This window comes from Vidua macroura, chromosome 2 (genome assembly GCF_024509145.1).
Source record: "Vidua macroura isolate BioBank_ID:100142 chromosome 2, ASM2450914v1, whole genome shotgun sequence".
In the NCBI taxonomy this organism is placed as follows: Eukaryota; Metazoa; Chordata; class Aves; order Passeriformes; family Viduidae; genus Vidua; species Vidua macroura.
Window position 1 is genome coordinate 96,592,405 of NC_071572.1, and position 263,980 is coordinate 96,856,384.

General features: G+C 37.4%; 2 protein-coding genes across 20 annotated transcripts; both read right to left on the reverse strand.

Annotated features, from left to right (window-relative positions):
- Nucleotides 1-55,377: 55,377 nt before the first annotated feature.
- Nucleotides 55,378-86,529, reverse strand: POSTN (periostin). Of its 18 annotated transcripts, none has more exons than XM_053969952.1 (24): nucleotides 86,376-86,527; nucleotides 84,795-84,893; nucleotides 80,755-80,819; nucleotides 79,364-79,521; nucleotides 78,675-78,839; nucleotides 77,720-77,866; nucleotides 76,687-76,828; nucleotides 75,845-76,057; nucleotides 75,548-75,682; nucleotides 73,978-74,126; nucleotides 73,370-73,506; nucleotides 72,469-72,599; nucleotides 70,752-70,882; nucleotides 70,479-70,581; nucleotides 70,034-70,101; nucleotides 69,464-69,509; nucleotides 67,377-67,424; nucleotides 64,121-64,216; nucleotides 63,463-63,552; nucleotides 61,852-61,929; nucleotides 61,379-61,429; nucleotides 58,859-58,881; nucleotides 57,128-57,169; nucleotides 55,378-56,607 (listed from the first exon to the last, which is right to left on the reverse strand). In XM_053969952.1, the coding sequence occupies exons 1-24, from the start codon at nucleotides 86,495-86,497 to the stop codon at nucleotides 56,578-56,580; spliced, it is 2,469 nt and encodes an 822-aa protein (XP_053825927.1). In that variant the 5' UTR covers nucleotides 86,498-86,527; the 3' UTR covers nucleotides 55,378-56,577. The 18 variants fall into 18 exon arrangements, with proteins under 18 accessions (XP_053825927.1, XP_053825926.1, XP_053825916.1 ...); XM_053969951.1 differs by having other exon boundaries at nucleotides 58,859-58,884; XM_053969941.1 differs by lacking the exon at nucleotides 58,859-58,881 and adding an exon at nucleotides 59,195-59,281.
- A 24,186-nt stretch (nucleotides 86,530-110,715) lies between these two features.
- On the reverse strand, nucleotides 110,716-241,979 carry TRPC4 (transient receptor potential cation channel subfamily C member 4). Of its 2 annotated transcripts, XM_053970226.1 has the most exons (11): nucleotides 241,533-241,979; nucleotides 192,314-192,718; nucleotides 171,639-172,157; nucleotides 147,919-148,255; nucleotides 135,536-135,675; nucleotides 127,378-127,691; nucleotides 125,486-125,681; nucleotides 123,642-123,836; nucleotides 115,500-115,541; nucleotides 113,579-113,668; nucleotides 110,716-113,276 (listed from the first exon to the last, which is right to left on the reverse strand). In XM_053970226.1, the coding sequence occupies exons 2-11, from the start codon at nucleotides 192,689-192,691 to the stop codon at nucleotides 112,560-112,562; spliced, it is 2,928 nt and encodes a 975-aa protein (XP_053826201.1). In that variant the 5' UTR covers nucleotides 192,692-192,718; nucleotides 241,533-241,979; the 3' UTR covers nucleotides 110,716-112,559. The 2 variants fall into 2 exon arrangements, with proteins under 2 accessions (XP_053826201.1, XP_053826202.1); XM_053970227.1 differs by lacking the exons at nucleotides 171,639-172,157; nucleotides 192,314-192,718; nucleotides 241,533-241,979 and having other exon boundaries at nucleotides 147,930-147,979.
- Nucleotides 241,980-263,980: the final 22,001 nt, after the last annotated feature.

Genomic DNA, 263,980 nt, shown 5'->3' on the forward strand with positions numbered 1-263,980 from the left:
CCTTCCTGACCTGACAAAAACCAAGGTATTTTTCTTACTTTGATGCAAGTGTTCCTCACTTGTTCCCATGTAACTAGAACCAGGATCTAGCTCTAGAATGGAAATACTGGATGACTAGAAAATCTGAATATCCCCCTTTCCATGGAGATCACCCCAGTGGTGATCTCACAGACAGGTAAAGATTAAGCTTAGTTCAAGTCCTTGTGCTTTATATTTCACATAAAAAACCCCTTCACTGAAACTATTCAATGTGGAAAATATGCATTATTTAAGTATACCCTGACATATGTGACTGGTTACGGTTCTTAGCATATGCACATATTTGCAAGGAAAACAGAGCCTGGCTTCAATGGTACATGTCTTCTGAATTATTTTGTAGCTGTACTTTGAAGTTTTTTAATCAAATATTAATAAAACCAGTGATGAATGAGTATAACTTCACCAGTTTAAGCATTAATCCAACCAGGACACAGAAAAGCTGATGATTTTGTTTAAGAGAGAATTTTTAATGGGAATCAGATTAGGCTGTAATTTTTCCAGCACTACACCTATTTATTAGCATAGTTAATGTTTTCACAATCAAGAAAGTCTTTCATCAGTAATGAATGGAAGCAAGAGAGTCTTTACCACAAGCTTTTCTACAGGTTTCAAGTTTACTATAAAGTTACATCCAGGCTGCTGCATTTGCAGGTTTGTGGCTTAGTGAGTCTTTTCAGTCTTTTCTCAGGAGTAACCAGCTGGTATAGGCTGTTACCTTTACTATTCATCAATTATGACAGTGCAGACTAGACTGATAAAAATTAAATTAGAAAGGTCTGTTTACATCCTCTATTACTACAGCTATCTGTGTTTAGGGAAACACTCCAGGCAATTTGTCTGATTTCCCTTCTTTTTTCCAACTGTGAAAAAGGCTACTCTAAACTCTATTTGTTTTGTCTATTGGTGAATGCAGAAGCAGACACTTCCTCTGGGGTAAACTATTTCAGACAGATGAGAGGAGGTGAATCATTCCACTGACTACTGAGAAAGCCTGAAAAATGAGGCAAGACATCTTAATTTTGCTAACTAAATCAACTTGAATTCTGCTTTAGAGAGGAAAGGCAATACCTTTTATTAGTCTAGTATTTCTAAAGCCTTGAACACAGGATGGAGGTGTCCATGTACAAAGTGAAAACTGGATATATTCAGTGTTACTCCATAGTAACTTGCTCCAGGAGAAAAAAGATTCCAACCCCATCCTTGGGAGTGTAGCCAGAAGTAACATTTCTATATTTGCACATACTGAATTGGTAGTTTCAGGACGTGATGTTTCTGCCACACATTTTCCCTTTTGGAGCAGAAACCTTCACTAACCTCCTTGTGTGTTCATGGTTAAGGACAGTGCATAGGTGCCTGCCTAGATGTGACACTGAGATTATGTGTGGCAGCAAGTTATTTGTTGGTGTCATGGACTTTTTCTTACATTGTTAACTTTTATTTTTACTTTAGTGTGTCAGTTACTGAAATCATGAGAGAATGTTTTAATCTGTCTTCTGTGCACTTTCTATTTTTTTTTTCAGGGTTTGAGGACCCTAGGTTTAAGCAAATACTACGTCATAGAAAAAAGTCACACCTCTTTGTCTTACAAAGTCAAACACTTGGAAACACTTTTCATCAGACCCTGAAAAAGAGAAGGCAGATCAAGGTGACATGCCAGAAAGGTAAGAAAGAAGACACTGTTCTTTTATCTCAACACAGATCTCTTTGCTTTTTGGTCTCTGTGATTCCCTCAGGATAATTTACTTGCAAAAGACCTACACACATTGAGGGGTAGGTTTATGGGAAGAGCAAAGAGATCTCTGATCTTGTTTTGTGGTAACGTGAGCAGAGGTAACACATGCCTACCTCCCCACGTGACTGAAAGGTTGATGGAAATGGGATAGACCTTCAGCCACAGTGTCCTATCATGCACACATGCCTCTCTTTGGAATTGTTGTCTTGTGCTTATGGGATGTGCTTGTAGCTGGGATGTTGTACTGAAGCCATTTCTAAGATATTTCATTTCTCTCTTTGCTGTTCAGCGTGTACACTCTTGAGCTATTTTGGCACAAGTTTGCTCCCAAAGTGATGTTGATCTTCTATTATATTCTATTTAAAATGTAACTGAAACAACTGCATGTCTGAAAAAACATAGTTCATAAACTTACTTGAAAAACAGGGCCAAACCAGATATTTTCTACAATCCTTGAAAAATTCTATTTTCGATCAGTCAGTTATTACATTGTGATAATACAAGTTAGCAAGTACCAAACCTTGTACTCAGTTTTGTTTTTCTTGTTTCTGAAGGAAGTTAGTAAGGATGATGAAATGATATGCCATTTCCCAAGTCTAGCTAGAACAAACTGTTTGGATTAAGCTTAATGCTGTGATTTAGAATTCCTATACTGGCTGTTCCGTGGGGAAGTTCTAAAGGTACAATTCTGTGAAAAAATAACAGAAAATCCATCGCCTGTGACCCTATGAGTCCAGTGCTTTGAGAGGTCATATGTTTCAGAGCTGTTTCCTCTCAGCGCTTGCCTACACTGTCTGTGTGCTGATGAGACCTGTTGCTCTGCCAGGAGAAAATTCCTTTGTCTGAAGGTAGTGCTGGAATTGGAGGTCCAGCCCTAAGCCATCTGCTCATGAATCAGCTTCTCATATTGCTCCATTGTTCTTTTACCTTGAGTGTTTTGTTAAGCCTAACGCATATTAAATGGTGATTGAGAGGTTTGTTTTAATCCTGAGTTAATTAAGTCCCCTCCAGTGACACTTCTGCTGCAGAAACTTGTTTGTTGTAAGTGTATTATTTGTCTGTTGGCTAAAGGAGCGCTGCTATTCAATCCCCTCACTGCCTCAATGAGGTCTTGAATGTGTTTAAACTCAAGACAAGCCTGAAAATGTTGACAGAAAAGGAAAATAGTTTGAAGCACTCCAGTCCTCAGTAACATTCCTGTCGTATGGAAGAATCTGCCTGCCATTTAGTATGTCAGCCACCTGGTCCCATGCTGTGGCAAAGGGTTGACCTCACGATACTTGACCTGGCTGCTACCTGAGACATTGTGCTAATAAGGTGCTTTGTAAAAAACCATGAAGAAACCACCATCAAAAAACATGGAAAAGAGGTGCTGTTTTGCAACTCTTTTAGAAATTCCATAGGAACATGAGTTAAATAACACAGAGCAAAATTATACTTCTACCAAGTTGTGATAAAATATGCCAATATAGAGAGGAAAGGTACAAGCACATCATTACAAACCAGAATCATGCAGGAAAAATCAATCTTTGGAAGCCTGTTGATGAAATATTTTCTTTTATTATAACTTTTGCTCCTTTTTTCTATTGCAATGACATGTGAACAGTTTTTTAGCAATTTCCCTCATTGTGGATTCCTATTTATATGCAATGTAAAAAAAAACCAAACAAACCATGGCTTATATATATCACTTGGATTTGTGCATACAAGGAGAGATGAAGAAAAACCCTCCTATAATAACAGAAGAATCACTCAAGTCAAATTCAAAGACAATTCAGACAATTCGAATATAATTTAATGCAAGGACGAAAACTCAGTGTATTAAGAAAGAGTAATTTAAAAGTCCTGCATTTCATTACTCCTGAAAACATGGCAGACCGTGACTAAAATTTTGATGATAGCTCCTTATAATTATACTTTTCTTTCCATATTATAACTTTTGCTACAGTAGGTACTAATAAAGTTTATGTCATGCAAGTGCATTTTTAAAAATAAATAATAAATAAATAAACCTTAATTACACTTAATACTATTTTTTGCCATTCTAATCAGTAGCCTGAGATGCCTTTGTTATGTTGTATACCAGCTTGTCCATATCACACAACCCAAAATTATAGTTTTCAGTTACTGTGAAATATGTGGTAAAGTTTTATGTTTTGGAATTTATTTCTCTCCCACTTCCAAAGCACACACATCTAATTATATCTGCCAGTACGCAGTCCGTAATTGTAAGAATATTAAAATTCCTGAATGATTCAAAGGTTTTCATGACAGCATATGAATAGATGTCACAGAACAATGCAATGAGGGAAACAAATGCATTGGTAAAGTCTCTAGCTGTGCAGTTTGACATTTTCTTTAAAATCAGAGACTGGGCTTTGTTTTGAACTTGATAATTTAAGCATAAAAAAATCAAATTCCAGATTCAGAAAAAGATTCATTTCATGCAGGAGTTTTGGCTTTGTTTTTGTCCCTGAGAAAGCAGGAGTCTGCAATTTAATTTACAGACTCGTTCCTTGAGTCAAAAGTAGCCATAGCTAACCAATGGCTTTTTCATCTGGATTCTGAGTATCTCTATGTATGATGACTTCACATCATCTGTGGGCAAGCTACCCCAGTGTTTGACCATCCTCACACTGAAATAAGATTTTTTTTTTTTGTTTAAATGGACTTTATTGACCCATGCTGACTACTACCTTCTTGTGCTTCTTAAATTCAGAAACAGCTTTTGAAGGGAGCTGGTAGATATGCAGGGTGGATGATGATGGAAGCAGGACTAAATCAGTGACCTCTGTTTTGTCATGCATTCCTGATGTTAGTCACATCTTTAGTGTGATTTCAGAAGGACTTTTAAGAAATGTGGTTTTAAAGGTGGCTGTCTTATTTTAGTGCCATAAATGAGGCTGGGAGATAGATTCCTGTGATTACTCCATGTAAAATAACCAAGCTTCTGGATTTAACTTTCAGCACGAAAACTATTGTTTGTTAGAAGTTCTAGGTGTACTTCAGACACCTATGGAATTGGGTGTTTTTTTCTTTCCTTTTTCTTTAATTCATGACAGAAGTTATAGTTTGTTTAATTTGAACCTGTTTCTCATTTGAAGCACAAGCTGAAGGCTTATCTTTGGATCTGTGAAATGGCTTGTCAGAGGGATGGAATTTCTGTTGTAGCATACAGAATCACTGAATGTTAGGGACATTTGTGACAGGTATGAAGTGTCATAAAAATATTTTGTCTGTGAACTGGATGGATCATATATTTTCCTTCTTGGGGATTGGCCTGTTAAAATAGAAATTTTTGCAAAGCACAAAATTTAAATTTACTTTCCTCCCACCAGCAAAATTAAAAACATTTTTTGATAAATCCCTAAGTAATTCAATGACACTTAAAAAGCAGTTTTGCAGGGCAGTAAATAGTTTAAAAAGTAAAGTACAGATAAAATGACTATATAATTTGATAAATCACCAACACAAATATTACCTAATTTTAAACTGGTTATTCTAATTAGATCCAGACTTTTAAATGCATAGAAAGAACAAATAACAATACTAATGTAGAGTAGCACTCTTCTTCAATTACTGAAGAAAAGACATTTCATAGGATAAAAAGTGAGGCATTATTTGTTTCTTTTTCCCAAATAGTTACTCTAATTTGCCTTTGGTGTTACTTTTTCTATTTGTTTTTAGAACCATTAGAATTTACACCTTTTTATTGAAATCTAAATGAAAGAAAAATTGCATCATCACCTAATTTTCAGGCAATCCTTCATCTCTTTTTATGCTGTGAGCCACATTTACAGGTTATGAGCCCCAAGCATCTGCAGACTTAGCAGTCAAAGGCCTTGGATTAAAATGTCAAGTAATATATGTATTTCACCATCTGAAATGGTAGGAATATACATGAATTGATGCAGAAAATGTGGCTGATAATTTGATGAAGAGAGCAAAGCTAGATTCAAATGGGTCATCTTTAATGCTCTTTAGTTTTGGTACAATAAGAAACAAACATTTCATAAAATTATATCAGTTTCAGTGGAGTCCCCATGTGGATGGTTCCCCTGAGATCCAAAGGAAAAAGAAAGAGGTAAGAAATCAATGAATCCTCTTCTAAATTTATTTTTATAAAGTTGTTTAAAGCATCAAAACTGTAAACTTTTACTTTCATACTTAACTTTAATTGCATTTCACCTAGGATATTGAAGCCAAATATCTCACAACACCAAATTTAACCACCTCAATATGGTGTTGGAAGGAAAAATTTAGAAAGGGGATAGAACTCCAAGTAACTGTTCCTGTTAATTTTCAGAAATGTTTGAGAGTAATATTTACATTTTCATTTTTGCAGAACATGTGAAATGATCCTTAAGCATCAAAAGCTTGAAGAAGCACCATAGTTTGTAAAGCAATATAGTAAAAAAAATACTGGAAATGATCCCCCACACCTCATAAAAATGCTTCCTGTAAACCAAAATACCAAGAGAGGGCATTATCCCAAAGCAGGAGAATATTTGTAATTTAATTTACTCTTCTATTTCTGCTTCTGTTATAGCCTGGAGAAATAAGCAAGTCTCCCACAAAAAAGAAAAAAAAAATTCATTCTGCATATTAACTGCTAAAGCTTGTATGAATTCACTAACATTATTAATAAGAAAAGTTGTTATAACCAATTCATTGCTCTTTTGTAGAGATTTGATGCAACATTTTGAGTAAATATGCTTCTGGTGATCTTGCATTGGTTTATAAAAAACACCCCAATTCTTCTTCCAAAAACTCTTTGTAGCACAGTCTTTAAAGAAAAGCATATTTTGAGAAAATGCTTAAAAATATTAGAATTCAATTATAATTTTGAGATATATATATATATGTGTGTGTGTGTGTGTGTGTGTGTGTGTATTTTCCTTAATTTTCTAAGTCTAAATATGATCTATTTTTTTTTCCAAACTTGTTTCTGTTTAGGAGAAAAAGGTCAATATTTTCTTTTCAATATTTTCTTTAAAAAGATTTTGAATTATGAGATATTTTAGTCATCATAGAAGTGTTTCTGTCGGTTTATTAGTAGCTGGTGTTAATGTTCCCTTAACTTCCTCACCAGTCAAGGGATATAAATAAGGACCATCCATTTTACATGAGAGGATGAATGCCTTGTGATTTCCAGCAGAGACAGAGGAAGCCTGCAAAGCTAACTAAAAGTATTTATTAGTTACTAAAAATTTTTAGTCAGATAACCCCCACTGGTAGTGTGGTAGAAGTGTCCCTAAGTATGTGTTAGAAAACAACAGCGATAGCAAATTCTTCATTTTCATCAATGTCAAAACCAAAAAATGGCCTTCTTAGACTAGAAGGACTAGAAGGAAAAGACTAGAAGGAAAATAAACTTATGCTGTAATTTTTAGCAAGTATTTCTTTCCTGATGGTCAAGGAGAAAAATTATGGGGTTTATTTCCTTTGATAAAACACTGAAACATACAGGCCCAAAAGCAATGGACTCGGTACACTGGGGACAAGTGAACTCATGCTGGTCAAAGTTTTCTGAACCTCTAAATCTAATGAGAGTCCATAATGCAATTAGGGTTTCTTAACCTCTTTGAAGCCAAATTATACCAGTTACATGATGGCAAAAAATATGAATACAAGGCTATTAAAAGGCATAATAAGAAATACTAAAAAAATCAGTTGTTCGGAAGGGAATGAAAACCCTCTTGCTTAGTTTTAAGCAAGTTTAAATGGACCAGTTCTTGAAAGTTGAAAAAATGATGGTACTGTCATCTGTATTTTACCATCCGGACAACAGAGTGGAGTAGAAGTCAGTCATTGCTTAGTTAAAATAATGGCAGGAATTTAAAAAAAAATAATGTTTTTAAACCCCCTGCAAACAAAGTCTAAGTCTTTCTGCAACTTGGAGTAATTCACAATCACAAATTGTTAAACACAAACCTTGTATAATCTTGAATTATTGGAAAAATATAACTCTGAGGCTGGTTTTTCATGCTAATTGTTAGCTTTTTATTTTGATCAGTCCTGTGAAAATCTGAGATGCACTGCAATAAAGTGGTGTCCTTTTCACGTGGACTGTGGAATACCAAAAGTCAGAGTATTGCACTGGAATGCTCATGTTATTCTCCAGCTAAGCGCTTTGTGGGGTGTTTATTGCAGATATTTGTATTGGATACTACAGGCAATGTTCTCTTTTCTTCCATCTGTGAATCGCAGATGTTGCCTGTTTTGCTTTTCAGTGTACCATTCTGCTTTTGGGAAATAAGAATACAGAGCACTTCTGGCTTTATGAGAGAGAGCAGTTTTCCAGTAAATGAACAGCACATTGGAAAAAAACAGTATTTCACTTTCTCAATGGATAAGCAGCAAGCTCTTTCCAAAATTATAGCTTAAATTAACAGAATGTCTTTAAGTTTGCAAAGTGGCTGCTTGCCCTAAGCCATGTTGAGGTAATGCCAAATGCCAGAGTACTTATATACTTTGAAATAAAGTCCACATTCAACAGACTGCTGCTCTTTATTTCCATATTTACTTCCAGTTAAACTAACAGAAAGATGGTCTGAAATAAGTTTGGGACCTCAACTATTTGAACCTGTCTGAAAAATTGCATTGATCATATGTAATGGATTTGTTCACTCGTTCTTACAACTGTAGAAATGTATTTTGGATATCACCTTCTGGTTAGGTGGAAAACTTGAGCTGAAACATTTTATTTTGGGAAGAACATATTGTAGTTGAAGATACCATTTAATAGCATTGTTAAAAGTCCTTGATGCATACTGGCTTAGACAGCTGTTAAAGGATTTGCCCAGTGCCTATGGAAATGAGTGGAAATAATCTCATTGATTTCAGTAAGTTTTGCTGGTTGACTTCACCACCATGTTATTCAATACATGCTCACTTCTGCTTCAGCCACTTCCTCACCTTGCCACATGCTTTAACTTTTCTCTATCACTCCTATACAACAGAGAAAAAAGAAAGGAGTGTTAAAACAGGGTGGTGAGCTAGGAACGGAAATGAATCACTCAGTGGCCTAGTATTCTGCTGTGGAAATGCATTGTGATTAAACACAGTGGAATAATTTGAGTAGGTGGCTATGCCCATGGAAAAGCAATACAGTGGGTCTTTTTTAGCACTTAGGAAAGATTTTTAAAACAAGCTACTCTGGATTTTTGGAAGTTCAATATGATTTTGCCATAAACTTTATTTACATTTCCTCTGTAGTGAGTTGAGAGCCTGGAAATAGCCTTTCTTATTGCCAAAAATATGTTAGTATTTGTATATAGATGTAGTAGACTGAACAACACGTACATTAAAGATTAAATTTAATTCCTGATGAAAACCTAGCTGTACTTGCCTGTGATCACTTGGCCTTTACTCAGTGAGGCTTGTTAATGATTTCCATAGTAATCACACTTCCACTGGTCCAGCATCGTAAAAGAGAGGGCTTACACAATACTGTACCACAAACAAGGCTTTATTACAGGTTGAGGAAGAGCAGCTGAGATTTTTCTGTTCTTGGTTAGACAATCTTGAGAATAACCTGACTGGAAAGGGGAAGGAAAATGCTCTGGAGGAGCAGAAAGAGTGATAGAATAGTTTGAGCTAGAAGGGACCTTCAAAATTCATCTCCTCCAAGCTCTCTGCAATGAGCAGAGACATCTTCAACTGCAATAAGCATGGACATCAAAGGTTGCTCAGAACCCCAGTCCAAGCTGACCTTGCCTATTTCCAGGGATGGGCCATCTACTACTGCTCTGGGCAACCTCTCCCAGTGTTTTACCATCCTCATAATAAAAATATATCTAACCTAAATAGAAAAACAAAAACAAAAACAAAAACAAACCCTTACATCTTATATCTAACCTTAATAGATCCTCTTTCAGTTTAAAACCGTTATCCCTTTTCCTATCACTACATGCTCTTGCCAAAAGACCCTCTCCACCTCTTTCTTAGGCCCCCTTAAGGTACTGGAAGTCTGACATATCAGTTTTATATATCAGAAGACAGTAACCCATGCTTTATAAGTGTATATTTGGCCAAGGAAGGGAACAAGATAAATCAAAATGGTAAAAACTATAATTTCACTAGGATCATAAAATAATTTTTTAAAAATGTTTGCGTAAAACTCAGCTGAACAATAAATCCATTTCCATATGGATGCTGGAAAGGGATTTGACAATGGCTAGTTCAAGGGGACAACCACCAAAGGAAGTATTATGTTAATTGAAGGGAATTTGCTTAAAAATCTCTGATTATTAACCTATCTATGGAGTGCAAATTGTGTGGGCCTAATTCCAATATTTTCCAGTTTTAAAGCAGGCTTCAAAGAAATTCTTGTGTGGAGTTAATAAAAAAATCAAGAGATTTCTATATAGACTACAATGGGCAATTTTATTTTACATAATTAATCTACTGGAAAAATAGCTGGTTTTGATTTGGAACTCACTGAAATAAACCCCTCTTTATTAGGGCTAGACCTGCTTCTTTAGTCACTTCTTCTACAGAAATAGGATATCTTTTCAACTGTTATTAATTGGCAGTCTTTGATATTATGATTAATTAAAGAACTCATCCAGACCCTCTTAAAGGTAAAACTCAGCACAGCTTCAGTTAATCTGAGGAAGTTAATGGAGAGTGGCTATGAAACCACTGGGTTTATATATTTTCTTTGTGCATAAACCATCAAGTAGAATTACAATGCTGAGGATATTAGGTAATTTTCTTCTGTACAAACAGACAGATTAATAGTTTGTCTATAGCTACTGGTGATATTGTACAAAAGTTCGACCTTCTCTGAATTCCATTTTTATGCATGCAAAACACATTAAGTAAAAGCTCATTCGAATTAAACAAGAAAGAATCACACTTTTTGTTTCTTAATTCCAGAAATGCCCTATTTTGTTTTGTATACCAGCTGGTTTCAGTCTTAAAGGGAAAGAGCCCATAACTTGGTGCTGGTGTCTGGCTGTGATAACTGCTTTTATTTGTATCTCAAGACATGACATAAAAAATAGTTAAAGATAAAACATTGTAATCTTCTTTTATGGTCAGTTCCATGGGGAAATTACATCTGAAAACAAAAGGCAAAACCTCTACTCTGAAAGATATATCAGTCCTCTTCTATCCCTTCCCCCATTTGACTAACAGGATGTGACAGTATCTATAAATCATCTGTTTCCAACTTTTTCCCACCTGCTTTTCAATCTGAGCAATTCTTCAGAGTAGGAAATATTCTTCAGAGTAGGAAAATCTGTCATTCAAAGAGAGCCCAAATTAATTCTGTAAACCAAGTGACTGTTATAAGTATGGAAGCAAAAGGACTGAGAGAAAATGCTTCACTATCCATGTCAGGATTTAAAGTTCCTTACAAAGGAACTGTCTGTCTTTTGGTGACATGGATAAACTTCAAATGATATCCCACTAAGTGCTATATTTTTGGCCAAGTGTAAAAAATGTGATTATTTCAGTTATCTCAGATTCATGTTTTGAAGGTTTTGCTATTTTTTCCTGGGATAGAGCTAATTTCCTTCATGGTTGCTGGGATGGAGATGTGCTTTGGATTTGTTCTGAAAATAGTGTTGAAAACATGAGGATGTTTTAACTATTACTGAGCAGGGTTTACACCTTGTCAAGGCCCTTTCTGCCTCTCACTCTACCCCATCAGCAAGTGGGCTGGGGTGCACCAGAAGTTGGGATGGGACACAGTTTTCACAGCTGATCCCAACTGACCAAAGACATCCCATATCTTATGGCATCATGTTCAGTGTATAAAGCTGTGGGAAGAAGAAGGGAGTGTTTGGAATGACAGATTTTTTTTCCCACACATACCTATTACATGTGATGGGGCCCTGTTCTCATGGAGATGGTTGAACACCTGCGTGCCCATGGCAAGTGGTGAATTAACTCCTTGTTTTGCTCTGCTTGTGTTCATGGCTTTTGCTTTGCCTATTAAACTGCCTTTGTCTCAACCCATGAGTTATCCAGTTTTTACCCTTCTGTTTCTCTCCTCTATTCTGCTGAGGGCAGGAGTGAATGGCTTAGTTGCTGGCTGGGGTTAAGTCATGACAAAGGTCCAGTCAGGTCATGGGCACTATGGCTGACTGGAGTTACAACTAACCACAGTTTTTCTTTCCTAATCTTTAAAAGACGTCCACATTTTCCCTTCCAACATTCTATAAGCATTATAACTCTAAATATGGTTCTCATGTAACTGTCTTGTTTATGTGTTTCTGCATATCTTCTTATCTGGGCTTGCAGAGACTTCTAATGAATTTTTCCTTTCCTCCACAACACAAAGCCTCGACATATGTTTGAAGGGGATAAATAATATGGACATATTTCTCTAGAAAAAATACAAAGTTAATTTTATTAGCTTTGACAAGACCATTGTTTAAGAGGGATGTTATTTTTAGTTCTTCCCAGTCTCATGGACCCTGATTTCTTTTCTGGAATGCACCTTTGGACATAATAAACTATAGTAGTACATGGAAAACCTGATCTTTTCTGAAAAGGATACATAGCTGATTTGTCTCTGGTTAATGCAATCTTCCATCAAAACCTGAAGTATGTAAAAATATGATGTTTCATTTTGACAGAGGATGGATTTTTCTGACCTCAAATATATAAATACATCTTCCACTGAAAATAAAATAAAACCCCAAGACTGTTAATGAAAATTAAAGCATGATCCATTTTTAACTCATGTTAATATTTATTCCATTCATTTAGCTCATAGTTTTTTCTATTATTTTAAGGTGAAGACTATCCTTCTTTACATCAGCAACTGATAAAAGTGATCATGTCAAAGGAATGTAGAGGTAGGAGCATTTATTTTCTTAAAGACATAAAGCTGATAGCAAGGCAAGGAAGTAATAGGCCTGAAAGCAAAGAGAGAAAATTTCTGAAGAGAAAGCCTTTATGAAGTGGCAATTGTACTCTTCATCTAATATCAATGCCTCTGTGCCTCACTTATGATTTTTAATAATCAATTCTTTATGATATTGACAAAAGAGAAGTCCCTTTACTACATAAATCATTGAGAAATCAGGTAGGGAGTGCTCATTTCTGCATCACACACTCTTGATATACTGGATAAGGGGGAAAGGCACTACCTGTCCAGAAGGCAAATCCTTCTTGGTGTCAGGTGTAGAATTTAAAAAAAAATTAGATTGGAAGGGTCTGCCACAGATAATCCATGATCAGAAGTCTGTGGCTCTGTGGGTTTGGCATGCAGCTGGCAGGAGAAAGAACCACACCTCAGCTCCCATCCCCATCTCTCCAGCCTCTAGAGTTCTGTAGCCACATTTGATATGATTACATTTGCTCTGGCAGTGTCACCACTACCCATGCTGGTGGTCAAAGAAGGATGAATGCCCAAAGGCCTCTGCACTCTTTCTTTACCACCCCACATCAGGGTTCCTAGCAAGAAACACATCTGCAGGACAACAGGTCTAGAACCAGGCTCCATTCCCTGTAGCAGGAGTCCAAAGCCACACCAAACAAAGCATTCTGCTGTAGCTAGCACAGGCTTATTTCTTAAGAAAAGCTTCAAATCATAGGGTGATTCAATATAAAATGAGATTTTCTTCAGTGCTTGTTCTGTCCCATTTCCTGGTGTGCTGCAAAAGAGGTGTGCAAAAAAAGTGGCTGCAAATGTGCCCTTTCCATCAGGGGAACATGTCCTTTCCAAGTCATTTAATACCTTAACAGGATTTGAAGGTGCATTCTGGGTACAACTGCTTACTATGTACACAAAAGTCTTTGTGTGAGTTGCTCTTTTAAGGGTGTTTTGAAAGTTGTTGGATTAAGAGGAGGAAGAACTGAGACATGCCCACATGGCATTTGACACATTTTTAAGTAAGAAAAAGTCTGTACATTCAATTTATTTTCCACATGCCAAGAACTTTGATATCTTCATGTAAAATAACAAGAAAGAAATAAAATATAAATTAGTGCAGAAGAATCAACATCTTTGTTTGCTCTCCTCTGGCCCAGAAGTTGACTTAAGTCATCTTTTCCCATTCTTTTTCCATTATAGAAGTTCTACGTGTACACGTCTCCAAATTTGCTATTGACATTCGTGATACTCACATATGGCAGTCATTAACTGCAGCAAAAATGTACCACAGTTGATTTAATTACTTTTCTAGAATATTATTTGAAGAATTCAGGTACAAACACACGTTCTTAGAGGCACACTTTATACTTTGTACCACCTTCCACTGAGGAAAAATACATACTGAATTTTGGAAATAAAATTATATACCTGTCATGACTGACTAAACCACATCTGATTCATTTCTCAATGGAAACATTAAAGGCAGACACAGTATTTTGCAAGCAGACAGATAAAGCTGTAGTCTTGCAAAGAAAATTAGTTAAATATATCAAGCTCAGAAAACTGGAGGGGGTCTTAATATTTTCTGGCTTCAGAACCAGTTCACTGGTACACTATGCCATCAAGAAATGTTCTTTGTGTCTTTTGACATCAACCATTACTGAATACAGGTTAAAATATGGATTTCCTGACCCATCTGTGTGGATTATCACCCACAAGATTCTTTTCTATCACCAATTTTAAACATCTTCATCCACCTTTATGGTTAAAGGTCAGTTAGTTTTTACTCAGCTTTTGAACCAGACCAGTTTTCATGACTTCTACTTTTCTTCTCTTCCAATGACATCTCCCTTCTTCAGCAAGATCCTCAGGTTTACTCTTGCCTGTCCTAGTCTCCTACTTGTCCTACCTCCTTTGATCCCTGCACCTGATCTGATCCTGGATCTGAGGAATACTCTTCAGTTGATGCCACAGGACCCTTGGCTAGACTCTAACTCCTCTCTAAACAAAAACCATGGAAAATCACAACTATGTAAACAGAAATCAACACTGTAAATAACTCCCCAAGGTCAGTGGGAACTTGGCAGCATGATCAGCCCTTTGGTTGGATAATATTGTGGTCTTCTGGGTAGAAGTTAATTGATACAGAGCAGCGGAATCCAGCCTTATATTTTTTTCAAGTTGGATTTCTACAAATGTTAAGTGAAATAGTGCCTGTACTGATACAGAGTCTCATTATGAATAACTTTCTTTGTCAAAATTTTGCAAAATTTGGAGATATAAGGTCCATATTACTAAAGTGGTAAGGAAACTTTTAAACTTCAATTCACCTGCCTCTATCAATTTGAACATTAACTCTCTAGTGCAGTCTTGCTGTTTGAGCTCTCCATGTATTTGTGAGAGAGTGAGAGGTAACTCCATGATTAATGAGATAGCCTTTCTTTCCTTTTGTAGTTCCCTGCCATAAAGCAAATGTCCATACTGACTTGAACAAAACTGAGGTGTTGTCATAACGAAGTTTAATGAAAAAGCATTCCTGGATTTTGATCTCCTGTCAATGTCATTGTCATTCCATCAAAAGGGAAATTTATGTGTGCCCATTAGACACATTTATTTATTAATGTCACATTTTCAAAATGGCACCTTTCATAACTTTTTCCCCACAATTTTTTTTCTTTCTATTCTAATTAGTTCTAATAATGTATGGAAAAACCACAGACAGTTCTAGAAAACAAATAATTTGACATTTCAGTTACTGTCTTTAGTATGCCTAAAATCCTACATATCTATCTATGTGTACATAAACAGATATTTCTATTTCTATCTCTATCTGTATCTATCCTTGATAGTTTTTCAACAAAACGAATTTTTGTGATTACCTAAGTGGAAACAAATGTTAGTAATGTCCCTGAAAATTCCTGGAAACTGGAAGAATTTTTTTATTCCCTTTAGGGCTGGTAATACAGTTCTATGAGTTTATAAAATACTTTGTTAGGCCAATTTACATTTTGAAACTCCCACTTTGTTGCCAAAGGCTATAAAAATAGTTCCCAGTGTAATGTCAATGATTTCATTCATAGCAGCCATGCAAGAGAACACCCACAGCTCAGGAGGGACACTTCATGCAAAATGAGGTCTTCAAAGAAAGTACACAGACTGACAGAGGAGTTGTGTGCTTGGAGAGGTGTGTTCTGGGTTGAGGAAAAGCTGCTCCACCCTGAATGTCAGCTGTGGTGAACATTTTATCCAAATCTGCTTTTGTCAGAAAAAAAAAAAAAAAAAAAATCAATCAACTAGCCTGTTATGCTAGAAAAGGTTCTGCACTTCATATACAGCCAAGGAGCAGTGTGCATGTGAAAAACTTTTTCACTTATCAATAACTGGTAGGGCATGAGGTACTGTAGAATGTATATGTATGTCTGTGTATATATATATATTGTATATATGTGTATTTCTTTTTACCACACACTGCATTAATTAGTACATTGTGCCACATATTAGAAAACATGTAGTTATATCTGGAAAGCTGAATGATCTACATGGGAATTTCTCCAAGCTTGTAAAAGCCTCTAGAGCTTAAATAATAAAAAGGAAACTCTGAATTCACCCTGAGTTAGATATAGATTATGGTTTCACTAGTATATCACTATCAATCATGTAATGAACTATATTTATGCAGAGAAGGCATGACTTGTTTGTGTCTCTTCAGTTGCTTTGTCTATTTACTCAGAATATCATTAATGTTACCATGTGAAATATGCTTAAAACAACAGAAATCATAAATCAGCAACTTTCTAGCTTCTTTTGACAAGCTGTTGCATGTTACTTCACTTTTTCACTGAAACATGCGTGCTTTGAGTTAGCTTAAAAAAAAAAAAAATTACTGCTTCTCTGGGTCAGCCAAGAAGCAGAAGTCTGTGTCCAGCTTTCCTGAGGGTACTGCTATTTATCTTAGAGTTTTACAAATGTGTCCAAAAAAACCCCTTCTTTACAGCACTCCTCAAAACATGCCTGTTGAAACTTTTATTTAGATTTCAATTTCAAAGTTAGTCTAAAAGCAAACTTGATGCTGGCAGAAAAGTGCAACTGTAATTTTTCCACTGTTCATGACAAACAGATTTTGTTTTCCTTAAGAGGCTGCACTTGTACACGTGGGAAAGAGTTCAGGACTTTCACAGGCAAAAAGAACATAACCAAAGGAGGCAGGACACCTTGAGAGTGTCCTTGAGAGGTGTTTGTGCTCCATCTTTAGTGTCACAGCCCTTTCTGGAGAGGGACTGTGTGTTGCTTTCAAATCCACAGCATCCATCCTTGTAGTGATCATGGCCATAGTCATAGTACCTCATGGAGCAATATGACATGCTGGAATAGGATTTATGGAGCAGCTCAGCTTATCCTTTATCCTTGCTGCTTCCCAAAATATTCAAAATGAATAAATATTCAGAATAAAATATTTCTAGGGCAGTTTTCTATAGTGGATTGAGAAGATGATCCAGCTGAAGACAAAACAATTTTCATTCCCAGCTAAATACATTCTTCATTCCAGTGCAAATTACAGTTCATTAACCAGCTCTGCTTATATAGCCTTGAGAGACATACAAAGAAGAGATGTGCTATACAGGCAAAACCAGCTCAAGGTGTCTAAGGTCATAAATGCATAGCATAGCCCCAAGAGGATTTCACCCCTTTTCCCTTGCCCATAGCCATTTATTCCTTACTCCTCCAGAAGTTAGGCAGATTGGATGACAGGAGGGCTCAGAAAGCTGGAAACCAGCTGAAAAAGGAATGGGAAGTTCCTGATTTGGCTTCGCTGAGTTGTAAAGTATGTGCCAGTGTAGTTTCATTGTAGGACAGACTACATTTACAAGTTAGTGTCAGACTTTGACATCTAAGTGTTCTTACACTCAAAACTTATACATGCACCACCTTCTCTTCTGAATAAAGCTATAAAATGTGAATCCCCAAGCTCCAGGATTTATGCAGTTTTTAACATGTCCTAAGTTATTCATAATATATCCTGAAAGTCCCCACATACTAGAAATTTTTCCTTATTTGAAAAATGAAATAATCTTGGTTTCAGGAAAAAATAAGAGGGTATTAGAGATGACAGAGTTATATTAATATTGTCTGTGGCCTCTCCCACACAGAAATGCAGAAATACTGAAGAAAAACATCTGACTGGACTTGTACATGTTCTTTAGTCAAGACACCAAGTAGTTACTGTGTGTTATGATGTCAGAAACAGGATATTGATGGTGATGAACCAATAATAACCCACCTCATGGACATGTATAATTTTCTTGGTATTAAAAAATTAAAGAAAAAAAAGGGCAGCACATGTGGTTTCTTTTTCTAAGGAAAATCAATACCCTGCATTTACAGTATTTCCTAGTGTTAAGCCTGTCTCATAACTTAAAGCCATTAAATGTTGTACTTGTTACAATAATGTTAAAGTATTTTATTCTTTCTGTCTTCAAATAAACCATGTATATATTTCAGCAGTTATTATTCTTTCTCCTCTCACAACTGTAGTTCTACAACATTTCCATGCAGGCCATTTTTTTCAGATGACTTACTCTACTCTCTTCTAAACATTTGCAATTACCTTCCACAATTAATTTATGTGTTTTATGCAATCTTCCACTCATAATTATGTTTTATCTCAAGTCTAGCATTATTTCTAGTCTAGCAAGTCTAGCATTGTTTCATCTGAACAGAATGATTCCTCAACACTCCCTTTTCAGACTGTACCTCTGTTCATATATACATGGTGTTTCCTTGTAACAACATGGGTGTTCAGTTTTGGTAGTTGAATCCTATCTCTTATTCTATTTTGAATTCATATAAGCATGGGGTTTGTTCCCAATATATCTTTCATGTGTCTGAGTCTTCTTTCCCAAAGTGCATTTATCCCAAAGTGCATTTATTGCATTTCAGTTTAAATTTTCTCAGCATGTTCCAAATTTTTGAACAACATTTCAAATTCTGTCTCTGTTCTCTACAATACTGGTAGTATTGCCTATGTTTAGTTAATGTTCCTGAATTCAGAAAGTGCTTCCCCTGTCTGTGCTTGCAAGGTGATGGATCCTGCAAATAACAAAAAAAAAAAAAAAAAAAAAAAAAGAATAGTGTCACAAAAAGACAGAATGGTGGTCTACATTTAATCATTCACTACTTGGATAGTGTTATTGCACTTCTAAAAAGTTATTAATTAGTCTGGAGACTTGTATTTTCATGAGGACTGACACATAAATGGAAAACATAACCACATACTTTGCATGTAATATCTTAATACTGCCTTAGAAAAATGCTCTCTAAGGCCTGGTGGGACAACACGTTCATCTTCTGATCCATGGCATGTCCAGTGACCTGTCAGCAGTGATCTCCCACATAAAGTAAGAGTGACTTTAAGCCATGCATTTTATTTGTTTGTTTTGGCAATTAAAATACCATCTGCACATCAAAGACACTTTATTATTGTTTGAAATTTCCAAACTTTGATGTGTGGGTAGATACTTAGGGCCAAACCAAAAATGCTTCTGCTTCTAAAGACTTCATAATACAAAGTCTATTCCAGTAAATTATTCTTTGGAATAATGTGGTTTTAGGTTGTGTTTACTTTTGAGAATCTGATCTGCAGGAATGTGGTCTCCTCATATACCTCATGAGAGTTCAGCTCTGTTCAACACATGATAGGATGTTAATCTCCATCAAAATGTATACCCAAAACTCTTTATCAGTCAGGGCAGTGACAGAAATCATGTGTCATGGCTTTGCCAGCACAGCAGCAAGTACAAATAAAAGTATTCTTATGGTCTCAGGAGAAACTTGTCACTGGGGTAAGCATGAATGTAAATTGTAAAGAGCGGCAACTCAAAAAAAGAAGTCATGTTTCTGTCTGAGTTAGAGATGGTTCTAAGATGGTACAGAAATGGGTGCCTGGACATGCCTGGATGCTCCATGGCTTCCCAGAAGATGGTGAATCTGATTCTCAAGTTGAGGCTGTGCTCTCCCTCTTGTCTCCCATTCTTTACTCCACTAATATTTTCAGAAGCAGCTAAGAACCCTGTGTGATTTCCAATGGGATTTCAAACTGTCATCTCTTCCCCATTACAGGGACCAGTTAAAATTACCCAGCTAAAAATTCAAGCTATTGCAGGAAGTGGGGCCCTGTCTCAGCTGTATGTACTACAAGATGTGTGTAACTTGCCATCACCTGCAAGCACAGACAAGCCTCATTCTGCTCAGAGTTCAGAAAGTCTTATCCATATTCCTGCAGATTTTTGGTCACAAGTCTTACTCTCATAAATCCATGAAATTAATTTAAATTATTTTGCAAATATTAATTTTATGTTATTAAATAAATGAAAAAAAGAGTCATCTGTTCCCCAAACTGATTATAGGGAAGAAAGATGAAGTGAAAAACAAACCTTTACTTTTTTCAGACTGTTCTCATACATTTTCCTCTAATACAAATGAAAAAGAATTGCACAAAAAGTCAAATATCATTTTTCTTAGAGAAAGAGACATGATTGGAAATGTTCTTTACTTTTTAGAAACGAGAGGAAAGATTAAAAAGGAGTTAATGAAAAAACACAATTAAAAAGTTGCCTTAGACAAATAACACTAACCATTGTCTGTGGTATTTTTTTTTTTTTAATGGTACCATTAGAAAAGCTTTGCTATCTGTTAAACTCATTACAATGAAACAACTGTGACTCTTAAAACAACATTTTACATATCTTTTACTTGAACATGGATGCATATTACTGCTATTCATTCCAGCAGTAAAACATTTTCTCAGGTGTGTTGGTCAAGCAACAGTGCCAAAAGATGCCAAAATGTCTCCTGACATTTTTTAAACCTCAAAATTCCCCTTAAAGGAAATACAGGCATAGATGGTAGTGGGCATCCTATAAGAATGAAATTATGTTGCTGAAACATAAGTCATTGTCTTAAAATAAAAAGTTACTGGTTATATTTCTCTTTCTTTTTTTTTTCAGTTCTTTCAGTTGAGGCCAATTTTTACCACAACATTATTATTTGTCTAAAGTAGGAAGAAAGAAAGGTCTGTTTCATGTCTGTAATGGCTTTAAATTTGCTTACTTGTCTGAAAAAACTTAGTATCTTAAGCAGCTATGTACCCATATTTCTTAAAGAAAAAGAAATCCATTAATTGAAGACACATTTCACTACTGCATTTAACTCGAAATTTAGCTTATAAGTGAATGAAGGAAATAATTTTTCCTTTACTATTCAAACTTTACCCTGAAACTGCAGCCAGAATATTTGCTCTCAGGAGTATGCATTGTCAGTTCAGCTGCAGCCTGTGTCTTCTTAAACTGTGTGCTGGTGACTTATGACAAATGTAGAGTAGCAAGCAGGTCACAGCTGAAAACAAGTAATCTAACCTCATGAGTGGATAGTCACCCACACCTTCTGACAACAAGGATTCCAGCTAAAACTGAAGACAGGAAATCCCCTGTGATTTAGGATTTATCAAGTGGCAAATGGCTGAATTTGGAAAGCTCTAGTTTTTAATGCTTAAACTTATTGGTCACTAGCTTTAGTTTCCTAATGCCATCATTCCTTGAGAAACCACTCAGGTTAGTACTGAACTAAGGTACCCAACTATATTATAGTTTTGATTTGGTTTTGGTAATTTCACGGGATTGCTTAAAGAAAAATGTAGTTGTGAGTTTATCCAACTTCAGTTGAGCCTAAGGTTTAATTCAGTGGAGAATTAGCTCAATGACATACCATGGCTCTGGATTTTAAAACAGCAGAAGAATGGTGACACCTGAACTGATAAAACTAATGTTCTTAATTTTAGATGAGCACTGAGCAAGGAGGAAATCTGGCAAGAAAATCTAACTGGACAGCTAACCTTGCTAAGTGTATAAGGAAAGGGAGAGGATTTACAAGAAATGTGGGTATGAGTCTTTGAAGTCAGGATATCATAGTATAAATTGAGAAGTACAAAAACATAATCACCAATTAAACTTTAAAAAACTGTTAACATACAGTTCTGGAGGTCACCTTACCATAAAAATAATTGACCACTTCCCCTGACAAAATGGTGATAGGCAGTAAAGTAACTTAGTAGCAACCCCCAGATTAGCTGAATATTTGACTCAGTTTTCAACAGGAAGTATAACATTGGGAGGATAACACTGGGGAGAGAGGAAAAAAAGTGTGACAGGCATGGTAAGCGATGGAAAAAAGGGCTTGTACTGAAGCCCACCCCATTCATCTCCCTGGGGAATGTCAGCTCCAGAATTTGCAGTGAAGGTTCCTATCAAATTTCTGTCTGGCTGCAGGTACATATAGCAGATATAGGGAGAGAGAACACCACATTAGATTTAAAAGCAATGCTTATAAATAGAAAATGTAAGGAAAAGATCCAGGCAGCTGCGTTTGTATTTGCTGTCATGGGTTATTTTTTTCTCAGCAGCATAAAAAGATTTAGGAAACATCTTGAAAGGGAAAGTAATTAAAACATGAATGTTAAAGGGGAGTGTTGTAAAGAGCAATGCACATTTACCAGAGTTGTATGTGCCAGGCTAATCTGAGAACTTTCTCTGATATGACACATTATTTTCTAGGCAAAAAAATGTAATAGATTGTATCTGTCTGGATTTCTTCAACAAATTAGATAGGGTATTTCTTGAAAAATTACTAGTTGGGTGGAAATGATGTGGATAAGCACAGGAATTTTGAGGTAAGTGATGAGCTGGCTGAAGAGAAGATAATCACATAGCATTTTGAGATTTCAAGACCCCTTTCTTATGGTTCACCTTTCACAGTTTCCATTGGCAAACAAGTTTTAGAACATTTATATGCAGAAGACATATTCCTTGTAAAATAATTCATTGGGAGGATGTCAAAACTGCAACATCTGGAAAGAAACCATGGCTAAAATGAAAGTTCACATGCACATAAACCAGTAACAAGAATTTCTAATGTAGAAGTTTGAAAGTTTTCAGAGTACTGTAAGGGGTTCTGACTTAGTCAGCAGTGTTAATGTCATGCACTGTGAAGCACTAAGAAGGTCACATTGCATGTCCTGTGGTCAGGTCTGGCTAATGTCTTTTAAAACAAATGAGCTTAAATTTTAACAGTTTAGCAAAGGGCCATTAGTGCTACAGGAGGCATGGACAGCCTGTGCAGAGAGCAGACAAAATATCTTGGCTTACATGGGAGAATGAAGGCAGGAATGGGCCAGAGTTGTGTTTCATACAAACTGAGGTGGGGTAGAACTACCTGAGTTGAATGAACCATGTCAGTGTAAGGGAGGATGGCCTGGCTATGAATTAAGACAGGCTGGGTAACAGAAGAGTTTTTGCCTCCAGAAGGAGAAGGTTCTGTGACAGCCTTCTAACACAAATAACAGGGGGCAATAACTGTCTGCTTGCAAGGTGACACTTTACAGGTTCCTGAAAGGTCCTGAGCACCATCACTCTGTGATGCTCCACAAGGCTGAGTTCAGCTTCAATTTACAGCATTTCCCTCAATTTACAGCATTTCCCTGTGCCTTCTGACTCCGAAACTTCCTCTGATTTCTGTGCAGATTTGCATTAATCTGCAATACCAAAGTTTAAAAACCATTTCTGTTAACTGGAGTCATCCACTAGTAAGAAAATGGAATTTCTAAAATCCTTTTCAGCATTTTGCTAAATCTTTTCCTGAATAATTGTTTTCATATTTTTTTCCTAAGATTCTTAGAAAAGCCAGTACTGGAACAGGCCCGATAATAATTAGGGAATTAACAGAGTGTTACCTGAGGAGCTGCAGGCTTGCACAAAACTATGGAAATATTTATAAGTTAATGTTGGGTTTGAGAAGATATATTTTTGAATTTTGAATTAAAAAAGAGAAATGTGAGGATGACAGTGTTTTTTTTTTTAATACTTAGAAGACAGCTTCTGAACAGAAAAGGGGGCTAAAAATGATCACAGTTATTAGAGTGAACTGGAGCTGCTTCAATATTTTCTTTATAAAATAGTATTTGAATAATCTTTGGGGTAACACTATAAGGCATTGATTTCTTTTAATTCTTTGTAGGAAAGATAGAAATATAACACTGCTTTTGAAATCTCACATTTAACTTACCCAGACAGTCCTGCAAATACTTAATGACAATTCATGTTCACTTTCTAAATTCAAAACTATGAAATTATAAATTTTTAAACCTTTCCCCCACCATTTGCACATCCAAGACTTTGCAGATCCAGCATGGGCATGTCCTGAACAAAATATGCCTCTGAACTTTCAGTCTATGAGGTGCTACAAATATTGCTTTCCCCAGTGCTAAAAAGAACATTATGAAAGTGAAGGAATTTGGACTTCAGCCTGTGGAAAAATGTTTGGTTTTGACATTTCAAAAGCATTCATTAAAACAGAATGCTCCATTTTTTTTAAAGATCCACCGATTTTATCAAAATTTGTTGAATAAGTGTTGGAAATCTGCATTCTGGCAAATAAACACTACAGAAGCATGTGGGACACATGTGCTTGTCACACAATGCTTCCTGTAGGGCTTTTGGCTTAGGTCAGCCCAAGTCACCCAGGTAATCCAAAATTTGTGATTTGAGAGACAGCATGGGTCTAGTGACTTTTCCAGTTTGGGACAACCTTAACAATCTGTTCAGATGTGATTCCATACCACTGTGGTAGTATCAATGCCAGGGATTGCTGATCAAGCTACATTTACTGCTCTGGAAGTAGCAATTTAAATTTTTTGTTGCTCTGTCAGCTAAAAGGCCTCTACACTTGCAAGGGAATAAAGTTCCAGCTCCTGCTTTTTGAAGCAGGTAGAGTATCTTTTCCTCTAAAATCTGAGATAACAAAGAATAAAATAAATTATTTAAATTAGCACCCAAGTACACAGATAGAACTCCAGATATCTCAACTGCATAAAGTTGTTGCAAATTAGAGGATGGTCACTAAGTCACTCTAAATTGCACTGTCCTGCTGACTGCAATGAAAGCATTCCAACTAATGTTATCTCAGGATCTGGATAACTTAAAGCATGTCATACATATAGCTTTATACACTTAATGCAGATTGTAAATTATTAATTCTAAGTCTGAAGTGTCGCCCTGATTTTTAAGAGTTTTCTAAAGCCTTCTGAGTTTACATTCTTGTAGAGAATTTTCTCACACAACTTTCTGTAAACAACCTATTGTTTTGCATTCTTTCATAGAGGCGGAGAAATTTGATGCACAGGTAGTTTGTCCAGTGTCGTTGGAGAGGTGGCACGTTCACCCTCCAATCCACTGGCACCTTTTGAGAACTATAAATTATTGGAGTCAGAGGAAATAAATTAGTCTCTTCATTGTGACCATAGCTGTGGTGCGTCGTTTTTCCTTGTGTCATCTGGTGACACTGAAGAAGTCTTTTTTTGTTTTATTTTCTTTTGTTTGGCAGTGAATGAGACATAGATACAAGTAGTTGACTGATGGGTGCCTGCAGGATGCATTATGTCACTGCAAAGCTAATGTGATCAACTGCTGGTTTTAAATGATATTCACTGAAGGTTAGTCTTTGCTAGTTTTACTTCGTTTCTTTCTATGTATACTTTCTTGATTCATTGCAGTGTGAGCACACATGCAGGCAGGGACTAAAATGAATTAATTTTCTCTTTTAGGAGGTTTTGAAGTCTAATAAAGACTGAAATACCTGAAGTATTCTGTTTTGCTGGAAACTGTTCTGATGGCTCACATGTGGCATGGAAACCACCCCCTCTTAGGGTCTAAAGGTACAAACTGGTAAACAGTTAACATTTGTTTATCCTGTTTTTGACACATACAGGAAAAATAAGTTATTTAGGTATTTCCTTCTTTTGGATTGGAATTTTACTGCTTCTTTAAGCAACATTTATGAAGTAGATTTTGAGACATTTTCAAGTGCAAAAATGTATTTGGGACCTATGGCAAACAAATCTCAACTGTTTTCCAGGGTCTCTTTGCTAAAATCCCTGTTGTCTGGTGTTTTGCTAGTTGCTTCAGTGGGCCTGGAATCAACTTTTGCCTTACAGTTCACAGAACTGGGAAGATCAGTAGTCCTAGTACAGTGAGCAAGTTGGTAGAAAGCTTAATTAAAAAAAAAAAAATTCAATTCCTTTAACATGTGATAGAAAAAGTAAAAAACCTTTATTTTCATTTTTTGCTCATGTTTAGTACTGAATTGGCTAAAAATTTGCTATGTGGTTTTTAGTCCAATAAGTCCTCAAAATTGGGTACTGTGTTGTGTCCACTTTCTGCTCCTTCTCTCAGGAAATTGTCTCAGATTCTTTGAGGCTTTATGAGGGAGTTACAGCTCAGACTAATGAATGTTTGAAAGAAATCAGCCAAGAGATTCAAGTGATGGAAGAATTGTTGACAGCCATGATGCTGTCTGTGAGAAGAAAGGGAATAACTCCATACAGTTTTGGGATGTCATCTGATGATGGCAGTTTTGTGAGGGAGCAACATTTTCTATAAAATGAAATCTGCCAGGGGTGTCCATTGGGTACTATTGGATTTCAGTTGTCATTGTCCATATAATCCATGGGCTGGATTAAGAATAATCTGACACAAAAAACACCAAGTTTTTTTGTTTGTTTATTTTTTCTTTTAAACCTGGGTCATTTTCCCAGCCTGAGTCACCGAGCAGCTGCATAGGCCATTGCAGCAATACAGAAGCAGCTGCAGGGCAGACATGAGTGAGGGAGAGAGAGAAGGAGGAGGAACCAGGGAGCAATAAGGCAGGTACTGCTGTTGAGTGGAGCTGTTGCTCAGGCTCTGGCTCCTAGGAAGGGAAAGGAATATCTGCCTGGAAGGGCCTGGCAGGATATACCCTCAGCTGACATGGCCTGGAAACCATAGTCTCCATTGACTGCACTGAGAGCTTGTGTACCTCTTCAGTGATGGATACCCTCATCAAAACAACTGCAACGAAGTTAAGAGGAGCCTGAATTTCACACTTCATGTTTAGAAAGCCACACTTCGATCTATAATCTGAATTTAAATGTGAAACGTGCTTTGACTTGTGGCCCTTCATTTTTGCTAGTATTAGTGGGCTGGAGTTGTATCCTTTGAAATATGGTATGACAGGAATTAGTAGAATAGCTAGGAAGGCTTGCTGGATATATACATTTTCTAATCCTGGCCCCAATTTCTTGATGCGTTGTGTGGGTGCTGGAAGTATCCACCATTTGTACTCTGCTGCAAAAAAGCTCAAAAAAGGAAAAGCTCAAAACGTCTAACAAGAAGGAGACACACACTGATGGGCAGAGCCATGTCTATACAGAATATCTCAAATTTGAAGGGACCTGTAAGGATCATTGAGTCCACTATTTCATCTTTCAACTTCAGGTCTCATCTTTAGAAATTTTGATATTCTTCAGTGAGACTTGGAATATCTTCCAGCAGAAATCATGTTTCAAGCACACATGATGCTTTGCCATCTTTCAATCAGCACTCAGTGGGGGAAAGTTTGCTCCATATGCAGAGAAGAGGCTGTGAAGCTCAATTTGCGGTAGTGCCAATTACTTCACTTATTTTCTTGAGGAAGGGAAAACGGTGACTAATTGCAACACACGAAATTCAGATTAAACATAAAGAAAAATGTTTATTTCAGAAGGGGTGTAGAATCTCTATTGTTGGAGATTTTCAAGAATTTATACAAAACCCTGACTGACCTGGCATGGTCTGAGTATAATCTCATTTTAAGCAGGAGATTGGATTGTACCATATCTAGAGATCTCTTCCAGGCAACATTTCTATGGTCCTGCACTATATTACTTCACTTCCAATTGCCTGATTTCTCTGACAATATCTGAACATCTTTTTCAGTACCTGCCATAATAATTGGTATTAATAATTTTGGAGATCTTGATGTTACTGTAGTCCATATGAATAAATATGACATTTGGGAAAACTTACTGTAAATTCTATTCTATTGAAAAGTTATTTAGCAGTTTCTGATATACACATGAGCTTTTGAAATGCAATTTGTACATTAATATTTGTGTCCTGCCTTATGGCTGGCATACTGTGTATCTGAAATCCATGAGGTCTTCATTATGTTGAAGAATTGTAGTCTGTGGAAATAAATATGAGTGTTTTTTTAAAAAAATTCTGTCTGTAAAACCTTGCACCTTGCACACTGCAATGGTATTTTTCTTAACCCATGAGCTTTTGAAACACTATTTGCACATTAAAATATTTGTACTTTGAAAGCTACTATGCAAATAGTTCCTTTCATAAAATCAAGAAAATAGAATGTTAAATATGTACAGGAGTAGTTGCCAGGTGGCCAGAGCAACAGTCTGGAGCTTCTAAATGGAAAACATTCTTCTTTATTAGTTCAAGGCAAAAACATATCTGTTAGGCACAGCCCTAAATCAGGTATTTAGCTATAAAACACCTCAAAGTTCCCCAAGAGGCAGTCAGGAAATTACCTTTAATCCTATTGAGCTGAGACATGTCTGTGGTTAGGTTGAGAGAGCAATGTACCTTTCTCTCTTTCCTATTTCTGAGATCTAAAGCACAGCACAGTTCCAGAGGGTGGGGAGGTAATATCTCTGTATATTTAGTCTCAAATTCTCTGGCTTTCTCTTCTAATTTACGGCACCCTTATATAAGAACAAGTAAAATTTTTCTTTTATCTTTCTTCTTCTTTCTTCATTATTTTGTCCTAAACTGTCAATTGGTTGTCTTGAAGCTGCATCAAGAGAAAGCAATGGCATAGAAATAATAATTTCATTATTGAATTAATGTACATTTCTTTTAGATCAATGTACATTTTATCTATATTAACTTGTTGTCAACCATGCCAAGTTCTTATGAAATGTTCAAAACAGATCATATGCCTTAGTAAAAAATGGAATATTCAGATATCTTTTTTAACCTCTGTAGATGGAGAAGATTTAAAATATTTTTCAAAACCACAGACAATTTTTATGGTGAACCATATATTAACACAGATTTTTTATAACATGAGTCACAAAAGAAAAATAATCAAAACCTGCTCTGCCCCACTTGTGAGCTACTGAGGACTGTTCATGCACTGTGTAATGCTTTATTGGAGAGAATGTCGCCAGTAACAGAAGCAGCACAAGTTTAATGATGTAGCTGATTATTTATATAAAGTATATATATATAAAGTATATATAATAGTTACTCTTCAGTGAGATGGTACAATAAAAATATTACCACACAAATTAATTTTAAGTAGTAATATTCCTTTGAGCAAGTCAGCATTGTAGATGATTCAATTGTCTTCTGAAATCAGCAGTTCATAAACCCCTCCACAGTGTTCATTTTGAAATTAGAGATTAGCCTGCCTTCTCTGAAGGTTCATATAATTTCTTTTTCTTAAGAGCATTATTAGTTTTCCCCTCTCTTTTTTTTCAGAACTGCTTCCCAGTCATCTGTACCTGCAGACAGATTCCGCTTTTGCTATTTTTCTGTAGGTTTTATCATCTGTAAAATTAACTTTAGATGTATAATTATTTTACAGTAGGTATGTATTTATTAGAGGACTCTTGTCCTGTCTCTGAAGGCCATGTCTACGTAGCAAATGAAGATGTGGTTGCAATTTGTGCTAGCTTTAATCAGAGTAAAGGAAAAAATATAACAGGTTTCAGCATAGACTAACATCCCAATGGGCTTGGACTGACCCTGCAAATATCCGTGGCAATAGGCTATATTCATGCATGCTTGTAGAAACCTGGGCAGTATGGAGTTAATGCATTGCTGTGCCTCAAACACCAGTGGCCAATCAAGTGGACAACTTAGAATGGGATGTGGCTGGACAGGGGGGCTGTTCAGAGGTATGGCAGGATCTTTTTGGGGCCAGCTTCTCTCTCCTGGTTCATGGTGACTGCACAACATAAAGGACAGCGCAAGTGCAGAAGTGAGGTCAAGAAGTGGGCATGCAATGAACACCAGAAGTCAGTCCAGTAGAGGGGGAACAACACCACCGAAAGACAGTCAAAGGCCTGTGGCCCATGCACAGAAAGGTCCAGAAGAATGGACTGCTCATGCTCACTCATTTACATGAAGAGCAAGACACCTAAACAATCCCAAGAGGGAAAACTTGCCCTCAGGACCCTGGACACCCTGTTGACTGAATCAATGGACCCAGGACTGGAGATCTTTCCTCTCCTGTCTCACTATCTGATGTCTCTTTTATACTCTGCTTCTTGCCTCTAACTTTTTATTCTTTTATTTCTCCTACTATTAGAAGATAGACACAAAACATGTACCAATTTCCATGCCAAGTGTGTAGTTTGTTAATAAAACTTCATGAACTTGGTTTTTTTGGAACCCCTTTTGGTTTTTGCTATTCTCTTTTGACCATGGGTATCTATGCATCTTGGATATTCCCGCTCCTACCATTCCATGTATGAGTGGGATGCAACATTTTTACTGGTTTCATAGGCAGAATGCCATATTATCATTTTCTTGCAGGAACATCCTCAACCTTAGAGTAGTAATGTTTTCATAAACTTAGAGAAATACTGCTTGTGGGTAGATGATATTTGCATACATGTAAAATTTCTGCCAGGTCATTTCCATAGAATCTTCTCACAGTCACGCAATGCTGGATGAGCCCAGTGATTGAAGCACAAGTTAAAGAAAAAAGGAAAATACTTCTACAAATCTCTTTATTGCTACTTTGCAATAGGCCACTTTTTGGTGTATGAAAATTTGTTTATCAATTAGCATTGATAAGCACTTTTACCTGCTGATTGCCATTTTTAACGGTTACTTTGCTGATTTATCTTCCTCCTTTTGATCTGAACCTTCTTCTCACACCTCAGGTAGAAGTTTCTGCCCCAACACTTAGAGGCATAAACAGTTAATTTACAGGCATGATCTGAGAGAGGGTAGGCAGGAATGGATGCAAATTTATACCTCCTTCAGGCATTACTAAAAAGGGAATTCTCTTCAGCAGAAGTCTCTTTTCCTTTTTTTGCAATTCATTTCCATTCCCTTCTCCAGATGTTTATGTCCCTTGGGCTGAATATTGAATCAACAATTTGTGTGGCTGAATTCAGAGTTATCCACCAACAAAAGTCATTTGAAAGAAAGAAAAATAAATATGATTGGTCTTACAATGAAAAATAAATAGCCTTCCTCTGAAATTTGGGGATTGAGTATTCTTAACAGTGGTTGTTCTCCAGAATTTAGTACTTTTGCACATTACAGTACAAAATCCTGCTAATTTCTAATCCTGATTGAAACTAAGATTTTAATTATCATTTTAGAAATCAGAGATTTACATCTTCTGTAAAAAAATCTATAGGTTGACTATACTATAGCAGTAGTAGTAAAAAATAACTTATGCATTTAATATTCAATTAAAACAGTGGTTTACTATTTTTTTTTTTTTTTTTTTTGTATAAGTCTGCTAAGTAAAAAGTACCAGGGGCATGCCATATTCATTAATTTCACAGTACAAGTTTATTTACTGGGATTACTAATTCACTAATAAAATATAAATAGAGAAATACAAATAAAAATAGACAAATATTATAAATAGAAAATCCTCACAAAGTTTCAACACAGGCAGTTGTCAACACTGACACTAAAAAGGATTTTATGCTGGCTTTTTTAAGATATTCAAATAAGAGGAAAATCTGTTGAGGACAAATAAATGAAATGAGACAAACTAGAGCACTGGCATCACAACAAAGGCGATTAGCAACCACAGATGGCACAGGGAGGTGAAAAAGTCTGGAGTAGGATTTCAGTATCACTTCTGTGTAAACTCAGTCCCAGAGCAGAGTGATCTACTCTGTGATTACACTCAAAAGGAACAGGAAGTCAGAAGGTGGTTTCACAACCCAGCTTAAAGTGCATTCCCTGACTCTGACTTCATCTTGTAGGACAGGCTGTTGTTGTCCCTGTGGCTTTATTCCAGCCTTGTTTGTTTTCTCATGTCTTTGATGCTTTTGTCAGCAGCAAGTCTTGAGCTTGAGGATGTACCAAGAGAAAGAGTGTTGAAGAGGGAGAGCATGAGGAGTAGCAGCTTGTGTGCTGCTGGTACAGCTGAGACAGTAGCACAGCCCTCAGCCTTTTAAAGGTGGGCATGGACAGAAAGTCTGTTACAATACCCATAGAAGTTCCAGGGCATTTAGAGAAATGGCAGATTCAAATACATTAAAGAAACCTCCTGGCTCGTCCACACATAAGTTTTTTTAGCATATTTATCTCTTAACTTTTACTTTTAGGGCATTCGGTTCAGAAAATAAAAGAAGAAAGCTAATCTGTTTTGGTCTGCCTGTTATGCTAAAGAAGCACCAGGCAGGTCTTTGCTACCTCCATGAAATGAATTCCATGATCTTTGCAGATAGCCTGCTACAGGGCTTTGCTCCCCTGAGAAGTACAAAGTCATTTCCTAAATCCATCCTATGGCTCTGATTGCCAGTAGAACTGGTTGGCATCCTTGCAGTATCATTACTGTGTCTATCTTTTCTCCCTCCCCTTCCTAGCTGACCCCTAGTTTGTCCTTCTCTCCACAAAGAAAAAAACTAGTTCCTTCTCAGTTTTCTCATACTTTGCTTTTTTAAAACCAATTAACCAACAATTTTCCTGAATGTCATATTGCTCCATACTTTTTATTGAATCTGCCTATTTTTTAAAATAGGAAAATAATATTTGTTACTAATTTTTAAAAATGTTAGTGATCTTCTGCATCCTAATCTGCCACTCTTCTGCCTAGTCATGTATCTGATTCCTTCAATGTGTTTCCCGGCCTCTCAGTTTGGTGTAACCCACAACTTTATAGAAATATTCTATTCTTTTCTTAATATTTCAAGAAGTTATTAACTAGACCCAGTAAATGTATTTATGGGATCCTAAGAGAAATGTATCAAGCACTTCAGGAAAAATAATGGCTAATGGCTTTGAGAATTACTCTTCAAACATGTGTAGACCTTGTGATGATTTCCTCTATTCCACATTTCCTTGGCTTGCATGTGGAAATTTCAGCACAACAGTGTCAAAAGACTTATAGAGACATAAAGCCAAGCAATACCATGTGTTGGCTTTCCTTTAACATCTACCATGAGAAAGAGGAGAATGATTTCAGTGGCTGAAAAGCATAATGGCAAATATGGTAGCACAATGTAATTATATATATTACACTCTTCATGTTCTGTTTCGCCTTGTCATTAGAGGTCTGGGGGTGAACGTAGTCCACATTTCTTAGACATATGGTTTTATTCAACTATGGTAAACCAGCAATTTCAATTGGAGGACCTATCTTCCAAATCAGGAGTGGCCTGATGCTATTGCCTAGGCTGCAGGAGAAGCCTTTATCCACTTAATCCTTGTCACTAATGGGAGGCTGCACATGATACTATGAAATTTTTTCCAACAAACCTTCTGCAAATGAAATCATAAAAGGGTTTCCATGCCATGAGTGCAGAACTAGGCAAAAAATTCACCATGCAGATTACAGTAAGAAAAAATAGTAAAGATCGAGGGCTGTACGAGAGGATGGGAAGGCAGCATTGTTTCACAGCTGCAGCTCAGAAAAACTGAGCCTCTGAAGAATTTGAAGCTGCAGTAAATTTTAAAGTAAAAGTTAATTTAAAAAGCCCCTGTCATTATCATAAATAATCTTGTTTTCTCAGTGTCTACATTATCTACATTATCCTCTCTTGGAAGTAATCAGGATTTGCTGAAAGTACATCACAGCAAAATTGGGACTTTGGGACAGCAATTTTTATTATTTAATATAAAAATTTCACTGAAATAACTGTGCTGTGCAAATTTCTGTTGCTGCATTGTTCATGAACCAAACATTTTTTATTTTACTATGTGTTTTCCTGCTTCCTCATCTGTCTCCCAAAGTGTTACAGCATCTCTACTATTCAAGAACAATAAAAGGCAAGACAGGTAATAAGCCCAAAGCCAGCAGAAAAGAGGTCATAAACATTAAAATATTTTAAAATTAAGCTAAATAGGATGACATGAATGTGTGAACATCTGCTACTTGTTCCCAAAATACACTCATACACAGTGGTGTATGACAAAGATCAAAAGATGAAAATTTGGAGAAATTTTTTAACCTACAAATTATAGTAGCTCCGGAAAATGATGCTATTTAGTGGCTATGACTCCAAAGACAATACAAATACAATGCCAAATATCTTTATGGAAAGTAACATCATATTTTACAGCAGTTTGGAATGGAGCATGAAATGGAAGCTAGGAACAGAGCAAGGACCTCAAGCTTTTGATCCTCTTCTCCTGCTGCATCCCTTACCTGAGAGCAGGGAGGCAACTCCCCAGGGGTATGTCTTGAAGTGACAGACTCTTAACCATTTTCTGAAGGGCAAGCAAGCCAACTCTTCTGAATACACTCCAAAGACTCCAATGTTTGCTAGGATTTTTGGACACTCGAACTTCTTAGATACCATGTTGTGTCATTTTCCAGAGTGCTTTTCATCTAAGCTCTCTCCACCAGTGGCAGGGTGTCTTGACACACTCAAAATCCCTGGGCATGCTTGGCCGCATCCCTAGGTGCTTTGGACATACTTGTATGGTGTGCCAGGCTGTGGCTGGGTAAACACAACCTGCCTCTGATCAGAGGGGTACTTCAGCCTGACAGGCCAGCTGGGCTGCATTGGGACACTGCCACAGATCTGCTGAATCTGACACTGCCACACTCGATCTGGCCTGTGTCCAAATACCCACAACTGTGGAACCAACAGGCCATTTTTAATCCCACTAGATATAGTTTGAAATACCTTTAAAAATAGGATGTGGGAAGCAAACACAGTGCTGTTACATGTAAGATTGATCAAATCATAACACTTGAGTATGATTCAGTGTCTAAGGCCATGAGCTATTTCATGTTTCTGCTTAGTATAAGCTGTCTGTCTGTTCCACCCACTTGCTGTAGTCACAGTGAAATCATTCTTCATTTACTCTTAATAATCTTTTTAAGAGTATACTTCTGGAATGTAGTTCCTTAAACATGCACAGTGTAAGTCTTCAATAATTCTATCTTTCATAAGTTTTTTTTTTTTTTTAATTTAAAAATATTTCTGCTATAATACTATGACGAGCACCTTCTTGAAACTGAGTTGGACATTTCTTAGCCTTCCTTTATTAGATATAAGTTTCAAGTACAGACTCCATCTGATTTCCCACTGGTATGTTGTCCCCAAAGCAATGCAAGTCTTCCAACAGAAAACAAATAAATCATAATTTAACCCAAGCACAGCCTGCCATCTGGTTTTACTTTGCACAACAAATATTGTGTTTCATTTAATTTTTCTGTCCTTTATATATTCTAGTAGTTTATTTGACTTTAACTGTACCAACATTTAAGACTGATGTTTCATATATATTTTTTTTATCAATAAAGACACCATTCAATTTCCAGAGCTTCCTTGTTTCTTCCTGCATCTGTTTTTTGACTTTGGAATAAACTTCCACAAGACCCATTAGAAATGGTCCATATTGTTTCAGTACCCTACTTTTCCTTATATCATACACAGTTACCAGGTCACTGCATGTTGTTGCTGTTGTTTTTATTAGATGAGGTTTCAGATGCAGTCATCTTTCTGCTTCATGAGGCCTACAATGTTGATCTTTCTGATTCTAAAACCATCTATATGCAGAGATGGACTTTTTTTTTGGATGCACTCATACAAGTAATAATTTCAAAGCTCTAAATGTCCAGTACTGTCCAGAAGGGAATAGTCACTCTATAAACATTCAAAAAAATTTAATTTTTTCTCAGGGTTCTGCTTATCTCCCATTCTGCTGCAGTGCTGCTGCAGTTAAGAAATGGCAGCTGTTTGTGACATGTAATTATCTAATTTTATTATTTATTAAATATTGTTAAAATTCTGAGATCACATTGGACAACAAATTTTGACATACATCTAAGGAAGTGGAATGTGTTTCCTGAAAATTTTATTTTTTGGAAATCATCAAAACTTACACAAATTTGTAATTTTGTAAATTACACAAAAACTAATAACATTCTGGGGTGTTGTGAGGTGACCTGACACCTCCTGGAGGCTGGATACCATAGTGAAAGAAGCAAGGTGACAAAATATTGGCAGGGAAACTGAGGGAGCTTTGCCCTGGCATCTCTGCCTTACAAAATTCTACTACAACATTGGTCATAAAGCTCAGGAAAATTACCTACACTGAGTACAGCAATTGCTTTTGAGGGCATGGTATGGGGGCTGGCAGATAACAAACCTCTGTTTTAATGTATGTGGAAGAGGTGCTGCTTTGCTTCTTGGCTATGTAAGCACTTCTGTGGCAGTGGAGCCACGTAAGCTGCCAAAGAATGGGAAAGCAGCAAGGGCACATTCCTACCACTGAATTCAATACCAGTAAAAGGGAAATCCCTGTGACTGGGTGTGAGAAAACCAAGTGGGATTAATGAAATTAGCATGCTATCTGAATTTTGTATATGAAAGAAACTGGGTCTAATGCACTTAATTTTAGAAGTTTGTTATGTGTACAGCTTGTACATATGAATATTCTGCTACTAGCTTGGGATTTATGGAGTGGATTCCCAGACCCTTTTCAGTTAATAAATCAACACACTGGACTGAGTCCAAGCAAGTGCTCTGTCTGAGTTGAAGCCCAGTGCCTTTAGAGAGCACTCGTCAGCTTTCTGGCAGGCGCAACCCTGGCCTTGCACTGCAGTGCTTCCAGGGGTCACCGCTGCAGGGCAGATCACACAAATACACCATCCCATGCTTACTTTTCTAAACAGAGGCCTTAAGCACAAGGGTACAGAATATTCTGTAATGTGTAATGACTCATGATTTATTCACCCCTCCTCCTTCTTTTTTGAAAACTTAGTATTTTGCAACAAAGGCTTGAGGATCTGCTGTACTCGATGAGTATCGGGAGGAGCTGTGTAGATCAGCACCACATTCAACTTGGAAGGGAAGATTTTCTACAACCACTCCTTTATTTTTTCCAAGTTATGCTGAGTATATGTCAAATGTGTATAAAGTGAACTTAACAGCAAGGACCTGTGTGCAGGACCTAGCCCAGTGGAGTATTATACTCATGGACTGGACCAAAGTATTTTCTTTTGCCTGCTCTTTCCATCACCCTGTGTACTTTACTCAAACATGGTAAAGCTTCAAAAGGACAGGTGCAGAGTGCCTCACTCTAGCAGAGAAAGTCTCATAGAAACTGCTGATATAAACTTCTGCAGACTGAGGTGAAATCCAAGTCTTTTCTCAATGAGGACGGTTGCTAGGTAAGAGATGGCTGCCACCATCATAGTCTTCCTTGCCTCCTTCTACAGTTTTTAAAAGAAGAAATGTCACTATTCCACCTTAAAATCTTTTTAGCCAAAACACATTCATAATTATCAGACCTAACAGATCAGATCTGTCAGTCAGTTCAAGCAGATGAACATGCGGATTTCAAATGAGTGATAGGATAAGTGTCTGAGTCTATACTTTACTGAGCTCTGAAGTGTTTCTGGGACTATGAACCCAGATACCGATGATCTTCAAAGTAAAAGAACAAATGCTTTTACAAAACCTGCATGCTTTTAGCTTTAGGTGATCTGACCATTGAAATGGCTTTTTCTAAATCACAGCTTGGGATTTATGAAACTAAATTCCATTTAAGTGTCATATTAAATGCATAAGCCTCTTCCTGGATTTTAGCCAGCCTTCAGGGTAGGAAGATATTTGGCCTAGTGGTTTAATGGGTATCTTGCTGTGCAAAAGTTATCAGCATGCTGTAAAGCAGACTAAGTAAGCCAAGTTCTCTCAGTTTCACACAAAAATTCCCTTAACCTCCTGAGGCCCTGTAACATTTACATTGGTGCAACTTGGAATTTCCTCCTGGGAGTTAATTTTCTTTTGCAGGCTAATTTATAGCATTTCTTTGATTAATAGCTAGAGAAGAGCTAATTACTCTATGCTAAGGATATATATTCATTCTTAATGAAAATGGTAACAGAACATAGTTTGAGACTGTGAGAACGTTATAACAGGAAGGGACGAGGTAGCTTGTTAATATCCAAAGCCAGTCTCGTCATGCTCTGTTTGCATGGCTCTGATGAATGTGTACGTCAGTGCTGTGCTGGGTACAAACTGTTACCTCTCGGCGTTTGCTTTCAGTGATGCACTCCAAGGAATGGGAGCCCTGAGCACAGCTGTGTAAAGAAATGGCATGGAAGTTATTTGATTTCTAGGAAAGCACAGATCTCGCTTCTCTGCAATGGGCTTTCTAAAAGTTCTTCTCAGTACAATGTCAGCAAAAAAAGCTTCTGACCTCATTCTTACATGGAGTTATGATCATAACATCTGAAGCTTACTATAGTGTAGGTAAAAGAGACCACAGCTGAAGGAGCAGATTCCCAATTGGTGAACTTGTTAAATATGACTAAGGGTGTTAAAAGGAAGAAAAGAAATGTAAAAAACTTGTTGTTTCGATAAATTGCTGCTTTGGTAGACCTGCTGAAGATTAGCAGTGCCTTTGTGTGATGGAAATACTGAATGAATGTTTTTTTATATTCTATAAAGTTGTGCAGCAGCTTGCAGTGGACTGGCAATCCTGGTAAGTTCACACAGACACCTCCAGACACCTGAGCTCTCTCCAAATGTATGTTTTTATTTTCTGAACTTGTCAATTTAAGACATGCAGAGGAAACAGGAACAACTTGAATTCACAGTAGGAAATATTCTCTTGTCCAGTCTGAACTGCCCCAACTCTCTCAGTCTTTCTTCAGAGAAAAGATATTTCAGTCCCTTCATAATCTTCATGGCTCTTTGCTGGACTGTCTCCAGTATATCCATGTCTCTTTGATACTGAGGAGCCCAACACTGAAACTATTTTTTCAGATTTGTCTCACTTGCTCCAAGGAGAGAAGGTACACCTCCCCTGACCTGCTGGTGATGCCAATTGTTAAGTAAAAGCTGCAGTTGCCAGGGTATTTTGGAAGGAATTCAGTGTGATGTGTCACATTGACTCACATGCGTTGGGTCTTAGAATAATGTTTGGATATTTAGATACTGTTTAGATGCTGTTTAGATACTGTTACTGTATTACAGTAGAGTCAGCTATGGGACAATTACTGAGGCATCCTTCGATCAACTCAGAATTTCAAAAGCTGGGGGAATAGTCAAATTGTAAAGCAAAGCATTACTATGCAGTTTAGCAGCCTCCAGTACTGTCATGGTTTGACGCTGGCGCAATACCAGTGCCCCTATGAAAACGCACCTTCCCCAAATAAATGCTGTGAGATGTGATCAGGAACAGAGCAGAGCAGGCCCAAGCTTAGAAATAAAGGAGAAAGAACTTTATTAAGCTACTACTAGGATAAAAGACACACACTAAATCCAGAATGGAAACCCTCCAAAACATTCCTCCTCCCCGCACCCAAACTCCAACAAACCACAGTGAGACACAACTTGGACCCTCAATCAAGTTATCGCCCTTCAGATAATCAATATTCAGTCCATCAAGGGAGAGAGGAGCCTCTCTTGCACCATAGCCCCCAGGAAACACGGCACCGCCCGGAGAAAATCTTCCAGTGTGACACTCTCCTTTCCATGTCACAGTGCTCTCACCACCGTGCATGGACCAAGACTGCCCATAGAGCTCCTTTAAGGATGTTTTGCCAAGGACCTAAAGAAACAACAGTTCAGTTTCTCATTTTGGGACCACAGTCCCCCCCATTTTCCTCCTCCCCTGGGGCTGAGGGTCTCAAGAACAGAGATCTTCTTCCTGAAGACAGAGGGCATCACCACACCCTCCTCAGCTTTTCTCTGTTCACTCCATTCCTGTGCTGGTAGTCACTGAAGCAGGTCTCTTGGCTCACCATTGCATCCCCCTAAAAATGCAGTTTCTGTTGCAGGAGAAATTGGTTCAGTCTATGGCTGTACAAGAAAAGTCCAGCCAAAAGCCACTTCATCATCTCCTCCCACCTAGGATTTCTTCTTCTAACACCTCAGGTCCCAGACTGTCTCTCTTCTCAACCAAATCAAGGAGGAGTAATATTTCACAAAGCTTTCACAAAGGTTAAAAGTCTCATACTCCCCGGACGGCTGAAATCTCTGCCCAGAACTCCAATTCCCACGGTTCTCCTCTGCCGCCAAATTCCAGGTGCTGTCAGGCTCTCTGTCTCTTTACCTCTGGGGGTGCGGGGGGGGGGGGGGGGGGGAACAAAGGCATCTCAGTTTCTCTCCACCCTTCCGTCCGCAGGAGCTGGCTCGGTTCCAGTCCCTTCAGCCCCTGGCCTACCTTTCCAAGGCCGCGTGGCTGCCCCTCCCTGACCCAGCCTGTGGCTGGGCAGGGGAGGTCTGCACAGCACTCTGACTGGAACCAAAAAGAGAAATTTCCCCTGGGAATTCTTGCTTTTAACCCCCTGTGCTCTCAGAGGCGTGTCCATGCCTTCAGTGGTCACTCCAGGTGCCAATATCCAAACCTGACCAATGATTGGTTTGACCCCAGCTTCCTGAGAAAATTCACTTCCCTGTCAAACCACTACTGATACTTAGCAGGAACTTAAAGTGGAGGTGTGATAACTCTGGATAAAGGGGCCCAGTTTCTGTTCCAGCACCATTTTCCACATGTGAACACTTATGTAAAAGATGGTTGTTGATCAGGAGTTCAGTGTTACAGGTAATGTGTGAGCCAGCATAGAGATTTCTGAGTTATATTATTAATATTTCAGAAAAGGCTGGCAGGCAATGCCAGTAATGCAAATATTCATTACACTGTCATTAGTTCATTCTCTTTTGATGATATTTGGAAAAGGGTAAATGTTATTTTTATCACTCTTTAAATGGAAAAGGAAATTATTTCCTTGCTAGTAGTACATAGGGAATGTGATAATGTTTGTAAAAATATTACCTTATGAAAGGTTAGAATATTTTTAAAGTTTGTGCCTTTGAATTTTTCAATCTAGACATAAATGTTGAATTATAAATCTTGATTTTAAAAACCTTCTGGAAAATTCAAATGTGATTTTATGAATCATTCGTTAAATATTTTTTGTAGATAATTTCTAATGAGAAAGAATTGTGTCCTTCAGTGAAATGACAATGAAATATCATTGTCGTTGCCAACTCTCTCTGAAACCTTTGATGCTGAGCTGAGGTCAGTGTACTTAATATGTATTTACATAGCTTTGCATCCAGAGATTTGCTCATTCTGTGGGTGAAGTGTCAATTAGACTAGGTGATGGGACCACCAATGAATTTTAGGGTGAGTGACTGAGTGACTATAGTACGTAAAACTGTACTTACTCTCATAGGGTGACATAACTGGACTTTTTTCCCAATAACTATAGGACAAAAAATCATTACAATATAATTTTATAGTGGTCAGATCTTCTATTAGTTTGTGTAATTGGGTGTACTCTCAAAAGGTATTACAAAAATGCAGTCAAGCTGTGTTGAAAATTTTTTAAGGAATAAATCAATATAAAACACATATCTTCTTCTTTTGTTTGCCAAATGAAAAATTAGAAATAACAAGTCAAGGTTTATCAAGAGATATCTGATAAGAAAACACTTCATTATTTTTAGATGTAATTTATTCACATTTCATCCCATTTCATCAATTTTGTTCTGAAATTTCATTTTAAAACACCAAATGAAGGATCAAAAATGCTGAGATAAATGTTTCTTCCTTTTTTAATCAAAATTATTTGGTCAGCTTTACATAGGTTAACATAGGTTAACCTATAATAGGGTTAACATAATAGGTTAACATAATGATTAATAAAAATAAAATAACAGGTTTTGGTATAATATATATATATTTGTTATTCTTCTGAATATATTTTCCCCCTTCTGTTAAACATCATTTTATCTTCATTAATTTTGTTATTTTGAAGTCTTAAGATCAAATCAGTAATGCAAAGATTAGCTGTTCTAACTACAAACACATGGAGGTAAGAGGTCACAGTGTTCATGAAGAATCCTAAAGAGCAGTAGGACAAATGACTCATGATGCTTTCTATATCTCAACACACTCTAGTATGGAATAAATGAGACAGAATTGTTGGTCTGAGAATTGCAATAGATCATCTGAGATTTTTGGTTCTTTTTTTTTTAGAAGACAACCAATATTTCTGAAATTAATTTTTGAATCCTTATTGCAGTTTATGATTTCTTAATAATCACCACAGTTTCAGTTAAGAAAATTTAGCCTGATGGGCTTCACATGAACCAGAATCCAAAACAGTAGTGAAGAAATTCAGGTTACATATTTATCTCTTCTTTTTTCTTTCATTTTCTTGAACAGCCTGAGGTGGGAGCATACCACTTAAATTTTATTTTATAAAGTGGACATTGGCTTTTAAAACATTTCCCTGCTCCTCAGCTGACAAATCGTCAAGCGATTTGAAAAGTACTTAGGTATCCAAAACTGGAAAGATTTCTGCGGTACTCAGTGCTGCAATGCCTGAAATACTGGTTCCTGGCTCTGGGGTAAGAAGTTATGACATTGGGCATCTCCCCCACTACAGGGGGAGAAGGGATCTGTCTGGACCAGGAGGCCTCAGACTGATTTTCTGTTTACCCCATTGAGAGACATAACTTGCAACCTTTGTTTTAAGCTGGACACAGAGGTGCTGGGTGAGGAGGCTCTTCAGTCTGGAAGACATTGCTAATCCCACCTGTGGTGTTTCCACAGCTAAATGGGAGAAGGCAGCTGCCCACCCGGGGCAGGAGAGAGGGATCTGCTGAAGTTCACACCTGCTGTTTTACTCACCAGGTCCTCTGGCTCTGCAAGCACCACAGCTGAAACCTCTTCCTTGAATTTGAGAAACTCCAGGCTCTTGTGTGATTTATGGGATTGTGTGAAGCTATAAATCTTCTGCTACAGCTAAATGCAACAATGATACTGTTTGTATAATAATTTGCGTCAGCTTTGCTTGACCACATCTGTGTCAATGCCGAATTGCTGAAGGACTGAGTAATGGCTGTACAGAGAGCATGACTGAAATAACACCAGGCTCCCTGGCCACCAAAGGGAACTGCTCCAGTTTCCCTTGGTTCTCAGGGAATTACCAGAATTAGTATAAACAAATTCACAAGAGCTTCAGTTAACCTCAAATGAGGTGACATCCTTAGAAAAAAACTAAAATAAACCCCCTGAGGTTTAGCTGGCAGAAATGTCCACCAGCAATGTCCAGCTGACATTTCTGTATGGAAGAACACTTCTCTTCACAGGATAGAATATACCCATCACCATTAGTGTCTGGACTAGAATGCTAGAGAAACATCAAGAGCCCATTCCCTTTCTCCAGTAGCAAAATGAAATTGAAAATTCTTCAATGCTTTTAAGACTTGAGTTTTACTTCCTCATTTCTGAATTTTGGATTGGTGTCAAAAGAGGAAATATTTGACTGCTGTAAGGTGCTCTATTTAGATTTTCCACAGCTGAGAATAAAACTGCCAGAAAATGTGTAAGAAATATTACACAGTGCCAGGTCTTTTAGGTAATTTTTCACATTTTTATATTTCATTTAACAACACTGTGACTTGTCACTATGCAAATCAGGGGAGCAAAAAACTGTTCTGCAGTTATTTAACTTAGACTGTCAGATCCTCAGAGCTTCAGCTACAGCCCATGTGTTCTATTGTGGTTTTTTTGACCACATTGGGAATAGTCTTTGCTTACTTTGAGAAAAGAATAGGAACCTAAGGGGTAAACAAAATTATTGATAAGAATTTTAAGAGTTAAAATGAAAATCCTAAACAGTGAAGGATTTATTGGCATGAAATAACACATGGCAACAAACAGGGAAAATGCTTTTAAATGCAAATATTGGACAAAGCCCCAAAATAATGTCTCAGTAAGCAATTTTCAAGACTTAGAGAGCCATGAAACCAAAAACAGGCAGAACAAATGCAACAAAGCATTAAATTGCAGTGCTATTATCTATCATAATATATTTGCCCTGTACCTTTAAGCCAACAAATACACACACACAGAGGAAACCAAAAACTGCTGAAAACTGCCAGATTTGTCTTTTCAAGAAGCTGAAAGATGATGATGAAAGTATGTGAAGTAATGAGAGCTTTTTAAGGACCCAGATGATGTTTAAAGAGCAGCTGAAGGTACTCATCACATTGCATAGTAGAAGCATTTACGCCCGAGAAAGATGTGTGCAGATGTTTTATGTCACTTATCCTAGAAGTTAGAAGTGTAGAGGCAAAGAAAATGTACTGTGAATGTATGACTTATGAGTCCTGGTGCCTGTGGCTTTCACCCATGATTTTTTTCCTCTGAATAATCATAGAATCATAGAATCATAGAACCATAGAACCATAGAATCATAGAATGGCCTGGGTTGGAAGGAACTTTGAAAAGTTGTCTAGTTATAACCCCTCTGCCATGGACAGGGACAGAGTTCAGAGCTCCGTCCAGCTCCTCATATCTAATCAAAACCTACTCTGAGAATAATGGAATGTTTGAATTCATAACAGAAGAATTACACTGGTTTAGGCCTGCCTGGAGAAGCAAACTGTATGCTTCAATTCAAACACCTTTATTGTTAAAATAGTTAAGACATGTTCTGTCTCTTTGATCTCCTGTGATAAGGAAGACTTAGTGATTGATTTAAATAAAGTCCTAAATAAGAAGTAATAAAGGAAAAGTTTGAAGCAGTAAGAATCTTTAGGTCACTGACAGATTTTTGTCTCTTTCCTGGAACTGCATAGCTGAATTTTAGGCACTGAAATGCATGTAAATGCATGTTAATAATTAAAATAAAAAAACAAAAAACAAACAAACAAACAAACAAACAAAAACAAAAAAAACACAACAACAAAAAAAAACCCACCAGAACAAATATACAGCTCATAATGGCTCCATGAATCCCAATTTTTAGGCAGATAAATATTTAACCTCTTTTAGTCCTTTTATGTTCTCTGACAATGTATAAATACTTCCAGAGAACACTTCAGTGCAGTTCAATGCAGGGTTTTAGCATGTATAATTCTAAAATGTTAAATTATAATCATTTGAAACCAAGTCATTGCTTTCAAATTTATTTTGTGGTATGTAAGATCAGAAAACAGGGTTGTTATCAATTTCCCAAAAGAGTCTAAAGATGGAAAGGGATTCATTAAACAGAACAGTTCTATCAAAGTGTAAAATTGTTCCACATATGGTGACAACTTAGTTGTCTAAAATGCAGAGCAAAAATGAATTTTCTCATAGAAAGTTTCAATTTTTTTGAGAGGAAAAAATTATTAATTCTGCACAAGCCCAAAATATGTTGACTGAAAAGCTCCCATGGCAATCTCTCCTGGAAAGTGAGTACAGGTACCTCACATGACTGTGTTCCTGAGCCAAGGCCAGGAACATAGACTCATACAACCCACAAAACATTGAAACAAAATCCATTTCCATCATCAATTTTTGATGCCTTCTCAGTGACTACTTTATTGTACATTTCACTGCCACAGAGACACTGTGTGTAGTCATTTATAATGAATGATTCTGCCTGCCATAGAATTTTCTGTCTTCTCCAGAGAGAAGTGAAAAGAACCCTGAGGGACACTATTTTCTGCATGTCTTAGGGACAAGATAAAGGACAGTTGTGGAAAAGTATGGAAATGAGACACTCAATGGCCGCAGGAAGCTCCAGAGATCCCAACTATCAGTCTTTGATTTCTAAGAGTTGGGGGGCTTTTATTGGTAGTAGCAGTAGTATTAGTATTACTATTAATCTTGTGATTTTATAAAAAAATACTAATTTTCACACAAAATAGTTATATTTTATGAAAAGGAAGAATAAATCAAGTTCATAATAAAAATCCCACTTAAAAGATATGATCTGAAAAAAGAGGAAAAATAGCCTTTTTTTCTATATAAATATGATAAAAACCTTCTTGGATGAGTGTAAACACAGGTCCTTTTCCCTTATATGTGGCATATACTTTCTTAGTATGAAGACCTCACTTATTTTGAATGGTTCATAATTTCCTTTAAATAAAAAGGCAAGCAGTGTCTTTTAACTTTTCCTCTTTAATGAGATAGGACAATGCACAAACAAGACATAGTCATAATTTTTCCTCATGTAATGTATATATGAAGTAGTTGTGTCAGTGACACCTAAGCATTTTTGAGGCTTTGAAAATTTATTATTATTATTATTATTATTATTATTATTATTTCACTGAAGTTTATACTCTTAACCAGAAATAGCAGAAACAATACTTCTTTTTTATTATTTATTATTATGTGTATACGCTTTATAATGTGTTGGCTATATTTCTTCATATAATTGAAAATTATAAGCACTCCCTCAAATGTTTTTACATTTTTACAGCTAGTTAAAAATTGAGACTGCCTAAATGTTTTGACAATGAAGTCTAAATACCAAAGATTAATTCTAACACTGGATACCTTAAAAGACTTTAATGAAGATAGCCAAATACTGTGCACACTATGCATCAGGCTTACGTTCATTACAATGACTCTTCCTTTTTTGGGTGAAGAACACTCACTCAGGCTGAGTGAAACAAAGCAAATTCCCAATTTAGAAACATGAAATATCTCCTGGATAACTCAAGTGTTTTTGTACTTACTGAAAAGGAGACTGAATTCACTATCATGATCTTCACTCTTGCATAGATTTACACATGGCAGAAAGCCTTACTGCCAGATGTTAAAGTGCCAGAGACTTTCTTGTGTTCCAGGGTTTCTGTGTATGCAGGGACAGAATGCTCAGGGTGACTGCACCAGCAGCTGCACTTCCACCAGCTTGTGGAAACAGAACATTTTGGGGAATGGTTATGTGAACCCATCTGCAAATCACTGAGAATTGACATTTCGGCCAGGACCACCATGAGTACATTTTCAGCTGAGACAGCTTGTGCATTGAGTCTCAACTAACTACTGACAAAAAACATAATGATAAGAGCAATCTAAAAATATTGAGATTGAGGTTGAGCTGGATAGAGGGAACATAAATCTTTCCCAGGTGAAGCTTGGGGAAGTAGGTGCAGCTTTAGCAATGGGACTTACTTCCCATAATATAACCTGCCATAAAGGATGGGGTCACAGCAATAGTTTCTACTTCCTTTGCTTTTTTTGCAGTATTAAAAATCTGTCCTGGAAAAATAAAACCTAAACCAAACCAAATGAAACCAAAAAATCAAAAAAGTAAGCTAGGGTAGCTATTATGCCAGAGTTTTCTGTTATGTTGGAACATTCCCTGTGTGTGAAGATTGTAGTGGATGATCTGTTTAGTCTCTGTACTAAGTGTCAGGCTGACTACATTATGGTGTGCCTGAAAGTATCCCAGTAATCAAGTGAACATTGTGTCTTCATCTCTGCTGCTGAGGACTCATAGGATTCACCTAACTTTACATCAGGCTCTGGTTACCTAACTTCAGCTGTGTTTCACCCTTGAGACCCTTCCTTTCCTGATTTTGTGGGCGGAGAAGAATTTTAACTGTGTGGATGGAATCTTTGGTCTTAAAGATTGTTTCCTTGCTTGCCCACACCAGCTTACTGAATTCAGCACATCACTGCCCTTGTGCACATGTACTTGGGTGTTCTTCTTTGGAAAACCTGAGCTGGTGGGATGATCATTTCCATAACTGCTGCAGACGTGCCCCAGGTCTGGAAAGATAAAGCTCTCCCAGGTTCTCCAGTTCAGGCATATGTGTGATGTTCTCCAAAGCAAAGCATTTCTTAATTTTATCAGCAGAAATAAGGTTTAGTATAAGTGAAAAGTGAAAAGTGCCAGGACAAACATCTATTGTGTTGAAAAATGTTTAACCAGGCAGGTCTCTACAGGGAGGTCTTTGTTGCCTTGTGTAATTGCTTGAACAGCCTTGTGGCTGCTCTTTTATCAAGGGTGAACACCAGTGTTTTCTGAGCCTGTAGCTTTCTGACTCTGCTCATAGCTGGTAGCCATGCATAAGTGATTGAATCTGCTCCAGGGACATCATGCCATCTGAAGACAGTGATTGTATCCATGCTATCCATCCCAGTCAGCTTCCTTTACAGTGGACTAGCTCATCCACACAAGTGCATGAATCCAAGCCTTCTCTCAACCCTACAATTTTTTGGTCTGTGCCTGTTCAGAGTGTCAGAAGTAATGCAAAGTCTGTGTTGCAGCCTGGCAAAACAAAGCACCATGAGCTTCCATGGAGAGGTTGTATCCAGTACAAATTGGTAAATCTCCACATGTGTCTTGTGATATAAATATTGTGTGTTCACTTAAACTTGTTGAAAATATTTTTTAAAACTTGGAAGTGATGTAGCCAAACTGCTACAGATATCTGATGTGACAAAAAGGATGATGGGGTTAGGTGGAAAAATAATTCTATGAGTGAATTAGCTGGGCCTGCTTCAGGGAGCTCCAGAATGCCATTATCCAAAACAGACCCTTTCTTTCTTAGATGCAGCATCAGAAAACCAGATTCCCCAGTTAAACTTCTGTTTCAGTCAGACATTCCATTGAAAAAAAAACCCTGAATATGAATAATTTACATCAAGCTGTGTTTAAATAACAGCATCTTAGACGATAACCCAGGTGTTCCATTCTGCACACTGGTATTTAAAGGCCAGTAACATCTGCAGCTTCAACTAGGTGATAGTCATAACTGCACACTTTCCTTTCCCTGGATACTGAGATACCAAGAACCATAATCTGTCTATTTGCTGTAGAGCAGATGACAGGTTTAGGTACCTACTTTAGTTTCAAAGTCCAAGAGGAGAGTGATGTTGATCCAAACCACCCACACTTCAGGACCTCTCACTCACAACTCCCTTTGTTGCATGTAGAGGAGTTTCTCATAGAACAAGGGCATGATATCCTTGATGGTATTTCTTTGCAGGAACTGGACAACCCTGGCCTGCGGATTACAGAGCTACTTTAGTTACTTTAAAAGTATTTAGGACATCCTTGAAAAGACAATAAGCTTTGTACAAACACGATAGTCAATGCTGGATGCTGAACACTGTCACGTACTATAACCTGAGCAGACGCTTGTAGTATAACAGCCAATCTGTAAGTGACTTGTATATGTAATCATATTACGTTAGCCAATGAATGTTAATTAGCTATTGTATTATGTATTGTATTATGATAAAGGTATAAAACATGGATAAATTAGACAATAAAGAAGGATGACATCTAGACATATTGGTTTGAGTGTCATTACTCCGGCCGGCTCTCCGTGGGACCCTCTTCAGTTGCACTTAGCAAGTGCTGGAAGCAAGACTGTCTCATGTACCAAGCCACTGACATCATGTGTGTAAAAGTTTTACTCACATTCAGAATCACAACTCCTTCTCATTAGGTAATTTAATAAATTATAAGTGGAGAGACAGTACCAAAAGAAAGGAACAAGGTCATGATGTAATCCTACCTCCACTGAAATTGACAAAACTTCCACTATTGTCTGCAGGGGTGATATCTCCTCCCAGATTATATCCACCTACTGTCTCTGATAAAGCAGCTGTTAAAATCTGTGTCCCAGTGATATATTCTGCATATCTCAAATTAATAATATGAAGTGACCTTTACATCTGGTACTGGATCAATTAATAAATACTTCAATTTCAGCCCCGATGAAAAGCTTGTGTAGATGAAAGATTGTTGCAGTTATAGCCATTGCCCTGAAAAAATCTTTTTCCTGTAGATTGTTGAAATGACAAGGAGAATAAAAATAAATAGTGGAATCATAGAAGGAAAACTAAACAATTAAATTGCAGAAGTAAAAGTTTATATTAAATAGTACAGAGAAATGAACATAGAGATATATCTAACTAAGGAAGAGATTTCTTAACTTGATCATGATGTTCTTGTGTGACCTGAGAGTACTTCTAAAGTGCAGGGCTTGTGCATGACCTGCCATCACCCTCATGTTCAGCTGAGCCTGGGTCATACAAGGATTTCCCCTCCACACTGTGGTTTCCCTGAGGGGAGGACATAGGGACCAGAGTGGAGAGTGAAGCTGGACTGGCTTCTAATAGTGCCTCATCACCCATGAATGAATAAAAGAGAGTCCAGGAATGGACATACAAAAAGTCTGTTTTTTATCTTCAACATTCATTACTACTTATGTGGTAATTTTTCACTGCAAAAATATTTTTAATAGCATTCACACAGAAACCACAAAGAGTTAGATCATAACCTCCAATTTGATTATATGGCAGTGTGGAATTTTGGACAAGGAGAAAACAACTTATCCAAAAGAGCTGTTTAGCAATTGGTCTAGGATCTTAGTGCTAGAAGTGTCAGTGTAGGGCGTTTTAATGATTAAAAGTATTTAATGATTAAAACAGAAGTTACAATTGAACTACCATTTGAGCAGGAAGACAGTCCATGATTAATGGTGTGGTTGGCTACTTTAGCACTGCTAAGCCACAGGCTCAGAGGTAGCATCTGACTCTGCTTGCTTATGTGAAATTTAGAGGAGCTTTTTTTTTGACATGGCAGTTCAGAGTGGCTGGTTGCTGTACTAAGCTAATTTAAACCATACTATATAACTGGGCTGCAAATTTTGACATTCCAGTTGAGTACCCAATTAAAAAATGTGCAAAACTATAGACATGGTAGTACCACAGTGGCTATATACCTGGCTTATATGGACAGATGAGACAGGTACATTCTGAAGATTCCATCAAACAAACTGAAGATGTACAGATAGCTTATTTTCTGTCTGTGATCAGCTAATACAGCCTGATTTTCTCTTGTTATGTCAGTTATCTGTGCTCCTCTTCACAGGTAATTATGGCTATGAAACAATAAGCCTAGGGGCTTTCTGAACTTTGAAACTCGGGGTCTGCATGCCAAGAGCCAAATGAATTGAAATGGTTTCCTGGTTCATGGAAATGAATCAGGAAATAGCCTTGGTATCATGGCTGCCAGTGGATGAAGACTTTCAGACCAGTAAGATTATCAATGATGAAACTGAAAAGAATGCTGAATTTTATAATCATCTGCTGTGACACTCCTACTGACATAACTTTTCTTGATCTGTGAGGACTGCCAACAATTGCCCAAAATAGTTTTTCATTGCCTGGTGTTGAAAAAATTGATTTTGGGACAAGAGGGAAATACATAGGAACATTTCTAGCTCATAAGAAATCAATCACAAATGCGACTGAGTCTCTAAATAATTTTTAGAGCTCTAGTTGGCCTTACTGGAGTAGTGGGTTTGGACCAGATGACCTCCAGAGGTCCCTTCCAACCTAAAACATGTGGTTCTATGATTTCATGAACCACACATGCTGAACTTATATGGCATCATATGATGGCAAAAAAAGAAAAAAGTTGCAGACCTATGAGACCATCCGCAAACTAAGTCAAAGTCAGTAGTTTGTTCAAAAGCAAAAGAGTTTTTCAATTGTACAGATGTTTCAGGAAAATATGAGTGAGTGGATTATTGTCACATTAAGAGGGATGTTCATCCTTGGTATTGCTAAAACAGTTGTCAGTTCTGCTGAAGGACTACTTGTGGAATATGTCTGCCTTATTTGATGGCAGGTAAGCCAGAAAGGGAAACAAAATATAGGAAAGTGGCTCTGAAGACAGGATGAGAGAATGATTATGGGAAGGTACCATACATCTGGGTAAAGCATTATGGACTGTAATAGTGGGAAACAATCCAGGCTTGGCAAGTAGATTGATAACATGATCTAATAAGACTTTTCCATCTGTAATATCTCTGATCTCTAGCTGGAGAAATAACAAATACACATTTGACATGCAACTCTTTTGTTCCAGACTTGCTTCTGTTTGGATTGTTGCATGACATATCCCTGGCTTATGTTTTTTAGAGTCCTTTCTGAGGACTGGAGGTGAAGGAGAGTACACATTCAGGTATTGTTCCAAAAGAGTTGGATTTTTTTTACACACATGAAGATCCATTATCTTGGCAATGCTCCTGGGGCTTCTGCAGGTTTGTACAGGAGGCAAAGGTCCTGAAGTGGTTACATGCAATATTCCTGGGTTCTTGGCGTTATGGGATAAGATTTTCCAAAGATAACCTCATCCATATCAAATTTCATACAAAAATTAGAAATAAAAACCCCAAAACAGCAGCAATATACTTATTTTAAAAAATTATCTGCCAGCACTCCTCTTTAAAACTTGTACTTACTGTATTTCCTGTCTCTGTCCAGCTGGGATCTAGAAATGAGTTATCCTTCTGCCCTCCCTGGAAAGAACCGACTTTCCCAATTATGTCTCAACTGCTTATTTTTTTCTAGAGATGGAATAAGAGGGCTCAGCAGTCTCCTCACCACTCCATCTATATCTTCAACCATCATACAGGCACTTTGTAATCGTGGTCTTCATAGAAGACAGAAACAAGTACTACTAGGTCCTCCAGACAAATGGACCTAGGTGTCTGTAGACAGATGGATCTGTCTATCTGGATTTACTGTGGACTGTGGTGACAGAGTGACAGGCAGGCACCTGAGCTTTGGGAGATTGCAGGGGCACTGACAAACTTAATAGGTCATTTTCTCTATAGTCAGCAACCTGAAGAGACTGGGGTAAACTGCAAATCATACCCCAAATCACTCCTGCCTATGCCCCTGAAAACATCCCTGTCTCTTGACAGTACTTTTTGCAGTGATGGATTTTTCTCAATTAACAAATGTGTTGTTTTAATTTTGTTTAGCATTACAGTCACATCACATGGCTTCAATGTGCTCTTGACTCAGGTCACGTGTCCCACTGGAGAGAAATACAGTGATGCAATTGGACTAGCAATTAGAGGTATAAATGCCTGTGATCCAACCCAGGCATGATTGAAACAGCCCTTCAATGTATCAGCAGGAGCTGTCCTGAAATGAATTAATAGAAAGCAGACATGCAGAAAGCAGCACTTCTCCTATCTTAAACATCCAGCACACCATGACCAGCAGCTTCTTCTATTTTATTCGTAGCGGACTATCCCTCAGCAAGTTTTCAGATGACTGTGCAGAGCAGGTGACACAAGAGAAGGATGGGATGCCATCTAGGGCAACCTGGACAAACTTGAAAACTGGGCCCGTGTGAACTTCATGCAGTTTAACGAGTTTAAGTGCAAGGGCTGCACCCGCATTGGGCACTAGGTGGTAAAAGAAGCTGAAGACAAAGTGATGGTAGTGTGAATGAAGGCTGCATGTGCCACTGGATCTAAATACACAAGCAAAATCTCTAGTTATGTTTTTACTTAGTAGTATAGATGAAAGATAAAAGTCAAGAAATCAGAGCAGATAGGAGATGCATCAGATCAGAAAGTGAAGCAAGAATGCAACCTGACACATGAGGATTGATAAACAGTATGATCCAAAGTTTAAGTGCTGATGCCATTCCTCTGACTTGCACATTCTATCATAGAGGTTACTTTTGTTTAGCAAGGAAAATATCCATAAAAGAAAGTTTGATGTCTGTGGCATTTAAAGGACACTAGTTAAAACAGCAAGGAAGGGAGAATTTTAATCTAGTATGACATTAGGAATAAATTAGTATGCCTGTAAAGGAGACTGAAAAGTCTCCTGAATAGAAACTGCTTCTACTTCTCAGTCAATAAATAACATGCTGTGCTCCTAATGAGATATTGTCACTCTGATCCTAATTACTTGTAGCACACAGAATTATTCTCCCCATATAGAATCTGTAGCTAATTTTCATATTTTGTGTCTATCACTGAATGTTTTAATTAGTCTTGGTTAAGAAAAATAATATAATGAAGCTAATGTTTTCCCATATATTAAAAAAAAATAATGCTGTACTGAAAAACAACGCTTGGCAATATTGAGAGGCTTACATTTTCTTGAGATGCTATAAAAACCATACCTTTGGAGGAAGGGAACACAAAGAGAAGGTGAACCTTTGAAATCTTCAAATGTGGTGTTTATGCAGAAGACAAGTGGAAGCAAATCTTCCTTTAATAATGGAACATGAAGCCCTGTGCCACTATAAATCTTAGAAAATCCCACATGATCCAATTACACATCTTATGCTATCACTGAGAATTCTGGAGCTCAGTACTCAAAGGAATCAGTTCTTCTTCCATCTGAGCTGTGCTTAGGCTTTGGTATCCCTTCTCAGATCTTCCATCTGGGATTGGTGTTTATTGGTTCTGAGCTTTAGACAGTAAAAGAATTAATTACAATACAGCTGATCTCTAAGGACAATTGCCTCCACTCACTATTTTATTAGAATACTTTGTGGACAAAAGTGGAATTCTTTAGTTTAGTTTTGCTATTCCAGGTCTTCTGAGAGATGAACGACATGAAAGGACATACTACATTTACATTGGGGATGGTCACTTAGCACATTTTCAGTTGTCAAAATGGAAATGGTAAAAAAATCCTTCCTGGCATTTTTTTTTCAGGTTTCACACCATTGTCTTTATAAAGGAGTCGAACTATTCATTTGATTTTACTTAGATAATGTTTCATATTTCATCATCTTGTAGATTATTTATGTGCACTTTCTGGCAAAACTGAAAGATTTGGGAAAACTGACAGTTCAAAATTCTTCTGCATTAGTTTTCATACAGGATATAAAAGAAAGCAGAAGAAATGCTTTGAGAATTCCATCACGAACTCAACTGGACATTCCTGTTTATAAATACCTGAGAGACTATAAGGAAACACTAAGTAAAGTGAGTGCTCTACTGCTAAAGAGAATTCTAACTTGGTAGTATGTTAACCCCCCATTTAATCACATTAAATTAATTTAAATTGCTCTGAGGCGAGGGGAAATAAATAGGATGGCAGGAGAAGTTGTAAGTTCTCCAAATTTGCTCATTGGTAAATGAATGTTTGTGTTGACACAGAAATGGCTAAGCATATGAAAAGCAAATAAAAGAACATATTGTTTTTCTTTCTGCATTGGGTTGTGGAAAGATTCTTGTTCAGATAGATAGAAAAAGCCACTCCACCAAAAGAAATGTCACTGTTCACTGTAGCTGAGCAGACATCTACTGAGGTCTAAGAAGGACTGAGAGGGACGATGTATCAGGGAAACAAGTTTTCATGGAGAAGTGCCCTTTATATACTGTTGTATTTAACTTGAATTATATATTATTATTATATTATATATTACTTATTATTAATAGACTATATTGAAAGGTGAATTATGAAATATATTTTAGTCAATACCAGATGCTTTAAAATGTTATCGAAGTAGAAAAAAACACACCAAAGTTATGGTATGTCACAAATTCATCAGTTTATTCCTAATTGAAACAGTAAAATTGTCCTACCACAGGATAGGTTTTAATAATTTTTTTGCTACCTTTTACTTTCTTCCCATTTTCAGTCCATTCTTCATCTGTTATTACCATTCCATGATAGCACAGCACTGAAGGAAGTAAACCCAGAGATTTAGTGACAATCAAATGTTCCAGGGAAAGGTGACAGCTTCAGTTCACCTTTTAGGTAGTCCTAAGAGCTCTGATGTTGACCTAAAAGCTATCTAGCCCTTGCCAGGGTTAAAAGCTCTCCTTCCATTAAAACACTATCATAGTAGATACTGAGGTTACCTTGGTGACATGTCTGATGGCCCAGTAAGGCCGCACAATTTATCAATCCCATTCTCAGATAGCTGTACTGTTCAAGGAGCAGTGTTTAGGGAACGTCATTGTGGAATTAGGGAAGGTTTTTAATTGCTTAAATTGTTTAATGATGCAGTTTAAGTCCATTAGCATGTGCTAAGTAAGAAAGGGAAACATCAGTTTTCTTCTGTGAAAGCGTATTTTGCAATTACAAGTTAAAGTAAAAATCTTAAGAATATTTAGAATTTGCTTTGCTATTAAAAAATATTTACAAATGAAAGCAAGTACAGTTCAGCCAAATTCTTTATTGAGTATTTTCAAAACAGAAGTAGAAAAGCATGTTAGACAATGCCTCTGATACTTTGATCTGCAAAATTAAGGAACTTTGAACAGGTTTTTTCTACTCCATGAATAATCGTCTTTTACCTTTTGTTGATAAAGGCAGACAACTTCTATGAGTACAAAATTAGAGTGATAAAATTGACATAATTTACAGAAAACTCCACATTAGTACCAGACATTAGCAAAGCATGTTTTGATACAAAAGCTTTCAGACCTGGCCTCATTTTTTAAAGACCTTTTTCCATGCTGAGTTAACTGCTTGCATGCATTTTATTTATTGCTTTTATAATCCATTTTAATAATCAAAAGACACATTTAGGGGAAAATGGGAAAACAATAATCTCAGGATATGTATTGTTATAGGATTCCTTTAATGGGAATGTGATTTCTTATAAATAAAGAAGTCAACATGATCTCTAATACATTGCAAGAAGCTCATAATGTTTGCTTTTTTTTTTCCAAGAGCTTCCATTAGCCAAGTTACTAGAAGGTTTTTGGATATGCAATGTAGGACAAAAAAAAACCCTGATACATTCAATATAAGGCATATTTGTTTGCTTATAAAAGGTAACATTACTGGTATTACGAATTTAAACACATGATGAATTTTGACTTATAAAAGTATACAATACTACTGAACCAAAAGTGCTATGTTAACATCTCATATTTCCTTAGATTACTATAAAAGTCACCTGAGGTGATTATTTTTATTTTTTCTAGAAATTATCTAATTTCCCTTATATTTCTTATTTAGTGGAAATAATAATAATAAAAAAATACACTCTGTATTGTTCCCTGCTCATTTTTAATCCAATCCTGCTAACACTTACTAACCAGCAGAAGAAGGAATCCTAGTTCTACAGAAGATTTTGGGCTTCCAGGATCCCACCCTTGATAGTGCTTACTATCAAGGGCAATAAAAGCACCTCCAATGGACTACTCCTAGTGAGCACTGTGCTGGCAGTGAATATCTGCAGCTTCACATCTTTTTGTGGATTCATGGTTCAGTTTACATTATGTCATCAAAACGTCATTTTCTAATGTTCTCATAAAAAAACCCCAAAACTAAACAGTTCCTCTCAAAGACCATGTTGTTAATATGTAATTCTGTGAATTCTGTCTTGGCAAGCTTTTAGGAATGATCTAGTCTTGTCCTCCTTCTTGCTGCTCCTCCTGAAAATATGGAAAAAGAACTTTAATTATTACCTGCAGTAGTATATAGCATTAGTAACACTGTATTTACTTGTGAAACAGACATGTGAAAAGAAAAGATGAAGCCTGGAGCTGAATATTTCTCTCTTGTGCTGGCAGCTGTGAAATTAAACTTTTCAGCTTCTTCATTAATCAAAATAACATAGATTCTGAGAGTTATAAATCCTGTGGTGGAGAACCCAGAGTGCCATTTTCCCATTGCTAATACTCCTAAGTCAGACTTCACTTTTGATGGCTTTAATCTCATTGGAAACACTCTTTCAGTAAAGCACACAATCTAGATTGTTTTCAGATATCAGAAAAAAAATAATTAGCAACTCCAGATTTCATTAGAGTTTTTGTTTTTAACAGAAGTACAATTTTTTCTTTAGAAATCTGTATTTTTAGGAGCCTTTCCCCTTCATCCCTGTCCTGACTCTTGAGATAACCGAGATAATATTTGATATGTGTTATAATGTTTAAATATATGGCTTTTTTTTACCTTGTGCCCTCCTGGTTGGTTGTCCTTTCCGTACGGGTGCTTCTAGAAAAGAGAAATGTTGCAGTCAGAAGTTATTTGCTGGAGCCTTTGAATTAAAACTCATTAGAAATACTGGAAACTCATTGCTGACTTTTGAAGTTTGTTCTTTAAATTTTTCAGTAAATTAAGAATTTTGTTCCAGAAGCATGTTGGCTTGATCACCTGAAATAAGAATGCTTAAAATACAATTCCCACATTTCTCTCACGTGCAGTCATCCATTAAATCTTAGTGACATTTAAAAAGTATTTTTGCATTTTAAACATATGAATTAATCCATTATCCACACTGATCTTCTACAGATGGTTACATGATGTAGGCAGATGCCAGAGCATTTTGCCTATGCTCTTCATTCATTAAACACCATGTGATACTGTCAGTTAAGTACAAGCTCGGGTTAAGGCACAGGACTCAGTCTCAGCTTTTGGCAGCAGATGTCCAGGTCTGTTGCATTGACATTACTTCAGGAATTATTCAAAAATGAAATGCTTGGAACCCTTACAAGATGTTGGCCACATTTCCAGCTGTGTTTGAGGCTTGATTTGTAAGTGCATTGTGAGTCCACAATACGATTCCGCATTTAGGGTTCAGTTAATTTTCTCAGGCTTCTGCTTTAAAAAGGTGGCTTTTGGATAAGTACCATCACCATTACATAGATTCTTTTTATTTCACTTATTCAGTGAAACTATGGACATGTTTTCCTTTTTCTCATCAAACCTTGAGAGTTTTTTTTAACCGGATGTCTCCTCATTGAGAGGAAAAACACGTCATAAGCATAAGAAATAGTTCTTCTGTTACTGTCACAGAAATGTTACTGCAGTAATTTTTCCTTCTTTACAACCATGAAGTACTTGTGTATGCACTTAACAAGCTGCAGCCAGTTCTCTTTTCATCCTGATGTACAGGGTATATAAATGTATAGCCCTGAGATGCAGGCTTGACCTCATTCCAGCTGAGACTAAACACTGGGTATCTGCAGCACCATGGCAGAAAATTCCAAGCTCTGCACTTCCCTGACAAGGACAGGATATGGTCCATCCAAAGTATGCTTTCCATACTTAGGTGCTGTATGTACAATTATGCTTTCAGATAAGCCTTGTGTTTGAAGATCACACCCATCTGTCATTTTCAGGCAATAGGAGACTCCCCAGCATGCCTTGTGTTACTCAGCACTGAAGCTGTACAAACACTTTGTATAAACCTTCACTACTTGGCACAGACTTCAAAATTAAAAAGACAGAAACACATTTATTTAATTTCATTGCCCAAAAGCCATACTTTTTTTCCTATGTATTTAATTCAAAGGCTGACAGAATAACCTATTCTGCATTATTAGAATTAGAAAAAGATATAAATTCAAAAGAAACCCTAAGCAAATTACTTCTTAACTTTGAATGAAGATCATTAAACAATGGTTGTTAAAGTCAAAGAACGAGTTTCTGGTATAAAGGCAGAGTGAATTCTATTTGGCTCCTTTTGGACCTTTATTCCATTCTGGTTTTTCAAATCAAGAGCTTCCCTCATTTAACAACAGGACAAAGGTAGAGAAATTCCAAGACCCTGTGAGATATTTACTCAGCCTCAAAGGTCATATTCCCTGCATCCCACCCACTCCTTCACAACGCTGAGAAACCCTGGCAGCAAGAGATCACATTTACACTGATAAGAAATAACTCAAGTTAAAAGCAACTCACGTGGTCTTCTTCTGTATGTATGGCTGCTTAAAGAAAAGTAAATTCTTTATGGTTGATGTTCCTTCAAATGTTTTACTTAAGCTTTGTGGTTAGGCATTTCCTCTTGTCTACTATGCTTGCCAATACTTTTAGTTACTTTTAGCCACAAGATAAGCCTCAACATTTTCCTTTGCAACATCAGTGAAAGAATTATTTTCCAAAACAATTATAAAACTCTTGCTAAAGTGCTGGCTCCAGACCTAATAATTTTCATGTATAGATATGGTAAAACCTCACCTGGAATGATCACTTTGGACAAAGCAGGTCTTAGTGATACTGAATTTTTGACAAACTAACCTTCCAGATGAACTTTCTTGATTTCTCTCTCGATAATCTGTGGCTCTCCCTCAATTATTTTAGTAACCTTGGTGTACTCAGTTCCGGCTATGGTAAGCATCAAAAACAAATGAGTTAAAGCTGGCATAGCATTTTTCCATATGCAAGGAGCCCTCAGAGGAAACAATGTCATTTTTGGGCGTAGGTGTTGCAGGCTACCATGCTATTCATGCCCTAAGGCATGTTATCTCTAGGGATGAGTCATTCATAGCAATCTTGTTTTAAAGTTCTGCTTCAGCAAAGACTGCTAATTGTTCTGGATATTTTATGAGCAGAATTAGAGCCCATATGAAATAATTTCTTTATTTAGACAGTGATAATACATTTGTTTGTGACTGTACTCAAATTTAAATTATTAGGAAATTTTCAGTAAAAAATAATTTTATGTAGACAAGAGGGCCATAAAGCATTATCACCATTATCACCAACAACCCTAAAGCAGCATGTGGATCTGCTTTTATTGGCTAAATGTATAGGACGGTATTATCATGGCAGCCAAGGGTAACTGACTGGATAAATCATGGAAAAGATAGAGAAAAATCAAATTAAACAAAAAGACAAATCTGCCTACTTGGTCCATTCTGTAAAGCAGGATGCTTATGCAAACTAACATATAATAGCAAGGAAAATAACAAGAATTCAAGAGATGATATTGTCTTCTTCAGATTTCCTAGAAAGAAACTATCTCTTTTCCATACACCTATATGTTCTAAGATGCATTTCTACAGATTACATCTATTTAATTGCATAACTCTGTATCTGAAGGTGATTACAAATGCAGTTATAATTGTTGGATACACCAGAATTCTACAGATAAAGTTTGATCCTGCTCCTTGTTGACTGGTTTAAACCAATAGAACATAGTTCAGTGTATATATAGGAATTTTCTTGCTGCAATTTTTTAATTTCCAGCTTTTCTTTTAAATAGTCAATCCAGAAATAGGCATCTCCAGAGAGCAAATCTTTTCACATGGCTGGGATACTTAGGATAAAATGAAAAACCCTCTGAAAGTTTCTGTTTCTGTCCAATATTATAGGTGAATTCTGGCTTAGGTCTGTAAAACTAAGATTCAGATGTTTGAAACAGAACAAAGAATTACGGTCAACGGGAGTCATAGCCATATGTTGGCTTTTCTCTAAGACTAGCTGTGTTATCAACTAGCATATTTAAGTTTGGCGGTCAGCTGTTCAGCTGTTCAGCCAACAGGAAATTTTTTACTTGACTGAAGCTTAAGTCACATTCACACAATAGTGTTTTTGAAAAACTATGATATTTAGTTCAGTGAACTAAATGTGGCTGTAAGTTACATTACTGGAATACAACTTTGTAACTTACTGAAAAATGAACATAAAATTAAATGGAATTATTTAATTTATGTCAAGAGAAGGATCCATCCATATTTTTGAGCTTCTCACTCAGGTTTAAACTAGAATTTAAAAAAACACATCACTTAAATTCTTTTTTTATTACCCATTGCTATTATAGATAGTTGCTCTAATCTACATTAAGCAGAGAACATTCCAAATTTATAGATAAAGATTAATTTCATAAGCAGAAGTTCTTTTACTAGTTTTCTACAGCTACTGCCAAAACTGTTAGAATTTAGAGAGCAAGAAGGAAAGAAAACCATTCCTTGGAATGCTGCATTTGAAGAGAATTAAAGTTAATGTCTGGATATCCATCACCTGTAAGCATTTAAAGAAGATGTTAAACATGCCTTTGATTATTAACTTGAGGGCAATGAACATTCATTTCTGAAGAACTGATAAGTAAGATGAATTTGGCCGGTTACAAAATGTTCCATTTCATAAGTGTTTTTCACAGCTTTAAATTTGCTAAAAAAATATTGGAATAAATCTTCATTGCTCCCCTGAGTTTTAATTAGGTAACCTTTTAAAGACTGAAAAAAATCCTTTTTTTTTTTTTTTTAATGTAATCAATGGCATTAAAAAATTGATTACTCAAACTTTGGTGCTTACTTCCATTTCACAGATATCTGGCACTAAAAAACAGTGTTCTATTTTTTCCATTAAAATTCCACTTCTACTATGTCAGTCTTTAAAATGTTGAGTTCAACATATCTGAGAGGGGTTTCAGTTATCATAACCTGTTGCAAAAATGTTAGTTATAATACACTGAATTACCTCCCTGCAGAAGTCTTTTGATTTCTTCATCTTCCAGTAAATGACCATCACCTTCAATAAATTTGGTCACTTTGGTAACCTCTGATAGGATACAGGTTATGGCAAAGAATTGATTTGCAGAAAACATTTGGCAATCCCACAAGAGCACATATAATCATGACATAGCATTGTTCTGAATTTAAAAATTCATGTTATGTTATCAAATTCCACATAAACACTGGAAACACCATATTTTATGACAAACATAGCATGCTATGTATTAGACCCAGTCAGCTCTAGAGCTGACTGAAATATGAAGATCATGGACTCAGACAAGGATATTACATTTGGAGGGTTCTGAGGTTTAATCTCTGGGTAAGATTTTGCAGTATGAACATGATTTTTTAAACATGAATTATTGATTCAGTAATTACTTAAGTTATATATAGAGATATATATGTATTAATGAAATGAAATAAAACAAGCATACTAACCTTCTTCAAGGATTTTCTTTAACTTCTCTTCATTGTCTGAACCCCCTGCAGTAATTCTGGTATATTTTATTTCAGGACCTGGAAAAATTTTATTTTTTTATAAGATAGTAGCTTTTATCAGATATAACAGGTTTGTCCTTTAAATGATATTTTCCTATTAATACATATGGTGATTCCATAGTTAACATGCTGTTATCTGCTAATATGATAACTTTATTTTTTACCATTCCTGAAATGAATCTGCAAGAGCATTAAAAACAGTAGTTAGAACTAATTGTGAAAGTAATTAGGCAAATCTATCATAATTAGAGTAATTACCTGCTTACGTTCTTAGAGTAAGACACAATTTTAAACTCTGTTGTATTAGGTCATAGATCAGATATTTCTGCAGTCCATTATTAGTCTGAATTTACTGTTGCAAATAGATATTTTTGTTTTTATTATTGCTATGAATCATTTGAAGACTTAACATTTGAGATTCTTTAACAGTTTCTACAGGTTGAAAATGAGACATGGTTCTGAAATTCTGGCATTTTACATTATATTTACCATTTCATGTGGGATATTAGTGAAACTTGAATCTGAGAATTGAGAAAATTATATTTTATTCATCTCCTCTACAATTTCTGCCAGAAAATAGTCCCAGGTTTATTCATAAACCACTAATGTCTTTCATTCAGTTATTTTCATTGTAGTGAAAAGTTGTATGGTAAAAACTTAAGCATGTTTTTTATTTTTTTCTCAAATGAGTTTGGTAGAATTTTAATATTTTCTAAATAAACTGAATATTAGGACTTACAGCTAAGTCAATATGTTATTATAACAGTGTATTTTCTTTACAAGTTCTCTAGCAGACAGAATTTTAATGGCATCATTCAAACTGATATTTAAGCAAGGTGACCAAGAAGTGTCAACAGAGAACTCCATATATCACCTACTATGCTTAAATATACCTCACTCCACTTATCAGTTTCTAGGATTCTTAAAGAAATAGCTCTGAAATTGGTCAAATACAATTGAAATTGGCCAAGGAATTTGGGAGCTTTTGTGTGAGAAAATCCAGGGATGCAGATGCATATTGATTTTATCTTACATTAGCTGTATCCAAGTGTCTTAACTAAGATGTCGGATCAAGTCCCCACCTTACAGAGAAATAGAGATCTTTTTCTGAAATGGCTTTCAAGAGAACCTGGGATGGCATGCAAAAATAAGCATTTACAAATTAAACATCTATGTTTGGTAAAATGAAACCTTCCTGGAGGTATATAATCCAAAAGTTCAGGAAAAAAAAAGCAAAGCAGAGTACAAAAACGCAGTAAAAGCAGTCTCATTGTGAAATGGTAGCAAGAAGTTAGCAGAAGTAGACACTTACCAAAATATGAAAATAAAAACAAAAAAAGAAGACAAATTTTCATCGTTTTGCATGCTGTTTAAATATTGTTGCCATTTATGTAGGACACATGGCCAGACTTAAAGAGACAGCGGAAAGTATTACTGAAAATTCATCTGTCAAGGAAATGCAGTTTAGGCACTAAGATAGAACTTAGAGATATGTTACTTTTGTATGTGAAGGTGGACTTTACTAAGAATTAGTATCTCAGCTCAATTTACCTTGAATAATTCTTTCTTCTGTTACTTTTTTCTCTGTCACTTCCACAGGTCGTCCATCAATGATTTTGGTGTATGTTTTAATAATTGGTTCTACAAGGATTTTTAAATTCAAGGCATTAATCAAGTGATGAACTTTCGAGTGTTCTTTTTGAGATGTGGAAACTGACTGAAGCGTGGAAGGAAATACCATAGAATATTTTATGAAAAATAAAAATGTTCAGAGATCAGGAACTGAATCTACTCAAAATTTAGGATAATCCTGTGATTTTTCCTTTAAAACCATCCTAGATGTGAACATCTCAATGCCCTTAGCAAAGAGAAGGCAGGGATTACCTCTCTTTCTTACAAAATTGTGTTTTAATCACAGAATCACATACTACATATTTGATTGCAGGACAGCAATGAGTAAATAATTCTTGACATGTCAGCATGCAAAGTATTTCTAAACTGTCTTGACTGAAGCTATGGAACACAATTAGGGAAAAAAAGCCCATTTTTTAAAATGCATGAGAATTAAAATATATATGATGCAATAAAATTGCAGCACTTCACAAAGGTCTTGTTAAAAACAAAACAGCTGTCTAACATGAATCACCTAGATAAACTGATGGGGAATAGTGAATGCTACTGCAAATTGAGTTGCTGAAAGCATACCAACCTCCATGAATCACTTTAGTTACTGTCTCCCCTTCTCTGACTATTTTGAACTCAGGTTCCCCTTCAATTAATTTAGTGAGCTGTGTGATAGATGGGTCTGTGACATAGGAAAAAAAACAACACGTTACAAATAGTCACAAAATAGTTTAGTATTCCATGGGGGTGAGACGAAGCTTGCATTTTCTTCCCCTGCTCTAGATAAACTCTCTATTGTAATAGAGGGCTGTTTAAATCTGAGAGGTTATTTGTGGCATCATTTACAGTCTTGTGTTTTCTGATACAAGATCTTAAACAAAGATCCTATCATACACTTACTCTTTATAACTTATTTGCTTATTTCTTTTGTGTTTATGTTATTTTTAACATTTGTTGACAAGTTCCAGGCAATAAACCAGATCATCAGCAGCAGAAAGGAAGTCTTTTTCTACATATATTGGTAAGAAGGTTACTCTGCATCTTTGCAGATCTCTTACAGCTATTGCTCCACTAGTGAACAGCATACAATTTACACAGTGAAAGCCTTTCTTTCTTTAATTATTTTTATTATTTGTTGCTTTGGAGTTTATTTTTTGCTTTCAGGTTTTTTATGTGACTTTTTTTTTCCTTTGTATTTAAGACTTGTCCAGTGGTTATGCAGCTTAAAAAAAAAACCCAAAAAGCAAAGTTTTGAGATCAGCTGGAAGGATATTTATCAGCATTACTGGCTATCATTATCATGAGTGAGGACATTTTGATTACACTGATCCAAATGTATCTCTTTCTGACATGCTAAAGCAGGAGATACTAGATAAATTAGGAACATACCATCAATTAGCAGTAATAATATAGTTCTTCTCTGACAACTGCTGTGGGACTCCTTCTAATTAAGAAGCTGCTGTAAAACAAACTTTCTTTATTCCTTATTCAGTGACAGAAACATAGCATAATCAACCTTTTTTGCTTTCCTTAAAAATCCCTTAAATATCTTTATATGAATTTTTGTAGAAGTTGATTGTGCATTGATTATTTTTTCCATAATTACTGATCAGGATTTAAGAACAGCTTTTAAAGATGTGTGCCTCCTGTTAATTGTTGCAAACAGTCAATATAGGCTACCTTCAATTATAAAACCCAAAAATGTTTAGGGGTTTTTTTTCAGTAGTAAATGATTGCATAAATTAGAATTTAGAGGTAAATAATTCAGATGAAATGATATGATAGAATCATAAAGATTCACTATTATTACAGACTTCTATTAATTTACTCTGAATTATAAACAGCTGAACAAGCCATCAATTCTTTTATTTTTAACAGGTCTGAATGAAGAATATTTATAAATATTTTAAAGTAACTGTCTTACAAGACTCAGTCCCTGCTTCTATTGTAAAATTGGAGGAATTTTTTTGCATGTTGAGAATCCATTAAATAGCAATTTACATTGATACAAGAGATGGATATAAATGAAGTTATGTAAAAGTTGTATTTATTAATATTTATAAATGCTTTATTTTTACATTTCTCAATAACTGTATATTTTCATGTGATTGATACAGCAGATGTGTGCAAACCAAAAGGTGAAGGCATAGCCAGCTATATTGCCTAGTCTAGGATCAATCCTTTGAATAATCTTTTATTTGTTAAGATTTGGGTTTCAGTCAGATTTAACTCTTTACATCTGTTTAATCTTTTAGATCCCATACATGCCCAGGTACAAAAAATGGAAGCACAACACAAGCAGAAAACACTGAGACAGGAAAAGGCACACATCCCCCTCTAAACTTGGTGGGGAAAGATGTAATTATTTTTTAGTGAAAATCGCTCTTGCATCATGACAAAAATTAGCATTTAACTTTGCCAGCTTTTATCTACAGGCTGTTGTGGATTTATGTGGTTCTGATGGCATCTGCCACTCACTAATGTCACTGAGAAAGCTCAGAAGTGACAGAATCAGTTTTATTTGGTCTATATCTGAAGCAATTATCAGCAGAAAGGCTGCACTGGCCAGAGATCTTTTCCTGGAGTGTGTCCCAAAGCGGAAACACTGGATTGGAAATGAAAAGGAGTAGCCCTTCAATACTCACTAACTTTGTTTTTTCTCTATTTGGTGAATAAAATTGAGTTCTACATTTGACTATACAAATGCTCAGACTTTTAATACTTCATGAAATATTTTTAAAAATATTTCATTTTTTCATTTTTATTTTTTCTTTAAAAGACTATTTTATTTCAGTTAATTTCCAACTTCTAAACATCCTGTAAATCACCTAAACAATATACTCTGTCTCTGGGTTTAACAGAGCAAAAGAGGTACTTTCAGAGAGTGATTCACCCTTACCATAGCAAGATTTCTAAAATAACTTGGATGAATTACCATATGAAATAATCAATCTATTTATATTGCACTGTGGATCTGATTTAATGATGGAGACTAGGCAACAAAGATCAGCATATATGTTAAATGGCCTCTAATCCTAAATGGGATGAAGCACAGAAAAGCTCCTGAAAAAGTAAGCATTTGTCACTTCTTCTGGAAGGAAATCCTCTCAGAAAAACTGATTAAACAGTCTGGATAAAATTCTTTGCATGACATTTTAAACTGCCTTTCTCAGTTGAGATAAAACAAATTCCCTTTCAGCATTTTTATTTCAATGGGAAACTGGATCTCATCAGCTTTACTTAAGGTATAAATCACAAGTGATTTTAGCAGACCCATCCCCACATTTTTTCTCTTCAGTCCCACCACTAATCTTTAAGTCATGCTTCCATATAGAGAAAAAAAAAAAAACCAGAAATTGGGTAGATATAATTTTCACGTATCCAACAGATATTGGTAGTTAGAACTGATTGAAAATGATAGAAAAATGAACCAATTTTTTTCTTCAAAGTATAAGAAGCACATCTACTTTAAAATATCTGTTTTAATTAAAAAAAAGGAAGTGTCTTAATTGAAAAAAAAAAAAAGATGAACAAATAAATTGTTTTAAAAAGGATTATTTAAGATATTTTAAATATCCATGGAAAAAGGAGAAAACTCATTTGGAGAGAAAATCCATGGATAATCTTTTCATACAAAATATTTCAGTCAGTTCTAATTGCAATATTTGTATCTTTGCTTTTCCAGCAAAGTGTTTAACATCCTGGAGTTGCTGGGTATAAAATGCATCCCGTTAAAGAAATAAAGAAATCCCGTTAAAGAAATAAAGAAATCCCGTTAAAGATATATTCTGAATATGTATATGAACATATGCAGAAATATATATACCACAGGCCTCATTTACCTTCCTTTGTGATGATAGGCTGGACGTTGCTTTCAATTATGTTAATTTCTGAAAATATAGAACATGGAATATACAGTGTATTCCATTCTTACAATTTATTTGAGGCAATGATCAGATAGATTTGGTCTGCTCATAAAGATATGGGTAAAATCATAGATATTAATGGGTGGAATAGCAACAACAAAGGATCTAGGGTATGAATCTTGGTTCTGGTTATGAAATGGTGATCTACTCAGGTCATGGTACCTATGATGATATATGGTGTATAATGGAGATGGCTTGTACAATTGCTCATGCAAAAATCTGCATGATTCCCTGACATGCCTTATGCCTAAATATTGCCCTTTTCATTTGGGAGCTGATCAGGCACACACAGGAAACCTTCTGGCATTCGGAACTATAGATAGAACATCACAGAGATCAAGTTGTCCCTCTACATGCAGGAAAGACTCAAGTATTCATTGAACCCCTCTGATAGTGATTTGACTCATACCCATCCACTGGAGAAGCCCACACTGATAGAGGTTCCAGCCTTCTCAGTCTTTCACTCAACTGAATCTACAGCTACAGCTTTCTAGACTTCCACATTGACCTCTCTAGCTTGAAGCAGGCACAGGCCCTGCTTCCTGTGCTACTCTCACTGGCCGTGGGAGGTAGAATCGTAGAATATCTCAAGTTGGAAGAGATGCATAGGGATCATTAAGTCCAACTTCCTTCTTTTCAAAGGAGAAGGAAGAATAAGCCATATGACCAAGGGTGCTGTCCAGAAGCTCCTTGAACTCTGTCAGGCTTGGTGCTGTGACTGCTTTCTGAGGATCGTGTTCCATTGACTGACCACCCTCTGGGTAAAGAACATTTTTCTAATGTCCCATCTGAACTTTTCCCAAAGCAGCTTCATCCCGTTTCCTCGTGTCCGTCACTGGTCACCATAAAGCAGACCAGCACACCCCCTCCACTGCCCTTCTTGGGGAAGGCATGGGTTGAGATGGGGTCACTGCTCAGCAATGAGGTCACCCTTCTTCCTTCTCTCATCCAAAATGAGCAAGCCAAGTGACCTCATCAGCTCCTCAAAAGTCTTTCACCATCTTGATTACCCTCTTCTGGACACTGGGCCCAAAACTGGCTCCCAAAACTGCCTCAGTAATCGAGGTGAGGCCATCCCAGTGCAGAGCAGAGTGGGCCCATTCCCCTCCCTTGTCCGGCCGGCAATGCTGTGCCTGATGCATCCCAGGACACAGTTGGCTAGTTTGGCTGCTGGGGCACTGTTGACCCATATTCAACTTGTCATGAAGGTGAATTACTCCATTTTTTGTTCCAAGTATTTTTTATCCTCAATATGTCCATTCCCAATTTTCAAAATCTTATATGATGGTTTCTCTTTATACTGTGAAATATGGGTAGGCCTCCATCAGAATTTAATAATTTGTCTAAATTCATCTTGCCTCACGAGGTTACAGCAGGAATGCTGTCTTCTAACCGTTTGTTTCAACACATATGTTATAATCAGAAATTAAATGCACACCCTGAGAAAGGCTGCAAGAGTGCTAAAAGGGGTATTTTTTACATTTACTCCCTAAAGAGAAAATATTCTGAACAACTGTCTCCCATTCAAGCCTCATATTTGCACATATGGGAAACAGGGTCAAGAGGTACACTCTGTCCCTCTGGAAATATTTATGAAAAAAAAAAAACAACTATCACAGCACACACTCAATGCTGCATCTTTGAGAATGAGTACAGTACAATGCTAGAGAGAGATACATCTCTGATATGCACCAAGCACCAAAACTTGGCTAAAGCCTGAAAAACAATATTTTCCATATGTATCTTGTCTACTCCAAGAGTTTAAACAGCTTACTTCATGGTTACTTTCCAGTGACACATGTGGAAAGGGAAAAATACAGTAGCACAGCAGCCAGAAACATTCTATTTTGAGTCTTTGTCTTCCTTTTCTTAATTGACACATCTTACTTTCCCAGAAATTGCTTTCTTCTTTATTAAAAAAGAGATGCACAATTCCAAATTGGAATTGGCACCACTTAAAAAACAATATCCAACTCATCTGGAAGTATTTAAAATTAACTTACTGTAAAATGTCAGTGGAATCTCTTTGAAGGTACTGTCACGAACAAACTATAAAAACAGAAAAGCAATTTATTTAAATTTTTTAAAAAGCAGCATTTTTCTTATAGTTTCCTAATGAGTGTGGGTAGGATTCACTGCTTCATTGACCTATTTGTCTAGGTTCACTCATTCATTGTTCAGGGAGAATGTAATCCCAAGAGGATAGCTGAGATAGACAAGGATGCCTGCTTTTCTTCACAGGTTATTGATGCTGCTGGCTTTAATGGCATAAGAATTTAGTCACTCGGTATTTTTTCTAAATAAGTTATTTGTTTTCCAAGAGTGATGAAGTGAGCTAAAGAGCAGATTTGGGCCAATTCACATTGAAGTTATCCAAATGCAAATATTCTACAATTATTTGGCATTGAAAAACATAACTGTTGAGTGTAGGGTATCATTCATGATTATATTTCGGTAACTGGGAGCTATTGAATGTGTTGTCTGCTGAAGAAAGAAAGGACCAGAGAATCACTTATGACTTATAATTCATAGATCCTGCCAGAAAGACAAAGGGATAATTACTAAAAGAATACCTTAATTTGAATGTATTTAATCAACTTCTTCAGTATTGTGAGCAGCTGATCATTTCCAACAGGCAGTTCTGACAAAAGAAGCAGGCACATAAGAGAAAATATACAACTCTGTGCATTTTACTTTGATTTACAATGATCAGGAGCTGCAATCATTCTCAAACACTCACACAAGCATGTACTCGATATATATAATTCTATATCAGCAGAAAGGGTAGGCTCTGGCTAGTCTTGTCTTTCATATACTTTACTTTCATAAAATTTCAAAATCTTGCCAAGGTTTCAAGCAAGGTTCTTCCACAAGATGAGCATTGAGGTACATTTTCTGTTTCAAATTCCACATCGGAATTGTATCCTTAAATTGATTACCTTTTTAAAGTTATTGCAGTTACTAAGCATGTAAACAGATTTTAAAGAGTGGATACAAATTTCATGAAATAATACTCACCTGCTGGATACAGGAGTTTGTCAATGACATGAATGACGCCATTTGTTGCCATGAGATCCGATTCTCTTGATTTCAGTTCATTAACCAGAAGAGTATCATTTACCTGGTAAAGGATCAAAAAAAGAGAACCCAAGTTATCAGGGACATTAGAAAACAATCCCAAACCCTATTATAAAACTGGGAGAGATGAATGCCATTCTATGATGTGGATAGATATGGAATATCAAATCTCTGTTACAAAGCTGCAGCAGGGAGACTTTTTCTATACTTAACTGTTTTCAAGTAGAGTTTGCCTCCTTGGATGGTTTTAAGAATATTTGTTACACCAGGCTCAAAGCCACTTCCAATAAAAACTCCTTGTGTCAAGTGGTAAAGAAGAATATTCCTGAGAGCATTTTTGTCTCCTATGTAAAAATAAAAAAGTAGGAATAAAATTAAATAGTAGGGAATAGTTCTTTGTGGGAATTCTAAGGATTCACATAGACTTGAGCTAGAATGAAACGCAGTATTTATGAAAATACCATGAACACATACAATCTGAATTTGTTAAAATGATGACAAAGGGAAAAAGTCCAACTATATGACAAAAAGGTACTCAGAACATAATCACAAAGAATGAGAATTTTTCTACAAAAGAATATAAAAGCAGTCAATGGAGCAATTAGAAGTGCTGAGTTTGTCTGTTCTCATAGAGGACAGAAGCAGCTTGGATAAGTCAGGAAAGGGGGAAACCACCCTATTATGGAGAAGATTTCCATATTTCAAAGTTTGACATTCCTATGTGGGATGAAAATAAAAAAAAATTGCAATATTTTCAAGACTGTCTTAAAAATAGCCGAAGTTAATATCCTGATAGGGCTGTCTGGGTCTGTGGAAGTTGAGAGTCATAGGATGGGCTGCAGAAAAACCATACCATTCCCAAGGAGACAGGGTATCAAGCAGAGAAGCTTAAAAACACATCTGTTTGCCGTTATATGGAATATTAACCATTAATACTAGAATTACATGCTGATATCAGTTCTCATTAGGAGTTTCAGCCTTGATGAAACTGCAATGGGAATCTTGTCTGGTCATATTCTTTTCCTGACGTCTCTTTCAGTGAACATTTTCTGTTTTTTCCCTGTGTTTTGCTCTGATCACTAATACTATTGCAATTTACTTCACTACTGGAATGCAATTAAGTTATCTTCTTCTTCCTAGTAAAATTAGTACTGATACTTTGTGACTGGACCATTCATAGATAGCATTAAGTTCCATAAAAATCCTAAACATGGTCACTCCAAAGATTTTTGCACAGACTATCAAATTACCTTTGTAACTATGCCACCATAGTTACTGGTTAAAATAATCCTTGGTTTGTACCTTTCCTACAGATAAACAAAGTATTTCTTTATATTTGTTTAAAAAGTTATATACTTTAAGGTTTACTCTTTATGGAGAAAGCAACATAATAACTTAAAAGAAAACCAAGACAGAATTCTAGAAAACAATGTGGCACAAAATTAATAAAAAAAAAATCTGCTGTTAAAAAAAATTATGAAGGCCAAGGAAAGCATAAAGTAACTGAGTCACAATTACAGAAAAAAAAAAAAAAAAACAAAAAAAACCACCCAAAAACTGGTCCATAAAGCTCCTGGGAAAGCAGAAGGGCAAATAAAATTGTCTTGTTAACTACAGAATTACTCCAATATGGCATTGGCTTTGGGCAACTTCAAGTTCTGAATTAAAGACAAAAAAATAATAGAAGGAAGCAACACTATGGAATAAGATATTGAGGAGTGAAATTTAAATTTAAAAATCAGATTGGAGTTTTTTTCCAAAAAGACATTTTCTTAATGCCCAAGAAGGAAATAATTCAGGGGATTCCTATGACCTGCTCTATGCAAAAGGTAAACTGCTTCAGTAGACAGCTTTTGTGTGAGAGGTGCATTAGTCTCCTTTCCAATCAATTTTAATTTGCTCATAATCCCAGGTTTTTTATGTTACTTACTTATCAGTATGTCCTTGTCATCATCAGTCAAACCTTTAAAGGCATCATTAGTTGGGACAAACAGAGTCCACTGTCCAGGCCGTGACAGAACATCATCCAAATCTGCAGCTTTCACCAGACTGAGGAAAATGCTGTTTACAGCAAACAGAAAAAGCACAAATACATTTTGTTGAAATGTGGTAGCTATAATTGCCTCCAGGTACTCAGTTCCCCCATTTTTATTTCTGATAGTGTTTCAATTTTCAAACACTTTCACTGTTTCCCAGAAATAATGATAGTGGAAGAGGAAAATGAGAAAAAAAACAAAAAGGAAAAGGCAGTCTTAAAAGTAGCAGACAGAGGAAAAACTATTTGAAAAAAATATATTGGCAGCTGGGATCAGAGAAGGATTTGTCAAATGCAAACCCTTGCAGATCAAACAGGTAAAAGGAGGATGCAAAGGATAGTTCTTGCTCTAGGAGTACTGAGATACTTGCAGGAAAGGGACAGATATCAGTACTGGAAAGGTATGCAGTCCTGCTGCGCCCATATGGAATTGTATTGCCCATTAATTAAAACTCCAGAGTCCATTGCATTTATAGGTCTGGATGTGTCATTCAATTCTTTCTGTCCTTTTACTCCTTCCATTCTAGTGTCTTACAACCCTTTATGCCATAAAAAAGCATTCTAGCATAGAGTGTGGAAGCCTTTTCAGCATACAGCTGGAGAACATTTTTCTTCCTCCACATTTTTTTCCTTTTATGTTATTTGTGTAGATAATAAACCCTTTTCTGCCTTCCCTGCTCTCAAAACCCCAACAACTCACATGCTCACAGTCCAAAGCTTTTTCTCAAACCAGCTGTGCTATATATACCGTTATCCTCTGCAGGAAAATCTCAGTTCTGTCAATATTGCTACTCACCTAAAACGCTTATCATTTCTTAGCATTTCATGCAAAGTCTTTTCTGCTGGATTGATGATCTGTCTGAAGATGTGAATAAAACCATTTCTTCCTTCTTTGCTTCCTCTGACCATGCATGAATTTTCAATACATACAGCCTTATTGAAAGAGAAAAAAAGGTAGCTGTGTACACAATGTTAAAAATAACAACTATATGTATTTCCTACAGTCAAATTGTGTGTTCTTGCCAGGAAATTTGGCATTGCTTGAGCAAGCAGAAATAGCAAAATCTATAATAAAATAGTATGGTGCAAATATTTTAAAACTTGATTTTTTTGTGTATGTGTTTGAGAATGTTCTTAATTCATTCTAAAAATGAGCTTTAAAATTTTGTAATCAACTGAGCATCCAGTTTGAAATTCTGTTGTATTTTCCCAAAGAGTTCTCCATGCAAACAAAGTTTGGATTGAGAAAGATCAGATTTTCATTTTTTGCTACCTTAAAAGTTGAAGGATTTTTTGCTAGATAGTCATAATGATAAATGTTGAGGATTTCATTCAGCTTTGCCTTTTATCGACTCTCCATTTTCATAGTTGGATGCATATTTTTAGAAAGACTCATTCACTTACTGTGCGATACACGAAGACTCTAAGTAGTTTTCCTCCAATTGTTTCCAGCTCTTGTCCATTGTACAGTTCATTGAGCCCAACTTTCACTTTTATAATGTGATTCTGCAGGATTGTTTTAAGAAGACGTTGATCCAGCCTTAAGGTGTCATCTACAAAGCAATTTAGATATTAATGTATAGTCATTTATATAGTGCATTTTTATTCAAATATAGTTAAAAGAATCTGGAAATACTGAATCTTTCTTTGAAATGCTTGAGTTAAAGCATGGACAGGTCTGTGTATACAGAAGGCAAATTGTTTTGATTATTCCTCAAATTCAGTCAAGAACTTTTGACAAAGCCATGATTAATTACTATAACTAATATGTCTGATGATTGATATGTGGACCTGCTCCATCTCCTGAATTACTGATATAGTTTGTATTAGAACTAGTCCTTTCCACATGTGCACCTAAAATCTATCCAAATTTGCTTCTGTGGTAGTGAGACAACACTCTAATTCTTTGAGAAAAGGCAAGATACCCATGCAGTCACCTCTGCAAATATACAAACACCTGGTTTACGGTATATTTACATCAGTTTCTCTCTTCTCGCTTTAATGTACTGAGAAATACTAGCTTTCTTGTATTTCCTGGTTTTAACTGGGATAGAGTCAAATTTCCTCCTAGCAGGTCCCACAGTGCTGTGGTTTGGATTTACTATGAGTATAATGTTGATAACACGCTGATATTTAGTTGCTGCTGAGCAGTGTTCACCTTAAGGCTAGAACATTTCAGTGCCTCATGCTCTGTGAGTGGGAAGGTACATGACAGGTGATTCAAACTTGCCAGAGGGATATTCCATACCATAGAATGTTGTGCTCAGTACATAAACTGGGGGAAGCTGCCTGGGAGGTGCTTGTAAATAGCTGGGCATAGGTCAGGGTAATTGTATCATGCATCACCTGTTTCTCTTAGATTTTAATTATCCTTTTTTAAAAATTACTACTACTACTACTACTACTACTACTACTACTATTATTATTATTATTATTTTGCTATTAGTAATATTAATATTATTAATATTATTATTTTACTTGTTACAGTTATCAAGTTGTTCTTATCTAAACCTGTGAGGTTTTATTACTTTTTTTTTCCACTGATTCTCCTCCCCATCCTAGAGTTGGGGAAAGAGGGGAGTGATCAAGTGGATGTGTGGTACTTAGCTGTTAGCTGGAATTAAACCGCTGCATATATAATCTGAGAATAAATAAGTTTTGAATCTAATGGAAGTAATGTAGCACTAAGGAAACTGGCAGTTCATTAATATCTTTCCATTCCTACAATCCTTCTGTGCATATTTTGTATCTTATTTTAGTGCTACTGTTTCCATTAGCAAATGATACGACTGAAAACAAGCTGTGCAGCCTGGTGGTTATTTCTACGAGGTATGCAATTTGAAAGGATGAAGTCATTCCATTTGTCTACGATGCTGTTGCAGTAAGACTTAGAACAAGAACTGGGAGTTATTTGGAAAACTGTCAGGGTAGCATACATACTTGTTTATTTTGACAACATTTTAGGGCTACTAACCTGAGAAAGCACCATTCAGAGGTGCCAGGAGAGTGTATTGGCCTTCTGGCCTTAGAGAAGATGCCAGACCTAGCTGCGCCACCAGGTCTGTAAATGTAGTCTGCTGAGCACCCCCAAGCTCAATGACTTGTTTGGCTGCAAATAAAGAATTAAGAAAAGGTATTTTAACACAAAATATCTTCCTATTCCTGATTTGGCTTCTCCATGCTTATCCAGAACTATATATATCTGAGGGAATGTGGGTTAGGTTATTGAAAATATCTTCAGTACAAGAAGTTTTTCATGCACATCACTGACCAGAATCAGGAATTAGCACTTGATCAATCAGGTGGATAACGCCATTGCTTGTCACAATATCTTTGCGTTTCACCATTTTCACTCCATTCACAGTCAGACTTTCACCATCACAACCAACTTCAACAGTATTTCCTTCCAAGGTTTCATAGACAGCTCCACCTGTGATGGCTTCAGAGCACTGGAGAGTATTTAATATATGGAACTTCACGAGAGCTGCAGAAAAAAGAACAGGAATTTAGTGGATGTAGGTGTTTGGACACATATTCATATACGTATAATTCACATATAGGTGTGGAATAACTTATTCCAGCTACACTATTTTTAATTAATTTCACTCACAGATACTTTATTTAAATTTAATGATTTTGTAGGCCTCTAAATAACATTTGTGGTCAAAACTATTTGGCATCCCTTATATTATTAAAACTATATTGGTTAAGCTACAATCTGCTGGTGACTGCATATGATATGCTGCAAAAGGACCTATGAGAACAAAACTCAATAGGCTATGCAAAGATATGAGAGAATTTCATATTCAGATAGCCCTGAATTTCTAGGGACAGGAACGTCTATCAGACCCATGCAGCTGAACGGTTAGAAAGTCAATGTGCCTGTATTTTCACAGTTCCCTTTAAACTGTTTTGGAGACTAAGTTTTCAATTACTTTCTATCCTTAGGCAAGTAGAAAAATTAGAGACAGAAGAAATAAGTCCTCCTACACACATGAAAGTAGAGTTGCTTAATTCCGGAGCTATAAGGATAATTCATTTTTTGCCTCTTGATCCACTTATATTTTTCATTCGCAATATGCATATTTCTCGTTTGCAAAGAAGTTTAAATACCTTCAGAGGCCACCTTGTCACCCAAGATTCTTTCTAAAACTCCCCTTGGAAGTCTCTCAAAAGCTTCATTAGTAGGAGCAAAGAGTGTGTAATGACCAGGTCTTCCAAGAATGTCCATGACACCTGACGTAATGGCAGGAGCCTAAAATATAATTTTTTCTTTTAATGCTGATTATTTGAAATATTACCAAAATACATTATATATTGAGTTTTACCTCATGCCTGCAGGTACTTGGATGCTAGACTGAGATCATAATTTTTAAAAAGATAGATCATGAATGTTATAGAAAAATGAAAAAAATAATCGACAGAAGAATTTTTCTTATGCTGAAAACCAGAAAGTATTTGTTTTTGTATTAAGTTTTTTAAAGAGATTAAATATTGTGGTTGTCTGTTACTGTCATGAACTGGATTTGAGGGATTCAGAGTATCTTCTCCACCTTTATGCCTCTGCATTTAAAATACCTCTTTGTATTTATTAAGGAGATGGAAGATGGAAAAGGACAACAGTTATCTGTAAACCAATGGCATATTTTTTTAAATATGCAGCATGAAATCCCATTACACTGTGCAGACACATTTTTCAGAAGATGGACAAATTAGAAACTTGGACAATTTTTAATCATGCTTCCTCTGTGCAAGAAAAATCCTTCTTATGTGCATCTACTGGTGCTCTAAAACTTGCTATGAGTCAGGTTATGAAATTTATTTGGCATCTTTACCATTTTTTATCATCCATTTTGAAATTGTTCTTATTTGTCTAGCACCAGACTCTGTAACTTCATGATCACATTTCATTTTCTCAGTGCTTGAAGAAAAGACACTTTTTAGGTACAGGGACACATTCTGTCCTATTGATGTTGCCTTTTTAAATAGCTATATTTGCAATATTACCTGGAGCTCTTAATTTAATTTATTTCTCTCTCTTGCTGAGCTAACACCTCTTACTTCCAGGTATCATAAAAAAATCAAAAAGGAATAAAAACACCCTACTTAAATAAACAGAGAAGAGTTTTTATTTTTGTCCACTTACTCTAAACGATGAAAGATCATCCTCGACTTCAATGAAATCTTGAATGGTATTTCCAACAGCAGTCAGGACACGATCAACGACATGGACAACACCATTGGTAGCAATCTGGTTGCCATGGATGATCCTTGCACAGTTAACAGTAACAACCTATATTTGAAGAATCAAGTAGCAGAAGATTAAACAATAATTTGATCACAAGCTTGGATCCTGACATTCACAGACTGGCAATGTAGGTACTGTACATTGTGTATTCACTGTTGTTATTCCAGTTGGTTTTTTCAAAATTTGAATCAAAGCCTTGTAAGATTTGAAAGTTTGACTAAGCTTCTGGAAAGATAGCAGCAGATTTATTCAGGTTACATTGACTTCATATTCATGTTTAATTTCTTACTGCAATTATTCTGATTTGATTTTTCTTGTCTGGCTAATATGTTGATTGTACTGTTTTTTTAGCAATACAACCTGAAGACAAACAAACATTTTGATGCATTTAAGACAATAAAGATGAGGAACTTAACCGGGAGGTTTCTAGCATATTTATAAATGATTGTTTTTTCTAGCCAAATAATGGATGTGTGTTTCCTACAAACTCCAATGCTCCTACTGTGCACTCAAATTCAAATAAAAGATCTGCTTTAATACTATTTAGCAAAACTATGAAAATTAATAGTAGATTTTGCTGTCAAATTTATTATGATCATGTATTTTGACCACAAAAGGCTTTGTCTTTTATGAATAAAATTCATTTTCATTTGAACTTTGATTTCTAAACAGCACAATGTTTGCTCATTCTTTCTTAGTGATTAGTCTACACAGCAGTCAAATGTTCTTCAAGAAAATATTTATTTTTGTCAGTGGCAACAGACTTGGTAGATGGTAAACTTTTGATAATAACTTTTGATAATAATTTTTTAAATAACTTTTGTTAAGGAAATAAATAAGAGAATAGACTTACCCCATTAGGATAATGGTTAATAAGCAATTTCTGGCCATTATACATAGACACCAGGGTCATGCCATTCTTAAGATCTTTTGTCAACATGCGCTTGTTTAACATGTGGTGGTGGAGAGCATTATATAGTTCAATATTTACATTGTCAACCAAATTCCTGTGAATTTCCTGAAGAAAAAAAGGAATTTAATTAATTACAAGCTACAAAACATCTTGCCACTCAGAAAGATGTATGTATTGTTTCACCTTAGTATATGCTTTCAACATATTCAGCATCTGTTAGGGAAGATGACTTTGTTGCCTATAAATCTGACTCTACTTAAAGTCTGATTTGCTCACAAATGGAAGATGAGGCTTCATCACAGTCATGTCATTGGAGGAGCTTTAATTCACTGTTTATTCAACTAAAATCATTACTAAAAGAAGGACATCTTAATTACTGACGATGTACAACCATACATTAGGCAGCTGCTGGAATTCCTAGGAGTTTCCCTGAAACTATGCTAATAAAATTAATACTAATATGTATCATGCAAGTGGTTAAATAAGAAGAATTACATGTAGATTATTTCATTATTACTTGTATTATGTCCTTCTCTGTCTAAAATCTTGACATTGTTTCCAATCTAATTTATCTCACACTAGCTGCTTCAGCTAAAATATTTAACTCATGCACATGCAGACAGACTTACTGAATCTAACTGGTCCCAGGCTTCATTGCTTGGTGCAAAGAAAGTGAATGATCCTCGTCCCTCAATCTCTTCTCTCAGCTTTGAGATGTCAGAGTAGCGCTGTGTGGAGGTAGCTCCCACAATACCAAGCGTACCATATACATGATCAATAGGAGCAACTAAAATAAACACGAGGTAAGAATACGGTAAACTCTTCAGTTTATCACAATCAAATTTTCTTTGTGTTTTTTGGATGCATAATATTTCTGATATTGTTTAAGTCAGAATTAAGCAATGTGTTTAGATTAAAAATTCATTGTCAACATACACAAAAATCATCTAAGGACATCTGCTGGTTATTGCTTTTTGAGATTTTCTTAATGAAAAATTAGATCAAACAATACTAATATTCTAAAGTTTCCTTTAGAAGAGCTGTTGTATTTTGTATCAACCCAACATGAAGGAGGGAGGTTATCCATTTATAATCACAAAAATTTCAGTGAAGTGGGTCTCATTTGGCCATGATGGACCAGAATTCTTTTTGTGAGGCCTCTTATTCTTCTTTCAGTGTCTGGTTTATGCATATACTGATTCATCCAGAGAGTAAGAATGGCCATAGTCTCACAGTTAAAACATGAGAACAAGCATTCATCTCTCCTCATTTTAGGCATCCAGAAGTGAGACATTTGCATGCAACCCAATGGTTCTTCGCTCTTTTTATGGTTATTGAAAAGAACAGGTGATTCTAGTGTGTGACTGATGTCATCCTAATGTCAGCATCTGAAGGGAGTTTAATTTATCTAAACAAACTGAACTCTGCATTATTGAACATAAAAGGATTATTTCAGTTATAGGGATGAAAAACTATGAAATGTATTTCTTCTCATACTACTCTTTCCTGCTGAAATTAGCTTTATTTTTACAAAGCAGAATAGCATAAATAGGGGAGATGAAGAATTTCTGTCTTAATTTTCACACTTTCTTTGAAAAAGGCTATAAGACTCTTTAGGTAAATGAGATTCAAGTTTTTTCAGAAAAAGGAAAATACAAAATTTAGATATGCTCTGCCTTGAGTCCTGGCTTTCTGATCACACCAATATGCTTTAGACTAGTCTCATATTTGATGGGAATAGGAATTAAAGCTCTTTGGCAACTTTGGGAACTGAAGACACTATGAGTTCTCTCTGGTCCAGAGTCTGGAAGGAGCTGGGAAATTCAACCTAAATTTTATTATCAAATTCAGTGCTAGCTGATTTTTAATCGTGTTTGCCGTGTGCAAATGAAGCTGTGCATTCTTAGGCAGTACTTCTTAAAAACAGGCAATCATTTCTCATGATGACCACCTTTGAAATTCTGCTGTAATTGTAGTTCTTTCCATGTGCCAACTTATCCATAAGAAAATAAGCTCATACCTGCAGGACATCCTCTTGTACCATCCATTTTCATATAGCCAGGACAGCACTCATATAAGACAGTTCTGTGGGATGAAGACAAAAGCACAATTAAATAATATGCAAGAGAAATAAACTAATTTTAGCTAAGTCTAATTTTATTTTGATTATCAATTTTTCATTGCTAGCACATATTCTTCAGGTTTTCAGCCTTTTTTTTTTTCTCATTCAGCCTTTTTTGGATTGATTAAAAATTGGTCATATTTTACTAAATGTAAAGTTTTTGAATTTAAAGAATAACTGCCATCATAAGATTTAAGCACTGGGACAGAACATGGGTGGGCTTATAGTACTCATATAGAGTTACCAAAAGATGATGTGACTAGAACAACAGCTGAAGAACATTAATTTATCTACTGTGTGTTGATAAGAGTATGACATTGAACAAACAGGAAAAAAAGATGAGGACATTAAAATGAAATCCTAAATGAAGGGTTGTAAAGGAAAAAGACAAATTTAAATGAACAGAATAGAAATTGAAGTGACAGAACTACATGGGGTCACCTACATAGTGGTTATAGGAACTGACAAGTATTTCAGTGGTCTTGTGCATTGTATGGTGATAAAAAGTGGGATAAGAGAGCCTCTGTTTTCCAAGGAAGAATTTGAAGAAGCTCAGGAATTAGGGAGAGAACTAATTAAGAACAGACACAAAACTGGTTACAGAGAAGGAAGTCACTAAAAAATATATGGATAAACTCAAGAGAAAGTTCACAGGTAAATGTAGTAAGGATGGAAACCAGAATACAAGAAATCAAAAACAGAGTTTAAAAAGCTTGCCATCACAGCATACAGAGACTTTAGCATTGACAGGGGCCAGGAAATTTTATATAATAATATCAATAAAATACTCTCATTCTCAAACACACGTAAGCTACACATAACAGCAAACCAGGGCTAAATGACAATTCTATAATGTAATGTTCGTTTTAATATTGTGTTCCTTATAAGATATTATGTCTTCTTAATAAACAGAAATAAGAGTTCTACCATTGACCTGTTTGAAAAAATCCAGGAAAATGCAAATTCACTAAAGTTATCACAGAAGCAATTTTGGCTCCTTGGAAGAAATTTAATACATTAAACTTCAGATATTTTTCAAATTACGGTACACTGTACAGTATATGGTTCACCATAATGGCATCATTGTTTTACAGAATAGATTTATTTTTATAGGTGTGGATGATGTTGACAGTTCAAATGTTCTGAACATTCATTCCTTTAAGCTTTTTACTGGGTCTTTAACCACTAGAGTCCAGCTTTTAATTTGCAGAATCTTTGGTGGCAGCTGAGTACATTTTGCTCATGTTTCATAATTTAAAGCTGATAAACCACAACCACATTAAAATGAACAGCTTATTCAAATGAAAAGTTGGACTAGACTGGAAGAAAAATAATAATAAACACCATAATTGGAAAAGTGAGGATTATCATTCCATAAAAGAGAGCAATCTGATAGAGGTGGTGAAAATGATTTCTTTTGAAAACACAGTCTTTTATTTCTCCTATGAAAATATTTTTATCCATTCTCTCACATGCATATACATACATAACATATTCACCCTTGTGCATGTGCCATGTGCACATTTTCAACTGAGAAGTCATATATTGAAAGTATTTGTATAGTTCTTTTAGTACATCTCTTTCTTTAAAGCAATTCACTCAAGGCTATGTCTCAGGAATGCATGGGTAGCATACAATTTAGGCTACAGATTTTTAAGTTAATGATAAACCTTTTACTTTTAGTCCTCCTTGAATCCTTGACAGAAGCTAATAATAAAAACACAATAATCTGATTATCTGATTAAAAAAAGAAATTGTAGCAGAATAGGAATTAAAATGTTAGTCTATCTGTGTGAATTGCTTTGTTGTGAGAAAATATTTTTTCCTCCCCTGGAATAGAAAATCTTTCCCCCTCATCCCATGGGAAGCTATGAAAGATTGTAGTTTAATTAGCTTTTGGGAAAAGGAAAGAGGCAGCTGAATTATAAGCATTGAGTAAGTAATGGCAAGTTTAATCCTCATACCACATCCAACAAAGATACAATTAATGAAAGACAGAAAATTGGCTGAAGAACATAGATAAGAAGAAAATGCTTCAGCCAAGCATTACAAGATCAGTGCCTTTTTTACCAAGTATCTTGTTATGCTCAGCCTAGGCTTCTTTTCAGTTATCAAGTTCCTATTTACATTATTCATGTTCCCTTACAGTTTTCTGTAGTTAGAAGGTTCTTTAGCTGTGCCCAAAATATAAGAAAGATGGAATGGGAGAAAAGAGGTTTATATGGAGCATCATCCCAATAAGGTCAGAACCAGATAAAATTCAGTGCAAGATGCAGTTCCACAGTACCACCTGTGTGTAGGCAGAGCACACAGGAGAAATGCCACCTCAGACCAGACCAGAAATGATCCTCATATGCATCCCTACTAGTTCAGTATAAGCCTGTGGCCAAAAGAAGAAAGAAAGTAATTATTCAGCTAAGAAACCAATTATGCATTCTTGAGGTTTTGGTGGAGTTTGTTTCTTTCTTTGTCTTGGTTTTGTCTTGGTTAGATTTTTTTTTTTTTGGTTTGGTTTCTTGGTTGGTTTGGTTTCTTGGTTTTTTCTTGGAGTTTTTTTTTTGTTTTTTTTTTTTTAGTTTTTCAGGTTTGGTTTTTTTTTTGTTGGTTTTTTTTTTTTTTGTTTGTTTTTTTTTTTTTTTTTGTTTTTTTTTTTTTTTTTTAGTACAACATTGTCCTGACCTCATCCAAAGGACTATATTCCAAAGGAAAAAGACAGAACAGCAGTACTATAATCCTTGTTATTCTTGGCTAATAGAGCCAGTTTTCAGTTTATTCAAATCAGCTCTGTGACTCATCTGTTTCTACTTCTTGCTGGCATGGAGATAAAATACTGCTGAGAAACAGTGGAAAGACTTTTGGTCCAACAAATGCTGATTTTAGGAAATTTGTGTGTTACACTCCCATTGTAAATGGGAATTGCACATAATAAAAATTTCTAACATTTTATAGACATAAGTTAGGGAGGACTTTTTAATGTGAATATATTGACATGAGATGAGCTGTTGTCCTTTGGATTAGCATTCTTATTGGAGAAATCTCTTAGTCTTGTCTGTGTTTCTGGGTTTAGTATGCAGAGTATAAAACTCATTAATGGCTAAGACTAAGTTACAACAGATGCTTTATTATACCCACAAAAAACCCTTATACAACCCTCAGGAGTTCTGACTCAACTTATTCTCACACACATTCTTTTCCTCATCTAGCCTTGTTCGGTGAGTGCTTGTACAATGGTAGGGGGGTTAAAATGGAAGGAGAAGGTGATAATTTTGTGTACATTGTCATGACCAAGACCACCCAGCCCCACTGCTCAATGTCTTCCTGTCTTGGCTGTATTAGACTTCTTGAGGCCTTGCATAGGATTTGTGAAATGCTTTACAACTAACATTCCTCAAAATTCTAGTCATGAGGAGAGCAAAGTCTCCACGTGACTTCAGTTCAATGAGTCTAAACTGCCTATTGCTTCAAACTATTTTTCCTAACACACAAAGTTATCTAACACTGCTTCTGGAGCTTTGAAAAGTAATGAATTCCCTTAAATTCATTCTGAGAGCAGACTTTCTTTCATGGGAAGACATGACCTCTATCTAGGAATACAACCACAGAAGTAGGTTGCTTTCCAAAACTGCCTGTGAGAATATTCAAGTTCCACTCTAAGCATTTTCAGGAAATACCTTTCTTCCTAATGTGTCTGCGGTAGAATAAAATTTAGTGCCAAAGTTGTCAGTAGTATGGCAGACATTACTGAAAAGGTGAAGTATTTTGGATGACGGGCAGTGTGCCCAGAGAAGGAAAGGGGAAGTCAGTATTGCAATGCCACCTGGAGGAGAAGTAAAGATTCTAACATAAACTGTAAACAGTTTGTGAGAAAAGGACTTTTCTAATTGTGCATTTTATTATCTCAGTCAATGGAGTATAGTTTGGAAGCAGAGCATACTTACGCTTTCTTTCCACAGATGGCTTGCTGGTACCAGTTTCTGCATGTGCTGAAGTATTTCTTTTTTGTTCCCATAACTTGCTGAAGAGCACAGACATTTGGGCTATGGGTGCAGTGAGAAACATTTTAAAAAGAAGTTTTTGTACATGAAAAATTTTACATGAAATAGTAGCAAATATTTTTCCTGTGGAGTGAGAAATTAGCATCTGGCTTCAGTTCCCAGGACAGGTGTGTTTTGAAGTAGCCACAGTGCAAGCTTTTGGGACTGCACAGCTGGATTCCTTGGCAAGTCCACCCTCCCTGCAGCGACAGAAGCTTCCCCTTCATTCTGGTTTGACCATGTGTCTCTGATGGGCAGCGATCACCAGCTGTGCCCAGGCAAGTCTCAATATCCATTTCTCCCTTCCCCCTGTGAAGTGAATTACCAGCCACCGGGGACGAGTGAACACCATGAGGCTCTTTTCATTAAAGATTTTGTCTTTTACACATCTGTGCAGCTGAAGGTCTGTCATGGGGAGATGGGGAAAAAAAGTGCCTTGTTCTTTATGTAGAAGAAAGCCCTGTCTCCTGTAAATCAATCAGCTATTTTGATTACCAACCATTTTGAGTACCGCAGGCACCTAAATAAACATTCTGGGAATTACTGGGGACCAAAGGGTAAATTGGCATGTAAATACAAGGAGTCACAGACTTCAGAGGAGGAATACGTGTTCCTTAGCATGGTGGTGTACAAAGATGAATTTCTTACAGTCAAATTCCATGGAGCAAGGGCATTTCATCCCTTATTTTTATATTTCTGCAACCAAAAAAATTAATCAGTTCAGAAGTTAGAATATATACTTTACATCACTGGGAAGCCAATGAGCTTTTTTATTTGAAAAGCTAAAATAAATTTGAAAAGCACGTGTGTGTAGCAGGCAGTGGGAAGATAGGATGGTAAACAATTCTTATTCACAGAATTTTTTTACTTAAGAAGAAAAGAGGAAAATATCTTTAGGCACATGTGTTTCCCTGACACCAGCTGTTCAAATGATTTCCATGTCTCCAAGCAGCCTGGCTTGTAAGCGTTGCCTTTTGGAAGCCCTGCTGAGCAGCTTGCTGCATTACTCTAGTGGGAACAGAAATTTCACAAAGGATTCCCAGTATATATTCCCATATTAGAAAACATTTAAATAGAGTTAATGATTTTCATCAGGATGGAATAAAGAGAACAAATACTGTGGATAGCTATCAACTCTGCAAAAGTTTGAAAACACATTAAAAATTTCTGATCTCCCATTACAATACTTAACGAACTGAAATTAATTTTGGTGATTCTGAATCACATTTTACCCATTGAGAAGTAGCGATTTTAGATTTCTTTCCATTTTATGAAGTCTAACAGTATTCTGTCTCCTTTTAAAACTCTGTGAAAAGCTTTTTATTCAGGAATAATTCTTGTAAAGTGAATTTTAAAAGAAAATTCTACTTGAATGACAGTAAAAATTCATAGTGAAAAATTACATGTAATATAATGCTAGAAGAAAGGGGAGAATAAAGATTAACAGGCTTCCTTTTAAATAACAAATATAAGCCAGTTACTTACCCCTGGTCGCGTGCCCTTATTCGACTGTGAGTTAAAATCTTGTCATAGTGAGCAAAAGCAGCTGCATGTTCAAAAGCAGACAACAAAAAAGTCAAAAAGGTGAATAAGAAAAAGATCTTCATCTTTAGTCCTCTGTTGCTTCTGGCAAGTCTAGAAGAGAGAACTGGCAAAGGGTCTGGAGAGCTGACAATTTATATACATGCTAGAAGGTGGTGGGAGGGAACCACAGGATCAACCTGAAACTTTGTACCACCCCCCTTAGAACAGCAGTTTTTGCTGCCAGCTTCAGTAACCTAAATCTGTACCCTAATTAGCCATATAAATAATTTCTTTTAATCCCCAATTGATTAATTTCTTCCTTATTACAGAAGGCTTAACATTTTATTCTGCTGACACAACAACAGAGAGAGTTTAAGTTTAGACTTTGACTTATGGTTTAGTATTTATAGCACTGAGGCATCCAGAGGTCATGATTACTGCGTGTGGTTTTATTCAAACCCAGAGGAAGATGTTGTCTGTTCCCATAAGAACTGCATTGCTTTCCTTTGTTTTCCTCACAGTTATCAGCTATGAGCTGTTTAACTATGGAAGTTGATGAAAGTTTCAAATACAGTTGCCAATAACCTGAAATAGCATTTTTGTCTTGAGAAAAAAAAAGCTGTATTAACACAAATTCTGATTATAAAGTAGTCACTCAATCAAATGCAATATTAGTTTAAATATTCATTTTAATTCTATTGACAAGTACTGTTACATAATGCTTTCATTCAGACCTTTATGTAATATATGATTATGTATCATATCAAAATCACAGAGTATCTGAAAATTTGCATGTGTACCTTTCTCTACTTATTAGTCAGTCCTTCGAAGCCTCTTGTCCAATGGAAAATGTAATGAAAATGGAAAACTAATTCTGAGCTGTAACTGAGGAAACTGAGGCAGAAGTGACGGGCTCAAGTCTCCTATGAAGGGATAGTCTTAAGGCTCCAGGGGCAGTCAGTGTGTGGACTGCAATCCAGGAGTTTAAAATTTTCACGTCAAGGAACAAATTCTGCCATTTATACAGATGTATTTGCATAAAACTTCATGGTTTCTATGATTAAGAGCAGAGACATTTGGTTAAATGGTATGTGGGCTTCTGTTCTATCTTGACCTCTACATAGCCATCTTCCAAAAAACTCAAGACAGCTTGTGGAAGTGTCAGCATCTCTTGATGTATGAGCTCCATGCCTGAAATCTCACTGACAGATCCACTGATGGAGGTGATGGGACAACTCTGTGATTTCATATTACAAGCTTTAGAAGAATATCAGTGCTGTGCCCTTATTCCTCTCAGAGCTTTTTATTTATTTCTGGTCTTTGCAGCGAGAAATACTCTGAGAAATATCACCTCTGAAGTGCCTAGCTATGATATTTCAAGCTGCTAATTTGCCTTAGTTGACTAGTCTTTGCAGTTCTCAGTTTAAAGGTGAAAAAATCAGAAGATAGATAGTAAAATTAATGTGAAAAACTTCAGAAAGTCACAGAAAGTCTTCTCAGGAGTCCCTCCCTCATCTCTGAGATCTCAGGCATAGCTCAGGTTCTTCTCTTCCACACTTACCAAGTAGCACCAAAAAAAAAAGTAGCAATTAATGCTGCTGCATGCATTGAATTCTTGTTTACAGACCTATCCACAACAGTTAATGATGGAGCAATCGGAGCAGGGCAATCATTTTTCTTTCTGTGGTTTTCCAGTTTTCTGATTAGTGACCCTACCTCAAATCTCAGAGAATCCTGTTTGTTCTCTGCATTGAGTACAGTAGGCTATAGTCCAACACTTAATAACAAGCCTGGTAACATCATTATACTATATTCAATGAGGCAAGCAATAGCAAAAAATAGTAAATGCAGAAATAAAGTTCACTGAAATAAAGTAACAAAAGGAAATAAAATAATGAACACAGGCTTAATTTTCTGGAAAAAAAAATCTAAATTCCTGAATAACTTCTTCAGGAAAAATAGATGCACAGATCCTAAAATGGATAAAGCTTATCTTTTAGTGGAGATTACTTTCTTGAAAATATCAACCCAAGAAAAATGGCACACTTTCAATTTAAAAACTTTTAGTAATAACAAAACAAAAAGCTTAAAGAAGAAAAGTAGTCCAAATACATTAATCTTATTCCTCATTTATGTTTATGTTAAACTAGATATAAAAAACAATATTGGAGCCAAGTTCTATTTTGCTTGTGATATAACGACATGCTGAACTGCACACCAGAGTAACCATTTTATAATTTGCCTAATAAAATACTGCTCTAGTTAGCCAATGCTTTATTCATTTGTATCTATTGCTACTTTACTTATTTTAATTTGTTGTTTATTTAGCAGGTTGACTACCTCACTAAGCTGCCACCTGTGTTTTTTCTTCCTTCAGCTAAATGCTTTGTGCTATTATACTTCCTAAGTGATGTGATGTTGAAGTTCTAATTATAAATGTTAAATATCTAATTATAAAATAGATTAAAACACCTAATGGATTTGAATTATTATTGTAGTAATAGGAATCTTTATTATCCACAACATAAGGAGTATATCCAAAGAAATACCTGGAATAAGAATAGAACACGTGTTGATTTCATGGACATGCAAATAATGTCAAGAAGCAAAGTCTAAGGTATCTGCTATTCTGAACAGTTTATTGTATTTCTCTAGAGACCTCTAGTGGAGAGAAATCTGTAAAGTCATTTTCTGAATTCTGTGTTAATTGTTCACACTAAGAATTTATTGTATGATAAGCAATAATATTATTCCTAAAGAGGATTGGTTTAACTATATAATAGAAATTCTTTATATTCAAGTATTTAGGGTTGTGAATAACTTCTTTTACATCAAATTGAAGCAACAGAAACATTGGTCTATTAATAATTTGTGCCCAATCCATAAAAATGAAATCTCAAATGATAGCAGTATGGTTCAAAAGAAGCCAGTAGTAATTCTGGACTTAGTTCTCTCTGGTCATTTACTTCAGGACTTAACAAAAATGATTCTGCTCCTGAATAGAAATGATTTTTGTTTTAAAGTTTAAATTTCATTTGGCACACATTGTCAAATATTTTTTTCTCCTCATATTTCCACCCTTTTTCAGTAGTTAAACTGATTCTATACATTGCTCTGTCTTTCCAAGTTTTAGCAACATAAAGGAGTTTATCAAAATAGCTTCATATTATTTTCCCCATGACATCACACAGTGAGTGTGTGACACAGCATGTATATATAAACATACATGGGAATTAAATCACAGAAAGCATTGCTAGGTGTAGAAACACAAAGACAGCTCATAGCCATCTGAATTTAGAAGAGAAGAAATGGAAAAAGGAAGAAAGGAAGACTCAAAATTGTCATTCTGGTGATTCAGAGCTGTAGATACTAATCAATACTTTGGTTCCTTCTGTATTGTAAGGAAACATTCATCTTTGGATATCCTCGGAAGCTGTAGGTATCTGGTTTTAAGCAGGTCACAGGAGCTGTAAAATCAACCTTACCTCTTAGAAACTGCTATTTTATTGTCAAATTTTGATGGAAGAAGAAATATTCCAAAATTTTAAAATATCATGTACATTCTATATTATTAATTTATTCTATCATTCTTATGCATAATGATTAAAGTGTAAGGTTCCTAGATGTTATTCAAACTAAGATTTAAAGTATCTTGTGTGCCAATTCGTGGATCTATTTTTCTTTAAGAAACTATATTTAATGGTGATTTACAAAGTCAGGGAAGGATTGCTTCTAATAAATCTCAAAAGTTTTTCATTGTATGGACTCATCCTTCTTATGCTTTTTGGGAAAAATCTACAGCCCCAAGCATCAAAATGTTTTGCTTTCTCTGTGTCAAAGTGACACTAGAAATCCCAACACATGAATTGTAACGTGTACATGGGAAAATTTTGTAAAATATAGCAGTAAAGCATGAATTATATGGTCTGATTCCTCAATCCTGGTCTGCATATTCAGCTCGGCTATCCTGAAAAATTAAGGAGGGATTAGCCTTACTCCTCGGGAAAAAGGAATGCTGATTTCTCATCCAACAGCAGGTGATGCTGTTGCCATTGGCAAACGGTTTTCATCCTTACAGAATGAGCACATCTGACAGGGCAGCCTGCGATAAAATCCAACTTGTGCTTGTAAAGCATGTGGCAAGTGTCAGTGCAACACTGGGATAAGAGCTGGGGGAGCCAATCAATTGGAGTTAAGAAGTCATTCAGGCAGCAGCAGAATGTACTAGAAGGTCCCAAAGACACAGTAAAAGCTACAAGGGTATTTGTGTTGGGCACCACTAATTTTTTTAAGGGTGCCCCAGAATTAGATGATATGGTGATAAACTACAGTGTGTGTCTAAACTCTCTATTCTTTACTGCTTAAAGGAAAAAGCACACACAAGCAAACAAAGAAAAATCCTATGAGTTTGCCAGTGCCATCCAGTTTATTTAGTTAGTGAACATGCTTCGCGAACAATATTTTTTTGGTTGAGCTTGAAATGACAGCAAATTATCAGTAATATGCATCCTAAATGGCCCAGTTAAATGCTTATTTACTCTGCTGGAAAGCTTTTAGAGATTTCAAAGGTCATTTAAACTACTCTAGTGCAGGCAAAATTTATCACACTTCTAGTTAATCAAAAGGTCATTTTTTGCAGTGTCTGTATTGTCATGAACACTAAGGAGTGGTCCCCAGGATATGTATGCTACACAAATGGTAGCCATTTCATCTGGTTTGAATTTTGTGATTGCTACTGTCAAGTTAAGGCAAAATTCTAAGCTTCTTGCTATTTATAATCCTGAATGCCGTGATTCTTTCCTGTAACAGCCAGACTTCGAAACCTAGAACATACAAGGGCATGAATCAAACTGCAAGAAAGATACTGGAATTTATGGATGTGGTAGTATGGTGGGTGTGAGGTGCAAAAAACATGGGAATAACCATCATTTATGATGAAAGAGATCTTTTAAGTTAGGTTTTTGATCAATAACACTATAATAATAAAAGAGCTACTTTTGCTTTACACAAAGTGCAATATAAAAACACTTAGAAGTGGCTCAAGGAGAAACAAATACTTTCATGTTTTATAAGGTTAAACACGAGGAAGACAGCATTCTGGAAGATGTGAAAATAAGAATTGCCAAAATTGAGGTGTAGTGAAACATTAAAGCTCAACTTGCTCAATTTGAGCCTATGTATGTATGTATGGAAGGGAAATGGATTTGACATTTAAATTATTTTTCATTCTTGATTTTTTTCTCAAGTTTCAAGTGCACATGACATACCAAGATAGAGCTTTTCTTAATTAAAGAATGTAGTAGTGTCAGCTGAATGTGAAAAAAAAGAAGTGGTCTAGGCAACTACATGAAGTTTTTTGAGAATTGCCTGTCAGGTTCTCAGAGATTTCAGGAAACAGAATCATTAATATCGTTAGCAAAATCTAAAATTACTTCTTGTTCAGATATGTTTTAAATGGAAGTGATGTGAAACTGAATGCGAGATTGATCTCTGATAAAATAATGATAAAGATTAAAATAGATTAAAAGTATTAATATTTGAAAAATATATCTCAAAAATTAATATAATTCTATTTACAGGGGTGACTAAAACACAGTTTAAAATATTGGGTTTCAAGAGCTACTGGAAAGCCACAGCTTCCCCTCAAACTGAGAAGGAAGGGATTTGACCCTGGCTTCCCACATGGTGTAAAATATCCGGCTCTCTCTCTGTCTGACATTCAAGTTTGTTTACTGCCCAGAGCTGAAATGAAAGTCAGGGAACCAGTTCTAGACATGACAAGACATATTGCCTTCCTCCTTGCACCTACATTCCTATATATACTGTCTGAAGACAGGGAAATTGTCTGGTGTCTCTTTCCTACAAACAGCTTTAGTACATGGCACAAAATTTAGGACCTTCTTAGTATCTGATTAGGATACAGTACTGTAAATATGGGAAAAAATGCCCCAGTATGGGCTCTAAGTCAAGGTTTCTCTGCATAAATATTTACTACAAAAAGTAGTTTCTTTGAGTTGGAGAAGCTTAAGACATATTAACTTTTCTAGGAAAAGTTATAATATACATAATATATAGAATATAAAATAATATACAATGTAATATAATAATATAAGAAATACCTCTTCCAGAAATTAAAGTATTTAAGGTTTTAACTTTTAAAAAATTATGAGTTCACTTAATTAGATCAATAAATACTAAAAAGAACTTGATGCTAAGGGATTGTCTTGTACCAGTGAGACCCTGAACTGTGCATAAAACAAAGAACAATGAATAAAACCTCAAATGTGGCCAGATTTTAGTTTTCATATACACTGTGACAAGGTCAAAACTTTAATGTTTTTATGACAAAGTGTGACTGTCTTCACTACTAATATTTTGAAATACACAGGTTGTCTTCTGAAGGGCTAAGACAGCATGAAAATATGAGTGTCACCTTTCTAAAGCAGATCATACAAACCAGCTTGAAGAAAATCAAACCTATTTTTAACTGGATTTCATATAGATTCACACTTAAAGAAAGAGTGTTGCCCTAGTAGATCGATATGACTTTCAAATTTAGATTTCAATTCATCAAGTCATGTGAGCACATTTAGTGCATTTCAGCATTTTCAAAGCATGCACAGTCAGATTTGACCTGTACTATGTGCATCTGGATGTAGTTTTTTTTGCACATTTGCATATCATTTTTATTTTAGGTCCTTTCTAGAATACATGACTTTTCATAAGAAGTTACACCTACTGTAGCTTTTATTATTAAACTGAAACTTTGTTTGGTTTAAAGATCATGACTTGCAAATCAAAATTACTCAAACAGTATCATACAGAATATAATCTCCCTTGGTAAATCAGTAGATCTAATTCTGCAAGGTTAGAGAAAATTTATTTTCTCCTTGACATGGGTAGAGATTTGAGAAAAAGATTAAGGATATCAGTATTGTATTTTGGAGAGAAAATCAAACATTTATGTGTAATGTCAGGCACACTATTATTTCACTGATTCTGTGAGTTACCATAGCAATACAATCCAGTGGCTTTTGAAACAATTTATTTATCTTAGTCACTGAGGGGAGGGGTTATTATATTCAGAATCAAGCTGAATCAAAATAAGAGAATATTTTTTTTAACCACAATTACAATGAACAGCCCATAGCTTCACAAAATTAGCTTATTGATTACAGATTTGTCTTTTGCAATCAGCCTCACTTCTATAGTTAATGCATGAATGTATTGTGAAGGACCAAGAGTAAATCACTTGAGTGGCCACTTTTCATGTTGTAAGGACCATGACTTTGAGGGAGTCTTACTTATTTTATGGTGTTTGTAGAACCCTAGTAATTATAATTACATGACACAGCTCATTGGTATGGGCTGGCATCAACACTGGTGTCAAACCAGTGAGAAAAAGTGCAACAGGGAAACGCCGACCTTGTCCGATACATCTTTCAGTAACACGATTTACTTGTTTAGCAGGCAGCATTTATTACAAGCAAGCATTTCACTATCCAAAATAGAATATCAGAATATCACTCTTGCCTCATTAAAGATCAATTAATAGGAACTGGACTGTAACACTGACTTTTAGAAGTAAAAACCATGGAATAAAACAAGCATCCATATCCTCAGAAGATCAGAGATGTAGCAAAATAAAAATCAGGTTAATTAAAGCTCATGTGTATAAAATGACTGGATTTGTTACGCTGATGAACATAATTACTGTTTGATTACTCTGTATCTGGAAGAAGATAAGTTTTATGATTTCTCATATAACACAAAATAGTAAAATATAAGCCCAAATACCGCACTATAAATCTTGGATGCCATATTGGAAGATAATTATTGCAAAAAGAGACTTTTTTTTTTTTAATTGATTTTCCTTTTCAATCATACATAAAAATTTGTACCAGATTGTTTGAGTGATTGGTTGAATCTATACGTTTTGCAGTACAGACTACACTGATAAATTACATGCTATAGATAGTACCAATCTGTCAGATCATTAAATAAATTTTAACTTCACTAAATATGCTGATTTTTAATGAAATTATATCTAATAAACTATTAGACACATGGCAGCCAGCTCCTTATATACCTATACTGCAATTTTTTCTCACTTCATAGCTACTGAATGTTGTAGAGTGTCAATATCAGGAAATTAAAATATTATGTGTCTGAATGATCCTGAGGCTATCCAAGCAAATAACCAGTGCCTACAGTTTGTATAAAACTCAGACTGCTAAGATTGCTTAGTGTTTACAATGTGGAAAAGATTAGGGTTTTAGACTCTAGTCATACAAAGAGAAATCAGTTAATGGATCTAGTTAAAACTGAGAAGGGACAAAATAAAAATTAACATATTCCACTAACTTTCAATGGACACCCCATTTATAAATCACTGAGTGACAAATTTGATAAAGTTATTAAGCAAATTAGAGGATGCATTCTCACACATGGCGAGAATTCCACCTACAATTCTCTGCATCTTTACATTATTTTGAAAGCCTGTCCTCAGAACTCCTCTGAAAAGGTGATCTATTTTAAAGTAAGGGCTAGGGCACCTGACAGTATGCATGGCTAAAGTTTCACTTTGAAAGACTGAAAGAGAACTTATAAAATACAGGATGCCCCAATATGGGGTCAAACATATGTCCCAATGGTATAATATTTGTCAAGAATACAGTGCAGAAAAATTTTTAATTTTGGGAGAGGTTATCTTAGACTGAATTTCTGGGGGATTATTGCCTTTTTTTTTTCCATTTTAGGGGGAAAACTTTTTATTGAGCTACATGATCTTGATAAAGTCTGAGAAATATAAGGATTACTTCAATCCAAGAGAACATGTGATAGGTATCACATGCCTAGGAATGAGGCATGTTGTTTTTTTTCAGACTTCCATATTTGACACAATCATTCCTTGATGTGAACATGTCACGAAAGATATATGGACCAATACTTGGTCAATATTATGTCTTATGTTACTTCACAGTGAATAATAATCCGCAGTTCTAGCTTGAGTAATACTAGATAATTCTAGCATGAGTAATCATCAGTTCCAAGGTTTCTTTTTTAGTACTAGTGTGTCTAAACTACCTTAGAGTTTCTTCCTATGTTCTGCTCACACAAGTCTTAATTTGGATATGATAATTCTCCCATCTGTAATTAAATCCTGGAGTGAAAGAGCATAACAAGGAAAAAATGGGAGAACAGCCCTGGGGATATTAAGACTGATCTTTCTTTCTAACAGATGGTGTAGGCATGGAGTTTAATACTGAAAAACATAATGCTTTACTCTGTCATTTTTATCAGTGCTTCCAAGTGCTTTGACCTTTGTCACACCACTGCTTAAAGGCACTTAAGTCCTCCTTCTGTTTCATATAGCTCCCTCTGGCAGAATAAGGATCACTGAAGAGGCAAGGAAATAAACCTACATTCACTTTAGGGAAGCCTTAAGATTTCCAGAGTAAAGTAAAAAAGAAAGACACACAATTGAGAATGAAGCTGTCAGAATAAATTATAATCAGTCCATGTTGTATTTAAAGTTGACAGCAGACTTTTAAACATACTGCTAACATTTAACGAGAGCTGTTGCAGATCAGCTGCACATTCATGTGGATGCCTTACCCAGACTTGCCTTAAAGCTCTGGATGATGACATCAAAGCTGAAGGGAAAAAACCTTGAAGTCTTGGCTGGGTATAGACAGAGAAGTGGGTATATGTGAAAGAGGGCACGACGCAGCACCTGAAGCCCCATGTACTGGGGGGCCATATGCACATTGAGTTTAGGAAACTCCTCATTGCTGAAGGTGCCATCAGCAATAGCTTCTGACTTTGGTCTGGTTCTTGGAAAATCACACTGAATGGCACTTCCAACATCTAATGTCTGTCTGCAGAACCACCCTCCACTGCTAACAGTTCAGGCAGAGGTTTAAGAGAACCGGGTGTTGGATAACTAAGCTCATATACAGTACGTTGCTGCCCTTCATCTCCGGAAGGAACATCTTTGGGCAGAAGTGGTTAAATAACAGTGGACATCTGACTATGGGCCTGCAGGCTGAGCAGTGCCAGAGGAGCCAGGGGCAGCCTTCTGCCAATCACATCTATTTCCAGCTGGCTCCAAACAGTTTGACAGCAGACAAATCCCAGGCCTTAAATACCTGTTCAGCAAGGTAAAGGTTGGGATATGTTGTGCATCCTTTTTTCTTCTTGAACATTCATGGTGAACTGTCAAAATTTGTGTAGTATTACTTGTCTAAAAAAATATGTTTAACACCATAAGAAGAATCTGATTCTCCTGATAAAAGTTTTAGTCTTTCTTTTAATTATTTGGGTTTGAAGGCAAGAGTGATTTCCTTTGGATAAATAGCAAGATGTCTTAAAGGGTTTTTCTTCTCCATAAGATCTTGATTAATTTTAGTTTCTCTGTGCAGAGGTTCTCATGAGGTATCTTTTCAGCAGCTGCCCTGGAGCTGTATAGTTTATGAAATGAAAAATAAAACAGGTCCATGTATTTCAGTAAATATATCAATCAAGATATGGTACATATTTAGTTCCCAAACATTGCTTTATTTATTTTCCTATCAGAAGATTTTCTTTCCTTTCATGAAATGAAGAACTTTCTTTCATGAAAGGAAATTAAAGTTTGAAAATGGAGAAGAAATTCTCACAAACACTCTGGAAGGGAGTGTTTTGGAGAACAAATATGATTAAAAAACCCAAAATTTGGAAATGGAGTGACTACAAGGAAATGGATGAAATAAGGTGTATTGAAAAAAGAACCTAAACTTACCAAAACTAACTCTACTGAAATCCCCAAATCAGGGGACGAAGTCAAATAAAAAGACAGGAGACAAAATTGATGAAATGAAATGCTTAAAGAGAAAAAAAAATCTGCACTGAAGGGAACACAATGAAATGGCATGGTATGACAAGAAGTGCAGGGAAATGGACCAAAAGCTGCCAAATTAATCCTTGTTGAAATCAAAATATTTCACTTCCTTTTATGAAATGGAAATACTTTCCGTTAGGATTAGGCAAATCCTTTTTCCCTTTAAAAGTAAAATCTCAAAGTCAGAGACCAATGTGAAACAAACTGACTGGGGTGGACATATAATGGAATGAAATTATACAAAATAATAATAATAAAAAAGAAAACTCTAAAATGTACTAATTGTAATCAAATGTAATGACATGACATGATGCATTCCCCTTTGCATGCCTTTTGTAGTTTTAGTGTGCCTAGAGCTCTAAGCTTTGTGGTTTTCTGAACCCCAATCCTAAGCATAACCCTAACCCTAGGTGGAGCTCTCAAAACAGCATTTGCCTGAAGCTGGTGCCAAGCAGAAAGACAAGGAAGTAGGTAGGAAGGTTGGAGCAGTGCCATTTACCTCTTGGCATGCCTTTTGCAGTTTCAGTGTCCCTAGAGCTCTGGGATTTGTAATTTTTTTCAACTCTAACCCTAACTGTAACCCTAACCTTAGGTGGAGCAGTAAAAGCAGCCTTGGGCTGAGGCTGATGACAAGCAGAAAGATGTGAACGGAGAAATGTTAGTGCAGTGCTGTGCTCCACTTGGCATTCCTACTGCAGCTGCAGTGTGCCTGGAGCTCTGGGCTTTGTAGTTTTCTTAACCCTAATGGTACAATAAAAGCAACATTGCCGGACGCCGGAATAGGGCAAAGAAAGTGCAGTGAAAAGGATCAAAACTTGCCAAAATTATTCTCAGTGAAATCCCCAAATTCGGGAAAAAAGGTCAAGAAAGAGACAAGAGAAGCAAAAGAAGAAAGGAAAACAAAACAAACAAAAACAAACAAACAAAAAGAAACAAAGTGAAAAAACTAATAGAAAGATGAAATCTTGAAATCAGAAAACAAAGTGTAATAAAACCTCTGGTAATTATATATGATGAAATAAAAATCAATTGCAGAAAATAAATTCAAAAATTTGGAAGTGACTAATACCAAACTAATACCAAATGAAATGCAGTGAAATAGACCAAAACATGCATAAATTTTTCCCACTAAAATCACAAAATCATGGAAAAAAAGGTAAATGAAAAGAAAGGAGGAGTGATTTAAAAATAAATAACTTTAAAAAAAAAGAGGAAATTCAGTAAAAATGAAAAAGAGAAGTGCAGAAATATGGATCCATATTATCTCATTGATCCATATTGAAATTGCAAGATTTTGTTTCCTTTCAGGAAAGGAAATGAAATCTAGAAATCAGAGGACAGAGTTGAACTAACACTCCAGAAAGGAGAGATGGTCAATCAAATATGAAACTGAAAAAAAGCAGACAATTTGAATTGTGATGACTACAACCAGTTGTACTGAGATGAATGATAGGTAGACCAAAAGTTGCCAAATTTTTTTGTATTTAAATCCTTAATATCAGGGGGAAATCTAAAGAAAGTGACAGGGATGAATGTAAAGTAATGAAATGGTTAAAAAAATTTTGAAATGAAGTGAAAGTAAGAAAAGAAAATGGGCTGATTTGAAGTGCAGGGAAATGGACCAAACCTTTATACATTCATTCTCATTGAAATTGCAAGATTTCTATTGTTTTCAGGAAATTAAGAATTTCCTTTCAGGCAAGGAAATGAAATTTTGAACACAGAGATGAAACTTCTAGATATGCTCTGGAAAGGAAAGATTATCAATTAAAATGCAAGTGCAAAAAATTCAGAAAATTTAAAACTGGCTTGACCACAACCAAACGTACTGAGAATAAATTACGTGTAGTGAAAATGACTGAAATTTGCTAAAATTTTACTTACCAAAATCCCCAAATGAGGAAACCAACTCAAAGGAAAAGTCAGGCAAAGGAAGTGAACAAACTAAATGTATGCACAGAAGCAAAAACAATAAAAAGGCATGGGATGACACGAAGTGCAGAGAAACAGACAAAGCCTTGCCAAATTGGCTGTTTTCAGGGGGGTAGGGAGGGGCTTTCTCTGGTCATCACAAGTGCAATTAAAAGGGAGCTGAGCAGGCAGTTCCCTTTCTCTTATCACCCATTCAGGAGTAGGGAGGGGCCTTCTCTGGCCGTTGGAGGTGTGATTACAAGAAGGCTCTAGGGATTTTGGTGACCTGGAGTAGGCAAACAAGGGTGTGACATATCTTTGAGGGCATGGCACATCTTTTTTGCTCATGCAGGCAGGGTTACAGTCATCCTCTTGCTAGTGGGGTTTTTATTTTATGTTGGGGTTTGGTTGGTTATGTTTTTTTTTCAGCAATAGTCACCAAATGATCAAAAGCTATAGCTAGTAAAAGTGTACTAACCTGTCATGGTTTGACCCTGGCGCAATGCCAGTGCTCCTATGAAAATACACCTTCCCAAATGAGCTCTGTGAGATGCGATCAGGAACAGAGCAGAGCAGGCCCAAGCTTGAAAAACAAAGGACAAAAAACTTTATTAACCTACTACTATAATAAAAGACACACACTGAATTCAGGATGAAAACCCTCCAAAACATTGCTCCTCCCCCCACCCAAACTCCAACAAAGCACAGTGAGACACAACTTGGACCCTCAATCAAGTTATCGCCCTTCAGATAATCAATACTCAGTCCATCAAGGGAGAGAGGAGTCTCTCTTGCACCATAGAGCCCCAGGAAACACAATTGCCACCTCTTGTGTTTCCATGTCACACATGGCGCTGCCCCGAGAAAATCTGCCAGTGTGACACCCTCCTTTCCATGTCACAGTGCTCTCACCACCATGCATGGACCACGACTGCTCATAGGGCTCCTTTAAGGATGCTTTGCCAAGGACCTAAAGAAACAACAGTTCAGTTTCTCATTTTGGGACCACAGTCCCCCCCATTTTCTCCTCCCCTGGGGCCCAGGGTCTCAAGAACAGAAATCTTCTTCTTCCTGAAGACAGAAGGCACCAGCACACCCTCCTCATCCTTCTCTGTTCACTCCACTCCTGTCACTCTCCTGGCATCACTGCAGCAGGTCACTCTCACTCCGGCCCTGACAGTCACTGCAGCCGGCCACTCCCTTGGCTCAAACCATTGCATCCCCCCAAGAATGCAGTCTCTGTTGCAGGAGATATTGGTTCAGTCTATGGCTGTACAAGAAAAGTCCAGCCAAAAGCCACTTCATCATCTCCTCCCACCTAGGATTTCTTCTTCTAACATCTCAGGTCCCAGACTGTCTCTCTTCTCTTTCAAATCAAGGAGGAGTAGTGTTTTGCAAAGCTTTCTTTTTCCCAGGAAATGGTTAAAAGTCTCGGACTCCCCGGATGGCTGAAGTCTTGGCCCAGAACTCCAACTCCCACGGCTGGGCACCTTCTCCCCGCCTCTCCTTCTCCTCTGCTGGTGTACTGGTGGCACAGTCTCTGTCTCTTTCACTCTCTCTCCCTCTGGGGGCGGGGGGGGAACAAAGGCATCTCAGTTTCTCTCCACCCTTCCGTCCACAGGGGCCAACCCGGTTCCAGTCCTTCGGCCCCCTGAGCCTACCTCGACCAGGCCACATAGCTTCCCCTCCCCCATTCAGCCTGTGGCTGGGCAGGGGAGGTCTGCACAGCACTCTGACCGGAACCATAAAGAGAAAGTTCCCCTGGGAGTTCTTGCTTTTAACCCCCTGTGTTCTCAGAGGTGTGTCCATGCCTTCAGTGGTCACTCCAAATGCCAATATTCAAACCTGACCACTAATTGTTTTGACCCCAATTTCCTGAGAAAATTCACTTCCCTGTCAAACCATGACAGAAAACAAACAGAAACCCCCAAGAAGGATGTGTCTGTCCAGCTCACTTCCTGTAAGGAATGTTTGAGACTGTCAGTAGTAACAGGGGATGGTGCATGAGGTGCAAACATGTGAATGATGCCCTCTGTCTGGTGGCCAAGCTTAAGGAGGAAATAGAAAGACTATGGAGTATTAGGGAAAGTGAAAGGGAAATAGATTGGTGGAGTTTTACCCTTCCATCACTGAGAGAAGCCCATCAGGAGTCAGAGGACTCCCATACCTTCTACTATCAGGCAGAAGGAGGAAACCTAGTAGATGAAGGAGAGTGTAAATGCGTCCCTACTTGGAGAGTTAATAAAAATTCCTCCTGAGCTCCATCACCTACTCAGATGCCACTTCAGAATAGGTATGAGGCCCTGGATCCTGAGGGTCAGCCAGATGACATCAAAGAAAATAATCTGCCCGGTGAGCCTCCCAATTGCACTTTGTCTGTCAGACAGATGACTAACTCTACCATTAAGAAAAAAAGAAGAGTAGTCGTAGTAGGTGCCAGTAGGCTGGCAGTGATGAGACTGAAAAGAAGAGCGCCAGAGCAGTTTAAAGGCACTTCAGGGCTCTCAGTCCAGTGGTTGATGGGGCAGGAGCACAGGTGTTGTTCTGCTCAGTCCCTTCAGTGGCAGGGAGAAATGATGAAAGGAACAGGCAAACCCTCATTATCAACAAGTAGCTTAAGGGTCGGTGCCATCAGCAGAATTTTGGATTCTTTGAGCAGGGGGCAACTTTTCAGCACTTGGCCTGCTGGAGCCAGATGAGCTCCTTCTATCTATTAAGGATGAAAGGATTCCACCCCATGAATTGGCAGGACTCATTGAGAGGGCTTTAAACTAGGTTCAAAGGGGGAAGGATATGCAACTAAGCTCTCCAGAAACAAGCCCAAGTGTGCCAAGCCAGAGTCAGGGGTGCAATCAGCAGCCCACTGAAGTGCATGTACACTGATGTTTGCAGCATGGGTAACAAACAAGGAGCTGGAAGCCATGGTGCAGCATGAAAGCTATGGCATAGTCACCATCACACAAATGTGGTAGGATGACTCACATGGCTAGAGTGCTGCAGTGGATGGCTACAAGCTCTTCAGAAGAGACAGGAGAGGGAAAAGAGATGGAGGGGTGGCCCTTTATATTAGGGAGGCTCTTGATGCCATGGAAATTGAGCCTAATGATGATAAAGTGGAGTGCCTATGGGTAAGAATCAGGGGGAAGGCCAACAAGGTTGACAACCTGGTAGGAGTCTGTCATAGACCACCCAACCAGGAAGAAGAAATGGATAACTTATTCTATAAGCAGCTGGAGGATGTTTCAAGTTCACCAGCACTTTTTCTTGTAGGTGATTTTAACCTGCCAGATATCTCCTGGGAACTCAACACAGCAAAGAAGAGGCAGTCTCGGAGGTTAGAGTGTGTGAAGAACAACTTCTTGTCCCAGCTGGTAAGTGAGCCCACCAGGGGAGGGACTATGCTAGACCTGATGTTTGCAAACAGAGAGGGGCTGGTGGGAAGTGTGGTGGTTGGAGGCCACTTGGGGCACAGTGATCATGAAATTATAGAGTCCTCAATATTTGGTGAAACAAGGAGGACCATCAATAAATCTTCCACACTGGACTTCCAGAGGGCAGATTTTGGCCTATTCAAGAGACTTATTTGGAGAGTTCCTTGGGAAGCTGCCCTTAAAAACAAAGAAGTCCAGGAAGGATGGGTGTGCTTCAAAATAGAAATCTTGAAGCACAGGAGCAGATTGTCCTTGTCTGCCGAAAGATGAGCCAACGAGGAAAACTACTGGCCTGGGTGGGCAAGGAATTTGGAAAAAAAAGAGGGTCTATCACCTTTAGAAGGTCAGGTATCTCAGGAAATGCTTAAGGGAATTGCTAGGTCATGTAGGAAAAATTACAGAGGCAAAAGCTTAGTTACAACTCAATCTGGCCACTTCTGTAAAGGACAATAAAAAAATAATATTATAAATGTATTAATGGCAAAAGGAAGGGCAAGGACAACCTTGATTCTCTATTAGATGTGGGAGGTAATTTTATAACTAAAGATGAGGAAAAAGCAGAGGTACTTAACACCTTCTTTGCCTCAGTTTTCAACAGAAAGACAGGTTATCCTCAGGGCAACTGGCCTCCTGGGCTGGGAGGTGGTGTCAGGGAGCTGAATGGTCCCCTTGTTATCCAGGAGGAAGCAGTCAGAGACCTGCTGAGTCACTTAGGGTGATCAGGGAACTGAACTTTCCAAGCTACTCTCCATCATTTACCATCAGTTCTGGCTCACCAGGGAGGACCCAGATAACTGGAAGCCGGCCAATGTGACACCCATCCACAAGAAGAGCCAGAAGGAAGATCCTGGAAACTACAGGCCAGTCAGCCTGATCTTGGTGCCCAGCAAGGTTATGGAACAGATCATCTTGAGTGCCATCACACAGCACCTGCAGGATGGCTGGGGGATCTGACCTAGCCAGCATGGTTTTAGGAGAGGCAGGTCGTTCTTGGCCAACCTGATCTCCTTTTATGAACAGGTGACTGACCTCGTGGATGAGGGGAAGGCTGTAGAGGTTGTCTGCCTCGAATTCAGCAAGGCCTTTGACACTGTCTTCCACAGCATACTCCTGGAAAAGCTGGTAGCCCACGGCTTGGACAGGAGCACTCTTTGCTGGATTAATACCTGGCTGGATGGCTGGGCCCAGAGAGTGCTGGTGAATGGTACTGCATCCACTTGGTGGCCAGTCACCAGTGATGTCCCCCAGAGATCAGTTTGGCCCTGTCCTGTTTAATATCTTTGTTGTTGATCTGGATGAGGGGATTGAGTCCACCATCAGTAAATTTGCAGATGAGCGTGTGTCAATCTGCTGGAAAGTAGGAGGGCTCTACAGAGGGACCTGGACAGGCTGGATAGATGGGCCGAGTCCACAATATGAAGTTTAACAAGTCCAGGTGCTGGGTCCTGCACTTTGGCCAGAGCAACCCCCTGCAGGGCTACAGGCTGGGGACAGTGTGGCTGGACAGTGCCCAGGCAGAAAGGGAGCTGGGGGTACTGGTTGAAAGCTGACTGAACATAAGCCAGCAGTGTGCCCTGGTGGCCAAGAAGGCCAATGGCATCCTGGCCAGGAACAGTGTGGCCAGCAGGAACAGGGAGGTCATTCTTCCTGTATACTCAGTATTGGTGAGGCTGCACCTTGAATACTGTGTCCAGTTCTGGGCCCCTCAATTTTGGAAGGATTTTGAGATGCTTGAACTCATCTAGAGGAGGGCAACAAGGCTGGTGAAGGACTTGAAACACAGTCTTGTGAAGAATGGCTGAGGGAGGTTTAGCCTGGAGAGGAAAAAGCTTAGGACAGACCTCTACAACTCCCTGAAAGGTGATTTTAGCCAGGTGAAGGTCAGTCTCTTCTCCCAGGCAACCACTGACAGACCGAGAGGATGTAGTCTTAAGCTGTGCCCGGCGAAGTTAAGGTTAGATGTCAGAAAAAAAATTCTTCACTGAAAGCGTGACTGGACAATGGAATTGTCTGCCCAGGGAGGTGGTGGGGTGACTGTCCTTGGATGTGCTTAAAAAAAGACTGGACGTGGCACTCAGTGCTATGGTTTAGTTGATGAGGAGGTGTTAAGTCATAGGTTGGACTAGATGATCTTAAAGGTCTTTTCCAACCTCGTTCCTCCTGTGCTTTTGTGATTTTGACAGAATCAGCAGGTAAGTCAATGCTCCCTTGGCACTGGTGACAATGTCACAGAAGATCAATAAGAAAATCCCAGGTGACTAATGAAAATACTTTAAATAGTATTTTAATACTGTCTTTATGTGGGAAATAGATTTCCCATGGAAATTGTTTCTTTTCTAGTTTATTGTAAAGAATTTTGTCTTTTGCAGTACTAGCATCTTGTTTCAGGTTTATAATTGTTTTTATTTGGTCTTTAATCACTTACTTCTCTTGACTATGCTGGGTAAATCTTGGCTCAGTATCATACATCTGGTTCTCTCTTTATCAGCTGCAGTGTGTGAGTGTGTGGGAATATTTAAGTTTTCAGAAGTTAGTCATGTTCTGCAGAAATAGAAAACAAACAAACAAGCAAAGAAAGAAGTAGCTTCCAAAATGAAGTGCTCTTTCCCCACCATACATGGTCCTTAATGAATAAACTTTCTCAGTATTTATTTCTCTGGGGAAATATGAGCCAGATTTGGGTTAGAGTTTGACTTCCTAAAACTCTGGGTGTTTGTAGTAATGTTTTGGGTTCTAAAACAGAACAAACTTCAAAACAGTTTGTTCTGTTTTAGACAGGCTTAAATATTGAAATATTTTCTCACATATATTTTATATTTATGTACTTTTATATTTTTTGTGTTATTGTTACAATTGTTTAGACATGACTGTCAAAGGCTCTGTATTATATCGTGTGATTGGGTAAACAAATCATTATTATAAACTCTTAAAATCAGCAGAGCACCTTTCTCTGTGGCTGAAATCCTGATGCTTCCTCCATGTGGGTCTGATTTCAGATCAGAGCTGCACAATTCTAGGACAATAGATTCACTTGGGAAATGGTCAGAGAGTTTTAAATCTTGGGAAGTTACAATCCTGTAAAAAAAATATCAGTAGAATCAGTCCTCAGATGAGGTCTCTCATAATCTCTCCTGATTTACAATCTCTCAGTTAATGAAATCCTTGATAATTAAGAAGTAAAATTCTGGGTGTCTTGCAAAGCAATGCACAGAAGCCACTGTATAATTTAAAAAAATAAATGCTGAGAAAAAGGTCCCTCTTATTTTACTGCTCTAACTTCATAAAAATAGGTCTCTTTCAATTTTCTTTTCTCTGCTTCTTTTTCTTGATGTAGAACTGGATTCTGTTAAATTAGTCATAGTGAAAGAATATTTCCAGGCTTTTCTGGCTGCATTCATTTTGGATATGACTGAACAATAATATATCTGAGTACCACACATAATTCATCCAAATAAAACTATTTCTAGTATTCCTCAGTAAACTATCTTTTAATCCTATGGACATAAGGTCAAAGGAAACATTGCATTATTTGGTCTTTCTACTTTTAGAAACAGGTAGCAGGAAAATGTAAGACATTTATTTGTATTAGTGGAGTTGTACATTCTCTGTAAAAAGAAAGTATTAGATAGGGAGGATAAGCAGAGGAAAAAAGGGATAAAATTATTGCACCAATGAGCATCTGTGTAGGACTTTCTGAGTTTCTCTGAATATGTTTGAATGCTTATTTCATTTGAGACAAGTTGACACTTCCAGAAAATGATGAGGTATGTATCACCCATCTTGTAAACTCCATTTTGTATGCTAAAAGCATAAATCATTAACTAGAACGAGTTATTTTGCAGCCGACATTCTCACTTGGCTGCGTTTAAGGAGCAGTCTATGCTGCCCATTGAATTTATGAAAGGTTAGCTCAATGCTTTCAGATGTTCTTAGGGTACTAATTATGCTACAAAACCTCATGAATCTCTAAAAATTGAAAAATCGATTTTTTTTTTTTTTTTTTTTTTTTTTTTTGGGGGGGTTGTAGGGTTTTGGTTTGTTTTGTTCTTTTTTAAATGGGGACTGGAGTTCAGGAATACAGTATTTCAGTCCACAAAGATTTGCTATTACAGGAGAAAAAAAGTCTTTTTACTAACCTGTTAAATTGAAACACATGAATTCCTAGAACATTATTTTATCTTGCTCACTAACCATGGACTTTTATTGCCTGTTTAAGCATTTATGGAATAATTTTATTGTGAATTTAAAAGCTGAGCACAGAAAGCAAATATAGATGGGGCTATTCCTGCTTTTTCAGTTCCATTTAATAAAGTACGCCAGCTCTTATGAAGTAACTCTTAAGAGTTAATTGTGAACTCTTGTGAAATTCATGTGTGAAATTCTCTTAGTAACCTTCAGACTAGAAGCAGACTTTCTGGAAACACCTGTTTTTACATCTTGAATATTTCCTCTGTCTCCACTGCAAGCATGGCTCCCACTCTTAGAGTGCAACACTGAGTGTGTTGCCATAAAGAGACTTCTTTTTGAACAAGGACATCCTCAACTGCATTGTCAAAGAAAAGCGAGAGAAAAAATACTGAAGAACCACCATGCTGAACTCGTGTTCATTTTAACTATCAGCTATTGGAAACAGGTTTCTAGTCATAGAACTCCCTCTTAAATGTACAAAAGAGGCAAGGATCTCTATCAAAGACAATTATCCTGAAGTTAAGTGTCTGAAATTCAAAGTTGCATTTGCTCTTGAGTGTACCAATGTGGTACCATGGTGGAAACGTAGTAGATTATAAAGAACTAAAGGCCAGAATGAAAAGGCCACAGCAGTAATGAGCAGTGCAACATCTACTGCTGCTCAGCACTTGGTTGTGACTGTGTTAGTCAACTAAAGAGAGCAGAAAGTTTAATTGAAATTAACATAGCATTATTGGTTTAGGCTACAGCCAAAGAAATCCAAGGCTGAAGGGGGATGAGTACAGTCAAAGCAAACAGTAGTCAGAAAAAAAATTATATAATTAAAAGATAGTGGCTGCTCAAAAGTACAAATATAAACAGTTGAAATGATTCATGTGTATAAAAATTTCATAGCTATATTTAGCAATACCAGAGGATTTGATTAATTTAGGAAGAGAATTATGTGCTGGAGGGACCTGTGATAAAATTGTATGACTAAGTTCTCTTACAATTCTAAATTCATGATGGTTGAAAGTTGCAACTGTTTTTGTTGTTTTGATATTAATGAGAAACAACCTCTGCTTCATTCTTCACACTTATAAAAATAAAGCAACTTCTCAAGTACTAAAGCAGTGGTTACTAAACTTGGTTTGATGTAGTTCAATAAGTTCAACTTCTTTTCATACCTGGAGGATTGAAAATCATCCTTAACTGCAGCAATTTATTTTGGAGTATATCCAACTACTTAGGCATAAACTGTCTCAAAGGATCTCTAATTTGCTCATGCTGCAGTGAATGTAGGGTCCATAATTAAAACTTCAGTTAGTGAAAGAGTTTAAAGACAAAGTAAGGCTTTCTCAACAGAGATTAGAGTGCCTATGTTGGAAGACAGATGTGCCCAAGGACAGCTTACTGGTGTTATCAAATGGTTACTTGATATGGAAAACAGGCAAAGTTTGAGCAGGGATTAGAACTGGGGGGTTCCCCCTTCCCAGGGGTAAACACATGGTATTGCTATTGTTACATGTACATTTACTAGTTCTAGTGCATTCACTACCACTATCATTACCAGCACTATTATTTACTATTTACCAGTATTATTATTTTTGTGAGGTTACCTTACTCACTAAAGCTTTTGGTATCTCTTAAGAGACTTTAAAATGAAGATGGATTATGTTTTTGTCCAACTTGTACTGCTATATTCCCAGAATAGTTGATATCAAATGTTTTGAACTGTATTAAAAAGTTCATTGCCTCTTCACAATATTTAAATATGATTTGCTTCTTTTCTCTTTCATGCTGCTTGTCAGAATATGATGAACTCTTCATCTGAGGTTTTGAGAGTAAATGGAGTGCTATAGCTTGCAATACACATATAGAATTTAAGAAGAACATATAATAATTTCTTTGTGTCTTTTTTCTATGCTTTATTCCTGCTAGGAGGCTAAGCAAAAATTTTCCCCCTCAAAGATCAGTCAAAGGATGCCATTAAGGAAGACATTCTTGTATCAGATATACTTTTGAAGAATTTTGAGTGCCTGAATACCAGAAATTTCACCTTTTACCCCTCCCAACAGCTATAACTATAGATATGCATTCTCCTGGAACTAGATACTACTTGTTTAAAAAAACCTCTCATATTGGGGAAGTCATAGAAATTCTCATTAAATCCTGATCTATCAAAAAGAAAGACCTGTGTGATGTGTTTAGCTCATACCAGTCAATGTAATGTCTCAATCTATGAACAAAATAAAGATTCAAACCAGCTGCAGAGCTGTGGTTACCCCCGGAAGAGGCATCTACCTGGCTTGGTCTCTGGTAATATTGTACCGCATAAAAATATAGCTGTGGCCTGCAGCTGGCCCACAGGACCCCATAATCTGAATCCTCTGATGTTCTCACTTCTGCAGTGCCCTTGAGGGCCACTGAAGCATGCAGAGTCAGAAGGAGCTTTTGCAATTTTATCTTGAAGGTAAGTAAGCAGTACTTGCATCCTTGGCCTCTGACTGTGAATCAATGTGAAGCACTGTCTTGAATTAATTCAAGCTGCCTCCTGTCCAGCTGTGCCAAAGTAGCAAAGTCCTGCTGGGCTGTACTCTATTTCTCCGGGAGCTGAAGAAATTACAAAGGGCAGTCAGGTTTTGTCATTACAAAAATAAAAAGATAAAAATTTTTAAAAATGTTTTCTCAACATTCTAAGCAACCTAATATTGGTATTAAACCCCCTTGTACTTAGTCAATTTTCTAGCCACATGAAACATTTTATGATTTTAAGCTCTGCTCCAAAAGACTGTCTTTTACAGGGGTTCATATCCTGGTCTGTTCATATTCCTTCTATATTGATGCTAATGGAAGCTGCAGGAAGGGATTGGATAGGTTTTAACTTTTTAACTTCTTTTGAGGAGAAAGTATGCTCAGCTTTGCAAAGCTTAACAATGCCTCTGCTGTGACGTTACAAACTTTGCTCTGTGCATATCTTCATCTTTCTTGGCACAGGTGTCCTCTCAGAGGCATCCAGTGAGAAAGGGTTTTTTTTTTTGGCTGCCTGAATAGGAATAAAAGTCCATCACCATTTCAGTTTTGGATATATTTTGGGCTCATCTGTTGTCACAGAATGAGGTGCTTATTTGGCATTACTTTTAAGTTATGTCAGGTCCTAATTACATCAGGTCCTTATTAGTATCAAGCTTTGATGCCTAAGAATAACATAAAAATGTTGATTTTAAGTATGGTTTATTTAATGGACCTGTGTTTCAGTATTTGCATGTAAGAAAAAAAAAAACAAAAAAAAAACACCAAAAGACTGGCCATCTGTTGCTATGCAATAAATTGTATCCCTATGGTTAAGTATCCTGCCCACCTGCACTGTCTCTGCTGTTCTGTCTTCTATCCACTCTGTGACTTAGCCCAGCACAGTGACTGTGCCCAGCACAACGGCATCATGATGTGATGGTGTGGTTGATATTTCACTTTAACTCTACTGTTAAAGTGTTGGGAACTTCATGCACAGTAGAAACAGGCTCTTAGGATGCCAGAATAATATGCAGAACTCTTAGACCTGTTGTAGTTAACTTGTTCTGATATTGGTGATATTTGCAATACAAATACCCTGCTTAGGCACTTTCTGTCTGGAGTGAAACCATGTGGCTGGAATGTGTTGAAAGCTCTTTTGAGCAAGCACTGTCTGTTTTGAATTTGGCTAGTGTAAAGGGAGTAAGCTTAGGACCTGAAGCCATTACAAATCATGATGAAGAATGAGAAACTGAATGAGTAGTGGAAGGACTGTTAACTGGGATATAGAAAATTTTGTGACAACATGACACATTTGCATTATGGCATTTTTAGCAAAAATGTTACAGTACAGAAAAGAACTCTCTAAAAGAGTTGACCTAATACAAATGATATGAGGTTATACCACCATTATTATTATTTATTTCTTTTTATACTTGTAATAATTCAGGTGCTTTCCAGACAGAAAAGCTGCAGGCCCTGCCCCAAGGAGCTTACAATCTAAAGGTGGACAAGGAGAGAGACGTGAAGGAGAGAGGGTCTACACAGCAGTCAAGAATCCAAGATGGAAACTAACCAATCAAATATTATTTGAACACATTGTTGCAAAGCTATACAAACTATTTTCCAATTACTACTCATATTTTCCATTTTGTTTTAACTGTATCTGCCATGACATAAACAGGTGTGTAGGAAGGAAGCTTTCAATTTGTGGCATCAGAAAGAGTAGCACATTTGTAAAGTAGAGCTGGAAAACTCACCTTAAAGTATAGAGATGAGTCTGGATTTCCAAGACTCAGTTCAGTACCAGGACAATTTAGATCCAGAATGACATGGCTTTAGGTCAGGTCCTACAGGTTTACACGGGATAGATTACATCAGAAATTGTAAATTCACTCTATGCATTTGGAAGTTCTGTAATACATCCTAATACGAACTACAAAAATCTGTCACACAGGGCTGGGGAAGTTAAGAATGAAATAACAACACTTTTGTGGGATATTCAGAGGGGGAAGGAAAGGTGTTGAAAGCTGGGGGTAGTTATTCTTATGCCAGTTGTAAAATGAAATTTTTAATAATGTAGGACACCAGCCAATGATTAAAAAACCCCACAATGTTTAATTTTAAAAATACTGGTTTTAACTAAGACAGTAAGTCATTCATCAGTTATGAAAAATACTATTAGGTTTTCATTATACATTTAGGTATCTATTATAAAACACCCAATCAGGCTCCCCCAAACTGTAAAATTGTCAAAGAAACTCCCTTAAGGCATGCCTTCTAAAACTTCTCAACAAATTGCCATGTTTATTCAAGTACTCAGGGCAATCACTGTATGCTTGTTTATTCCTGAAGTATCTTTCCCTTAGCAAATGCAAGTGTATTGTAAAGGCAGAAGCTAATAAGCAGCTGAATATTAAAGTGCATAGGTTGTCCACATGAGGAAAAATAGACGGTTGAAGAAGCAGTAGCTGTGGTGATAAAGGATTCTTGGGGAGGAATCCATCATCAATTTTTAGTAAGCCACAGATATTTCTTTTCCTATAAGAAACATTTCTACAGTCTCCAAAACTTGTAAATGCATTTCTAACAATGGTATCAGGACAGTCACACTCCTCTTGCTATGAGGGAAAAGTTGTAATTAAATAATCAAATAGACCTATTTTTCATAATTTACAGGTATTCATATTCCTTCAATAAATAAAAGAATATAATTTATCTTCTGATTCTGTATAGATTTCGACACAAGTTTCTAGCACTTTAAACAAATTATTCTAATAGCTTGACGTGAATTATGCTGGCAGGATCCACATATGGTTATTATGGTGCACAGAATCTTTTATGAACCTACAAAGTTAAATAAAAGCTTACAAGTCTCTTAAGCTACTTTTTATTTGCATAGAAAAATATTTATCATAGGAGTCAACTATCATATGAGAGAAATTCCATTTGTTGTAATTGAAAAAGATAGCTAAAAAGTTTCTGTGGATTATTGCAACAGTACAAGAATACAAGATGCTTCCATTTATTAAAAAATGTAAAACAAATCGTGAAAGCTAAAGCAGGCTACAAAACAGAAGGTCCTCATATTTTCTTTCTCTTGACTACTATGTTACAAGATCATGTGCCACAGTTGAGTACTATAAAGTGTAATTCTGCATTAGCTAATATAATTCTTAAAACATTCCCCCCAAAAGCACTATGCAAAATATATATATTTGTAAATGCTTCCTCCTGTAAGCATCACAACCTCGTTATCACATAGTCACCCTGAACAATTGTTTCCTGTTTCCCATCAGAGTCAATGCTAATGTCCAATGCCTTGTCCAGCTGATCCTGTGGAGTGGCAGGTTCTGAGTTTTGTAACTCCATTTTCTCTATTTCTGAAGGACAAATACTTCCCTCTTCCTGTGAATCCAAGGACTCACTGGTATTTTGTGACTCAGCTAACACACATTTTTTGCCAGGATTTCGGAAGTTTAATTCACAGTTCATGATCAATTCTCCCTCTTCCAGTTCATCAGTTTTCTCACATTGTTCTTCTGCCTGTTGACGGGAAACTTCTTCAGACACGGTGTATATTTTATTTGTACTCTGCTCCACAGAGTTTGTTTTTGATCGTCTGTGAAACAACCCAAAATTTTTTATGTCTGTTACAAAATTCACACGCTTTTGTTTCTCCTGAGTGGACTCTGACACCATCATTGCTGAGCCATTGCTTACATTATGTCCTTCAGAGGCGATATTGGCTGATCGTGGGTGAATCATCGTTGTTATGTCAAAAAGGCTGAAGGGTTTCTTCTTTCCTTTCTTGTTTCCTTCACTCTCACTATTTTCTTCATTTTCTGACAGAGAGGCAGTGTCTTTGCTCATCTTTCCAGCCTGCAAATTAGACAGCTTGCTTCCTTTTAACAAACCCAGGACTTCAAAGCGAAAGCTGGAAATATCTTGTTTTAACTCCTAAAAATTAGGAAAAAAAAGATGAAATGTCAGAACATCAAAGCTCATTTGACTTTCCTTTTGAAATAAAAAGAAAAAAAAAAAAAAGGAAAAAAAGGGCTTATGCTGGGGTCAGTAATAAGCTTTACTCTCTTGATGTTGGCATACCTGGCATCTTCAAGGTTGAAGATCTTGCTCTAGGAAGCAAGTTATTTGCTACCTGAATAGCTGAGTGTAAAAAATATGCTTCACAGTTTTAAAATATCTTACTAAATTACTAAAACACCTATAGCATAAAAATAAACATAAAAATAAACACATACCTTAAAATTTTCTTCTGTCAATCCTTCCTCAGTTTTGGCATCTCTTATCATCGCTGCAACATACCTTTTAACCAGATTTCTCATAACTTCCTAAAAAGATAAAGTATTCTGTTAGCTTTCTTGGTATTAGTTAGTAATCCTACACTCACAGGCTCTGCTTGGGCTTTTTCATGCTTTAGGAATGTGACAAAAACTATACAAACCTGTTTGAAAATTTGTTTTGCTATTTGATGGAAACTACTAATGTTTATTATCCTGAGAAGGGATATGTTGGGTTTGACCCAAGGTATGTTTCCTGCCAGTAATATCCAGCCTGGCAGCGAGCAGTTGCTGATGCCTCATGAGAGCAAGTCTGGTGTGGTTGTACAACTTTATTTCCAGCTATTCTCTGTCAAGCCTCCTGTGCTGTGAGATGCAGTGACTCTGAACAAAAATGATAGTTCTAGGTTTAATTGGCTGTGACAGGTTTTCTTATGCATTTTGAACTAATGTAAACTTTCAGCATTCAAAAATCCTCTGCTAATGAATTCCACAGTATGGAGTAAGATTCCATTTCGGGGTTTTATTTTTAACCTTAGGTCTGGTAGTTTCCAGATTGTTGTCTTCTAAGAATCCTAGAAATTATTTAGATTGAAAAAGATACCTGGAGGCTGTCTGAGTCATCTCAGGGCCATGCCCAGTCAAGTGCTGAATATCTCCATGGGTGGAGATGCTGCAGCCTCCCTGAGCAACATTTTCCAGTATTTACTACCCTCACTGTGAAGATAATTCTCCTTACCTTACAGAATTTCCCTTCCTTCAACTTGTGTCCATTTTGTCTTTTGCATTGTACCTCGAAGAAAAATCTGGCTCCTTCTCTCTAACCACCCACTATGTTATTTAAGGCAGCAGTTATATTTCCCCATACCTACTCCAGGCTGAAATCTGAGCTGCTTATATGACAGTCCTCTAACCATCTCAGTGCCCCCTTGCTGGATCCCTTCCAGTTTGTTAACATCTCTCTTGTATGTGGGGCCCAGACTAGATACTGCTCTGGATACAGTCCCACAAGAGGGCTGGAGGAGAAAAATCACTTCCCTCAAAGGGCTGCCTATACAGCCTCGCTAATGTAGTGTAGTACACGTGTGGTATTCCATTTACAGATAAATGGCAAACTGCTGCTCTGTGTTCACCTTCCTCATGATTCTATAGATCCTTGTTGTACTTCCCACAGATGCCTCTTCTTCAGGTTGGAAAAGTCCCAGCTTACCTAGTTATTTCCCATATGAGATTCATTAACTACCAAGCCTACAGCTCACACCTTGTTTAACTTGCAGCCCTTTTACATGACAAAAATTCAAAATAAAGCTGAAAATTATTCATTGTGAAATAATAATCTAAAGAAAAAAGTGGAAGCTGAAGAAGGAAGGATGAAAAAATTGCTTACATACAAGGGATCTAGGCAAAGGTGTAATTAAGGAAGTTGTTTATGGGGGACTAAAGCTGGAGAGATGAAGAGCAGGTTCTGATGGAGCATATCAGTTCACTGTACACATGATCCTGATGATTCCTGGCAGGCAGGAATTTGCTTTTTTTAAAGGCAATCTATGTTACAATTTTAAATTGTAAAAATTTAATATTTAACATTAATCTTATATTGCCTTATATTAAATATAAGGCAAAATACTGGATAGCATGTTATTGCTCTAGAAAATATTCTTTTGCTCCAAAAAGAAGAAAATTGTATTCTCAAATGCTTTTGTTTGAACATCAAAAATACTAAGCTTGTTTGCTAAAGAAGAAATAAGGACAGATTTTATGTTTTTTTCCATTTATTTTCCTTTTCCACTTTCTCATTAAATTCGTCTACTTTTTTTTCTTCATGAAGACCTTCTGAAGGCACAGAAAAACAATTGCCTAAAGAATAAACATAGGCCTGTACCTGGTATTGATGATGTCTCCTCAAATTGTCAGCTGCACGTCTCTGAAAAAACAGAAAAGAATAAAAAAAATATTAATCCCTGTGTGGAAATAAAACACTTAAGCATAGAAAACAGCAGGCCTGTGTATTATACAGTATCTAGCAAGCTGAGAGAAGAGGTTCAAAACCTGTTGAAAAATGACTGTGTTTGAAAGAAGCCTATCATTTGCTTTATAGAAAGGGGAAGGCTGCTGTAGGGAAGGCAAAGTGGATTTTCTACATTTTTGTCAAAATGCTTTTATTCCTGCATCAGCATGCATGTGGTGGGGCAGCCAGGTCACAGGCTGCAGAGTCCCAAGGTCAACGATCTGAGATGGAAGTGGAACAATAGATCATGTCACTCACTTGCACAGACTGAAGCATATTTTACTGAATTGAAAAAAGCTTGACTCATGTCAAGTTAGATTTTTCTTGGAGGTACACAGTGAAAGAACAGGAGTCAATGGACATGAGTTACAGAAGGGAAATTCTGCGTGGAAAATCATCAACATGGTGGGATTCGTAAAGCCATGGTGTAAGCAAGACATTTGCTATGGCTCCTAATGTCTCATTTAAGGTAAAGCTAATCAAAACCTGCACTATAAAACTGTGTTAATGAGAAAGTTCCCCCTTAGTTCTCTGTTAAAAACACTTAGTCATAGAGAGGTGTATGGAAGAAAGAAACAGCTTTCAACACAGTTTGGTGTTGACAAGGAGGGAGGGTAAAAGGGACAGTAACTCTGAAGAGAAGCAGCAAAAAGAAGTGTGGCAGGATGAAAGAATCGCCCAGGTTTCAAGCAGGTGTATTAAATTAAACTGCCATATCTAAGGGCTGCCCAGAAGAAGACAGATCAAAAGGCCGGATTTATTTTTTCCCTTGACTTCCTTTTTTCCTCAATTGCATAATGAGTAGCATATCCTCATCCTCTACAATAATTATTCCTAACTAGTGAAAGAAACACGGCTTTAACTTAGTCTCTCATATCTGCTGCTGACAATAAAATAACGTGTCTGACCACTGATTGTATCTCTACAAAACAGAACATTTAACAGCAGTAAAACAGGGTGAAAGGATATCCAAGGGACTTGTTAAAATTGACCTCAGTTGCATAGTAAGGCAGGCACAGCAAGTTATTTCATCTCTTTTTTTTTTTTTTTTTTTTACTTTAAATAAGTTATATACCTTTTCCCTGTACTTGGAATCAGTTTACACTTCAGAGTTGATTTCTGGTTTGCAATTGATTTAGGGATGCAGTGGTTTTGTGGCTGGCCTAGCAAAAAATAAAAGAAAGGGGGAAAATCATTATTTCCTAATCAGTCTAAGAGCCACTGTGGTGTAGGGCTTTGTACATGAGAATGCTTTCTTCAGTATTTTTCCAGATGGTGTTTCTCTATCTATGACTCGTAAAAGAGAAAATGGCTATTTCTTGTGTTTAAGGATGGAAGGATGGGTGAGCTTGCTCATCACCAGGGCCAGAGGGAACAATGCAGCCGTGGAAAGGCTCATACCTTCACAACATCCGAACTTAGCTGGTTTTTAGAAAAAAAAAAAAAAAAATCTCAGCTTTCCTGCAGCTGGCCACACGGTGGAGATGTTTCATTCTGCTGAGAAAGCACTAAGGGAGTCCGTGGCTAAGAGCGCTCTCAACAACAGATCTGACTCACAGGTGAAGGGAAAAACAATTTAAGTTGTAATTGAAACACACTTCAGGTAAAGTGAATAACTACTAAGGGAAAAAAAAAAAAAAAATCTGATTTTTGTATTCACAATACTTCCTGCAGCTGCTGTCTGCTCTGCTTTATTTTACAGTGAAATGTGAAATAAATGCATAGGTTCAATTCTCTACCTGTAACAAGAGCTACCTAGATAACGTTTATTTTTTTTTTTTTTTTTTTTTTGGCAGCCTATTTGGAAACTCACAGAAACAGAGGCTGTGGCTTTCCCCCTTAATGTAATGGCAACAAGGGACAACTATGTGAAAAGATTTGTGTAATAATGTGTCAGAACAGTTCTACTGCACTTAATTGTTTTCAATCCATACCACCAAGAAGCTGAAAGAAAATTAATTTTATTGTATGCTTTCATGCACATCTACATACCTAGTCCACAGGGAATTACGCCTATCAATAACCTACCAAATTTATTTTCACCAAACAGTTCTCTATCTGGCATTTAAATGTTTAGGTTCCATCTCCAGTTCCTAATCATCTTTTGCTTCCTTTTGAAAGCAGAATGAATCTTTGCCTAAACACATCTGAAAACCAGGCTATTCACTAGAAATAAAATGTCATTAACATTCATATTGTCCTTATTTTAGTTCTCAGCTGGCCTGCTTTTCTCTACTCAGTTATAGTCTAATTTATGGTTCAAAATTTGTTTCAAGTAACCATTGTTATGGGCACGAAGAATCTGAAAATTATGGTTAGCAAAGGGATGAAAGTTTAATTTGACTAAAAATAGTAACAGGGTGGGAAACACGGTTGTGCATGTTGAATGCAATAGTGAAATTGAGGGGGATGATGTTGTCACTTTCCAAAAGGGGGCACTAATGTCCTTTAGGAAGCTTTAATGGTAGCTTCACTAGTAGTGATAATTATTCTGGTCTTCCTGTTTATGCCATTCCTAGCAATTTACACTGTTTGGAAAAAAGATCTCCTTAGCAGTCAAAAATTTAATAAAATTGTATTACTTATTTTGATGTGTTTTATTAAAATTGTATCTTTTATAATGCAGAAATACAAATCAAATTGACCTCTCCATTTGACCTTAAACTGCTTAGTGATAAAGAAAATGGAACTATTGACTGAAATTGTGGGATATATTTGTCATCTTGACTAGAAACACCACCTTTAAAGGATTAGAACTTATCTGTGTTGACAGAGAGGCTTCCCCATGAAATGATTCTTTGCTATACAAGGAACACTCCAGATTATTGATTTCCATGCCAGATGGAAGGCATTATTTCTTTGCTCAACTTTCAATAAACATACATTACAGAGAAAATACAAAATGCTTTCATTGACTTAGAAATTGCATCATTTTCCACTAGTGAGAAAAGGAGAAGGGAAAATGAGATTTTCTGTGACAAATGATAATAAAATCATGTAGGTTGCTCAGAAAATGGCATAAAATTCTCTATAGCGAGAAGAAAGGCAACTGTTTATCTAAGTATGAGATGGAAAAAAAGATATTACTGAAGCTATCCCTGGCAATACTCTCCATTTTCACTTCTGAAATACTTAAATTTATCGGTAAAACACTTTTTGGTGACTGATCAGATGTAAAGCAGAATGTAATTTGAGGAAAACAGTACCATTTATTCCAGTGGGACTAGGATTTCTTTTCCCATATATCTTTTTTTTTTTTTTTTTTTCTGAAATACCAATGGATTTTAGATGGCCAACAGGATTAGCCTTGACACACCCATAAGCCTTGTGCAGTCAGGAAAAGCTCAGCCTAATTAAAAGAATTATATTACTAATCTGGCTTTTGCAAAGATGAGCTAACAAAATTAATAGAACTGATATAGATATAGATATAGATATAGATATAGATATAGATATAGATATATGTAAAGAGTAGCACACAGGCATGCACTTATTTCAGAATTTTAAGTGCAGGAGATAAGTGATAATAGCTAAAGAAAATGCTGCATACCTGGGATATGTCAAAATGACAGATTAAAGAAATGTGCTGAACTCTGAGTGGTAGAAGAGCTCTGTCTGATTCATAGCAGAGTTGAAATATTAGTAGATCACATGTACCATTCTGGCCTTCCTTCAGCTGAAGATGTGGCTAGAGAAGCTGCCGTCAGCATGGCTGGGCACCATGTTGCTTTGGAGAAAAAGCCTCTCCCTTGAAAAACCTCCCCTTGACTTCCCCACCCACTGCTTCAAGTGTCCCAGTACAACAAAGGACAGAAGAGCCACAGAACTGACATCCAAGGAGATGCAAATGAATTGGCTTTTTTCAGAGGCACCTCACATCGCTACTGACCGTGTTCTTGCCCATGATAGTTTTGTTATAAACAGCAATTTACATGATGTTCTCAAACATTGTCCTACTTATTTTTACTGGCATTTCTCTTCTTCCTATGGGCCAGATGAATAATTTCACTAGAATGTGTGCTGTAAACTATCCTTACTCTCAACCCTTTCTTTACACATTCTGCCTGCATATTCTGAACTCTCAACTGTACACATATATAAATTTTATGGTGGATTCTTGACACATTTGATTTGATCCTTAACTCAGTCCTAGTTCATGATTCCTGGCTTTTTGTTACTGAGGACTTTTTGCAGAGATCATGCATAATCCTTGCCAGCTTCTTTCTGTCTATCATGTATTCTGTATCCCCTAGCACAGACTCACTCTTTGGATGCACATTATTGCTTTTTCTACTGGAAAACACCATAGTACATCATTGCTGATTAGTGCTTCCTAATAGGAAAGTTAACATTTACAGATTTCAGAACAGAATGTTTTGAAATCTGAGCTCTGCCTTACAGACAATGTGGCATCCATCCATATAGCCAATATAAGAAAATCATGTTATAGCATTTTTTTTACTCTCCCAGACCTGGTTGTAGGAAGGAGACAGAGTTTATAATGCAGGACTCAGTGAAAAGGAGTAGATCCCAACAAAGCTTATCTTGTAGCTCAGAGGCCAAAGTTATTACAGAGCAGATACAAGTGAGCTGAAGTCCTCTGAGATCCTTGAAAAAAAGACAAAGAAAACTCCTCATTAACTTTTGGTTGAAAGGGCACAGAGGTCCTAAATTTAATTTGTCGTGTAGCTTATTGGGACAATTTAAAAAGTTCTAGGAAATCAAGGCTGAGCTGTGGGTGATGGGAAGTTTGTTAGAACCAGAAAGAAGTGCTCTCTCTCAGGACAAACTATGAGATCACCATGGTGTGCCCATTTGTTGACTGATGATTAACCTCTTGGAGGATGTCCAGTTAACAGCACCTATCTGGTGGTTTGCATCTATCTAATGTGGAAATCAGAGCAGAGTGCCTATGCACATCTTACTCCATTTTGGAGCTTGGGTGAATAACTGGGTCTGGAAATTGCAAAATGTTCCAAATTCACATAAACCTAATGGGGCTTGTGTTATGCTGAGGAATTAGCTGAAGAACTTTGTGGTTTTATGAGATGCCCATATGGTGGACTGAATCTGCCTGGTCAGCCACAGCCACTCACTTTTTTCAGGCAGCTGGAAGTGTGGTTGCCATGGTGGCTCTGCTGGTAAGCTCTCTGCTTCACAGAGGTTTCACAGGGGTTCACAGGGGTTTCAGCTCTAATTCCAGCTAAGAATCTATTCTGCAGGGGAAACCAGGGATGTATATGGCCCTACTGTCCCATACACTTTAGGGATTCCACTTTCAAATAATTAAAAGAAAAAAATTACAGGAATCAACCCACTGCATATCCCACATCTCTCCCTCACTGATATCCTCCATCCCAAAGATTAGTGGTTCACATTCAAATCATAAGGAAGCTTGGTTCAGCTCCTTTTCTTCTGTTCTCCTAAGAGAGCACCTTAGCCCCTGCAGTATCTTAAAGATCTTGAGAAGGAAATTTCTGTTGTCATAGCTTTTATGCATGAGGTTAATAATTAGATCTCCACTGGAGAATAGAAGTAAATCTGGGTCTCCTTAGCCCAAGATATTTGCTTTGAATGGCATCTGCTCCTTTCTTCTAAACAGAAATTTCATCCTGAAGCTGAAAAGTTTCCCCAACAAAAGCTTTTTTGAAACTGAAATATATTAATTAAAAAGTTTGGTGTTTAGAGATTTTGGGGGATTTTAATTTAAAAAGAAAATTCTATTTGGAAAAATTCTCAAGGAGCTTGGTGCATAGACTTTCTACCCTTTGACCCTTTGCTGCACCAATTTTCCCAAATCTAAGACATGGGTTTCTTGAAGGTGGTGTTTATGTACCCTAGCAGGAGGTAGGTGCAGGAAGTAGACATGATCTTTCTGTATCCCCTTCCTCATCATGCCATTCAGCATAGGGCTGGGAGCACCCCGTATCTTTATTATTCCACTTGTTCAGGAATGAGTTTACTCCCAAATCTGCTGTTTGAGAGGGTAAGAAAAAGGAAAAAGTATTTCCTTATCCCAGATGGAAGGTCTGACAAGATATATTGTCCTGAAAGTTTAGCTGGGATGTATAAGGGTATTCTGTAGCTGTCTCAGTCAAACAGGAATTTTGTGTTAATCAACCCTCTGCTATACACTGGCATCATAGCATTAATTTTAATATCATTCTCTCAGTTTACAGTAGCTAATCATCCCTACCAAATGTTTAACAAATGCCTAGAAGCATTGCCCACTCTCCCACACACACAAGTACATCACTCTCTCTCGTGACTTTTTCTTTCTAACAACATCTCATAGTTTCTCCTTCTGTTGGTCTCTGCATTTACTTTTTTCACTTCTTATATTACACAGAGATGTTTTACTCTTAAGATTATTCACCATTCATGCTAGTTCATGTTCTTTTTAAAATTTCTATATGAATCATTGTTAGTCTTTCTTAATGTTTTTTGAGTGTGTTTCTTGTCATCCATTAGTGTTTTGTTTCAATGTCACCCTCATGTTTATTAGCTTTTTTCCTGGCTGTTTCTTTCCTGTATGTACAAATATGACATCAAAGTGAAATAGTTTTGCTTTCCCAATTTAGATACTGGCCAACAATATCAGTATATTGCAATAAGCCTGATTTGAAGCTTTCTACAAAGAGGACAAAATCCATTTATCAGCATAGTAATTGTGAATTAGTTTTATATGTCACTTTTCATCTTTACCATATATCTGTACAAGCATGTGACCTTGGTCCGCCAAGTACTTCTAGAGATTAAACTGCATTCCAGGATATGACAGCAAAATAGGTAGGAAAAACTTATTACTCACTTATCAAGAAATAGGGAAGAAATACAAAGAAAAGGTTGATATCACAGTAATGGTCCATCAAAGAATTGTATCATACCCCCTGACTTCTTTGAAATGGATGGAAGTTTTTTTTATAAGAATCAATAGCACAAGGACCATACCTCTTTCTTTTCCCCCTTACCCCCATTTGACTCCCATATTCCCACTTAATGCTTGGCTATCTGAGTTCCTGACTTGAAACATTTATATTCATGAAATCGCTATGGTATAGAGAAAATTGCATTGTCCACATCTTATCCCAAATAGTCTTCTTCATGCTTGAGCTGGCTAAATTCAGTCTAGTTACTGAGGTATTGACTCGCTCATGGGAAATGAAGAAAACATAACTAGCGTGAATTAGTTGTTGGTGTGTTAGGATGTTGCCTGAATATTTGCACTGACAGTATAGAAAAAGTGTGTCACTGACTGACAAGCAGACGAAGTTAGGAGGGAAAAGTTCAAATTTGCTTTACCCACTGCATCTACCAGAGAAAGTAAGTAGCTGAGATATTGCACAGGCATCTGCTGAATCCAGGTGCAAGACTATTCTTGGTCGCCTTGTGTGTCTTTCCCCCTCTTTTTTTTTTCCCTAGAAATGTCACTGCTAATCAGCAGTATCAGAATATGGTATGATTTCAGAATGGGATTCTGAAATAGCTCTACCTTTAAATTCAAGAAAACAAGTCCAAGTAAATGCTGTCACCTTTCAAAAAAGGGGAACAGCTATTGGTAAAAATGCTTTTATGGCAAACTCATTTCATTACATGTAGAGAGACAGAGACACAGGGAATATCTCATGATGAATACTTCATACATGAGTCTCTGGTTCATGGTATTCAATTATACCTGAACTGTGACACTTGAGCTAGGGATTAGCAACCAACAATTCTGACACTGACAGACAAGTATACACATTTGATCTCTTGTATTTTTTATTGCTCTTAATCTTTCTTGAACTATCTGTAGATGAAGCACAGTCATGGTTCATACTGTTCTTGTACAGGGATATGATGATGCTTTCTCTTCAAATACATTGACATGAATGTAAAAAGTAAACATTCTCTGTTAGAATTATTGTCTAACTCATATGCACATTATTTTACAGGTCAGACACTCTATAAAGCCGAGAAAAAGTCATCTATATAGCAAAGAGGAGGACTACAGGCAGAGTAAACCACATAACTTACCCCTATTGTTCCAAAACTTTCAGGTTTTCTTCTAATTTTTTTCTTGCAAAGGTGTCTCCATAACCATTTGATCAGATACCACAAAGACTTTGGGCTTGGTATGACATTAAAAGGAGTAGGCAGAGTTCCTCCTTCTTCAAAGTAACTCATCCAGAGTTTTGTTCGAGCAAACTTCCACTCAATGTCTGCATGATCCTGCACACAAGCAGCACATCATCAACACAGATAATTACAAATATTGCTGTAATTAAGGAGGTGAAATAAACCTCTACAAAAATCTGAAAAAACTAAAGCTAGAACAACCTTGAAATCCTAATGAATTGTCTTTTTAAAATACTGCCGTCTTTTGACAGTAGGTCTTTAACCAAAGCAAAGCTACGCTTCTTTACCACAGTAAGGAGATATTCAATATGTAAAGTAGATATCTACTTATAAGCACTTCTTTCCCTGTTACAAGCTGTTAAATTATTGAAAGTCTCTCAAAAAACAGAAAAGGTAATTACAAGCAGAGAAATACTACAGTTCCGGAAGAAACATTTTGTTATAATAGCAGCTCAACATTATTCCTCATAGATCAGTCTAATTATACTGCTCTGCAGTAGCTGCAAAAAGTCAGCTAGGCTCATGCATTTTTTTAGAAATTACCAGTCCCCAAAATTCACAAATAGGTATCCAACAAATCATGACACTACTTAAACTATTGAGTCAATTATCTTTTTTTTCCCTACTACTTCAGAATTATATATTAAGGATAGGTTGTGGGGTGGGTTTTTTATTTTTATTTGAAATTTCATTTCGTTTGGAACCTATATAGCATTGTATAATTATGAAATTTTTGGGAAAATGAAAGGTAAAGGCCAAGGAAAGATACCTAAATCCTAGCAGCTGAATAAGAAGTTTAAATCACTAATGATAGATTTGGATAGCCAAGAACTTCAGCTACAGGTCTAGCCCTGACCATACAGTAACAAAAGCAACAATTTAGAAGTTGTAGCAGGAAAAGTATGCTACCTACAGCCCAAATTTTGGTGAGTGGTACTATGTTGTGATATGGTTCACTAGACTCTGACAACTAGAGTTATACAAACACAGGTGGTCAGTTTTTCTTTTGTGGAAACACTTCTAATTTCCAGATTGGAAAAAAAGGGCATATTTAAATCTTTGTGAAGCTGTGAAGCTTTCTTTTGTTTGCTTTCTGCATGATCATATTTGAATTTTCATATGATGAATCAGTGTTTATTTCTCTTAGTCTCCTTAATAGACAGTTTACAACCAAAACTACGCCAATAGCTCTGGTAATGATAAAGACAGTTTTCACTGAAGGAGGAAACAAGACACTGTTGAATGAGAAGACACGACCTTTTGTTTCAATAGCTAGTGTCCTTGGAACATGGGCACCCAATTTCTGTTAACTGTGTATCCACGTCAGATAAAATAAAATAGCAATCTTTCAAATGTTAATAAATATAATGTATTAAAAATGTATCAGCAACAGAGCAATCCTGGGCAGTCTTTTTCTAAGAAGAGGTCCTGCACAGTGCAGCTTGGGCAGGGCTGTAGCCCATGTCACTTGCCAGAAGCATCAGGACACCCTCTTCAACTCGCAAGCTGGCTTCTTCACCTCTTCCCCACTCAGTGTTGTGGGGAAATTTCACTCTACCCAGTCCAGTTTCTTTGGGTCTGGTTTATTTGTCCTTCCAGAACAGTGCAAAGGAATCAGAGTACATTGAAATATTTGTTCCAATGTCCTATCTGTGAAGTGTTTTACTGCCAGAAAAATTAAATGTAGGAACAGAGAGAGGGTGTATATATTATAAATGATCTAAAAATAAGAAACAACTTACAGCAATGAGTTGGTAAGAGTTATTCATCATGGCTATTAGCATGTTGAGTAGAACAACCAGAGATATTACATTATAGGTACCAAACATGGTGGCCCCAACAAATTCAGTGAATTCATGCCTTGCTTTCACGTTGGTCACATAGAGATTGATGAGTCCAAATATAGACCAGAATAATGACTGCAGCGTTTCAAATAACCTGGAAAACAAAACCCAGAAGGAATAGCTGCATAATAACTACACATTTCGTTTTCAGATTGTTCAGTTTCTCCCAAAACACACAAAAGTTCTTCACTTGACTGAGATGAATGACACCTATCACAATATAGCCAACATAGAGGGAATATCTTTCTAGTGAAACAATGGCCTAGTGTTTCAAATCTGGACCTCTAGATATACAATAGAGAATCTATAAATAAGCCTGCAAGCAAAACGCTGATTTTGTTCAAACTTCAGAGAGATAAATATAGTTTCAGAGATCTTATGCTGGACACTTTCTTTTGAAGTACTTTCACCTTTTGCTTTAACTATAAGGGGTAGAATAAGGATCCAAACTCAAGTATGACTGCAAAAGTAATGTCTCGCCAGGATGTTGAAAGAGGTATGGTATCCTCAAATTTTGCAATTCTGGTTTGTTGACAGCCACTGACAAAAAAGGAGTTGAATAATTAGAAAGACATTATTAGCATTAGCACATGTTTTGTTTTACAAAGAAGGGAGACACAAAAAAGACAAGGATGCTTTTCTCAAAAAAAACTTGTGTTTTTATACCTAAAGCATAAGACATTCCCTTAGAGAAGTTTGTACAACAGCTAGGAAGCCAGTAAAAATAACAATGGCTGTAGGCAGTATATCTCTGCACCTAGATAGATTGAAATTTTTTCCCTTTTGTTCCGTGTTCAGCTACACTGTAGTGTCATAAGAATGGTCCTGGTTAGGCTGCTCCTTGAAAGTATGGAGCACATAAAGCATCACATTTTGCCATGACACCACCTTCTGACACTGGTACCAGTACTCCCCACTATTTCCCAGATGAATAATGCTTTCCTCAATGCTGAGCTCTGAAAAATTTCTGTATGCTTTTCTGTTCAGATCACATAAAGTTTAGGCCTGCATAGATGTTATTAGTATACAACATAAATATGCTGTGCCTGAGAAAAGTTACTTGATTAAGATGATATAAAGGCTGCTATTTTTATAAAATTATTTCCTCTAAGGAAACCATTGGTAATAAATATATTTTAAAAAAAGCCTAGATACACAGAAGTTAATAGGGAATGGACATTTATAGCAGTAGTTTGATACAGGTTGGAAGGCAAAAGACAAGAAAATTAGTGTTCATGTGGAAGTATTTTGGTACTATAGATGAACTAAAAACTATAATGAAGTAAAATTGATTTCAAAGTGAAAAAAAGAGAAACAGTTTATAATAGAAATTAGAAATTTGATTGGGTGCAGTAGAGTCAGTAGAATCTTCGACTGCATGTTTTTTTTTACAGCCTATCACATTTGCAAGGAATCTTCAAGTTTTAAAACACCACACTTATTTAATGCCCACAGGTAGACATGGAAGAAATGCAGAGTGACAGCTGTCTGGATGAGCAAGATCTGAACTGGTGACCTTATGCAACTTCTAATCTCATTTATCTTCCTCTTATCTCTATTTTACTTATTATCTTTTGAAATATCTTGAATTGTACAGACTTTACTGTGGTATGAGGTGAACATTATTAGAGTGATGAAATGTGATTTTTTTACTATTAGGGTAATATTAGATGTGTTTGTCAGGACACCACTGTAATACCAACAGAAAACAGAGGTTCTTTTCTGTAGACAGCATCTAAGTCTTAAAATATTTGAGGAGAGGGGGAGGATAGAAATAAATAGCTACTTACGTTGAAAATGCATTATTCTGCTTTTCACATCGTATTCCTTTGCAGTTGCCAGGTTCATTTGTCTCATAGTAGAAGTACAGCTGGTTCAATCCATTTGCAAAAGCAAGCAGCACAAGGCAGTATATGAAGAGAAACTTCAAAATGTCCAGCAACATTCTTCCTAGAGATATCTGCAGAGGTCCCAGGTGAGAATTTGCAGTGAATAATGAGATCAAGCGCAGGGAGCTAAAGATATTTGCGATTGCAAACAGGGCCTCAGCCACCAGGGTTGGATGCCACATGTCCCAGCTCTCCCGTGGAACTAACCCACTATACTGAAAACAAGCAGAAGGGAAGAAATTACTCCTCTATTTTGATGCATAAACAAGCATGTCAGTTTCTTCATAAGCTGCTCAATTAATTTGCAGATATCACAATACATTTTCACAGTAGCAAAAAATTTCACAGTTTAAAAAGTCTGACACTGCAAAAAGAACAGTTTTGAGCACCTTGCTTTTTAGAATTATAGAAGTTTCCAGCTGTACAAGCAGGTAAATTATTTCTTTGAAGAAAACTGCAGGGCTGACAGTGATGGATAGAAACCCACAAAAGCTCTGGCAAGTCAGAAGAAAACATTAAATCACCAAGTAAGTATATAAATTAATCACTAATACTGGACCAGTGATGAAAAAGATGTTTATTAATGAACCATGGCAAACTTCTTATGTGTCTCATTATCAAAGGGTCTGACCCCTGAAACCGTGACTTCTGTTCATGCTCTATCAAAAAAAAAGGTTCTTGAAGATGAAGGATTAACTACTAGCAGACTCATTATTATTTATTTTGTCTCTTAAATCTGTTTTATAGAACATATCAGAGAAGAGAATCTATGCTAGGAAGACCTCTAAAAAGGAGATAATATAATATAAAGCAAATTTCAAAGGGCATGTTATCTTTATTTACCTATTCTAGACCACACAGGTGCACCTTCAGAGCTGCTGGGAATGCCCTGAGCAGTAAGGAAAGGGACTCCATGTGTCACTGGGGCCAGATGACACAACATAAACAGGCATCACAGCATTTCACCACATTCACCCTACAAAATGTGATTACTCTCAGAGTGGTTCAGAAACACCTGAGTAACTTGAACATATGTTAATTCTGTAGGAATTATGATCAGATGCATCCCAGAATCCTAAACAAACTGGCTGATGTAGTTTCCAAGTCACTCTCCATCATATTTGAAAAGTCCTGTCAGTCAGGTGAAGTCCCCAGTGACTCGAAAGAGGAAAACATTGCACCCATTTTTAAAAAGGAGAGAAATTAAAACATTGGCAACAACCAACCTGTCAGCCTCCCCTCTGTGCCTGGGAAGGCCATGGAACAGATCCTTCTAGAAGCTATGCTAAGGCACATGGAGGGTAGGGACGTGATTTGAAACACGATTTCACCAAGGGAAAGTCCTTCCTGACCAACCAAGTGGTGTTTTATGATGGAGTGACTACATCAGTGGACAAGGGAAAGGTTGCAGGTGTCATCTGTCTGGACTTGTGTAAGGCTTTTGACATGGTCCCTTACAACATCCTTCTCTCTAAACTGGTGAGAGATGGATTTGATGGGTGGACTGTTCAGTGGATAAAGAACTGGCTGGATGAGTGCATCCATAGAGAGATGTTCAATGGCTTGATGTCTAAATGGACATCTGTGACAAGTAGCATCTCTCAGGGATCTACAGCGACTGGGACTTTTTAACATCCTCATTAATGACATAGAGGGATTGAGTGCACACTCAGCATGTCTAAAGATGATACCTAGCTGAGAGGTGTGGTTGACGTGCCTGAAGGACAGGATGCCATCCAGAGAGACCGGAACAAGCTCAAGAAGTGGCCCCATGGGAACACCATGGGGTTTAACAAGGCCAAGTACAGGGCACTGCATCTGGGTCAGGGCATCTCCCAGTCTGGGGAGTGAGGAGATTGTGAGGAGATGGAGTTGAGGTACTGGCAGATGAGTGCTCACAGCCCAGAAACCCAACTGTATCCTGGGCTATACAAGAAGTGGGACCAGAAGACCAAGGGAGGGGTTTCTGCCCCTCTAATCCACTCTGGTGAGACTCCACCCAGAGTGCTGTATCCAGCTCTGGCATCCTCCCTACAGGAAAAACATGGACTATTGGAGCTGGTCCAGAGTGAAAATGGTCACAAAGCTGGAGCACCTCTCTTCTGAGGAAAGGCTGAGAGAGTTGGGGTTGTTTCGTGTGGAGAAAAGGTGACTTTGGGGAGATCTTGTGGCCTTATAGTACCTAAAAGGACCTCATAGCAAAGATGGAGATAGACTTTTTACTAGGACCTGTAGCAATAGGAATGAGCTAATGGTTTTAAACTGAAAAAGGGTAGATTTGGACTAGATATAAGGAAGAAATTCTTTATGATGAGGGTGTTGAAATACTGGAACACGTTGTCCAGAGAGGTTGTAGATAACCCATTCCTGGAAATATTCAAGGTCAGGCTGGTCAGGCTGATGTCTATGCTTATTGCAGAGGCACTGGACTATGTGATCTTTAAAGGTCTTTTCCAACCCATACCATTCTATGATTCTGTGATTCTATGATCCAAACTCTGAAAGGGAACTGGGCATTGTTTTGGACAGTAACAGTTGGCACAGGCCCCTCACCAGGGTTTCTCTAACCAACTGGTATGCATGTGAAATTGTCCCAGTGCCTGACAGCAATCCCTGGCACAATGCCATTTACTCATATACAAGCAGCCATAGCAGCTGACAGGTTTGTGGAACCTGGGGATGAGAACTGAAAAACTGAAAAATAGCCCATTAAAGAATTAAGAATTACTCAGCCTTACATTTCATTCACCTATGATATTTTTTCTCTACAGAGCAGTGAATTAAATCTAGACCTGATGGAATCATAGATCAATACTCTCTTCATTAGACTATCTACTCCCTAATGATTATGGTCATCTGCCCCATCCACTATGGCTCTTTAATCCAGTTCTGATTGACTCAAGATCAGTGATGAAAAACAGGCAGTAGAAAGCAGAATTTAGTTACCGGAGACAACACCTAAGAGCTAAAACAAGAAGAAAAAGCAGAAGAAAATATTTCCAGTGTTTTAGAGAAGAGAGAGATGTAAACTCTTCAGCATGATTCCTATAATGTCTTTGAATAATATATTACCACACATTACTGCAAATTCTCATGGCACTTTACAACCCTCACAGCTGAAAACTTGCACCTTTTAAATAGCTAGGAATAATTGTCCATACAAGCAAAGGTTGGTACTGGACAGTGCAGTAGATACTCAGATTAGGGAAAAGTACACAAGGTGTCTTGGGGCAATAAAGTAAAATACAGTAATGGAGAAATGTAAAGAACATCCATGAAACTGGAAAGAGATGGAGTTTTTGGTAGAGAATCAAAAGCATCAAACTGCAGACATATTTTAGGTGAGGGCAAGCAGTAACAGATTCCAGGGAAGTTACAGATGTGGGGGAGTTGGGAGAAATCTAAGGAAATACCCTTCCAAGAAATTCATGGGAATTACATGACACTGAATAAGTATAGCACATGAAATACCAAGACACGAAGAATCAAGTTTAAAAAGTCAGGTGTGGATAGCCATATCTGCACTCTGCCACCTACTCTTACAGTCAACAAAGAGAAATGAGAATTTCTAGAGTAGTGGGAAAGAAAATAGCCCACATAGGTGAGTTGCTCTTTAACTTCCTCATTTTCTCCTCATTGAATGTTGGGGAAGGGGATAGAGTGTCTTACAGCTGTAGTGTGGCAAGATGTGTCCAATGTCACATTTTCTAGAAGCAATGATATTAAGTATAAAGGTGAGGAAAAAAGGACTTTGTCTATGATGTCCTGGATAAAGACACACAACTGATTTGTTTGAACATTCAGAAAAGATCAAATGACCTTTTATTTGTAAAAGGGAAATCAAAGGCACAACTGTGATATTTCAGCATAACTGACTCTTCCTTTTCTGGGCCCAAGTGCTTCCTGCGTGTTTGGATAGAATTCAAGAGGTGTCACCATTGTAAGCAGAGAGTGGTGGCTGCTATTTTAGTGTTGAAGAAACATAATTTAAAAGACTGTAAATACTTGGCAGAAAAAAGTGAGAAAGGTGAAGGCCTGAGAGATAAGTTTGGAAACTGTCTGTGAAATGTACTAACTGCAAGAAGACTGCAAACGATATAAAGAAAAAAATTAGTATAAGAGGTCTCTAACAACAAACCCCTATTGATTACACTAAGCAGAGCAGAGGCTGCTGAAAAGTAATCTAGAACTATAAAAAAAGCCTTAGAGAACAAAGCAGCTTTCATGTGAAAATGAAAATACAGAAGAGTAGCAAAAAGACTAGGCATACTAAAACCAGGAACAGTGAAAAAGAATAAAAAATGTATCTTAGAGTCGAACCACTTAGAATTGAAGTATTTTTTATCTCACTCATGTTTGTTGAAGTCCTTCTGTTCTACACAGAACAGACAATTAATATTGTTCTAAGGATAAATAAATTAATATTGTTCTAAGGAGTGGAAAATTGTAAGAGAAAACATAGCAACACTGAGTTGGCTGTAAATCATGATGTTGATACTCTGCAGTCCTCTATTTGGTGACCCTGATGAATTTCTGTCCCCCCTGGAAATGCAAACACAATCTTTTGACATGTAACAAAGTCAATCATCACTTAATTTGATTAAATAACACCAATTATTGGCTCTGTGGTTGAAGGAAATTTACATGGCATATCAATGGAAAAATAAGAAGAGCAGAAAACAAATTGAGCAGCATATAAACAGCAGAGTTTCAAGGTAAATATATGATGCTTTTGTGATGTCAGCCAGGGAATACAAGGTAATAATCCTTGATCCTTACTCAAAGGAATTAAAGTGCAAATTCAATATCTGAACCATTTGCGAGGAAAAAAAGCGGAGTGATCACTGCTTTCCCATTAAAACAAAAGACATGAACTCTTGATCTCTTGGAAACACCACGAGATCTCAAACAGACATGTAGATCAGGCTACCTGAATGCTTAATGGGCTGTTGGACCTCAGTCTAAGATCACCCCCTTGTTTCTGGTCACAAAGAGACAAGTCAAATAATATCCATTTCAGGAAAAGTACTTTAAATACTTTCCTGAAAAGTCATATGAAAATGTGAACTCTTCGTATTTTAAAATGTATATACCAAGCTTTGCATTCATTATGTGGAATTTCAAAGCAGCAGTAGGAAAGGGGCAGAGGGATGGCCTAGCAGAGAGCTTTAGAATGGTAATTACACTGAGGAATTAAGTCCATAATTTCTCAGGGGTGGAGAGGTGTTAATCTGCCTGTGTAAATGGACATTTAGTCTGTGAATCTGATAAAATATCAATCAAAACAATTTTACAATGCAAATATGCAAGAAGATGTTAGCTTCTGCAGAAGTGGTAGCAGGAGAAACATGTAATCATATTTACTATTGAACAAAGTTGACCTGTCACAGTGACCATTAAGTGATCAAGCCAGTAAATGTTGAGACAAATAATGTACTTTAGCTACTTTTCAGAGTTCTTGCCCTGAATAGGAATTTGTTTCCCTACTAGATATTCACATCAGTGGCTGAGGCACGTTATCAGCAATATGAGATTGTATGCGATTTTTAGCAGAATGGGAAACAAGCAGTACTAGGTCCAGTGCTCAGGTTTAGCAAGTATTTAAGAGAAAGCAAGCAGATTCTGCACACATGTTGGCACTGCACTGAACTTTACATATCAGAACAAAATAGATTATATTCAAAAAACATAAAAGGAACCATTTTTTCTTAACACAAAATGATTTCTACCTAAAAACCCTCCATAAAAACAAATGTGTTGCTTAAAATCTGTCATCTTGTACTTTAAAAAGTCTATGACAATATACTATATATTATGATATTTTTATGGAGGAGAGAGCATTTTCAATGGATATACTGGATCATTTAGGAAGACGTAACATGTTGATACAGAGACAATAAACCATAGGCCATTGAAAATTATAAGATGTCCTTATTTTATTTGAATACTGGCAATGAAACCAGTTACCTTGAGTTATCTTAGCAGGTCTCTCATCCTGAAATTATATGCTTTGGTGAATTTTACTTGACCTTATCAGCTACTCTAGATAATATCCATCTACTGCATCAGTACTACTGCATCAGTAAGAGCCTTAAATGGGCAATAAACACTATATTTTACTCTGGGAATATTTATCACACAGAAGAGTAGCATAGGGACACTCATAATTTTATTCAAGGGAGTTGGTTAAAATGTTTTATTGGGTGGCTGGAACTGATCCATAGAAGACAGAATAAATCTAAGAACTGACCTTATATATCTGGTTCAATAAAGACAGAAGAGGTGTAGCTTAGAAAAACCTGACTCACAATACTTAGGAAAAGAAAATTAAAGCTTTACATTAAAGTGTACTGGTTACATTTGGCATCCTCTCAATCTCATAGTGGCAAAGAACTCCATTGTAGGCATGGAGTGCAATGTGGCAGGGTATTAAATCAAACTTCTCTGTATTTCTCTGTTCATTACTTCACATGTGTTTCAGTTGAGTAGCACAGCTTTTGTATGCACTGTATTCATTATGATTAAAATGTAAACACTAATTTGGAGAGTAATGGATGCACATTTTCCCAGATACTGTCATCTTGGAAACTGATTACTGTAAGCAGAAGCCACTTGGGAGATGAAAGGATTATAATGTCTTCTAATCAATATTATTCTGAAGTGAATAATTGGCCATCTCCAATGATTTGGAAACATCTATTTTAAATGAACTGTATGCTTTGTTATGAGGGACAGTGAAATGACTATTTCTTTTCTAGTCACTTTATTATAAGGCATCTTTGTGTGTAAAAAGGCATTTCATTAGCTTTTAAATAACAGTTCACCACTCTTTGGAGCACCTTCCTCTTTCAGGCTCCAAATTTCTTTGAGTGAGAAGACTTCCAAAGGTTTGCAGCCAGAGATCCAGCCAGAGATGTCAGAAACCTTTTGTCAAAGAAGGCTGATGTGTCAACACATGACCTGGGGGTCTTTGTTCATCCTTGCTCCTGACTGGCTGACACATGGACCTTTGTGACCAGACACAAGATGATATAAATTAGAGTGCCTAAGTTCCTCTATGCCCGTGGCAGCAAGAACAGCTGCTGTTTGAGGAGAGGAAGTCCTCACTGGCTACTTGACAGCTCTCTCCTTGTCCCAGTCAAAAGAAACTTGGCAGAGGAGGGACTACACAGAGGAGTACTATTGCAACTATAAATTATCGCTGGTGGCAGGGAACTTGAAAAATCTGGAGTACAATGCTGATCCTAGTGGCCAGTAAAAATGGGCTTATCTCTACTTGGATGTGGTAAGAACTCTGTGGCAAATGCTAAAAAATGCTTTAATTTCCTTTCATATGTGGCTTCCTTGGACTTGAGACCATCTTTTTGCTCAAAATAGCTCATTTTTTGATGAATTTCTATCAGGTTATGTATTCATGTAGAATACATACAAAATGTTCATACAAGGTAGTCTATGCCTTTGCAAAGAAGGGCTGTTCTGCTGGAAGGTACTTAAAACAGTGGAAATATAAGACTGTTCACAACAACTTCATAAAAAGAATGTAAAAATGAATACACCTAGCCTCACGTGAACATTTTATCCCATTCAGTTTTACTTTTTCATGTTGCACTTATAACAAATTTTAAAAAGAAATTAAAATCTTGCTCTTTAGTTCCCCCCACCAATTTTGACTACATATTTTGGCAGCAGACCTGTCTAAACGCTGTGTAAAATTGTCTTAGGAGCAATAATTTCTCACTTAAAAAAACAAAGATTAACATAAAATGCAAGCATTATAAAATATTACAGGTAATTTTCATTTCTCAAGAATTTAACAATATGACAGTTCAGAACAAAATTAGAAAAGATTGCATGGGCCAAGAAGAAAAAAGCATAAAACCCAATATTTTGTTTGCTCTTATACTTGTCTAGTTTCCTGTCATTGCTGCAGAAGATTCACAGAGCACATCATACATCTCTTGAATTGCTAAGCCTCAGGATCTCCAAACACAGATGAAAAATTGAAGAAGCCTGATTTAATTTATCTTTAAAATGTTGCTGATTTTTTTTTACAGTTTACCTTTGAAAATGCAACGATTTTCAAGGAGATTGTTGCCAAGTACAAGGAGTTCATTACAAAATCCATGAGGTTCCACCAATCGTGAATGTAGTCCTGTAGTCCACCATCCCACATCTGTTTAATTTCACCCCAGATAAAACCTGTAAATAGAACATAATTCATTAGGCATGAATATTAAGTTTAAAAAGGCTGCAACTTTTCTAGACACTTAACTCATGATAGATTGATTCTCCTTACATCTAGTGTAAAGGGAAGGTGGGTAAGTTCCCTAATTTACACATCCAGTTAGGTGAAATTTCATCTTTTCGCTATTTCTAGAATTAATTTGTCACAAAAAAAAAAAAACCCTCAAAAATCTACCTCTACAAAGACAATTTCTTTGGTTTTCTTCAATCTATTACTCATTGTATCCTAAAAAGTATAAAAAGGGTCTTAAAATAAGTTACAGGTGTCAACTCAGTCCTTGGCAACTGATGCAATGTATTTCAGACTGGAAAATTTATGACTGCAGGTCAATCCAACACAATTTATTTTGATTGGAACTCACACAATAAGGAAGAGAATTTCTATTGTTATTGTCAGTGCTGAACTAAAGTCTTCCTTTTCCATATGAAAGAGTAGTGTCTCCAGAAGAAAGTCTTTTGTGGACACCTTCCTTTGGGACATGAAGGAATTGAAACTGTTTTCACGTGTGCAGAGCACACATTGTGCTAGGCACAGTGAAACAGAAATATTCAATCTAAGTGGAAATCTTGCAAGTTGTCTGACATGAACTTGGTTTAACAGCTTCAGAGACAACTGTGTGGAGACTCTTTAATGCTATAAAAATTAAAAGCACTCTGAAGAAGATACTACACATTACTGTATAATATGTTTATATGACAACACAGTACATTTAGATGCACATTTCACGTTATTATCTACAGAGATTTTTTAATAATAATACCATTACAACTTTTGATTTTTCACAGTTACTTATTTTCTTGTAGGAATTTCTTTCTTTGTGCTCATTAGAGGGGCAGAAATATTGCCAATCTCTCACATATTGGTGTTAAGATACAGTAAATTCAACATGCCTTTTTTTTTCCCCTGCTTTTTTAGAAAATGATAAACAGATTTCGTGCAGGAGCCTGTAGAGTTCTGCATTTCCTTACTATGATCTTAATTCTCCTTAAATCTTAACATTTTGTCGCAGTGGGTCTTCTGGTTGACTGGATGGAAAACTTGTGATTTTTCTCAAACAGGATCCAAATGAAGTAATCTCTTGCATACTCTTGTTTGTGCCAGGTAGGTTTTTGAGTTATTACAATTTAATTTTGTAGTGTATTGGCTTAGTTTTGCTGTCTCCTGATTGCTTTCAAAAGGAAAAGTCCCCTTCCCCACTAACTTCACTCTCAATCCTCAGACACATGGTCCCATCTTGTTTCTGTGTGTCATCACCAATAATCACAAACACCAGGAGTATCTGAATCATCTGATTGATCCAGCAATTTTTATTTTCTTTTGTGAAAAATAAATTTTCAGCCATGCTGCCATCACTATTTCAGCATTCTGCAGATCTGAGGCAACACACTCTGAGGAAGGACCTCACTGGGAACATGTAGACAGGAAAGTGGAATAGGCCCATTTTACTGCCTACAACAGCCTAGACTGCCTTGACTGCAACTCTATCTGTAGTGTATCAGATAAAACTAACCCAGAAAATGTAGCACTGTTACAAAGTGAATACTTATGTTAAAGATGCAATCAATTGTGCTACGTAACAGTGAGACAACAGCGGAACATGATTGCATGGCAGGGGTCACTAACCTCTAACAGCACACCCTGCTACACTGCTGTTAGCTGCCCAAGTGCTATCACAAAGGCAACACCTTCACAAGGCTACTAGGGCAGGCTCCTACATGGTGCCCATTTCAGCCAGTGAAATGACTTAATCACTTTTCAAAGACCTGCTCACTTGTGACATGCAGTATGAACACGGTGACAGCAGATCTGTCTCCCCCTTCTCTCCACAGTCCTCTCCAACCTTCATCACACAGTCCATGAACTTGCAAATGTCCCTGCTTGCTCTTCCATTACCTTTCAGGCATAACTTGCTAAGACTTAACCATCATCAGGTCATAAAAGCAGCTGCTTTGTGTGTGGCTATATCCCCTTCACATTTCAGACACCGCTCTGAATCACTGCTGCTCCACCTGCATTATAGCACATAAAAATCACCACTGCAGGAGAAGACCTGGCTCCAGGCTCCAAGCCGAAGTCTTTGTAATACAGCTATGGCCCCTAAGTCTCAGTGTCACAGAACAGTACCTTGCTCTTTTTCATTTAAGAAATTTTCATTTAAAAGTCGCAGGATCTTGACATTGGCAAGATTGCTATGGCACAGGAAGCAAACAGCTGCATTGACAGAAGATCCCCAAATAAAAAGGCTTTGCAGAAATCAATGCACACATTCATAGAACGAAATAAACTTTTTTGTGACTCATCAGAGTTAAAATACACTTTGAAAAGAGAGCAGTAATAGGTTGGGATACAAAATAAGATGAATGCTTTAACAAGAGGCTTTAGGTTAATTGAAGTCTTCTGCCAAGATATTCTACGGTTCACAACCAGCCAAAGATGTGAACTGACACAGACTGCAATGGAGTTGTTCTCTGTAAGACTGTTGCTCAGTATTGTATGCTTTGACAGCACTGCCTAAAATATAATGGGATTATGTACAGATTGAAAAAGAAATGCTGAGTAATGCTGCTGCACTTGATCTGCTTTGTGAGTGAAAAGCCAGACTATTTTTCCAAGCACTTCCTGGGCTTCAGAAAATGAAATGTAATTTTAAAGTTGACATTAGCAGAGAAATACTGACCTATTATAAAAAGTGGAAGAGACTATATGGCTGTTGTAAATTTGATCATTTTGAATTAGAAACACAAATAATCCAAGCTACCAGCAGTTTGGAAGTCATTTGGCAGTTGAAAGTTCTGAGTATACTTTGGGTACTTATAAAGGTGGTGGCTCTAATTATTTTTTTGGTTCAAGACAACTTTTATGTTCATCCTGATGCCTGTTCTTTTCAAGCAAATAGTCAAGGAAAACTGTAAATCCCATATTTTTGCTGGCTGTAAGAGAGATGTGATAGTTTGCTCTTCATGCCAGCCAAAGCATTTAAGTAAAAACTCAATATATAAATACAGTTACTGAGATCCTACCTCACATCCAGAGAACTTGAAGCTATGCTGATGGCCAGATGGATACTATGTTTGTGAAAGACACAGAGCCCACCTATGCACAGGAGAGCTGCCCCCATGTATTTTTGAAAGCAAATCTTGCCACCAAATCCTATGGTTGATTGCTCAAATTCACAATTCCAGGGCAACCTCATCATGACAGCTGCAATCAGAGTCTTTGCAGCTACCAGGTCTCCATGGCTAGGGATTCTTAGCAGGGCTCACCTGGAGCAATGAATGCTGGAAGAACTGGACTCTCTAGAGTTCTGTAAATCTACCCAAGTGTGCCTGAAGGGCTATCCTAGAAAAGTGTACTCTGAAATCCTAGAGCCTTGATGCAAGGCAAAAGATGTCTCTAAGGCCTGGTGAGCTGACATGATGAAGGTATTCTGAACAACAAACATCATGGATTCCCAGCTGTGCTGTTTAGGTTTAATTTACAGCAGCCAGAGGCCTTGAAATTTTTGTAGATCAGAACTGTATCTTTTTACAAGAAGGAAGTGTCTGGGGGGAAGAAGTAAGACCACCCTTACCTCCACAGGCTCTGACACAACATGCCAATTTTCTTCTGTTACATTCATTGGGAGAATCAGGAAAATACTTGGAAAATCTATGTGTTTTTTTTTTTTTTTCTTCTTTTTTTTTTTTTTTTTTTTTTTTAAAGAAAAATACATCCAGAGATCAGAGCAGAACTATCTCTGTGACCTTGTACACTTTTCTACATTGAAGATTAATGGATGGCTGGATAGTACCTGATTTTATTATGAAAGGAGGCTTTAGGGCATTTCCAGACATGACCTGACACAATAGGAGAGAAGATATGCAATGACGAGCCAGTCTAACAGAGGCACTGCTACAGGTAGGAAAGAGAGAGTCCAGGCACTGCCTGATTTTTAATATGCCAAAGCAGCAACATTTTCTGCATACTGACAGAGATCATGTCAGAGCTACACTTTCAGAAGCAAGAAAGCTGACATCTCAACAAAACAGAGGGGACACTGCCAGCCGGCACACACATATTGGGGGAAAACAGCTAAGAGAAACTAGCCAAAGACAGGGAGCAGATCTAAAAGCAAGAGCCTTTTAGGCGGTCAGGCTGGGAACAAGTTGCTTGCCCAAAGCACTCTTTTAGCTCCCTGGGAGGAAACAAGAATCTCCAAGGCAATAATCCTGTAATCTGCAGGTGGGTCAGTCTTCCCACTGGCTGAAAAGGAAGCCATGGAGGATCAGGCTTAATTAAAACAGATGTCTAACTTCCAGATGCCTGCATTTAGCTGAAATAATTCCACTCAGAGCAGATTTCACTTTTTTAGCTGGATATTCTTTGCTATAATCTGTTTGTCTCTTTGCTCTAACTGTGTCTTTCCCATCTCTTCATACCAGTCAGATTTAACACTTGCCTCTTAGATCATCACCTATCCATTCCATGCTGTTATCATTTATTACCACTTACAAGGAAATTATAAACATTATGCATCTCTTCCACCTCATTAATCAAGGATTTTAATTAAAAAGTTGAGGGTAAGACTTTCAAATACTTGCTGCATTGTTTATACCCACATATTGGAGCAGTAAAAGAGAAATAACAGCATGGATATTTTGAAACAGCCTGAGATGACAGAGAAAAAATTTTATAAATGCCTATGGTTTTAATGGGATGAAATAGATAAATTCAGGGCAAGAATCCCACAGACCACATAGGGCCCTGGCAATGACAGACACCATGGAGAAGTTTTGTAAAGCATTGTGAATTATTATACAGGCAAGCTGATCAATTGCAACCATTTGACTGAAGTCCTGTTTGCCTGCAGCAAGAAAGGAACTAAAATTGATCAGATAAAATTAATTCAGAGAAATTAAAAGAATTTGTGAGCTAAATATTTTTTTTGCAGCAAAATTTTTTGAACATTAATAAAAAAAGTTGTTTCTTCTGAAATAAAGCCTACACTTTGTAAAATAAGCTTCATTCAAAGCAACAAAATGAAAATATGTCTTAGAAAAACAAAAAGCACTGAAATAAAAGTGTTCTTAGAAAAATAACATCTTTCATTAAAGTTCTCATAACTCTTTTTAAAAATCCTTAAGAATTTAGTAATAGATATCACATACTGCATATAGTTAATGTGTAGATCCATCAATAAATATAAACTGATAAGTTTAGCTTTTGTTTTAGATATTTATCTATAGATGTTGGTTTTGAAGCTTTCTTTCCAGTCTTGAAATCTTTGGACATTAGATACTGAAATGTCTTTTCAAAAAAGTGGACCTGCTTCTCTTTTCATAAATTAGGACTCTGATGGCAAACCTTGCAACTTTGAGCAGGGTTGCAGCTCAATACTGTCACAAAAAAAATCTCTGTTCCTTTGGATAAATCCTTGGGTTAAACACAGTATATTTTAGTGCTGGCAGACAACTTCCAATAAGAAAATATTTTGAATCTATCCTGTTTGATCCTTTATAGCTACCTAGAGCTGTAATTTTACTTTTACTTTTAAGGAACACATCTCTTAGTCTCATGCAAAAGAAACAAACAACAAAAAAATAACTTTCCTCTGAAATGCATTCAAAGATGTTTTAGGTTCCAAGGAAAAAAACTTAGACACAGCCTGTCTAAATTCCTATGTTGTACTGAAACTAGAGCAACTGAAAACAACAATTTTCCAGCAACTGTGGAAATTCACAAAGATTTATGCCATATCTACAACACTGCATTTTTTTTGTTTATAATTATAATTATGGTTAAAGTCTCACTGTGAACAATAACATCAAAATTTCTCAGAGAGAGATATGAAAGGCAATATCCTGAACTATGTTTGGTCTCAAAAAGTTTTGTGGGTCCCTTGCTAATTTTGGCCTTACCTTTCCCACAAAAGGTTGGTTGCTCAGTGCTATTTTTGTTCCTTACCATTAAGTGATGGGAAGCAAGAGGTTCCTCAGGGTCAATTTCTGCATGCCAAGATCAACAACAGCCTTTTAGCATGTTTCTCGGAGAACATATTTTTGCTGGGCTGTGAAATCATTTAACTGACAAAATCAACTTTGCTCTGCTATGTGATGTAGAGTTTTTCACAGATACAAGAAGAAGTGAGACAAGCTGCTAATGATCTAAAGCTCAGTGAAGCACAGGAAAGTGCTTCCAGGGAATTCAGTGAGTATTGATGAGGCTTGATAAAGCTTTTCTGTTTTACACCTGGGCTGATGAACTGATCTCTGCTGAAGGTATTTGAAGGTAACAAGAGGCATCCTGGCATAATTCAGGGGCTTCCACTCTCTGGGGCATATTTTATTAACAGAGTACAACTATTTCAAGAGAACATGGACCAAAAAAACACACACCTCTGCCTTTCCCATGGGTACATGCCTGTTTGTGAGGGGAAAAACTGCAGTGTCAGGTCAGGTAAAGAACTGGGAATGACATGGCCAGAGGCACTAGAAGTACTTCCCCTGGCTTTTTTTTTTTTTTTTAATTCTTTGGCCTCCATTTTGGAAATAACAAGACCATTCTAGATCAAACCTTAAAGTACAAAAAGCAACATATCAGCCAACATCACTAACAACCAAAGAATATAATAAAATAATCTATATAGAAAATATTTACCTTAAATACTTACAACTTGAATTAAAGTAATCAAGTAAAAGGTCCTATTAAAGCAAGATACTGGCAATCTGGAGAACTGTCTCTCCTGATATTTAAATAAACAATGTAATTACTGAAAGAAGAGATGTTAACTGGCTGAAATGAACTTAATGGAAAGATATCAAGCTAAGTGGGATCTGGACCTCATGATGTGTAAGAAGAGGAGGTTGAGGAAGCTGTTTTTGTTCAGGCTAAAGAAGAGAACGCTAATGGGAGGTGAATAGTCTCAAAGCTCAGTTGGTTAGAGCATGGTACTAAGACTGCCAAGGCTGTAAGTTTGATCCCTGTATGGGCCATTCACTTAGGAGATGGGTGGGTCCCTTCCAACTGTGATTCTGTAATGCTGTTGTCATCCACTACTGAAATTGCTGGTTCTGAAGAGCTGGAGCCAGACTTGTTCTAGAGGTGTACATTGGAAGGATGAGGGATGGTTGCATGCTGTGGCATGAGATATTGCTACTAGTATCAGGAAAAAAAGTTTACCAGTTGCTAGACACAGGCACTGTGAGAGGGAGACTGTGAAATATTCAATCCTGGGGAATTAAAGATCTGACGGTATAGGAACCTGAACAATGTGACCTGTCTTTGCAGTTAGCCTGTGTTTAGCAGTAGTTTGGACTTAATGGCCTTTTGTGGTCATTATGTGCATTATCCTTCCTTAAAAAAAAAAAAAAAAAAGGTTGTGTTCCTGCTTTTTCTGGGGTTGTTTTTCTCCTCTGTGCTATATATGTCACTATTGGTTATACACTGTTCCATCTTGCCAGCCATATTACCCTCTATATCTGCTCCCAGAAACATGTCAGTGCATACTAAATGTTTAATTTTTTACACAACACTTTCTTGACCTAATTTAGAAGATGATGCACACTGTACTTGCCCCCTCTACAATCAGTTATTCTAAAGTGTCTTGCTGTGCCATCAGTTTGGATGTACATTGTGCTGAGGACTGACAAGACCATACACTCCCATACATCCCACCAGCAGTTTGCTAACCACAGTTTGCACTTTTACACAGTTCACAAACATCCACATTCTCTATAGATTCATGTACTCCAACCACATAAAGCATTCTGACAGAAAGGATGAGGAACATGTTGTTCAAGAGATACAGTATGGCTCTATTCCTGCTCCAGGCAGGCTTTTGAACAATGCAATTAAAATGAACATTTAAATATGACCATAAAAGAGCAAAAACTCATCCAAAGAAATTCCCTAAAAAATGTCCTCTGCTACAGTCACCCTGAAAAACTGGCAGGGAGCTTTTTAACCACTACTGAACACTAAATTTTTCTGGTTGATGCCTTTCTCCTCTGAATTTTGTAGCATTTGCTGATGAAGAAAATGCCCACTGCAAGGACACTGAGTACAGTCACTGCTAGGTTTGAGGCCATGGTTTAGGGCAGAAGAACAGCTATGAGAAACGTACAGGGATCAACATCATCCTTACGTGAGCTGCAGTCAAGGTACACAGAGGATGAAGTAGGGTCTTGTTGCATTTCCCCTCTGAATCGCTGCTATCATGCTCAGAGGACACAGCGATGGGGGATATGATGCTAGAAAAAGCTGTTATTCCTTGTTTTTTTCCCCAAGATGATACTCTTGATTTTCCTGTTCATTTTTCCAATGGTGATGGATTCTCAAGAATAGTAAATAGGTCTATATTTCTGTAGTGTAAAGCAACAGCCAATAATAAGATGACAATTAATTTTCCTTATGAGCCAAAGCTTGTTTCTTATTTTTTTAAGTGCAAGGACAGGAGATTCTGATTCTTCTTATTGAGAAATTTTTCACAACTAATTCTTAAGGTTATGACAGCCTTGTAACACTGACTTACTGTTCCACGGATAATTGCCACATACTGCATCACTTGTATAATCATCTAATCATGTAAAAGAGAAAATTAATGCAGAAGTTTCCTCAAGAGACTTTTGAAATGTAAAGTTGGTAGTCTCCATGGAAATGTAGCCCAATACAAGTTTTTCCTCTGAGCCTCCTACTCTAGTGACATTTTTAATTATGTGCTAATTATGCAGATTCAGCCTTCTATTACATAGTAGTTGGCAAATGCTAATTACTATTTGCTCACTGGAGAGCTTAGGTCACTATGGACAGTCTTGAAACTTCTTAAGTTGCATGAAATATTTTTATCCTGTAGTTCATGCTGACGAGAAACCTGCAACAGGGAGCTCTTCTTCCTCTCTGAATTTTAAGAGAGATAGTATTAAAATGCAAACTACATCCAGAGCTATTTGAATTAAGAAAGAACAAAAAAAAATCTATTGTTTAAAATATGAATAGTTTTGACATGTAGTTGCTGCTCCACGACATCCTTTCCCAAGGAAGTACTTGGCTGTGTTGCAGGTTTCAGAGAACTATAACCCTAGAGACACACTAGTTTTGACTCAAATGACAAAATTTTTTGTTTACATCCAGAAAATGCAAAAGTATCTCTATGTACCTCAGATATAGTCTCCTTTGAAGAGTGCTTCATTTACTCTTTTTAAGGATACTGCATAATTTTATGGTTTAAAGAGATGAGACAACAAACTAAATTGCAGCCTGGAAACAAACCTTAGCTTATTGACATGGACTTAAGAAAAATATTAAGTTTATTAAAAGATGACTAGACTACAGTTTGTATGTATGTGAATAGCAAAAGAGCAGGGTTTGGCTGAGATTCATTCCTTTAGAAAAACAACCACCATCACCAAAAAGCACTGAAAAAACCAACCAAACAAAAATCCATCAAAACATAATGAACAAAACCAACCACCTCAACAAAAAGCAACCAAACAGAAAAAAAAAAACAACATGAAAAAGACCTAAATATACAAACAAAAAAGCTGAAATGGACACGTTCATCACATGCTGTGAGATGGAATGTCCTGTGGGAATATGTGTCTCTTTCAGTGGTATTGGGAAATCAGGTGCCAAATTAATTGCCTTAAATTATGATGGGTGAATCTGAGGCCTCATTATTTGGCTGAGCTAAGGCAAAACCTGAAAGCTGAACACAGAAAATGTGAAACTGGAAGAGGAAACTGGGAGTTAGGAAACACTAGAGATCAGTGTGCAAAATGCATAATTTTGGATGCAAGAGATTTTGGAAGGCACGTTTTTTCTGAACAGCACAGTCTAGATTGATTACAAGCTATTTAAGCAATGGTATCAAAATATTGATCTTTATCCATGCTCATGAATTTTTGTTTATGGACGTGGCTCCCTTGACTTGACCTGTACTGCTTGCAGATGAAGGGTTTGTTCAGCACAGGCATAATCCAGCCACATGAGTCTACACTGAAAATAATAATGTTGCTTTTAGAAGTGATAGTCATCTCAAACACCATAATTCTCGGGGTTAACGGCTTCTTCAAACAAGTGCTTTGGGATCCTGAGCCACATAAACATCTTCCTAAGTAAACAACTATGTCAGAGGTTGATGGCATTAGAGGTTCTTCTTCTTCCCACTGAGTGTTTTCTGGAGAGGAGCTAGTCACTAAAAATTTTCAATTACCTTTACTACAGAAACTAGCTCTTGCCCTTCTCAAATTGTGTCTCTTTCTTTCAGCTCTATTAAAAGACACGTTAATGACAAAATCCACTTTGGCATGTCAAGGTCTATGTGTCAGCTATGCATTTGTTCTTATTATCCTTTAGCCTCAGGATACTGTGAAAGCTGAATAGATACTGACCACCTGCTATTTTGGAAGGCCAGACAGAAAAGATACTAATGTTTTCTCTGGGCATGGCACAGCACAGAAGAGCCTCCTCAGCTTTGTAGCATTTATTTCTAAGGAGGTAATGTATAAAGACAATAGTTTTTATATTAGTTTCTCATTTCTTGATGGTAAAACAGTGGGAAAATTAACTGGAGGAATTTTTTTTTTAATATTTAAATGTGAATCTTGCTTACAGAAATTAGTCTGACTTGTCTATAAGAAGTACCTGTCTACACATCCTCCCAGATTGAATAATTTCTTTGCAATAATCTTAGATTTTGGCTTTTTTTAATGTATTTGAAATATTTACCCAGCCAAGGAAAACACACCTCACAGTGAAGGCTGGTGGTGAGCACTACTGTGCTACCATTGGGGAAATCCTTAAAAGCAGTTCACCTGTGGAAGGCAGATCCTTCTGACAGGTGCCTGACAAATAAATGTAGACAGGCTTTTCAGTCATGCATGCTTGTTTTTCTAAGTGAAAAGCAGATGTACACATGCCTTCTGCTTCCCACAGTGCTCTACCAAGGTACATACAGAGGAAAAGCCACTAAATTATTCTCCAGAATATCAAGCACAATCAACTACTGTATTAAAATTCAACACTATGTAGTAAATTATATAGGATCAATGGGGTCAAAAGCCTTGACAGTTACATTGGTCTAAAGAAACCCACATATCTGGGAAAAATGGAAGATACACAGTTATCTTAAGGAGAAGCTCTGGGAGAAGTAATGGTATCAAAATCCCACCAAAGTTTCAGATTTTTTTGTGCAGGTACCTGTCTATGTGATGACAATTTTAATGAATATATCAAACCTAAATTCTTGCAGCCAAGACTACTGAGTCCCTCCTTCTATAATTTTATTTTAGACAAATATATTTGCCCTGACCTGGTCCAACTTGTGTTGATTCTTAAAATAAGAAAAGGGGCGATACCACAGCACAGTGGGAGAAATTACCATCTAGCAGGGTGGACAGGCAAAGTTAGGGAGCACCTAGAATACTAGGATCCTTGATTACTAGGATCACAGGAAGGAAGAATCACATTTAAGGATGACATGGCCAACACAAAGTAGGCTTTCAATAATCCCAGACCAAAATTTTTATTTTAAACTATGAGGATAGAGGTAAGGCTTTTTTTGTTGTTTTTTTTTTTTTTTTGTTAATGCTAGGGAATTTTCTCATTCTCTCTGATATAAGATATTTGGTTTGAATTGGAGTGACAAAGTCTTGCACCAAAAAAATACTCTGTGTGCATATTTTAATGAAAATACTCACTTGAAAATGCTGATCATCAGTATTTGCAATAGGTGCATCTGTCAAAATAAGCATACTGCAGGTATCTAAGGTTACTAATAACACTACAGAAATTATATTATGCCTCATTTCCCTACATGAAAAATAATTCTTCTAGCAAAGGGATTCTTTTTAAAAGTAGATTAGCAAATTAAAAATAGACACAAGAACTAAGACAATTTCTGGTCTGGAGAAAATAGACATTAAAAAGAAAATCAATATATATGTTTCAGGGCACTGCATTATCATAGGAAAGAATCCTTGATATCTTTTGTTTTTTCTCATTGTAATCTTTCAGATGGTGACACTCTGGATTTTCAAACTCTTCTGTTTGCCTACATTGTCAATTACTCTTGCTAAACACTGGAGGAGCTGGACCATGTGCCTGCTTTGGTAGGTCAATAATTCATGACAGAACTCTGCTGTATCCTGCCTCAGGAACAGCTGGCAAAACCACAGTGGTCAAAATACTTTTCACTGTATTTTCTTTAGTAATACATTTACCCAGGACCCACGGTAATATCATCCACTCGACGATGGTTGGAGGGGGTCCCTGCATACTGAGGTCTGACCTGTCGATGTGCTGAGAGGCAAGCAACAGCAGGAACAGAAAAGTCAAGTACGATGCAGTATGGCAGATAAATTTGATAAATGGCTTTCTGATGAACAGCCCCAATGGGCTTTTGGGAGCTATCAGGTAGCACACAGAGAAGACTGGGAAAAGGAGTCCTATCACAACACATGTCAACATCTTCACTGCCCAGTGTCGCCTCCGCCATCCGGGGAACTCGTCGTACCAGCGGGATGCGAGCAGCTGCTGGCAGTTGGGCTGAGCAACAAACTACAGAGAGAAGAAAGGAAGAGAGTTAGTTTCTTGCTACCTCTGTAAAGTTTTTCATTCTATGTATCTTTAATAGATAGAAATTAAAAACATTAAAATAAATCCACAGCCTGTGCAAGCCCACTCATACTGATTGTACCAGTAAGACAGGGTTGGGTCAGCTTGCCTTTCCTTCAATGCCAAAAGTATAGTGTACAGAAACAAATATTTACTTTTCACAATAAAGCTTCACCTCTGCATTGGTTGAGTACACAAGGAGACAATAGACAGCTGAACACATGGACTTCAAAGCCTGACTTGAAACTGAAAAGCAAGTTCACAGATGCTTCTTATTTAATCAGCAATGTTTGTGGAGAATTCACAGAACATGAGGTAGAAACCAAGGAGCACAACTGAGGTCTGCAAACAATGAAACTGAATTCCACAGCCATGAACAAACTGTTCTCAGTATGTTCCCTGCTAATTCTCTAAAAATCAGGTTTACATGCTTTAACACTGACAAAACTCTTACAGATGCATTACAAAATGTTTACACAATGTGAACTAAGCACTAGCATTCCCCAGTGTTTCACCAACCCTTGTCAGGATACACACCTATCCTGCGTGATACTTTATGGTCTATCTGTTACCACGATGAGACTTTATTTTTTGGAATATGATCCTTAAAACTGAATTTCATCAAAACACTCCAAAACAAAGTAAATATTTAATATTTTTCAGATAGTTTTTCAAAGAAGCATACATCAAGTTTTATGTCATACTTTTCTTTGATCATTGGTTCCTATTTCCCCATTGTTTTCTTTTATAAGGGTGACAGAGTAGCAGAACACAAGAGTTGACATAAAAGGCATAAATAGAAGCAACATATGTATCGAAGAGGGCCAGAGTTGCATTAGGAAAAAAAAAAAAGGAATGAAAAGAAACATTTTCCTTCTGTTACTCTGGTGGTTTGATGCTGGCTGGATGCCTGGTGCCCAACAAAGCTGCTCTATCATTCCACTCCTCCTGGGGAGCAGAAAGAGAGAAGATGAAAGGCTCATGGGTCAGGGAAGGATCACTCACCAATTACCATCATGGGCAAAACAGACTCGACTTGGGGCAATTAATTTATTACTCATCAAACCAGAGTAGAATAATCAGCAATAAAATCAAATCTTAAAACCAGCTTTCTCTCACCCCTTCCTTTTTCCCAGGCTCAACTCACTCCTGAATTCTCTATCTACCCCGACATGGCACAGGGAGATGGGAATGGGGGCTGTGGTCAGTTCCTCATGTTATCTCTGCCGCTCCTTTCTCCTCAGGGGGAGGACTTCTTACACTCTTCCCCTACTCTGCCGTGGGGTTCCTCCCATGGGAGACAACTTTCTACAACATGACTCCTTCCCAAGGGTTGCATTTCTTCATGAGCTGCTCCAGTTTGGGTCCCTTCCATGGGGTGCAGTTCCTCAGGAGTAGACTGCTCCATCATGGGTCCTCCATGGAATCATAAGTCTTCCCAGCAAACCTGCTCCACCCTGGAATCCTCTCTCCCCAGGACCACAGGTCTTGCCAGGAGCTTGGTCCAATGCAGTGTTCCCAGTGGGTCACAGTCTCCTTCATTCATCCACATGTTCCAGTGTAGAGTTACCCAGGGGTGCAGGTGGATCTCTGCTCCACCACGGACCTCCATGGGCAGCAGGTGACAGCCTGCCATACCATGGTCTTCCTCACCAGCTGCAGAGGAGTCCCTGCTCTGACACCTGGAACACCTCCTCGCCCTCCTTCACCATTGACCTGGGTGCAGAGCTGTGTTGCTCGCATATTCTTACTCTCTTGTACCCTGTCTGAAATTTTTCCTGTGCACTAACTTTTCTTCTTCTTAAACCTGCTACTCCAGAGGCACTACCATCACCAGTGATGGGCTCAACTTTGGCTAGAAGCATGTCCATCTTGGAGTATCTGGCATCGAATATGAGAGAAAGAGGGGAATTTTCTGGCAGCATCTCACTTAAGCAGCCCAGCTATCAAAACTTGCCATGCAAACCCAATACACTCACACACTTATGAGTCTATTACATACACACAGTGGATTAAACCATTAGCTGAATATTTAGTAAAGCTACACAGAAACTTTTTTCTCTTGTTACAAAATTGTATTTTTTCACTAAATAATTTCAGATTTCAACTTGAATCAAATGCACCGATTTTGGGGTCTTACATTATCTTGATAATACTTATAACCACAGGACCCAAGTTCCTTTAGGGATGAAAAACAGGTAACTTCTCAAACTGTTTCTAAAATGATAGGGATTACTACTGGTAAAAAATGCTCTTTAGATTAGAATGAAATGAGAGTCAGCATGCACCTTTCTATATATGTCTCTATCTTGTCAGAATTGATTACCTCAGCCAAATTCAAACCTGGTGTACATTAATGAAATGTCAGAGTCTTTAGTAGAGACAAATTTGCCTACCAGACACCAGCAGTAAAGCTGCCTCTGACTGTTGTGAAAGATAAGAAAACTTACTCCTACTGTAAGGATCTTGAAAATAGCCTTAAAAAAGAGCAACAGAATGTACTCCTCCTTTAGAAAAATGCATTCTCAAAGTTTCAGGTTGTTTCTTTCAAGGTACAAATTTCTGGAATAATACTGTATGTGGTCAGAGCAGATGGTTTCAAAGTTATGCTTTTGCCAAATTTATTTTCTCTAAAACATTTTTTCAACTTAATTTGCTTGAGTAGATACAGATAGGTGCTTTGACTAGTGAAAAAGTGTGAGTCATTCCTCAATAAAATATTTTTCTCTTTTTGCCCCAGAGTGTAAGAGGTCCATGATTGCTTCCTCCTCTTCATAATATCTTCCCATTACTAAAGAATGGGAAGATATTATGAAAGAAATTACAAATCCTCTCACCTAAAGTAATCAGTGCCTAAGTCTTGCCTGTGTCTCCTTTCTAAATATCCTTGGCCACCCACACAGTGTTGGGGAGCTATGTGAAGGAACAGCTGCCAGGGGCTAGCAAAGCCTGGTGACAGATGTAGGGGACCTACTCCTTGCCAAGCATGGCTAAAAGGGAATTATTTTTCCTGTTTGCAATGTAGAGAAAATTAAGTAAAAGGCAGGAGTTTTTCCAATGTCCAAATACTGGGCTACCCTGGGACTGGGCAGACCAGAACTGATGCAGAGGTACCTCATGTCGTGAGGACATCTTTGCTGAATGCACCATCTGGAGGATGCTCCACAATGAGGTGGATACTGTATTGCTTAGCTTCTAATCTTTAAACAGATTAATATGCAAAACTGTCAGTGTTAATAGAGGAAGCATTTCTGAGCAGGCTTTAAAAAATGCCTTGTCTTCTAATAAACATATTATATTTTATGGTGTTGGGATTGTGTGGTTAAGGTACAGTGTGTCAAGGATGGTGTTCTGAGGCACAGGAAGGTTTTTAGTAAGTGCAGAAGTTTTTCAAATCCCAGACACTGAAGAGACAATTTTTAAAGTACTAATTTCAGAAGAAATCAGCAATAACTTTTCTTCAAAATATGACCATGACAAGAGAATTCTAGCACTGGTTGGATCCTCTAAATACAGAAGAAAACTTGCATAGACTATGCATTTGGTATGGCTGGAGTCAGAGGAAGCAGCCTTGGTAACAGGCTTTAAATTACTTGCTTGACATAAAATACATAACAACTAATGGTATGGTATGGAGCAAGCATATAAAATACTATGTCTGCACTTAAAGAGCTGTATGCATAGGGAAGCAGTTCTAGTGCTACAGGCAAAGGTCTATAACAGAAAACACAACACAGTGTGTTTATCTACAGATGATATAATACATTTCTGAAAGGTCTAAATATTCATGCTGGTGCGTTTTAACAACACATTGGCAAGGTTGGTTAGCAATGTCCTGAAACAACAAAAATATCTGGCTCTTCACTGAAGACTTTTCTTTATCATTGTGAGCTTCCTTTGCCATATATATATATATATAATATTAACTATGAACCAATCCAAAGTCTCTATGAACCTATCCTAAGTCTCTTGCTGAAATTTCTTTTAAAGTTTAATTTATCAATGAACTTTACGACATTATTAAAAATGTCCAAACTAATTCTCACAGATTGGACTACTTCTTTCATTTTTGTGGTCAAGAGATCGTCTTCATATGCTGTGAAATACAGTCAGTATTTATTACATTAACAAAAAAATGAAGGAAGATTTTGAACAGAGAAAAGTTATACCCTGATGGGAGAAAAGTGTGCCCAGTGGTGAGCCCTACAGTCTTGTTTTCAGCTGCACAGGAAAGGTGAGTTTGTCCCTTCTGATCCTTGTGGAGGACCAGAAGAAATGAGAGGAAGGCACTGTTTTCATACTTCATAAGTAAATATTTGAGAGCATACAAGAACTGGGGGCAGGGAAACCCTCCTGGGACTCACAGTGGAAATGCTGCCCATGTAGCCTGTCTCACGGACATTACTCACAGGTAACAAACAGTTAAATAGATCGAATTATTTAATCTGTGATTAATATATTTTATTACTGATTTCAAATTCCTATTATACTGTTAATGTATCCACTGAAAAGCCCTTCTATACATAAAAAAAATAAGGAAAAGGTCTTAATGACAAAATTCTCGGGTCAATTCACATTTATACTATAACCATTAGAAACTTTTCTATTAGAAAGGATGAGTAAAAGTGGATGGAAGAAAGACATACTCCAGCATAGAACAATTCCTGTATAAATGGATGGCATTACATATAAGGTGATCACATATTAAAGCTAAATAGACATGTAAGTCCCCTGATGAACTTGGAGATAAAAAAAATTGAAAGCTATTTTACACAAGTATTTTGTGACTAGCAGAAATAGAAATACTCTGTGACATTAATTTGCCAGTTCTGCATTGCCTATGCCAAAATATTTTCATTGTAGTATAATTTTCTTCCTTAATTGGAGAGATTGGAGGTATTCTTTTACTATTCTTGAGTATCTTTTGTACTGTCAGTATTATGTTATTTGACTTTGATATTGTCTCCACATAATTAGCAATCAGCAAGTTTATATTTTCACATTATGATGGCTTCCCGCAGTTTGTAATTACACAAGGGATTTTGCTACATGATTAGTCCCGATTTCAGATCTTTCGCTCCTTCATAGAGTCTGCCCATATGAAACTGTTCTGATATTCACTCTCTTGGTTGTCATGCTGGGAATTGGCTCTTCCCTGAGACCGTTGAAAAACAGAAATTCACAGCATTAACAAAAATAATCTGGTATAAATAATAACACAGTCTGATTCTAGTGTTATCCAAGCATATACATAACACAGAGTTTAATTTTCACTTCTGATTAAATCTGGTTTTGCTAGAATACATCTCTCGGTCAATGAAATTATGAAGAAATAACACAACTGATACTATTAACTATGTATGGTCTTTAAAGAAAGAATAATTTTATAAATAATGTATCATTAGAATAAGTTGTTAGCTCTTTGAGGTACCCCAATGTTACCTTCAAGTATTTATTTCACTGTATTATGAAATACAAAAAGATATAAAAAACCTGCACTTGTAACAATGTGCTCATTTTTACATTTATAAAAGCAGTCTAACAAAATCTGAGGTCCAAATTAAATTCTCATTCTGACATCCATAGATGGTTGAGTATGTTATATAATAAAGGATGTAATTTGTCATCTAGAAATGAAAGCTGTCAAAGAAAATTTGTTTCCTTTCTGACATAAACAAGGGAGTTATGCTGTAGCACAAAGAACTATCTCTGATAACATTCTCTAACAGATTAATAACATTAATGACTTTTTTTGAGGAAGAAACAGCTGAAAACATTTGTCATAGACTTTCTTATTAATACTTTTTTGAAGGCATAGCCAGATTCTCTGTTGTGCTGTGCTATAGTGCCATTACAGACAAACTGGTAGGAAAGATTTGCTCTGAGGTCTGCTGCTTTGTCACACACTTCCCAATGATTGTGCTCCCATTTGACAAGATTCAAGCTCAATTGCTTTTTCTTTCTCTAGAATACTTTACTTTTCATATTTTACAAATTTTCACAGATATTTAATGAAAACTTATCTCTTCTATTTAGTTTAACTTCAAATTCACATTTCAGTATTTTCTATCTATTGCTTGTGAAAAGCATGGGCACTAATGACAGATTCAAGTCCCAATCTCACTAGGAAGACTCCTAAATTTGGTAGATTGTTTCTCCCTTTAGAGATGTCACTGCATATTCTTTTCTATATCTTCCCCCAAAGGCTCTAACTGAGAATTTCAGCACTTACTCTGTGAGTACTGCTTCATTAAGACAAACAACATTTAATTGCAATTTAAATGCTTTAATGTTATTGACTAGATCAGCTCTACATTTTCCTTTCCAAAAGCTAGGGACCATGTTCTGATTCCTTTGGGTACAGTTATACTGAGTGTTTTCTGCCTCAGGCCAGAAACCCTGATTCCTGCACCAAATCCTATTCTCAGGTCCATCCTGTCTAAATGTTGTGCCAGCTGGAGCAGACCATCTCAATAATCATGATTTGTGCTGGATGCAAACCACTGGTCAACTTTTACTCAGCTCTGTCTGCAGCTGTGTCCTTAAGGGGACCAGTGAGCTCACTCAGTGTCATGGTTTAACCCCCAGCTGGCAACAAAATACCACAGAGCTGCTCACTCACTACCCCATTCCTCTCAGTGGGGTGGGGAGAAAATTGGAAAAAAGTAAAAAACATGGGTTGAAATAAGAACAGTTGAACAACTGAACTAAAGTAATATAAAACAACAACAAGAATAACGATAAAGAAAAAGAGAGTGAGGAATCAAACCCAAGAGAGACAGGTGATGCACAATGCAGCGGCCCACTCACAGCTGATTGCTGCCCAGCCCATCCCCGAACAGCGATTGGCCCCATCTAACCAGCCTCCCCCAGTTTATATACTGGGCATGACATTCTAAGGTATGGAATATCTTTTTGGCCAGTTTGGGTTACCTGTCCTGCCCATGCTCCCTACCAGCCTCTTGTGCACCTGGCCACTGGCAGAGCATGGGACACTGAGATGTCCTTGGGTTAGGGTGAGCCCTGCTCAGCAACAACCAAAACACAGTGTGTTATCAACACTGTGGTCATACTAAACCCAAAACATGGCACCATACCAACTGCTAAGAAAAATATTAACCCTATTCCAGCCAAAACCAGGACACTTGGGATCAGAGCACCAAACGACACCACCTTATGAATGATCACGGCAACCTGAGTCACATCAGATCTCTGTAGCAGAGAAAATTCACAGCACAGACGTATTCATCATAAAATCTGGAGTTCACATTCCTCTCAACAAGAATAGAAAATAATTCCAGGGATTTTTATTTTAATTATTCTATTTTGTAACTTCAAATATGAGGAGGAAGGAAACAAAAGGAAAATAGAAAATAAAAACTGAAATGCTTTGTTAGAAGAATTAATGACATTGCAGCTTTGAGCATTTAAAATTTCTCATCTGCTGCATCAACACAAACAGAAGCTCTTAGTTTGATTCATTACTCCTTCTCAGTAAAATTACTCAGTACAGAAAAAAACCTATTAAATATCTATTAAATAAGCCAAGACTTATCTATAATTGCAGTGATTCTGATTAATTGCTTAGAAAAGGCAATGGCAACTGAAACTAGAATGCAGTTGTTAGGAACCAGCTGTGCATGAATAGCTTTGTTATACTTCCCAGTAGTAAAGGAAAATGAATCAGTTATTGGGCCTTGGGATGATTGTGTAAAATAGCTCAAAACTTCAGAATTGTGATGTTGGTATAATACTTCTAGCTCCCACTCTGGGCAAGTGTTAGAGCCACCATAATTCAAGACATTTTTTGCAGGGAAAAACAATTACAGAAGCCCTGTAAGTATCTGAAGAGAAAATAAAATATGAACTTCTGTTATACTGGATCCCTGTTCTTAATACACCTAGCTGGTGTATTTCCATGCATCGCAAGCAAATAATAAAATGGATATTGCTATGTAAAGTCCTGCATTTGGGACAGACTAACCCTGTGCAACAGTGCAAGCTAGAATTCATGGGCTAGGCAGTAACTTTGCAGAAAATGCCTGGGGACACCAATAAGCAAGAAGATAAATATGACTGAGCACGTATTTTCTTAAGTCTCTATCATTTCAATCCTATTACTCCCAAGGCACTCTTCATATACCTCTGGCACCAAGTTTCCTGTCTGTACCAATACCTTGTTTCTAAAAAGTACACTATCTCACAAGAGAATAGAAATACTGGCTGATCATTCTCTCAGTATTTATTCTAACATTGAATAAATTGAGACTATAAACACATTTTGTTTATCATTTCAGAAGTTCAAGTTCATTTTACAAGACCAAAATCAATATATATTTTAAAAAACTTCATATACCAACACAGGGAATGTAAAAAGAAGAAAAAACACACCTCTGGACCTGTGAGCAATTAAAGCTCCTTTCCAGTCCAAATCATTCTATGACTCTACTTTTCTTACATTCAAGTTGGTTTTGTGTCCTTTATTGGCAAGGGCTCCAAGCATCAGCTGGCCAGCCAGAAGGGGTTAGGATCCAAGTTAGTTACAGTTCCACTACATAACAGAACCAGTGAGTTCCCTCACATCCAGAACATTCTACCACTTTGTCTACTTCTGAAGCTGCCATATTTCCAGAAGGAAAAGTTACAAATTAATAAACTAACCTTTCAAAATTCATGAGAGAGCTGCAAATATGTTGAAAGCAACTGAAGCACAGAACACAGTGAGAGTTTAATTGGAGAAAAAATAGCTAAGAAAAGCTTTGAGTGAGGGATGGATGGGAAAACAATTAGAACAGCTAGATTCTTCCTCTGAGAATTGCCTGCTCATGTGAGAATTTCTATTGGTATCACTGGAGACCTCCATGTTCCTCATTTGCTCAGCTTATTGCTCAGCAGAGGCCAAAACAAGGTAGAGAGTCATTCTTAGTTCCACTTTCCTTTGTTGACTGTCCTTTCAGACTGGAGCAGGGTATGGAGTTATTTGAAAGAAACCTGAACACAAAAATTTTAATGCCTTCTTTTCTTCATTTTCAGGCTCTTTGACTGTTTCTGTGAAGAGAAACCTTGGATCAGTGATACTTTGTTGCACTATTAAATGTTTTCTGTAAAAACAATTGTAATTGCCTCCCATTAGCGCCAGGCAAATTTAGATATTACTCTGTTAGCTTTATGAGGTGCCATCCTGCATCCTCATGTGAAAAATATGTGGATATTAAGCATATCTGTTCTTGATGCCATGCTTATACTGTTCTAGCCAGGAGATAAGAGAGTTGAACTCCAAGGTTTCCCAGTTTCTTTAGAAGTGACTGTTTGTGAAGCTTGTGTGGAACTGAAGAGGCCAAAGTTCCCCAAAATCAGTGGGAATCCAGTTCCTGGAAAGCATAACACTCATTTGAAGGCTGACTGAATACAAAATTAGAGGGATAAGGGAAAAAGAAAAACAGACTGATTTCAAAAGCATTCAAACTAAATAAAGCAATAAACGGCATATTTTTCTGCTGAAAGTTTTCTATTAATGTGCAGATCTGGCTTTGCAGTTTCACAAGTACTTAGGAACAGAATGTATATAGTCACTTAATCTGCTTTTCTTTCTCTTCAAATACTTTAATTCTTTTTATCTTTAGGTTCCTCTTGTTTAACTTGGCTGTGTTTTTATCTAAGAATATTGAAGGCTGAGAAATCAGATTAATCACCTAGTTCCTGCACAAAGACTAAACTGAAATAATAAGTCTTTGGCAAGGATGCTCAGTGAGCGTTATTCTAAGATCATTTGCAGGAGAAATGCATGTGAGTCTCTAACAAATGAATCAGTTTTATCAGTCAAATGCAGTCATGTGCAGCTTCTGCAGTTTAAACCCAAAGTATTAATCTCGGAAAGTGTTTCAGGGGAGTATAATTGCTTGCTCCAAAGTATTGCTTTTGAAAAGCTCTTTTACACCTAACAATAGGTTGTGGTTGAAGAAAATTACTTTCTCTTGGGAACAGACCTAAGAAATACTGTGCTTTCATGTAATGGGAAGATACCTACTACGGCCATTAATGAAAATCTGTGTATACAGCATCTGCCACCCTGGATAAATAAATAGAGCCTTGGATAGTTCTTTCCTCTTATGCAGCTCTGCAATTTGTGGCAAAACATTAGAGTTTGGTGTCTCAAATAAAACCTGGAGTTACTCTCACTGTTGTTGTAAAGATGTCTGGACACTGCTGGTTTCTTTCATGGTGAGGAACCAGAAAGATGAAGGAATCCATAAAGAGCACATTTTAATTGAGAATTACATAAGCATCACTTCTAAGGATGTTTAGGCCTCATTAAAAAAAAAAAAAAATCAGGGACAGAGTCTGAGCATTTGACCCCAGTCATCCCTAGTACCTATTGTCTCTTGCCTGGCTTCATTTTTTATTTCTCCAGACAGGTCTATGCAAGGCAAATCTGCAAGTTTTTGAAGTCTGAATAAAAATCCCTTAGCATCACTCAGTTGTCCCATCAGGCTATGGTCTGCTTGCATTTAGCAGTACAGACAACCTTTCAAAGACTAGTTCCTTGCTCAATATTTTATTGATTTACATGATACATTTCTGTGTTAGACTGGTGTTTCTAAAACTTACTGCATGCTTCTAGTAACTGGATAACTCAGGGGATGTTTTTGTTTGGCCAGATTCCATAGCATTCTCTTATGGAGATAGGGCATAATACATCAGCTTGTACTACCAGGTAAAGGAAAATATTTTCTTTTAAAATTTGGAATAAAAATACCATTTCTTAAAAGCAAGACGTGGAAGAAGCATATGTGGAAGGATATAAACAAAGTTTTTTTCAGTCCCTGAAGGTTTGAGGCTACATTCTTCTTGACAAATCAAAGGCAATTTGTTCACTGTCAGAGAAATTGACTTCATAGGAAGTTGTTACTGCCTGTATGACATACATGCCCCTAGCCTCTGCTCCAGCAAGTCATAAAGGGTACATTTCTAAGACAGAGCTGGTCTTTGATCCTTGTGAAAGACACTAGTACTCTGAAGAAATATTTTCTTTTGCTTTTTTTTCACTCTTCTGTGATGTTTCCCAATCATATGCATGAAAGCATGATTCTTTAAAACAAAATTCATTTGAGAGTCAGTGATACATTACAATTAAGAATAAAGATATTATTGTATAATAAAACATAAGTGAGTACAGAGAGGAAAAAACCCAAGTAAACATACAAAAACCACTGAAGCTCCTATGTGACATGCAATTTAAATGTAAAATTAGATCACATGTGTACCTTTATCATCCTATATATAACATACAGGCTTTAACAAAATCAGCTGGGTCAAAGACTTCTGCTGAGGTCCACAGAGGCCATTCTTGAGCTAGGAACATCCTGAGTTGATGTGATTGTCAGCCATCTTTTTCTCCACAAAATTCACCCTGCATCTGTAAAGATCTCATACTAATACCATCAAACATGGTAGTCAGGATGCAAAACATCTTCTGTACCACACAACTCTTTTAAATTCACACCCAAAATACCTGCTTGCTGAGGTTGTGGTGGTAAGACTCCAGTTTCTCTTTATTACTTACTGCTGTCCACTCTGTGCCAGTTAGTACCAACCCTGACAGAATCCATAGCTCTCCCAAATCCAGCCTCTATCAACACAAAAATTATGATGATTTCTTCAGCATCCAAATGCTTCAGTGAGAGGTTGAGAGGAATGGCAGCCAAAAAACTCCATACTTCATAACTAAACTATATAGTCAACTAAATTGTATTGTAATTGTGCAGGGAAACAGCTGCAGCACTCTCTAAGATTTAACTGCGAGCTCCTTTATTGCTTCATTCTAGAACTTCAAGGATAATCCAACACCAGTGTTTTTCTCTGGGGAATTTTAGAAACTCCAGCAAGGGATCTGACACACAAACCCCTTAATTCTCTAACCTTGACAGCTCACAAAGGTAAAAACTCACCTTCTCTTTGGAAAAAGAAGACTTGATGGCAGATGTATTATCACTACTGCTTGGGGAAAATGTTTTTCTTTCTCTGAAGTACCGAGCTTGCTAAGCTTGTTACAAAACTAGCTTTTCCATGGAAACTGAGGGAGGATAGAAGCCAAAAGACCCAAGGCTGAGAGAATAATATTTATGTTTTTATTGGCAGAGTATTTATATTGGCAGTGTTACGAAGGGTCAATTTACATTGATTGCATTTGTGAAGGAAGGAAAGCAGTAAGGAAGGGAACTTCTTTTCCTTAATTTTCTTTTTGAAAATTATAGGATAATGATTTTCACCTAAATGTTTTGAAGTGAATGATCATATCTGTTGAAAATTTGGCCTATAAAGAATTTACTAAATAGTTCATTGTTTAATTGTGTTGTTGGTTTCACTACTTTTTTTTTTTAATATAAGTATTTGTGTTTTGTTCCTGAATAATATCTGCAAACTGAACACTTTGTCATTCTATCTTCTGATGTAATAACTAATTTTATTGTGATCCACACTTTTCCTTCCTCAATCACTTGGAAATTTATATTGCTTGATTACTTGAAACTCATTGAGCTACGTGGGAAGTTAAATATCCTGGAGTACTGCTGCAATATTAATAAGAACAAAAATACTGTTTCTGAACCTTTAAAATCTATTTAGGGTTTTTCTTTATGCTTTCAGCAGAGATGCCAGGTTATATACTGGCAAACACATATGAGAAAGACTAAGGTGGCCAGATTCCTTAACACCACAGGAGAAGAGAGGCAAGTGTGTGCGCCATCCTCTGTATACTTGATGATGGAGACTTCCCAGCACACCGGCTACAGTGCGTATGTCTTGTCAGCTCCTGTCATCAGATCACAGAAAACCCAGTCTGGAAGGGACCTCAGCAGGGAGAGAGTTCCTTCTTTTGCTTTGCATGAATGGGTGGCTTCTGCTTTATTTATTAAACTGCCTTTATCTTAACCCATGAGTTTTCTCAATTTCACTCTTCTGATTCTCTCTTTCATGCCACTGGGGGACAGTGAGCAAACAGTTGTGTAGTGCTTACTTGTCAGATGGGGTGAAACCACAACAGGTTATGTTTACTCCAGCTGAAAGCTGCACTAGAAAAGCAAGACAGCCTCAAACCAATATAGCCTTAAGTATTGATAAGGTCTTGTTTGACCATCACTCATGCACTGTAATTTGCAGATCATACCTGGAAAGATCATTCTGAAAAGAAAATGTGCTCCTCTTGCCAGGCTACTTTTGCCAAGGTTTAGTACAGAATAAAGGCTTTTTTCATAGCCAGGTTAGGAAGACATAACCTTAATTTACTATGTAAATGATTATTTCTCCTCATTTAAGTGTTATTGTGCTACTTACCTTTAATGTGATTTAGCTAATGCATTTTTATTGAGAATCAGGCCACATGCAGTGAAAGAAAGTATTTTTTTACTGTATATAAAAGCCTTACCCTTTATTTTAGGATTTTGACTGATTTTGAATAAATTCACTAGAGGTTTCAACTTTGGAAACAATGATGAAGAAAGGTCTCAACACAAGTGCAGTCTTGCAGCTTGTCATAGCCCTAACAGTTCTGTCTTGCAAAACTTTCCATCTGATCTTCAGAATCTTTACGTAAAATTGATGATTTTTCCCTCAGACCAAAACTCTGAAAAGCAGCTTTGCATTATGCTTACTTCTCCAGGCAGCCCCTTAGATCACACAATGCACTGGAAGGGATTTCTGTAAACAGGTTCACCATTTCATCTTAAGGGCCTTTTCTGGGTCTCAGAGAAACAGAACACCAAGACTTAAAAAAATAGTCACTCTTAGTTACCTTCCAGAAATTATATGCTATTCTTTTTAGCCTGTATAACACATTTAGTTCCCTTGTCACCTTTACAATAATTGTAAGCAACATAGGTAGTGACAAAAATTATTTTGTTTTTGGATGGCCTGAGTTGCCTGGAAACGTCTGTCTCTTCCCATCAATGATGAAGGAACCCAAGGCTGGGCTGCTGACATAGGTACCATAGTTAAAAACCTGAGGTTATGTGGAATGAGTCAGGAACTCATAGCACAAGCACACTATAGGAATGGCTATTTCTAGTTTCTTTTTGTGTGCTATTAAGAAGGCAGAAACAAACACTTGAACTAATTTTATTAATAATGTGTCAAAACCTTTTTTACATGTTGTTACACTTGCAGCTTGTCTTAATGTCAAAAGCCATGTAACTGAGTCATGTCTTTTTGTGAACCTTAACAGGGTTGCTAATAAAACCTTTAAGGTCAGCTATTTAGAACTACATCTAATTTAAACAACTGCATTACCCTGATAATTAAACATTACTGTCTTTTATGCTCAGCAGGCAGAGTAAAACATATCCTCTTCATCCACCTAAAAAGCCTAACAAGCCAGACCTTATACTTGGCCAACACAGCATAGGCATGTTGCACTTTGCAGACCTTCAGCAATTTCTGCTTTCTGAAGATCTGCATTGGTCTTTCTCTCCTACAGATGCTAAAGACCCTCGCATTTATCCAATACTACTCAGGAATGAAACACACTCAAAGAATAGATTTGATGCCATGATTTGATGTAATAATGTAATAACATGGCAGATGATGTTCAACTCTGGATTTCTTTCTTCTCCTGTTCATATGTATTCACCTTGGCTTTTCCCTGTCCTCTGAAATATTCTTCAAAATCCTTCCTTATCAAGTCCTTTCTAGTTTGCAAGTGCTCACTGACAAGTGAGACTATTTTCTCCATAATAAAAGAGTTTTCAATTTCTTGAAAACTTTTCTTAAAATCTCTTATTTCTCTAAAATGAGATCTCAAAAACCAACATACTTCAACATGGAAGAATAACATCCATTATTTATAGAAGAAAGCTAAGTGTCTCTGCAAGGAGGACTTGTTGATAGTTTTGTGTAAACATTTTCCTTCCTCTTTGAAAAATGCCCTAGAAGTTCAAATGCCAGCACTCAAAATTGAACCCTACATGACTTTCAAAATGCAAGTTCCACTTTGTCAAACCACTGCCATATTGAACATCTCTCCTAAATTTTCTACTTTAGTTCCTGGAGCTGGAAAGATTAGAAGGTAATATTCTCTAATCAACTGAATATATATAGATGTGATCTCTTTGGAGGCACAAGAGTGAGTTCATCTAACAAACACTTGTTTTTCTCATGAACCTTTTGTTTGACAATGGATGCACATATTGATGGAGGCAACGGATGAAGACACCCTTTGCTATTTTATCTTCACAGCTAAGGCTTACGCTAAATCAAGGAAGGGGTAAGGAAGGAAGTGAAGATTTCTCTGTGGACATCTGGTGGGACAAAGAGAAGACAGATTAAAAGAACGAGCAGAAAGGCCTAAAACAAGTTTGCTTTGTCTGTCTTGTTTTATTGTTCAATAAACACTCAATGGAGAGAGGCAATAGAAATGTTACTACAACAGCATGTAGAAGCTTCAGTGTCAGCATGTTCAAATGTGCCTCAGTCGCTCTTATTTTAGGCCAGTTAAATCTAGCACAGGAATGGATCAGTTAATTTTTGGACAGATGGACAGAACACTTTATGACATGATCCTAAATCTACCCCAGGTTTGTAGGGAAGCTTGTAGGTGCATTAGCTCCTACAAGGAGGAGCTCCTTCAAGGAGTCCTTGAAGGAGTCCTTGAAGGACTCCTTCAAACCAACTTCTGCTGTTGCCAGTCTCAACAGAAGGGTTGTGCACTGCTGGTTAGGGGTTTGCACTTCTGGTTTTTCCTGTTTGAGTCATATATCCCAGCAATATTTCTTATAATGAAGATACAGAAAAGGAATTGAAATGAGAGATTTCCATTGTACTTCATTAACAGAAAGTTTCCTCTTTGAGTTAATTACTTCCATCAGGTGTTTGAAATAAAAAGTTGCTGATCTTAGTTCATGAATAGTTTAACTAGAACTGTGATGAGAGGGTTGCAACCTGTGTGTAGCATATAGCATTTAAAAGTTATTGATGCCTTCTGAGACATAATTAACTACTTATTGCTGAATTCTGAAGTTCAAAGTCTCTGTAATCACAGGGTAGAAACTGCAGTTGATGCAGTAAATTGTCTAATTTGCTTCTATATTTTCAATGCCTAGTGGAGTAATTCTTCTAAATGAAGCACACTGTTTCCTTATCCAGCCACAGAAGCAGAGAGAGATGTCTCTGGAATGAACTTAGACGGCTTATCTTGAACAGACAGGATCTCCCTCTGTGCATACCTCTGTCTATTGACTGTATAAGGAATTTATTCACATATTCTAGGAAAATTGTTTCACCACAACTAAATGCTGTATTAAGCAGATATGCCCTGTTATTTAGGAATGAGAGAAGGCTGTTGGTATTGGACACCTGGACTTTAGTAAAGCCTTTGACACCATTTCCCACAGTGTTCCTGCTTGAGAAACCGGAAGGCTGTGGCCTGGATGGGAATACCCTTCATGGCTTAAAGAACTGTTCGGATAACTGGGCCCAGAGAATGGTGGTGAATTGAATTACATCCAGTTGGTAGCTGGTCACTAGTGGTGACCCCAGTGCTCAGTGTTGGGGCCAGTCCTGTTTAATATGTGTATCAATGATCTGGATGAGGGTATTAGCTGCACCCTCAGTCAGTTTGCAGAAGACACCAAGCTGGGAAAGAGTGTTGTTCTGCTGGAGAATAGGAAGGTTCTGCAGAGGGATCTGTAAAGGCTAGATCAATGGGTTGAAGCCAGCACCATGTGGTTCAACAAGGCCAAGTGCCAGGTCTTGCACATGTGTCATAACAACCCCAGGCAGCACTACAGGCTGGGGGCAGAGTGGCTGGGAAACTGCTCAGTGGAAAAGGACCTTGGGGTGCTGTTCAACAGCAGTTGAACACAAGCCACGTGAGTGCCCAGGTGGCCAAAAAGGCCCAGGGCTGTGACTGACTCCCCCCGGTACTCAGCACTGATGAGGCCTTGAATTCTGTGCTCAGTTTTGAGCCCCTCACTACAAAAAAGACATTGAGGCGCTGAAGCATGTCCAGAGAAGGGAAACGGAGCAGGAGAAGGGTGTGGAACACAAGTCTCATGAGGAGTGGCTGAGGGAACTGGGGTTGTTTAGCCCGGAGAGTAGGGGGTTGTGGTGAGGTGGAGGTCAGTCTCTTCTTCAAAATAATGAGTGATAGAATGATAGGGAATGACCTCAAATTGCACTGGGGAGGTTTAGATTGGATATTGGGAAAAATTTCTTCACCAAAAGGCTCGTCAAAAACTGGAACAGGATGCTCAAATGGTTGAGTCACTATCCCTGGAAGTATTCAAAAGACATGTATATGTGACACTGAGGGACATGGTTTAGTGGTGGACTCAGCAGTGCTGGGTTAATAGTTGGAATTAAAGGTTTTTTTCCAACTGAAAGGATTCTATAACCAACTAGAAGAAGGCTTTGCATGTGTAACAGATAATCTACTCACCTAATTCAGACTATTTAACAATCTGTGGACTTCTTATCTATAAACATGGAGACTTTTACATGATTTACAAAGCAAACATATGGCCTAGTTTAGAGTACCTGACTCTAACATGGAAAAATGTTTGTCAAATTTTTTGAGTACTATAGCTGAGTGTCTGCAGAAATGGGTCTTCTGGAGACATGGACCCAAATGTGTATATATCACTCCTCTCAGTTATGCAATTCATAGACTAAACATGTCTTCCTTTGGTGTCAAAAATATCCAAATATTATCAGAGTCTGGTTTTTGTGAGGTTTTGTTATTTTTTACATGAAGACTTCTGAGTGCACCTTTGCAGCCTTTTGACAAATACTCATATACACAGTGACTTGCTACACATGGCCACTGTGTTTCTGCTTACGTTTCAGGTGTGGGTTAATTTTAAACACAGAACAAGATTTAAGATGTTGTTTTTCTGAAGTCATTCCAGCTTACAGAGTCAGTAATTCATGTTTTTGCATCTGAAAGACTTTTAATGAGATATTCATTATAATTAAATATTAAAAACATTATTAAGAACATAGCAACTTTTCATTTCAGTAGTTTAAAATTGTTTTCTCTAGGAATTGCTAAAATAGCTTTGAAAATCAATAATTCTTGCTTTCTATCATGCCTATACTGGTTTCTGTAATAATATGATATGGATGATATTAGCTATAAGAATTTAATTGGCAAATATGTTAAAGTCCAACTGGAATTTAGAAGTAACTGCAGACAAACAAAATCCTTTATTTCATTGAAATGAAGTGTTTAGACACTTACATGAAATAATAGATTTGAAATGATTAGGCATGTTTTCACTGAATTTTAGGCATGTTTTCACTGAATTTTTGACATTATTGTGAAATATTTTCATTTCACTGAGGTTGTATTTTGCACAGAAAACTAGCAAGAACTGATGATTCCTTTTTAAAAAGTCCTCTTTTGAGCAGAACCAAACAGATGGTTTTTATTACCAAAACCAAACAACTTCTTTTTATCCTGCACCATCACTTTCCTGGAAACATTGAATTGATCCAGGAAATCTGAATGTCATATTATAGTATTTAGTATTTAATTTAGTTTGAAGCTGATTTCCCTGAAACATTTTTCCCTGAAATTCTTTCTAATAAGGCCTGAACTCTTTTTAATTCTTTAAATACATCAAATTGTTAAACCCACTCCCTTTTTCACTCTGCCCTTTGCTAGTACATGTTCTGCAGCTGCTCACAACTCAGAAAAACAGGTCCTGCCCCTGGGAAGAGAGAGCATCTAGAGGTCCAACTAGAGGTATTTAGGAGAGTTTTAGTAGTTAAGCAGATGCATATCTAGCAAATAGGGAAAGAAAGTAAAATTTAAATTTTTTAATCAAACCTTTAAAAAAGTTAATTCAGGATCAGAAATACTTTAGAAAACTTAGCTCTGGCTTCTTTAGATAGCTCTCAACATGACACATAACACTGGATGGAGGCTAGATAAACTATGCATTTACTTTAGGTTTTTAAAGATAAAAGCAGAAAAAAAGCTTATAGAATTTTTTCCAGACTGCTAATTTGAAATGTGCAGAATTTAACCTATTTACAATATAAAGTATTCCAAATCCATCAGAGATTGTGTATTTGTCAAGGAAGAGAAAGATGATCAGCATAAACTAAGAATGGAAAAGATTAAAAAAAAAGAAAAAAGTGAACCCAACCCAAACAAGCCAGTGTTCATTTGAGAAGTGAGAGAGAAAAGCTCAACAGCTGCATACTTAAAAATTCCTATTTCTTCTGTGTTGATATGAGAATGTCTAATAACAAAGCAAAATGAGACAGTACTACCAATAATTATAACCTCATCCTGTTACTGTATTTGAGCTTATACAGTCATAGCTTAAATGAAATGAGATATTTAGCATGAGGCAAAAATTAATCAGAGATATAAAAGACTAGTATAAGTATTTAAATTACACTGGTTAAACTTACAGTGAAACCAGATTATATTGATTCAGCCTATTAATCTCCCCTTCTTTATTTCACATGTATAGGAAAATTAGTAAGCATTGTAGGAAGCACTTTTTCAAATTTTTGTAGTTATATGCTTAATACCTAAACAGAACCAAAGCTAAAACAAAGTTAACTGAACAGTGAGAGAAATTGGGTTTTTGCTGTGACATCTCTGTTAAAAACTCTGAATATATAGGCCAAGAAAACACACATTTTGCAATGAGTGGAAAAGATGACTATTTACTAATCAACAGAGAGAGCTACTATTCTCTTCTACTTAATTGCATTGCTGCACCAGAGGTTTCCAATTAATTTGAACTCAGATTTGCCTGTGAACCACATACAGGGCTTGGGATGTGCTTTCTATATCCTTACGTGGAGCTGCAGTTAATTCAGATAACATTTTCATTTGGTTCAGAAACCAGGGAAACTTATTTCTCACTGTTCATTGTGTGCTTAGAATCTACCACAGTGAACTTGTGGCAGCTTTCATAAAACCAAACTCTCCCTTGAGACAATATTAAACAGCAGGACAACGAAATGTCTGTGCCCAGTGCAGGGTGGCTGAGTGACTTCAGGGAACCTAACCTCTCTTTGCTATTGGTTGTAGCCCAGGCAACAGCAGATGTCAGAAACAGGCACAACAAGCTTTGCTTACAGTCAAACTGCACCAGTGGTGTAAAATGAACATAAAAATAATGGCACCTTGGATGTTCTGTCCCATGGGCTATGCTACAAAACCCCACATATTCTGGCAGATACTCTCCTGCTTCTGCCCCATAACTCTGTACAGATATTATCCACAGTCTTGCCAGACATTATCCTGCAAGGTAAACTTGAGACTATAAATCTTTCAACCTCATTAGTTATTAATAAAGAAGATCGATGATTTTATCAGGGAAGTTTCTTTGTTGATAATACACTGTAGGTTACCTCTGACCTGACTCCATGGGCTGAGAATCAATATCACTGAGATGCCTTTGGACAGCACATGAATGAGAATCACAGTATTATGGCAAGTGTGAAAGGAATGGAAATGCAGAGATGAGCAGCTTTCACTGTGGAGAATCTCAAATCCAATTGGCATAAAGTTCTTGGTTTGTGGAAGGCCCACTTCAGCAGCAAAGTGGAGAACATGGAGAGCTCTAAAAATGAATGTACTTTCTTAATTTCCACAAAAACAGGGTGATACCAGGGGCTTGCAGACCACTACACAAAGCACTGCTTAATAATTTGAATTTCAAGGGACTTTTTCTGTTCATTTCTAGATCTACGTTTCAAGCATTATGTAATTTTGGAAAGTCCTCAAAACTTCTGAGCTTGGTAATTTTCTTTACTCATGTTTGTCAATTTTCATTTCTTTACACAATGAAAATTCTTCACCATCCACTTGTTTGCTTCCACAAGTACCCTAAATCTGTTGTTCTACACCATCCTGTGTCTTGAGGTTAAACCCAGTTATATTACCCAAAGACTACTGCACCCCTTTACAAGACTTTGTTCTAATATGTTTGCTTACTTAAAATGCCAAAAGGAATTACTGCTAATAATTTTTGGTATTATTTTCAACTTGAAAGGAGAAAAGTAATACTTAACCCCTGAGCACTTAATCATAAAAAAACAACGTAAAAAGACACACACATCATTATTTTGTCACTTTTAGCTGCAATTTTTGGACTGAGACTGGACAGTCTGGACAACCAGATCTGATTGCTTACTTGTGGAGCTCTGACCTTAGCCCAAGTATGGCATTAGAGTGTCCTTTGGTAATAGCATGAATAAAGGTTGAGATTTTAGGGATCGGTTTTAAGATAAGAGGGGAAGATAATGCATTCTTATCTGCTTTGCTGTTTTGTTGCAGGAGACACATTTAAAGAAATAGAAGTAGTCGTTGTTAAGTCTGGCACAGTACCATCTGAAAATAATTTACAAAAGCAGTGAATTTATTGCCTAAAATACTGTACTATCAAGAGCTTCTGGCTGGGTTCCAGTGCCCAAGCTGAAAGGATCCCCTGACCCTGGAGGCTGCTGGATTCAGCCGGAGGCTGTGTCTCCTGCAGCATCCTTAACACAAGAAATAGAAAGACACTGATGATGTATTTTTATCATGATCCATATGGACCAGGACAGCTGGAATCCAAGCAATTGTTATGCCTGAGGTTAGTTTCTTGATCTTAGAGCTGCACCTACCAGAATACTGTAGTAATAATCAGAAACAAAATAACTGAACAGTTACAGAGGCTACTGTTTACTTCAGCAACCAGTATGGAAAACATTTTGGAACACATTCAGTAAACCTTGATTTTACTTCAGCAAGAATCAAATGGTAGGGACAGTGGGAAATATTTATAGAAACGAAAAATGTGTGTAAAATATAAAAGATCCACTGATTTGGAATTCTTTCGCTAAATCAGTATGGCCTTTTTCTATTATGAAGAATCAATTATGTATTCATCTGTATTATTGCAACTTAATTAGGCACAACAATCAGATGCAACTATAAAAAACAATTCAGCCTACATATGCCTATCACTGTCTCTACCTCAAATTAAAAAAATTAAAGCTTTGTGCTACGGTTTACAAAAATCTAAACAAACAATGAGGTCAGAATTTTATTTCAATGCACAAATCCTTGCGAAAACAGAAGTCCAAGCTTCAGCTTCTTATATGACCATAAAACAGGACTGGCATTTAAAGAAATAGAAATAGTGGTTGTTAAATCTGGCAAAGTACAATCTGAAAATAATTTATGAAGGCAGTGAATATGTTGCATGAAGCATTATACTATAACACATAAAATTATGCAATACATTTCTGAAGGAAAAAATGCTTATTAGAAGACTTATGAAGTCACAGACCAACTGAGGTTTTTTTCCATCATTACTTCAGTAGTTCCCTACCTCCACAGTAGCTTCTTAGGATTACTAAATTATATTTCAAATGAACAAAAGAATCATTAAATGTTTGGTTATTGTTTCTTCAAACCTTTCAAACATACTTAATAACACATTTACTATTATATTTTGCAGAGCAGAGATTTAGCATGGATACAATTTAACACAGAAGTTTTTTAAGCATTTGCTGTAATGAATATGAACAAATACTAAATACTTACATTTGTCTTGCCTATAAACTTCCATAGTTCAGCTGACTTGGTATGTACTGTTTCCCAATAAGATAATACAACATATTCTGACATGATGATGTGCAGGGATTAGGTGAAGGTTTGGAAATATCATGGGAACTGTCTTCCTAACTCATTTCTGTGTCTTGCTTCTTTTGCTTTTGTATGCACAAAAGAACTGGAGTACTTTAAACAATATATGCAGACATCCTCTGATTCCAACTGAATGTACACATTGGTGAAGCAAATGTATGAATTTTTAACTGCCATGGACACCAATATCCAGGTATTTCCATTTTGAATTCTTTATGAAAGAGAGTCTGAATGCAAACATTTTTGGGAGTTCATGCGCGGCTATGAAACTTCTGTTTCCGTATCTGTAATAGCTACTTTTTGAAGAAACATCTCTACAGAGGTACCTCTGTTTAAACACAGCTGCCTTTTTCTGTCAGACACAATCCAACTTAATTTAAAGTATGCTTTATATATTTCTCACCCTATTACTGAAGAGCACTTCAGAGCACAACTACTGAAGACTACATTTATTCAGGTGTAAAAGAAAAAAGTTTCATAGGATCTGTGCTAGAAGAGACAACTATAGTTGTAACAACTATTCAAATTCATCTAAATAAAACTAATAAAAGAGCAGAAACCTAGTAGAACAAAAAAAAAAGATAAGCAGAAATTTGTCTCAGTTAAAAGGATGTATTTCAGGCTCTATCACATTACTGCTACTGAATACGCTCAAATATTCTCCAGCACACTCACCTCTTTTTGACGGTACTTAATTGCCAGTTTCAATCTTGCAAGATCATTACCACTTTGTTCCTCTATCAAGCTATTATCATCTCTGTAATTAAGAATAATTTCCAATTCCCTGGAACTCCGTGTCTGATCCAGGAGATCTTTTGCAAATTGCTTGCATTGCCGTGACAGTTCCTCATACTCTGACTTAAACTCGTTTTCGACTTTACTCAGTTCCTGCAGCTCCCAGCTCAGCTGAAAAGCAGTAAGGAAAGGATCCTCACTGGACAAAGCAATCAGTGATGGGCTCGCCAGAGCCTTGTAGATATTGAGTCTGGACCGAGAGTGACGGAGGCTGTCCACATCTGAGCTTGAGACACATTCAACACAGTTACAGCGCACCTCGTGTGGCCTGGGCACAGACACCCCTTTCTGCACAAGGAGCTTTATGATTTCATAATTGTTGGTGTGGGCAGCCAGAATAATAGGTGTGATATCCGGCGTAAATTCTGAAAACTGCTTGTCCAGAAGCACTGGTGGCACCTGTGAAAGAAGGCAAAAACCTTTACCTCACTGAACAAGAGGTACAGAAAATTAAGCTAAAAATGGTTTACCAGGTAATACACTTACTGATGGATCTTTATTTTGACCCAGAGTTGAAGGAAACTCTTTACATATAACAATTCAACTAGCTAAGATAGTGTCTTTCCAGTTAATGAATTGCTATAAACAGGGTGTGATCTTTCATAGAACCTGTTTATATGCAGACAACCCATGGACAGTGATTTATTAGAGCAAATTATTAGATAAACAAGGACGAGTTAGACACAAATGCTCCTCTTTGGTCCCTTGAAGTGAGCAAGATGGAATTTTTTCTTGTCTCTCACTGATTTATCTCAGTTTCATAGGGAAGAAAGAATCATGGGGGGGCATAACAGTGAATCTCTGAAGGAAGCAATGGCCAGGACACAGGCAAGTTAGATTTAGAAAATAAAATGGTCAAGTAAATGAGAAGAAAATATTTGTTTTCTTAAAGAGAATGTTGAAAATAAGGTTGTATAGAGAAACAAAGACACTTGCTGCAAAGAGCTTAATGTCTTAAGGCTCAGTTCTACATTCACCTGCATAAAGAAACATATTCTGTTTATAGGAAAACAGGGGAGTTAGTAGAAAAAAGGCTCCCAGAGACCATTTTTAAAGACTCTTCTGATATGCATTTCTGTTTTTTCAGCCTTCTTTATCAGAAGACTGTAAGGTTTTTAATTTTAAGCTTGTTTCTTTATTTTACGCTACCAGACTCTAAAGTCATTCCCAGGTCAAGACAACTTGTTCAATTAGTATGACTAAGAATGTGAGTGTAATCAGCCAATGTCAATAAAAAAATGATATTGGCATCATCACTTACAGACTGACTTTTGTCCACAGCTCAATATCCAAGTACAAACTCAATTCACAGAGCACCACATAGAGGTGCTCTGAAGGATGCTCTTTCAGGAGGAAGGAAAGAGAAAAATATTTGACTCAAAGTTATCTGAAGGCTAGAGAAACAGATGGCCATCACAGGGAGGAAAAAATTTTTGATGCAAGTCTCATGACAGCACCATGACCTCACTGCCAGGTGGAAAAAAACACAAGTGGAGTGACAGTGGTAAAATTGGAGTGGAAAGTCAAGACTGGAGATCTGGCATTCAGAACTGTAATCACACATCCCTGCGGAAGCAAAACCTGCCTGGCCATAGTGTATTGCTAACCTTAAGTAGCTGTGCCAGATTCTGAGAAGTCAACAGGCAGATTCTGTGGAGTCAACAGGCAGAAATCCCTTTTCTCCCCTCTCATGCACTCAGATATGCATGCTTGGCTTGGCACTGAGTTTAGTTTAGCACAGCACTGTGGGCTGACTGAGCTGGCACACCCACCCTCATGACCCCGTGCAGAGGGTAAATCTATCCTCACAGGTGGGTGTTCACAACCAGTGGTTCTGAGCCAAGCAGCTTCCATGCAACTTCACTTCTGCTTGCTCTGTTCTGAGGTACAAACATAATGGTGTAGTGTGTGCAGAGAAACATGGGTTAAATATTACTCATGAGGTAAGGAACCCAGCTGAGAATATACTGAAGGTACCTATGGATGGAGGGAACACTTGGGTACAAGAACAAACAGAAGCTCTGTGTGCTGTGCTTGGTCTCAGGCCAAAACCACAACTCTGGACATGTGACTTCCCAGAGGACTCTGTGGCTCTGCCCATGCTGCTCTGTCAGGTCTCTTCTAGGGTTCTTCTGGGACAGCTGTCACCTCCTGGCTGGACACTGCACAGAGCTCACCTGGGGATGCCCAGGTGTCCCAATCACATCATTATTCCTGTCCAGTGTGAACTGGGCTTCAAATCCATGTATGTTTTCTCTCCTGTGTTTGGTGTCAGTGGGGGAAGTGAGACCTGTTTCCTACCCCAATTCTCACAGGTTATTGCAGTCTTAGATGTCTTCTCTTTTACTTATATATTTAATAGGAAAAAAGAGAGCACTGCGTGCACACAAACACACTTCTTACGCTCTCCAAATTGCAACTGTGGCCAGTTCTTTTGAGACTAGAACAGCAAGAAAATGGTGGTAGAGAGTCAAACTTTGCATTAGTAGAAATGAGATTTTGGGCTATCATAGAGCTGGAAAAGGTTTACGGAGAGGCATGTGTTGTGTTCTGACAATGTCTGCTACAAGCAGAGAGACTCCCCCTTGGACTCAGGTTCAGGCTACCAGACAGCAAAGAAGAGAGCAGCAAGGGCAGAAAACTCACTGACTGCTCAGAGTATAACTCTGTCACTTCACATGTCACTGTTTTTTTACTTTCTAACAGTACTGAAGTAACATTTGCTTCAAGCCCTGCCAGAACTGAGGGCTGTCTTAAACATATCATCAGCTGCAAGCTCTGAAAAATTAAGGCACAGCTTCAAACGACATGGCATTACAGCGACTGACTTGTACATGAGGTCCATTTCCTTACAAGCTGCTTGTTTTTTCTCATAGCTTATCAAAATTATCTGAGTTATCTTAAGTTAACTCAGATTCAAGGCTAATGCATACATTTTGGAATTCATTGCATCAGAATTTACCCAAATATAGAAGTATTTATTAAATCTTTTCATTGTAACTTATGGAAATATTTAAACGTAAAGGGCAAACCCTAAGACTTCAACTTTAATTACATCATGTCTTTAACCCCCGATCCTTTACCTTAAAATTACAAAATTTTAAGATTTTGTACTAATTTAAATGAAAGAGAGAATATCGAAATAATAAAGCCAAATTATTCCCTCATCTGAAGCAAAATGAAGTACTTATCTTTGAAGTACTGAGCGCTCTCATGGCATTCAGAAAATTTCAACATCTAACGGTTGACCCAAAGTACTTGCTCTTAAGTTATCAGACTTACAGTAATTTTACTTTCAAACTACTAAAAATAATTCTCTTTAAAGAGAACCAAACCAAATAACCAGCACACACTGATATGAACCACACATTTGGAAGCCTTGACAGAACACTCACAGAAAATATTTGAGTCTTCCTTAAATCCTGGAGGACAGAAAGATACTAGGTCTTTCAGTCACTGACTGTGACTGTGACTTCCCAAGGCTCAGCAGTGGTGTAACTATATTATACATTTTGGAGTCAGCATGCTATGTTTGAGGCTGCTTAAACTTGGCAAAGGCAAATAATTTCTACCTTCTTACATTTTGTGAAGAATTTCTACTTCAACACTATTTACAGAGCTGAACATATATATATTTGTTATGAATGTCTATGTGATTAGTAGACAAAAAAAAAAAAACAAAACAGAAAATAAAGGATAGCTCAAAGTCTGAACATGTCAGTGCTCAAGGGCACAGGATGTTTTTGTCGCATTTCTTTTCCCTGCACTCACTGTAAGTGGGAATGAGTCAGTCTGGTTTGTATATCTAACAATTCTTTTAGATACCAAGTGGAATATATAAAAATAAATAAATATATAATAAATGTATATAATAAATAAATATGTATATATAGAATAAGTATATATATATATAAACAACGTGTTTGTTTATATTCCATGTATGGTCTGTGTGAAGACAAGCTCCTTTGCTATGACAGGAAGAGAAATCTAGGTTAAATTAATGCCAGTTAGGTCTGAGACGTTTTCCTGTCCCCCTGACATCAAAGGAGAGACCAATTGCTGATGATCTCTTAAACATCCAGAAAACAGAAAAAATGTAACAGTCAGTTTGGAAAACAAAAAACATAAATCCCATGTGTGTCTTTGTCTCCATCTAGACTTCTCATAACAGCTGTCATTACTGCAATATCTCAACAGAGAGACTGAAAACTGCAGAGTCCATTTACCTGCTGTTTAAGTGCAAGAGCTCAGAATCTATGGAAATCTATTTCCTTGGGCAAACAGATAGGTTCCCTGGCTCTTGTCCTTGTTTATTTATTTGTAATTATTTTGTCTTTTGTTTGTAAATGAAAGAAAATCCCACTTGGTTTTGGGCAGTTAGAGGAATAACTTTCTGAGTCATGTCCATCATGACAGCATGACTGGAGGAAAAACCTACAGCAAAGGCTAAAAAGAGAATATATGGCAGATAAGATGAATACAGATGTCATGCAGTACCAGGTTATATAAGGAAATTATTATTATTAAAGTGTGTCATCAAAGTCTCAGCTGCTTTTCTCTAATTCTCACTAATTCTCTATAGCTGTCATCAGTGAAAATGCTTAACTCTACATTTCTGTGCAGCCCACAGCACATGAGTTATCCCTATGCATACACAGTTCCATGCTTTACATTCTGGCTTGTTGAGTTTTTCTTTTCTTTGGTTTGCTATTATTGTATCATTATTGCACCACCTGAAATACCTCCTGATAAAGAAAATGGAAGTAGTTCCCCTGGGAAAGGCTCAAAAATTCCTCCTACCGCAACTCCTTTACCGTGGACTGTCACCAGTAAACATCCAGATATACTGAATAACTTAGAGATATCATGTCAGCATAACTTGAAATCAGTTGTCACAGCACCAGAGGGGTCCTGAGACTCATGTTGAAACTATCCTCACAAGACAACACAAACAGCAGGACTGCAGTGATGGCTCCTGATTGTCTCAAAGTGCTTTTTCCCACCCCAGGGTGCTCACTGTGCGCTGTACAGCTGGCATGCTGGGTGGCCACCAAGGATGTAAGGCAGGCAAGTGGATGGAAGTGGCCAAGCTGAGCTCAGGGACAGCATCCTTACTGAGCAGGGTCTGTGACACTAGCCATGTGGTACACTGTCATTGTCTGCTTTCCAGAAGCAACTTCCCTGGCCTCCCTGAGAAGGGTTCTACCTGTTTATTGTCCTTGAACTCATTACATTTCCTAAAGGTAAGTACCACACTCAATCTGCTACTGAAGTGTTATCTTTCATTGGATAATATTGTACCTCCATGTCTAGTTTTTTTGGTTTTTGTAAGAAACAGACACATAACAGACACATAAAAATCAGGGGTCTTAGGCATTGTAAGCTGACTACTAACAGTCTGAGGACTAAATGTAAATGTTTTAGCAATATTGTAACTTCTTAAGAATGCATACTTTCATAAGATGTAATTAAAAATTGTGTCCTTTAACATTTTCATACCCAAATTTTACCTCAGAGATGGCAAAGGGTTCAATGCTTGTCTTCCAGATTTCTTTCCTCTGGAGTCTAATGTAATTCCAGTTATGAATTAAAGCCAGGTAGATATAGCAAAAAATAATAATTAAAAGTCAGATATTTTTGTGTGGACATTTTTAAACAAAGTATTCCAGATTTTTTTCTCTTTATCTTGAAAAGTTTATTTACTCTAATATTTCCCTATGATCTAACAACAAGAAGGGCCAATCCAACTTTTTTTCCAGATTAAATTATTGGGATTACACTGTGTGATTATGACAATTCTAACTATTAATTTTACAAAATGTCCCTAATATTTTCCTGTGAAAATATTATATTTCATGTCATGCAGGAAAGATGTCTAGCAGAGAGGAGCTCTGATAAGCAACCCAAGATATATATCTAATTTTATATAGTTGAAATTGGGTAAGGTAAACACTCCCCTTAGCATGGAGCTCAACATAATTTATTCTTCGGACACAAGTCAGGTGCTAATTAGCTCAAAGTTTAATTGCTGTGCTATCTCATGCTGGTACTGACCCACAGCTAGCCATGGCTTGTGCCTCCTAACCTGCACTGCTGGGATACAAGACAGGTATTTTTCAAAAGTACTGCATTCATCATTTTGGCCACTTTTCCAGGATGTGTGAAAAGAGGGTATGAACAATTAATGCTGAATGTGCTCCCTTAGGAGCTTGCTTTTAGTCTGTCTCCTCCTGGTAAGGGGGGAAAAGCGACATTTTTGCCTCTGTGGAAACCCTTCTGCATGTACATCACATGTCATAATATATTTCCAAGGCTCAGGCCTAAATACCCTCATTTGGTGGTAATATGGATCACTGTTAGCAAAGGATATCTTCCTCCCACTTAGAATAGTGTTTTATGTAATACCACGTCCATTAATTTTGCGGAAAATTTACTTTCAACTTTGCTGGGACATGACTGGAACAGGGATGTTTGTACTAACACAGAATCCCTGTCGCATTTAAGGAGGCTTCAGTGCTTGCCTTTTTACAAGTCTGTGAATTTTGAACAGTTAAATTTACAAGTTTGAGTTATTTTCATCCATTTTTTTCCCAAGCACAAGCTGAATTTGCAAAACCTTGGATGTGTTTTATTTTTTATCAGATACACTTAACCTACCCCAAGATGTGAGCTTTCTAATGCTTGTTCATGCTCATCTTATTACAGCTGAACCAATTTGTGTGTCACAAGTGTCACATCACGGACTGATCACTTCCAGTCTCCATGACAGCCACATTGCACAAAAAGCATTAATGTAACACATTAAGGAAAAGAATTTGACCAATCTGTTTCTAAAGCTCTGCAGTGGTGGGTGGATATGTCACACCATTTCCTCACAAGGTTTCTGATACTTCATATGCTCTACCTTTGTGCAGTGTGCACCTTATGTGCCCAGAAATTCTTGTTCTATGAAATGTGAATACAGAGAATATTTTGTTTCTTTGCTTAGTTCCTGTTTTCTAAGTTTTCATTCAGACTTTCCTTATGGGGGCTGGAACAGGATAGGTCCCTTCCAGCTTCCCACCCTTTAAGGTCCCTTCCAGCTCAGGCAATTCTGTAATTCTACAACTCTATGATCTGTCCTCATTTTATGTCATCAGATGTGATTCTGACTTTTGAACAGTAAAATGGTATTGTCCAGCCTTTTCATGTTAGTCTTGTTTTAATATTCCCTGCAGGACTGTCATCTTAATTGTTTTCAATTCCAAGACATACTTGGTTGATTATTTCTGCTCCATTTAGAACCTTACATTTTTTCTTACTGAACTCTTTTATTTTTCACATAGATAATTTCTTGCTTGCCAAAACCTGAATTCTAATTGTGTCCTACAACAGCCTTGAGATCCCCCCATATTGTCAGTTGTCTACAGAATTAACAGGCCCTTTATTTCATCTAAAATGTCATGAATAATTGCACTCATAGGGATAGACCCCTGCAGGACTGCTCATTTCACCCCTCTGTTGAATTCATATGTCCTGTTTCACCAAGTACTGTGGGCAACTCCTGTGTTTTTCTTAGAATGTCTTTTGAGTGACAGTTAATGAAATCTTACAAATCTTGAGCTATATGATATGTACTGCTTTTCCCCAACATACAAAACTTGCTATCTGGCGATGAATGATAATTATATTGTTATGACAAGCTTTGTTCCTGACAAATCTTGCTAGACTGTTATTCATGTCTGTATTTTCTTCCAGGTGCTTACAAGCAGAAGAATGTTTGACTATTTTCTTCAGGATAGTCCCTGCTGTAAAAAACTATAGATTTATTTTATTTGAAAAAAGAATATGGAATGGAAAGGGAATGCTGTAAAATTAATTGATAACAGTTTCCAGACAGAAGCAGAGGACAATATATTGGATTTGATAGGTTTAGACATTAATTTGTTGGGTGGAACTGATGTTAAAGGACTTCAGTGCTTTATTTCTCTCTCCTTTTTTTTAAACAAATGCTTTTTTTGTCCTCCCTGTATCTCTGAAAGAACTCTGATCCAAAATACTGCCTGTACATCAAACTGCTAATTTCCAATTAATGTTTTCCTGTGACCATTATGAGTGAATGCATGTGCTGTTTCATCAGTCAGTGCCAGTGGCTTGAGCAAAGGTGGGAAATTGCTTAAAAAGTAGACACTCAATACAAGACTGCAAGGATATTTAGAATTTGTTTTCAGCTATGGAACTTACACTTGTTCTCTCCACATACAATTTTTAAACAGGTAAAGGAGTGTTTCTAGTAGGAGTTCTGGGCATTGTTTGACTGCTCATAATGAGGAGTGACAAGCAAAAGTTGTTTTCACTCAAGGGACAGTGAATGAAGCGAAGTAAAATGGTTTGGAAAAAACATGAGAGCTGAGAAAGAAGAAAGATCTTATTATGGAAATGATTAAAGGGGAACTTGAATTATTTATTTCCATTATGATAAAGCTCATATATACCTCTCTGAGTTTGCATGATGAGTAAAGTCAATACTGAAATATTCTGAATGTTCAAAACATTTTAACATAGATCTGGGGGGGGGGCTTCCCATCTGAATTTTTTAAATGGATGCATAGGTAATTTTCCCAAACACAGAATGGTTCATAAAGACAAAATCATTTTAATGAACATTAGGTCTGAACTAAAAAAGGTTCTGTTCGTTGAACCTCTCATTCTTAACAAACTTATACTACTGGCCTCAAAGCTGAGTTCCTGAGAAACTGTGTCTCTGGTCTGATTAGTAAAATGTATAAAAGCTCTTGCTTTTCCCTCTTCATTTTTCTTGCCCCAAATGGCTCCAATAGTCAGCTAGAAAAGTGGAAAGAAATTGGCTTGCGTCAACAATGAGGTTTTCAAAGAAATGTCAGAACAAAGGCGTTCTAAGAATCTAAGCAGGATCCTTTATTTATCCCTGAGCTTCCTAGATTTAGAAACAAGAAAAGCTGTCCCACTGGCTATAGAATTATAATGATTGTTTCTGAAAAGAAGCTTTTGCAGAGAAGACAATAACAGATTGGTGGCCTCCCTTGGTATCAACAAACTGTTTAGGAGATACAAGTGTCTCAGAGGGTGGGAATTAGCTAAATGTCTTTGCAGCTGATTGCAATTATTTAACATTGCAAAGGAATTTGTGATATCTTCATGGCTGGGAAGTAAATTTAATGTTTGAGAAAATTAAAAGGGTTGTACTCACAAAGAACAAAGTGGGAAACAGGCAAATTCACGAAACACAGAAAAATGTTTTCTCTATTAAAAAAAATAAGAGAAAGGAGTACAAAAGATTATGGCAGAGACAAAGAAACTTGTATCTTAAGAGGATGCAGAGGAACTTCACAATAAGCTGTTTCAAAAGTAAATTATTCCCAGTATGCTATTCAGTGGTCTGTTATTTAGCAGTAGCTCTACATTTTGAACCATATTGTAAATTTCCCGTATTTCCCACTTTTCACAGATGCAAAACAGAACATTTTTTCTGAAGTATGCAGAGGAGACCAACTATGCTAGGATATGCTGGGAATGAAAGATGTACTTGAGAGGCAAAGGATTGAAAACTGAATTTTATTAGAGGTTGATGATATTCTCAACTGGATTCAATTCCTTAACCATAGACACGTTAAGATTCTCCTTGCATACAAGAGTCAATTGAACAATCCTCCTGCTTACGAGGTTTTGGAAACATGTAAGTAAACAAGAGAAGATTGCTAGAAATAGAAATATTCCCTTTGAATTCCCACTGCAAAGAGGTCAAAGGAGAAATGGGAGAAACATGCATTATTATAACCTGCCCTACACAGTGAGAGACCAGGGGCAGAAGAGTTAGTCAGAGGTGTTTAAGGGTACATTGCTAGAAGGAAACCTTTGAAACTGATGCCAAGGGGAATGGATTGGTTCAAACCCCTTAATACTCCTTGTTTCAAGTTAGGCTTATCTTAGTATTATATTCCTCTTCAGTTCACCAATTGGTTGGATCTTGATCTGTACAGATCTTACACACATGGTGCATCCATGCATAAAGAGGTATTCTTAATGTGCTTTAGGATATGGAAGTGTTTGTTTGGTTTTGGTTTTTTTGAGTGTAAGTAAGTATATTTTTACTAAATTCAAGGCATGGTAGTAAGCAAAGACTTAATAAGCAAAGGTCTAAATGAGCAAGGAGCAGGGAAGAGAAATTTAATCTTATCAGACAGATTGCTTGTACGTACAGTAAATGTCATAAAATAAGTTGGCAGCAAATAAAATAGTGGTAGGTTTTTTTTTTTTGCATTTTCTGCAAATATTCAGCTCTATCTCAGCAGTACATAACATGAAATGTTACACTTTGAGGGTAGATATAGAAGGCCTCACACACTGTGACAAGCCTGCAAACTTAGATAATATTTTATTACCAACCCTCTGTAGTGTTTTAGTAGCTGAGTTGAAAGGGGAACTAGTTTTGCCTCCTGACAATCTGGGGTGAAGATATGGAAGATATGGATCTTGGTACAGGCACAAGTACAATCAAAACACTTCTGTCAGTGCAGTATGTGACATACATATCTTCTATCCAGAAAACAGTTGGTAAATTGACAAGCTAAATTGACAAGCCTCCCAAGACAAGTAAGCCCCTGTTATCACATTAGTGGGCTTTGTCAGTCAGTCCATTGTGACTTTTGAATTTGTTGGATTGCTCCAGCTGGGTGTTAACATGAAGGAATATTAGAAATACTAAATTTCTGCAACTTTCCCAAAAGATATGGATGTTTGAGATCTGAAGAAAATTCTGAAGTGTGAGTGCAGCTATGTTGCTAGACACCAGAGAATTCATACAAAACCAGGATATTATAAGTGTATCAGCCTCTTCAAAAGCTTTGATGAATGCTCATAACATCAAAAAGAGGAAATTCCATCATGATGCATATATCTGGGTGGAAATCAGATTTCATAAATTTCACTGCTCACAGAGAAATCTGACAAGAGATGCTCTGTGACACAAGGAAAAATAATGGTGGGGTGTGGAAGACCATATATGAACAAGCTTATTGACAGTGGTGTATTTGTGTTTTTTTAAATTTTCCTAGGGTTTTCCCATGGCTGAAGGTTTGAAAAAATATTTTGTTTTATAGATTATTATGTATGATTGCATGCTTGACTCCCAAAGACTAATGCTTACTTTGAAAAAGTCTGTCAAATTTTACTCTTGCATTATTTAAGAGGTATCTCCATGGGCAACTTCAAGGTAACTGCACTTGAGCAAAGTGGTTCCTCATAGACAGAACTCTAAAGTGATGGCTCTTTGAAAATTTTTCACTGGACCACTGTTCAGTGTTGGATTGCCTGGAGGTTTGTGTCCATCAGAAACTGCTGTGCCCTGAGCTCCTTTCAACAGTAGGTGGTCCTGTTCCTAAAATATTTCCTGGGTTTCTGCACTGGGCACTGTCAGAAAGAGGATATGTTGCAGAAGAATGTACAAGGAGGGTGTTTATCTTCATATTTAAACACCTAATGGTAGCTCTATATCTGAATTGGTTTTAAGCTCCTATTACACCCAGGAAAATCGAGGGCTCATCTCAGTTGTCCACAGGTTCTGTGGCGTAACTGCAAGGCCACAAAACAAGTCTCACAGATATACTAAGATGCTTCATGTTTCACTTACCCACTACATGTGAGCTACTGAGTTGGGCCCCTGGTTGATGTTGTGAGTGGAGTCCAGAGAAGTCTTTTTCTTAGCTTAAAGCAGACACTTGTATTTGGTCAGCAAATCCTCTTGCTCATCACTGACCTTACTGGGAGCTCAGCTATCTGTCTTATATGTGAGCAGCAAATGGACAGATTCAAACATCATTTTACTGCTTAAGACACTCTAGAGAATGAGAGACATACACACACATGACATGAGACCTACTGGAGGGTCTCCTTTGCAGCACAGGCAGGGGACAGGGAGGACACATCTCTGCACAGACTGACATCCACTGCTGCCTTGCCTTCAGCTTCAGGCATCTGAATGGGGGGCTGATTTCCACTCCCTTACATACATGTATCTGTATAAACATATTTATATATAGCATATATTTATATAGAGCACAGATCTCAATCTGCTATATCAAGGGCTAAAACATTAACTGCTCCCTGAGAGGCTGCTCTAAGCAGAAAAGATTGTTTATATTGCCCCTTTAATTCTTATAAATTTGTTAACTTCCTAAGTTAAACTGCATCACCCAAATGTACAAATAATTGGCAATGGGGATTTCTAGACTTTAAAAGAGAAGACTACCTCAATCAAAAAAGGTTCTGTTTGTTGAACCTCTCATTCTTAACAAATTTATACTACTGTCCTCAGCTGAATCTTAACCTATTTTCAGGCACTGAAAGACTGTTAAAATCTTTAGATGAAACTATATTTGCAGTTGATGAGTTGCCAGGAAGTGAAGGTAGATAGGTTTGGCAAGAAGGATGCCAGGCATGGAGGCTTGTGAAGATGACAGTACAGGCAGAAAGAACTGACTGTAGAAGGCAGAAATTTTGGACATATTCTTTTTTAATTTGCGTTCTGTCCCTATTCTGATTGTAAGTTTGGCTGAGTGCTGTAAAGATGGGCTCAAAAAACATGAAAAGAAGGAAAAAGAAATCAGCACAGAAAATGCGACTTCTTGAAGAGAAATCTGACTTTTACTCAGACCTTATTTTTTAATTACCTTTCTAAAGATTTGGAGTTTCTTTTTTTTCTAAAGGTTTTGACGTATTCTATACTTTCAAATATTTTTGATAATCTGCACTCATCTCCTCATGGTAGGAAACTGCTTTCATTTCTAGCATGAGTTTCAAACAAGAAATATGAAAATGTCAGCAAATAATAACAGAAAAGTACTTAATATTTCTGAATCTGTAACACTTCAAGTTTAGGTCAAGTTTGGGTCACCACCTATCTTTAAAATAAATCTGTATTTGTTATCACGAAAATTCTCTGGATTTCTGCAAACTACTAAACCAGAGGATTAGATTAATAGCTGGGAAAACTCATTCTCAATAACACTTCCTTCCAGGAACCTATCTGTAAGCATCCTGATAGTCAGATTTTTTCTTTATGTTGCTAATAAAAAATGGCTCATCATTTTGCGCAGGTCAAGAAACTGTCGTGTTTCCCCATATTTTGGCATTTGTCTTCAGCTATGGAATCTGATGATTTAGAATTTGTTACAAGGTGATGGATGCATATTGCAGAACACATTGCCTACCTCAGTATTGAAATTGCTAGCAGCTCTGTTGGATGGCACAGGCATACCAGCTTCTGCAGTATTTCCTTAGTAATTGTCACAGGTTTTTCTACTCATCCACCCACCTTAGCTCTGATGCATATAAACACAGACAGTTTGGGTTTATTGCCAAGACATAATGGCATTTATGTGCAGCTTTTTTGAACTTGAAAACAGCCAGCAACCTCCTTAAAACTCAAGAACAAAACTTCTGTAAATTCTTATCTCCATCTCATATGCAATTAGTCAGCTCCACCCTTACAGTGCACCTGTGCTACATGTTGTTTTCATGTGCCCAAATGGTTATATGAAAGACTGAATATGCATATATCAATTTTATCCATAAAATGAAATATCCCCTACACAGCCTCTCCCATTCATCCGTCTATTCATATGTCAGAAGATTCTAACTAATCAGATGCCACTGGGAAAAAAAATACTCAGCTACCCACTCAGGCAGCTAGCAGTGGAAAGAAACAACATTTTGCCCTCACGTTCCACTTCAAGAATGTGTACTTTAAGCCCAACAAAGCATCTCTGCAACGCCTCCTCCATACTCATTACTAGCTAGACTGTCATTAATCACAACATTCAAAAAAGACATTTAGTTCATAAACTTCTGTGGGAGACATTTTCAAAACAAAAATGATGCTTGAATCTCAACAGACAAAGACTATCCCACGAGAGACTGTGACTGGTATCTTGTAAAGTTACTGGAGAAAGAGGTTTAGATTAGCAAACTACCAGGCATCATGCAATGCTTATAAAATCTTTCTTTCTCCCTCCTCTTGATCAATATAATTCCCAGTTCAGTTACTATGGGAAAATTTGAAGGACAATTAAAAACATGTCAGGTTTAACATTTATGTAAAGCCCATTGTGTAGGCATGCTGGGCCTACAACCTGTACATGTTCCCTGGTCTTCTCCAGCAGGGCCCACTGTTACCAGGAGGAAGTACAACTCTGACACAGGAGCTTTCCCACATACACCATTGGGCTGTGTGGCAATGCAGGAGTGGGAAAATGATATCACATGAGACTTGGAAAGAAAACAATGGGCCAAAGCTGCCTAAATGTTCTGCACACATTAAGGTAGACTGAGTCTGTAGCTGGGTTACAAGTGCAGCTCCAAAGCAGAACATTGGCTTCATCTCAGGACCCTGGGACTCCTCAGAAGGCAATTTCAAGAAGTCCAAACATACTGAGAGACATTAAAGGAGCAGAGTGGGTGATGTGGCCGCATGTAGGGAATCTCCCAGGAGATAGGAGCTCTGTCAGGTCTGATAGGAGCTCTGTCAGAAGAGCAGCATCTATGCTGCCAGCATTTCAGAAATGACTCTTCAGGCTCTGTGCTACTTTCATGCTGCTTCCTGACTTTTCACTTTTAGACTTTGTTTCTGGGAATGCTGCCAGCCAGAAGGCACTTTGCCGCCAATCTCTCTAGCCTTGTTGTCAGTATCCCTTCCCAGATAGCTTAGGTGAGTGCTTGAACATCCACAGAGGAGTCTGTTCCACTGGCCTAGAAACTATACTGTACAGCATCCTTGACACTTCCTCACACAGGACCATTCCCTCATCCTGCTGTTCTCTTACAGTCTTTCATTCTCTCCAGAACTACTTAGAAACTGATTAAAAAAAAAATAAAAAAAAAAATCAGATGTTGAGACATATTTTGGCATAAGATCAGTCACTGTTATTTTTTTTTCTGATGAGAATTGCATCAGTAGATTCAAGCAAAAGACAACTTGTATGCTTGTCCTCTTCTTTTCTACCTTCCCACACTCCAAATAATTATCAATCAGATATGAGTCAAGATTGATGAAATATAACTTTAGCCTTTGACAGTAAAACAATGCCCTTTCTCTCCCTACCTCCCAAAAAGTCCCACAATAGCAAGCTTTCCTACCAATCACCTGATAACTCTTCCAGTCCAAGAGTTCACAATGGCTGCTAGCACACTGAATAGCACATAAATACCACAGCATTCCTGAATTCACATCTGACACCACCAGATGTCAGAGCTGCCATCTTCTTACACATGAATTCACCCATCTCTTCCAGATGCCATTCCTTATAACAGCACAAAACCACAACTTGCTGTGGTTACTCCTGCCACAAAATGTTTGTCTCCTTCCTTTCAGTTCTTTCCCTACAGCTAAAGGCTAGAACATACCACACTTAATGTCTACCATGGCCATGGAGAATCCTAGAGGCCCCTACATACTGATGAGGAAGGGTTGCTCACAGTCTGTCTGAAGAGAAAACAGTAGCCTAACTGCTGAATCTTCCAATCCTTCAGAAATGCCTCTATATTTAAAATTTCAGAGGTTTGGGTTTTTGTCTCTTTTAATAAATATTTTTACCCAAATATTTAGACGACAGATAGAAGTCACCCTTTCTTGGGCCTTTGCAAAATTGCCAGAAAAATCCATGAAACCCAACAAAAAAACGTTGTATATGCCATGGACTTCCATTTTCAGAGGCTGACACATTGACAAGCAGAAGCCTGGCTTCCTGGCTTGACTTTGGCAGAGTAAGTAGAGGCAGGGCTTTTGCATAAAGTAGTTTATGATGTGACTTTACTGCTTGTCCTGGGAGATCAAAAGGTATCTGAGTGTTGCAGCATGTGGATACGGTTTATTTTCAGCTTCCTACTTCCAGCACTATGCCAGTGATTTCTACTTTTCTTTACATGTGATCCAGGCACATATTACAGTGATCACATCCTCTATGTCCCAAAGTTCTCCTTCCTCTAGCAATTCTCTTGTATTTGCAAGTGCCAGTCTGGCATTAGCTCAGTATTTGGTTCACACATCTGCACATCTATCCCTAGAGTGTCCACCCAATAAAAATACCCTCAAGTATCAGAAGACTGATACAATAGTGAACAGAAGGCATAAAAGCACTGTCATGTGCTTTTTTCTGCTAGTCAGACAATGCTGTAAGCACTGCAGTCAGGTTTCCAAGCCCTAAAGCAAGTCTGTCAGCTAATACAATGCTGCATGGATTCAAGTTTAGTAACTGAGATTTCAGCTTCACTTATGTGATTTGCAGCATCCTCAGAAGGCAGCTACACCTCTCCTTCAGTCTTCCCTGAATATACACAAATATCTAGATGGTCAACCCCCCAGCTAATGATCAGGGCCTGATCTAAGCAGTAGAGCACACTGTGATTTAGATAAAGGTATTAATTTTTTATGCTGCCTAACCCCCAGCCCATCTGTGGATGCTACATGCAATTTAACAAGACAAAAATGTTTTCTGCAGATACTAAATTTAAAAGAACAACTTTTCCCCCCCCTCTTAATTTGGCATTCAGCTATCCATCAGGGTAAGCAACAAGTGACTTGGCAGATAATTCAGGACATATGGCTTTGAAGAATGGTAATTTAAAAGTACTTGGACAAGTTTCCTAAACTCATTCACATTAATTTGTGCTATTCTCTTTTACTTGTGCTCTAGCAGCTGGTACAGCTAAAAAAGTATAGAAAATATAAAGAATATAATGCAAGTGCCAAAAAAACCCCTTCTTCTGAGTTGGATTAATGTATAGTGCAAAAACCTCTCTCAAAAACTGAGAAACAGAAGTTCAAAGACAATTGAGAACTGTTAAACCAACATGCCTCATCTGTAGTCACCAGGTGGCACCAGATGTATCCATATATTGGTAATTAGGTTAAAACCATTGTAACCCATGTGGTCTTAGAAATGCTGAGCCCATCAGATATGGCTATTAGGTAGAGCCCCACAGCTGAATGATCAATAGACTAGAGAGTTTAGATCTAATTTTAACAAGATCTGAACATTGTTTTATAGTTTGAGGATTGTGGGGGTTTTTGTGAGGATTGTTTGTTTGTTTTACTGGGGTTTTGTTATTGGAGTGTTTTTTTTTTTTTTCTTTTTTTTTTTTGTCTGTTTTGTTTTGGTGTGGTTTTTTGTTTCTTTTAGGAGAAAGTGTAAATTAAGATCAGTGGCATCTCCTAATTTGGAGAAGTTGGTTATAAAACTTTTCCAAAAATGCAAAACCACATTACTTTAATTAAATGAATTGATTCCTGGTCAGAATTAACATATTGTTACATTTTTCCCCTTTTCTTTTGCAACACTTAAAATGTTTAAAGCATTACATTTTGGAGGATAACCAGTTCTTTTAAAAATACATTTCAGCAGTCCTGAAGAATTGTAGCTTTCTGTTGATACAAGAGGACATTTTCTTCTAGCTCTCTGACATTAACAATGAGAACTTGAATTATATAAGAAATTCTATGCTTAAAAATTATTTCGTTTTACAAATATAGCTACAATATTGTATGAGGTGAAGCCAAAATTAGCTATGCATCATACATAGGATATTATCTCATGAATATAAAAAAAATAGTGAGAGCTAATTCATTTACTTGTGAATCATATCAGTTTTTTTCCAGAAATTCAATGTTCATAACTTTTACCACTAATTAAATACTTGGGAAACTGTTTCTTGTGCTTGGAAGTATGTAGCAAGGTGTTTTTCTTTCTATTATTAACTGTCTTCTGTAGAAATAAAACTTTTCATCAGGGACCAAGGGAAAAAAAAAAAAAAAAAAAAAAAAAAAAGCAAGAAAGGGTCGACCTCACTAAATCGATGGCAAAACTCCCACTAACTTCAAGGGGCCAGGATTTTACTACACATGACCAGATTTATTCAAAGAAAGAAAACCAAACAGTCAAAGATATCATGTTACTAAAAGCACAGTCTGAAAATAAATCATTGTCTAAACAATATATCAAATATTTACAAATACCAGCAATCAAAAAGTAGAATTGTAGTTGGAAATAGTTTCAAAAGAAACTTGAAGGGGGAAAACAACTTGAAGGAAGAAAAAAGTATATAATAAAAGTAGATAATTCTGAGTATTCAGATTTTATCTCTTTATCACATTGGAATGATTTTTCAGCCAGAAGGTACTTTTTTATTATACTACATTCATTGTGGCATTACTGCAAAAATGCCATTGGCATTTACATTCTCTTCAGCATGCCATGTTCCTAAAAATGAACCAGTGTGATTATCAGTGTACTATTACACACTTGACACCCATAGAAGCTTAACTATTGTTGGGATCCCCAGTGCATACAACAGAGAATGTGCGTAAGCAACCTATTAGTTAAAAAGCCATTTTATAAGCACTGGCTTGCAAGCAGCGCTTGCAGTGGCAATGGGCAAACGTAGCCTTCTACAAACAAAAAAGGAGTTGTCTCTGTTCAAATGATTCTTCACACTTTACAGTAAGACCCCAAGTGCAACCAGGGAAACGAAGAAAGCATAGCAGGAGCAGCACTCTTCACACCAGCCAGCAGTGGACTCTGGCACTGAAACAACACGCTTAAGCTTCAGTACAGAGAAGGATCCTCTAGACTGGAGCAAAGCAGTTTGTGGATAATTTAACATAGTAGTATTCACACAAAAAGTAAGCTTATCTTTTGTCTGCTACAGCATGAAGATTGCCTAATACAAGTTTTACTGTTTGTATTCAATTATTTTCATTACAGCAGCTGTGGCACATACAAAAAAGTAGTCCTGAAAGTCTGAAGAACAGTCTGAAATTTAGGCAGCTATTGTAAGGTGAATTTGTAGGCTCCCAAGGCCAAAAAGTGATGTATGATGTCTTAAAACAAGTAACTGATAAAGATAGCAGGAGGAGCTCTCCAGGGATCTCCCTTTTTCTCCATTGCTACAGGGAGTCCAGGAAGCCAGACCAGAGACGAGACCCACCTTTGGATGGCTACCATCAAATGCCTTGAACTCTGCCCTGCAAATGGCAACTTCCACTATAGAGGCTGCATAATGGAGACACAGGGGTTTTAACTGGTTTGGGATGGGGCTGTGCACTGATCTTTCAGTGTACTGGTACACTGCACTGAGAAATTCCTATGCACTGTATTCTCATCTGCACTACCAGTTGAGGAATCATGAAATGAGACAAACATCATGTGAATATAGTTTTCTTCCCATTCTCTGACATAAATCTGTTGTCATTTTACAGGAGCTATGCTTTTACTATCTAGAAGAGAAGGCAGGCACGCATATTTGCAGGAAGATCTAGTATATTTCTTTCTTTCCATAACAAAGAAGCATAGAATTCATGTTATTTTATCAGCAAAAATTATACTTTTTACCTATTATCTGCAATTCTATCCATGGCACATTATACTGTACATTATACTGTAATTAAAGTATATTACATGCATTATCTGTAAAAGAGCTGTAATAATTTCAACATACTATTCATTGAAATACAGTAATAGAATAACTATAACACACAAAAGTTGAAATTGATGAAAATAGAGTACAATAGTATAACTACTTTTAAAGTTTTTCTTCCTAGAAGAGTCCTAGGAATATCAGAATTTATGGGCTATGTCATCCTGTCTCCACTACTTTCTTAAAATGAAAAAGATTTGCAAGAGGCTACTTTCCAGAGATGTCTCAAAGCAGGTAAAGGGAAAACAGAGTAGGTATCAGATCATGAATGAGACTATATTTTTTGAAATTAATGATTTTTTCCTTTGAAAGAAGACAGGGAGAAAGGGAGGGAAGTTTGGACCGTTTTAAGTTGTACTTCATAGGATAGATCAACTGGGTCATGTCCACCAGTTTTGCCTTTCTGAGTTGGGATATGATGACATCTACATGGATGGGTTAAAACATTCATTGACTTTTATGGGAGTTTCCTAAATAATTCAAATGGACTACATATTAACACTACTATTCTCTTTTGAAAGATTTGTTTCTTTGAATGATTAAAGATTTCCCAGCCATATCTGCAAGTATAATGCTATAATTATACAGAGGGGAGTTATAGGAAAGACAAAGAGAGACTTTAAACCAAGGCCTGTGGTGACAGGAAAAGAGGCAATAATTTTAAACTGAAAGAGGGTAGGTTTAGAATGGACAGAAGGAAGACTTTTTTTTTACAATTAGGGTTGTGAGACTCAGGATCAGGCTGCCCAGAGAAGTTCATGGTGTCTTATCCCTGGAAGTGTTCAAAGTCAGGTTGGATGGGGCTTTGAGCAACCTTCTTTAAGGAACAAGGTTGCTCATGGCAGGATGTTGGAACTAGACTTGAAGGTCCTTCTGACTCAAAATAATTTCCGACTGTATGATGTATAAACATGGTTGAATACAGTGTATTCAGCATCAGAGTAATTGATTTTGTGATTTTAAGTACTGTGTGCAAGGATGATGTTTTGTTTTAGTTTTCTTACCCCCCTTTGCACAATTCTTCTCTTTACATTAGACCAGATTAAAAACTCAGTAAATCCTGCACATACCTGCTTCTCTCCACTGGGCTTCTTGTGATTTAACAGCAGCTCCACGGCCCCAACCACCTCCTTCCGTATGGCATGCAAGAGAGCATCTCCCACATACACGTTAAAACTTAAGAGCAGCTCAATGAGCTCAAGGTTCTCATTTTCAATTGCAATAAGGAGTGCAGTTCTTCCCAGGGGATCAATGCAGTTAATATTGATCTTGAAATAAATTTCTGCCTCCTCCAAAGCTTTCTTTACACTGGCATAATCTCCTTTCTCCACGGCATTCAGATAGGCTTTCTCTGAATGAGACAGTTCGGATTCTGCCCGTACAATGCGAAGAGGGATACGATCTCTGTAGGGAGCATTGATGCTTCTTTTGTAGTAGAACTGGGCCATATTTTATGCCATTCTAATGCTTTGTCTCTGCAACATGAAAATAAAGATAAAATCAGTAACTGAGCTTGGGGGTATGGTGCACCAAATTAATATTTGCAATATGTAAATATTTAGAACTCATACTAGAAAGTGGTGTTGAAACATTTTTTATCAAAAGAACATGTAAGCAAAAGTGGAAGCCAAAACACTGCTTATTTGTAACTTACCAAGTAAAAGCATATCTGTCAGAATACCATTTGCTTATATGCTTTTTTAAAATCTGTGGCAAACAACAAATTATGTGACACAACATAGTTTACCACCAGAAGTGTTGCTCCACTTCATCCTAAATTTCTTCATTCAGTTCTGCAAGGACTTAAAGAACACAGTTGCCTGTCTCAAACACTGTAAAGTCCACAGAAAGACTTTGCCATGGGAAAGCACAGAAGGGAGCAACAGGATGACAACCGCCCCAGGTCTGACAGAGGAGAGATCTGGTTAGCACATCCTGCTAGGTGCATCCGGACAAAAAATTCCCACTGCAGCAAACTATGTAGAGAAGCAACTGCTCATACACATATCACTGGTCAAACAAAGATCACCCCAAGTTATGGGAAAGATGGTATCTGCCACCACCAACGATCACCAAAGCCTCTCTCTACCCCTCAAATATGCCTCTGTGGATAACTTGAACCTGGGCTGTAAGATAAACCACTCCTGCAGGGACTTGAGATAAGTTAAAGGTGGTGCTATTGTCCAAGTGCTGTCTCAGACCTAGGGGGAGGTTAACAAAGCCTGGGGAGAAGAATAGATCACTGATAATGGACATAAAGAATGTAGAATTTATGGGCCACAAGGAAAGGCAATTCAAAAACTGTGCTGAAATCAACTCCAACTGGGTAAAAGGTAATTCCAATAGAGAGATCTTCTCTGACATCCTATGTGTTGCTTGATGATTGTGTGTGGACAACTAAATACAGCTTTTACATCTTTCTAGTGCTGCTCAAATACCCTGACTTATCTGTGGCAGGCACAGACTGCACAGTTCAGTGGTGAGCTTCCCTACTAAGATTTTGATTCAATCTCATATGCTATTACAAAAACATTCACATAAAATGTTTTTCCAACCAGAGCTTACTAACTTATAAATCAAAACTCAGAACCTAAAAGGAAAAACAAATCCATAGGAGATAAAGTTCCAAGGACTGGTAGGTAATAGTCACAGTCTTAATTCTGAACTACTCAGTTCTAAACTAGAATTAATATGGAAATATAGCAGATATAAAACAATGCTAAAGTCTTACTTATAGTAAAGCATATAATGTTTGTGCTTTTATTCTGTATACTGTATTAGAGGACTATGCAAAAAATATTCCTTCTAACAAAATTATTTTCTCTTGGTTCTATCTTCCACCTGGGAAAAAAAAAAACAAGGAAAAAAAGAAAAGGGAAAAGGGGAAAGAGGGAAGAGAAGGAAATTCACCTCAAAAAACAAGGTCCACAAAAAATATTTCCCTCTGCTGTTCAATTGGAGATTGAACACCTTATTAAAGAAAGAACTACAGCTTCTTGTCATTTTCTTAGCTGATAATGCAAGCTGCATTAACCCACTGTCTTTTCCTCCACTTTCTTCAGTCATTAAAACAAAATCTCTGTTGAGATTGTACAGCAAGCTATCATACATATTTTTATTATTGTGAGGTTCTCATTCATCAAAAAAACCACTTAACATAGTGAGGAACATAGTAATTAATCTGCTCCCCCTTTTCTTAAGCAGTGCAGTGAGAGATATGTACAAAGGCTGCTACTGAGTTGTTTTCTTTGTTTTCCAGAGCAGATCAACACGGCTTGACATAGGCAGGAAAAGGTAAAGAAGACATATGAGAAAGAACTCCCTTCCACATCCATATACAGGAGCTGAGGAATCGTCATCCTTTGCAAGATGTTTCCCAGTTCTCCCTACAGGATTTTATCAGTCTACAGTCTGGGCTACTAGAGGTTGCCCAGTCTGTGGATTATGTTCTGTTAATCTCACTCTAAGTAAAATAAAGTTCATATCCATTGCACAATTTTGTACCCCTGGAACAGATATCACACTGTTAATGCACTGTATTTTATCACTTTGCTTTTCTTTCTTTTGTTTCAAAACTGCAAGTTCAATTCAAGGAAGTGAAAATTTTTGTGTTCAGATCCAAATTAAGAAACACAAATATGGTTCACAAGAAGGTATCTGCAAGAAAGGTAGACTGCTGTATTCCATGGACAGCCACAGACACTTTGAGTTTCATACCCATGCTCCCAAACTCAAGCAGATTGGGTGCTGGATGTGGAAGGGCGTCCTGCCTGACTCCAGCTGCCACCTGACAAAGACTTAGGTTTTAACACAGGCTCTATTTCATATCTGTCAGGCAGATGTCAAGTTAACCCACAACAATGTACACACATTATTCAGTTTTTTACTATTTACAGAGCTTCCCAAGACCCCTGAAGAAAACTGAGGGACTGCAACTAGAGACTTAATGCTAAAGGCTTCTCTCTCTTGAAAGCACATGAATAAAAAGATCATTGTCTCCACATTTATTGTGAGGAAAACCATGCATTAACTTGTATCAATGAAACTGGGCATCAGAGATGTTTATTGCAGAAGAAGAGTACAGTCACCTAGAGATGGGATCTATCATGATTTTATGAGAATGATTTGGTGGTTTCTTGTTCCTTTGTTTTTATTTTAAGTCTGATGAAGATATTTTGTTGCTTCACTGTAAGCCATAAGGAAAATACTTGTTGGAACCTTTTTTGTTTACCTTTTCGCTGTCCCCCACTAATCTCTTTGTTGCCTGCACCAATTCCTGAAAATAATTACCCATAAATAAATACTCTTAACATGCAATTAGAAACTAGAGACTGATTGATGGTACAGTACAGTCTTGGAAGGTGATATAAACATCAAAGATAATGGTTCCATGGGTGCTTACAAAAAAACCCTGTTTATTTTATCTACAGGTAGATATTATTGTGTAACAACTGTTACTGTGCTATCAAATGTAAATATGTCATGCATATGACATTTACATGGAGCTGTAAGACCTAAAACAAGCCAGCAGCAGTACAGAAGTCTCCAATTGCTTTGAATGTCTCTGCAAGAAAAAGTCTAGAGAAAAAAGAGGTCAAATACACAGGGCCAGTGTGAGAAGAATGAAAGAAACAAATTATGGTATGAACTTATGAAAAGCGTAATTATAATTTCTACAGAGTCCATATACTTGACATATAATAAAAATACTTCAGAGAAGAAATTAAGACAAAATAACTTTATATGGTGCTTCCTGTCATGCCATGGAAATATCAGCAGCACCTGAATAGCAGAAATAGATAAAAAAAAGGAAATCATAATACTTTGACAGAAAAGTGATTCTTATGAGAAAACATTTTTTTCTTAACAGGCAGTGTTGTTTGCACCTGCTAGAGACCACTATATCAAATTATATGGGACTGTTTCTTTCATATGTTGTTTTTCAGGGAGGAACGGTAACATTCCATCTTCTTTGCAAACCTTTACCATTTCCACACTATCATTATTTAATAATTGCATACGTCTTAAGAAAAGCTGATGTTATTAATTTTGATAATTCTAAATAAATAATTGGATTCTTTTTTTCTGCTGCTGTATCATTGTGTATATGTACATATACATGCATATTATAATCACAGGGATACAGATATTTCCCCATCAAAGCTCAAGAAAAACTGCAATCAGATTTCCTTGGCATGTATTCAACCATATTTGCTTCCTCTACATATATGATCATATCCTTCCTATTTTTCCAGGGGACCCTGACTTGCATTTCCCTTGCTTGATGGCCCCCTACCCCAAAACAGTCATAGCCAGGCATGAGAGGAAAATTGGAGTGAGCCACCAGCAGGCATCAAGGGCCTTGGTGACAAGCCACTTGTCACTGCTCACAGACGTACTGCAAACCTTCCAGAAACACACAGAGACCCCAGTGAGGACACATCTCCTTCAGCAGATGGGCAGCGGGAGGGATACGGATATGCTTCTTAGTATCCACATGTGCAAATTCTGAAATCCTCATTAATACAAAGGTTCTAAATACACTTTATTTCCAACACTGACCACTGTTAGACTTACTATAGCATCATAGTATAGATAGATAGATAGATAGATAGATAGATAGAAAGATAGATAGATATAGCATTATCCTATATAGTTTCTTCTCTATTATCAAAAGCATACTTCTGATTTTGCTCATGAGTTTGTTTTGCAGTCTATTTGCATAAAAAAAAAAAAAAGAAAAAGTGAAACTTCACAAGTAACTATGGCATCACCCTGCTCAGAACCAGAACATTTATGACAAGTGAATAATGTGCTGATTTCCCTGTGATCTTCTGACACTATTTTATATGCATTTTTCATGGCAAAGGAAAGTTTCTGACATTTTCAAGGTTCATGAAAGTATGAAATTTTTCTTTCTAAAATAGATCTGTGACATACCAGCTTTAATCTGACACAGAACGCTATATGATACACAGTAAAAATGATGTTCAAAGAGAATTTTGGAAAATAAGACTAGCTCTGATAAATCCCAGCCCAAATGAAACAAAGTTCCTTCGCTGTCAGTCACCAGAACAAACTGTTTCATTTCAACAAGAACAAAAGAAATGCAGATAAGCCTTTGATTTCTGAATCCAGCATTAGTCCAGATACTGCCTTATAACCAAATGCCTAGACAGTAACTTGAACATGCTCTAGCACCGGGGTTAACTGGATAGGTTGTGTCCATAGTGTTGAACATACTTCATCCCAAAACAGGACAGCTGAATGAGAACTGTCTTCTGGGAATAATTTGGGGTTCATGCTAACTCCTACACTATGCCTGGAAAGTGTGTAGGAAGATGTAATTGTATTGAGCCAGGAATTGGGTTGATCCCAGGGACTGCTCAAACAACTTCAGCTGCAGGTGATGGAGTTTCACTGATGATGCCTGCCTTCTAGCACTGTTTATTTTACAACTGCTATAGCTGGCAATACAGTATGTGGGGTCCTCACCTGAAAGTAATTTTTCATTGTTAGAACTACAGTCAGTTTCATATTTGAAAGCTAACAATAGCAAAAGTAGCAATTTAAAATTTAAAACTGATTCACACATGCAGGACGTCCACTGAATAACTCAGTATGGTGTACGTTCCCTATAAGGTTGTTAATTTGGAAATGAGCTAAACCTCTTTGTTTTGCTCTGGTTTAAAATGCCCTATAATCAAAGTTTCAGTAAAGCAAAGAACATGACCTAGTATATAGCTGTAGTGGATGACGGGAAGCAGGCTGCCATGTCATTTGCTTACAGGTGTTCTGGATTCACAGTCAGGAAGGCAAGACATCAGCTACAAAGAACAACTTTGAGCATCCAAGGTACAATGGTTGTATGGTGGATTAAACACCACCAGCATTTTATATCAGCATCTTAAGAGATCAAGACCGAGGAAAGTCTGAGTCTGAGATGCTGAATGTGTAAATCTTTGATGAGGTGACACAGATTACTTTTATTTTTTTTTTTTTTTGTAAAAGATAGGATGCAATTTTATAGGGGGGGTTGGGGGGGGGTTAAAGCATGGTGCTTCATATATAGCATAAAGATGGTCTGTAAGTTTACTTAATGCCAAATAGGAAACTTCTACCTTCTACCTTTAGTTACACCAAATCTTAGTTGAGAATGACAGATTCTTATAACAGTGACCTTTAAAGTCTACAAGACTACTATCAGACTGGAGTTTGAGAAATATCAAAATATAAATAAAATACCATTGACAGACATTAGAAATTATTACCAGATCTTGAAGGGGTAGGATGATTTGGGGTCAAGCATACAATATTGCAAATCTGCATATTTTTTAAAAAAAGAGATATTAAAAAACTCAGTTCTTCAAATGCACCTAAAACTGAGCTTAATTTCATTTACCTTATGGGCAAAAATCTGATAGGTTGCCAATGAGAAAAAAAAAAAAAGAGCATCATTAGGTCACAGAAGTATCATTAGATGACAATATTAAATTAGTTCCTCTTCCCAGTTCATTTCAATGAGAAAAAGGCACTCTTCAGAAAAATACAAGATGCATGGTTACCTCTTGCTGATGGGTAGCAGTATGCAAATGTCCTCAGGAATCCGTGGGAATGACCTTGAAGCTTGAACTATTTGTTCTTGCCCAGAGGGAAATAGTGATGTGTTTAAACCTGCTACCAGAGCAAAGGAGAGAAAGACTGCTTTCCACTGACTGACATGAAATTGTTCTTTGAAATGATGGAGCATGAATGATGCAATTCCAGCCTACATGCAGTAGGCAGTCAGTTTAGGGTGGGAAGGACAGGGAAGGCAATAACACAGATAATGATCTTAATGAGTGACTGCAACATCCAGTTGAGTCGACCTTCCTGTCTCCTTGGCTGGTGTTATTCTCCTGGGTAAATTCAAGGAACTCTCCAAAATAGTTTTCAAGATAAAAGTACTTCAGTGTCATCTGGCTACACAGAAGGCTGCCTTCCAGCATTTCCAACAGTAGCACTGACCTAACGCTCTGTGGATGTGATCCTGCAGCAGCCACACAGCATGGCAACATTTCTCAGGGGACATGGAGAGTTGACTATCCCTGCTCATGGAAACGGTGGGTAGTCTTTCTCCAAATGAGAAGAGGATGGGAGAAGAAACCTGTACACAATCTGCTGAGAAAAGGGTTGGGCAGAAAGGGTCTGACTGAACAAGTTCACTTGAGGAGAAAAGGAGAGAGGATGCAGATTAGGTTGGGAAATACAGGAAAGGAGCATTATTTGTGGGAATTATACTGCAAGTAGCAGTGACTTTTCTAAGTTTCAGGGTATGTTTTCACACAGAACCACATGTCTTCCCATGCTTCCTATGATGAAGTACAAGGCAGCATGCACTTTGGCCAGAAAAGGGAGAGTTTGGGCAGACTGCCCAAATACTTTTAGTAAAGACTTGCTAATAAAAACACTCCTCTGTGGGTCTGTTTTCAGATGTACAAGCTAAGCCAGCCTGAGGATAAGTTAAAACACTTTTCAAGTATTTAGGGCCAATAGAGAGCCAGCTGTGAAGAGATTTGTGTTCATACATATATCATCACATGAGCATTTTAGTACTGGCTGCTGCCCTCCGAGTGGTATGTGTATTTTGTGGGGAGTCTTGAAAGAGACTGAACTTAAAAAAAACCCAAAAGCTGCCAATAAATAAAGACTAGTTAGGGAAAACTGTTCAAGTTTTGGAATTTATTGGCCTTTTTCCACCCACATCCTTAGTGGTTCTGCCCTCACACTGCTTAGAGACACTTGAGTTGGTGCATTTTAATAAGTTTACAAAAAGACTTCATGAAAATAAAATCAGGAAAATTTATTACCTAAGCTCACCTACCATAATAATCCAAAAACTCAAGTAAAAAGAATTATAATGTTCAATTAAATTGAAATCAAACTGACATCAAAGCAAATAATTTAAACTCAATTGCGAAGAATGTTCCACAATTTAGTTAGTTAGATAACACAAAATGTAGTTATACAAGTCTATAAGATCATCACCTATTGGTAATAAACCCCAACGAAAGAATTTAATTGAAATCAGTCAAATGTATAATTTGGTTGGTTAACTTGTCTAACAGTGAAACCTATTTACTATCTGGACCAAAGCCTGACAAAAATAATGTTTTTTTTTTTCCTCAAGAAGTTGTACGCTTATATGATGACTAACCCCTTCCTGCCCTTGTAGCAATAAAGACTTCAAAGTGACAAGCCCTATTTGCCAGAAGTCATAAAATGACAGTTTCATGTCACTCAGGACCTTTAAATGTATAGCACAGAACATGCCCTAATGAATAATTTGACAAGATATTATGTAAGGCTTCTAAAATCCAGAGTAACAGTTCTTTCCAGAAATCTGCCTGCATGGCCAAATTGTCATTTATAAATATGCCCAAATAACAATTCAGGATTAAAAGTCTCCTGTTAAATTGCAACAGGAGTGAAAAATAAAAATAGTAACAATATGAGAATTCTCATTGCTAGGGAGTGATGGCACCAGAAAGCTGTCATGTGGATTCCCTGGCTGACAAAAACATGTCTATTACAGTGCTCTGTCGATCTGTGACCCAGCAGCAATTACATGAGATTGGTAATAGCTCAAATACTTCGAGCACCCTTCAGGAAGTTTGTATATTCTTGTGTGGGAGAATGTCAAAAGAAGGTACATCACTGCATTACAACACAAAAACTTTAAAAATAGATCACCTGAAAATCTGAACAACAAATCTATCTCCTCAACACTTCCTTATGAACTGTTTTCTGAAGTATTATATAATGTCTCTTCTCCTCAAAAATGAATCCTCTCCCAAGCATATATTATTTCAGCATCTTATTCACAGAAAAAAATCCATTTGACTGATAAGAAAATAGGAAATAATTGATACAGAAAACTTTCACCATGAAAAATGAATCTTGCCAATACTTCCAACTTGCAGAAGATTAATTCTGCACTCTTTTAGACAAGGTTTTTACTCATCTACTTTAAAAAGTAATCATCCAGATTTATGTCTGAAAACAGTGAGTAAACAAATTCATTTTGAAGCACCTGTGTTATGCTTTCTTCATCTTAAGCCGGAGGGTACAAACTCATCTAAACACAAGCTAGCCTAACTTGGATTCTCATTGTAGGAATACCTCCTTGTCAAGACAACCAAATAAAAGCTGAAGAAAACAGCAAGCAACATTAACATTTCAGGAAAATCACAGCTGATTATCAGAAACCCTTTGAAACAATATTTTAACTGTCAAGAAGCTCAGATGTTATGAGAGATTCACAAACTTAAGGATTACTATAAATACCTCATCTGAACTCTGACATAAGACAGGTTGAGGGAAAATCAGCATGGCTTCCTAGTCCTGAAAAACCTGAACTGGAAAAGGCTTTCTGAGCCACCAAATCTAGCCTCTCACACAGGCAACTTCCACCAAAAATCTTACTCTGTAAAAATCAGCCTCCCTGTCAGAAGTAGCTGGGATCCCCCTGCTTGACCCACTGCTTCTGTGAGTGGTGGTGGACAGAGACTCATTTCTCCAGCATGACAATTGTGTCAGTCCTAAATAATGTTCAGCTGTTAAGGACTGCTGACAGGATTATCTTTCTTCCAGCATAGTTGGAGAAAAAGCTATCCCTCTTTAGACTTCAATTGGCCAGGCTGCACAAATATGTCTCCTTTACAACTCCAGCCTATTCCTTGCACATTGGTGCCGCCTGAAACACCCCAGGATGCCCTATCAGTCCCCAGTTGCTCTCCTGAAAAGGCACAGGTCCCCTGTAGCTCTTATGTCACTCTCCAAACCCCTGGTACCCTCAGGCATTTAACTAGAAATAGGTGTCGCCAAGCGGTCAGCTGAACTGAACCTTCAGACTCCTTCTGTGTTTGCACTACTCCTTTGCCACACCACTTTTTCTGAGTGACCAAGGTGTACTTGTTACTCCAATATAAACCTTCCTGCCTTGTATGATTTCAATAATTCTCTATCTCATGCTTGGATATTTTACCTGATTAAGTTCCAGACCTACAATCACCTTGTTCAAGACTACATCATAATGATCAATCTTTAATCTGCTGATAACCCATGTTCTTTACTTCTTCAGCTGTTTTCAGTAAAAAAAAATCTGGTAAAAGGAAAAAAAAAAGCCTTTTTAACAATTATTCTGTAAATGTTCATGTAATTTGCACTTTTAGCTAGATTACAATAACCTTTTGTATTCTGCTTCCTGCAATAGTGGAATAACTGGTCTCAAGGGCAAAGCAAAAGAAAGCTGATAATGCATGTACCTAATTCTGCAATGATGCATATATATAAGAACTTCTCTTCTTCCAGTAATCATCTTCCTCCCCAGAGCTTGAGCTTTAGTCAGTTTTCTCTACTTAGATGTATCACACAGGTCTCTGCCTCAGTTTGTTAGTAGTCAATAAGTCTTTGACTCCATGACCCCTTATAGTAAAGAATGTCAGATATTCCCTGTGAACATCATGAACTTTCTATTTGAAAATTTTGTTCTAAATATAAAAAAAACCCTGAAAATAAGACATTGCATTTGGTCAAAACCAAATGAATACAAATGTACAAAGGAAGACAGACCCTACCCTGATTAAAAATATCAGGATTATCTCCTGATATGCAGGTGCCTGTCACTATTGTAAGCCAGATACAGCAATAATGCCATTTATGCCTGAAATAATGCAGATTATGAGTCAAATTTATTTTGGAAAGATTTATTTTGGAAAGATTTCCCTTTGCAGGAAATTTATTTCTTACTCTAATACCCTTCTAAGTAAGAATACAAATACTGGCACATCAGGGAGTGCACATGAGTTGTGGCACATGTTTCCTTTCAGATGCTGTGCTATAACAATATATCAAACCATTCCTGGCCAATAGAAATCTCATTGAATATAGTGAGATATTAAAGAAGATCACAGATATCCTAGGGGTATATATGTACAATTCACTAAGGAAGTATATATGTACAATTCAGTAGGGAAGTAATACCTACTTTTCCTTGAAACTGGTTTTCTGGAGATGAAACTGACCCCAAGCTACACAAAGAAGTTGAGCTTCAAATAGATCCGTGGAAGCTGTTAACATTATTCCTCACTGTGCAGGTGTATCCTACACTCTCTGCGATCCCCAGCATGCTGACACTGCAGTTACACACTGAGTGTAGGGATTTCTTTCAAACTCAGCTGCTAGTGATGGAACTTCCATTTGCAATTCTGTTTTCTCTTCCAAAGATGAGAGTATATACAAAGCTGAACATAACCCCATAACCAAAGCTAAAAACCAGCTGCTAGTAACAAGGCTGTGTACTTCTAGTAACCAATGTTGATGTTCTGGTTTGAAAGAAATTATTTTATTGGCTCTATGCATCTACTACAGTATCATTGCAAAATATGCTGTTTAAAATACTAATTTTCAGTCTAAAATTACTCATAGTTGATACTCTAGCAGATGCACGGAATAAAAAACAATGCTGGAAATCTAATGATGACTCTGTTAGAAATTCCATGCACAGGAGATGCATTAATTGTACTAAGCAACAGGTTATTCTGGCCTGACAGTAACATCTTTTCTGAAAGAACAGCCTAACACACATTCTTAGAGCAACATCCCCTCCAGCCATTGCTTCCCTGCCATGGAAGTGGTGTCCTCAGCAGGGACCTCCACTGGTCCCTGTGGGCCGTGCTGCCCCCCAGGGCTCAGAATCCCTGCCAGGCCACCCACAGCCAGCTCTGCTGGACATTGCTCGCTGCTGAAGTGGGTTAGTGCCCTGATGTTCTGGACACTACAAACACCAGCAGTTTCTATTCAAGGAAATCTAAAATTATGGCATTCTTTCCATTGGGAGTTATAGCTTCAGACATGCAATAACCTTTAACAAATAATCAAGAACTGTTAACATAATACCATCCATCATAAAAAGAGTTGGTACTATTTTACTGGTGCTCCGAGAAGAAAAATCAGACAAACAATTGAAAATAATTCCATTTAAAATTAATTTTTGTGAATAGAGAGAAGCATCCTTTTAGGAATGATTAAGAATCAAAATATTCAAAGTGATTTTTTTCTTACAGCAGAAAAATCTTCAGACTGTCAGATATCAGGGATAGAATGTTACTGAAACATGGATCCCTCAGTTCTCTACACTCACTCTTTGGAACAAGGGGGAAAATTAAATTGCCATTGGTACATAATGTGCTTGAGTGCTCACTTACCACTGGTTGTGCAAGGAGAAGCTGACTGAAGTTTTCATATTGTTCACAGTAACAATTCTCATGGCAAAACAAGCTATTTGTTTTCCAGAGGTAGAACTGTTTCTAGACTAATCACACTCATTTGCTTAAATAGTAAGACAAATGGGACTAATTCAAGGGTAGTATAATTTAGACATTGCCTTCACAGAGTACTTCCAAAGCTCATTGCACAGTGGAATGTCAGTGAGAACTTAATCAATCTAATTGTCTCAAAACATAAGGTCAACCTCAAGGTAGAAATACCAGCTGTTAATAAAACTCCTTTTCTCAGAAATAATTACTCAGTTTGACTGAACAAGAGATCTGGATCCTGCATTTTACAGACACCAATAAGAGAGAAAAATGTCCACCATTTTTAGCAGTGGCTTAATAACTTATGGGACCTGGCTAGAAAAGAGATGGACAGTGGATCATGCAACAGAATTTACCATATTTCCATAGAAATATAGTAAATAACAAAGAATTGAGAACTACATCCAGTGGCAGTGGACCCTAAAAGTATACTCTCATTTATTCCTGAAAAGCAACCAACTGTTTGGATGAGAGCTGTGTCAAAGTGCTGTATATATTTCACAATCATTTACTGGCAAGTTTTTGGCAAGTTTTTGCTTTAGGCAGTCTCATGTCCTTAGACTACTTCTTTCAGGAGAATAAAACTGTGGGTGGGATTCAGTTCAGGGTTAAGACACCTACGTTAAATGTCTAAATGTAGATATTGGCATTTGAGATAAGTCCCCAAACTCCCTCTGTTGCCAGTGGATAACCAGGATGGGATTAGTTTTCTAAACAGAAAATGACCTTTCAGATATCCTACATGTCTGAGACATCCTTGGGAACTGGCCAAATAGAAAATACCTTTCCTTGTCCACAGGTAGAATCCAAGAAGGCTGCCATATCAGATGTCACTAGACACATACATTTTAGCCAACTTTATCACAGCTTTAGTCAGTAAAAGTAGCAGCACTTGCCAAGTGATATGACTCGCCTTAGGGATTGACACACCAGTCAGCTCCAACAGGCCACAGATTGTTTTCTTACCCAGCACACTTAAGGACACCTGCATGAATACCCTGTAAGGGCATTGATGCAAATCCCACATGGTGAGTATAATTCAGTTGCCTGAATATCATCTGTAGGGCCACAAGATGATACATTGATGTTACAGATATGATCTGGGTCAGGTGAAAGTCATGACAGGCAGGGAACCTGCTGCCTCTAGGGCAGCTATCATCTGCCAGGTTACGCACTAGGAGGAGCCCAGGAGCACACTGAATTTAAATGTCTGCTGGGGAAGGAGAATGCACACCATCTGCTTTAAGGCAGCTGCAGCACCAGGGGTGTTGCTGTCAAACTGCTCCCTAGCTGTGCAGTCTATAGAAAAGCCATGCACAGGGGCAGAGAGACTGAAAGGAGCATGTCTCTTCTTCCCATGGTGTCAGAGGGTCAGCAAAAATTGAGACTTCAAGGCTGCTGGCAACATCTGGCAATGGATGGGAGATGTCTGTGCAGCTTTGCCTCATTGCATGAGTGGAGTTTGCCATGCAGTTTTTGCTACTAATAGAAAAATCAAGAATGTCTCCCATTAAATCAATATCTGAAGAAAAAATGAAGATATAATACATTAGCAGCCATCATTTGGCACAGATGAGGCCATTGCAGGCACTGCTCCATTTTTGGGACAATCAAAGTTTTGCCTTGACACAAAGTGCTAACAGGCAACCAGGTGTTATCATCCCACAGTTTGATACCCTGTTACTCCACATTTGAGCAAACGTCAGAGCCCTTCTGGGCTGCCATCTGCTTATTTCTAATCTATGATATTTGGCTCACTACTTGCCCCACTTGAAATATATATTGTTAGGGTTAAATCAGGGTTGCCAAGATTTCCCAATAATTTTCATAGATACATGATTATCATATCACATTAGAAAGGCAAAACAGCACAGAATATAAATGATGGACACATATGCATGTATTTCAACGCTAGGAGAGAATGTTTCACAGTCCAACACACTTCACTATTCAAAATGCTCTCCAGATATTTTGCTGGTATTTCACTTTGCTATCTCACACCACATTACTTCTAATTATACTCAACCCTGACCCAATTAAGCAAATTTTGCTAACAGCCTGCTTATTGACAACCACTCATCCAAGTTGTTTTCATCTATGACATCTATCAACTAGAAAGATTTGGGATGAACTGGCTGTGTATTTGCCTTTTGCTATGGGACAATGGGCAAAGCTTTCTACTGCAGTCACAACTTCTTGCTGTCACATTTTCAGGTATGACAGCGTCAGATGCCTTCAATATCATATCTCATCCCTGAAGCAAGTATTTATCCTAACCTTTTCCTTCATATTCTTCAACCAACTTATTTTATCCACACCTCTCCTCCAAAAAAGTAAAAAAAAGCTGAACCCCCTTTCCCCCCTAGAAAACCTGCCCAACCAAACCAGACTAAACAAAAAATAGGAAGTATAAAGGAAATTAAGCCAGCTTTCTTGAGAACACTGTTAATAGGCTATCTGCAAAGCTTCAGTTTGTGTCAGGTGAGAAGGTAGAAGTGAGGAATTGAATTGGCTGGTGACCAGCTCTACTTCTACAAGTCCAGTCTGATTTGATGAGAGCAGATGAGCGACTGCTAAAATAGCTAATCTCTGCCACATTGCTTTTAACTGTGCAAAGCAAGGCTGATCAAGAGCAACCACCAAAGAGGAAGCAGGAGCAGGTGTACCTGTTCCTGTGTGACATGAGCCCTGCTGTCTCAGCTATATTCAGAAAACCACCTGCTACCATATAGATCTGCATGTGACAAAACCAAGGCATAAGGAAGGCACCAATCTGCTTATTGAGACTTGCTTTGTGCTCCTCAAAAGCATGTGCAAAGCCGGAGTGGGTCGTGACAGTGCACTGGAGCTTGAGCATTATTTTTTCATGCTGTCATTCCTATAGGAATAGACACCCTAAGACTGCATCTGCCTCAGCAAATATCACAGTGCAGTAGGAGCAGAGGTCCTTGCTGAGAACCCTGTATTTCAGGTGATTTAGCTCAGATGAGCTCTATCCTGGTCCAGCAAGCTGAGCATTAGCAGCTAGAGTGTGGCAAGAACACACCTGGAATCAATGATCTGTCTTTGGATCCTGTAGAGGAATTCAGTCCACAGGCTCCAGGCCTCTCTGCAGTGCCAAACAAAGCTTGGTAGGACAGGGAAAAGTAGGAGGGGAAAATAACTTAAGAGGGTACTTTGATGTTATGATACCAGACTAATGTAGATATAACTGCAATAATTCAATCCCTTGTTTTCAGTTTAGAAACTTTTGTACTGACATAAATTGCCCTGATCATTAAATACCTAAGAAAGCTCCCCCTAGGCCATTGGTATTTGACAGAATTGCAGTTATTTCTAAGGGTCCTGGTGGCCAGTATATGAAGTTAATTTTTTTTAAGATGCACCTAACTTAATCAAGGGAAGGGTTCAGTTGCCTATATGACAGCATGATCTTTAGTGCATGACTAAGTTCTCTCTGTGTTGAGTCCCTCCCAATGCAAATTGTTCTATGATTCTATGATTTAAACTCCACTTCTCTGTGAAAAGACTGTTGCCCCCAATCTACCCCCCTACCATTCTTCACAGATCTAGAGGAAATTGTTCTCCTTCAACTAAGACACTGCCTTCTTCTTGAAAGTAAAAATATTAGAATCCACTTTCAGGAAAATTAACTTGGATAATTGCTTTCAAACCAGAAAGACATGTTATTCTTGATGTTCATAAAATGGTTCAGTGTTCAGAGAATTTGGTCAAATTTTGAACAAAGTACTCTGAGACTCTTTACAGACATATATTCTAATCCCAGTGCTCTTCTGAAACATAATACTTTTCAGTATTCCTTCTGAATTTTGCCATTGAAAAAGAATTTCAAAATTGACTACAATAGGGAAAAGGGACAAGAGCATGATGACAAAGACTAGTGCTTAGAGCACTTGCCTGAAAGAGCCAGTGCTCAATTCTGCATTCAGGAATGGCTAGAAATAAAGTCTCAAGAGATAAAATAGAAACTTTCTGGTACACCTTTTACCAAACACAAAGTTAGAATCATAACAGAGGACTATAATGAGAGTATGCTCAAATTTATTACATAATCTACAAATTGAGAATATGAACTGAAAATTACAAAATAATTTTTACCCTATTAACTTTTTGATTATCATTTGCCATAGTAAAATGTTGTTCTGCCAGTGGATAATGTTAATTTTGAACATGCATTGAAAAGAATTTAGACTTATGCTTTCTATGCATTCTATAGTACAGATCAAGTAAGCAGAATATGATAATTAAAAAAAAGAATAGTCAATTCTATTTTGGATGCCACTATAGACTTTAAAAATTATAGGTCTTAAACTCTATCCATGATTTGTACTGACCTCAACAAGTCAAGAGTGATTTGTCTCCAGCTACTTCTTATTTTTTTCCCCTTCTTGATTGAAAACAAACCTCTGTGGCTGTTTTTCTAATTTTGTAACAGTAATATATCATGGACCAACGAGTGTAGAATGCTATGGGCTTTTTAACCACTCTTCAGAAATCCTGCAAGTCAACCTTGATAGTGAAATATTGCTTCATATGGCAGGACAAAACAAAGTGATTCTATACTTATAAATATATTTAGAGAAGACTCCTAGGAACAATAATGGAGGAATTTCCAATTGCTTATGTTCATGTGCAAGTCAGAACCACCTCTGTCATCTAGGAAATTGTGAGAGTTCCTGAATTAATTACCATGTGGCCTTTTTAGAAGCAAATCTGCTTAACTGTTACCGCTATGCTGAGTATGAATAAAAATGCTTTGTATATTCTTTTTCTTAAGACAATGTTCTCTACACACCACCCACAAGTGCCTAAATAGAGCTACACTGTATTTTGAGACTATTTCTGATTATTACTAAAAGAAATCTAAAAGAAGCTCCTCACATGAGAGAGAGCTTTGTTCTTCTCAAATCTTTGCTTTAGGAGACATGGAAATTTTCTAAATTGTAAGGATCATTTGGACCAAACACATTTTCATCATGGATGTTTCCTCTGAAAATACCTTCATAGGACTTGGATCTTCTACTTGCATATTTTACAAAATGCAGGTGGATAGAAATTAAGATGTCAGATAAAGGGGATCTGAGATATTTCCTGCTGCTTAAACAAACTTCAAAGTGAATCCAGTTATGACTTTTTTAAATAGTTGGACTTTTGCAGAATAATCAAATTCCAAGGACTATTTGATTCAATATAGAGTTAAAGGGAAAAGGCTGTCAAGTTGCACTAAGTTAATGCACTACAAATAATTACCATGCCCATAACACCATCTCTCTCTATCTCGAACAAATCAGTTACCAAGTAGAAAGTTCTAAGCTTTTGTCAGCCAACTGGTAAATAGCTCCAACTCCTCCACCCCAAGCTTATAAATAAAAAAAAAAAAAATTGCTAAAATAAGATGTTCTGAATTGCAAATTCCACCATGGTCTAGCCAACAAATAAAACATATCTCCTTACTTACATAATTGATTTTGTTGGAATACCTAGAAGGTAACACCTGGAAACAAAGCAACCATGGTGGCTGTTGTACAAGATACTTTGGAATGTAATAAAAGTTGTAAGGAAAAGTAAATGGAATTACAAGTGCCCTGTATCACACACTTTGCCAGAAACATACTTGGAAAAAAAGCTGAGACTTTTTTCTGTACTCTTGCTGCTCTCTGGCCATTAATTCACAGTCAAGTGTACCCAGGGCCACCGAGTTTAAGAGCATAACCAACTTACTGGTTAACATATTTCAAATGGAGTGAGAGGACACAGGCAAAGAAAAAAATCTAATAATGAAAAGATGACAGTGCAATGAGTATCAGTAAGTTTGAAAGTGAAATGCATGAGGAACATATTAAAGTGACTAATGCCAGTAGCTTCTCAGGACCGACATAAAATCAGGCAATTGTAAAAGCTTCCCATGTCCTGATACTATGTCTTCACTTGCACCAAGACAAACAGTCAGTTTCATCTTTGCCCACGACAGTGAGATCATCATTTCTAACTGGCATGTAAACTGTTGTGGAGGAATTCCTCCCACCTAAGTTTAGTTGTCTAAATTTAGTTGTCCACAGTAGTCTTAGTTAAATTTAGTTGATTAACTAAGGGGAGTCCTTTATAGTCAGTGTGATGAAGCAGGCTGCCACAGATTCCTCATATGTATATTTTAGATACTTTCTTTAGGATCAGATTAATTCCTCCTGGAGACTGTGGGCTATAAGGGAGGCTGACTCTGATTTGTTTGGATTTAGATATGTGTAAATGAATTAGAATGACTTTTAGTATGTCATCCAGAAAATGGTTTTAGCCTACAAATTCTTTCTATGTGGGACACATGAATTATGAAAGGAAGCAGGAGACAATTTAATCATGTATTAAACGGTATGTGGATAGATAGTAATTTAGATCTGTAGTACACATATTTACAGATTTAGAGTTGTTTTGCACAATGGAATTAATATTAACCTTTATAACAACTTCAACAATTATATTTGTAAAATTAGAAGTGTGGCATGCCCACTTTTTACATTTGATAAATTATTTGTAACTTAAAACTTAATTAAAATAGATCTTAATTTAATTCATCTTTTAAAGTAGTTACTCTGAAGCTTGACAAATTTTATCAGTTTTGTGAGACTGTAATATAGTTTCTTCAAGAAAACTTTCTTTTTACCTTCATCCATTATAAAATGAATTTATATTAACAACTTTGAGTGAAAACCCTGTAGCCATTTATGTTATGATTCTGGAAACTTATTTTTCCCTTTCTTGTTAGGTGAACATGATGTCCTTGGTACAACATGTAACTTAAAATTACATCATCACCATATGACAATGTCAGGCGCATTGGAGAACTCAGATCTAAAAGGGTGCAATTCTTGGATTTTAAATCTTTCATTCATGCCACTGTGAAGGTCAGATGTTGATGTTTTGAGTTGGTTAAGGACCGTGGAATGTTTTGCTTCTCAGCTTAGAATATTCTTCCCAAGCAGCCGCAGGGTTTGTTCCTGGGCCTAAATCAAGACTCAAAACATTCCACAACCCTTTGCCTTGTAAACTGAAACATCAATGTCTGCCCCACATACCACCCCTCCAGAAAGAGGGCACAGGGGATGAAACATCATCACAAGTATTCTTACTCATTATTTAGGAAGAGCTACCTTCCACCACCACAGAACTTGTAAATAATTAATTAAATTTTAACCCCCCATACTTTTATTAATAGGGTTTTCAGCTGGCCTAGCTTAGAAAGAGCAAATTCCAGATGTCAGGTTCTGCAAATTTTGCTTTTATTTTTGCAAATAATTTGGCCATGAGAGCAGCCAGAAAGCAGGATCCTCCAGACTTTCTGCTGCATCGAGTATGCACTACAGTTATTAAAACCTGGTAGAGAGAAACTCTAATTTACAACCTTTAATTTCACATTATTTCATACAGTTTGTCCAGAACACCTATCTTATTGGAGACAGAAGAAATAAGTTGTTACTAGAAACAAATACTTCACTAGTATTTCTACCACCATTTCCTATTTTTAACAATTATATTTATCATTAGGCTTTGTACTTAAGATTGTTGCTTATGTTCAGAACTATTTCTTTTCTATTTTTGGATCTGATCCTTCAGCACTAAACATTTCATTCCCACACAACTGCCTTAAAGAGACAGTAAGAACACATAGGAAACTAAAAAAAAAATAAATGTTTAGAAACAGCTAACCTTGTAGCATGTACACAAAGCATAGCTGCCATGTAACAGAACCTCAACACCTCTAATATATTACAGCTTCTTCCTTGGGGATCCGAAAAAAGACCATGGTCAACCACGTGACAAGTGTGACAATAAGCTGTGAAAACAGCTGCTTAGTACTTAGTCCACTGCATATTTCCTGATTGGTTTTAAGCATAGAAAGCTCTTCCACAGAAAGCCAATTCATTGTGAGAAACATCTACCTGTATTAAAGCAGGACAACATCACCATTGATTTTATGATGAAATTCTACTGAACAGCTAGTTTAAATTACAAGATAGCCAGTAATGGATTGAGATCATTGATCAGCAATAAGGATGAGACCAGACTGAGACAAAGGAAATGTGCTCATGTGGGAAGATGTCACTAATTCAGGACTGCAAGGGGTCAGAGAGTGAGCCAGACCTTCAGAGAGAGGAATCACTACAGTAGCTTGGGAAGTTCAGATGCCAGCACCCAGGAACACCAGCTGCAGAAAGTTGGCAGAAAAAGGGTGTAATCCACTGCAGGCTGGAGAAAGTGTGGAGAAAGAAAGCCTTCACTACTGGGAAGGCAGAATACAATGGTTTAGGAGGAGAGCCCAGAACCATCACCAATTCCCTTCAGAAGATTGCACCCTGGACAAAATATGCTTCATAAAGAATGGGATGTGGGATAAGTCTCATGCATCAGGGAACTCCCCAAAATAACTCCAGTATCCCCCCACAATGATGTAATCTATGCCAACAAAAACACTTGTCTGTTGCCATAGCATTTTTAAAAGTATACTGTGTTTACTGGTGAGTACAGCCTCTTTCATCCCTCTAAATGACCTAAGTATTTGAGGAAAATATTTGAAAGACATCTCTCCAAGGCTAAGCAAGAATGTGGAATGTGTGGATGGCTGAAGGCCTCTAATTAATTAAAGGTTTTCTTCCCTCTCTGCATCATGCCAAAATTCTTTACTTCTTGTCTTTATTTGATATCGTTGTGGGGCTTTTTTATGAATCAGTGACATTTACTCACTGACTGCACATTGTACATCATCTCCAAATGCTCCAGTTCTTATATACCACCTCTACTTCAACAGAAGAGAAGAAGAGGTTAGTTACTGGGAAAGTTACTGGGAAAACAATAACCTGAAAGCTAGATGATGTGGAAATATCTAATTAAAGTTGGACAATAATCTCTGCTTTGCTGATTTCCTTTGTATGAAAGAAGAGAAACCCAACAATTATGATCTTAAATAAATAACACTCCCTGTAGCCTTTCTAAATGAAGACACTGAAGTTGTGCTGGTAGACTAAGAGTGGATTCAGTCCTTCACTAATGTCAGGAAGCACCTATTGTCCTTGTGTTGGGTGGTGGGAATGCCAGCACACAGCAGTACAGCTCTTTCCCAGGGATCCTACCAGTGCCTATGTAGTATATGTAGATGTCATGGGAACAGTCTGTGGACACACATCTTCTCTCCTCTGTATTTTGGTCAGACCTATGTTTGCTGCTGGATTTATTTGCTGTTATGGAATCAAACACAACCTCCAGCTTGTGATATGAACATGTAGCTCCTCATGGTGGAGCAGGATACAGCTGAGCTTGAAAAGAAATTGTGGAAATAAAGGATGATTATCAACACAGTTCCAGATTGCAGAGACCATAGCTGAGACACAGTGTTGTCAAATCTGCCAATAAAAATAAACTTCTTTCTTGGCAATGTTTTTCTCTCTTTTTCCTTCTTGGGCTTTGAAGACGGTGAAGGGCCTTGAGGTGAAGCTGAATGAGGAGTAGCTGAGGTCACTTGGTCTGTTCAGCCTGGAGGAGATTGAGGGGAGACCTCACTGCAGTTACAATTTCCTCATTAGGAGAAGAGGAGGGGCAGGCACCAACTTCTTCTCTGTAGTGACAGAGGAATGGCCTGAAGATGTGTCAGGAGAGGTTTAGGTTGTATATTAGAAAAAGATTTTTCACCCAGAGGGTGGCTGGGCACTGGAACAGGCTGCCCAGGGAAGTGGTCACAGCACCAGCCTGAGAGTTAAGAAGCGTTTGGACAATGCTCTTGGGCATATGAGGAAACGGGACTCTTGGGGATGGTCCTGTGGACGGCCAGAATCTGGACTTTGATGATCTCAGTGAGACCCTTCCAACTCAGAATATTTTGTGATTCTATGATTCTTCATATTATTTCAAAGTTAAAGTTTCATTAGATAATTTGTTCTTACATTTCCCAGTGTAGCTACTTGTTCCACCTTGGTGTAGCTCCAGGCACGGAATATTGCTGCAGGCAGAGCTTTAGGAACTATTTAATTTAACCTCTCCAAGAGATGAGAGAGTGTATAACAGATAAATTGTACTACCTAATCTCTGCTATCTTACCCAGCACAGAAACAACCCAAGGAAATGTTCAAGAAAATAAAGCTAATGTGAACAGACTGCTGCCTAGGTACTTTCTTTCTCTCCTCCTCTCAGTACAGAAAACCTTCCACGCAGAGGCACAGAGCCCTGGGTATTCCATTTCCTTGAAAACTCATGCAAATTTAGAGCAATTTGCATTCAGTTGGACTCTCACTACTCTGTTTATCATTTCTATTATTTATCACTAATTAATTTTGCAGGAAAATTTAATAACATGGAAGGTCTGTGCCACAGGTGGCAACTTTGTTCCAGTTGCCCAGAAAGCCAGCCTGAAATACACAATACTTGAAATAGCTGGTGAGTCTGAGTGTATTACTTGGCCCATCTCTTCTTTGCAGACTTCCATACTTAACATGTTTTATGTCAATAATTCATAACTCAAATTACATTAAAAATCTGTCATCATATAAACAATTCAAACAGCTAATGAATGTGCCAATCATCTCCTACTAGATAAAGACTATTAAACAATGTGCTGCCAAAAAAAGAAAAGATGAAATCTGCATGGTGAAATACTAACAAAGCCTTTTAGTTTAGGGTCATTATTTAATGACATACTGAGGCTTTGCAAAGGATCAAAATGCCATTTTCCAATGGATTTCACCATTTCAAAATTGAACTGTGTTCCAAATGAGACTATTTAAATATTACTCAAGAAGATAAAATGCTGAGAGATGGAAGTGTGGGAAGAGAATACATTGATGATTCAAAAATTTTAAAAAAGAGTTACAATTTTGACATTAATAGTGCATTTAAATAATTTTAAAATGAAACAAAAAATCAAATAACTAAAACTTTCTGAGACATTGTTCCAAAGATAACTAAATTATTAATTCAGCATTCTGGTATAATAATCTCCCCCTGAAGCTTTAATCCAAAATAAAATTCTAATATCATTTTTTTCTGCTAAATGCTGGATGCAATTTGAATTTGTCTTATTTTTACTATCTCTTGGTTTTACTAACTTTTATTTACACTGAATGAAAACTCAAGAATCTCATTAGCAGAAATGATTATGTTCACTATTTTTTTACTTTAGATTTCAGATGCAGTGAGGTAAACTTTTTTATCTCTTCAGTTCTAAGCACAAAATATCAAATCTCTGGACATAGAACAAACTGTAATATCAACCACCTGAAAAAATGTGATCACTGAAGATGCTCCTACTATATAACAGTTCTGCGTTCCTACTGGAACATTTATATATTTTATATTTATATTTGAATAATTATCAATATATTCTTATATATATTATGCAAAGTGGTTTCTGTTATGGATTACAAATTTAAAGACAAAAATCAATTTTAATTACATTATAAAAGGTTGGAAGAGAGACATTAAATAGATTTTTGGATCAGAACACAAAATACACTGTATGTGACTTCATTAAAAGCACTCACATAGTCATTAATTCCCACAGACACAAAATTATATTAAAAGAAATTCGTGTCCCTCATGTATTTTCACACCATCTCTTGCAGGGAAGAACTTAATATTTTTTTGATAAAGTCAGAGAAATGCCACATAGAGATTCAGGGCTCTTTATATGAAATATGCAAATGGCAGCTATAAAAGATTAAGGTGATCTGCATAAAGCACCCTCAGACAAGGTTTATTACACCTTAATGGAACCAGAAACGTTTTTTTTTTAAGTCTCAGGTGCCCATGTTTAACTGCCTTAAGTAAACCAAGAGCCAAACCATGCAACACTGATTAATTTCCTCAGTTGCTGTTTTGCTCATGTAAAGACCCTCACACAGAAGACAAAATTAGCAAGAACACAGATGCACTGCAAAAGACACCACAGCAGCATCACTAAATGATCTCCATAGCACAAGAAATGTTGGTTCAGGCCTTATTTAGGAGTTTACTGATTCTTACTATGCCCTAACTGTGCAGGTCTGACACCATCCTTGCTGCCTGTGAGCATCTGCCAACCATCCTGTGCTGCTCACTGCAAAATGTTTTCACAGCTGATGCTGCTCCCTCTTAAGGGAAGTGAGAGCCTCTGACCCATTGAGGCCATAGGGTCTCTCATGCTTTGAGAGAATTTAGCCAGTGCTGGACTGTCCCACTCACGCATGCTGAAAGGCTGGAGTGAAACCATTTGCAGCCTCCTCCTAAATCCTGGGCTCCAGGCACAGAAATAAAGACAGAACTGGGGACCACACTGCCCAGGTTTGGCCAGACACAGCTTCTGTCCAACTGCATTTCTGCTTGCCCAGTAGTTCTATACATGCAAGTCATTGCATGACTTGTCCTCCCTGGGTATCTTGACCTCTTCAATAAAAATGAGGCTTTGATCTTCCTTGGTGTCCTGTTTCTTGTCTACAGAGGTGAGTAAAACACTATGCTTCAGCTGAATTCAACCTTGTACTGAGGTAAGACAGCCATAAGATTTATGTATTATTTTCTCTATCTTTGCTTTTGGGCAAAGAGACACAACCACTGAATAGAATAGAATAGAATAGAATAGAATAGAATAGAATAGAACAGAAGTATTTCAGTTGAAAGGGATCTACAACAATCATCTCATCCAACTATCTGAACACTCCAGGGCTGACCAAATGTTAAACTGTGTTATTAAGGGCATTGTGCAAATGCCTCTAAACATTCCCCACCAGCAGCAATGCATACCACAAATTGCCAAGCATACTGAACTGAGAACAACATTTTAACACAGTTTTTACTGACAGCTGGGTGTGAAGATTACTTTTTGTTTGGTTGTGTGGTTTTAGTTTGCTTGGTAAAAATTTACCTCAGTTGTACTTTGGTTTTCATTGCCTGAAGGAGAGATGAGGCTGCAGGATGATGCGAATTAAAAATCAGCTAAATTAAAGCAGGAATAATAAACAGTGTCAGTAAATTCAAAAGTCTTTTCACAGAGAACATGTCAGCAGAAGACAGAAGTTTTTTCTCACAGTTATTGTGAAGAATGTAAGTTAAACATTATCTAACTGTAAAAGTTAATTAGGAATGACACAGTTTTATATTACATATTGAGGATTAATCACAGGGAAGAGAGACAAAAGCAAATAAAGAAATATTGAATAAAACTTGCTACATTTTCCTTATTTTTCCTAATTCACTCCAATATTGCAGCTCAAATAAGGCATGATTCTAGTATCTTTAATCGCACAATACTTATTGGAAATACTTTGCTCTAAGAAGTGACATTAGAAGAGGCACAAGCTAGATGCTTGAAAGGGAAAACCTGTAGCATTCATTTTAATTTCATTCCTATTCTTTTGATTGACAGGAAATTACTTTCCTGTTTGTGATATATGGCAGTGACACTAATATACACACTGAAGTAATGTGACAGTGATGACTCCAAAGTACAGTCATTGCAAGATATAAATTCAGTGAGGTTCTACAGTCTGCTGTTACTATTCATGAAAGCATAATAAATAATGAAAGAATTGTAATACTTTGTTTTCTAGCAAGTACAATTCTGGACTTCACAGCCCCTGTGAGAAATCTTAGAAAACAGCCGTAAATAGAAACAAAAACTGCTCAATTTCAGGTCTGCCTTCAAGTTCATAGCACTGTCATTGCTACAGTGGGACATCACACCCTCCCCAAACAGGCATGTCACTGACAGCAAACCTCACCTGAAATTGTTCCCTGACTGAGGGATTATCTCTCTTTTATAGATGAAATCTGGGGCTGAATTGTTATTGACTTGCACAGTGGCACCAAGGCAGCTGATGGTTCAGGGAGTGGGACTGAAGTCCTGTCTCTGCTGTCTTAGTGCAAATGTGAAAGGGAACATTAGCTTTTGTTTGACTGGAAGTGTCGGTTGCCATTCAGATGGAGAGTCCCTCGTGGATTTGCTATGTGGAGAAGGGGACGACAAGGAAATCTGTCAAGAGTCACAGAGCTGCCCATCAACAGCACTGAGACCCCATGCTTCTTATTACACCATGAAAGGAGCCCTGTCCTTCTCTTCTCTTCTCTTCCTCCCTCACCCTTGTGAAATCTCACAAATCACATCTCCACAAGGGATCACAGCCCTTTTGGCTCCCTTCACCCTCAAAGCCTACAAGATATTGCTGCAGCTATTTTGCTGTATTTGGTTGCATTTAAGATCTACAGACACACTTGGGCATGTAATGACAAGAAAAACAATTTAGTAGTAGCAGCAACAGCAAAGGAAAGTAACTATTACCTGGGAAGATCTGTTTCTCCAACTTTAAAGACCCAATTATATTTTATTTCAAGACTGCACCAGCCACACTAGATGAAATTTGCCAAACACATCATCATCTTACAAGAGGCAGCAATTCTACAGCTATCACTAAACAAGGTTATGTAGTACAGACAGTGCTAAAGCAACTTCAGAAAAAGAACATAAAAACAGAATTCTCCAGACTTACCAGTTATGGAAGAATTTAAAATTGCATATTTAAGACTGTGCTTAAAATAAATATCTACCTCTCTGGGATTTTAGACGGAACATGATTTTATGAATTTTCATTATGTCTGTGCTGACGTGTCAGAATGAACTTGGGAACCATCCCTAGTTGGCTCGGAACGGACACACTAGCTGTGGTGGACAGGGGAAAATGGTTCTCATGGCTGTGTGTGCTGCAGAGAGGAGCACATGCGCTTGGGAGAAAATGTCAGTGTGGAACACCAAGCATGATGGACCTGCACTATTTTTTTTCCTGATAAAGGAACATGGAAGACTACCAATTCCCAACTCAGATGCTAAAAGCTTTTGCTCATCATACTCATTCAGGCTCACATCTCTTCAAGTTTCCATGACCACAGTGCCCACGACAATTTAGCAAACAGCCACAGCACTGTCCAGAGACAAATTCTGCAAATTATCTGTAGTAAAGGAGCTGAGTTTTAGATAGCTGGATCACAGTGCAGGGAAACAGTGAAAGACTGAATAAATCATGAAAAGCTCTCCAACCATGGACCTCCTTAGGACTCCTCAAAAAGTAATTATGCAGCTATGCCAATAGCATTTGATCCAACCCTAACTAGAATTTCATGCATAAAAGCCAAATGACACTCTAGGAGACTGTCTTACCAAGCATGATTTCCTCAGCTGCTAAAAACACTGACTGGAGAAAGCAACAAAAGGAAATCCCCTTCCAGCAGGGAAACATTCCTTCCTCCACTTCTCCCAAAAAGGAAAAAAGAAAACTACATCCTTTTTCAGGCCAGTAAGCCTAATGTTTGCCAGAGCATTTGTATGTTTCCTATTTTATCTAAACTATGTCTGTCAAAGTGAAGGACAGGTTTTGAACAGGAGTATGGCACAAAGAGCCAGAGCCTTCTACTGCCTGTATCCTTCAGGTAAGAATGGAACACAGATACCTGCTGTCTTTCTGAGCTGACACACAAGCAGGAGATCTTTGGCCTGAGCGAGTTGCCTCAGTGCAATCTTGTGGGGCAGTGTTCATGAGACTTAGGGGAGAAATGCCAAGGGACAGTGGAACTGAAGCATTGCTGGGGACACTGCAGAAAACACTCTTACTTTGTTCTTCTCTGCCATCTCTTAATTTGCTCACACATGGCTGCTATGAGTAGGGCCAATGATTTTTTTGTCTAAAATGGCACCTGTGATAAATTAAATTTAGAGGAGGGACATCAGTATGACTATAAATAGTAAATGTATTTTCACAAAAACAGTCCTACAGACAGAGCTAGAAGACTATCTTTGATTCAGCAGGAACTCCAGGACTTACTTAAATCTCAGTGAGGTTTTATGGGGTTTAAGAATACTCGGAAGACTTTGCCCTATACAGCATTTTAAGTGATGTTGTGAATGCACAGAGCATATAAAAGTTTGACTGTATTTGGCTTATGGAAGGCTTATCATCTTGCCTGGAGTTGTACCATTTTACATGAAGCAAACCTCCAAGGAGAACATTATTTGAGGTCATTTTGTTGGCTACATCTACTTACAAGCTTTCTGTTTCACTTCTACATCACACCCTGCCCTACACAAGGATCTCAGTTAGACTGAATAATACATTACAGAATTTAGGTACAAAATTATGTATAAGATGCCAAGAAATGTGCCACATTTTCAGATCCTTGAATGCTAAGTGATATAAAGTATTCAATGGAGAATTTCTTCCTGTGCATGTGGAGATTTCTTATTTTTGTAAGCCGCCATATAAAACCAATTTCTAATATAAATAAAAGCTAATTTCATCTGAAATGCAAGCAGTGAGTGCAATTAAAAGGAAATAAATGCGTAGTCAGTGAATCTACCTTTGGCCTCGCTAAAAAAAAAAAACAAACTTGTGGAATTGTTGAACTTACAGATCACATTACAACATCTTATTTTTTTCCTCCTCCTTAAGACATTCATCCTGAACTATTAAAAGTAAAGGAGCCTCTGAGATCACTGTGTACATAAACTAACTCCCAAGCACCTGTTTAGGAATGAAAAATATGTTTTATTTCCATAAGAATGGCTCATACCCTCTTCACCTCCATTCAAAGGGCCAAAAAGCCACAGATACTGCAAAACTGAGTAAGAGAACTCTTGCAAGCAGCTCCACATCACAGAACTATATTCACACTCATATATAGCCACAGATGTTCCTGTGCTGGTGAGAACATGCTTATATAACATGCTTGAGACTCTTAGGAAGGGGAACAAAATATTTCAGTATAGCTGTACTTCTGTTCAGTTATCTGGTGAGCAAAGCATTGGACTGGAACCCAACATACCATTGGGTGATACTGGGTGAGTCACGTCGCCGAGTGACTCACAGAATTAGGATTGTGAAACTGATTTTACCTGGGACAAGAGCTGCATGCAGAAGAGATGTTACTCTCATTCCAGCTGGTAGAAAATATGCCAATGTTTCCCTTGCTGAACTTTATGAAGAAGCTGCAGATTGACCAGATTCAAAACTCAAATGGAAGTCAACATTCACAAATTAGAAAACTTTTAGGATGAAGCCATAGGACCTACTCATAGATACATCCAAAATGCACACAAACATGCTGGTCTGGATCAAAAATACTCGTGCTACCTATTAAAAAAAAAAAAAATAAGAAGGTGAGCTCTACAAATCACATCTACTGTTATTTATCGAAGTTTGGAAGTTTGAAGCTTCTGTTCAACTATGAATGTTTGGTCTCATATGAGACCACCCACTGTGGCCACTTTATAAGGCAGTATTTTGCTTTGAAACACTGTATACACTGTGCGGTATTTACATACACCTCACTATTTTGGGATAATCCTGGACTTTATCAAAAGAGGGATGATCAGCAGGATAGTGGAGGTTGTTCTGCCCTTTTACTCCACTATCCTGAAACCCCACCCTGAGTGCTGCATCCAGCTCTGGGGTCCCTGGCACAGGAAAGGCATGGATCAGCTAGAACAGGTCCAGAGCAGGGCTAGCAAGATGATCAGAGGGGTGGAGCTCTCTTCTATGAAGAAAGGCTGAGAGAACTGGGCTTGTTCAGCCTGGAGAAGAGAAGACTTAGGGTTGATCTTTTTGCAGCCTTCCAGTACTTAAAAGGAGCTTACAAACAAGCTGGAGAGTGATTTTTTACATGGGCAGATAGACACAGGATAAGAAGTAATGGCTTTAAATTGCTGGAGGGTAGGTTTAGATTGGGTATGAGGTTGTGAGGCACTGGAACAGGTTCCTCAGAGAAGCTGTGAATGCCCCACCCCTGCACATCTTAAAGGCCAGGCTTAGATCAACCTGGACTAATAGGAAGGTGTCCTGCCCCATGACAGTGGGGTTGGAACTAGATGATCTTTAAGGTTCCTTCCAAACCAAACCATTCTGTTATTCTATCATTATATGAATTAAACAAAAACCACACAGATAATTTCAAAATTACAGACCAGATGCTCTTACAAAGTGTTTGAAACAATTTTGGATATTAAGCGAAAACACTCAGGGATAAACAGATATTGGGAGGTAACTCCATGCAAGAAAAATGCTGGCCTTCAGTAACAATTGTTAATGAAATGAAGCCTTCAGTAACAATTGTTAATGAAATGAAGCTCTACACAAAATTAATGTCTTCTCCCAGACTACTTGAATGGTATCAATTTCATAGGCCAGCACTTCCCTTAGGAAAATAATTTCAATTAAAAAATAATTCTATTTTTTTTTTAGGAAAAATTAGAAGATGTGTTCTGTTACTTAGTATCACCTGTGTGAACAACACAGATGTGATTGTTTTCAAATAAAGCTGTGTAAATTTTTAAACTTTTTCTCATTGCAAGCAATCTTTTTCCCACATATTTAAATATGCCTTGGGCTAAAAGATCTAGAAATTTTGTCCATAAAAAGTAATTGTTTATTTTAGATTCTTTAGCTATAAACAACAAGCAATGTAGTACAATTTCTAAAAGTTGGCTTCTTGGTTACACTATCACAACTACTTTGAAATTTTAAGTATTCTTTCTTAAGCAAAAATGAATAGTATTTATTGCCTATAAATGGCAGAAGTTGCACCACCCACATACTCCAGTGCTTATTTTCAGTTCACTGCTGTAAGTCTGCTACAGCCTCTGCTTTGGAAGTAACTCCTGATAGTATTTCTTATATATATGGTCCTTCAGTTCTTAACTTTTCTGACCACATACCAAAAGCACTACAAAAAGTCCAAATTACAGACTCATGGAAGATGAGATCACTGAGTCCCACCATTAACTCAGCATGGGTTATGACTCTTCCTTTTGGTATTTTCTCTTGTTACTGCCACCTACATGAAATCTGCAGTCCAACCATACTCATCTGCAGTTTTTATGTCCCTTTATAAAGTATGATAAGTTTTTCCAAGGCAGTAGTTATTATTTACACTTGCAAATGCATAGTCCTATAATGAGAATGAAGTACAGACTCATCTCCAGTAACATAAGCAGTCCATTTCAGGAAGAATGACTTACTCCACGTTCTGCCACTGTTATGAATCCTGCTGGTTTTCCTGCCATCTTCTTCCCTCTTCTCTTCCAGTCATAGCATTAAAATTTATGATGAGTATAAACAGACCATACTTGGCAATTCCAATATCTAGATGCCTTGCTTGGGAACGTATTTCCAATGTCTTCCTTCGTGCTTTGTTCCTTCACCAGACACGCTTCTAGAAGTACTAATGAAGCAGAGAGGTCTATTTAGTCTGGCTGACAGGAATTCTCTTTTCCCATGTTTCTTTATGACTCACTCTTGATTATCATGCACAAGCTAATAGCTGATATTGATAATCCAAAATATATGTGTAAATACTTTTTCATCCCAAGCAGCCTTAAGATGAAAAAATGATTACTTTTAATTTTACACCAATGAATAACTAAAATTTTAGACGTCTATTTCTTTATTCATGATTGTAAAACTAGATAAGATGTAACTAATCACTGACTGATCCTTCTGTTATAATGTGCTTTTATTAATAATAACTACCATTAGAAAATGTGATTCTTTAGGGTAAACAACATCTGCTTTGGACCATTGCAGGTAAGTACTGTGACATCAAGAAGAACAGGAAGAAACTGGTTAATCAGAATTGAGACCTTTCAATTAGAGAGACATTAAGAGGCAATATAAGAAATGCAGGCTTTGAACTAGCATAAAGAGTTTAGGGGAGACTACAGGCTGTAATGGGTTTGTATGACAAGACTTTCATGGGGGTGAGGGGAAACCACTGGGGCTGCTTCTGTGAGAAGCTGCCAGAAGCTTCCCTCATACCCAACAGAGCCAGTGCCAGCCAGACCCAAGATGGACCCACTGCTGGCCAAGGCCAAGCCCATCAGTCACAGTGGTAACATCTCTGTGGGAATATATTTAGGAAGAGGAAGAATGGCTGCACCACAGCAGCTGGACAGAGGAGTGAGAAGCACAGCCCTGCAGACACCAAGGTCAATGAAGAGGAGGGGGAGGAGGTGCTCCAGGTGCTGGATCAGAGATGCCCCTGCAGCCAATGGTGCAGACCATGGTGAAGCAGCTGTCCTCCACAGCCCTGGGAGGTCCATCAGGGAGCAAGAGATCCACCTGCAGTCAGTGGAATAGACCCACGCTGGGGCAGATGGATGTGCCCAAAGGAGGCTGTGACCTGGGGGAAGCCTGCAATGGAGCAGGCTCCTGGCAGGACTTGTGACCCTGTGAGGGACCCACACTGGAGCAGCCTTTTCCTGTAGGACTGAACCCCATGGAAGGGACCCAGGCTGGGGTATACACGCAGGACTGCAGCCTGGGTAAGGACCCAAATGAATCAATGCAGGCTGAGTCTTTTTCTTTCTGAAAGAGTAATGCAAACGTGTGACATCCCAAGGGTTTGCAAAGTTGTCAAAGGGTATGATCTATGTCAGTAAGATCAAGATGCTGAGCACTGTGAATGCTGAGCAATTAAGTGATTATTTCGATCCCAGATCAAAACATATCAAGAAGAGAATAAGAGAATACTTTGCAGTGCAGTTGCTGATCAAAGAACCCAGCAACACAACAAAATGAAAAACACAAAGTGTTTTTCTATTCAGATTATATAGTGACATGAGATATAGACTTTGTAGCATTTCTGAACTACAAGATTATGAACTCCAATGCTCTGTCACAGAGAAGCACAACAGAATCAAATTATTTTCATATTGCTTGTAATTAAAAATCCATTAAAATACAGTGAAACACGTTCAAGTTTAATAGTTCCTCAAAGTTTGGAAATGTATTGACCATGGGCTATCTGCCTACTCAGGTTTCCCTCCACTTTGTCTGTTCATATTTAATAACAAAGATAACACCTTTCAGTGCTAAGGAATTGACATCACCCTTTGGCATGAGCTTTCAAACATTACTCTGGTGAAAATCAGAATTGTTAGAGCCCATGGCTGGGTTATGTTTCTGTCTCTGCCAGTTGAGGGGAACTTGACTGTAAATGCATCTCAAGAGTCCTTTAATAGAAACTGTAAATTTTTCAGGTAGATGTTAGAAAAATGAGATTAAATCATGACTCCTTTTTCCAACAGACAAACCAGAAAAACAACTGAACAGTTAACTTTTTGCTAAAGAATCTCTGATTTGTTTTCCTTGGATGTCTTGAAGAGAAACATGTACACTCAAATTATAAACTTCAAGTCTGAAAAAAAAGAGGGGTTTTTACTTTGTGATATGTGTAATTAGAGTGCAAAAGACAGAAAAGAACAGTGGATTCTGCATGGCTCAGTGAGTAGTCTCCTAACTCTTATTTTCAGTATTATATGACTCAGTAAATTCCTATTCTTTTAAATTCTGCAGTTCCACAGTCTGAGATACATTTTTAACAAACTCAGAACAACAAGTTTAGCTGGGCAGAGACTGTGAAAATTCAAGAGAATAACAAAAGTTCTTCTACAATTTCCATTAGATCCATATGCTACAGTGAGTAATAAGCAGAATTTTAACACATGTACAGGAACTAAAAGACTGATTACTAGTATTAGCAAGCATTTCTACAAGATAATGATTCAGGTTTTGCAGCACTGTTTGATCTTCATTTCAATTAGCAGAGTAAAAGTTATGCTCCCAGCATTGAAATAGACTGACATAAACAAAACACAAGACATTTTATAAATCTTCCTTTCTTGTCTATGCATAAATGAGTTATAACCAGTTACATGCCTCAGCTACCTCTGCCAAGCTGGCTTCAGGAAAAAAAAAAAAGTACTCTGTAACTCTTCTTTTATAAAAAGGGACAAGGCAAACACTTTGGAGTCACGGTTCCCAAAAGCTGAGATGAATTTTCTCTAATTACCATGCCCATTTCCTGTCAAACAGAATTTGCTTCACTCATACTAATGCAAATGCATATGTGTCTGTAGTTTCAGAGTGGCATGCAGGATTGAACATGCACTTCCAGGCTCCTTATCTCAAAAATGGTGACTGTAGTACTGGAAAACTGTCAGAAAAGAGCAGCAGAATCATTAAATCTCCAGAAGCAGAATGACTAAATAAGGTACAAATCTTCACTCTGTGAAAGGAGAACAGATGGAAGGTGTAATGCAGGTCTGTGTAATTATGGGTGTCAAGAAAAGGACAGACATGGATTATTTGTTCATTGGCTTTTCAGGTATGAGATCCAGAGGCAATCAAACAGGCAGTAAGAGTCAAGTTCAAGTAGAAGAAAGAGCTGATAAGACTTCAAGCAATTACTTGAGGAATTCATAGCTGAAGGATTGTGAAGATGCTAAAATTTTCTGTGGTCTACGAAGAAGTTTGGATGACTCGGTGAAACAGAAACCCACAGAGGATTGCAAAACACAGAGAAACTGTATCTAGCAAAAAAAGACCCTGCCTAGTACTACAGCAAGTGAAGGCACTCTGTTACTGTACTCCTGCCTATAGATACACTTTTTTTGCTACTGTTAAACAGGGCAAAAAATGCTACAGGGCTTAAAAAATCTAGATGCAGGCAATATGACTCTGACTGTATTCAAATAAGTTGAAAAATTTCCCAAAACATCAACACAGCTTATTTTCTTCATTTAAGTTATTATCCTCCAGATTGTAAGCCACTACAATTTACAAGTTCATTGTGTTACTTTGCACAAGTAATGAGATTTACATATCTGATACTCAGGAAATCAACACTTTTTCTAGAGGAAGTACCAACAGAATTTTTACAGAAAAAGACACAAATTATCAAGATCACTTGACTCTTTCAAATGGTAGTCTTTCACTTCCAATTGATTTGGGAAAAAAAAAAAAAAAAAAAAAAAAAAAAAAAGAGATTGTTTTCATTGCCTAGCTTCATCTATTTGTTCCAGTACAGTATATTCATTTCCAGGGATCTGTTCCAACTCTTCCTTTGTTTGGAGTCTCTCCTACTTGACTGCCAAGACACCGTGTAGCTCTTGGTCTGTGTTGCTTCTTATTCAACAGCTAGAGAAAATTAAATACGCTTAAGAATCTTATACCACCCAAATACATGAGTCATTTGATTCTCAAAAGCTGCCAGGACTGCTACAGTTCAGCAATTACATCCACAATACTACATAGCTGACTTTTGGTGTCACTCAGATAGTGTTATTTAAGGCTCTAGTGGTATTATCATATTTTGTTTTCTCTGTGCTTTCCCAGGAAATTTTAAGCACATTCTCATGCCCCTTTTAATTTCTTTCATGTGAAGTCTCCAAAATGGTATATGGTAAAATGTTCCATCCTCTACTGCCAACACCCCAGCAAGCCAGTTTGTCCCACTCACTCAATCAAGAGACTCTTGATTGTCTCTCAATCTTGACTGTTGCTAAAATATCAAAGGCATTACAACAACTCAATAGTTTAAGTAATAACACAGCTGAAGTCAGTGGCAAAGCAAACTTTGACTTAGCTAGGTAGGCTGGGGTTAAGGAAATTATAAATACATTAATTACTATAGGATTTCTGTTTAAATGTGCTAGATACTATAGGTCAGAAAGCAATGAAGAGTTAACATGTATAAGCACAACCGTACTGCTACACTACAGGTGCAATAGCTATACTTATTGTATAGCCTAAAAACTACTGTTTCTCAAATTACCACTAACTGGCACTAGGAAATGACAGAGAACATGATTTTTGTACCTTTTTGAATCACTGTCATAGAGCTTTACTGTACTATTCAATCTTAAATCTTCTACTTGTAGAGATCCCTTTCCCCTTCAGCAAACCATAGTTTTATCTACTCCTAAAACCTCTTGGAAATCTTTCCAGTATTTTTCTATTCCCCGGTGTGCTTCCTCCTAGTCTGTGTGTTTTACTTGAACAGTTTCTTAATTTTTTTGTAATTCAACAGCTGTTAAACCTTCTTTCAAACAGGTGTTAACTACTATTGCTTTCTGACTGCATCTCTAATCCAGTTCATACCTTTAATCCTGTGGCAACTTCTTTCCTTTTTCTAATATTTTTAAAATAAAAAAAATAGTATATATCTTGAAATAGATATTTTGGATATGTTCTTCCCTTGGTTTTAGCATTAGAGCAAAATTGCAGCTATGTTTCTGATGACTACTGAAACCCCATAAGGCAACAGAGGAAAATGGGAAAGATGAGGGTTTCAGTTGCTAAAATTTTTGAATCTTCGGCCCTCTAATTAGGAACAAATCCATTGTCAGCAGTCCAGAGGAAATAAGGTATGATGAATCAGGATCTTTTGCTTAATAAAGGACTTTCAGAGGTTGTTACAGTCTCTTGTATACTTGAATAAAGTTATTGACCTGAAGAGGACTATTCAGTTTATTTGTACTGGCATTCAAGGCTTAGACATCTGGAGAAGAAACCCCAATGCCCTCAGGTTTGTCTATCATCCAGCACTAGGACAGACCTTGTATAGTTTGGGGGTTTTGTACAACACAGAAAATAGTTACAATTATTAAAATTGAATATATGATTGTAAAACAGCAAGGAGATAAGCACCAGGCTGTTAAAGGAAAGAACTGTGAAAACATGTCTGAGAAAATCTAACACCCAAGCAGTGAAGAAATCAGCTGCTCTATGGACCTCAGCAAACATGAGCGTGGTTCTTCAGAACAGCTGCTACTGGCTTCACTTAAGCTCGCAAACCTATTTTGTGTGCAGCTTTTGGCCAGCTTCATTTCTGACCTGGCAGCCCAAGTCAAATCCTTGCATTTCATTAATTCTGTCTTGGTAGCACTTAGCACTTATCCTTGTTCGATCGAGAAATTTACCAGTTCCACTGCATAAGTTACCAGCTTGCACTGAAAGGAACTGGATAAATTACCTGCAGATGACATATATTAGTAATCAGTGACCCAGAAGAAATTTAACTTTTTGTGTGACAGTTCTGAAAACTTTAAAGTATTTTTTTCAACTCATGAAATCAAGAATTGAAAAGTAATTTCTATGGACCAATTTGTGACTGACTCAAACATGGTTACCTAGAGAAGTCTAACAGATTGGTTGGCTTTGATCTCTCCAGTTCTTTTATACTCAGCCACCCCATGCAGCTACTTCATAGGTCCAGGCAAAAAAAAGGGGGCAGCTTACTCAGTGTTTTGTAGACAGGCGAGTGCAGAGATGATCAAGAGTTTTAAGAGAAAAAAAAAAGATGGAACCTTGATTATGTGCTTCCTGTTTTTACCAACAAAGGAGATTCATCAGGGATTTCAAGTTACTGTTTTTCTGAATCAATCAACACAGACCACATCCAGGTGCATGTCCCAGGGCAACTGAAACTGTCAGGCCAGGATGATGTTTTCTAAATTGGCTTAGATGATATACACTGGTTACTCTGAAACCCTCTTTCCCTCTTTTCACTGTGATGGTATCCTCCACCTCTATTCTCGTAATGGTTCTTGCACTCAGATGAAGGAGATCACAAAACACAGTCAGGTCCCAGGCTTCTGCCACTGCACTGACTCCTTGTGAAACATCTAGCAAGATCCTGATCACATCACAGAATCATAAAAAGGTTTGAGTTGGAAGGGATATCAAAGATTATCTAGTTCCAACCCCTCTGCCATGGACAGAGGATGACACTCACTAGATCAGGTTGCTCAAAGCCCCATCAGACCTGAATACTTCCAGGTACTGGGCACACACAGCTTCTCTGAGCTACATCTTATTTTTATATTATGCACACTTTGGTCTTTACACTCAAAAGCAAGTTTCTGAGGAGGTTTTGAAATTGTGTAGCATGAGAGTATTCTGCCTCCTTTCAGATGCTTTCCCTGACAGCTGCCATGTGCAGTTCACCTAAGGATCAGGTAAAAATGTTATTGTTTGACTTAATGAATCTGATTAATAGACCGCTGTGCTTTTAATTGCATGTGTTATATAACTTCTACATAAAAATCTACAAAAAAAAAATCCTTCTGGATAATAAACAAAACGAAAGGTAACAGATTAGTCCCAGTCAAGCTGTATGTGCTACTAGACTTGGGAAAAAATTCCTTTATAGGAGCTGTGTCTAAGTTGGCACAGTGTCAGAGCTGTCAGCTCCATGGACAGAAGTTGCTGGCTTTTAAGCAGCCTCCACTTCCTGGGAGTCTCTAAATTCACAAGAAAAGTAACTGCCTCTAAAGTTTCCAGGTCCTGGTAGGTTGCCATTAAGTTAAGAGCTTGTCTGTTTGGAGTGGCAAAGAAGCCATACTTGGCCAAGAGCTGGACTCAGTCACTTAGTTTTTAAATCTTATGAACAAGTGCAGAGAGATAAATACTCCCAGGCAACGAGATACTGATATAACTCTGCGTGTGCTTACATGAGATAGACACTTTAATAGGCTATATTAGGCTATATCAGGCTGTATTCCCAAACTCAGGGTAGCTCTTCTCTTTCACTTGCCAGAGCAAGTATAAACTTTTTGTGTGTGTCAGTTACACAGTGCACATAAATATTTCTCTCTACATATAAATATACATGTGTTCTTCTCTTATGTGTGTGTATAAAACTCTATATGCATATACATACAAAACTGTAAGGATCTATAAATATGAGTATTTTGGTACAGAATACAATTGGAGCATCCATAATCTTGGAAATCATCCCATGGTAATACAACGTCTGGTTTCACAGTTGACATAAATAGGTAAAATGTTAAACCCATGTTATCTTATGTTCAGTGAAATTTATGGGATTTACTGGAAATATGAATAACAGCTTGAACATACTGAATATATAATAGTACACTAGAGTTCTGCTCATAGTAGAGACTTCCAAGACTGGTATTTTTTCATTTGATGTGCTATAACCTTGACATAGAAATTGGTTTTTGGCAATTCTATAAAACCCTGTTCAGAATGACTCCTGAATGTTTTACAAAAGATTAAAAGAGAAGTTTGGTTTAAAAAATTTACATGTCATTCCCTACTTGATTTTCACTCTTAAAGTCAATTTCCCAGCAACAGAAAGATGCAGGAATTCTCATAATCAGACACAGTGATATTTTAGACCTTGTCAACTATAGCAGTGTATTTAAAACAAAGATTCACTGCTTCCCTCCATCAGTACTCCATATATGAGTCTGTAAACTGCAACAGAAAAAGGTATGTAGACAGAGAATGGAGAAAATTTTATATTACACAAGACAGATGCTGGCTGCAACCATGGCAATAATTGTGAACAGATTAATGTTTCGGGACTACATATTTTTCTAAAATACTCAACAATGAAAAGATTTTGGATTAGATTTTCCACAGTTTGTAATTGCATTGACTGCATTAGAGTGGAAAAGTAAACACAACATATTTTTCATAAACTGCTAAATTATTGAGAAGAAACAAGAAGCTGCTAGAGCACTATAATTCTCTTGAAACTAAGGGTACAAATTTTCTAAAATTACATCATCATTACTTATGTAGGATCGATGAGAAGGCGCAATTGTTTTATTTTGTATTTTGTAAAATTCCACATAAGAGTGGTGTAATTTCAAATTACTTTGATCATTATCACCATCTTAAATTCACTTATGATCTTAATATTTTCCTAAGACCAAAGAGTATGCATAGTTGCAATATCCAACAAATAGATGCACAAATAAATAAAAAAGCACAAAGCTTTTGAGATTTTAGGAACATTTACAATATGCAAAAGTGGCTGAAAGTTTCTGAACATGGCATCTTTGGCTACAAAATGACCTTCTTAAATGACAGTTACTTATATAACAAATGTATGTCATAAAATGAGTTTTCTCAGGGAGATATGGTAAAGGAATGGGAGAAATTTTGAACAATGAGTTGAACATCTGAACAATAGTCATACTTCCAAGGGAGAATGCAAACATGTAAAGCACAAACATCTTTAATGTATTTCTAACACTTGAGAAATTGCTAAAGAGAAGTTGATTTGTGCATTATTGTTATCTTTCCTTGGTGTCATATATAAAATGCTCACCTGAACTTTCAAATTGTACTCTTAAACCTGGATTAAGGAAAATGTGAAAATGTCTCATACTGAGAAATGGAGTGAAGACAATGCTTAACAGGAAGCACCTTTTGAAGCTGCTTTCAGCAGAACACCAGAAATTCTTTATGCTTGAATACTTTCTTGAATTGAGGTTAAATTAGAAGGAAGCATCTTATTTCTTAAAATGAATTCCATCATGTGCTGGCCATAAAGCTTTGCTATCATGAGTGGTAGATTGGTTTAGGTAATTTTTATTGTGTGCTTTGTTTTTCAGCAATGGGTTTAAGTAAAGAGTGTTAAAATAACAGTAAGTAGGCAATTGGGCAAGAAAACACTTATGGAGTAAGATGACTAAAATATCACATTGCCCCAGCACACGTCAACCAACCCATCATGTTTCCAAAAGAAAACCAAGCCCTTAAAGGTGTCTATTATCTAACTGTCACTAGGAGCATCATGAGGAAGATAAGCATGAGCTGACCTACTTGAGTGTGCTAATGTCTCTCAAGAGTCATGGTCCTTTATTTCCTTGATTGCTCTGAAATGGCAACACTTGCTGTTTTGCCCACTTTTGTTTTGAAATGTCAACTTATTTCTATCCTCCTCAAAGTCCCACTCTTGCCCTTGCTAATTTGCCCAAATTCAGCAAACCCTGTTTTTAGCAGAAGCCTGGTTTAGATTATCACCGAGAAGAATCACTAATCAGCAATGATTCTTTCTGAAAATACGGACCCTGACACGTGGAGTTTGGGTAGTGCAAGACAGTATGTCCTAAATTACTTGTTTCTTGGGTGTTAATAGCAATGCCCTGAAGAACTTCAAAGGCTCTGAGGACTAACCAGAAAGAGCTGCTTGAACATATCTCATCACACAGACCTATGGACCCACTCACAGGTACTGCTGGCCCAAACTGCTCCTCGGGGACAGCTGATTGCTTCCTTCCCACAGACCTTGGTGCCATTAAAGCCAAATGAAATCCCCTTCAGTCTCAACGAGAGCTCACCTAAAACTTCTGGACTTCATGCACTGAGCAAGTGAGTGGGAAATCCGAAGTTAATAAGGGACAAGGGTGAATGCATAGGAGCACTTCAATTAAGGAGACATTGGTAAAACCCCTCACTAAGGGTGCTAAGCAAGGAAATACCCTGCTATGAGAGTATGTTTCTTTAACAAAATAAAATGAAAGAACAGACAGATGACATACATCCAGATTCTATGCACTGGAGAATCTTTTTAATTATAAAAACCTATAAACTTAAATCCTGTCTGCTCTTACTCTGAAGGAATTCTTCAGATGGAAAAATGTTCCCACTTGGCTTAAAGCCAGCACAAGCAGTAGCAAAAGGAGGGTGGTTTATAGGAAGTGAGTGTACAGGAAGCACAGTGGGCATGAATGAGAAAGCCTTCTTTGATCCTAACCCATCCTTATAAAATCCAGCTTACGCAGTCAAGCTAGTTCAGTCAGTCAGTGCAGCTCTGAGGATGGACTAGTGGCCAAGAACTGAAATGCAACCCAGCATCCCCTGCTTCCCTCCTCTGTGAGCAAAATCACACTGAAAAGAAGGGAGTTTCAAATCTATGGTCAGTCTGCTTGGTTTAAGTATTTTGAAAAAAGAAAATTTTAAATTACCAAAAAAAAAAAAAAAAAAAAAGAAAACCAATAATAGTTATGTGGAAGTTTAGTTTTACATAAAGATACTGCAGTAAAATAAATGTAATCATCTCATATTGCATCAGTATTTGGTACAACTGGCCTCAGTGCATAAACAAATTAAGTTAAACAATCACAAATAAAATATTTTTATGTAAGTGGACAGACCAAAATATTATTTTGCAATTGCTCTGTAGGAAGCATGATGCCTTTTATGAGAAAATACAAGAGTAGTTACAGACTAGGAGTTAGTGCAAATACCTGCCCATGTCATCAAGTTGGAATATGTGATCTCTGTGCCATAGGTACCAGGTTCCTTAACAGATTAAAAAAAATTAGTGCAACACATTCTTCATATTAGATTTTGGAAACTTTATTAATCATTATGTGACACAATAAAGTACTTCAATTTAAAATATGCAAAAAATAAAGCCAAGACACATATTCACTAAGCCAGGAATCCAAAACAATGACATCCAAGGCTGGTTTGTCATCCCAATTTTCCTTCATTACGAACGTGAAGAAATGCACTCCCTGCAGAGGGCAATTAATTTCCTTCAAGATATGTCGTATGAATCACCCTATGAAGTTAACAAGTTCTTTCTAAAGGCTATACAGATGCAGAGGTCTGATGCTACTGCGTCTAGATGAATTCAAAGACAAACAGTTAGTTACAGCCTTTGGAATGACAGTTTTGTAGCTAAGAGGCTTAAGGCAAATTAGACAACTGTTCTGTAGGCAACTTGGATTTGGTTTTATTCATGGCCAAAATTCCTGCTGTAGGGTATCTGCCAGTTAAAGCCACTATAGGGAAAGCACATGTGGTGTTGCAGGTATAAATGCACTACAGAACACACCAAATTTGAAAAACAAACTCACTGTGCCAGCATAAACAAATCCAAGGGATTGACTGCAGCTCTCATAACTTTAAATCATTACCATCAGAAAGGGATGGCCAGTACCTCTCCCAACCTAAAAAATATAAAATTGTCAATATAAACAAAACACAAATGGAATACTTTTCCTGTTTTTCAGTGGAAGATAGGCAGGATCTATTCAGCAATCAGTGCTGAAGAGCAGCAGAAGGATTGCTGTTGAAATGTTTAATAATAATGAGCATTTCCACATGAACATCCCTTAAAACTATTTCATCACTGAGAGATAATTTCTGTGTTTGGTGGACTAAGGTACACTGTGGCACTGGCAATGCTGAGTACATTTGAAGAGAGAATCTGTGCTTGCTTTCCCTTGCTCCACAGATACAATGTGTTCTCTCTGGAAAAGTCACCTTGCTCTTGGAGGAGGCAGGATGTGAGCACCCAGAACAGTGTGTTCCTCCTTTGCAAGAGTCCAGCTGACACTCCCATTTTCCTTGGCACAACTAGAGGCTGTATTTCAGCTACCCAACCCATTCACAAACTCCTAAAAATTTTGACAACAGACAACAGAATATTTAAATTATGTTGCAGACATCTGTTGTTGTTATGATGTCTGCATCACTATCAAGAAAGTCAACAGGATCTTAAGATGCCTTAGAAAAAAATCAGTATCTATTTAATGTCTCCTCTGAAACTGTTTGTTTGTTTGGGTTTTTTGACACCACTAGGGTAAAGTTCATCTTGCCTTACTTCAGCTCTGTGAAATCAAACAAAAATCAGCAACAATAAATAGCTGGTTTCTTTCCCCTGTATGTCAGGTATAAATTGATTGGATTAGTTTGCTCACAGGAGGTTTCTGTCTCTCTCCAGTGACTATACAAAGAATGTAGGTGGTTGGTGTTCACAACTATATCAAATTTGTGGGACCTAGGTGGCCTTCACTGCAAAAATCCCTTTTTAGAGCTTTTCAAAATTTCCCATTAAAATATTTTTCATTAAAATCAGTATATAGAAATGAACTAGGGGTAATCTTAAATCAGACACTATATGACCCTTCATCTTCTGCTATAATCCTATTGTTCATTCCTTTACTCAAAGGAGGTAAATTAGTCTGGTTTATTTTTTATAATGGAAATGAGAGTAGCAAATCAATGCACAGAATACAATATTTATTGGTAAAGATTAATTGGAAGTATATGAATTTTTAGAAGAAAAAATATAGAAGAAAATATCATTTTCACCAGATATAAATTTGGTGCTCTATCTTCTTAGTCCAGTACTCTCTGGCCTGACATCAAACTGCTAATCGGTTAAAAAACATCTGTATGCTAGGGAATAGTACAGATTTCATCTTCAAATCTTTGCTATTCTTCCCCAGATTCAGGGAATTACAGAAGGATCACTGGTGAAAGTTTATCCATTAATTTAACAAACACAGGACAGTATTGATTCTACTAGAACTGCTAACCTAGTACCCTGATGTGGGTACTTTAATTAAATAATGGTTAGAAGAAGAAATTTGAATTCTCAGTGAATCTCACAGAGAGTCTACTGCAGGAAGGTCCTTAGTGGCAGAATGCCTCCATCACTCTAGATGTAAGATGTAAGAAGAAGTGAGGCTCTCAGGCCAGTCCAACTTCTCACCATACATTTTGGGCTGGATACAGAGCTGCATTAATGCCCCATTCATGCTTTATGACCTGGGTTAATTATCACCCCCACTACTTAAACATCACTGAGAGAGTTTCTGGGTTCTCTGGCAGCAGCTGTCTCTCTCTTACAGACATGACAACCAGACACCTGAGCTGGAAAGTGACAAAAATTTTAGTTATTAAGTAGTTATAATTTAAGTAGTTATTATAGAGAGTTTGCATAAGACTCTATGTTTTGAAAAATTCTGTGAAAGGAAACTGGATTGCAGAGGTGGCAGCTGGCAAACTTCCAGAAGATATGAGTTCATGCTATTTACAGATTTTTTAAAAGTTAGTACATCAGCTTGGAGCACATGCATGTGTATGCATGGTTTTTTTTGGTTTTTTGTTTTTTTTTTTTTTTTTTGTTTGTTTTTTTTTTGTAATGTACATTTTAGGCTGATTATAGCAATCATTTATCCTGTATCTACTGACCTCTGTGCTTATTCAACCTTTATGAAGTACTACCACAGCCTGCTCTGCACAGCTGGGATTCAGCAAATCTATCTTAAGAAGGAAGGTTTGTTGTCTTGGTGTTTGCTGCATGGTTAACAAAGAGAGACAGTCACCTGTGGAGGATGCTTGTTCTGTTATAAAAGAGATGACAAAATACAGAGGATGGTTTACTCTCTGCTTCAGCCCTTCTCTTTCCAGGAAAGGAAAAGAGACACTCCAGGTTCACCCCAACAGCTGGCAAACAGGTATTCCATGTCAGTTTATGGTTATCAAATGTAGCCAGAACAGGTTAGCCTGCATGCCACAAGATCTATAGGAGGCTGGAGTCCTCCTCGGTGCCAGCTCTCAATCAGCTGGTCTGTGCTTTGCCTGACTATCTGGCACAAGGACATGAGGAGCCCGAGACTTCTTTTGCCTTCATTCTTGGGTGTGAACGCGGGTAGGATGAGCTTTCTGATTCTCTGAGCCAAGGAAGGATGAACTTGTGGTCCTTAACACTGGTATCAGAACCCCTCTAAAGAAACAAAAGCAAAGGAAAAGATCTTGTTTATCATGGAAAACCAGTGTATGCTGAGCTAGGACTAGAAGAGCTTAAGGGCACCACCCCATGGCTTGACTGCTCAGGGGCTGTCCATGCACCAGTGGTGGAATGGAGGAATTGCCTCCTGAGGAAAGGTTGCTTGATCCTCAAAAGTTTCCAATGATATGTGGAAAGCATCTCCAGAAGACTCTCATAACCTCTTTCCCTGAAAAGCCCAGTGAAAAGTCTTTCTCCATTTACTGTTCCTCTTTCTACCCACTGTATAATATACCAGATAATATGATCATAACATTCAAATGGTTCATCTGACATGCACAAGTATGGCAGAAGCTTTTGAGATTAGATTTGACTGGTTCATAATCCTAGACAAACGTACTATTCATGCAAATTTAAGGAAGTTCTCCTGTCCCACTTCAGGCCATACTTGCTGAAAAATACCTTAGCTGTAAAAAAAAAAGTAACTTTTATCCAAGGTTCTTTTCAGTTTTTGTCTCACGCCAGTCAATATCTAAACTAGAAATGTGGTTGTAAAAGACTGGAAGAAGTAATTTGAGAATTTAAACCAAAACAGACGTTTGAAGGGAGAAGAAAAACCTCAAATGAAACCAAAACAGCCCACAACTCCAAGAGGAACATGATACAATAGTGAAGTCATTTATTTGTTACTTTAGTCATTGTGGAACACTAAAAACCTTTTTATTCCTTTGAAAACTTCACTGTACAAAGAAATTGTCTTATTTTTAGTTGCTCCTCTTTTGACAGTCTTAAATTCTATTTTGCAGAAAGGTAATGCCCCTTTGAAGGACTTCTGCATGCATATCTGTTACAGAAGGATTTAAATTGCTCAGCCTTCCCCCTTAACAAAACTAAATTAGTATGTATTTAGTCAGGAGACTTTTTTTTCCAGCAACAAATCACAGTGGACATGAGGATCCTGGCACCATTGTTCCTGGTGTTACACTGACACTATGCTATACTACTTAAACTATGTCAGTGTAATGAAGCAAGGGCAAAGTTTGGCTTATCTTTCTCAATTATTCAGGACTTCTAAAACGGATGGTTTCTGGAATTTTGTTTGTCACAAAACATGGTGATGGAAGATTGATTTACACACAAAGTTTTACTTTCAACCTTCCTTCAGTAATTAAGAACATTGTATTTGAGAAAGTAACAAGAAGATAACCCAACACAACTTAACACTGAATAGAAAAAGTAATGAAATCTGACACTCATGAAGCCATTAAATGTCTGAATAGAACAATGCTCCATCTATTTTTATCTGCTTTTTCTTTAAACAGGTTATAAGAGAGTCTTTTCTTCCTGCTTCTATTCTGCCTTTCCCTAAGATAAGTTAAGGTGACTTAGTCATAATTTTCAAAATTAATTCAGTCCTTTTAACACTGACTACCAGCACCACCAGAGGCAAGCAGAGATGCCATACAGGATTTTCCCTGTTGGTTTTGCCATCTCACTCCAGTGACTCAAATCCCAGAAAAAGCTGACGACAGATTAAACAGTGTACTGGTAGGGAGACAGGTCTCAGGTCTTTGGAGGAGCAGTCATGCACATTTTTCCTTGTCAATTAAGTCAGGCAATAAACACACACACACACAAAAAAAAAAAAAAAAAAAAAAAGGTGAAAGCTAATCCCTTAACTGTTGTCTCTATGTGTGTCCTTCAATATATATTTGGTGGTCTCTCCATGCTGAAAAAATGCAAGCCCACTGTCACCAAGAGCAGAACCACACTGGTCAGGACCCAATATTTTCAGTAGATAAGCAAAGATATCTCAAAAAGATAACCAAAATCATACCAGATCTGTAATGACCTCAATTTCACTTAAATTTCAGCTAGCAGTATTTGTCTCTAAATAGCATGAGATAAGAAGAAATGGATTTTTTTTCTGGAGCTATTTTAAGGGCAATGACTGCTATACATAGAGTCAGAGTAAGTGGCTGAAGTTAAATTTAAAAGACAGACATATTTTTGTTTTCCTGTTTCCAAATAGAGTCTCATCTGTTCCTAAGTCAGAATAACAGAAGAAGAAAGAGAAAAAAAAAAAAAAAAACACGGTAAAGAATGCCATCCTCCTGCAAACAAGACCAAGGCCTTTCAGTGTAGAAGGCAACACTAAAGGAAAACCATGTTTGGCTTCAGCTATTTTGATATTGAAGGATAAAGCTTATTTCTGAGTCTTGTCTAAAAAATTCAGGTCTTCCAGAATTTCTGCTATTCTAGAAGAGGTCTGAAGCACTCTCACTGGTGTCTGGCTTCCCTAACTGTACACAAAACTACTGCTTAAGTGAATGAGGTTAATTTATGGAAAATTCAGTATGCTTGCACAGAAAACCTTTCTAAGCTATCTTGGTGTGGGCTTTGAAGCAAGTAACATAAACACTGAAATGTTCCATGTCACTGCAATACAACAAATTTGAAATTTCAAACAAACTGGACTTAAAGGTACCGTAATATTGATATTTAGTGTGTAGACCTTAAACTGTTTCCCACTCTGTCTAGTCTGCATTCTAAAGAAAATCTCTGTGCACTGTTTCTTAGAACTACCTATTTCTCAGATGAAACCAACATGCATCTCTGTTACCTATGCTTTTTTTTCTTTTTTTTTTTTGCTTGTGGAGTACTCATTCTCTGTAACAAAAACACATAATAGAAGGTGTTTTTATTTACTTTCACCTGAAAGGTGTTGTAATGTTGGAAGAGCCATCTCACAAGTCATGCGTAGAGAAATCTAAAATTCAGTTGCCATGCTAACAGAAAGTCACTCAACTAAGTCCAGTAAAACAAAAGTGCATAAATGATGTTTTCTGGTAAAAACAAAGAAATATTAGATTAACGAGTCTGTAGGTTTTGACAACTGTAGCCACAACTACAGTTGTGTGCCTCGGTAGAGTGCTGAATTTCTGTCGGCATTTAAACCTCCAGAGCATCAGCTGCTTCTTCCCAACAAGATCATAGCTTCTCTCCCATCACATCAAGCGTCAGGGCCTTGCCCTGTAAACCCCACATGGGGATGAACCCACCAGGTCCCTTCCTCTGCTCCAGGAGCCGTCCCACGGCCCACTTCCCCCTGCTCTGCTCCTGCCGCCTGCACCTCGCCGTCCTCCAGGTCCCTCCTGGGGGCTTCCTGACAGGACTCCCGTCTTTCCTGGAGGGTTCCTGCGGACTGCGCCGGCGGCGAACGAGGCCCCCTCGGGGACAGACACCTGCGGGAACACCGCCAGCTGCGGCCGCCATACCGTGGGGACCAGGGGCGCTCCATGGCGCGGCTCCCGCACCCACCCGTATGCGTGACATGTGAACTCCCGTCTGGCGCTGCCGGGGGCCGCGGCGCTCTCAGCGCCGGCAGGGCCGGCAGCAGCCGCGGGGACGAGGGTGGAGTGGGCGCGGAGTGCGGGTGGCGGATGCGGAGCTTCATCCTGCCCCGCGGAGCGGCCCCCGCCCGCTCCCTCCGGCCCCCTGGGCGCTCCGCTGTGCTGCAGGTGTCACCCAGCGACCGAAGGATGCCGCTCCCCGCGGCAGCGGCTGCCCGGGAAAAATACGTTTATTACAGAGGAAGGAAGAGATGCTAAAAGACTCCTCTGGACTATCACCAAAGGCCAAGGGCGTGCACGATGTCGCTTTTGGCTGCTTTTGTCGGCGCAAAAAGTTACCTTAGACAGTCACAGGCTCTTCTTTTTGCAGAGGGTCAAAAAGGTAATCAAAGGCTCAGAAAGAGGACAGATCAAAACTGATGAGAACTTACTTGGTTTAGGTGCTTGCGGTGACAGCCGGCATTTTCCGACAGCAGTTTTAACAAGTCACATTTTCCCATGGAAATTGTACCCTTTTCAATCCCGTTTGCAAATTAAATCCCTTCAGAACGTGTTTGTTTTGTTTCACTGGCTGCCGTCCATCTCAGGCACTATCCGCATTTTTTACTTTATTTTCTCCATGTTTGCCACACATGTAGGCACTCTCGGACGCACGCCACGAGTCAGCGGGTGCCCATCACCTCCGGCCGGGGGAACCGCGCCTGCCGCCGGGTTCCGCTGCAACAGATGAGAGGCAGGTTCTTCCCCGGTTGCTTAGCGCGGCGTCTCCTTGTTCCCCCGGGAAGCCTCATGCCGGCTGCAAAAAGTAACAGCTCCTCCCGACGCGGCGGTCCCCTCCGGAGCGCGGGCTGCGCGGCGCGGGGAGGGAGGGAAGAAACCCCAATACCGGCGGAAGGAGCGCGGACGGGCGCACGCCGCGTTTCTCCGTCCTCGCCGCTGCGCTCTCTCCGGAGCCGGCCGCAGGCTGTGCCTCGGCAGGCGCCGTCCCGCCGCCCCCCGCCCGCCCGCCCGGCCGCCGCCCCCGCCGCGCTGCCCCCGCGCCCGCGCCGCTCCCGCGCCCTCCCGCCCGCGCCCCCCTGCGGCCGCGCCGGGCTCCGCGGAGCTCCGCGCAGGCAGAGGCCGCCCCGGGCGCTCCGCGGTGTTCACCGGCTGCCGCCCCGGGCACGGGGAGGAGCGAGAAGGCGCCCGCCGAGCGCTGGAGCGGGGCTCGTCGGCGAGCCGAGAACGCGCGCCGCTCGGGACCGCTCGGAGGCAGACGCACCAAGGAGCAGCCTCGACTCCGCAGAAAGTTCGCTGTTACATCGCTCCGCATTTGGGAAAGCCCTGACCCGCTCCATGCAGCCGCGGTGGGGCTCTGTGAGTCCGCCTCCGCGGGGGCCTCGCCCGGCGCGCTCCGAGCCCGAAGCCGAGGTTCGGTCCAGGTAGCTCGCCCGACGCTCCTTCCCGAGGCGCAGCAAAGGCTCTGCCCTGGTTGCGCCACTCGGCGCAGCCTCCAGCCGGGTGGTCCCTGCCCGTGCACCGCCCCAGCTTCGCCCGGTGCCCCTGGGTCAGCCCGGCCTGGACGTTACCGGGACCGACCAGGAGCCAAGATTGGTAATACAGGAGCAGAGGGAATGAGGCTGCTCAACCCCCAATTCCTCGCTTTACTTTTTCTTTCCCTAAAAAATTGTGACAGAAATTAAATGCACGAGCTTAGAAATGGTAGGAAAAAGATGCAACGTGCAGACAGAGATGCATAACAGAACATCCATGTCTTTGCTGAGTTTGGTTGGTTTGTTTGGTTGGGGGTAATATAGTAATAATACAAAACAACAACAATAACAATAATAATAATTATTTGAGGTCTGTTTGGACTCAGCCCCGCGTTGGGGTGTGGATACGATGCGCGCAGAGGACCACCTGCCACCATGTGCAGAGCGTGCCGTGCCCGGGCGAACATCCCTCAACTCCGGCCCACTCCTGCCCCCACGGGAGGCTAGCCCCCGCCTGGCACCGCCGGGCAACATGCCAGCGGTTTCGCGCTTTGCCCGTCTCTTTGGATGAATAGCTTCCACCTGGGGGCTTCGAGAGAGAAGCGGGGTGAAATAAGCCCAGGGCAGCACGGGGCAGGGCCGAGTCTCAGCGGGGCGTGCAGTGTGGCGCAGGCAGCCCAGCCGCCGACAGCCCCTTTGCTTCCTGCACCGCCGGGACGGGAGTGTCCCTCGAGCTGGGTTTCACCTGCCTCCCTGGATCACACCGAGGAATGAAGTGCTTGCCAAAGCAGGCACGCCTGAAAATGTCACTACAGCAAATGTGAAGGAGGTGCCAGCCACAGCACACTCGAAGGCAACTGTGAGAACGGGCACCAGACCACCAGACCTCCACGGGCAGCAGAGGTGATGGAATTAATCTGCATTAAGGTGTGCAGTGAAAATGCCAGATGGATTCTGCTCTGGGACTTCCACGGTTGCAGCATCAAGTCTCTGCATCGGACTGCTGTGTGAACCACTGGCATACGTATTTTAGATGTGCCCCAAGTTAGGCATTGCTGGGATTTCAGCAGAAACACACTGCCTTTGGGGACCTGCTCAGAAAGCAGCCTCATCCCACTGAGCAGTGTGCAGTATAGGCAGGCAGTAACAGGTCTCTGCAGGTCTCTTCCTAAGAGACGTCAATGGAACATGTGAGATTAGCTCGTGTCAGTTCAAATACAGATCAAATACCAAAAGCAGCTGCTTGGAAAGCTGAGCTGGATCAGTCCGTGTCTTACAAATGGGATGGGACCTTGACTGGTTGCAGACTTACGATTTATTATTTGTTTGTATCATACAAGTAAAAAGTAAGAGACACAGGAAAATAACAACATCTATGCAACTCTAGATTAGAGATAAGATGGTAGCTCATGTAAAGCTTTTTTCTACATATTTTTTGAACTAATAGTATAAAAGAAAAAGGTAAAGTTATTATACTCTAACTAATTAGAAAAGGACTTACATGGGTTTAACATTAACAAAAGGACTTTTATGAACTTCAAACAATATACAATAATTCATTATTTAAGATGGAAACTTTTTCTATCTTTGCAAAGCATATATTTAGGATTTTTCACATCTTGAACTATTAATAAGTACTTGTTTTCTCTTGTTCCTTATGATAAATATAAATGTATTCACTTGGTTCTTAACTTCTTAGCTTCTCATGAGAAGGTTTAGAAATTTCCCAGCCTTTCTTAGCTTTAGAAAGTGTCTTTTACCTTTTTATATTCCTACACCAGTCATTCTAGTGAGCACACATACATGTATGCAAATGTTTGTGTAGACCCATACATGCACAAAGACATACATAGACACAAAGACAAGGAGAGAGAGCTGGGTAAATAGAGGGACATTTGAGGCCAGAGAGCCTGCAATGGCTGCTCCATCAGATTTAATTGGAATTGGCAATGTGAGCACATCAAAATATTATTGGAACCTTTGCACCTCTTGTGCAGGCTACCAACAGCACTGGTATTGCTCCGTGTTGCTACACATTGGAAGTGTAATCACAGCTTACTTTCGGAGGCATTTCCCAGAGCAGAGTGCTTTTTCCCCCATATATTTCCTTATTAGATCATGAGAAGCCAACTTCTGTTTTGAGTGTAATATTTAATTTTTCACAAGCAAATACCTCTATAATTAACAGTATTTCCTGTGCCTTTTTATGCATATTGTGACATTTCTACTCTGCAGGGGTGAGCGCAACATGGCACTATCAATGTGTTTTGCGTTTTCTGGCATTTTACGTATCATAACCCATTAGCAGTCTCCCATGGGTCTTCCCAAGCTTATAATTCCTTATTAAACTAATGTTCAGATAAAAACTCTGTGGTATTCCTCAGATGAGAATTAAGTAAACAGAATTTTACCTCTGTTTCAGGACAGTGGAGTCAGGATCCTTGCAACACTTTGAGTGTGTGTTAGTACGTTTTATTCCTAACATGTAGCTAGCTGCCAAATGTTTCTCAGCAGTAAATACTGTGGCCAGGAGAGAGAAGTAAAGGGGAAAAATTAAACATTCTGTGAAACCCATATCATGTTTTAGGGGTTTTCAGGTTTTAGGGGTGATAAAGAGCATGATTGGGCCTTCCTTTAATCTGTTCATGGTGTCACACCAAAATAAGTTCCCCTTAGGACCTTCTCCATTTCTACTTCCCGTGTTACATCCTCCTTCTCAGAACACTTGCTGGCATATGCCCAGGTGTTGATCATTTTCAATTCAGCCAAATCTTATATATCCAAAAAAACAAGCAGACTGTGATTTTCCCTTCTCTCTGCAGTTTGTGCAAATATCACTAGGATAGATCTCTTGGTTTTATTTCATGAACAGGAAAACACAAGATATAAAAGACAGCTTGAAAAATAAGATAGAGCTGGAGCATTTAGGAAATACAAATTGATTTTACCTTCCAATATTAGTGGGTACAGGTAAGAGCAACTGCAGCAGCTGTGATTCAGTACAACTTTACCCAAATCAGGTAAGCTGACTTGGCTCATTATCTTTAAAAAAGAAGGGAAGAAGCAATGCAGAAATTTCAACCATGTTTGCTCATTCAGTACCGGGTAAAAGGTGCCATAATATTTTATTCTCAGCTCATTTTCCTTATGTGCTACTGAAGACTTTTCTTACTAGCATGGACATTTAAGAGATTATGAAATTTTCTCCAAGATGGAGTTTTGTATGCATAAGAAAGAAACTTATACTACTTATTTAAAATTAATTTATTCCATTTATTAAAAAATATTTGTATTATTTTTTATTAATTTGGAATAATGGAGGAAATTTTTTTCAAACTTCTTATTATTCTAATTTAATTTTAAATATGCTTCTACCAAGCTATTGCTCATTAGCAATGATGTAAAATCACACAATACAATAGTATCTCTTGTTGCAGTTTAGATTTCTTTTTTTCCTATGTTTGTTTTGGAGACTACACTTGTACACAGAATAAGGCTTATAATTTTTATCTCTGTATTAATCTAATTAATGAAATCTGTAACAAGTTAATTTCATTAATTCTATTGTTACAGACCCTGCAGTTCTCTCAGACAGAACTCTGCAAGTGGCAAATGGTTCTTGCCAGCCCACACCAAGCATGCCATACTATTAAGTCTTTACTTCCACATAACTCAGTGTATTACCATTTATGTACTTAAATACCATTAGACAAAACTCAAATTTCTGAGACTCGAGAAAGAGAGAGTCTATTTATTGACTGATAGAAGAATGTGGATTCTGTGAAAGAAGATGGGGAATCTCAGTCAAAATCTTTCATTTTCTATGAAACATTTCTTGGCAGAGATATCATTCTTGTGAAGGTTTAGTGAGGCAAAAGGGTTGTGAGTGAAGAGAGAGACAGGAACATGCAAGGGAAACAAGTAGAGGAAAAGATTGATTCAGGGATGTCAATAAATAGTAACACTTTCTTTTAAGAAAGCAAGTACTGACCTCAGCTGTAGGACTCTTCCACTCAGGTTGTTTTTCTATGCCAGACTAGAATCTTGAAGTATATTTCTTTTGTGTTTGTCTTTGGTTAGTTTGTTGTTGTTTTGGGGTGATTTTTTGGTTTTGGTCTTTCTTTGTTGGTTTGTTTTCATTAAAATGTAAAAAAAGAAAAACAGATCAAGTCAAACACAAGTGAACAACTAGAAAAAATATGCAATACTAATATTTAGTATTTTTTTAACCTTAATTTCAGGTCATGACAAGCAGGTTCTTGTCTGACGTTTTCTCAAGACTTTTGAGTTATTCAGGTAAGAAGATATTTGGGGTTGTATTTTAATACAGGGAAGAAAGTGGTTTAGGTTTATTGACAGTTAAATTGCTATTTAATTTTATTATTGCAGTTTACATTGGAAGTATGCAGAATTCTATGTAGATTCCCATTTCATTACTACTTAAATCTCAACAATTCATATTTTTGGTGGAAAGCAAGCAATTAAACTTTTTTTATCTGCCTACATTTGTCAGTTTCACAGAATTCACATCTATTATTTTTACTGACATGCTACAAGCTCTTTCTCCTTTCTTCTAACCAGAGTTTTTGAATGATTTAAGCTTGTTTTTCTTACATCAGAGAGTGGAACTTGGTGCAATAAGGTTCACTGCTTTCTTTTGCATTTTTTTAAATGAATAGTAGAACAACATCACTAAAGTTCTTGGTGTTTTCAAAGTGTCCTAAGCTTCCTGTAGAGCCAATGAAAATTTATTCAACACAGTGATGGGATCGTAGAGAAAAGTTCAGTTTTGAGTGTGCATTTTGACTTCTGGGTGAGCTACATCCTGTCTAAGCATTCTACTGAAAGGGACAAACTCCAAAGCAGAGGTGCCTTGTGCTGTTTGAGGTTCTAAGACTATCCAAGATGCCTGCAAAGGTGAACAGATAGTTTTTGACCTGCCTTGAATTGCCTTGGCAAGGAAATTGCCTTATAGGTGACCTGTATGTTTCTCTATATTTGACCAAATATTCTATGAAATTTTATAGGTTTTGGCCACCTTTGCACAGCCACCTGAATCCACACTACATCCCTTTTGGCTCTAACAGGAGATCAAATCTCACATATAAACACCAGCACAGAATCAGATGTTTGAATCTTCATCCTCAGAATAACACAGCAAAAGCCTTAAGACAGCAAAGTTTGTTGAAAAAGAGAAGGAAGTAAACCAAAGGAATAATCCCTATTTCATTTTTATGAAAGAGCTGAAATCTTTACCTGTTTTTATGGGGGTGGTTTCCTGGTAAAGGATGTGAAATCCTGGAAACAAGTGGCATATTTGAATCAGGAGAAAAGAAAACAAGAGGCAGGATTCCAGGGCAACTAGCCAGACACTTTAGGTATCTTTAAGTGTGTGGAATAAACAGAAAGAACAAAATGTCTTGATACACAAACAAAGCTATAACTTAATCAGCAAGACAGAGACTTCATAGGATAAATCAAAGGATTGGAGTGTTGATAGAGAGTGGTACAGGCTGTTCAAGAAAGAAAGGCTGGGAAAAGGGGAAGGCAACATTACATTACCAAGAATGTGTTTATGATTTGTCAAAAGAGAAGGCAGATACATCAAACATCACTAAGGGAACCAAAAACAAGGTTTCAAAAGATTGGTCTACCTCAAATCAATTTGGAGAAGAGGTGATTGAACATCTTAAACACACATAAAAAGGAGACATTTCTTGGAGTTGTGGAGCTGTTGTTTTACGTCCTTAAGTTGGTAGAGTTTATACCTAGATTTTATTCACTCTTAATGGTGTGAAACAGCTGAGAAATACGAGATGAAGGCCTCTAAATCTGGTAAAAGGGGATTTGAAATAACAGGATAGAGAACAGCAGAGAACAGCACTTCAGAAAAAGAAGGTGGTGACACACTTAGATGACTGGTAGGAAAGTCTGAAGATTTTAATGGAACATAGTCAGAGAGAGAGTCAGCCATGAGAAGCTAAGCTGTTGCAAAAAAAAAAAAAAAAAAAAAAAAAAAAGGAAAAAGCAAGCAATATTGGCAAGAAAGCTAGTAGACATTCAGAATGTATTACCAGGGTGTAACATGTGAGAAACTGTTGTTCTGCTCTAGGTGAGCAGAAGTTTACATCAACTTCAAACCTCATGTTTGACAGAGATGTAAAAAAGAACCTCCTGTAGGGAGCCTAGAGATCAGCATCATGGATAATAGGGTAATGTGATCTTTCAGGAATATTTCAGCTGGGCTTGTTCTGCCTAGGAAAAGATACCTTTGAGTTATGTCATATAGTTTATAGTTGTGAAAAAGGGAGTACTAAAGAGACAGCTAACATTCATCAGAAGTAGAAGTAGTAATCAATTTTTCATCTTAGCAAGGAATACCTAAACTACACATAAGTAGGATGTTCCTAACTATAAAAAGAGTTAAATACTGGGAGATATCACATCTCCTGATTATGGAAAGTTGTGGAATCCATATCTTTGAAACATATGAACCTTTTTCTAAGAGTAGGGGTTTTTCCTGCTTAAGGATTCTCTAAGTGTCTGAAATGAGATATTTTTTCTCCAAAATTTAATGTACCCCTTTTTATCAATGATATTTTGGGAAACTGAGTTTTCATGCTGTTAAGAAAGACATGCAGCCAATCTGTTTGCACTCTCAGATGCCATTTGAACAGCGTGATTCAACTTTGGAAGCATATGTAGCTTAAGAGACCAAATACAGTTTCTGTCCTGGCCTTTACATCTGAAAAGGGTGAATTCTTCCCTTTGGACAGAGTTCTATAAAAGCCAGGAGGGTACCAGTGCATTCCAATGCAGGAATTTGGCTTGTGTCCATTGTGGTTTAAAACAATGGACCTCAAATGAGGAATTCAACTGCCTAGCCATAGACAGTCTTTTAGATTTCTTAGGGTACCCCAAAAGTCTTAAGTTGGTGTAAGTTGGTAAGTTGCACCCACCCAAAGAGCTTCACAGAGACTAAAAAGACACCAGGAAACTGACTCCTGTCCTCAAGGTGCTTTTTGGTAGTTGTATCGCTTCCATATTTTCTTTCAAAATTGTGATAATTGTGATATCACAATTATTAGCATTGTGATAAAGCATACATATTTTTTCCTTAACCTCTACTTGGAACTCTGTTTTAAATTCAAATCACAGATTAATTACCTAAGCTTTCAAAAAAACATAATTAGTCTTCCCTCTCCACCAGACAAATACATCAGTAATGCTTTTAACATCTGAGAAAGAGGAAAGTTTTTAAAATTGTGTGGCTTTTACAGTATATTACTGATCTGGCTCATAAAATGGCGGAATGACAACAGTTCAGCTTGGTGGTGGGTTATGTTGAAAGTGTGTAGAACCTGAGAGCTTATAAAATTCACTCATTTTGCAGACAGGCTCTAGAACAAGTAGGGGATGGCAGATAGTCAGGCTTGAGTCATCACTTCTCTTCCTGCCTTGTAAATACTTCTTTTGTGCTGTTCCTGAGACTCAGTTTTCTTCCTTATGATATGGCAACCCTCTTTCTTTATCACTCCATTATGACTATGCATTTAGGATCCAGGAAGAAATACCTGTAAAACCATTAAAGACCCTGTAAGTAGGAACAACAGTTACTATAAGAGGTTTGCTTAGAATGGATGCTGCACTGATTCGACATTTTGGATAAAAATAGTTAATCACTTTTTTAAAAATTGTTTCCATTAATGTAAAGTGCTGGAAGTGGATTATTTATATATCTAAAAGATTGCTTGTAATAAGACTTGCTGTGCATATTGAGACTCACTAATAAGAATAATGGCTATGTCTATTTGTTATGGTGTGTTGATGACATTGAGAGAGGCAAAAAGTATCAAGAAGATATCAAAGGGCATTTCAAGATTGAAGTAGCTTTCCTTTAACAGTTGACAACAATTTCTGTTGCCATACCTTTTATGTTTTTATATAGCTAGGCAAAAATAAAGATAATTGACTCATGTTTTTATTGTTACCATTTTAGAGGGCTCTGGTAGCTTTCTGATTTCTTTTTTTCTTTTGTCTGTGTGACAGCACAGTATGAAATTGGCTTCCTGGATTTCAAAGTGCTTAATGCAGTCTTTAGCTACATTTTTATTATTACATTCTCCAAATGGTATTAAACTAAACAGAAACTTCACGTTTGATTTTGTGTAACAGAAATGCAAGATAATTTGTTGCGTAGATTTCCAGAACATTGCTTAATTATTCATTCTGAGAGACCAAGCTTCTATTTATCTGAAAATAAATAGATACCATTATATTCCTCGGTTATTCCAGTGTGTCTTTCCATAGTGATTAGCTAAAGAGAAGTGGCAGAAGCTGGGCAGGACAGAGGGAAGAACAAGCACGCCGAGAATATGGCTATGTTGCTGTACACTTCAGCCCTGAGGTGTGGAGTTTTGGGGCGCAGGTTTTCTGCGGTGTTTTCCAGCCAAGAAAAAGCCACTGGATGGTGCTGTGGAGACAATTTGCAGTCGTGGCACAGACCTGCAAGGTGCACAGCCCCGTAGACTTCTGCCCGTGAGGCATGAGAGAGGCTCACACCAAGAATTAAATTCACCCTTCCCTTTCTTTTATTTCTTTTCTGACGCGCTTTATAGAATTCCATGGTAAATTCTAAGTCAACAAATAACAATCAGCTGCAATCTTATTACAAGACATCCATCCTATTTTTGTGTATGTGTGTTTAAGAACTTTTTATTGAAGGAAACTGGTCAAGACTTTATATCGGTTCAGTGTCTTTTTCTGGCACTGCACTCACAATAATATAGCCATAAAGCTGTTTGATTTATTTGGTGGTAGTAGAGCATGTCATCTCCCTGGGCATTTTGTGCAGGTATGTATTTGGGCAGAGAGCTTTAGCCTCTTGTCACTTGATGACTGACTCCATGGGAGGGAGGGGAAACAGCTTTGCTCTGTCTGTGCCCTGCCTCTGGTCACTGCTGCCCTTGCTGTGGGCAGGGTGATTGATCTACACAAGAAGAATTTCCTTTTCATCAGTGCTACGGTGGGACCATTATGGGGGAGTCAAGAAAGTATTACTGTCAGACCCCAAAACCTCTGTACCTCAGGATAATTCAGCACTTGGTGCTCAGATCCTGCTTCTGTGAGTGCCTTCTATGCAGATTCTGAACTCCAGTGAGATACACATCAGCAGGTGTTAAACACTACAGTACAAGTGCCTGTATGAGATACTTTCTTACACATTGCCACACTGCAGCCGATGTAGACAAAATGCTTAGGCAGAGTCTGTTCACAGTTGGGACTCATCTCGCCACAGGAATGCCATTTTTTTCCTCAATCTGAACATGGCACTTTGCCTTCTGTAAACGACTGCAGAGAATCTCATCCTCATAGCCCACAGAGACACAAGTGGCCATGGCCTTCAGGGAAAGGACATGTAAGCAATATTGCAATTTGGAAGGAGGAATTTACAAACATTATGTCCATGAGTGTATGAAACAAAGTGAATTATATCATCTCAGGTGCATCCTTGAATTCAAGTTTGCTCAATAAGCTAATTTCTTTTGTTTTCTAAGTGTCACAATCACTATTGTTCAGATATCAGAGGGAGAACTGAGAAAAATATTGAAATAGGTATTTAATTTCTTGGAAATTAATTGTTTGTTCAAGATAAGTTCCTTATGTTTCTCTGCACTAGCTCCAGTTCCTTCCAGATCACACTTGAGTATTCAGATTTTGCAAATACTCCATTGCATTCTCTTAAATTTACCAAATCTCTGAAAATGTATGACTATGAATACAAGTGGAATGATCATGTAGATAAACACAGAGAAAGATGTAGTATTTAGTGACGTGCTAGAATTCTTTTTTCCCTTCCACTCTCTTAGATAATTTTGTGGGTGGAAATACTTCTCTGTGTAATTGTATTATTTGTGCAAGTAACTGTCAAGATTTTCCAGAATTTTTAGGTTTATTATACATGTTAAAATTTATGAATAGTTTTTCAAAACTAGTGAGATTGCTTGAAAAAAATCAGATTTTCTAATCATTGAGATCCTGTGACTGTTAGACCATTTTCTTCCATGTAATAATTCTATGTCTATAGAGGCCTTTGTCTCTGCTAAAATATTTGTATTTATCATCATTTAATTTTAATGTCAAATCACTTCATAATTTAAGGACCATTTCATCTGTCACTCCTATGCTTTCTTTCTTCACACATGAATAAAGTACATTTTTCATGCTTTGTCTCCTAAACAATGGTTGCCAAAACAGTCAATATCAACAATCTAAAATGTTAAATTTGAAAGTAATTAAAAAAAATAATTATAATGATGCTCTAACATCTTGTTTCTATCAGGAAAAAATGCCAAGGTCTGATGGCTCATGAAATTAATATATTTAATTCAGAGGAAGCAAATCTTTAAAAAGTAGCCTGCTGCATGATTAGTCTTAATAAATTACTGTTGGTGGAAGAAATAACTTGTGTAGAGTAAAAGGGAAAACACAACACCATTATCTTTAAATAGACAGATTTAGTAAAGAATATGTGGTTAGATTATTTTTGGCTTTTGAAGAAATCCTACAGGAGAGGAATGGTGTAGCAATTCTTTTCCTGGAGCACACCCTTACATCTCCCACTTATTCTTCCCGCTTTCTCTGCCCCATGAGAAGACAGTGCTGGTGCCAGGTAGCACTGATTTTGATCTGTGGTATAGACAGGAAACAAGACCACACTGATGATGAGAAAGTGTCCTTAAATATTTTCCTGATGTGGTAGGCATCACTGGCTTCATTACTGTTTTTCAACCATGAGCAAGGGCTTCTGGAGCCAGGAGGTGTGTGACAACCCCGAGCAGCACGGTGAAATGATGCCTCAGGTTTTAGCTTTTATATTTTCAGCTTCTGTACTGCTTTGGTGTGTACTTCCAAGCTTCTGAGCTTTAAATTAGGAGGCAGTAAGCTCTCTTCACAAAGTAAAACAATTCCTTCTCTAGCTGGAGACCAAGAACAAATGATCCAAATTTGAGGCCCAAGAGCATAAACAACAGTGGACTGAAGAGAGAAAGACAAGAATGATAAGACTTCATGGACTAAAGCTGTAATTGGACAATTAACTCCAATATGCAAATGGACCAGAACTTATAAAAGTGTGAGACCCTGTGACCAGTCATCCATTTTGTGACCATTTTGGGTTCATCTTGGGTGTAGCCCTGGCTGGGCTCTTGTATTGCCCAAGGTGTGTCCATTGAGGCCTTCTAATATATATCAACTTTAACTCCATCTAGCCTCTGTTCTAGGTCAGCCTTCACAAGGCATCAAATAAATATTCTTCATTGTTATCTGACCAAGTTATACACTTCCATTAATATAAGTCAGTTCAAGTATTGCTTGTATCTTCATAAGGGTGGGGTTTATTTCGGGTAACAAATGTCTCTTGTGTTGATATGCAGGCAGCTGAGATATTTAAGAGAGTTCTCCTCTGTCTCCTTTTTATCTCATGTTCAGACTTTACATCAGCTTAATGGCACAGATAGTTGTAGCTCTGCTCCCTTGAAGCAGGCTAAAACATTGCCAGTCATCATCCAAGCACCAGGAAGTGACAAACAGCTGAATGGATCTGAAATAATTTCTGGATCCCTTAGGATTCCTGTATGGCAGCACATACCCACAGAGGCTGTGCCAGCTCAGCAGGGAAGGCTTCTCCATCCACAACTCCCAGCCTAGCTGGCAGCAGGTGTCTGTCACTTTGGGGGTCCTTTGGGGGCAGGCATGGGCACAGGGACCTGCTGCTTGGGTCCCTCCCTCCCTCTCCAGCATTCCCAGACTGCTCTCAGCTCAGCGTGGGGGTCCCACACAGACCACCATCCAAGCTACACTCCTAACAACTATAGCAGAGAAAATATCTTCTATGTATAGAATTCATCCAAATTTCCTTCTATTTCCTTCTAATTCTAAAAAAAAAAAACAACAAAAAAAACCCTCATGCACTGTGGGCAGTGTATGCCATACTGTAGCTGTTTTTCCACCAAAAGATGCTAGAAAGAAACTATTTTAGAAGCCCAAAATATTTTATTAATAACCCTGTTAGGAGCACTAAATGATGTGACATGCCTGAACTTCCCTGGATTTTTAATTCTGGATTTAAACTATTATATGGAGAACTATGTTTTTCTTTGCAGTCGTATCCTCTCTCACAATTTATCTGGATTGTACTAAAAGTGTAAAAGCTGTTTAGATGAAGAAATTTTTCAGCAGAAGCAGAACAAGTAATTCTGAAAGTCAAACTCAGCTGACCTTCCTAGGTATGCTCCAAAAATGCTCTTTAATTTTGCTTTGTTTGATATGTTGCTTTGAAGTATTTTTTCAGTTATATTTTCAGAAATGTTTTTCAAAACTGCTGAAGCTCACAAGAAGGTTTGGAGGAAGTTAGCTTATTACAGAATTGCCTCCTATAGGAAGTTAACCCTATATTGACCATGGCTTTTTAAGGTTTTTTTATTTCTTGGCAAAAAATGGCCTCAGTTGCCATCTGCTGCACCTTGCCAGATTCATATGAGAAATAAATCTTCTGTGATGGCAGGACATTATTGACAATTTTCTATCTATTGTCTGTAAAATCATGTGGCTAATAAAATAGAGATCCATCTCAGAAAAATGACAGAAGCTGAAGAAAAAACAGATAGTCTTCCTTTCTGTGATTAATGACTCAACATAATGATGAGACAGTGTTTCAATTGCAGCCTTTCTCTAATGTCTTGATGTCTTATGTGAAATATTCCAGTTAAAAGCAATAAATGGATATGCTTTTTTTTTTCCCCTACTTTCTATCTTTTTCTCATTAATCTTCATTAGGAAACCTCCAACCCACGATTTAGAAAGACTCAGACACTGGAAAATTTGTTTCCCAGACTAGTACCCAATGTGCTTGAACACATGGGTGACATCAAACTACTTTGTCTTGCTCACAAATAGCCTTGTCTTTATAATGGAGTTTGGTAAGGTTTCATCTTATGTCAATAAAAACACACAGAGTGCATCTGCATTTTAAAGTAGAGGACACAATTACAGAATCTGTGCATATACTGGCAAACCTAAACTATGCTAATTGGGTTTTTTGTTTGTTTGGGGTTTGGTTTTGTTCTGAGGTTTTGGATTTTTTTTTTTTTCTTATTTGTCATCCTCCCTCTCTGTCTTCCATACAAAGCATCAAAAACATTCAGAGGACTGTGCCACAGTACTATTTTTTTTTATTGCAAGAACCAGAGGTTTAAAATGAATACCCAGGGGTGTGACATGAAATTATGGGTGGGTGTTTGCAGACCAATCTCCCAGACCATGCTGGGACAGTGTCAGTGAGGGGGTGAGGGAGCCAAGACAGGTGTCACCACACCTGCCCTGCCGTGCTGAGTTTTGCTGTGGGAGGAACATATAGAAAAAAAACTCCAACATAAAATAGCTTTAATGTTATATGTCAAATATGTGGGGAGAGATCCAGGAGTGCAATAAAGAACTAAAATTTTTGACTGTGCAGAAATAGCCAGAGTTTCACAGCTGCTATGTAAAAGCTGCCATGGTGCAAAATATACTAAATTAAGAAAGTAATGGAATGAGGTTGAACACTGGACATCAAGTGTTCACGCATTTTATGGCCTTTTTTCCAGACCCCTCTTGTTAGATATGAAACAAGCAACACGAAATGCCAGTGAGTCTTTACTGACCCTCTCACTTGCATATTTAAGTTTGTATTCTTTGCAGGGAAGTGCCTATTGTAAGAAAACTATTTATATGTTGATCTATTAGAGCAATATGAGATGAATAAATTAATTTTCTTGGTGTGAATGAGCATAGTTTGGCTATAATAACAATGTTTATGTGCTCTACAGTGTATATTTACTGATATTAATTTTCTTACAATCATTTACTCTTGTTCTTTTTTGGACTTGATTAGTGCTGAAATTTCTTGATTCAGAGTATATTTTAGTGCTCATTTATTGAAATTCAGAACAAATATAGTGGTTGTTTATTTCTTAATAGATTTTTTTTTTCCTGGAGGGATAATTCTACTAGTCACTTGACAAATATGCTCAAAAAAAAGTCATGGAAATGCCTCATTTTCCTGAAAATAGATTTTATAAGACTTTAGAGAGCCAACAGTAAACTTCATTTATTTCATGTTGGAGTCAATAATATCCACTGCAAGATATTTGTATAGATCTATTTTTGCATAAGTAATCTTTATCTGCATGAATGTAATTACTAACATTTTAAAGCATATTTTGGTCTATGATTAACTGGGTTTTTTTAATATCCTACTTTGTGTAGCTTAATATTCAAATTTTATACATTTAAAATCTTTGATTTATTTTTAAATTATTTTAAGATTAATGTAATTCAGATCAGACTTTGTGTGTCATGTTCATACACTATTAGGTGGTGATTGTAAGTATTTACACAGAATTGTGTTAAATATTAATTATTTATAAAGCTACCTATCATATTCATTACAGCTTTGTAAGAGAGGCCTAGGGCCACCACAGAAGCCCTGTTCACTGCTTCAGACCCTCTGGTCTCATCATCTGTGTATTTGGGGAGTAACGCCAGTTTAAAAATATCAGTGAAAGACAAGAGGATAAAATAAACTGGGAAGGCTGTGCAGCAGCCAGCGTGTCAGCAACTGGGTGAAATTAGAGCCTTACTGAGCACAGTGAGAAAGTTGGTGAAATATCTCCTAACTACAAATACTATTATTTACTCCACGCAGAGGGAAGTGAGGCCTTTCACTGAAATGTGGTAGAGAGCATAATCCAGTAGCTCTTAATAATTTATTTAGCTCAGCACAATCAAAGAACAAACATTATGACAGAAACTTGGAAAGAATAAGTGATCATCATCTAGCCCCAGGCAAATTGTATAGAACACAACAGGGCTGTCTGGCAGACAATATCAGACCCAAGGCTGTTTCAGGGAAACAGTGAAAACTACAGTAAATAACATATTGAGAAAGAGAAAAAGAAAAGAAGACACCAGTGATACCATATAAAACCAAGAATGGATAAAAACTGTAGAGTTTCTGGTCAATGTTTTATTAAACATTATTATACATACCATAATAATGAAAATTTTAAAGGTATTTCTTAAATGATGAAGATTTCTAATGAAATAGAAATAAGTTCTCTCTCAGATGGACAGGAAGGCAGTTTGCTTAAGGATGAAATGGTAACCAGCACTGTGAGAAAGACTCTAAATTTTATAGCTGAGATGCTTTCAGGAATAATTTTGTTTTGATTTTGTTTTCTAGTCAATTTTTTTTTGATGTGAAATAATTTGTAGTTTTGTAGAATTGCAGAGCTGCGTTCTATTTCCTTCTAACACTCAGCTATTCAAAAATTTCTAGAGATGAAAATTTGGAGCACTGATAGCAGTAACAAGAGAGGCCTTGCCTGCATTTGTGAAAGACTGTTAACTGCAGGGGCTGAGGTAAGATCTGGGTGGTGTTTTTTAAAAAACAGAAGGGAATCCTCTTGTTCAAAGCTTTTACATACAAATAGTCATCACCCATAAACTTAAGCCTGCATGCAGTTCTGAGATGGCATCTCAATAAATATTTAGAATAAGGCAATCAACCAGACCTGAAGGGGACATCACAGTGAACATGGTTTCTCTCTAGGTAACTCATGCCCAGAGTTTAGTGTTCTCCCCAGTCCCTTGTGCAGTACCAGACACATGGCACTGGCCTGCCCCCATGGCACTGGCCTGCCCTTTGTGGATCAGGTTGTTTGCTAATGAACGTATTTTTGCAATTGACCCAAGCATGAGTTACACCAGCATGTTAACTCTGTGTCTGGTCTGCTGGCTGGTGAAGCACAGTGCTTTTCATTCTGGTACAGGCAGGGTGCTGCAATGAACTATGGCCCTGAAGATTGCTGGTGAAGATCATATTCAAATAGTCTCCATGTCCATTTTACTAAAGATTTCTGGAAATGCATTGTGTCTTTCAAAATACTGGAGATAAATGTTTTGCTATTGCCATGGGCAAGAATTTCTGCAGAAGTTAATTTCTGGTTCAGTTGAATAAAAAAGAACGAAAAAAAAAAAGAATGAAAGATCCTCTTAACACATCTATGACTGTAGCTGTTTTTTTCGGCCTTCTGCCCCTTTAGTCTAAAAGAAATATGAAAATAATGAATTAAGGAATACATTAATTTATTAAGCATGATTTCCATCCATCCCTTTGAAAGCATTTGCTTATCACCTCTCTGTTTATTTAGAGACATTACTGAACACTGTTTTTTTTTTTGTTTTGTTTTGTTTTTTTTTTTGTTTGTTTTGTTTTGTTTTTTTTTTTTTTCTTTTTTTTAAATTATTTTTATTTGATATTTGGTGAAAAATTCCAGAACTAAATATAACAATGTTAGTTGAAAAATAAAAAAATCCTTCATTTACAAAGGTGGGGGGAGGGAAGCAAAAAAAAAAAGCAACAAAATACTCTATTTTATCTTTTATTAAAAATTTACTGCTTTCGCATATTAATGAAATTCATGCTTCTGGACAAAAATTCACTGAGAAAAAAACATTTCTTACCAATAAAATAGAAAAGTCTGTATTAAAAACAGGAGCTATAAACAGTCATTGAACAGAACATAACAGTATTATGCAACTGAGTAAGGCGAGAAGAATCTCACTCAATTGATCCTCAAAGATATTTGTGGTATGCAGGATGCAATTATCCAATCAGGTCTATCATCCCACTGCTATGAACAGTTCCACTGGTGGGAGTTTTTCCAACAGTGCGTCCTACATCTGGTTGTTTTTCAAACAATGGTTCTTTCTCTCCATAAGCCAGCAGGAATTGATCTTCACATTTTCCTGATGTGAGGGTCCTTTTCCCATCTCTGATAGTCCAAAGCATCCTATGAGCTGTGAAGCTCATAGAGTATTCTGTGAGATGTGTTCATCTTGCCTGTTGCAAAATGAAATAAATTTCATGGCCATGGTAGAAAAACCCAAACCTCTTCTATTGAAGGTAATTATGGGTCATCAAAATAAATTTGTAATGATCCAGGATCCACTGATGGTGCTCCTCATCCAAGAGAATGGTGAAGGCAAAGGCTGCTTTATTCACCCCATCTGAAAGTTTTCCTAAATTGCAGTAGTGTTACACATTCCCAAAGATAAAGAGAATTCGTGTGACGGTTAGGAGTTAGGGTATTCAAATTTTCACAAAATGGGTTCTTTGCTAGTGACAGAACACACAGAAGCCAATGAATTAAGTTTGCTTGCAACAAAAATCCTCTCCAAATTTGCTCATCTGAGTTTCTGAAGGAAAAGTAGGACCAAGAGAAAAAAGATGGATCACATATGCAGCGTTAAAATACTGGAATGACTGGAATTCCACACTCCTCTTTCTAACACAAATGATACCAATGGAAAATACATGTGAACTGGTGGAAAGTGGTTCTCATCCAAGGTCTTGAAAATTTCAATACTCATTACCAGAGTTATGTGACAATTATCAAGTGGCTTCCTAAACTTCATGTAAAATTTTTCTTTTGCTCCTCAGGCTCACTCTGGGAGTTTTTGCTTCATAAAGCTCTTTACACTCAAAGGAAAACACAGGGCAATATTTTATGTTCCGATATAAAACTACAGAGCTTTGTAAGGTTTCCAGTGGAAACCACAATGCCTCCCTGGCATATCCTCCCCTGGTAGCAGCAGGTGTCATATTTTGTGGATTATTTAAATTGCATTGGAAGGTTATAGTTAGGACCCAGCATGAGCACAGAGAAAAGGAACAAAAGAGTTTCAATAACTTACCAAAACTGCTATTTCAACTTATACATAGAAAAGGAAAAAAAAAATCTCCTGAAGTCTCTCAGTAACTATTGGCAAGTCAAGGCACTTTAATAGAGATCAACAAAGCACACCTTGTTATATTCTGTCACTTACTGACAGTGAAGTTCTTACTATGCTGGTAATAATTATTATGACTTCATCTTACTGACTGTGGTGGATAAGATTAAATATTGTATTCCTAAATTTGCAGTCAAATGACAGGAGTGTATATTCGAATTGGTGATAAAAGTATATCTCAATATCAGAGATAATGACTTAGAAATCTAATTCTTTCCTAAGAGTCATTATTTAAAAAACCCAAAGCAATCACTGAGGACTTCTCTGTCATTCAGTCTCGATTTTGTTTGGTCTGTGAAAGTTGAAGTGTCAGATTCTTCCCTGCTCCAGTGTTCCCCTCTGCTGTTGACAAAACAGCAGGGGAGGAAAAGACTAATGAAAGAACAAATCCTAAATCATTGGAATCATTATTTTATTTCTTATTATGAAATCAGGTGTGATCCTCATTTCTTTCTGAATACTGTGAATAAGGAATACAAATGTTCCCCGGATCTCCAAGATGAATGTTTACCTACTAGGAGACAGACAGAACAAATAATCATAATACTAAGAGTGTATATATTTTGCATTTAATTAGTATCAAACCCAAAGTCAAAATTATATTCTTTTTTCTGCCCATGTTATGTCATATCAGGAGCAACACCAGTTATCTAGCTGATTACATTAGCATGAATCCATGTAAGTAATTTGACTTTTAGGTCATTGTTTTGTAGCTGGGAAAAACAGTTTGATGTTGAAGCTCAATACATATATAGCAATAAAAATGGAGGACTAGGCAGATTTGCAAGAAGCACTGCAATTCATTTTAGATTGTAAGAGAGAATTAAGTATATACTACTTCAAAATATTTGCTTAATTAGTTCTTGAAAAACCAGTTTTATTTGAATTTGCTGACCTTGTGATGCGGTTTGCTTAAGTGCTTTAGCTAGTCTCAAATCAGAAAGATTTTTTACTAATTTTAATAATATTTCTTCTAAATCAGATTTACTGTGAGGTAAGTTGGTACAGCTCATCCTGACCATAAGGAACACAACAGATGGAATAACACATCATCATTTTTTCTTCAAAGGCATATTCATGTCTTCTGGTTGTTTTTCCAAGTTACACAAAATTACAACCCATCCATGCTTTGTTCAGGTATCTTGCCTATTATTCATTTCATACCTATTATTCTTTTCTCTTTCTGTCTGTTGTTTGTCTTCCTTGCCAAGAGCCCTATGCCTTTCCTAATGTATTTTTGTTCACCTTTTAATTTTATACGATTCTTTGTATATTTCATGATGTACTTCATTTTTCCTTGATTTTCTCACAACAGGTTTTTCTATGCAGCCTTAGGACTCTCTCAATAGATTGACACCAAACTTGACAAAACTGGTAATACATCAACAAAGGATGGGGATGCTGCTGGTGTGTGACCCTGAAGAGATTTAGTCAAACCACTCTGCGATTCACTGGGCTGTTCAGTGGGGTCCACACAACAGGGCACTGGTTGGATGTAAGGGTCTTGACTTCCCTGGGGGCACCAATAGATTGATCGAATATCAAATATAAAGAGTTCAAGGAAACTCCCCCCTTTGACATGACTGTTCCCATTAAAATCTGCTTGGTCACCTGGACCATCTTGTCCTTTGTCAACACCATCTCAGGAGCTCTCACTGTTTTCTTGAGCTTTTGGAGAATTGCAGTTTAGGGGTTTCTTTCTCCTTGTTTACAATCACAAACAGTTCTGCTGGAACTTCTTTCATGTGAATTGCTTTCCATCTTCATATTCTTAATCACTTCCTCAGAATCAGATCTAAACCAGCAAAAGCCTGATCCATTTTTTCAGCTTCCGTACGAAGTGTCTTGTCCAATCCTTTAGAGAAGGTTTTGGCTCATTTTGGTGATGGTCAAGTGTTGATGTTGGCTCAAGTGTTGATGGTCATGAGTATTTTAGCCCCCTCACATTCAGATACAGTCAACTACCGTCCTACCCTGAAATAAAAATAATGCATTTGCAAAGGTGTTGAGTACAAGAGTTGTATTAAAATAAGATTTTTTTTTCTCTTTTGTGCTAGGAAAATCTACAATACCATACTTTCTGTAGAATTTGATAAAAAGACCACAGAGACTAACAGACTTTTTTACTGACACAAATGTTCTTGAAGTAGATTAAAGACTACACTACAGACTAGCTTTTGCACTATTCTGTAAAAATGCTTACATTCCACTAACAAATAGAAAAATCAGTGTTCTAACAGTCAGAAGAATAAGCAACAGTGGTAAGAGCTGCAGTTAGCAAAGCAGGAGAATAATACTTTTTGTGAACTCATCACTTGAATGAGTGTGAATTCCGTTACATTGGCTTATAACTAGCAATCTGATATTTTCAAATTAATGACAAAAGACTGTGAAGATGTGTTCCCAATTGTTTCCTTAAATCAATAAAACAATGAAAAAGTAAAAGAATGGAAAAAAACCCAATGAAAATCATACTGTTTGAGTCTAAAAATACCTTCCTTAAATTAAATTAATTCAAAGTTCATTTTACATTTTTTGTTGGGTTTTTTTTTGTTTTGTTTTTGTTTTTTTTTTTTTTTTTTTGTTTGGGTTTGGTTTTGTGGTTTCTTTTGGGAAGTAGAAAGCATTGATATGGAACATCTCTTGCAGGTCTTTTAAAATAACTCTTGGAGGTTTTTTTTAAATTCCAATTACTTGAAAGTTATGACCATAAAAACCTGCAAGGTCCTATCTCTCTTAGAATAGAGAAGAGCCTAAATAAGGGATTTCATGCCCTGTAGGATTTGTGGAAGCACAGCTGAGGATGTAGAACGTATTGGAAATAAGTTGCCATGGAAAGGGGATTCAGGTAAGTGTGAAAAAGAATGGTTTACGCTTGTTCTGCCTTTCCAAAAGTACTCTGTATAGTTCAGCAAATTTCAAAGCAATTCTGCCCTGTTTTCTCCTTGAATTCTACATCTACATTTTGTAGTTGGAAAACAAACCTGAACAACCAAACCCTACATCTTCCTAGTGGAAACTGAGGTTTGATTAAGTTTATTTTTCTTAAAACCAGACATGCTTCCATGAAAAGTTTTAATTAAAAAAGCTGTAATTCTACACATAGGTATATCATGTAAACTCACTGAAAAGGTATATTTCCATTTAGAAACACTTCTGTCCTAGAAGATACAGTGTGATTTCCTGCTATCACTACTTTCTCCTTCTGGTCGCATTCCCCAGTCAGACTCAGTCTTCAATGATTCACTAAAGATAGAAGTCCCAGGAGCAGGAGGCGACAGTGCATTACAGAAAAACGTATTCTAGCCAAGGAATCTGTCATATGGAGGATGGCAATATCAGAAGGCATTTGAGCTTCTTTTACTATCAGTTTGGGGTAAAGGCTGTCACAATCTTTCTTTATAAAAAAGTCTGGTTTCAAATGTTTAAGTATTTTCATCACTTGATTTTCCAATTAAATGTAAACAGTTGTTATGAGGGGGAACAGCAGTTGTCATCAATATCTGCTGAAA

Coding starts and splice junctions, on each gene's coding strand:
- POSTN (XM_053969939.1), bottom strand. CDS start 86,497: ATGAAGATCTTTTTCTTATTCACCTTTTTGACTTTTTTGTTGTCTGCT. Junction 70,102..70,478: donor CAAACTCCTGTATCCAGCAG/GTGAGTATTATT, acceptor TTCTTTTGTCAG/AACTGCCTGTTGGAAATGAT. Junction 67,425..69,463: donor GATTCCACTGACATTTTACA/GTAAGTTAATTT, acceptor CTATATTTTCAG/AAATTAACATAATTGAAAGC.
- TRPC4 (XM_053970226.1), bottom strand. CDS start 192,691: ATGGCCCAGTTCTACTACAAAAGAAGCATCAATGCTCCCTACAGAGAT. Junction 148,256..171,638: donor TTAAGTACCGTCAAAAAGAG/GTGAGTGTGCTG, acceptor TTCTCTCTGTAG/TTTGTTGCTCAGCCCAACTG. Junction 123,837..125,485: donor ACTCTTACCAACTCATTGCT/GTAAGTTGTTTC, acceptor GCTTGTGTGCAG/GATCATGCAGACATTGAGTG.